At 51.7% G+C, this 282,957-nt stretch overlaps 2 protein-coding genes and 2 long non-coding RNA genes across 4 annotated transcripts; 2 read left to right on the top strand and 2 right to left on the bottom strand.

Moving 5' to 3' along the window:
* The first annotated feature begins 60,791 nt into the window (after nucleotides 1-60,791).
* On the top strand, nucleotides 60,792-164,063 carry LOC306656739 (collagen alpha-3(VI) chain-like). The gene is given in 57 exon segments (XM_079132299.1): nucleotides 60,792-61,065; nucleotides 78,050-78,170; nucleotides 79,635-80,252; nucleotides 86,050-86,652; nucleotides 90,659-91,243; nucleotides 93,095-93,646; nucleotides 93,649-93,693; nucleotides 94,896-95,038; nucleotides 95,040-95,213; nucleotides 95,215-95,470; nucleotides 96,865-96,887; nucleotides 96,889-96,961; nucleotides 96,964-97,124; nucleotides 97,126-97,422; nucleotides 97,424-97,475; nucleotides 99,242-99,288; nucleotides 99,290-99,434; nucleotides 99,437-99,531; nucleotides 99,537-99,617; nucleotides 99,619-99,765; nucleotides 99,767-99,848; nucleotides 101,516-102,130; nucleotides 103,319-103,726; nucleotides 127,302-127,493; nucleotides 128,056-128,393; nucleotides 129,367-129,445; nucleotides 130,321-130,466; nucleotides 132,196-132,288; nucleotides 132,792-132,845; nucleotides 133,698-133,769; nucleotides 134,366-134,392; nucleotides 134,482-134,526; nucleotides 134,642-134,695; nucleotides 135,336-135,398; nucleotides 135,968-136,033; nucleotides 136,458-136,511; nucleotides 138,620-138,655; nucleotides 139,139-139,201; nucleotides 139,709-139,771; nucleotides 141,025-141,087; nucleotides 142,097-142,159; nucleotides 143,598-143,648; nucleotides 143,874-143,909; nucleotides 144,314-144,376; nucleotides 145,322-145,384; nucleotides 146,580-146,612; nucleotides 146,698-146,734; nucleotides 146,835-146,846; nucleotides 146,938-147,431; nucleotides 148,789-148,885; nucleotides 149,422-150,120; nucleotides 151,327-151,426; nucleotides 153,699-154,051; nucleotides 154,864-155,127; nucleotides 156,060-156,158; nucleotides 162,474-162,638; nucleotides 163,368-164,063. Coding segments are annotated over 56 exon segments (9,471 nt in total). The 5' UTR covers nucleotides 60,792-61,065; nucleotides 78,050-78,079; the 3' UTR covers nucleotides 163,409-164,063.
* LOC306656738 (collagen alpha-3(VI) chain-like) lies at nucleotides 109,212-118,828 on the top strand. Its single transcript, XM_079132298.1, has 4 exons — nucleotides 109,212-110,225; nucleotides 114,230-114,813; nucleotides 116,665-117,262; nucleotides 118,465-118,828. Exons 1-2 carry the CDS (start codon nucleotides 109,790-109,792, stop codon nucleotides 114,472-114,474), a joined length of 681 nt encoding a protein of 226 aa, XP_078988424.1. The 5' UTR covers nucleotides 109,212-109,789; the 3' UTR covers nucleotides 114,475-114,813; nucleotides 116,665-117,262; nucleotides 118,465-118,828.
* Nucleotides 164,064-171,348: 7,285 nt separating the features above from the next.
* Nucleotides 171,349-174,248, bottom strand: LOC306657537. The gene is made up of 3 exons (XR_013762824.1): nucleotides 172,719-174,248; nucleotides 172,312-172,444; nucleotides 171,349-172,021 (listed from the first exon to the last, which is right to left on the bottom strand). It is a non-coding gene; the product is annotated as an uncharacterized lncRNA (long non-coding RNA).
* Nucleotides 174,249-224,892: 50,644 nt separating this feature from the next.
* LOC306655967 lies at nucleotides 224,893-226,557 on the bottom strand. The gene is made up of 3 exons (XR_013762374.1): nucleotides 226,256-226,557; nucleotides 225,525-225,594; nucleotides 224,893-225,403 (listed from the first exon to the last, which is right to left on the bottom strand). It is a non-coding gene; the product is annotated as an uncharacterized lncRNA (long non-coding RNA).
* Between the last annotated feature and the right edge of the window lie 56,400 nt (nucleotides 226,558-282,957).

Below are 282,957 nucleotides of genomic sequence, written 5' to 3'. Positions count from 1 at the left end.
GGGATGCGAATATAAATAAATGAATAGTTACTGGGTGAATGGATATTACTCTCTCCACTTAGCCCAGGAGGAAACAACCTCAGGGAGCCTCCTGATAGCGCACTGGAAAATTCTGAAGAGCTTTCAAAAGCCACCAAGGCCTTCCAGTTAGAGCATCAGGTTGCCTGCTGAGCCCAGCGGCACTGGAGGTGACTCTGGGCATTTCAGGCCCTGGGAGGTTGGGACAGGATGCCTTCTACCACCTGCTGGTCTGTGTGGATGCTGGAACGGGGTGCCAAGGCCCATGGGGTCTGGTTTTCATTTCCTTACCCGATGCCTTACTATTGCCTGTAAAATTAACACTTAGAAGTTGGTGTTGAAAATGTAAGTTTCTTATTGGCAGAATATTTTAAATGCCGTAGTGCTCGTTTATTTGAACTCTTTATATCTGCCTACTCAGAGACCCACTTCACCTTCTAACTGTTGCAGAGTAGCCAGTGGGGGGGTTGCCAGAGTTACTTACCAGTCTTCTATGGATAGTTTTTATTTTTTGTTATTTTAAAATGATTCCGTCATAAATATCACTACAGGCAAGTCTTAGTAACATGGACGCATAGATTGGGTGGTGTAGAAATGTTGTACAGATATGCATGTCATTGTTCACGCATGCTTCTCTCATCATATTTGTAGAATAAAATCCTAAAGTGGGAATTGCTGGGTGGAAGGTCGTATGTGATTTTTACCAGGAAACTCTAAAATTGGAATCATTTTGAATTGTTGAAACAATCTGCCCCTGTCGGATCACCTGTTGGTCTCAGGTCCTGGCAGAACCTTGCTCTCGGTTATCTTCCATGTCTGTGTGGTTCTCTGGTTAGCACCTGCAGTTCTCTGCTCTGGGCTTGGGGGCCCAGAGGCCGTGATGTTGTCCTGGCTGTCCCATCGCCTTGCAGAGTGCTTGGGGCATAGTTCAAGTACCAGTAAATATTTGCTGAAAAAACATTGTTCAGTAATCATGATCACATTGTAATACACTTTGCTGTTGCTCTTGGTTCTAACTGCCTGATGAGCATTTTCCAAACAGAATTCTGCCCTTCCCCACCCAGGTGGACTGAGCTCACAGCACCTTCTGGTTTCCCCGGGGAAGAGACTGGATAGGAAGATGGTATTTGGGATTCGGGAAGGAAGGAAGGGTTGAGACCTGAACCGTCTGCACAGGGAGCTCTGCTGCTTCTGGGGCTGTCCTTTTGCTTTGCTCTTATGATTTGTTGGCCCTATGTTTTCAGACAGTGACCCCAACTCAGCTCAGCCTCTTGCTCTTCCTTGAGTTGGTTCAAGATGGTCTCCGCATGCTGTCCAGGGGGAGTGTGCTAGAGGCAAGACCCTGTCCCCTTCTTCTTGAAGCTTCGCTGAATTTTATTTCAAATGTTCGCACCCTGATGTTTCCATGAGAGAACACTTATTTCTGTTGACAATGGGCTGTCCCCTCATCTGAATACACAGGGAGCTACCTCTCAGCAAGGGCTTGGAGACCTGCAGTCACCCAGGGCCGCCAGAGAAGAGCGAAGCCCTGGAGCCTGAAACCATCAGGACACACAGACTTGTGGTTTACGTGAGACATGGGCCCGTGAGCACGGATGTCTCTGAAATAATTTAATTAACTAATTAGGAGTCTTAACCATCAAGGACTCAGGAACGAGGCAGACGCCGCTCAAGTGAGGGAGGCTGAGACACTAAGGATTTGTGCTCTACACTCCAGGAGGCCTGCCTCCAGCCATCTCAGTTGTGTGGCCACACAGGAGAAGAGCGTGGGGGATGAGTCCTCAGGGAAGACCTACTGTGTGTGGAGCAAGCACCATGTGAGTGCAAGGGCCTGATTTACATGGTCTCAGCAGGCTGGGTGCCCAAGCTGCACAGTCACACTCGGCTGGTGCTTGCCCTGTGTGGATCAACTGGGCTGGGCCTTCAAGGAGGTGGAAGCATGCAGATGAGACCCAGTGCAAGCCCAGGCCTGAGCCTCTGGGCCTGGACCTCCACTCTGCCAGGGGAGGCCTTGCAGTGGTGACCAGCCCTTGGTGCCAGGACAGCCAGGGGCACAGAGGCTGTGGCAAGCAGAACTGGAAACACGCAGGCAGAACCCACCAGTGGCTCTCTGCCAGTCAGCCTCAGTACGCGTGGTGCCCTTGGTCAGATGGTGGGCAGCTTCCTGCCCCAAGTCACGATGGTTAGCTCAGGCATTATAGGAAAAGTTCTTTCCACCGCTTCACTTCCATAACGCACAGAAATGGTCTAATTTCAGTTTAGAGGGTATAAATTGCACTTCCATTTCACATGAATTTCTTTTTTGAACATTCCAGAATGTTTGCAGTGCTGCTAATGACTCTCCCCACAGTGAAGTCTGTCACAAGACCTTTCAGCTCAGTCTGATGCCAACACAAGGCATGATGTTCAGGTCAACTGGCAGCTAACGCAGAAGCAGGAGTGAGATTCCAGCAGCACCTCACTCTGCATGACCTTTGCCAGGGCCAGATCCCCAGGCAGATTACCAACCAAGAGACACAGCCATGGTCCACACCCCGCTGTCCCCTCACTTGAGCTGGCCCTTCAGGGTCAGTTTCCCTCACCTTCACCACTTAAGCCCAAACCAGTCGATTTCCCGTGCATGTTCTGCAGCTGCCTGACCCCACAAATCCAAGCCAGTCTGATTGCTTCCTGGAACACATGCCTCCAGTCCTGAGTGGAAAGTTACTTTTTTTTTTTTTCCAAAGTTAACCTTTAAAATTGGCTAAAATCCTATCTGCAACTCAGTAGCTGAGCTTATTTTGAAGTTAGTTTGTAAATTGTATTTCAGGGCTCTGGAAATACTTGATTATAATTTTTAAAATTAAAATCACTCACTCACATAATAAGAAATTCACACGTGCATGGGAAGTGGGATGAGGGACTCAGGTCTGTCTCCTCGATGGGGGCCCACCAAGCCAGGAGGCCTCCAGAACAGTGAGTAGGAAATGCTCATGTGGGGTCCTCTCACGTGGAGGTCCTCTCATGTGGAGGTTCTCCCGTGTGGAGGAGAAAAGGGTTGCTGGAGGAGGATATTGGTGGTTTTTCTATCTATTACCCAGAAAACTTACCTACTCAATAAACACACGAGAGCCAATACTCTTTTTATGAGAGGGGGCGTGATGGGTCTGGCCATACCTATGCTGGTCTCTTTACAACAACTGAGTCGCCCAACACTCCTTTATTTATAATATGCAGGTAAAAGGGGCAAGGACTGGGAGGAGCTACTTCTGTGATGGACAAGATAGGGTGGAGTTAGGGGAGCCACCCTCTTAGGGGGAAAATTCCAGAAGCAGACAGGGAACCACTCCCACACAGCACCACATGTTTCCCAGCAGTTCCTAGAAGCCAGGCCTCTGCGTCCCATGGCTCAACCCAGTCAGATTCTGCTAAATAAGGATGGCCTCCCACATCCTAATCTCCTACCAGGTATATTGGCACACACCTGTAATTCAGGAGGCTGAGGCAGGAGGATTTCAAGTTCAAAGCCAGCCTCAGCTTAGCAGGGCCCTGTCTCAAAATAAAATATAAAAGGGATAGGGATGTGTCCCAGTGGGTAAGTGCCCCTGGGTTCAATCCCCAGTAGAGGAAAAAAAAAAAAAAATCCTCATATCCTTATCTCCTGACCCCTGGGGAACAGATTATGTTGAAAACCAGACCTCAAATAAAATTCCAAAAAGTAGTATTTCCAGATGATATACAGGCCACCCAAATTTGAATTTCAGATAAATAATGAATATTGCAATAAATATTATTGTTGTTTATCTAAATTCACATTTAACTGGGCCTCTTGTATGGACATCTTGCAAATCTATGCCACTATTACAAAAGGACACCCTGAACAGGATTCTCTGCTAACTTGGCCTCCACAGGGAAGTGGTATGGCTTCTGACCTGGGGTGGGGTAGTCGGGCAGCTGGTTTAAGCCTGAATGTCCAGGACCTCAAGGGCATGGAGCAGCCCTTTCCCTTCGCCAGAGATGCTGGGCCTAGACACTGTGCAGTGTCCACCTCTGGTGGATTCTTACCACATGATGCCTGTCCTGTTTAAGGTCTGTCCCCACATCCTCTCCTTTCTGTTAGGCCAATTTCTAGGGCCAGTCCTAGCCTAGACCAAGAGGGAAAATAAAGTTCCTCTCATGGGAATAAATGGCCTCTCATGGATATACATGCAGTCCTAGCTAATACTTGTCACCAAGCACCAGGGGAAATGTGTGGGACTGGGCCTTCAACTTATTGAATTGAGTTTATGGATTTACAGATTTGGGACAATTCTCCCATGTCTCAAGATTTGACTTCCTGACGAGGACGCTAGGAAGCAAGATGGCGCACTGTGGAGCTGGCTCTGCAAAGCCTGTGTGTGGTGTGAGCCTGGTGTGCATGCTGGGCCTGCCTTGGCAGAGGATCCAGCAAGCTCAGAGGCCCATTGACGCACACGGGGCAGCATGAGAGTGGGCGTGTACGTAAGATGGAAGCCTCTCCCACTTACAGGGCTCTGGGGAGGCCCAGAGAACACTGTCTTCCCCAAGCAACAAGGAATGCACCAGTGGGCAGGCGGTGTGCTGCACCTTTGGCCAGCACAGTACTGGCTGTCCCCTGTAGTGAGCGTTGACGGTAGGAGACTGTGCCATGGCCCTGCTCTCCCTAGGGCCCAAGGAGATGCCAGGAATCTGAAATAGCAGAATTCAAGTAGTGATGCTTAGCTGTCAGAGGTAGGATGGACAACATTCTTGTACTGGGAGAGTATCCAGAAAGGCAACCAGGGATCCATTTGGCCATAAGTGTATCTGTGAGGATGGCTAAGAGAACTTGGTGTTCCTTGGGACCCAAAAGTTTCAGCAGTGAACAAGGGGATTTCTTAATTGGTGTGTGCAAAGAATTTAAAAACTGGTTAACGGATGACTGGCATCAGTTGACGCAATGAAAACTCAATTCCTCATCCAGTTTTTAGATCTAAACCAGCTTTCAGGCCCACCCAGAGCTCAGAAGAAGCCAACTCCCTCTGAGGAAGGACCTTATAAACTTACCACAATTTATACTATAAATACTCTACATTCTTTTCTCCTATGACTACTGTTATGGTTTGGATATGAGGTGTCCCCAAAAAGTTCACATGTGAGACAACGCAAGAAGGTTTGGAGGAGAAATGACTGGGTTATATCCTTAACCTGATCAGTAAATTAATCCCTGATGGGAGTAACTGAGGCAGGGGTGGCTGGAGGAAGTAGCTCATTGGGGGCGTGGCTATGGGGTGTACATTTTGTATCTGGCAAATGGAGTCTCTCTCTCTGCTTCCTGACCATGATGTGAGCTGCTTCCCTCTGCCACACTCTTCTGCCGTCGCCTCGAGCTCTAAGGAATGAAGCCAGCCTCCTATGGACTAAGACCTCTGAAACCACAAGCCCCTAAATAAACCTTTCTTCCTCTACGATTGTTCTGGTCAGATTTTTAGTCACAATGGTGGAAAAGCTGACTGGAACAACTCCTTATTATCCATGGGGAGATAATAAGGAGAATTCCTGGGTGTAGATTCTGGGCTGACACCAATCTGGGGAGACATCACACCATGGTTGGGAGAGAGGGTCTGAAAAGGCTTCTACATGGGAAGGAGAGTGTACACCTTCTCCCTGTGAGCCCAGGGTGATGCCAACTCTGGCTGTGTCACAGAGTCCTCAGACATTCTGAGCATACTGGTCCAATGTCTGGTGTTATTTTCCCACTTTGACCTTGTGGACATTTCCTAATTCGCGAGCATACTGGATGCCCTGGTAAGACACATTTGCATCAGCGTTTGGGTGGCAAATTCTGCAGAGTCAGAGGGATGGAACTTTGGCGATGTTTTCAGAGAACTAAAGAGGTAGGTCCCTGAAAGCGAAGCACAAGTCACACTTTGCATTCTCTACCAGGAAGCCAGCGCCACAGCACTGGCTGACACTCTTTGGATCTTGGAGGCAGCATAAGCCTCACTTGGAAATACTGTGCTGATTCATTTGGCAGGTGATTTGGAAAGCTGACAGGTCGGAGTGGAGCTCGGAGCATGAGAAAGCTCTTCGGCAAGCCCGGCATCAATGTCAACTTCTCTGGTCCAGCAGGGATCTGGAAAGACTCAGACAGGAAGATGGGAGACAGACAGTTGTGGGAGTAGGTGCCGTGTGTGCATCTTGGATTATGTCATTGCTCACCAGAGGTCACCTACTACCAGAGGAACACTGAGCGAAGAGGAATGCTGGGAGATTCATACTGCAGAGTCCACTCCTGTCCTTGATCACCTTGGTGTCCCACCTGGAGTCCATAAGGGAGGCCATACAAGCCCAAGGGCGTTGGCTGTGCCTCACCAAGGCTGCACATCCTTTGTGCAGCACCCTCCCGCCTGTAGACCAACCAGCCCTTGGCACTGGTGCGTATGTTTGGCATTTGGTGGTTGGGATGTGCAGTTAAAAGGACTTTGGATTTCAGAGCAGCCCACACAGACTCACTTTCCCTGCCCTCCTTCTAAAACCAGTGGAGTAGCCTATCAACAGGCAGTGGTAGAAGGACTCTGGGTAGATGAGGTTGGACCCGCAGAGCCTCGGGATGGAGGCCTGGGTTTCTTTTCATCTTCCACACAGCCCTGTGCTGGATGCAGACAGACCTGCAGCCAGAACTGCCAATGGGCACAGGTTAAAACTAACAAATCCAGGACAAGACTCTCTCTGTCTAGTGCAGTGTCTGGGAAAGGGGACCCATCAGAGACCCAGAAGGGCTCAACCCCACTCCACAACTCAGTGGGCCTCAGAGGGCAGTGCACCTGCCGACAGCAAGGACTGCAGTAAGCACTTGACCATCCCAACCCTGCTCTGTAACTGGACCCTGGGGGGCAGTTGCGCCTGCTCACAGCAGCAGCAGGGAAGCCAGGTGTCCCCTGCCCTCCACCTGGTGATGCAGGGAGACCCAGGCTAGAGCTTCGGACCCTACCCCAAGTTGCCTAGTGTTTTGTGGCCCAGGGAGGCTCCTTGTCCTCTACAGATGAAGCCAGAATTGGGGACAGGAAGGCAGTATAGAAATAGGGGATCGGCAGGGCTGGGGAGGTAGCTCAGTTGGTAGAGTGCTTGCCTTGCAAGCGCAAGGCCCTGGGTTCAATTCCCCAGCACCACCAAAAAAAAAAAAAAAAAAAAAAAGAAATAGGAGATCGGGTCAGATGGAGGCAATGGAGGTCATGAGAGCATCTGCCTCCGAAGCTGGAGGCTGCCCGGGAGGATGGAAGGTGAGGATCTCGGCGCCCACTGATCACCAAATCCATCTGCCCTTGTCAGGGACTGCAGGCAGGGAGCTGCTAAGCAACGCCCCCTGGGCACTACCTGCCTGAATTCTCTCTGTGGCCCTCCCCCTGCCCTCTGCTGCTCACCTTTTTGCTATGTCACTAGCAACTCCTGGGCCTAGTCATGTAGGAGGAAGGAGAGAGATAAGTGGGGAGAGAGCAGAACAAAGAAGACCCTAATCTATAAAAGATGTAGGGTGCGCTCACTTCTGGGGATTCTAGAACATCAGCCATGGGCCCTTCTTCCTCCCGGGAGAAGTCTGTATTATTACCTTTAAATAAACCTGCTTAATATGGTTGCCTTGGCTGCTTCTGTAGTGTTCAAACTTCAACACGCAGAACTCGTCACCAGTAAACGGTGGTATCACAGACATCCCCAGAAGGGGTAGTGGGGAGCACCAGGGGGACGGAACCGACCCCAATAACATGACAAAGTTCAGAAAAGGAGCTGTCACTGGAAGGGAAGCCCACAAAGGCATGTCAAAACCTGACACCTAAACGCTAAACCTTAACCCTAAACGGTGACTGTGTCCTAAAACACAACACTTAGCTAGGATCAGTCTCCTAATATAATGACCCAAATGATCAGGACTCAGTACAAAATCAGCAGTCATATCCACAACCAGAAAAACCACTCAGATGAGAACAGACAAGCAGAAGGTGAGCACCTCAGATAAGTCCAGTGCTGGAACGGGTGACAAGCGTCCTCCGGCAGTCTCATGAACGAGCCTCAAACCAAGGCTGCAACATGCATCGACAGTCAACTTCAAATTGCTGATGAATGCAGCATTAACCCTTAGAACTAGGAGACCAGAATGTCACCCACCAGCCATCTTCAGAAGGATTTCAGCCTTGTGGGGCTTCTCTGTCTTCAAGGCGGAAATCGCGTGTTTGTCTAGAAGGTGAGGCAGGCACGCCCAGGGGCTTGCCCTCTGACCAGCGGGTCCTTGACCCATGCGGAGGAGTGGGGCATCAGCACGGAGCACACAGTTGCCCAGGATCCCTCGCAGGGAGGGGGTCCTGGGGAGAGGGTGCCTGGGGAGGGAGCGTCCCTTCCAGAACAAATAGGAAGCACTCACTAGAAGAAAGCCCTTTGCCCATGTTTTCCCCTTCTTCCTGCCCAGAACTCAGATGTAAGGTCTGAACCATAGCAACTACTTGGCAACCAGGAGGAGATGAGAGAGAGATTTGGGGTACTTATTCCCAAGAGGAGAGAGTGCCCAGGAGAAAGTCAACACGGTAAGGACCCTGGGAAAGCCAAGTCTGATGCTCTGATAATACCGCTGAGCTGAGTTACCCCTGACCTACTTGTTATGGGAGCAAGATAGATACCCACCTGTGGTGTTTTCTTGGCTGGTTTTCTGAGCCTACAGCTAGATGCAGGTGGCTTAGTGAAGGAGGGTGCTAGCTGGTGTATGTGAGGCCAGGTTCTGTTTGAGGGATTTGCACCTTGCGTCTCATGTGATCTTCACAACTCCCAAAGGAGATGGGCGCCAGAGCGGCCCCATTTCAGAGAGCCCCACGGGGGGCACTGGCTAAGGTGTGCGTGGCTGGCGGCATAGGGATGTCAGGCAGCCCCTCCCAGCCTGTCAGTGCTTTCTGTGGCTACTGTTGCCCTGCAGGACCTTGTGTGTGTTTGTGTGAGAGCCTCCAGGACAGTGCACGGTCACACTGCACTCTCCTCCTCCCTTCCTCCTGCCCTGTCGGCACCTTCCCCAGCGTCTCCCTCTGCCAGGTGCTAGGAGCATGGGAAGGGATGGTTGGGGGCGTCTCCAGCACTGCTCCACGTCCTGCAGGCCAACGCCAGGTTCCCCCAACGCCTTCCCTGACAGGGTGCTCCAGGGAATGGGGAGAGTGGACCCCGCCAGGGAAAGCCTGGGAGGCAGCGCGAAGAGCCCCAGGGTGGTTTCCGCCATGAGTCCCGCCTGCAGGAGGGGCCTGTGGGTACCAAGTGGTCACCTGCAGCAGTCCGTGATTGGAGCGGGGCTTCCTGCCCCAGTTCCAGGTGTCTGCCCCTGGATGTGCTTGCTCCCTTGGTCCCCACTGCCCGCTTCTAGGCCTGGGTCCTGCTGCACCCTTGGCACCTCTGAGCTTGGCTAGGAGCGCCTGGCGGGAGGACCCTGCCGTGAACCACTAAGCCATCTGCTCTGGGAGAGTGCGTGGCCTCACGCCCTTTGCCAGGATACATTCATTGGGAAACACAGCATGTCCCCAGCCCTGGGGCATCCTGTCCCCTCTTTCCCTGTGACTCAGTCAGACCATACTACAGAAGCCAGAAGAAGCAGTCATGGGACTCCAGCGCTGGGCCCCCGCCCAACAGTTTTTACCCACAATAGCTATCGTTAGGTAGTAGTCAGTCCTGGTCAGTGACATGTGGACCCTTAACGGGCAGGCTCACGGGGCTGCCTTGAAGTCCTTTAATAAACAATCAAGTTACTGGTAGTGTCACTGTCCAGGGTCGCTGGGTTCATTGTCCCCACTCAGCAGAGAACTGAAGAACAGGACACAGAGGCAGCAAGCCAGCAGCAGGTTTACTGCAAAAGCCACAGAGATACAGAGACAGGCCTCTCCAAAGAGAAGGGCCCGGAGCTGGGAGTCCAGTGGGGAGTCCCACCTGTTCTTTTTACGGTCTCTGGACTGTCCTCCTCTCCTTATCTCCTCCCGTCCACATGCTCCTCACTGTTATTAACTGGTGTCCCTCTGTCCATGCGTCTGTTTTAGTTTTTCTTTGGGTCTCCTGCTTAGGAGCATGGGTACAGAAGTGTCTATCCCATTGGGTCCCTGCTTGTGTCCACGAGCACTTTTGCCCAGCAGGAAGCTGGCCTGGTCAGCAGACCTCCCCATGCTCCTGTTCTGGCCCTGCTGGCCCCTTGCTGCCATCTTGCCCTGGCTGCCTGGCCCTTGCATGCCTCCCTCAGTAGCACAGCAGTAGGTGCGCTAACCCGGGGAACCGACAGGGGCAATGGGGCGCCAACCAGGAAATCCAAGAGGGAGCAGCCAAGGGAGCCCGCTCCTGGCAGGGTCCACTGAGGTCACTGTAAGGTTGGACTGATAGCCAGCTTTCTCTGTGAACCTCAGAAGGGACCAGGGTCTGATTGGGAGACAGAGGGCGGACCCCTGACGAAGGTGTGACAGAGCTTAGCCAGCAACGGGTGATACGTCACCCTCCCTGCCTGCTGGTCACAGCAGAAGCCACCTGAGGACTGGAAAAGCAAACGAGGGTGCGGCCTCCAGAACTGGCCATGCCGGCAGCTCCCTCCCAGCCCTTACTCCAGGCGTGGCCCTCGGTAGGCACCACGTCCACAACTGTCCCAGGGCAGCACTGGTCCCCAAACCCTCACCCTACGGACAAGGGCTGAGCTAAGGGAGGTGGGGTGTCATGAAGCGAGGCTCCGAAGGCCACTGAACAGTGCTGGGGGAGCTGGCGTCCTGCGCAGGCCTCTCTGAGAGCACGGGTGACTTCTGTGCCCTCTGCAGCACGGCTTCTAGGTCACCCTGGCCACGGGGGCCCCTGCCGTAGCCCTGGGGATGACTCTGGCGGCCATCAACTTGGTGGTGGCCCAGTGGGGTCTACTGGAGGCGTCCCCTGGGCCCCTTCAGTCACCAGGACCTGTCCTTTGGGCCTCCACAGCTCCCTTCCCTTCACCACACTCAGGCCCCAGCACCTCTATCTGGGCTGTGCCCTGATGCCCCTTGGCCGCTGTTCTCCCTGCAGCCAGATGCCCCCCACTCGGCCAGAGCCTGCTCGGCCCCACTCTGCCGCGCTGAGCCCGGTGCAGGCTCTTTGCTGCGCCTCCAGGGCCTCAGTTGGCCTTACGCTGTCATCCGCACACCTCTGAGTGTGCCTCGGGACAGCGCCACAGCTGGAGCAGCAAGCCCGCCTTCTGTGTACGTGGCTGGCTCAACCGGGCAGGGAGGAAAAACAATTGTCCCAAAAGGCCAGCGTTTCCAGAGCCGATGACCCTGCTGGCCTTCTGTCCTGCTGCGCCTCTCAGCTCCTGGGAGCAGCTGAGCCTGGGTGCAGGCCTAGCTGACAGGCCCTTCCCAGCCAGCTGGAGTGGGGACTTGGTGCGGTTTGCAGGCCCCTTGGCCCTCTGCTGCCCTCTGCTGGCCAGCACAGGTTACTGGGACTGACCCTGCCTGCCCAGGGGCCCCAGGATCACACACACTTGGGAAGAGCAGCCCCTCAGGCCAGACCTCTATCTGCTCCCTGCACCCATCTGCCCAGCTCTGATCTGGAGCCCGCCCCATCCTCCCTGTGGGGCGCTCAGGTGGACACAAGGCCGTCTTGCCTGACGTCCATCAGTGTCCGAGGCCACGTAATCACAGACAGACCCCTGTGGTGTCTTACTGCTTTGATGTTCACCATCTTTGGCTAAGTGGCCTGCCACCTCTTTGGGTGCCTGGTTTCAGGTTGAGGGCCGGAGCGATTCTCAGGCAGGTGATTTCAGACGTCTGCACTCTGGGGTCAGCCGTGGTCCCGACACAACAGACGTCTGCTGGCCCTCCCTGCTTGAGCCTCCCTAGTCAGGTGTCAGTGGCCCACCAGGGACTCCCTGCTCTGTGCAGAGCCGGATCCTGCCCCTCGGCAGCCTGGTGTGCAGCCCTGCGGGGCCAGCTCTGCCTCCAGGGCTGCTGGACTTCAGCACCCGCCTCCCCGGAGTCATGGCCAGGAATGAAGGTGGTGGTGTGCAAACCAAGGGCGGCTTCCTGCCCCGAAGAACTCAGTCTCGAAGGCCCGAGACGGGGTCACCGTCCGTGGCTGCACTTCTCGCGGCGCAGCCTCAGGGGAGCGCTTACAGTACCCGAGTGCATTGTGGAATTCGATTCCTTTTCTCCGGTCTCTGAGTGTCGATCAGAAGCTGAAGAGTCCCTCCTCTGTCTTCCCGGGGACCTGCGTCTCTGCCTGGGTCGTACTGGGGTTAAGGAGACTCACCACTACTGTGGCCTTTCCTCCTCTCCTCCCTCCGTCCTCCCCTCGGAACTTCCCAGATGGATAACTTGCCAGAGCTTTGGTTGCTCTCTGCCGAGGAGGATCCTTTCACTGGTGAGTCTGGGTCCTCAGGAGCTGCTGGGGCTGAGCCCAGCCTTGTGCAGCTGAGGCACCACGGTGTCAGGGCACGACAGAACCCAGAGACAGACCCCCATGAGCACGCCCCAGCAGCGTGACAAGGTCAAGAGCAAGTCGAGGAAGGGCTGTCTTTCTGCAAATGGGGTGGAGCAGTTAGACATTCACCAGCAAGAGGAATGTGAACCTTGATCAAGACCCCAGCTTACACAAAAATCAGCTCTAAATGGGTCACAGACCCAAATTGAAAATGTAAGACCACTAAACTTCTACAGAAAAAAAAAGAGAGAGAGAGAGAGAAAACGAGAGGACGCATTCTGGATCAAGGCTCAATGAGCAGCTATTGTTTGATTGGATATGAAAGGGGGGGCCCGCCCTGGCATACTCCGAAAATGGATAAATCATACCACATCAAAATCAAATCTCCTGCATGAGAAATACTGTTCAGAGGAAGGAAAAATCCACGCCCCAGGGAACATATCCAAGAAGGCATGTGTACCTAGAACACATGAAGAGACTGCGACTCGTCACCAAAAGAACCCAAACAATCCAAGTAGAAAATGCACCAAGGACATGAACAGACGCTGTACCCAAGAAGGTAATTAAGCTCATAAAGGATGCTCAACACTACTGGCAAATGTAAACTGACCACGATAAACCATCACCACACTCCTCATGACCCGAGATTGCACCACTGGGCATTTATTCCAGAAATTCAAAACTCCCATGTTCACATGAAAACCTGCTCATCAGAGCTTTTCTAGCACCAAACTGGAAATGATCATTCTTCCTGCAGTGGGGTGAAAGGTGAAGCAAACTATTCAGGGATAGCTTGAAATACTACTCAGCATTACAAAGGAACAAACTATCAGCATCTGCGACAACTTAGATGGATTCCCAGGGAGTTACACCGAATGCAAAAAGTCAATCTTGAAAGCTCATGCACCACACAGTTTCATTCTTAAAGAGAAAAACATGGAGGTGGACACCACAGGCTGGGGGTAAGGAGGGAGGGAGGGGCTGAAACTCAGAGATGTTTGTGATCGACTCTTGCAGATCCCAGCTGTGGAGATGGGCATGTGGATCTACACCAGTGACCCAGAGCATCCTATAGAACTAGATGCACGCAAGTGAGGGGTAGGATCTGAAGAAGGTCGAGGGTTGTGTCAGGTAACGGCTGGGCTGAGACACTGCACTGTAGTTAACATGTTGCCATCGAGGGCAAGCAGGTAAAGGCGTGGGTGGCTCTGTATGGTTTTTTACAACTGCATATGCAAATCTACCATTATCTCAAAGTCAAAAGTCAAAAGAATAAATGGAGAAATGAAACCTCAAACACAAAAGATCACTGTGTGGTTTCCCATAACTGGAAACCACACAAATGTCTGCCCACAGGGACTAGGTAACCTGATTGTGGTATGTTCGTGCTGTGGACTCACTCTGCAATGAAACAGAGCAGGCTGGTGACTCACAGCGGCTGGAGTGGACTCAGACGTTTCCTGTGTGAGGAAAGCTGGACAGACCAGTGTGCAGGGTATGAGGAGATCCCAGGGACCCACATCTAATGCCCAGCTCAGAAAAGTGGCTGTCTGGGGCTGAGGGTGGAGAGTCAGCTGGGGCAGGGTACCAGGGCCTTCTTGGGTGGTGGAAATACTCTGTATGCACGTGGAGGTGGTGGGAATACGTTTGTATGCATCTGTTGAAACTCTTCAAAGTACATACTTACTGTGCATAGGTGTGCATATTTGTCAAAATTCACATTTAAGGGCTGGGGATATAGCTGTTGGTAGAGTACTTGCCTTGCAAGCACAAGGCCCTGGGTTCAATCCACAGTACTGCATTAAAAAAAAAAAAAAAAAAAAAAAAAATTCACATTTAAGATGAGTGCATTTTTTTGTGTATAAATTGTTCTTTCAATAAGAACAGGTCATCCAAAATCCACACGGAAGGCTTTCAGCCCTGTTGCTGGAGTAGGTGTCTCAGTTTTAGAGCATATTCCATGACTACTGCGTGAGAGTTATCTCTGCACTTGGTAGGTATTTTAACTTATCTGAGCTGGGCCCCAATGAGCTGGTTCACTGTGACTCACATGGTTAATCGGCTACTTGAAGTGTGGGGAGGAGAAAGTTTGGTCCTGGGATTATAAACACCAGCCTTTTGTGGTCAAGCCCACTCTTCTTTTTCGAATACTTTTTTAGTTGTAGATGGACACGAAATCTTTGTTTTATTTTTTTATTTTTGTGTGGTGCTGAGGATGGAACCCAGGGCTTCACACGTGCTGGGCTCTGCCACCGAGCCACGGCACAGCCCCAAGCCCACACTCCCGTTCACTTCTCACTGACAGGACTTCCTCCAGGATGGGATCAAGATGTAGCTTAGACATTTTTTCCAAAGATTAGCTCGCTATGGCGGATATGGCGTGACCATATCTTTCCCTTTTAGAAAGAACATGCTGGACAGCTGGAGGAGCTAGTCAGCTGGCAGCTGCCCACCTCTGTCCTGCCAGCATCGGCCCCTCTCCTTGGGCGGCTCTCCCTAGGGGCAGCCCTACCTTCTCACACAGCACCGCCACCTGAGCCTCTGAGTCCCTGCAGGTCCTCCCCTCTCTCCTCCCCTCAGTGGTGCCAGACCCTGTCATGGTCTGAAGCGTCCCCTCCCATGCAGGCTCCCTCTCCTCCTTTCAGAGGTGCGGGGTGCACAGGAGGGGTTTCCCAGGGCGTGGGAAGAGGTAGGAAGCTAAAAGCAAAGAGGCGAGGCCTGAAGACACATGGCAGGGCCTGCAGACACACGGCAGGGCCAGTGGCCAGGCTCTTCTGACCCAGAGCGACTCGGAGAAGGAGCTGCCTTTCTCCTGGAGCCTGGGTGTGTGCCCTGGTAGGAGCTGGGCAGGGGAGAGGTCGCCATGCCTCGGATGCCACCTACAGGGGCAGAGGGACTTCCCTGCTGCCTCCCTGCTCCAGCCCTCCAGCTCCCCACCAGGGCCTGCCCTTGTCAGCCTGTCCAGGCCAGGGGCCCGGATAAGGTCCCTCCAGGACAGAGCAGAGCAGAGGAAAGAACGTGCAGATGTTCATTGAAGGAACACAGGCCAGTGACCAGGACACCTTCCGAAGCCTGGTCCCTGCTCATTTCCTGAATCTCCTTAGGCTCCCACACCATGGGGTGGACAGCAGGCGGGAGGCAGGGATCTGTGACCAGCAGGAATGCACAGCATGAGTGCTGACTCTTGGGGGGACCTGCAGCTGCTCCTCCAGGCCCTAGCAGCCTGGCTGCGCAGTGTTTGGATGTTTTCACAATAAATGTGGTTTAAAACCCCCTCTAAGTAGAAGCTGGCCTTTCGGTGGGCAGAGGCAGACAGGGTTCCTGCACGTCCATTGCTCCCGGCAGTGTGGGATGGTTTTCTCTTTCCCCTTGCTGAGAGAGGTCAGGGTGCTGGTCCCCAGGAGGAAGCTTTCTCAGTTCCACTGGCTCTTCTGGGACTGGACACTCGTGCCCACAGCAGGCTGCAGTCCGAGACGTGCTCTGCGAGGCTTGCTCGTCCATCGGCAAACGGCGAGTTAGCTGCTCACCTTTTAAACCTGAAGCTGGGCGTGGTGGCTCATGCCCATTATCCCAGGAGGGCTGATTGAGATCAGTTGAGCCCAGGAGTTTGAGGCCAGCCTGGGCAACATAGCAGGACCTGTCTCAGGAAAAAAAAAAAAAAGTCTGAAAAATTCTTGTAAATATAGAAGTCCAGCTTTTCTTAGAAAACAGGATCTGACAATCCTGGGCTTATGCTGCTTGGTAGCAGCTGCGTGAACCCGAGCTGCTGACCTTGCAGTTTGCTGCGGCCTCTGCGGCTGCCTCTGCATCTCACTTGTCACTCACTCCTTTAGCGTTCCCGTCTGGTCCCTCAGGGTCCTGGATTCACCAGAACTTCTCTATTTGTAACAACACTTCAACCTTAAAGGCATTAACCCATGACCCAGCTCCTGACCTGCCTTATCTGTGTGTCAAATCTATTTGCTTAAAACTTTAAAAGGAGTCCCGTGAAAATCTGTTTTGACTGTTTCCTAAATAGTAATGCCTGCAAAGCCCAGAGTGGTGCGCTCAGCAGGCCATTGTGTACTATAAAACAGGACACGCTGTGGCGCAAGCCGCCGGTCATCTCCTAGGCTCTAACAGATGTGTCTTCTCTGAGGCAGCGCCCACCTGATCAGGCTAAGGCAGATTGCCAGAAACACCCATCCTGTCTCATCACCTTGTCCCCTCCCCTAAGTGCCTGTGTGAGTCACACAACAATTCCAGGTGTTCATTCTCCTGCAGAGCTAGGCTGCTTTCCACCTGAGTCGGCGAGGCACGGAGCTTGTGCAGTGGCCTCAGGTGCCTGTCTCTCCAAGAGCTGTTGGCTCTTGCCCATCCTGAGTCCTGGTCTCAGTGTCTCCTGGATTCAGCACGCCCCTAGGTTGCTCAAGTTTGCCCAAGTTCACTGGCACACCAAGGCTTTGATGGTCAGTGTCGCTGGCTGTTGATTTCTCCTCTCAGTTGACCCAGTAACTTGTAGGAACCATGCTTTTCCAAGGTAGATGGGGACAGGAGTAACGATAATGGCAGCATCATGTTGACCGAGCACACAGGAGCCTGGCACACACGGGACCTACCTTAACAGCCCTAAGAGCACTGTGAGGGAGCTGCTCTGATTGGCTCTTTTACACAAGAGAAGAGTGACATTCAGAGAGGTCAATGTGACTAAGGCCCCATGGCTGGTAAGGATGGAGCCACTGCCCATTTCAGTCCCGTTGGATCCTGTGTCCCACTCCTGATGGCTCACCGTTTGCAGGCATTGGATACTGAGTCACTTCCTGTTCTTCGGTGCGTTAATCCCAGTCCCTTCCGCCTTCACTTATAGGTCAAGTGTTCTGTTATTCTTGGATTTCCCTCTGGCCTCCCCGCCTTTGCTCTAATATAGCGCCCTGAATTGGGCACAGTGTTGGGAGAAGGACACATCAGTCGACCTGCCCAGTGTGGCTAGTTTTGCCTCCCACAATGTGCTGTGTGTTCTCCTTAACTAGGTGGGAGCCAGCCTTCACATGAGCAGCCTCCGCCCCTGGGAGGAATGAATTCCTTCCATTTCAGCCAATACCACAGAATACTTTGGAAAGAAGATGGGAGGTTGGTGTTCTGGTGTTACTAAGCCCTCATTTTCTAGGGCTTAGTAATGCCCACTGAATCTTAGAACCAGAACGGCCCTGGGCATGACATGGTCTCCACACCCAGTCTCCAGCAAACATGAAGTTGGGGAGGTCATGTTGTCCTCCAGGAGAGCTGTCCCAGTATCCACTCCTACCAGCAGTGGATGGAGTCTTGCCTCCATTCCCCCATGCTGGGTGTCCTCCTGTACAGGAAATAGGAGATGGGGCAGAGGTAGGTATGCAATAGCCATTCACCTGCCTCACTTCCAAGTCTTCCTGCAGTCAAGTTGGGGTCAAACGATTAGTTGGCCAATGGCATGTGAGGGGAAGTGACGGTTCCTTTCTTGAAGAGGCATTTAAAGGCCATGGTGCTTTCTCTAGCCCTCTCTTATTTCCTGTGCCATGATGACTTTGGAGATCACAAGTTGCTAATGATGTTGGCTGTAGATGGAAGAGGCCAATGGCTACGTGCCAGTGTGGGTAGCAGTCTGAAAAGATGGCCCTGATGAACCTCATCTCAGGATACTCACACCCTTGTGGAATGGCCTCCCATCCTGGACCAGAGCCCACCCTTGGACTCCCCTGAATCAATAGGGTATTGCAGATGTGAGGCTGTGTCAATTATGGATCCAAGCTCTAAGAGGCCTGGTAACTCATGCCTTTCCACTTTTGGAAGCACCAAGCTGCTATACAAGAAGTCCAGTTACTCTGCTGGACTTAACGGATGAAGAAGGAGAATACCTGAGACTACATGAAGAGAGAAAGACCCTCCAGCTATCTTAGTGTTGCAGCTGAGCCCAGTGGTCTGGCCATCTCTGCCAAGGTGCCCAATGTGTGAGAGAGCCATCTTGGGTGTTCCGGCCCAGCTGAGGCCTGGTCCCCTGATAACAGCCTGTGGAGCAGAGCTACCCAGCGGAATCCAGTCAACCACAGAATCATGAGAGGTGACAGGATGGTGGTTGCTCTGAGCCACTGGATTTTGAAATGGTTTGCACGCAATGATAGCCAACAGAGTGAGAGGGCGGCTGGTGACATGTTGGCCACGGTGACTTGGGGGTGTGTCTGTTGGCACTGTCAGTGTTTGTTCTCCTGATGTGACAAGTGATCCGTGCAATGGACCTGTCAGGAGATGGCCCTGGACTCCGGCAAAGGCAGCAGGTCTAGGTGTGTGGACAGCTGTGCCACCTTCGCTTCCTGCCTGATCAGATGGGGAGGACGAGAGGACAGGAGAGAGCGATCGTGACCTTAAGCTGCACACCTGTGACTGTGAGGAATTAAAGTTCTTAGTGGGGATGGAGACCCAGGAGGAGAAGCAGATCTACTTAAGGAAGAAAACAAGAAAAAGAGCATGTCTAGAGCTGGTGAGCTTGACCCGACTGCTGAGGTAAGAGGCCAGCAGAGACCCAGAGAGGTTGAGATCTTGCCAGAGCGGGAAGTGGCCTTGAGATTCACCTCGGTTTCTCTCCTCGCCCATCAGTGGTCCTGTGGATGCTCTAAACCATCACTGGGTCTTCTCCCCGTCCCTCTTCTACAAGGAGAGAGGGACACGCTTGACCTGACCAGTACATCAGAGTCGAGTTTCCCACAGGAGCAGCACGGCAGACCCTGCAGGAGAGACTGGGAAGTGACATGGCAGCAATTTGAATATTAGATGTTGGAGGCGGAGACTTCAATCGGTTGACTTTATGACCAATGAGCATAGTTTCTATGGGAAAATATATTTTAAACTCCAAACAACTGACTTGGAAACAGACCTGGAACTCAGCCTGCGTATAAATCAGGGGCTGAACTGTAAAAGTTGTTTATTTTGAACATGGACCCAATTGGACTTTCTTCTCCTTACTCTTGTCTTTCTCTCACTCACTCTTTTCTTTTCACTGTGCTGTGGAGAGACCCCAGACGTCCTTCTAATTCATCAGCAACAGTCATACTGTCCCCTAGCTGGGCATACATCTTACTAACTGTCCCCTGGAGATCTGTTTCATCACTATGGAAAATGTAATTCTGTTTTCCTAGGTGACGGGATGTGTTTACCCAGGGACTCCAAGTGGGCTCCAGAGCCTTGGCCAGCTGGTTCCGGATGTGTAACGTGAGGAGCTGGGCCTGAGGGCCCTCCCCAGCCAAGTGACTCACAGGGGGCCGTGTGGAGGGACGTGCACTGTGTGTTCTGTACCCACAGGGCTACACACCCGGTACGCCTGCTTCTGCTCCTTGGCAGCTTAGGTGGCGCTCGAGGCGGGGGAGGACTTGCGGGGCTGGCACTGCGCGGGGCCCTCCCAGCCCTGTGAGTCACCACTAATTTTAGTCCAGCTCTCATCCAGGTGGGCCAGGCTCCATGCAGACTGTGCTCAGCGTCCTGTGTTTCCTGCTTCTACACCGGGTGGCTGGGCCAGATAGAGCCTGGTTGGCGCTTTCCAGCCTATATGTCTACACACGTGACACTCGGCAAGCTGGCAAAGGCGGGAACTGATGACATTCTGACAGTGACGGGTGCTGAGGGGCTTTAGGGGCTCCGTGAGCCCACAGGCTAGGGCGGGATGGCAGACAGCAATGCACTGTGACCATGCTAGCTTATTCTGCCAGGGACAGATGTGACTGACGGGTCATGAGGCTGTGCCCCTGTGTGTGGACGCAGCTTCAGAGAGAGGGCCCAGCCAGGTAGCCGAGTCTGTGTCTGAGATGGAGGGGTGGGCAGTGCCACTGGGTGTCCTGGGATGATGGCCTTGATATCTGCCTGGCTATAGAAAAGAATTTACTAGATCTCCTTCACTGACCACAGTTTATCAGTGTGTTTGGAATAATCTGATTGGGGTTCTTCAGAGGGAGACCTGAGACAAAAGTCTGAGTTTAAATCACTGATTTGGGGGGTAATTCTGGGAGGGGCTGATGGTGGGGTGTTGAGACAGGATGTGTGAGGAAGCAGGTGACCACTGCGGTCTCTGGGGACTGTGTGGATGTATCCCTCCCAGGGGGTGACACCTGGGGCACTTTCCATCTTAGCCTTCATTACCTGAAGGCAGTGCCCAGCAGTCCTGCCCATGTGGGGGCCATGCAAGCTGTGTCCAGAGAGAACCCCCAGGCTAGGAGCTGCCTGGCTTGTAGAGGGCCATGAGGGAGAAGGGAGCGGGGTGGCCACAGTGTCTCCAAGTGGACAGGGCCTGGAGCTGGGTCCCAGGTCCTGCTTTGCTGGCCACACAAGGCAGCGCCGTCTTTCCTGACCAGCCGTGGTTCTTGCCCTGCTCCCTCGGGGGCTGCTGTGAGGATGCTGAGGGCGGGTGAGCGGCTGGGTCCCTGGAGGTCTGCCCAGCGCGGGTTCTGGCTGCCTGCCTCCGTCCCAGTGTCTCCTCCTCCACGTGCCTGGAGAAAGGCTGTGACCCCTCGCCTCCCACCCAGCTGCACCGCGGCACGTGTCCAGGCCGGGCCAAGTGAGAGTGCCCTTCTCCTGGCGACAGGGACACATGACCCCAGCAGGGCCAGTTGGTCTTCCTTGGGAGTGATCTGTGAGCCCCAGGGGACAGAAGACCAAGAAGTGGTGAGCTTGGGGCCGGCAGCCACCATGCTGCTGGGACAGGCCTGCCTGGAGAAGGCATCAGGGAGCCAGGCAGAGCTGAAGGCAGGCAGAGAGGACTCCACAGCCTTGGAAGCATCCCTGGCCCCGCTGTCCCTGAAACCTTGCAGACCTTGAGCTCTCCTTAGGTGAATGGCTTGGCTTTAGATGGTTGGAACCGTGCTCTGGGGCTCTGTGCTGGGAACGCCAGGAGCTTAGGATAGGCCCTTGGAGGAAGAAGAGCAGATGGACAGGTGCTGGGTTCTGCTGGCTGTCCCTGAGGGATCTCAAAGCCCCCACTGCCTGGCCAGCGCACGGGGAGGGGAGGGGCTCCTCCCTGGCTGAAGCCGCTGGGCCAGGATGGCCTCCTGCCACCCCACCTGGCCCCGCCCCTGGCTCAGCTCCTCCAGGGCCTCGGTCTCCTCTCCACCCTCACAGGCTCTCAGGGCCTCTCAGACTGGCTGTGTCCCCTCGTCCAGGCGGCCCCCAGGGGACAAGGCAGCTCCTATAAAATCTGACATTGTCACATCTTCCTCCCCAAGGTGAGATCATCCACCTTGTCCTTTTCCCTTGGGGGTAGGAACAAGGATCCTAATGCCACATCAGGCCAGTGTCATCAAAGGGTGAGAAGCTGTGAGCGACTGGCCCCTCCGCAGCCTGGGCCTCCCTCTCTCCTCCTCCCCTCTCCTGGCGAGCACTCACTCCAGGGGCTTCCCCGGCGCCAGCTTCTCTCCCTGCACCTTCCAGGATTTCCCAACAAGCTCTTAACCACGTTGCCCTCAGACCACTGTCACAGGCATTGTCCAGTGGCTTGTCCTCCTTTGGGGCTGAAGGGGAAGATGCACGGTGTTGAACACACTCGTCCCTCCTGCGTGACTCAGGCTCCGCGTGCAGGGAGTTGGGGTAGGGCAGCACACCGGAAGGGGGAGCTGCCCCTAGCTCTGGGGCCGAGGGGGCGCGGGCCAAGTCTGTAAGTGCGCTCACTGCTGCAGATGTTTCCCAGATGCTTTTCATTTTCGCAGGGGACCGAAGAGGAAATGGGCCTCGGCTGCGGAAGGAGTGGTCTTACGCTCCAGAGACTGCTGTTCCAGAGACGGTCGCAGGACGGCCCTTAGAGACATGAGGTTTCCACTTTGGAGACAGGGGTGGGTGACATCAGAGCCCACGGGCGTGGGGGTCGGGGGAGTCTAGAGTCTGGTCCTCCAGTGCCAGGTGGTGAGGTCATGCCTGGGCAGCCACCAGATCAGCTGTGGGGTCCTGCAGGGTGCAGGGGTGACAAGCTGGGATGTTTTTTGGGTGACTTTGGCTGATCCCTTTGGGGTTATCAAGGGCTTGTGTGTGTCCCCAAGGGGACACAGTGGGGCTGGGTGGCAGGAGAAGAAAGGGCGCTGGGGCTGCTAAGGGTCAGCCCTGGCCTAAGAGGGACTTGGCTTTCTTCTGCGCGGTGCTTGCCCGTCTCCCAGCTCCAGAGCTAACTAGGAGCGTGACTTGAGGCAAGCCGGAGGGCCGTTAGCAGGGGAAGGGCTGCCTTTGCAGCAAACAGCACTGGAGCCAGGGACAACCAGGGCAAGGAACAAAAACGGAAAGATGTCAACTGACACCCCACACCTTGTACTAATGCTCCTTGGAATGCTTGAATGGGGGACACAGACCAGGACGTTCTCAAATAACAAGAGGGCAAAGTCTTCCAGACCTGGGGCCCTCATCACAAAGGGTCCCAGGTGGTCTCTCCAGGGGGAGACTTCTCTTGACACACCACAGGAAAGAGTTTAAGGAAACACCAGGTTTTTGCAAAGAGGAAGAAATCTAGACATACAGAGAGAAAACAGTCTTTTTTCTGCACCTTAGAGACTGATTAGAAAATGGAGGTGAAGATCTGCTCTGTTGGAGAGGAACAGGGGTGGGGGGTTCTTGAGAGGTGGAGGCGCCGCCAGGCCCCAGGTGGAGTATGTGTGCTGGGGGGTGGGCTCTCCTCCACGTGGGAAGTAGCACGCTCCCCCCGGGGGCTCCTCTGGCTCCCAGGCGTGAGCTCACAGCAACACCTGCAGTGGTGGGTGGCAGGGAGACCGGCCGGGTGGTGGTCCCACCGGTGCGGGACCCTGGTTTCGCGAGTTCACATACTCTTTCTGTCGAGGTCTTGCTTCTGCTTTGCTGCGTTCCAGAGGACTCAGGGCGCTGGGAAGCCACAGACACTGTGGGCCGTTCAGCGCGTACCCGGGGTGCTTTTCATCCTGCTCAGGGGTTAGTCACAAGAGGCCGCTCCACATTCCAGCAGGGACATTGCCCCTTAGAGACTGTTTTCTCTCTGTATGTCTAGATTTCTATTTCAGGACTGGGTGAAATGTCCTTGGGCTTGGTGTCGACACAGTCCATGAGGCAAGTTCTGGGTCTGGCGGACTCCCTTGTCCTGGGTCGGGACAGGTTTTCCCCGTGTGAGTGGAACGTCCAGAGGGTCGGAGTCTCCCAGAGCAGCCGAGCAGCCTCCATCTCAACACGCCACGCCGCCACCTTGGCATGAGGAGAATGGACTTGACCAGCACCAGAGAGGAGCCAGGATGTGTCCCGGGCCAGGTGCCAGAGCTTTGAGGACCATCAAACCCTCTGAGGGTGTGAGACCTGGATTGCAGTGTTGGCATCAGTCATGGGGACAGAGACGGCCGCAGAGCACCAGTGAGACCAAGGGCCCTGGATGGCACCTCCCCTGCTGACTTCAGCCCATTCCCGTCCCTGGTCCCTGTGCAATGTTTCAGCGTCTCCTGCCAAGAAGGAAACACTTGGGTTTCTGGAAACTGAAAATGTGTTTCTTACTCTTTGAAAAAAGGGCCAGCTTAGGGGATCTTGCTGTGGACACTGGGAGCCTGGGGTAAAGGGTCCCAAGGGAGCCACCTGCACAGGTCTGCAGGAGGAGCGGGCAGGGGAAGGGGAGGAGGAGGCCGGAGGTGGGAGGAGGGAGGGGAGAGGAAGAAGAAAGAGGGAGGGGATGGGGAGGGGGAAGGGCAGGGGAAGAGGGCGAGGGACCAGGGGAGGGAGCACGGCTGGGAGCTGGGAGGTGCTCTGAGGAGGTCCAGGCAGGCAGAGCTCTGGGCCCACCCTCTCTCAGGTCCACTCCCTCTGAGGGTCCCGAGACTGGACTTACTCTGGAGCTCTTGTGAGATAACGAGGGAGGGAGATAACGAGGAGCAGATGAGTAAATAAAACTTCCTGCTCAAAGCTGGGCCACAGACGTGTCAAGCTTCTCCTTTTCTTTTCTTTACATCACAGAGGTGAATGTCCCCACGAGGGTGTTCTGAAGGGGAGTCTTCTTTTCTGTGTGTCTCTTCCAGTTTGCTGAAAAATCTGCTGAGGTCAGGAAATGTCAAGGGACCAGAAGGACCACCATGTCCAGATCTGTCCAGGCGTGGGGAGGACCCCAACCCTTCTTCCTCTGTCTCCTCCTCTCTGGACCTGGTCAGCTTCACTGTCACTGTCCTGGGGGTCCTGTGGTGACTGTGGCCTGCTGCACGCATGTCACAGAGGTCCACCTGCGGTTCAGGTCCTCTGTAAGCCGCCTGACTGTCTGGTTTGGTGAGGGATGGGGCCTAATCAACTTGACTGTTAGGCAGCTTTCCACCACTTAAATGAAAGACCTGAGACCATCAGCTTACGATGAGAAAAGGTTGGCTCAGTGTCGGACGGAGGTGGCAGTCCATGATCAGTTGCCCTGTTGCTCTTGGGGCTTCTGCCAGATGAGAAGGGAGGGAACTCATAGCAGAACAAACTGCTCATTTCATGGCCAGGCGGCAGGAAGAGGAAGAGACTGGGGTCTCATAATCCCTTTGAGAGCATGCCCTCAGTGACCTGCGGACCTTCTTACAAGTCCCACTCCTAAAGGTTCTGCTACCACCCAGCGGCACCATGGGCTGCAGGCTAAGCCCTCAACACATGGGCCTTTAGGGACATTTATCCAAACCACAGTATCAAAGCAGCCCTGGGCCTCCTGAACCCTCATGGACTTCCGATGCTGGGGGGGAGGGGCTGGGGCTCACTGGCAATGATGTCGCAATCGGGGTCCCAAGCCCTTCTCCAGACAGGCTCCGCTCCTCATTTTCTCAAGAAGCCCCTCGTTACAGTTTGGATCTAAAATGTCTCAATGAAGGCTTTGACCCCAAGGCACCAGGGTCTGGGGTTCAGAGGGGGCCCCTGGGAGGTGCTTGGCTCTGGGGGCTCTGGCCTCGTCAGTGGATCAGGCCATCCAGGGCGTGTAGACAGTGGACTGCGCAGGTGGTCCAGACTGTGGGCCCTGGTTGGAAAAGGCCCTTCCTCTGTCCCTCTGGGCAGCTTGGCCCTGCCACACCACCGTCCACCGTGATGTCCTGTCTCGCTCAGGTCCAGGAACGATGGAGAACAGTGACTGTGAGTGTCACCTGTGAAACCCTGAGCCAGAATGGACTGTCCTCTTTTATAGGTTGATTTTTCTCAGGTATTCTGTCAGTGGTGGAAAGCTGTCCTCCACACCCTGCCAAACACTGGGATGAAGTGGCCCCTCCGCCAGGCCGGAGGATCTGGAGGGTGGTGTGGGTCCTGTGTCCCTTGTCCCCAGCCCAGTCCCTGAAGGTCTCAGCTGCTCCTGAGGTCCTGGGGAGGAGCCATGGGGACCCTCCCCGCTTAGTGAGGGTGCTCTGCAGGCCTTGAAGTGGGTCCTGCTCCAGCTCGAGGCTGCTCACTCAGCTGTCACCTGCCCAGGCAATGGCCTGGGGACACAGGGACAACTGTTCAGGAAAGGGACTGTCCTCAAGGGAGGGTGGACCCCTTGAGGGCTGAGGGCTTCCCTTGAAGACTGAATGCAGAGGTCGCCCCTCTGCACACCAGCTGGGGAGAGTGTGGATGGGGTCAGGGGCTCCCTGGGGTGGGGATCTTGGCCGGTTCTGTTCACTGCTGTGTCCAAAGGGCTGGGAGCAACTCAAGACCCACAGATGGGATGTAAGTGAAAGAAGCCGATCCCCAGAACCAAAGGCGCATGTTTTCTCTGATAAGTGGGTTCTGATACATAACACAGGAGGGGGTGAGGGAACATGAGGAACGCTGGAATGGGGAGACGGAAATGAGGGGAGGGGCAGGGAAGGAAAGATGGCGGGATGAGGCAGACCTCATCACAAGTGGGAGCGCACGAACGGTGTGACTCCACATCATGTACCACCAGAGGTAGACAGTGGTGCGCCATCTGCGTACAGAGAATCCAGACGCATTCTGCTGTCACGTCTAACTGAATAGAACAGGCAAATGGTTAATGGCCCAGCCTCTCTGCCTTCGATAAAAGAAAGACAAGTGTATTACAGAAAAATCCTTGGGAACTTCCAGATATGGCTCGGACTTGGGCTCTGCTTCGGCCAGGGCTGGAGTTAGGCCTCCCTCTTGACCTAAGGCCTCTGTGGTCTTATGGGAACGGCGTGGTGCGCCCGGCCAGGGGAGCGGCTGGGGTGGTGGGGGCGAGCCCGGAGGTCCTGGCCAATGCGTTTTACCAGGGAGCCCTCCAGGGGTGTGTGTGAGAAGGGCAGGTTCCTGTGCTTCGTTGCCAAAGGACCCAGGGCTGCTGTGTTCCTCTTCTGCAGAGGAAGCTCATGTCTTGGTGGACAAGAGGACCTGCCCGGGATGCCTGGGGAGCTCAGAACACAGTGTGTCCGGGACACACTGGGGAGTCAGCAGGGCTGACCTGAAGCAAGAGGGGCAAGAGCAGAGAGCCAGGGAGGCCTTGGAGGAGAGCAGGTAGAGGTCCAGGTGACCTGCCACTACTGCTGTGCTGCCCACCAGTCACCTGGCGCTCACTGGATGGTAGTCTGGTCCTCCCTGTGCCCTTTGCATTAGAAGGCTCTGTGTTTCTTCTGGAAAAATTCATACACTGAAGTATCATGAGAATGACTTTGAACTTCGTTGGTAGTTATTAACAAATACATTTGTTAATTTTTTTCACTGATCAGTCTGCTTCAAATCTTTGTCCTTGTATTTTGCCCTAGTGTGAAGAGGGGTGCTATGGCCTTGTGATTGTGTCCCCAAACCTGTATGTTGAAACCTTAACCCCAGGTGATGTCACTGGAGGCAGGGCTTTTGGTCACATGGGTAGAGGCCTCACGAGTGGGTTTAGTGCCCTTGTAAAACAGTCCCCAGGGGCTCAGTCACCTTTCCTCCAGGTAGGACTGAGGGAGAGGGTGCACGGTGGAGAGGAGGAGGGTGCTGACCAGACGCCGGATCTGCTGGTGACGGCTGTGCTGACAGTGAGTGCATACAGCGAGGTGATTTTTTTGATACAAATGAATGATTTGTGATATCAGTCACGATGTGAATATTTCCTATTCTAATGTTCAGTTTTGAAAGTGCCGCTTTGTCGAGTAAGTGGACAAGGCCAGACCTCTCTCCATCTCCCTCCGTTCACTCATTTTTTTGGCAGTGGTGCTGGTCGGAACCCAGGGCCTTGCACGTGCTCGGTGAGACCCTGCCACTGAGCCCATTCGTCTTTCATCCCTTGAGTACCTTCTTTGTGTCTGGCCATGCGCTAGGAGCTGGAGCTGGAGACTGACATGGCAGCCATGGTCTGGGCCTGCAGGGAGTTCGTATTGGTGGAAGAGTCAGCTGGCCAGCCAGGGAGGGCGTCAAGAAGGCTGTTTCTGACAGAAGGCCGTGGAGTGGTGCAGAGGCAACTGGGGTGGGGCGCCTGCCTTTGTGTTTTGCGAGGAGGGTGTTGGAGCAGCAGTGTGGGGGGTGTAGAGCCGGGAAAGGGGCTGCAGAGGGGAGCAAGGAGGAAGCAGGCCGGCCTGGGGCTGTGGGCAGGCTCCCTGCCCTGGGCAGGGCCCTTGGGATGCACGGCCAGCCAGTTCCTGTGAGCCGCAGGAACCCCAGGGGGAGACCTGGCCCTGGCCTTTTTTCCTAGGGCCTGTGCTGGTGTCCTAGGCTCCTCCCACCCAGCCCGGCTCCTGCTCCTTCCTTCTCCTCTCTCTCCGTGTCCTGAGAGGGGGGTCTCACTGTGCTGCCCGGGCTAGTCTTCCCCTTGTGGTCTCAAGCCTCCTCTCACCTCAGCCTTCCGCAGAGTTGGACGAAAGGCGTGTGTCACCGTGCCAGCATCCTTCCCTGGCCAGGTGGACAGGTGTCACACCTTCAGGACCCCGTCCTCTCCCCTGTGTTCTCCCTGTTTCCCCAGTGACTCTCTTGCACGTCTTGTCTCTTCTTGGCCTCAGCTTCTTGAAGTAAGGAGCCTGCTATAATCTGGGCGTTTACTGTGTGTCGTGTGCGGGACCCAGGATGACCCCAGGTGGGGAGTATTTCACCTTTGTCCGCTTCCAGAGTCTCCTGGAGGTGGCTGCGTCCTGCTTGGAGTCCACAGGCAGCGCCCTCACTGAGTGCCCTCCTCCCTCTCTCCCTTTGCTTCTCCTCTCTTCCTCTTTCTCTCCCTCCCGCCCCTCTTCCCCTCCTTCCACGCCCTCCCTCCTGTCTTCCAGGGAGACCTCTTCTAAAGCTCTGCTCAGGTGTGTCCCTCTAGGAGCCTTGCTCCAGGGCAGTGGGCTGGATGCCTTGGCCCCTCTCAGCTGCCCTTGCAACATTGTAACAACCAAGCCCAAAAGAACATCTGTGGAAATTTCAGCCCAGGAATCAGGACTGGGTGTTGCTCAATATGTGGAAAAAATGCAGTGTTTTCTTCTCCAAAGAACGCAGTCCACATGGCCGTCGGGGTCGGTCCCTGGCGCTCACTGAGGCTGGTGAGGGGGGGCTCTGGGGTGGGCTCTGGGCCCGGCCGGCATCTGCCTGTATTGTCCTCTGACTCTTCCCACGAGGTTCCCCTACAAAGGCCTCACACTGACCCCACTTCAAAACCTTTGCCTATGTGAGGATTCTCGCCACCCTCATCTATCATGCCAGGGTAGGATGGCCCGGTCCAGGGCTTTGCAGGAGGGGTCAGGTGGGGTCATGTTCGGCAAGAGTCTGATGTCCAGGGGTGCTGCCTGGCATGGGGGCTGCGGGGTTCTGACCAGCGGAGGCTGCAGCAGCTGTGGGACCCCAGATCCAAGTGCAGGACGAGCCACACCCAGTTCCCTGACCTGCTGCACCTGCCTGCCCTGGGGCGCCCAGGCCCCGCCCTGCTCAAAGGCTTTGATTCCACCTCCGGGTTCTTACCAGCTCTTTCCATCAGCCACGAGTCTGCTGCCCACCAGGCCCTGGTGGGAGTGCCAGGATGTGGCATCTGTGGCTTTTATTGCTGGCCAGAGGCTCCAAGGGTCTCTTTGTAGCTACTTGTGATTTTGCCAATGAGCCAGGCTGTCACGCCTACCCCGCGAGGCTGCCTGGCAGGGGTGCACTGCTGGGACCTGAGCTTCTGCCCAGCACTCTCCCGGGAGTCTGTGCCTCTGCAGGGCCGAGATCCTCCCCCTCCCAGGCTCCCACGGCCACAGGTGACAATACGGAGGTCACTTCCCCGGGAGGAAAGCCCAGCCCCCCCCGCTGGTGCCCGAGTGTGGGAATGACGGTGAGCAGAGAGCAGCTGCTTCCAGGGCCACCTCAGCTGCTCACGTCTCTGAGGGCACCCTCGATGTCCGCTTGTGCTGCGCGGACCAGGGAGGCAGAGGCTGCCTCATTATATGCAAATTAGGGGATGCAGTCTGTGTCAGGTTGCAGCCCTTGGAGGCAGAGGGCCTCCTGCGTGCAGCTTTTTATGGTGGCCATGGCCTCCTGAGGGGAGGGGATCCTTCTGCATCTTTGTACTGTTCACTCTGTCTGTCCTTAGGTGAATATTCAGTCGGTGCTTGAGAAATGCTTACTGAGTTGTTTGCTGGGCAGCTGTAGCCTTGGATTTGGCTCCACCTTTTGTGGTCTAATGGAGTGTTGGTGGAGACAGATGCACCCCAGGGAACACACTGGGGACATATTGGAAGCAGCTGCATTTGGTGAAATAACACTCCATCTCTCCGAGCAACAGTGGACCCCAGTAAGAGCGCTTCGCCTCCCTCTCCACCGGCACTAGTGCCTCCCAAACCTTCTGTCCTGAACCAGCCCGGCCCCTGCATTCCTCCATGGCCGTTGCACAATTTGGGATGTATGAGTGGAGACTGAATGGTGTCCCCGCGTCCCTCGGGTCTCGTGTTCTGTTCTCCAGGTGGGCTCAGAGGCCTCCATTGGACGCTGACGCCTCATTTAGGGGCACAGTCAGTTTTGAACACGTGGGTCACCTCTGGCTGGAGACATACGGAGCAGCCAGACAGCCAGGACATCTCTGGAGTCCCCAGATGCCCTGACCAAACTGTCTTTCTAGAAGCACAGGGACCACGTTTCCTCTTTGGTTTTGGTAATGAATGACCAGCTGGTGAGTGCGGGTGTGGGAGACCCAGCTGGAGGCAGGAGGAGTCCAGCCCAGGTGGTGAGGGAGGTGCAGAGGGAGGAGGAAGAGCTGGGTGCACAGGAGCATGGGGCTGCTTGGGGACTGAGGGGGCAGGAGATGTGGGAGAGCTGCGGGGAGGGGCAGGCCGAGTGCTGGGCGTCGTGACCTCTCCCCAGGACGATTCTGAGGGACACAGTGAAGGGCCTCGCCCCTGCTTCTCAGTGTCTCCTGTGTGTGGTGCAGAGCCGCAGGGTTCCTAGTCCTGTTTCAGAGTCAGGGGCGCCTCTGACTGTGAGGAGGGGGTGTTCAGGGGCTGGATTCCAGGATGAAGCCAAGGGGAGGGTGGAGACTGGAGAGGCAGGACACGGTGGGAAGAGAGTCCTTGTGGGTGTCGCCATTGCACAAGGGACACACAAACCTTGTGGCTCATTCACTTCCACGCCTGGCTTAGGGTGGCGGATGATGGCCGTGCTTAACATGTGCTGAGGACTTCCGTGTCAACGAGGTGGGGCCACTGGTCCTCCCTCCTCTGTCTCCAGCCCCACTGAGCAGTAGTAAAAGTCACAACTCACAAAGATAGAGAGGAGGGAGGGATCCCAGACAGGCTGAGCGGGTTCAGCAGATTTTGGGAACAGGTACGCGGAAGGGGACCATGTGGTGCAGGAGCCTCCTATGGATGTTTGTAAAGGTGTAGAGCCCAGGAGAGGGGTGGCCTCAGGGGCCTGGGGTACCGAGAACTAAGTAAGCAACAGGTGTGGAGAAGGCTGGGGCCTGACATGGGGTGCTCAGGAGAAGTGCTGACCCAGGGCTTTATCTTCTCTAGAGCCTCAGCATTTATCCCTTCCTCTCTCTCAGACTATCCTACCTCCCCTGCAGAGTCAACAAGCCAACCCACCCACCCACCCAACCAACCAACCAACCACTCACCCAATGAACCACCCACCCATGCAACCAACCAACCAACCAACCAACCAACCAACAACCAACCAACCAACCAACCAGCCTCTCACCCAATAAACCACCCACCCATGCAACCAACCAAGCAACCAACCAATCACTCACCCAATGAACCACCCACCCATGCAACCAACCAACCAACCAATCAACCAAGGACTTGGCTCTAGGGAACGTGGGGAGTTATTTGTAATGCCTAGAAATCAGCGTGGCCTCTACTGGGTACCCCAGAGCAAGCCTGTGCAGGATGACATTTACTGACCACCCCCGCTTCCTGGGTCTGGGTACTGAGGTCCTGAGTTACAGTTTATCCCAACTCCATCACACCAGTCGCCAGACCCTCTCCTGAGCAGCTTCTGTTGTCTGGCTCTCGGGAATGAGCGGGCATGCAGGGGTGGCCAGGAACGGACAGAAAGCTTGTAAGATAAAGGAGAAGAACAGAGAAAAACACTAAAAAAAAAAAAAAAAAAAAAAAAAAAAAAGGCAGGGGCGGGGCAAACCCTGGACAGCCGGGAGGCAGGCCACTGGGTCTCCCCCACAGGGCGAAGCAGCTCCATGACAGCCTGGGCTGCGGTGACTTCAGGCCCTGCCTTGCTTCCAAACTGAGTCCACTAGTTCTATCCACAGGCCCCAACCAGTGAATGGACTGTGTTGGTACCAGGGGCCGCACTTCCTGTGCAGGAGGAAGGGGGTCACTTCCCCATCCTGAGTGGCCGGCAGAACCAGGCTCCTCCCTCCCGGCTCCCTGCCTCCCTCCCACCGGCCGGTGGCCTGATACTTCTCCGCCCTCTCTGCTCCCCTTTGCTGCCCCAGGAGTCACGCCCACCACATCTCTGCAGGTCTGCCTTCGCTTCCACTTCACGGAGGACTGGGTTCAGGGGCTGGATTGCCACCGCCTGGCCAGCAGGGGAGATCCTACCCCAGGGGTGTGTGGGCTACGTCTCTGGCCCCAGACGCTAACAACTGGAGTGGTGGTGACTTAGGAGAATGTCCCTCTTGAAGGGACAGGCATGACTAGTGTGACGATCCCATCTACTGAGACATGCAGAGGGCCGGGTACACGGGGACGGTGGAGATGACTGGCTGTCACACGCTGTGTCGATACAGAGAGTACTCAATACAGGACTGGGGTCGGTGCGTTTGGCTGGGTTCTTGGAGTGTGCAGCAGGGGCTGTCGTAACAACCGAGAGGAGACCTCTGAAATCGCCCTCCCCACCTGCCGAGACAGATGGCACGCTCCCAAGGGTGGGGTGCCACCCGTAGTGCTGTGCTCGAAGGGTTTAAGAGCAGGGACTGGTGACCCTTCTCACATCTCTTTGTGACCCATGAAGTCACGAGCTTGGGCAAGCCCAGTGTGGCCATTCTAACATGGGAGTGGCACCCCGGGATGTGGCTGAGCAGGACCCGAGGACATGAACACGCTGCCCAGACGTGGCATCACCCCGAGTGGGCCGGTGCCCCCACCCTGCCGCTCGCCTCGGTGTCCTTGCAGGTGGGCCTGACCCGAGCCTCTGAAGGAGGAGGGAAGAGCCAAAGCTCGGTCCAGAGAGGGCAACTCAGAATCTGGAGGCCAGCTGGGGAGGCTCCTCTGCTTTGATCCGAGCGATCACAGGCTTCACGGCCGGCGTGGCTCGGTCACTGCTATCTGCCTGGGCATCTGCTTCACAGATGGCCCCCTCCTCTTTCTTCCTCTTTCTCACACACGGAACCAGCAGGAAGAACCTCAGCAAGAGTAAGAAGAAATAAAAATTCAAAACAAAAACTCAAACCCAAACCCAGATGAGTATCTTAGGTTGATTTTATAAAAGATACGAAACAGGAACGAAGGGCCGTGAGAAGAGCAGAGGCAGAAGAAGAAGGTGCTGTGGAATCAAGTGCATGAAAAGATTCAGCTCAGGAGTTGGAAGACGTGAGGACGAAATCTTCCAGAAACATCACAGGAAGACGGGAGGAGATGAAGGGAAGCCGAAGGGCGAAAGCAAGGGCTTGGCACTTCTGAGGCAGTGGCGGGGCAGCCGAGGTGGGCCCGCCCCCAGGCGCTCCTACAGCTCTTGGAAGGGAACCGTCTGCTGGGAGCATTTTCTGCTCTCTTCCCACATCAGGTCTGTCTTGGCCCCAGTGCCACTGACCCTTCAGGTCTTCCTGGTTATGGAGTGTGGCCTCTGGGGCTGTCCATCCATGGCGTCTGGAGCGGCCTCATTTCTAGCGGTGCCTCATTTCGTTTTCACTGTGAGCTGCGTCCTCCCGCTCAGCCCCCTGAGTAATGGAAATGAGGACGTTGTTCTCCTAACTCGTCCTCCATGCCTCAAGAAGGCAACAATCAAGGACAGAGAGAATGGACAGGAAGACATTCTCTGTGACAGAGAAATAATGAGAAAAACGACAATCTGCCAAGAAATCGATACTAGGCGGGTGCCTGACTTCGTATGAGCAGCACCGGATGCTGAAGCCAGTGTGGTGCGTTCTGAAGGAAAATGACCTTCATCCTGCACCTGGCCCTGACTAAGCTATTGCTCAGGCGTCGGGGAGTTACAAAGACATTTCACACAGGGAAGAGCTCTGCAAGTCGACACCCCGTGCATGGAGAAGTTGTTGGAGGACATTTCCTCAAGGGAAAAAACTCAAGAAAGAGTCAGACCTGGGTTCGAGAGGGTGGTGTGTTCCATGGCGGGAGCGTGGGGCTCTCTCAGGGGGTTGGCGGTGGGGCAGGCCTGGGCAAGCAGGCTGGGGGAGCAGGTCGGGGTGAAGCAGAGGAGCCTCTGGGAACCTGGAGTGTGTCAGATGTAAGGTGCTTGGGGCAGCGTGTAAAGGACCCGTGTCCAGGGGCAGGTTCTTTCCAGTTGGATTCTTGGCTCTCCAGAGCAGGACAAGGCGATCCTAGTACCTCCCTGGGCCGTGTAGACGCAAGCTTGCACTGAGTGTATGTGGGGGTGTCTCTGGGCAGTGACTAGGGGTTTCTGATTCTTAGATTCAACTTTGGGATATTTCGCTCAGTGCGGAAACAGCATCAAATGTTAATATTACCAAGTCTTTTAAAACCCTAAGACAAGAACGACAACTTCACCAACAGAGGAGAGAGGTGGCTGGGAAGACGAGGGAGGGCTTTCGGGAGGCCTGGCAAGGAGACACGGGCTACAGGTTGGTTGTTTTCAGTCCTGTTCAGTCGACGAACTCAAGTTTCCACGTGTCGTTTCTTTCAGAATGTCTCCTCTGCTTCAGGGCTTCGGGGTTGGTTGATGCTTTGATGATGCCATCTTATCTTCCATCGTCAATTCCTTTAGTTCTGTGCTTTTTGGGGATTTCGTTGGCTTTGTTGTCTAGCACTTTCGCTACCTTTTTGTTGTTGTTCTGACTTTCGCATTTTTCACAGCCAAGTTACAATTCAAAATTTTGTCTTAAAAAACTTGGAAATAGCTTCCTGCTCTTGCTTCAAGCATGCTGTATTTTGTCTTGCTTCTCTGAAGGTTGCTTCTGCTCTCTTCACTGTTGGCTTAACTCAGAGTCCTTCCCACCCCCACTTGCTCTGAATTTCACAGCAGGCACATATTTACACTGGGGCCTCAGGGTGGTGTGGGAGGGTCCCTAAATGTGGCTGACTGGGCTCTACTGTGGGGCGACCGGGAAGCCAGCTGGTGTGTTCCTCGGGGTCCCCGGCTGTTGGTTTTCGAGGCTGCTTTCTCCAGGGCTGGTTGGTTTCCCTAGAGAAGGGACATCCCATTGTCTTGGTGGCTGGCGTGGGGGCTGTTTCCACGCCCGGTGTGCACAGATGCCTTACTGGCAGGGCTCTCCAGTCGGCCTCTCTTCTGTCCTCTCCTCCGCTTCAAGACATTGCAGCTTTGCTTTCTCTGGTTCACTTTATCCAGGGAATAAATGACCCATTTCCCAGAAATGGGTGGGTGTGCAGCCTGGCAGGAGGCTCCGTGTGCAGTTTTGCACAGGCCCTAGTTGCAGGCACCCCAACCCTGGCCTGGGTGCAGGACCCACAGTCTATGGCTCCTGCACCTCCCGTTCCACAGCTCCCTGAGTCCCATGGCAGCCGGTTCCAGCTCGTCCTCCCTCCCGCAGGACCACCAGTTCCAGCTTCTCTTGCCCTATGGTTGCCCGCTCTCCCTGCTGCCTGCCTTCACCTTGTGATCTGGGTTATAAATCTCTCCTGCTTTCCTTGAAGGTGACGTTTTGGATCCCTATATCCCTGCTCACCTTGCTAAAAGGTAACTTTCAGGAGAAGATGGGAATAGAAAGTTTCTGCTTCAGAAGCTTAAAACTGGAACTCTTCTTTGTATTATTATTATTTTTTAATTTAAAAATAAGTTGTAACAGGGTGTTGGTTCCCCTGGACTCCTCCCTGCTAGGAGGGGGTTTACCATGTTCTAGTCTGGCCCTGAAGTTCAAGTGCAGCAGCTCCTTCTTTCCAAATCTGGGCAGGGAATGCACTGCCATGTTGGGGCCCATCTCCCCAGGGCTGATGGATGTTCCACGAGGACTCAGCGCGCACGAGGCCCTGGTCAGCTCTGGCCGACTGTACAGGAGGTCTGCGGCTGGCAGCCTGTGCATCCACTCCCACAGTGACCAAGAGCCAGCACGGCAGCCTGGACCACGGGCAGTGTCTTCCAGTGTCCTGGTCCTCAAACATTGCTCTGTGGGGGGCCCTGGTCTGGTTCGCCAAGTGGGACGATTTTGGGCTGCTTCCAGGAGTGGGCTCAGGGAGCCATAAATTTATCCTCCCCGAGTCAAGAGCCCCTCCTTTGACCCTCTTTACCCACCATCACTGTCTTGTGGCCCCATAACAAACCACGGCAAACTTGGTGGGATCTATTCTTTCAGAGTTCAGGAGTCCAGAAATCTGGAGTTAAGGTAAGGGCAGGGCTGTGCTCGAGAGGCTCAGGAGAGAATTCTTCCTGCCTGTTTCCACTTCTGATGGATCCAGGTATTCCTCGACCTCTGGCCACACCACTCGATTCTCTGCCTCCATTTCCACGTGGTTCTCTCCTTCCTGTGTCACCGTCCTCACTCTTCGATCTCCCTCTCTCTCTCTCCCTCTCTCCCTCTCTCTCTCTCCCTCTCTCCCTCTCTCTCTCTCTCTCTCTCCCTCTCTCTCTCTTTCCCTCTCTCCCTCTCTCTCTCTCTCTCTCTCTCTCTCTCTCTCCTTCTCTCCCTCTCTCTCTCTCTCTCTCTCTCCCCCCCTCCCTCTCTCTTGTCCTCTCTCTCAGGTACTGGGGATTGAACCCAGGGGCACTTTACCACTGAGCCACATGCCCAGCACTTTTTGGTTTTTATTGTGAGGCAGGGTCTTGCTAAGTTGCTGAGGTTCTCACTAGATTGCTGAGTCTGGCCTTGAACTCTCAGTCCTCCTACCTCAGCCTCCTGAGTGGCTGGAATTACAGGTGCCCACCACCACACCCGGCATGCTGTTTGATCCCTTATCAGGACAATATTATTGGATTTAGGGTCTTCTAGTAATCCAGGATAATCTTGCCTCAAGAACCTTAATTATATTTGCAAAACCCCTTTTCCAAGTAAGGTTACATTCTGAAGTGAGGGGATTAGAACATGGGCATGTCTTGTGGGGGGTGGTACTGTTTGACTCACCACTCTCCCAAGCTCCTGGCATGTCTCCTTTTGCCACCTGAATTCCCATGGAGTGAGGGCTCTGCAGAGCTTGTGGATGGAGATGAGGGGAGGGAGCTGCCATGTTGGGTCTCCAGGGACCACAATGCTCCAAGACACTAAAAGAAGGGGTAATTAACTGTAGGAGGAGGGAACATCGCCTACTCTGTATTCATTAGAGGTACAGATGGTCCCCGACCTAATGATGGGGTGACTTATGTTTTTTAATTTCATGATGGGGAAAGTGATACACACTCAGACGTGTGCTCAAAGTGGCACACACTGTATTATTATTATTTTTTGATTTATTGTACACAAATGAGGTACTTTTCATTTCTCTGGTTATACATGAAGTAGAGTTACACTGTGTAATCACACATGTACATAGGTAATGATGCTTGTTTCATTCTATTATCTTTCCTTCCCCTGTCCGCTCCCTACCCCTCCTTTCCCTCTACACAATCCATCCTTCCTCCATTCTTCCTTTACCCCTCCCCCTGGTTATGTATCATCATCCACTTATCAAAGAAAAGCCTTTGCTATTTTGGGATTGGCTTATCTCATTTAGCATGATATCTTCCAACTCCATCCATTTACCTGCAAATACCATAATTTTATTCTTCTTTATGGATGAATAATATTCCATTGTGTATTTATATCACAGTTTCTTTATCCATTCATCTATTGAAAGGCATCTAATGGGCTAAGGAACTGAGCAGACACTTCACAGAAGATTTAGGAGCAATCAACAGATATATGGAAAGATGTTCAACAACTCCACGATGAGAAATGCAAATCAAAAGTACCCTAAGATTTCTCATCCCAATTAGAATGGCTATTACCAAGAATACAAGCAACTACAGGTGTTGGTGAGGATGTGGGGAAAATGGTACACTTATATGTTGCTGGTGGGATTGCAAATTGGTACAGCCACTCTAGAAAGCAGTATGGAGATTCCTTAGAAAACTTGGAACCACCATTTGACCCAGCTATCCCCCTCCTTAGTTTATACCCAAGGACTTAAAATCAGCACACTACAGTGACACAGCCACATCGATGTTTATAGCAGCTCAATTCACAATAGCCAGATTGTGATATAAGCTTTGAACTTTGATGCTGCTTTTTTCCAGGCTAGTGATATGTGGTCTGATCTTCCCTCGTGATGATAGGAAGTGGCAGCAAGCACAGTTCCCAGGCAGCCCTGCTGCCACAAGGGGTTCAACCACAGAGGGCTGTGTGGCTAGGTGAGGAACTTCTGTCAAGTGGATGTATTAAATGCACTTTCTACATGCTGTGTTTTCAACTTAAGGTGGATGCATGTGACCCTGTTGTAAGTAGGGGAGCTCATTCTCACCATGTAGAGTGGGCACTGTAACAGGAAAGCTTCTTTTGGATACACATCTCCACCTCCCTTTAGGTGAGGTTGGTATTCGAATCAGTCTCCAGGTTCATGGACCTTGGATGGACCCTGACATTGACCTTGCTCCCTCCTGGGTTAGTCTTATAGGGTTGGCCAGTTGTCCGGCCACCATTGCTATTGTTCCCAGCCTCCTGCTAAAGTCAGCCCAGGAGCTGTCCCTTGACCGCCCAGACCCTGGTGATCAAGCAGGATGCTTGCTCCTTCAAGGTGGGTATTTCTACAAAGCACAGCCCTAAGCCAAAGAAGGGCCCATCGTGCTAACATTAAGCAAAGGGGCTGGGTGCTGCTAAAACCGTAGTAATCAAATACACAGGGATATTTGAAAGCAATAGTAAAACTGAAACAGCAAAGACAGTGGCTAAGGAAAGGGATGCAGAGAGAGGGCACCAGCAACTCTGCCTTCCTCCTCGGGAGGGCTAACAGCTTCTGTTTGGGGCCCGTTGCCTAGGGAAATTCCACAACTGGAGCGTCATTCCTACTGGATTCAGACTTTTCCAAAAACCTCATGAGACCAAAGTCTTTTACTATTTTAATATATGGGTCAATGGAAAACAGTTGGAAATCTGGTAGTTGGTTAAAATTTCACTGGCCAGGCCCTTGTTTGAATAGACACATTTATAATTTAGTTAATACTCTAATAAATTTACACTATAAGGAGGTTACAAATTTAAGTCAGGATTTTTTTGGGGTGGGGGTGGGGCTAGGGGAGGAGAAGCAGAGAGATCAGAAATATAGAGCCAGGAGGAGACTCTAAGACCCTCAGGCCTTCCTTGCTGGCAGGTAGGTGACAGGACTGAGACTTCCGCTTCCCCAAGGGTGGTCACAAGGGCCATAAGACATGTTTTGTTTCAAAGAAAATTTTCTCCAACATCTTAAAATTCAGAATTCACACAAAAAGCGAGGTTTCTGGCTCCTTCTGAAATGCTGGAAATTCTGCCTGTCCTGAACTGGCACCTCTGGAGGGTACCAGGGTCCTCAGAATTTCTCCCTTACCATAGCCAGTGGGAAGGGAGAGGGTTCTGGAGAGGGGATGCCAGCTGGGGAGCCCATGTCCACTGTGGGCAGCATGGATATAAACAACACCCATACACACCAGGCATGACTGTGTATGGCTGGGAGGTGACCAGTCAGCCTAGCTGCCTGGGCTTGGATGCTGCATGGACCCTGCAGGGTCAAGGAGAGCAGGAGCTGACCTCTTTGGCTCCCCAGGTGTGTCAGATATCCAAGCTGTGGGGAAGGGAGTTAGGACATGGCCAGCTCTGAACGTCAGACCCTAGATGTGTCCCTGAACCCCCCGGGTTCCAGAAAGCTATGAGGTACCTATCGCAGCCCCTCAGAGAGGAAGCACTCAGAAAAGGCAGTTGAGAGCTGGATTCTGAGTGTCCACATGCTGTGCTTAATTAAATTGCTAATTGATTAAGGCATATGTCATAGTTGGACTTTCTTTTCTAAAGTGACTTGAGAGACCTCTGGGCGTGGGTGAGGACTATTCCCAAAAGCAGTTGCTGCTAATCCTGTAACCCAAAGGAGGAAATAGCTGGCTAAGCTCAGCCTCAGTACTGCATATCGACGCCTTTTTTGAGAGCAGATTGCTCACTGTCAGGCGTCTATCATCCGCCATTTGCCTGCCTCTCGCCTGTCCATCGCCTGCCTTACACCTATCCATCACCCAATGCTTGAGGTTCACCTCCTGATCATCCGACAGCTGCCAGCAGATTGACCGCAGACCGCCAGTGGAGAACCAGCTGCCTGCTACTGCCTGGAAGTTCACTGTTACAGTACCTGCAGGTTTGATTACACATGGCTGCCGCCATTTTGAGACAACAGCCAGGCCCCGTAGGACCCCTGGCTGGACTGACTGAGCCCCGTCTCCAGGATCCCTCAGCCCAACCGATCACTTCCTGCCTCTGGGGCCCTCACATCAACTGACTGCTCCCTGCTGCCAGGACCCCCAGACCAACTGATTGCACCCAGCCTCCTGGATCCCACAACCACACCAAACACACCCGACCTCCACGACCACTGCCGGACCAACTGCATCTGTCTCCAGGACCTCCAGCTGACCATGTCCACCCCTGAGCTGCAGCTCCCCGTTTGCCAACACATTTGGAAGCCAGAGCAGCCATCTTGGATAATCCTGGAAGCCATAGCTCCGATCTTCGGGTGGGCAAATCCCATCCTGAGACGCCTGCTAGAGGCTTGAAGCTCATTGTCAGGTACTTCTCATGCATCAGGCTACTGAACACTGGGAGGTTTCATTAGTATATGACTATTATACAGTAGATTTTCTTTTTTCTCCTTTTTTAAAAAAAATTTTAAGTTTTTATTTCTTTACGTTTCTTGCTTTCTTTTCTTTCTGTTTACCTGTTCCCTCAGAGTCGCTTTCTCCCTTATTTACATGATGTTATTGTCCCCATAGAGGCTATTTGGTCTAGGATTGCATAGTGTCTGATTTGGGCACTGCTAATATTGATCTCCCCTTAAAGAAAGGGTTTTGGAAACCTATAGGGCCACTATAAGCCTATAGGGGGAAATCTGTAATACCCCAGATCTGCAGCTAGAGGGGAAGATACATGAACAACATGAAAAAACAAGGGAAGAAAATGATCCAATCAAATCTAGATTCTATAGTAATAGAATCCAATGACAGTATGTTAGAAGAAATATCAGAAAAGGACTTCAGATTATACATGATTAAGATGATTCGTGAAGCAAAGGATGAGATTAGAGAACAAATGCAGGCAATGAATGATAATACCAATAAGCTGAAAGAGCAAGTGCAGGAAGCAAAAGTTCATTTCAACAAAGAGATAGAGATTCTCAAAAAAAACCAAAAACAAAACAAAACAACAACAAAAAAAAACCAAACCGAAATCCTTGAAATGAAGGAGACAATAAACCAAATAAAAAACTCAATGGAAAGCATCACCAGAAGACTAGACCACTTGGAAGACAGAACTTCAGACCATGAAGACAAAATATTTAATCTTGAAAATAAAGTCACCCAAACAGAGAAGATGGTAAGAAATCATGAGCAGAATCTCCAAGAACTATGGGACATCATGAAAAGACCAAATTTAAGAAGTATTGGGATTGAGGATACAAACCAAAGGAATGAACAACCTATTCAATGAAATAATATCAGAAAATTTCCCAAACCTGAAGAATGAAATGGAAAATCAAATACAAGAGGCTTACAGAACACCAAGTGCACAGAATCACAACAGATCCACACCAAGGCACATTATAATGAAAATGCCTAACATCCAAAATAAAGATAGGATTTTGAAGGCCGCGAGAGAAAAGCATCAGATTACATATGGGGGGAGACCAATACGGATAGCAGCCGACTTCTCAACCCAGACTCTAAAGTGACTTGAGATTCCTTTAAACACATACACACTTCTTTCAAACAGTCATTAAAATAAGAGAAGAAGAGACGTTAGCTGGACAAAATGTCACATGATGGGCTCTGAATGGGAGAGCTGATGTTCTGAAAGCTAGTTACAGAAAGATTCTCACATGGCGCCTGAGAGAAAACGCTTGTCTGGAAGTGTCTGTGGACAGTGGCCTTCTGTACACCTTTTTGCAGGTTGGCCCTGAGCTGGGGCTGAGAACATGGCAAGGAACGCATCTCCACAGGGAAGCCGCGGAGTCCTTCTATCTGAGGAGCCTGGGGGGCCGCAGGAGTGCACCTGTCCTGAGGTGCCCCTGAAACCTCCCATCCTGAAGAACTGGAAGACAGGAGCTTACCATGACATTTTATATTTCTCTTATCGGTTTGGGATATTGAAAGTAAGTTTTTAAAAAGTGCATTTGTCTGACCACTCACGCCTGCCCAGGGCAGACTGAGTGGACTGACCACGCTACCCACCCGTTCTGTTTTGGTTCCATGCTCTTCTGGATACTTTTTAGTGAACTACCCATTAAAAAAGCTTCTCCTGATAGGATTGCCAGGTGGGCAGCTGGACTGTCTAGGGCAGTGTGTTCTCCAGGTGGGAGCCTGGCCTGTGTCTGTCCCAGCACGAGAGGAGAGGGAGTCTCAAGTTGCCAGATGTGCCGGGCTGAAAGTGACTGGAAGCCTGCAGGCTTTGTCCCCTCCTCTTTCAACACTAAGCCACCCTGGGCAGGGCGGCCTTGGCTGAAGGCACAGAGGAGTAGTCCCTGAATGAGGCCGCCCCCCGCCCCCGCCTGTCTCCTCCCTTTCTAAGGCCGTCCTCGTGTTTTATCTGGACATGGGCATTACGTTTCCATAGCAGACTGCTGTGCAGGTCACTTCCAATCATTCTAGGTGTTGCCGACCTAAAACGGGCGTAGGAGAAAAGAACCCACGCGCTACACCTGCACCTTCTTTGTCCATCCCTGCATTTGGTTCTAACTTCCACCAGGGCCAGGGCCACGTGTGTGGCTCCCTTGTGCCGTCAGCGCCTGGCCTGCCCTGGCTAATATTAAATGCCAGAAGATGTTTAAGAACTCATGACTCCATGGCAGCTGTGGAGCGCACTCTGGGGCATCTGAGGGACTGCCCCAGCTCTCCTCACTGCCTGGGTGGCACCCTCCAGAGGCGGAGGCACCCCACTCCCTCTGGGGGACCAGGGAAGGATGGTCTGCAGCACTGTTCCTCAGGGTGGGCCCCACTGGCCTTAGCATGCGGCCGCAGGGCACTTGCCCTAGGGATGGGAGTCTCTCGCTCATGCAGGAAAGCAGCCCGCCCTGTGTCAATCTCCATTTCACCCCTGGGTACATTAGGGTGGACGGAGGGGAGTGAGGGAAGTTTCTAGAAGGCACTCAGGCTTATGAAGACCCGTGAAGTCCCAGTGGCCCCATGCTACGTGCAGGGCTTCATTCATTACCTCCCAGGGTGGTGCAGGGGGATCCCGGGCAGAGGAGAGACGGCTGGAGGCATGGGCCCGCCCACAGGGGCCTCTAGCCCTACAAGTGTGGCTACGCAGCCGCGTGTCCGTCACGGGCGTCACCAGCCCCTGCCGCCAGTTCTGTCTCAGTGAGGACCTGCAACCAGCCTGCTGTCCCAGCTGCACCGAGTTTCCCCGCAGCCACCACATGGCTCCGGGCTCTCCTTACTCCAGGGCCACACCTCCGCTCACAGGGGCCCCTCTGCCGGGGCGCCCCTGACTGCCTCCCCTCTCGGAGGACTCGGCGTCCCTCAGACAGCACAGGTGTCTCCTTCCCAGGAAGCCTCTCGTGGCCCATCAGACTGCCTGGCTGAAGCAGGGTGGGGAGGTGGAGTGGGATGGTGGGGAGCCTGCGCTTCTAGGGAGGCCTCAGGTGGTGCCCGGGGCAGTCCCTAGCCTTGGGACAGTCCCTGCTCTGCTCAGATCCTTTGGCAAAGGCCTGCTCAGTTGTTCATTTAATTTTGTGGGCTCCTTCAGCTCTTCAACCCGTCTTCCTGAGAGGGACCTTTCAATCCCGGATCCTGGATAAGACAACCCACGATGATCATGCTGAACAGGAAAGGTAAGAACTTGACCGGGTCTGACAGGGTCTCCTGAAGGCTCAGCCAGTGGGGATGGCATGTCTGGTAGGTAGCTTAGGGCTGGGCACCTGCAATTACTGGCATCTTCAGGCACCCTGGGTGTTCAGCCCGCTGACCTGGGAGAGCTCGGTAGGGGAGTGGGCTGCAGGTGAGGATGGGCAGAAGTGCTGTGGCCTCCCTGGTGCGCAGCTCAGGAGCCTTGGAGCCCTCGGCCACCTTGCCTTTGGCCCCCTCTGGAGGGGACAGAGCTTCCTGGCTCTTCTGGGAAGGTGGCTCTTGTTGCTCCAGACCATCTTCCACAGGGAGGCTGCAGGTGTGAGCCTTTGCCAGAAGCACCTGCAGCAGCTTGGAGACGGGCTCTCCTGACCTGAAAGGGACCCCAGGTCTGGTGGCAGCCAGCGGTGTGTCTGAAGAGCTTTGGTCGTGACCACGGGCAGAGCTGTGGCCTGTCACAGCAGCTCTGAGCCTAGCCTGGACAGTCCTCCCAGGGGACGCTTCTGGGGTTTGTTCTGTGTTCCAGAGCTGAACGTGTGGGCTGGACGGGCATGATTACCAGGCACCTTTCTACAGGGGTTTGAAGGTGACAGGGACAAAGGATCCTGAGAATCCCAAAGCCCTTTTTGCACACTGGGGACCGCGTGTGATTGTGTGTGCCTTGTATCATTGTCCCTGTGGTACCTCTCAGGGAGGACTTCGGCGTGTGAGCGGCCAAGTGGTGAATGAAGGAGGCCATGCTGCTGCTGCCATATGGCCGCCAGGTCCCCAGCCACGTTGCTGCCTAGATGTCCTGCGGGCAGGACCCAGGCCTCCCTACCTGCTCCTCCTGGGTCTATCCAGGAAACAGGCTGCAAACAGCCCTCTCCCCTCCTAGGAGCGGGCAGGCAGACTCACTGTGCGGCTCCTGTGTCCTTCCAGTGTTGCCTGGGCACTTCCAGGGAGCGCTGCTGCCGTGGAGGTGAGGCGTGAGGGTGGCGGCCTGCCCAGGGCGCGAGAGGAGTGGAGGCCTCGAGGTGGGCTCACTCACTCGTGGTTACCGTCACTGTTTACAGCGTCTTGGCCACTCTGACTGCAGCCAGTGGAAAAAGGACTTCACCGTTGCTTATAAATCATGACTCAGTGGCCGCCCTTGCTGGCATCTCTCCCCGAGGCTGTCGTTCACCTCACCGCTGGAGGGAGGGCTGCGGTGGCCGCTGGAACAAGGCGCATCTGTGCCAGTTCCAGCGAGTGGCCGCTGGCGGTCCCGGGCTCACTTCTGCATGCTTCACTGGCCCAGCCCTGTGCTCCTGCCCCTCCTGTCTGTGGCTGTGGCGGCCGGGTGGGACGGAAGCTGCCCCTCCTCTGCTTGCCTCTGCGGGCAGTTACTCAGTGCCCTGTCATCTCCCCAGGCTTGTCCCCACCCACCTGTGGATGGCCTCCCGGTCCCAGGCGGGCGCTGAAGGGAGCCCACATTTCTGTCTTAGACTCCCGAGGCTTCTTGATCCCAAACTGGCATAACGCTCAGGGTCACCCCTCCAGGGTTCTGTTTATCAGCAGGGGATGGGCACAGAGATGCAGGAGCTCAGGTCCTGTCCATGAGGGTGCAGGGTCTCCCCACAATGCAGAAGGGGCCACGCATGAGAATACAGCACAGACCTGCTGGCAGCCCTGGTTGGGGAATTTGCTCTGTCCAGGATGCCAAGGAGGTGACTGTGCAAAATATTCTGGGCAAAGAAGGGGGAGGGTGTTCCAGGCAAAGGAAGCAGGACCAGTAAGAAATTCCAAGGCTCTTCCTGTGTTGCACCTGCTTGAAGGTTCTGTGGCCTGCGGAGCTCTTCTGCTTCCTGCTTTGTACCAATTTCTGTGACATCCTGAGTCCAGAAAGGTGGGCCGTTATTTCATTGCAGAGAAAATTGGGGCTCAGATGGAGTGACCAACCGAAAGCCCCACGGCTAGTCTCTAGGAGAGCCATGTGCACACTTCAAGTCCCTCCTGGGCCAGTCATAGCCCCTACCCTGCGCCTGCCCTGTGCCTCTGCATCCTTTGGTTGATAGGCTGCATCCTGTTGTGATCCCACCCATCCCACCTTGTCCCCCTGTCTCCCGGCCCCAGCTCTGAGCAATCGCTAATCTTCCCGCCTGCTGAGTGGCCTCGGCCATTGCATGTAGATGGCCTCTTACCATACGGGATCTTGTGTCTCTGGCTTCTTTCTGAGTGTGCGGTTTCAGGGTTCATCTGCAGGTGGTGAGTTGGCACCTGTTCTGCTGCAGGGCTGTTACACATTTTGTGTGCCTCCTCGTCACTGGTGGCATGCCACCGAGTTGTTCCCACTCGGCAATTTGTCACTAATGCCTCTAGGAACATTTGTGTACAAGCTTTCGTGTGAACATATCTCTTCCATTTTCTTGGGTAGATGTGTACTTAGAAATGGCTGAGACATTTAGGAAGTCTCTGTTTAGCCTTTTGAGGAAACTGCCTTTTGAATGGCTGCACCATTTCCTATTCCTGCCGGCAGTATGTGAGAAGTTCGGCTCTCCTGTTCCCACTGGTACTTGCCACATGGGTCATCCAGTGAAGGGGCAATGGTGTCTCACTGTGGCTTTTATTTGCCTTTTCCCGATTGCTGGTGACGTTGGGCTTCTTTTTAAGCACTTATTGGCCATTTGCATATCTTCCTCTGGCACTTTTCCCAGTTCTTAAATCAGGTTGTCTTTTTACTGAATGATAAAAGCTCATGATATATTCTAGCTACAAATCCTTTATCAGATCTATGATGTGCAAATATTTTCTCCCATTTTACGTGTCTCTCCTCACTTTTTTGAAATTGATGAAATTCAACTTATCTCTTTTTTCTCTAGTTGCTAATCTAAGATTGTGAAGATCTACCCTTCATTTTTTCCTTCAGAGTCTTAGAGTTTTAGCCTTTACTCTTAGGTCTTTGATTCATTTTGGGTTAGTTTCTATATTTGACATTCTTTGCATTTGGATGTCCAGTCATCTCAGCAATATTGATTGGAAAGACTTCTTTCATCATGGAATAGTTTGGGTACCCTTGCTGAACACAAGTGTCAGGGTTTTTTCTAGACCCTGTTGGATTCCATTATCCAATGTGTTTCTTAGAAGGCAAGTCCCACATTGCCTTGGCTGCTGTTGTTCTATTGTAAGTTTTGAAACCAGGAAGTGTGAATCCTCTAGCTTTGCTCTACTTTTTCAAGCTATTTGGGATCCCTTGTAAATTCTTATGAATTTTGGAATCAACTTACCAATTTCTGCAATGAAGTCAGTGTTTCCTTTCTTGATATAGACCCAGGTTTCAGACAGCCTGGTCTTCTTAAGCCTGAGGGATAAGAGAAGGCTGGCAATGGAGAAGCACTGAGACAGTCAGATGCTGAGGAGACAGGAGTGGGGAGCCAGGGCTGGGGCGAGGGATCACCAGGGGTAGGCTTGCTTGGCTTGGGCACCTCCCTTCTGTGACATGGGTGGATTAAGGGCATCAGCATCCCCGGAGTCCAGCAGGGATGGATGCTCAACATCCTGTGCTGGAAGTTTCCACTAAGCTGGGGACAAACATGCTTATTTTGGGACTAGTGGGGAAGAAAATTTTGCCGCTGACCCTGTGCTTATTCTGCCTTTAACTTTCATACAGCAGACTTGAATTACACACACACTCATCGTCCTGAGACTTGTGATCCCAGGCGACTTTCTGAGAGCCTGCAGAGAAACTTGAGATGCTCTAATCATGGATGTGGCTGCAGGCAGCAAGGAAACCTGCTGCTTCCCCATGAGCATGCAGGGACGGGACTCTGAGTCCCTTAGAGGATGAAATGGCACGAGGAACAACCAAGGTTGACTGGCTCTGTGAAAGACAGGTCTCACTGTCTCGGGCCTTCTGGCAAAGGTCTAGAGAGGAAGGACTGTCCACAATCTGAGGCTGAACATAGTGATCAGGGCAGGAGAATGGAGCAGCCTGCAGGGAGAACCACAGAAAATGAGGTCACGGACGCCTGAACTTGCAGGGCTGGGGTTTGGGCTCCATTTGGGCTCTGTGGCTCCATGTCCCTGTGGCCTGGAGAGTCCTGGTCTTTTCTTGTCTCAGTGACCCACGTCGGTGGATGCACACGGGCTGGTGTGGCAGGAGGCTGTCCTCCCAATGCACCAGTGGTTCCAGGAGACACTGGGAAGCCGAGGCCCGCAACAGTCCTTCAAACAGGCAGGCTAAGTGTACACCACCTCCTCCGCCACCCGGCAATGTCCAGCTGCTTTAAGACGAGCGGTTTTGGTTGGCAGCACCTTTGCTCATGGTAGGAATGAGGACCCTTGCTCTTTTTCCAGTTCTCATGCAGGAGTGATATTAGCCAACGTGAGTGTGTGGTGGGGGGAGGGGGTTGAGAAGGTTAGGCATGGGGGCAGGGTGGGGAAGGTGCCTGGAGCTGTGGCCCTCCCGTGCCACCCGACTGCCCAGCACCTCAGGGCTGGCCTCTGTCTGTGCCAAGTCTCTCTTCCTCTTCCCTCCCTGGGAGGAAGCGCAGGCCTCTGCCACCTGCAGAGCTCAGCTCCCCTGCCATGAGAAGGTGAAGACGGGCTCCTCACTGGCAGAGGGCAGATCTCCTGGCGTTGTGGTGAGGCTGGGTGATGCCAAGCACGAGGTGGTGTAGCACTGGGCTAGCTCACAGTGCTGGCGGTTGTTGCTCTATGGGGGAGATGGGTTACCCCTGACCCAGGGTGCTCAGAGCCTGGAGCCAATGAGGCTTCCTGACCTTGGGGCCCACTTCCCAGAGACCAGGCCTCCACAGTGATGCAGAGACGGAGCCCATGAGGATGAGGTGGGAGACACCTGGGGCAGAGGGTTGGCATTGCTGGGGAGGAACACCAGAACCAAGCCCAACCCAGAAGCAACTGGACGCTAGGCAGGCCTGATGTCTTGCCACTTGCCGAGCCGCTTGGAGCAGGCAGGAGACTCCCAGTCACACAGAAACTTTAGAGCCTGGGATGGTGGCACCTTGGAGGGGTAAGGGGAGGAACTCACATCCAGGGGGTGAACAGAAAGCAGCGTAACCTGTCTGGGAAGGACCACGTGCTATGGCTAGCGGCCCCGAAACAGCCAAGGTAGCAATGCCTCCACAGCCAGGTAGGGGTGGAGGGAGGGTCGCTCGGTACTGTCTACCAATCTCGAAGGTCAAGCGGGGGGTGGCCTCCACACTACGGGCCACCCCACGGTTTTCAGCAGCTGCGTCCTGACTCCCCGGAGCTGTGGCACGGATGTCTGAGAAGCAGTGGTGACGGTGATCCCTTGACCCCTGACCCTGGGAACTCTCAGGGCTCAGCTCGACGCCCATCCCTGCAGCAGTGCAGCTGGTTAGCTTGGCCTGGCCTGCCCGCCGGGGGTCCTCGGCCTGCTCCCCTCCCCTCCCACAGGGGTGGCTGCGACTTTGGAGTTCTCTGATCTCCTTCTATTTTTAACTCCTTTAATTTTATCCACAGCTTCAGAAGATTTCTCCATTATCTCTTTTCTTGGCCACATATATGTTTTTTTAAATGACAAATTAAGTAAATGAGCAGTGCTCCTATGACGTGAGGTTTCTTCAGGGAACTGTCACGCAGTGGAGGCAGGGGTGCCTCGGGTGCCGGTGCAGACTCGTTTTATCAGTACGTGGTGCTCTTGCTGGAAGTTTCAAAAATTTGAGACTCTGGGGTGCAGACATAAGAGTGAGATTTGACCCAGAGAAGCAGGAAACTGGACACATTTGTGGAAAAGAAAGACGTGGATGGAGAAGCCCCCTGGGTTGGAGAATTATCTTGCACAACTGTTTGGTGACCCCACCAGCCTGACCAGGAGTCGGCTCTGCATGACAACAAGCTGTCCATAAGTCCCAATGGCTTTGACGTGGAGCATCCACTTCTTCCTCCTGCGGCAGGGAAGTGTGGTGGGTCGTCTGGCAGCTCCATCCTACACAGCTGCAGCCTGGGGAGAGCCCCTGTCCTGGAGGTGCTGGTTTAGAGGTGGGGGGAGGTGGGCGGTGCCTTCCGTCCAGGTCCTGTCTTCCCTGGCTCCCCGTCACGCTCAGCGCTGTCAGGCTTGACGGGCGGGAATTAGAATCTGCATCAGGGCTTGCACATCTCCTGCTGGAAGACGGGGAGCCACAGGGACCACAGCGCAGCCTCCAGCACCCGGGGGCTCTCTCCTGTTGGCAGGTGGGGCCCGGAGTGCTGGACGTTGCAGAGTGCCGTGTGCTGGCACCACTGCCCTGGACATGGCCTGCCTCTGGTCACTGTGGTTTGTCCAGAGTTAAAGAATGGCAGGATGTAGATGTTCCTGAGGTCACCACACGCCACGTTCTTTGGGGCTGTTTGAAGGGTCAGTGCCAATATTTGAAGACAGCAAAGCGGCGGTGGCTTTCACTGAAAAAGTGTGGTACGTTTTGGAGCCATCATTGAAACCGTCTTTTGGACTTTTCTAAGCAGAAAAAATTTCTGAGAACATAAAATGGCAGTTCATTTAGAACTGATTAGAAGTAGGTATTGTGACATTAGAAGTTTCGAGGGCGTCGTGGCGTGTGCAGGCCAATGCGAGGACTGACTTGCAGCGTCACGGGTCTCCTTGGTGAGCACCCACACCACCCCGGCATGCACACGGCGCTGACCAGCTCCACTGCTGTCTGTGACGAGATTGGAATCTTTTGTCAAAACACCGTCCTCATCGTGGCGGAGACTCGGCTGTGGCATAAGAGCTGAGGAGAAGAAAGCGTTCTCCGTGTAGCAGCTCCCCAGGCAAGCCCTGGGGCCCACATCCAGACAGTGACCCTGCCCGGCCACCCACAGTCGCCCTCTGTGGCGGCCCTGAAGTGTGCTGTGGACTTGGAGAACATGCTGGGCTTTTCTTTTCCCTTCAAAGATGAAAATGGAGCAGCCATGCATATATAAATTTATGCCTGAAAGATTTTAAGCCAAAAAAATCTATTTCTCCAAATCAAAAAGTGGGGCTTTGGGACAAATAAACTGAATGCTGTTACTGGGGACCCCCGCTTTCAATTCTCCACCCTTAATCATCTCCGGAAAATTGAACACTTACAGTGAAACCAGGAGCTCCATTATTTGATCTTCATACATTTGGTTTTCCTTTTCAAAAGGGGATCCTTTTTTTCATATTTATGTACCTAAATCCGCCCATCCCACCTTCCCAAGTCACTTCCAGTCTTCTAGCTTGTTCTTCAGTTGCTGGCCTCCAGCTCTTGTGGGAATGCGTCTCTTCTTCCGCCCTGCCTCACTTACGAACGTGTTCTGACGTCCTTCTGTGGACCCGAGCTCTTCTGTCTTAGGTCGGCCCTCCCTCCCCTCAGCTGAGCCACGAGTTTTGGTTCAGTGACACCTCTGTGTCCACCATTGTGAGTGAACAAGGACCTCTCCAGGGCTTTGCTGCTCGTCTGTACTCTGCATGATTCCCCAGACGCCTTGCAGTCATCGTCAAGCACAACTCTAACCTGTTTCCCGAGCTCCTGGGCCTCCCGTGGAAGCCCTGCCCTCTTGTTCTGGTCCTGGCCTGCTGACCTGGACCTTGACCTTCCTGACGGTGCTGTTGTCTTTCACCATCTGCCGGGAAGCACTGTTTCTACACCTTCCCGTGGCGCCCAGATCCCGGGGTCCTGTTCTCCTCTTGCCTGTTTTCTCCCTCAGTTTGGTGGATTCCCGGCAAACGTACTGGCTGGTAATTTTCTAAGGTCCTGACTGACTCTTCATTCTGCCTTTGCATTTTGCTGGAGATTTGCTTGAGTGCGGAGCTGGGGATATTCCAGGCACTCAAAGGCATTGTTTGGTCATCTCCTTGCCCCTGGTGCTGCTGTTGGAGAATGTCCGATGGGCTTTCTGATTTCTTCTGTATATGCCCCTGTCTTGAGCAAGGTGTGCCAGTGATATAGAGCAAACACTTTGTGCCTTTCTGCAATGTCAGAGTTTATTGAATAACAATAAATTGACAGGCTACACCCCGTTCAGCAGCTCCAATTCGCTGAGTACGCATGGGTCATCTGATAGTCATAAGCTGGGCAGACACAAGACTTTTCATTCCAGCCTTAATTTCTAAAGTCTGTAACACTCAAGTCACACATACTTCACACAATGGCGTTACTAGGTCACAGAAAGACTGAGAAAGTGTTAAGGTGGCCGCAAGGTTACAGGATGCCGAGCCAGGAGCACAGGCAGGGCGAGAGATGAGTGCAGAGGCAGCGCCCCGGTCAGGTAAGGGTTTTAACCAGCCCGTGCTACAGAGTTGTCACGCCAGAGGATGCAGATGGGCACTCGTTTCAGACTTTCAGCTTGTAATGAGCCAAGTATGGTCTTCATGAGCAGGAGAAACTGCACTCCACTGGAGCCCAGAGGGATAGGAAATTGGAGATTTTTCCTTTGGTGATATTCCTGGGCAAGGCTGGTGATAACTGACCCGTGATGAGGTCAGGGTTTGACTGTGTCCATTCTTGGGGCCCTTTTTTTTTGAATCTTGAGTAAGGAGATTGGAAGTGGTGAGGCTGACAAGCTCTTTTGTCTGGTGTTCCTGATGTGATTTGGGATGCCCACATGTCCAGGTGCTCCTTGATATAATTTGGTAAATTGGCATGTATAAGGTATTCATGAGCCACCTCCTTATGGTGGTATGGGACAGATGGTGGCTGTACAAGTGTACAAAGAAGGTGTGGTATACAAACTGCCTTAGTGCCTATATTCAACATGAAGTGGCTCATGGCAAACTACTGCTTTATAGGATGGAGTACCCCACGGTTAGACACAGCTTGAAATGGCTCTGCACACCATGGAGTCACCAGGACAGACACAGCCTGAGAGCTGCTGTTCTGCATACCACGGAGTCACCAGGACAGACACAGCCTGAAAGCTGCTGTTCTGCATACCACGGAGTCACCAGGACAGACACAGCCTGGGAGCTGCTATTCTGCACACCTTGGAGTCACTCGGGGCAGGTGCAGACAGACAAGCAGGAAGAGATCCCGCTGGGAGGAAGGCAGAGACTGGCAGGAGGGAGCCCCAAGCTTGGAATGTCTGGAGCCACCAGGGAAGAAGGGGGCAGGAAGAAACCTTCTCTGGGTGTTAGAGGTGCAGGGCCTGCTGACACCCTGATTTCAGACCTCCAGCCTCCAGAACAGTGAGAGAACAGGTTCCTCTTGTTTAGACCTCCTTGTGTGTGGTGCTTTGTTATGGCGACCCCAGCACAGCACACAGAGTTATGTGATTGCTGTTTGTGGTGGTTCCTGTGAGTCGAGGGGGCTGCAGCGATGTGACCTAGCCCTTCCTCCACTGCCCTGGTCCGTTTAGAATCTCACCCTTGTCCTTCTGTGCCTGCAATGTCTCTGGGTTCATTTGTTTTGAAATTATGGGGTGCTAATCTAGGGTTTCCTGCCTACTCAAATCCCCCATTAATCCTTGTGATTGTGGCCTCAGGTCACTCTTGAAAAATAATCAGAATCTCCAGTGCCTGGACACTGCCTCTTATTTCTGCATCTTAAATTTCTGTTTTCCCCTTAATTCAGGGAACCCCTCAGTTTTCCCAGTGGAAGTGGGGGCGCTCTCTCTGGCTCCCTGAGCACATGCACTGACTTTCCCCTAGGCCTCCTCAGCCCTGCCTGCCCAGGAGCGCACGGAGGCCTGGAGGAGAGTCTCGTGCCATCTTGCTGGCGTCACCTCTGCTTCCCAGACGGCTCTTCTCCACACAATGGCCCTCAGTGCACACTGGGTGAATCGGTGGAGGGATGAAGGAACCGAGAGAACTTTGAGGCTAAAATGAGTCGATGTCTGACTTCGGGCTAAAGAAAATCAATCCCAAAGCTAAGATTGCGAACGAAAGAACTGGTCCACCCATCCTTTACAAATGGAAATTTATATTTCAAGCTAAATAAAAGAGTCAAGCTGGAACTTCAGTACAGTCCTATAATTATATATCCAAACATCTCCTTGCTAAAATTTTTGAATTCCAATCAACTGCAAAAAGTTTCTTGGCTCTTCTCACATTTGGGTTCCACATCCTTAAAATTAATCAGCTGAGCACCATTTATAGCTCACAGAATTCTAGGAAGAATGCTATATTTTTAACAGGGCAGTTTTACACCAATTTTCCTAGGGCCAGCTTAGTGCTGACGTATTTCTTCTAACTTAGTGCAGTCATCTCATCCTCCCCAAATGGAGGGAGGGGTTAATATGTCCCCCAAAGTCACTGACTCAAGACAAATATAGAATTCCTTGTTAGGCTTTTCTTTCCAAGAATGCACATTGTTCAGAGAAGACTCTGAACAGTACTTGAAGTCAAAGATTCACCTTGCCACTCCCAAGACCTCACTCTGTATTGCTGGTTTGATGCTTTGGTTAAAGTTTACATTTCAGGCTTTCACGTCACTCAGTGACAAAGACTTCACTTCCTGTCTGTTTTGATTAGAAAAATAGTTTTAAGAAAAACGAAGGGAAATGGCTATGAGGATCCTATTTGCTGTAGCAGGAGAATCATAGAACGACGGCGGGCATTTTCATGATGGCTGGATTGACCTGCCAGCTCAGGACGTATTTGAAGTGTGGCCTTTAAGCAGCGTTAGTCAGGTGTCAGTCAGCACTCTGCTCACGGTGTCGGGAACCTAACTTGAATCAGTGAAGAAAATGAATGGGTTTTGGCTCACATGACTGAAGGCAGAGTTGGATGGGACCAGTAGGACCAGACTCCGGGGCAGACTTGGTCACCAGGGTGTTTGGACCGGGAAGGCAAGAGTACCTTCTCTCTGTCTCTCTCCCGGCTTCATTTCTCTGGCTGGCCTCCTCCTTGAGGGGCAGATATGGCAGCTCCTGCTCCTACATCGGAGAGCGTCCAAGGTTGGCTCAGGGGGCAGGATGGAAGCTGGGGGGAGGGCTCTGACCGATAGCTCCTGACATGTGTCCATTCCTGGATCGCCTGGTGGAGGGGTGCTGGAAGGATCTGCAGGAAGACGGCAGCTCTCCTTTGAGACCTTGATGAAAGTAGGCAAAGGACGTTTCTCAAAATAAGGGAAGCTGGTCCAAGTGTGTGACCTAGCAGACATCCCTTCATGCTGGCACCTGGTTTTTGCTCACGGCCTGCTGGGCTCTAGTAGTTTGAGGTGGGATGCTGTTCGATGGTTCTCTCAGAAGTTGAAAAGTCCAGCATTATTTGTGCAGGAGAATAGACTGGAGAAAGATTTGCACCTACAAGTATGTGCAAAGTGCTTAGGGAGCAGGAGAGGGGCAGCTGGCCCACTGTATCCTCTGCCCTTGTCCCTCAGTCCAGAGGTGCAGAGTCAGAAGTGCACAGAGTGGAGCAGAGACAGGAGGAGTGAGGCGTGAGGTCGAGGCAGCCAGATCCTCGGCAGTGGGGGTGATGCTGGGCTGTCCTGGTGTCATGGAGCCCAGCTTCATCTCACTCTGTGCATGCGGATATTGAGTCACAAGCCTTGCTGGCATGCCCGAGACCTGAGTTGGTTAGTAGTAAGAAAGGCACCGGGGCCTCATTCCCAGCCAGCCAGCCAACTTTCCACCCTGCTGCTTGGGGAGGCCTACAACTCCAAGCAGATTCGCTTGGATCACTGTGCACGCAGACCTGCTAGGACACTGTGTGGTGGCCTCAGTGCTGGGGATCGAGCCCGGGGTTTTGCACATGCTGGGCAGGTGCTCTACCACTGGGCTGCATCCTCCTTCGTCCTGCTGTGCTGTGGACTCCACTTCTGCTTGTTGTCTGCCAAACCCGTTGGAGCTGTCAGGGAGGTGCCTCAGGTGGCAAGCAACGTCCCTGGGACTGAGTTAGGAGTGACTGTGCCTGGAGAAGGCCTTTCAATGCCAGCAGTAGAGACGTCACCCTGTATTTAGGAAGGGATCATGAACTCAGAGCCTCAGGTCCCCAAATCACATATCCCTGAACTGTGACAAAGGTCACGATGGTGGATATTTGTCTCTCATCAACTCCGTTAACGTTACCAGTGCTTCTCATGGGATTTGGGTTAATATGGCAATGGGGCTGGTGGTGGTGGTAACGAAGGACCTGGGGCAGCATTATTAAAGATGTAAAGTGGAAAAGGGCCTAACTCATGTGGACTTCCAGAAGCTTCTTCTCATGAGCTGGTTGTGATTCTTTCAATTCCTTATTCCCAAGGTGGTCTGCCAATAACATTTCCCAAGGCTCCCACGAGGTCATGGTCTCCATTCAACCAAGATGCCATTTACAACTTGGTGGTCACAACGAGGACTGAGTGGCACTGTCTGCGTTCCCCTCTCCATCAGCGTGGACTCACTGTGCTGAGTTAGCATTAACGGACAGTATTTGAGAAGCAATCAGTTCACCCTTCTTTGCAGAATGAATTCGAATTCTGTTTGGGTGTGGTCCTTCACGTTCTCTAAGGCCCAGAGGAGATGCTGCAGCTCATCTTAGTAGTCTGGGTCTGGGTGGACTGACTGTGTGTATGCTAGTTTGATTCAGACTGAAAATAAGGTCACAACAATAGAGGAACAGCAACAGAGACTGGCTTTAGGAGAGGCTCCAAGGCAAGAGGCATCCAGGCATAGAGAGCCCTGCACACGGTGGAACAAGATCTCATTTAGCACCATATCTACAAGCCATCTGGGCCCCTGATATTTCTTTTTGCTAGCTGAGATTTGTGAGCATAGACAAATCTCATAGATTTGTGAGATTTGTGAGCAAATCTCATAGATTTGTGAGAACTGAAGGAAACTTTGGAGCAGAGGGTTGCACCTGAGTAGTCAGGGTTTCCAGGAAAGAGACACCCCTAGCTATTGCGAGCACCCCGGCTTCGTCACTGGGAGCTGGCTGGGAGGCTGGAGCTGTGGGCTTGAGCTGGGCCTCCAGGGGTAATTCCCAGGACATCACAGCTCCGCCCCATTTTGGAAGGCGGGTCAAGGATTTGGGCCTGGCTTAGCTGGGTCCTTCACTTGGGCTCCAGAGTCTGAAACCTGCGTGTGGGCTGGAGCTACTTTCCTTTCTGGAAGCTGGGGTCTTCTCAGGGTCCTGTAGCTATTGGCAGAGTTCAGTTGCTTGTGGTTGTAGCATTGATGTCTCTGTGTCCCTGCTTGTTGTTCAGGGACTGCTCTCAGCTCCTGGAGGCACCCATATTTCCTTGCTGTGTGGTCTTCTCACAGGATGTCCACTTTCCTCCTCAAAGCCAGTGTCTTAGTCCATTTGTGCTGCTGTGACAAACCACCACAACCTGGTGGCTGAGAAACAGCAGGAACTTTCTCACCCTCTGAAGTTCCAGAGACTGCAAGTCTGTGGTCACGGCACAGGTGGATTGGGCATCTGGTGAGGCCAGCTTCCTGGTTCACAGTGCCACCTCACTGTGTCCTCGCATGGTGGAAGGGGCCTTTCTCTTTTATGATCCAATCACTTCCCACAGGCCCCTCATGCTAATACCATCATTTCGGGGTTAGAATTTTAGTACATGAATTTTGGAAGGGTGCAAACACTCGGACCAGAGCAACCAGCAAAAACCCTTCCCTCCAGTCATGTCTTAGGTGACATTAAAGATCCCTGGAGTGCCTCTCCCCTACTCTTGTTGTGTGGGGTGTGAGGGAGCCTAATCAAGGAAGGAGACTCCCCTGCCCTTGTCACATTCTGTAAGTTGGAGCCGAGGCTCAGGCCCCACCTGCACTAAGGGAGGACTAGGCCAGGGCTCCACTCAGGCCACCATGCTGGATTCTGCCTGCCACGCCAGTGTCTCCCAGCATCCACGGCAACCTCCCAGAAAGGGCACAGGTGTGAGCCATTGTGCCTGGCTCCCATGTGACAGGGATTGGGAAAGGTACCTGTTGTGCTTGCACACTCCACCTGCCCACAGGACAAAGGCCAGTCAAAGTAGAGAAAATGTACCAGGGTCTCAGGTCCACCTTTCAGACTCTGCAGCAGAGCATCTGAGTGGGGACACCGGATTCCCATCAGTTCCCTGACTGCAGGCTTTTCCCAAGCCTGGGAAAAGAACTTCTTAACTTTCTAACTTGTGCAGTTGAGGACAGGTCATAGGAGGCCAGGAGAAGAGGTGCCAAGGGCCAGTTCAACCCAGCACACAGGGGAAGCTGCACTGAGAGGTTCTGTGCCCCACAAAGTCCTTCAGACAGCCTGTGAGAGCCTCAGAGGGCCTTTGTGCTCCCTCAGTGGGCCTGTGAGGTCCCTCAGGTGGCCTGTGAGGCTCCTCAGGTGGCCTGTGAGGCTCCTCAGGTGACCTGTGAGCTCACCCAGTTGGCCTATGAGGTCCCTCAGATGATCTGTGAGCTCCCTCGGGGCTTATGAGAGCCTCAGAGGGCCTTTGAGCTCCCTCAGTGGGCCTATGAGGTCCCTCAGGTGGACTGTGAGGTTCCTCAGGTGACCTGTGAGCTCCCTCAGGGGGCCTGTGAGAGCCCCAGGGGGCCTGTGAGCTCACTCAGTTGGCCTATGAAGTCCCTCAGATGATCTGTGAGCTCCCTCAGGGGGTCTGTGAGGTCCCTCAGGTGACCTGTGAGGTTCCTCAGGTGACATGTGAGGTCCCTCAGGGGGCCTGTGAGAGCCCCAGGGGGCCTATGAGCTCACTCAGTTGGCCTATGAAGTCCCTCAGATGATCTGTGAGCTCCCTCAGGGGGTCTGTGAGGTCCCTCAGGTGACCTGTGAGGTTCCTCAGGTGACATGTGAGGTCCCTCAGGGGGCCTGTGAGAGCCCCAGGGGGCCTATGAGCTCACTCAGTTGGCCTATGAAGTCCCTCAGATGATCTGTGAGCTCCCTCAGGGGGTCTGTGAGATCCCTCAGGTGACCTGTGAGGTTCCTCAGATGACCTTTGAGCTCCCTCAGTTGGACTGTGAGCTCACTCAGTTGGCCTATGAGGTCCCTCAGATGATCTGTGAGGTCCCTCAGGTGACCTGTGAGCTCCCTCAGGGGGCCTATGAGAGCCTCAGAGGGCCTTTGAGCTCCCTCAGTGGGTCTATGAGGTCCCTCAGGTGGCCTGTGAGGCTCCTCAGGTGACCTGTGAGTTCACTCAGTTGGCCTGTGAGGTCCCTCAGGTGACCTGTGAGGTGATTCAGGTGACCTGTGAGCTCCCTCAGGTGGCCAGGCCCAGACCCAGGGGCTCTTGATGTCTAGACCAGAGCTGACTTCGAGGTATTTTCCTCCTGGGACTAGGTAGCCGAAAGAAACTGGAAATATCAGTGAGAATCTCAAATACTGGTGATTAAGTGAGAAAACCAGAGGAACCAACATTCTTCTAGTTGGCACAAGGAAGATCTGCCACTAGTTTCCAGAAGTGTTGGAGAGGGTATAGAATGTGGTTGCAAATGTTAAAGAGCTCAACTCCTTAGTGAGCAGGGGTGCTTATGTCTTTAACCTTGTTCTAAATGACTTATTGCCCTCGCCACCTAAATGACAATGATTTCCAGCACCAAGGACTTGGCAATTTTGAAAAGAGAAAGTTGTATTTGCACTTGAGCAAAGGAAGATGGATGGGAGCAGGTACGACATGCTGGCTCATTTAAGCTCAGTGAGCTGAGCGGCGCGGGACACAAGTTGTGCTTAGGAGTTGTCTTCCTTGCATCGTGCGCTGTGCCGGACAGAAACTGCTCCCTCTGGAGCTGAGCACGCAGACCCCAGCCATGGAAGGGGAGCGGTGTCCAGGCACTCCGGAGGGGCCGTCCCCGGTCTGCATGGTGGAGGGAGCACTCTGTGGGAGCACCAATGAACCCCTTCCTGGGGCCCCTCCACATGTCACATGGGAGTGTGTTTCCATTCCTGAAGCCTAAAGGTGGGGGGCGGGGGAACCCCACAGTCCAGGTCTCCATTCCGGCTACCCACCCTGACATTCTGCAAATGGACTCTGGGGAGTAGAGTGGGGCGGGTCCCTTTGTGTGTGAGTGGGAAGCCCTGGGGCTGCGGGAGGAGTGGCCACTCTTGGGTGCTGTCTCTCCCTCTTCCCTAAACTGGGCAAAGATAGCCTATGGGAAGGAGGAATGACTTCTTTACTCTTCAAACTTGACTTTGGAAGGACCTCAAAGTCAAAAACGTCTTTCAGCTCTTTCAACTGAATTTTCATGTGGCAAAGTGAGACGTTTGGGGCTGTTCAAGGCCAGGGCTCTGGTCTGAGCTCTGCTGCTCACCCCAGGGACCTTGATGATGTCACTTACCCAGTCTGCATATTGCTTTTCTCATCTGTAAAATGGGGCCATAATTCCACCTCTGGAAGAAGGCACGTGTCTATTAAGAAGGATAGGATTGCTGATATTCATGATCAAGGAACTTCCTAGGGATATTAAAGTGGTTTGAATGGTGCAGAGCTTTGCGGGAACTCCAGTTCTCGCTCAAGAGTTTCACTTCCCTGGTGTGTGTGCCCAAGTGCGGCCAGCCTTACAATCAGGATCATTATATATAGAGCTTATTAAAAAATGTAGTTTCCTATTTTGTCTTTTCACTGGCAAACAGAGCTTTGGTCAGCAGAAAACGGAGACGGTTTTAGTTGCCAGTTTTTATATTTGAAAGGGGAGATTATTAGGAGAAGTCTCAATTCAGAAACTTCAAGAAGAGACAGGAGGGTGTGGTGAGGGTGGGGGGTTGCATTTCCTGTTTTCCGTCCAGATGGTGTTGGAAAACATTGCAGGAAAACCATGGAGACCCACGAAGAAATTCCAAAATTCATTCTTTTTGCCACCAGGGGTTGGGCCCAAAAGGTGGTGGGTAGAAGTGGTCATTTTTTTTTTTTTTAAGAGCTGGGGTTTGCAGGAGTCCAACTAAACGCTTTTAGGGCGAGCACAGCGTTCAGAGGGTGACATCAGCTTGCAAGAGAGGCCAGAAGCAACAGAGCCTGGAGTCTGGTTTTCATTTACAGTTGGGTCAGTTCTGCAGTGAGGAGGGGGAGAGGAGGGGTCGGGAGGAAGGAGGAGGAGGAGGAGGAGGAGCTGGAGGGAGCCTGACTGTACCCCTGGACCCCGTCCAGTTTGGAGCTCAGTCTTCCACCAAAGGCCAGTCAGCTCTCTGGGCTCCAGCCTCCTGCAGGCTCTGCGGGGAGAATCGGCCTCCTCTGCTCCCGGAGTCCCCTTCAGTGGAGAAAGGCCGAGAAAAGCAGGGAGAGGCAGCGGGTGTGAAGCTATGCCTTCTGGCCAGACGTAAACTGACTCTAGAAGCAGGACGCGTCACCGGGCCTCCTCAGGGTGAGTGCCATTTCCCCGCGTCTGTGGGTAGAGGGAAAAGGCTTTTTAAACGGGAGGTGGCTGCTTCGAGGTGCTTCTGTGGCTCACACTCACTCTGTTCATTGGCTTTCCATCCCTGTGTAAGATCTCTGGAAGGTTCTGCTGATCTTTCTTTTTCACTTAGTGGCAACTGGGTTTTCCTAACGTGGGGAAAGCCGTGGGTTGCCTGGGAGAACCACAGCTTCCCTTCCAGCGTGCAACTGGGGGCTGTCCACGCACCCTGAGGGTCCCTCGCTGCAGGCTTCTCGGCTCACGATTTATTTGGAGGTCTCTCCACCTTCCCGAGCCCAGCTGGATCTGCTTTGTTTGCAGAACTATCTTGCTGGGGATCGCAGAGCTACCTGTTGAGCAGATCCTTCGGGGGATTTCCTCTGGGCTCTCTGAGGGTGACACCAGGTCAGGGTGTGCCCAGCAGGCCTTTTGCTCTGGGCCATCCATGGGAAGGATCTTTACAAGATTGGGGTGACCCTGGTGCCCAGGCGCAGGGCCAGTCCACAGTACTCTGTCACGACCATCAGGGATTCATCTTTTCAGGAATCTGAAGTCAGTGTAAGATTTCGTCCTTTGGGGTTGCTTAAGGGAGCTGCTGGGGTAGAGGAGGAGAAGGAATTTAGTGCTTGTGCACCAGGCTGAGTGGATAAGGTGGGCTCCTGGGGCCAAGGGCTGGCCTGTGATGTCCAGATGTGAGGCCCACGCCAAGCTGGGAGGCCCGAGTGCTGTCCCCTGGTGGGAAAGATGCCAGGTGGGGTGCCGACCCTCTCTCACTGAGTATGCAACTGTTCACTGATGGGGGCCAGCCTGTGTGGGGACCCAGTTCTATGTTAGAAAATCCACTTTTACTGGGGCAGGGGTGGGGTCACAGAGAGGACCCTGTGAAGTGTGGGGGAGGCATTAAAGAAAAATTGGAATTTCACTGTGAAAAATCAGCAAGCTCGGGGTAAATTCACGGACTGGCCTGGACCCCAAGAACAACCCGCTGTGAGTCTGGGGAGTCTGCACCCAGGGTAATGAAGGATGGTCCAGGCCAACTAACTTCTCTCCCAGTCCACAGCTGAGCCTGCTGAGAACCACAGGGTCTCAGAGTCTCAGGGGTGCTCAGGGCGCATGTGAATGGACAACCCCAACTTCCCAGAGGACCTGTTCTTCATATGCAAAAAGCTGAACAGAAGTGACTTTGAAATCAACATGATACTGCTCTTAACCACAGTGATACTGAAAACGGGTGGCTCGGCCATTGTTGGTATTATTGGAACTTCCAAGTTCTTTGCTGGGCAAAAGGCAGTGGAAGAGCTTCTAGGTTGGTAGCAGCTGAGGCATCATTTGCTGGCTGCAGAGATGCTGAATGACTCCTGGGTCCAGACCACACTGCTGGGCCAGGCGCAGCTTCCACTACGATGGCAGGAGCAGAGGGGTCAGTGGGCCCAGCGGCAGGATCCCAACCTGGCGCGGGTCCAGATTTGGAAGGTGCTGCCTTATGGGTTCCCAAGAGAATTCCTCCTGTCCTGCATTCTCTCAGGCTCCCTAAGGGTCTGCCGGCTAATGGAGAGAGAAGCATGGTGGGCTGCGGGGGTGGAGGCCCGGCCCGGAATACCCCGTGGGGTCTCTCATTCAGGCCACCTCTAGGTGGGGCCGGAAGTTCGCTCCATTCTGGGATGGGCTTGCTGCTGGGCGCGAAGGCCTGGGAGTGCGAGGTGGGGGATTTCTCTTAGACATTCAAGGTAAGGGGGAGACTTGTCTAGGCACGGGCTTTGGTGACCGCAAGTGTTTCTCTCTTCCTCACTCATGGCAGTGAACGGCCACGAAGTGGCCTTTGGGTGGGGAGGAGGAGCTGGGTAGGACACCACGCCTGGCGGGGTGCTGTAGGTGGCCCTCGGGGACTTTTCCTATCTGGGAATTGGAGGGTGTGGCCACACCACCTTCCTGGGAGGCGCGGGGGATGCCCCAGAATGCCTTCCTGCATGCCCTGCCCCACCCCCGGAGGCCCTCAGGTGAGGGGCTCCGGGTCAGCACCCAAGCCCGGAGTCTTAATGATACTTTTGAGAAGGGGCAAGCACCTGAGGAAGCATTGTTCTTACTTCTACATTTTGCTCTATTTCCATGCATCTCCCTGACTTATCCATGTGCCTTTTTTGAGTTCTTATGCTAGAACTTAGTAATCACTTATGGTAAAGCAGGAAGAAGCTCCTCTGCTCAGTTGCCTGTTGATTATTGATCTGTGGTTCAGACAAATCATCTTGATCTGGTTCTGGTCGTGGAGCTTAAAGCTAGCTTGATATGAGACTTTCTTCCTCTTTGGAAGTTGGTGGAGAGCTTTTGCCACTGGGGCTTGGCTTGTTTCCTCGCTGCCTCTAAGTGTATAGGTAGCTCGGGTGAAGTGCAGCTGTTGTGGGTTGTGTCCCTGCATGGCTTTTGTTGTGAAATTCCACATTTATGATTAAAAATGCTTCAGCAATTCACTGATTCTGTTGCTTGAGACTTTCTTGCAAGCATACAACTTCAGCAAAAATTTTATTTGAAAATTAGTTGGCACTTCTTTGTAGAAGAAGCTGGGAATGTGGTATCTCCTGGGGAAGACTGGCAGGTAGTGTCCCCGTCTGAATGGGACATTGTGTCCCGGCGGCTTTCCCACACTGTCCTACGGGAGTAAACTTTACATGGTGTCCTGTCTGCGGCAAGCAGGCAGTAAAAACACACCGCTGTGGAATAAATAGTTGATGATTTGAGGAGTGACCTGACATTTAAAAATTCTATTAGTAGCGAAGGAAATGAAAGCCCAAAAGGATTTAAATTTTAAAGCAAGGGAGCTTCGCGAGGTTTCTGTCAACTTGGACAGCTGTAAACTCAACAAGGAGGGTTCTTTGCATTCCCTGGTTTGCAGATAAAGTTTTCCTCTTTCCACTGTAAAAAATCCTAAGAGACAAAGCTACACTTTAAATAAAAGACATGCTTGCCGCTTCGAAATAGTGGTGATGAGTAGCTTATCCTGAGTGGGCGCCAAAAGGTCCTAATTTTGTAAAGAGGATCTCTCGTCAGGAATTCATTACGTTAATTTTTAAAAATGTAATTTGCAAAACATTCTGGTCTCCCAGGTCTGTTCTGGGGAGGAGATGAAGTTTTGAGTAGGCACAGAACGGCCCGGTCTGAAGATGTAGTTTGATTTCCTTCCTCTAGAGGGCGGTGTATTCCTCTACATGCCAGAAAAATCTGCTGGTGCACGGAGTTTCTCAGGGTGGGGCTGTGCAGGGAGTCAGTTGATTCACACCCCTGCAGAGCTTGTGGGTAGGTTTAAGAATGACGTAGAACCCGTTTCAATATGTCATAAATGTGACTGTTCATGATCTCTTTCAGAATTTTGCTTTTGTTTTTCACCTATCTATGCACGAGTGGATAGGTGAGTGGTCTTGGAAGGAGGTCCTCTGTGCTACTGGGGCACAAGGAGAATGTTTAAGGGAAGCATTCCACTCATATCTCGTTACAAAAGTTTAAGTGAGCAGCTGGGGCTTGGGAACCAAAGTGTATTTGCATATTCATGCTGTTTCCAGGTAGAACTATTACAAAGTTTAACACTGAAAGAGATATTAAAATTAGCCGGTCCCGAAATTCCTAAGTATTCCTTACCTGCCTTTTGCCATTTCCCAAATGGACAAGTGATTTTAACATATTTTTAAGAAAATCACACAAGCTATTATTATGAACGTCCCCATTCAAAGTCTTTGCTAATTAAAAGATACATTACCGAATCTCAGACTTATGACTTTAGCTTGAGATGACTGCTTTAGGAACCTGAGGCACAGAATTCCAGCTTAGAGCAAGGCAACGTGCCTCACGTTGGTCTGTGTGTTCTCATAGTTATTTGGCTTAATAAGATGCGTTGGCTTCCAGGGCACTAGCTTTGAGATCAGAGGAGGGAGCAAAGATGCCCGAGATGTAGCCCTTGCCTCTCAGATTGGTTGATCTCTGCTTGGTTATTTGAAATACTGAAAAGCAATGGTCTTGTTGGGTGTTTCCTCCCTCCATTGGCACTCTAGGCAAGGTACATGACTGGTCTCAGACCCAGTGTGAGTAGCAGAAGCAAAACCCGCATCTCCTGAGTGCTCTGCACCTGTCTGATGTCGGCCCCCAAGCAGACATCCAGAACTGGTTCACTGAAGCTGGTAGGTCTTTAAAAGTATGTTTTTCAGTATCCACGGAGAAAGGTATCCTTGCATTGACCAGTTTTTCTTTGGACCAACATCTTTTAAGTTGATTGAGCAGAGGAGTAACTGTTGTTTAAAAAAAAAAATCTGGAAAGAAAAAAGAGAAAAAATGAAACAAATACGAAGAGTCCTGCCAAACCCCCTCCCACAGGCAAGCAGTCTCGTAGGGATCTGCTGCGTTCAGCAGAGCACAATCCCGCCGTTCTCCTGAAGTTCCAGGCTCATGGAGTGCAGAGAAACACTGGAGAGTTGGGAGTGTGGAAAAACTTCAATGGGAGCTACTTCTGTGAGATCCCTGGTGTGTGCCACACAGCCCACTGCTGCAGACTGGTGCATCGGGAATTGGCCTCTGGATGGAAGACCTCATGGGTCAGTTTAACTTGAAAATTAAAACTTGAACAGCAGCTGGAGATGACTCAGTTCTCAAGGGAAACCATTCCAGGAAACTGGTTTTTTACTTCTGGAATCTTCATTAGTTGATTCAGCAGTCCAGCAGCCCCCAGAGCTGCAGCCAGCTTAGCTGAACCCACAGATGGCCCTGAGGGTGCACCAGGTGGGGCAGAGGAGCAGAACACCCAAGTTAGGAGCCTCAGGACTCCTGGCTGCTCAGGTGATTAGGCTTATTTTACACATTGAAAAAGTCAGGCTGGCAGAGATTAACCAGCCATACCCACAGAGATGATAAGTCAGTAGAATTTTGCAAGGTCTCTATTTTGGCGACTAATTTTCTCTTCTACTTGATTATGAATCAGAAAAGAAAACCTTAACTTTTGCACGTGATGTGAGAACATTTTTAGGCACTTTACTTTAGTAATTCCACAAAAACACTGTGGTTTCAGAGAGGCCAGTGCCCCCGAAGTCCTTGGCCAAGAAAGGCAGAGATGGGGATAGATAGGGAGGGGCGCCAATCTGAATCCACAATCTGGTGGGTCCAGGTGGGAATGCAACAGGCCTTGCTTTTGGATTGCTGGTGCTCTCCTCCATAATGTCACAGCTGATCGAGTCTGCCTCGTGGTTGTAATCAGCAGGATAAATGGAGACCGAGTCTTGTGTGGCTGCCACATATTTAAGAACGCAGAATGCTTTGTACATTAGCTTGCTGGTGTCTAGCTTTTCAGGACAGAGCGGCTATGGCGCTGTCTGTTTCATGGTCATTGTCTTGGGTGCCAGGAATGTGTTTTTAAGCAAATTATCAAATATCTGGGCAATTAATCTGAAGTCTCTTCAAGTTGCCTCTTGGAGGGAAGGACGCTCACCTGGGCGGAGCCTGGCCGGTGTCAGCGGGCAGTTATTTCCTCCAGGGAAGAGGCCCGTTGCCAGGGGCATTGCCGCCTTTCCTTTCTGCGTGGCTCTGTGGTAAGCCATGAGCTGCGGCCTGGTTTCACCGTATTGGATGTTACCAGAAAGAGCAGAAGATCTGGAGTCGGCTACTCAGAGTCTAACAAGATGCCAAAGGGTCACAAGGGTGGTACAAGGTGATACCATGCTGCAGGATCAGAAGAGCTTTCAAATTTTCTGCCACAGGAAATGCAATCCAATCCTTGTTTGTTCTAGAGTGCTTCCACAGGGTAGAAGTGCAAGATCCAAGCTGTAAAATAGAGGGTAGAAAACCAGCTTCTGATGTGTTGCTTTGGAGAGGTTTTCCTCAAGTCCTTCCAAAGCACTTGCTTTTGAGGATTCCCTGAGAGTCTGTCAAGGGGCAAGCCATATTAAATTCTGTCCCTCTTCTCCCTACTCTGGGAGAACTCACAGATCCTCTCCCAGTGTCCTTGCTGGGACCCAGGCAAGAGAGAATGAGAAAGAGAGAGAACCAGGGGATTTCTGTTCTACTGTAGAGAATGGTGTGTGGCAAAGATGAGATTCCTGAGCGCCCCGAATTAATGAAACTCGAGTTCTCATTTGCCCTGGGCAGGCTCGTCTCTGGAATGGTCTTTGTTTCTGCGGCCTCCACGTACTCAGGGCAGTTAGGAGTTAACAGAAGCCCTACGTCTAGAGAGTTGGACTGCCTGCTTGGAGGAAACCAAATGAGACTTCAGAATGGGAGCTCTGGATGTGTTTAAGCCTTTGTTTTAAAATTATTTCCTTGTGTGCATGTGTGGGTCTCTCTCTTTTAAAAAGATTTCCAGACGTGGAAAATGAAAAACTTTTGAGTAGGCTTGATGAAAACTAATTTCACAGAATTGCAGAATGGCCTGGGAAAGTCTTTGGAATAGGACTGAATGATTTCAGGGCGAAGGGTGACCTTCAGGGTAGGAGATGCCTTTTACGTTCCAGGGGACAGCAACCAAGTGGGAAAAGTTGCCTTGACTCTTTCTGAGAAGGAGGCAGGGCTAAATGGAGGAATTAGAAGTGCTAAGTGGGAAGATGAGAACGGGAATGTGCTGAGCTTCTCTTCCTGATCTCTGGGGATAGAGTCTCTGAGGGGACAGAGTCTCTGACACAGGTCCGCCCACCCCTCCCAGTTGGTCGGGAGCTCAAGCAGCCAAGTCTGATCCTTCTCCCTCATTCCCCAGCTGCTTCTCAGCTGGAGGCGCTGTACCCTCCCCTCCTCTCCTCCCACCACCCGGGTGGGTTCTGGCAAAAGGGTTCCTGTGCGTGCGCTGGGTATTCAATCCATTGCTTTGGGTCCAGTGGGAAGCCCTCTGCGTGGGGAGCTAGCAGCTCTCCTCGAGATTGACCTGGGGAGAAACACTTCACATGTGAAGTCCCAGCCAGGTAAAATTCACTTTCCTTAGAGAACGGTTGGAGCAGGTCGTGGCGTGGCAGGTAGATCTCATCCTGTTACCGTCCAGACTTTACTGAGCACTGCTGAAGACTAGGAAAGGACTTGAATGGCTGCATGCGGAGCCACGCATGTCTAACATGACGGAATTAGTGGATTCAGCACATGCGGCGCTGGGCGGTTAGGATCCCAGGAGTGAGCCTGCGACACGCATGCTTCACCCGCGGGCTCTGTCCTGGCTCCTGCAGAGGCGGCCCAGCACTTCCCGCCCCACACCTAGACCCACGTGGTCACCCAGACCCCATGTTCTGATTTTTCCCTCCTGAATTATTGTACAGTACAGTGCTTTGTGACAAGACCCTATCATATCCTTGTGTCCTAATTCTTGAACAGAAATGCTACTTAAAATCATGCATCTCCTGCATGGATGCAATATTTAAAGTAATTGAACAGGATCTCCCAAAAGATTGGCATCAACATCTTCATAGGATTCCAAATTTTGTTCTTCTTCTATTTTTCTTTTCTTTCTTTTTGGTGCTGGGATTGAATCCAGGGCCTTAAGTATGCTAAGCACATATTCTACCACTGAGTTACACCCCTACATTCTTGCCTTGAGAATTTTGAGTGAGGGGCTGAGGTTGTGGCTCAGTGGTGGAGCACTTGCCTCACATGTGTGAGGCACTGGGTTTGATTCTCAGCACCACATATAAATAAATGAATAAAATAAAGGCTCATCAAAACAACAACAAAATTTTAAAAAAGAATTTTGACTGAAGTTATGATGCTTAAACTTTGGGGGTAGGTGGGGGGAGTGGCATAGTTGCCTATTAGAGTCACAAAGAACGTGGACCCTGTGCCCAAGAAACCCCACATTCACAGATACAGTTTTGTACACAATTATGGGAGAGTCACAGATGCTCTGAATCTGTGGGTCCCATATTAAAACATTGGTCTACACCAATTACAACATCACAAGTATAATTTTGGAAAGAACAGGCTATATTCCTGGGAAGACCCCACTGAGATGTTTATTCTCAATCAAAAGTCTGATGATCAAAGCCAGCCTCAGCAACTTAGCAAGATCCTGTCTCAAAATAAAACATAAAAAGGGCTGGGGATGTGGCTTAGTAGTAAAGTGCCCTGGGTTCAATCCCTAGTACCAAAAAAAGAAAAAAAAAAGAAAAGGTTTGATGATCATATTTTTTATACCCAGGGACACTATATCACTGAGCCACGTCCCCAGTTTTTTTTTTTTTTTGCTTTATTTTGAGACAGAGTCTCTCTAAGTTGTTGAGGCTGGCTTTGAATTCATGATCCTCTTGTCTCAGCCTCCTGAATTGCTGGGATTACAGGTGTGAGTCATTGTACCCAGCTTGATGGTCAATTTTAACAGAAAGAGTCAAGAATAGCACATAGTGCAGTGTGCTTTATGTAATTTAAAGTGTATATCATTAATTCATTGAGGGCACACAAAAAGCGCAGACGTCACACTTTCTTTGTGTTTTTGAAAAAAGGCTTCAGGAACGGTGTCTGTAACAGAGTGTGGGGAAGGCGGGCAATGCTTGAAGGAAAGGTCCGGAGATTGCCAGGCAAGAGCCTGGACGTGAAGATGTGTGGAGAGAAGGGCGTGGGGTCATTGGCGGTGGAGGGAGAAGTCCCCCAGCCTGCAGCGGGCTCTGCACTGTGTGTAGGGACAGCCCCGAGCCCGCTGTGACAGGGACGCCACCAGCACTCAGGACGACTGCCCAGCCAGCGTACTGACCACCAGAGACAGGGCCTCCTGCTCCTCTAGCTGTGCCCAGCAGGCCTTGGCGGTCCCAAGCCAAGAGGGTCAGAAAGAGCCTGTCCCATCATCACCGCTCACCGCTGTCCCTGACTGCGGAGGGAAGCATGCTCGTGGTGACGGGCTTCCTGAGCTCTTAGGCGCGTCGCTTCTCGTCACCCACACAGTTCCAGGAGAAGGTGGCCTCAAAGGGGCTCTGTTTTGGCCCCTGAGGTCACGCCTTCAAGTCCCCCGGTCAGACCACAGGGAAGGGGGCTCCACCACAGGGGTCGACTCTCCTTGGAAGCCTAGAGTCGCAGTGGTCTTGGTATTCTCTGCGCTTATTCTTTCCAATTCTGGCGGGTGCAGCCCAGGAGCCCGGGTCTGCACCTTCTGCAGGCTCTTCCTTGGGGGGCCTGACCTGCACTCAGGAGGGGTCAATGGCAAGTCCATGGCTGACCTTCGCCTTTCCTCTGTGCCTGCTTCCCCCATGTCCTTGGGTGGCAGCCTCAGGAAGGCGCTTTGCTCTACCTAAACCTTCCTGCCGTCTTGCTAAGTGACCCCTCTGGACCTCAGACCCCTGCCTTGCTCATGGAAAGCCATATCATAATTAGTCAGTCAGACTTTGTCTGCCAGCCATCTCTAGACAGCCAGCCTGGGAGCTCAAGGCCTCCTTACCTTTGGCTTCAGTAACTGTGTGGGGAAAATGGAACTTTTGCATCATAGAGAGGATGGCCCCTGGGACCACAGGCCCCTGGAGACCCATGGCGGGAGGAGCAAGATGCTTGGGCTCGGCTGGAGCCGTTTCCCAACTCGGGTGCTGGTCAGGGCAGGCGTGACTTGGCAGTGGATCTGAGCGTGCACATCAGACTCTCTTCCACGCTCTGAAGGCTCCAGCCTCCTCCCCAGGCCTGACCACCGTGCTTCTCTTCCTTTCCCCGTGTTACAGCAAGGACAAATAGAGTGTAACTAGAATCCCGTTTTCCCTTTTCAGCTCTTAATTAAAAACAAACAAACAAACAACAAAGCAAGCTACATGTACCTCACTCCTGCAAACCGATGGCTTCATGTTAGGGGTCCGTACTCACCATGCTTTTGAAAACTGGCAGGTGATCATTCCTGGCCTCGTTTCCACTTACTCCTTTCATCATGGTAAAAACGCAAAGCATAAAATTTGCCATTTACAAAATGCAGTCTGTAAAAAATTTTTAAAAAAGTAATTAAAACAACAACAACAACAACAACAAAACCCAGTTGACCAAGATCATCCAGTCTTGTTTAAGTGCACACTGTGATGTTGGCACTGCCATGATGATATTGCCTCAGGGTGCATGTCTTCGGACACATCCCCATCATTAAGCCGTGGACGACTGGTACTTTATAATGGCTCTAGTCTTTCCCTGGGGCATTCACTCATCCCTTTCTGCCATTTAGCTGATCCTGGAGAAGAGTCGCTGCGTGCCCAGTGAAGCAATGAGGAGCTATGGACATCTGGTCCAGGTCCTAGTGTGGGGTGTGGCCAGAAGGCCAAACCTGCTCCGTAGTGACATCTAGGCTCACAATGCCACAGCAAGTCTGTGAACATGTGACAACACCTAAGCCCCAGGGGTCAGTGGGAGGCACCTTCAGCAATGGTAACTGTGTCCCAGCCCGGGAGCACTCTGTACAGCAGGGAGCATGTTTCCAAGCCTGAAGCATCAAACAGGTTCCCCATGGGGACCTGGGGAGGGCCTGGGCCGAGGGGAGCCCCTCATCCTCAGGGCTGGGTCTGGGTGCATGGTGGAGGCTAGAGGATGAGCTGGAGTCAGAGGCTGGAGGAGAAGGAGCAGAATGGAGGCAGAGGGAGACGACTGTAGGGAGAAAACTGAGCAGGTGATGGGGTCTGCCCCACGGGTCACAGCTACATCCTCATAGCTGTCACAGTGCTGGGACAGGACACTCCTCTGTTCCCAAAGGGGTTAATGGAGGCTCTCGGCAGCCCTTCCTGCCATCGTTTGCTCCAGGCATTTGTGTGGTAGTATTGAGGTGATGGCGCCTTTAAGAGGTGGAGCCTAATGGGGCCCTTAGGACTCTAAGGGCGTGCTCTCAGAAGAGAGCCAGGTGGTTCTCTCAAGATAGCTGTTATTAAAAAAAAAGCAAGACTGGCTTCTTCTGATCTCTCTCTGCCTTCCTATCTACTTCCTTTTCTCAAGCTCTCGTGTCACTGCGATGCCATCGACCATGCGGTCTTCAGTGGAGGTGGGCTGATGCTGATACCATGTCTTTGAACCACCAGAACTGTGAACTAAATTAACTTCTTTTGTTTAAGAGGGGAAAAAAAATTGCCATTTAACTGCCTTTAAGTGCACAGTACAGTAGCATTAGCGGCATGACTTTGTGCCACAGATCTCTGGCGCGCTCTGATTTTGCAGCTGTATGTCCATCAAGGGGCAACTCCTTTCCCAGGCCTTGGAGGCCACCGTTCCTCGTATTCCTAGAGTTTGACTACTTCTTGATACTTCTTAGGGGATCATGCAGTGTTTGTATTTTTGCAACTGATGGATTAGCATAGTGTCCTCAAGTCTCTCCCGTATTCTAGCTAGGACAGGGTATCCTCAAAGGCAGGATTTATTCCATCGTGTGTGCTCACCACATACCTTATTCATCTGCTGATGGGCAGCTAGGTCATTTCCACCTCTTAGATGTTACGAATAATGCTACAGTGGATGTGGTGTGCAAGTTTCTCTTTGAGATTCTGCTTACAGTTCCCTTGGATATAGACTCGTAAGTGGAAATTGCTGGACTATATGGTAATTCTCTTTTTAGTTTTTTAAGGACCTTGCCTACATTTCACATAGCAGCCTCACTCTGTACCTTTCCCGCTAACTGCGCTAGACTTCCAGCTTCTCCAAGTCTTCATGGAAATTAATGTTTTCTTCATTTGATGGTGGCCCTCCTGATGGGAGTGATTCCTCTGAGTGGTTTGGGTCTGCCTTTCCGGATGACTGAGGATGCGAACATCTTTTCATGCACTTGTGGTCCATTTGCATATCTTTGACCACTTAAAAACCCGGTTATTATTCCTGTCTTGACTTCTTCATGTATTCTGGATATTAAGCCTTAGTAGATATATGGCTTGCAGATATTTTCTCTCATGCACTCACTTGTGTCTGCAGTCTGTTGGCTCCTTTCCTTCACCGGCAGAGGTTTGAAGTAGTCCCATTTGTCCGTCCATTCTCGGTTTTGTTAAATTGCTTTTGGTATTATGTCCAAGAACTGGTTGCCAATCCAGTGTCATGAAGACTCCCCGTGTGTCCTTCTGCAAGTTTTATAGTCTCATTTGGGTCTTTCCTTCATTTTGAGTCTATTTTTGTGTATGGAGTGAGGCAAGAGTCCAGCTTCATTCTTGTGCATGTGGACACTCACTTTTCACAGCCCTGTTGACTGAAGAGACTGTCCCTTCCTCCTTCACCACCTTGGTGCTCCCATTGAAGATCCTTTGATCCTTTGGGGGAGTTTCTGTTTCTGGGCTTCTCTTCTGTTCCATTGTTCTTTATGCCAGTTCATATTATTTAGACCCCTTGAGCTTTGTGGTATGTTTTGAAATCAGGCAGCGTGATGTCTCTGTCTGTGCTTCTTTCTCATTATTGAATTGGCCACTTGGGATCCTTTGCAATTCCCATTTTATTATTATTGTTTTTATTTCTTAAAGTTGCCACTGACATTTTGATAGGGATACATTGAGTGTGATTATATTTGAGTTTGCCGAGGGCTGTATGGACATTTCAACCATGCGTCGTCATGACTACGAACATGGGATGCCATTTATTTGTATCTTCTTTGATTTCTGTCAGCATCGTTTTGTGGGTTTCAGTATACAATCTTCTTCCTCCTTGGTTAAATTGATTTCTACGTATTTTATTCCTTTTGATGTCATCATAAATGGGATTGCTTATTTTCTTTTTGTATGTTTCATTGTTAGTGTGTACAAATGCAAATGATTTTAGTGCCTTGGCTTTATATTCAGCAACTTTGTTGAATTCCATCACTAGTTCTACAATCTCTCTCTCTCTGTCTCTCTCTCAATGTGTGTGTGTGTGTGTGTGTGTGTGTGTGTGTGTGTGTATGTTTGCAATCTTTAGGGTTTTCTACATATAGGTCATGTCCTCTGTGAGCAGAGATAATTTTACTTCTTCCTTTTCAGGTTGGATGCATTTAATTTTCTTTTCTTGCCCAATTGCTCCAACTAGGACTTCCCATAATATGTTAAATAGAAGTTGTGAGAAAGGGTATAATTGCCCTTTACTGATCTTAGAGAGATTCCAGCTTTTTACCATTGGGGAAGATGCTAGCTGTGGGTTTTCCCTGCATGGTCTTCATTATGCTGATGTATTTTCTTTTATTTTGTTGAGTGTTTTGTTTCGTTATTAAAGGTCGCTCAATTTTGTCAAATGCATACTCTGTGTTCATTGAGACGATCGTGCGGTTTCCATCCTTCATTCTGTCATGTGATGTGTCAACTTTATTGACTTTTATGTGTTGAACCATCCTTGCATTCCTGGAATATAGCCCACTTGAATATGATATATAATCCTTTTAACACATCCTTGAATTTGGTTTGCTAGTATTTGTTCAGGAATTTTTCATCAATATTCTTTTAGAGATATGGGCCTGCATTTTTCTTTTCTTGTAGAATCTTTGTTTTATTTTGCTTTCAGGGTAATGCTGGCTTCATAAAATGAGTTTGGAAGTGTTCCCTCTTCTTTAATTTTTTTGGAGGAGTTTGAGAAGAGTTGGTGTTAATTCTTCTTTAAATGTTTGATTGAATTCTTCAATGAAGCATTCTGATCCTGGGCTTTTCTTTGTATGAGGCTTTCGATTACTGATTCAATCTCCACAGTAGTTATGTCTGTTCAGATTTTTTAAAAACATTTCTTATGATTCAGTATTGACAGATGATATATTTCTGGAAATAATCTGATTTTTCTAGGCAACCCAACTTGTGGGTGTATTTCTGTCCTTCCTTCTTCCAGGTCTCATTGAGTCTTGCCGGTCATTCCCATCTTCTCAACAGCAGGAATATTGTGCCAACCGTTTCCCAGGCCTGGTTTTCTCTCACCACACTGCCTGCTCAGGGAGAATCACAGTGTCCTCCAGATGGGGATGTGAAGCCAGGATACAGGCATTTGGACTTTTGTGAAACTAAATTTTTTTAAACATTGCACTTGAAAATCTGACATATACTTGCAAACCAGAGAGAAAGAATTCAGCATCAGCATTCACACTGATGCTGTGTGCCTCTATATATTATCATAAGGACTTCTTTTAAACCTTCAAATTGTAACAATGAAATATACATTGTGAAGGCAACCCAATCTCCTTAGATTACATACATTTCAGTTTCTTAAACCCAATGGAACTTCTCACCTAACTGTGATCTGCCTCACATAATTTCCAGTATCAGTGTGCCCTGAAGCTCAGTATGAGAAAAAAAGAAATGAGAATTTTAATTCTCATGCATGAGAGCTCATGCTGATGGTGACATTGGCTCTGGCCTCACCCCTGGGACTCTTTGGAGAAACTTTGGTCATCTGCACAGTCCAGTCCTCTTGCTGGGTCCCTGGGAGGTAGTGAGCTCCACTTCAAGGGACATGGGTCCGTACTTGCAGTTAATGGAGTTCAGGAGAACCAGCATGGCCCAGGTTCAGTGGATGCCTGGGCAGGTGGGGAGGACTTCAGCTGGTGCTTCAGAGAAGCAAGGATTCGGAAAGACCACACACAGCCACAAAGAGTCCACTGCTCTCTGGAGGGTGCCCCTCGTTGCCCGGGGTGTGAATGACTACTGTTGAAAAGATGTTATAAAGTGTTTTGGTTGATTCCGAGTTCAGTGAGGTGCAGCAGCCTTCTTTATGTTGTTGCTCTGCTTCTCAGAACTGCTGTGTGTTCTGCATATTGTGATTATTCCAGAGGCAGGCTTGCTTGCCAGGGCTTTCTGAACTCTGTTTCTTACGGAACCCCTGCCTTCCCCCCCACCCAGAACATTTCATGGAATGAAATGAGGGTTCCATGGCCTCTCCTTTGGGAAATGCTGACAAAATCTGCCTTGGAAGAGAATGGGAGTAAGAACCACTGACAACTGCATCAGGCATTTAACACGCCGCTGGTCGTATAGTCCTCCCGGGAGCTGGCGAGAGGGGTGTTAGTCTCATTCCTGAGTTATAGACGAGACAGAGGCTTCGAACAATTAAGTGACCTTCCCAAGGGAGGGTGTGGTGGATCCAGGGTCCAGGTTTATCTGATTCCAGGCACCTGTCTTCCCCCACACCACTGGCTCCTTATCTGATTCCTAAAAAATTGAGGCTACTGAACGAGAGGGACTAGCTATCACGTCATCATGGAGTTGCCAGGGAGGAGAAAAACCGCTTTTCTTCTTATCCCTGTCTCATTAATCTCCAGATGCCATTTGAATACCAAAATGACTCTTATTAGCTGTGTCACTTGGGTCGTTTCGGCTCTGAACCCGTTCTTCACTGTAAGCACAGGGATAGGCACCTACCCAGAAGGATCACGCACAGACAATGAGATGAACCATGAAAAACTGGCACATGGTAACTGGACGGCTTGGGTAATGTTACAGACAGTGCCTGAGAACATTCGAGACTGAAGGTGTTGCCAGTGCCCTTTTCCCTCAACCACTGACCGGGGAAGCCCTGACCAGCCTGGGGAAAGAGTCACTGCCGTGTAAGCCGCAGGCAGGATGGGGTACACACTTCTGCACAACGAGAAGGACGGCTCCCCCAAAAGTTCTTAAGAATTCCCAGACAGAGACAGGGAAGCGACAGGCCAGGCGCGGGGACCTTCTGAGTACAGGGTCTGTTGCAGCTGAGCCTCCACAGGGGAAGCCAGAGCCTTGAGCCCAGAGGCAGAAAAGAAGTGCCAACCTGGCCAGGGCACTTCAGCCTGGACAGAAAGCCTGGGCACTCTCTGGAGGGGTCTTGAGGAAGTGCCCAGCCACCCAGCTGATCTCACTGGACTGGAGAGGAGGCTGAGGAGGCCGATGCGAAGCCTCGAGGTAGGAAGGGAAGATGTTGGCAGGGAGGTCAGTGGCACGCATCCTGAGTTCAAGCGACCCTGAACTTGGCTACCTGGAAGCCCCAAGTGCAGCCGCCAGCTGGTGCTCAGTGCTGGAGACTGTGGCAGCGGCTAGCCCTCAGGTCCGGCTGGGCAGTCTGGTCAATTGAACCTCCTGGCTTGTTCCACTGTGAGGTTGCAGTTGGCACACAGCAGGGCACGTGCTGAGTAGCAGCGGGGAAGGCCAGGTTTGAAATTGTCCCACGGCCATTTCTGCTTCACTTTGGGAGGAAGAGAAGGTTTAATTGCATAGTTCTTATCTGCCGTTAAAGTAATATAGTCATTAGGGTGAAGGATGCACTTTCATATGTTTACTTCAGCTGCTTTCACAACGGGAACACACGCTCGGTTCATCTGCTATTAATGTGAATAAAGAGAATGCTTTCAGACTGTGGCGACGCCACCGTCAGAGGCCATTAGGAAATGTCACTGTGCTCTTCATTCTGTGTGTAAAGCTGTCCAGCCGGGATGCCAGCGGCCTCATCACAGGGGCCCATGAGCTGTCCACAAAGGGCATGAGGTCTCCTGGGACAGAGCTCCCTCTGGCCACTCACACATACTGCCCTCCCTCCCTTCCTCCTCTCTGAAGGATTCCCAGACAGAGACGGCAAAGCATCCAGCCAGGCTGTGGGTCTCTCCCTCCCTCCCTCCCTCCCTCCCTCCCTCCCTCCCTCCCTCCCTCCTTCTTGCACACACGTGTGTCAAAGCTTATGTCCTTGACATATATCTGTTTTTGTCCATTCACCCACCCACCCACCTATCGTCTGTCCATTCATTGCTAGTTCAAAGAACGGATCAGATACCTGGGAGGTCTAAAAAGGACATGAAAGACATGAAAAGCACGAGATTCTGAGGAATTTTTCAGCATGGGCATTAAAAAACCCTAATCATTCTCTTTAAAAAATTTTTAAAAATTTGTTCTAATTAGTTGCCTTGACAGTAGAAGCTTTGAGGCCTTTTGATGAGCCATCGGTAAATGGAGCGCATCTCTCCTCTTTCTGATGTGCATGTCGTGGGATCGCCTTGGGCATGCGGTTGTGTGTACCTGAGGTGATGACGTCTGCTTCCCTCCCCTGCCGGTCCTGCCCCATGCCGCCTCCCCTTCACCACCCTCTGCCTAACCAGAGTACCCTCCTCTGCCCTGTTTTCTTTCAGGTTCATACTTGGTGCTTAGACAAATTCAGAATGAGGAAGCATCGACACTTGTCCTCAGTGGCCATCTCTTGCCTCTTTCTCTCAGGCTTTTGCATGACTTATGCCCAACAGCAACAAGCAGGTAAGGTCCAGAAACATCCTTCATTTTATAAAGAGGAGTAGCCTTCTTTGATTTTAGATCTTAGCCGCACAAGCTCGATATAGAGCTTAGGCCTCTTTTTAGACAACCATTTGTCACAGGAGATGGATTCTGCTTACAGACCCCTCGAATGCCCTTCACCCAGGAAGAGATGACTTAGTTTACTAAAACCTGAGTTAGATAGCTTGGAGTTGGCTTGAAAGAGGATGGCTCTTCCCCTGGGTGTGAGTGGGAGGTTTGCATCTCGAAGTCCCACCTCCTGGGGAGCTTTCCAGCGTGCTTGCCACTGGCGGGTCTCTGAGCACATACGATAGGGAGCGGACAGCTCCAGAGGGTACAACGCTTTTCCCTGGAGGACAGGCAGAGCACCCTCTCTGTGTCTCTAGGCGCAGAAGGGCCTTTTCATTTAGCATCATTGGATCTTTAAAACAACTATTTCCTAAAACTACTTTTTTTAAAAGATCAATCCTAGTGATCCTATTAAGACTTTGCCTTTAGAGTTTCAGAAAAGTGAGAAAAGTTTCTTGCATTGCCAGTGTGAGGAATTGACTTGGGTTCGTCTCCTTTGCCTGGAGAGCAGGCCCTCTGGCGGGAACTCTCCTGCTGGGTCGGGCTGCTCTAGAGGGGCAGGCAGTGCCCTTCAATGTCAAGGGATATGGGCTGGGGCCTCTGGCCATACCCAGGAAAGCAGAGTCTAGGAGTCAACCTGGCACGTGGCCCTCTCCCTGGGCCGCTGACGGCCTGCTACTCCAAGTCCCTATGCTCCAAGAAGAACCGGGTCCCACTGTGAACAAGATCAATACAACCTGATGTGTGTGATGCTTTTCTGGCTCTGAAAGATACACAGTAACTGGTTAGATAACCTTTCTCCCTGCTCAAAAATCTGAGAAAAATGAGCCTTCCTCCTTTTCTACATTTACAGTCTTCCCCACTTTAAAAGATATAGTCATTGATTTTTTGCAAATTACCCAAAGCATTAGGGGTTAGTTCATGTAAAACAGCATAGTAGTTACTTTGCCTCCTTGTCAAGGCCCAGTTTTATGCCCCAGACCAAGGAATGAGCTTATAAGGTGACAGCAGCTGGTTATCCATGGTAAGAGGCCCCTCTGGTCTGGTCAATGGGGTCTTGGGGGTCAAATTGCAGTGAAGACTCATGTTTGAGTTCGAAAACACCTAGGAGGTTTCTCCCACTTGGAGCATGCTGCTGGCCCTGAGCAGTGGCCGTTCAGTGTGGAACTTGGGCTGTGACCGGGCACTGCAGCTGTTGAGTCCATGTGGCTGGGGCCCTGCTTCTCAGGTAAGGCTGCCTATCTGAATTGCATCAGGTGTGAATCTGTTAGTAACAGCATAGCATAAGCTGAATTTGTTTAGGAAGTTTTGCACTGATAGGAAGTGATTTAATTGTTTGTTCAGTAGAAAAATCTAAAACAATGTCTTTTTTTAAAGATGTCAAAAATGGTGCCGCTGCTGATATAATATTTCTAGTGGATTCCTCTTGGCGCACTGGAAAGGAACATTTCCAACTTGTTCGAGAGTTTCTATATGATGTTATAGAATCTTTAGCTGTGGGAGAGAATGATTTCCATTTTGCTCTGGTCCAGTTCAACGGAAACCCTCATACCGAGTTCCTGTTAAACACATACCGTACTAAACAAGAAGTCCTATCCCATATTTCCAACCTGTCTTATTCTGGGGGAAGCAATCAGACTGGAAAAGGATTAGAATACGTAATTCAGAACCACCTCTCTGAGGCTGCTGGAAGCCGGGCTGGTGATGGAGTCCCCCAGGTTATTGTAGTGGTGACCAATGGACACTCGGAGGACGGCCTTGTTCTACCCTCAGCGGAACTTAAGTCTGCTGATGTTAACGTGTTTGCAATTGGAGTTGAGGATGCAGATGAAGGAGCATTAAAAGAAATAGCAAGTGAACCAGTTGATATGCATGTTTTCAACCTAGAGAACTTTACCTCACTTCATGACGTAGTAGGAAACTTAGTGTCCTGTGTGCATTCATCCGTGCGTCCAGAAAGGGCTGGGGACACGGAAACCTTTAAAGACATCACAGGTAATGGCAACCTCGGCAGGCTGCCCCTGCCCTGCTGTTCTTTGCAGATGAGCTTGGCAATCGCTGGCCTTAAAGCAATGCCCTGGCTAAGAGATCTCGGGGTGTAGGGAAGAGATGACTGTTCATGGGCTTAAAAACAAAGGTTTGAAGACCTTCTGGAGCCTTCTTCTCAAACATAGCACTCGACTACATCCAGAGGAGGTCTTTGTTTTGGAAACAGCTAGGATTTTAGCTAAAAGCCACATTCTGATATGATCACAGAAGGGGCCTCAACCTTCCTTAGGAAAGAAAGTGTCCAGAAGACTAGGCAGCCTCTGATAAAAAGCATCCCCAATCTGCTCTGGACAAAGAGACCTGCTTCCTCAGCGCAGCTCCATGCCAAGAGGGGCGTGACCTGACAGGGAAAGAGCGTCCACCTTCGGGTCTGCTGGAGAGCGGAGAGCTCCTCCGCTCTGCTCTTTTTCTGAATTCGTTTCAGAGAATTGATAGAATCAAAGTGGTAGGAACTGTAGATGTGACTGAGTACAAATCTGTTTGGAAGAGGTTGAGTCTTAGAGGGCAGGGGACATGCTGGCCAGGTGCAGCAGTGGAGGCCTTGGACCTTGGCCCTGGAGCAGGTAGCTTATGTGTCCACCATGCCATAGCTGTGGCTGGGCCCACTGAGCCTTTTTGGATTCTCATGGTCCTCACCAGGGCCACAGTGAGTGGATATTACATGGCCGTGCTGTTTCACAGTGACCTGGTGGAGCTAAGTGCTGTCAAGTTATTTAACCAGTCGAGCCCATTAACTCCTTCCAGTGCCTAGTGCCTGAAGGGTTGGAGAAGGAATTTGATGAGCAGAATTTCAGAATGTACTGGACCACAGCAGCCCTGAGGAGTGCACGGGGTGAGGCTTCCTTAGTGGCATGGCAGGGTAGAGGGATGCCCTGTGTTAGAATGGAGTCCAGAGTCCAAGCGACCCTTTGGCAGCAGAGAGCTGAGGGCTCTGGGTAGAGCAGGCAGGGAGTTAGGGAGGAAAAGATGGAGAGTTGCGTCCTCCACATGGAGGGTAGGGAGGAGAAAGGGGGCTGTGTCTTACAATTTTGAGATGGACAGGGACTTCAAGAGGAGCTGGCGTTGGTCACCCCCGTAGAGGGGATGATGGAGCGGTGGCATCTGAGCTTGGGTTCTGGGAGGGCTTGCGGTGGTGCAGGAATGGCTCAGGGTGAGACGAGCCACAGGAGGCTCAGGAAACAGCTGCTGACTTGCAAAGGGCCCAGTTGTCATTAGAATTGCTGACTGAGGTACCCTCAGTGTGGACGCCCGTGTGGACCCTGACAGCATGGACCCCATCAGCATGGGAGTCTGGCCTTCTGCAGACACCCCGGGCACTCTCAGAATCGAAGGAGCTTGCAAGGAGGGAAAGGCAGAGAGGAGAGAACACTCTCTGCGGGAGGAAGCGGAGCGATAGCCCGTGAACCCCTGCAGCAGCCCGACATGGGGTCCCGCCTGGGCAGGAGCAAGACAAGAGCTGGATGAGGTGCAGAGACGTCTGAAAGCCAGAGGACCAGTGGCCAGGAGGGGTGGGGAGGGCCGAGTGCGAACAGGGAGAGGCTTCTTGTAGAGAGGGGACTTCTGGGGCGGACAGTGGGACTGGTGGTGTTTCAGGAGCTGTGCACAGTGTGGCCACACATGCAGAGATGCATGGACAGGCCCACTGGGGATGAGGAGGCTGAGGAGCTCAGCAGGGTCATTGCATGGACTTCAAAGTCTCTGGAGATGACCCAGGGCAGTGTGGATGCAGGCGGAGCCTGGTTGATCTGAGGTCACTTAGAAGGTTGGGGAACTCCTGAGCCTGCCTTGCTACAGTGAGAGGTGAGGAATTCTTGAATGAAGAGGGAGTAATGGACACTGGGGTCAAGTAGGCAGGCACAGCATGGAGGAAGTGGCTGGAGGGAAGGAGACCAATGGGCAGGGATGGGGCTGCCGGGACAGGGCTGGAGGAGAGGTGACTGGGCAACGTCAGAATCCTGTCCACCAGGACAGTGGAAGCAGCAGGAGGAAGAGAGCTGAGGCTGAGGTATACATCACACCCCGAGGGGAAGGGCAGCCAGAGCAGAGGAAGCCTGGAGAAGGGCAGAGCTTTCTTTGCTGTGGCCAGAGTCATGGGGCAGCTGTAGGGAAAGTACCAGACAGGGCTTTTCACAGCAGAGATTCAGAAGGCAGAGCAGGGAGAAAGACGGCAGGTGTCAGCAAAAGGAGCCGGCTGTGGTGGGCTGCAGAACCAGCCACCCCAGGTGTTTCGGATGGTTGTTCTCAAAGGCCTTTCCGATGGTCCCCATGATTTCGACTTGGTAGGGGCGGAAGAGCAGCTGCATTGGGGAGGGTCTGCTTCCCAGGAGAAGGGACAAGAGACGGTCTGGAAGGTCTGCTCTGCCTCTGCCCTCCCTGGCATTGATACTGGTCCTGCCAGGCTGCAGGAACGGAAGGTGTTGTCCTCAAGGCGACCCCAGGCTGGACACTCCAGGTTCCAAGGAGACGGCAAGGGGCACCTGGACCACCTTGCTGCTGCAGCAGTCAAGGATTCACTCCTCACCGCCTTAGGCACACAGGGACGACAGCAGACATGTCCAAGGCAGGGAGGGGATCAGTAGGGAAAGGGCATGTTTTAAACTGATGCCTTGGCAAACTCACAAGAAGGCGTAGCCAAGTTGCCATCACGTGCAACTGTTCCGTAAATGGACAAAACCGAGGTCACCACAGCAGAGCCGGGCCAGCCCCTCAACACTGTGCATCTCCACACGGAAGAGAAAACCTTTGTTTTTATGCCAGGCAAGCATCTCTGTCTTCTAGTCTTAGCCGCTAGCAGCCCAAGGTGACCCTGTCTGTGTTGCCTTTCTAATTAACTGCATATTCTGCCTCGCCTCTGGTGTCACATCCACTGCATGTCCCTCAGCAAAAGGTAAAGCAAGACTTACTGAGTGGGACGTCTCCGCTTACAGCTCCTGGGAAAGGCCAAGGGGGACCTTCTAGGGCCTGCTAGCGAGCAAGGGCTTTTCTCTGGTTCTGGGTCCACTCGGTCACTTTTCCTACTACTGTATTCTTGGTATAAAATAAGGACTTTTTATACATAAATGTTAAAGGTTGTCACTTTCTAACTGAACTCGAGTCAATCTCTAATGATTGTGTTTTAAAAAAGCCCCTTTGGTGGCCCTTTTAAACCCCTATTCTAAAGCAAAAGCTGAAGGAAGCAGTGAGGATTTCAGCATAGACTTTCTTTTCAAAAATGAAACTATGAAGATTTCAAAACTTCATGAAGCTTATCTACAATTTTTTGTTTTGCATAGGAAATAAAAATGTGACTTTTTTTTGTAAAAAAAGGAAGCGTCACATAGACTAAGAACGGCACTGTGCCTACACCACAGGGCTCAGGAAAATGGTGTCTCCAGTTCCACAGAAGGAGCCCAAGATTTTTCCTTGGAGATTGTGAAACTTTTCCATAGAAAATGCCATCAAGGGTGGGATCCATGAGCCATAAAATCGAAAAACCAGACATGCTCATATTTTCAAATTCTAGAAAGGGCTGACATCTCCTGGAAGTTACTGTTGGTTGTTGGTACACCTTGCTCTCCACAAGCACCCGGGGATCCGGGGTCTGCCTGAGGCTTCGGCTCTCCAGATAACCAAGCATGCTCTGTGTGTCCCATTACTGTGTGTGTAAGAGGATGGGGTTTTATTCAGTGATGACAAATTATCCAACGTTTTTTATGACCTGCTGTTGTAGATGTTCAGTCTCTTAGGAGGGAAATGTTCACACTTTCCCTCAGGGATCATTTATCTTATTAAACTATTATAAATGGCTACCCAAAGTAAGTAATAAATGAAGAAGGAATAGCATCACACTGTGACTTAGGTGTCATTTTTTATCGGCCAAACTAATCACAGTGAAGTCTTTCAAATGCTGTGACGTGATGCGTAAGTGGCAAATCTTTCTGGGTCCCACAGGGTCATGGGTTTTAGCTGGAAATGTTGAGGAATTTTCTGATGTGTTGTGCAGAGCCTCTGCCCTTTGTGACAATCCAGTCATTTCTGAGGCCTGCTACAAAGTTCATACTCCCGGCTCTGCCCTTTCCCAAGAGCCTTCAGGAAGCGTATGCTTTGGCAGAAGAGTGACAAACACTTTGGATTGAGAAGAGGCCCAGTCCTATCTGATCATTTGTGCAACGATTATGGGAAGCATAAGATCTTTATTCAGAGCAAAACAGCACTCCTCTCATTAGGTCTTGGGAGCGGCAGTATTTCCAGGTTACCGCAGTCACCTGTGCAAAGAATGAACTTGCAGGGTGCTGTCAGGCCCTTGTGTATGTAGGGGAGGGGAGCAGTTCTAGGTGGGGCACCCCTGTGGGCAAGCTTGGGTAGAGCATCATCTCTTTAGAGCAGAACACTTTAATTTTATAAGACAGGGTTTGTATTCTTTTCCAGAATTACAGTGAGAATAAAAACAATTGTACTGCACAAGGAAAAATTAATTTTAAATCCAGTGTTCATTGGCATTAAAATGATCAGAACACATGGTCTTATATGTAATATTACAATTATGCCTCTACTATAGCTTTCTAGAACTCCAGAATGTAAACATTTGTGCACACAAAGAGTCTCTTCTGTCCCTAACACTTAAGTTATTGAGAACACTTGCTAGAATAATTTTGCTTTAAATCAGCCTGATTTAAATGTTTGAAATGAGACGTTGAAATATCCTGTTCTGGTTTGCAAGCTGATTGCTTGCCAGTCTTTGCTCGGTGCTTCTGTGTAACCTCCAGTCTCCGTAGCAGGATGGAAGGCTCATGATCACAGGAGTGGGAAGAGAAGGAGGTCGTGGTCAGTCACTTTTACATCCTTGAAATGATTCCAGAGCTAATTCTGATTAAGGTTTAGCAGTTGCTTATGGTCCTGGTGGAAATCAGTTTAGGATGTCATAAAAATAAGGTTGGATAATTATGTCATGACTGGTTTCATATCACTCTGCTTAACATTATTCTGCATTATATGACTGAATACAGAGGCAATGGCAAAAACAAATGAGTAAAACATCCAGCCCAAATCCAGGCCTGCATTTGAGTGTAGCACAACTAAACAGCGCATGGGCAAGAAAATCAAGCCTCAAATCCATCAGAGTATTTTAAAATTGAAACTCTGAATGTAGTTTGAATTTGGACCCACAAGGTTGTAGGCCCTCCACCATTTTGGTTTTTAAGGAAAGAAAGGAACTAGTAGTTATTCAAGGAATCACTTAACACTCTTGGAGGCTGAGTCACAAAGTTGTGAACCTGGGATTCTGTTTATAGCTATGGATTTGCATAAAAATTCTTATTACTTGAGGAGGCAGGAGAAATAAGCAAAAATGAGAAGTCAGCTTTGGATTTTGTGACTCACCTCGTTAATTTTCTCCTGCAGGCCTGGCAATCACAATCCCATGCTATTACGTTTCCCTCCAAATTTAGTAGAAACCTCCAGAATATGTAAAGATTTCTCCCTCCGAAAAGTGGACATGATGTTTTGAAATTTAACCACAGAGATGGCATAAATGAGAATTCGATTCAAATGCCCGTTTCCACACTGAGATTCCCAAGAAGTCGCCTCTTATCCATTCAGAATGCAGAACTACTCAAGAATTCCACGCCCTTAATCGACATGTGTTTTTGTTTGTCTGTATTTCGTGTTTCTTATTGGTTTCCAAAGAAACATGTGAGAACACCGAACGATGCATGTGTCACTTGTTCTAATGCTTTCACGTTTTTTGCATTTCTTTCTTTTAAAGCACAAGACTCTGCTGACATTATTTTCCTTATTGATGGATCAAACAACACCGGAAGTGTCCATTTCGCAGTCATTCGAGACTTCCTAATAAATCTCCTTGAGAGACTCTCAATTGGAGCCCAGCAGATCCGAGTGGGGGTGGTCCAGTATAGCAATGAGCCCAGAACCATGTTCTCCTTGGACACCTACTCCTCCAAGGCTCAGGTTCTGGAGGCAGTGAAGGCCCTCGGGTTCACTGGTGGGGAGCTGGCCAACATTGGCCTGGCCCTTGACTTTGTGGTGGGGAACCACTTCACCAAGGCAGGGGGCAGCCGAGTGGAGGAAGGGGTCCCTCAGGTGCTGGTCCTCATAAGTGCCGGGCCCTCTAGTGACGAGATCCGAGACGGGGTGGTAGCACTGAAGCAGGCTAGCGTGTTCTCGTTCGGCCTCGGAGCCCAGGCCGCCTCCAGGGCAGAGCTGCAACACATAGCTACCGATGACAACCTGGTGTTTACTGCCCCGGAATTCCGTAGCTTTGGGGACCTCCAGGAGCAATTACTGCCGTACATTGTTGGCGTGGCCCAAAGGCACATTGTGCTGCAACCGCCAACCATTGTCACCCAAGGTACGTATGCTCTTCCGGCCCTCCGAGCGGGAGTGGGGTGTGTTTGTGTGTCGGTTGGTAGAAGTAAGGTGGGCACCAGTGATTCCCCGCAGGAGAGCCTGTAAGTACCCGTGTCCATCCTGCCGTGAGGAGCTGGCTCCAGGACGTGACGTTTGGGAAAGCTAACCCTCCACGAGCGAGTGGGAAGAGCTTCCTAGAGTAGGAATCACCGCCAAGTGTGCTTTTCAGGCCAGCTCTGCTTGAGAGGTTCTGAAAGCTCATTGTCTCTCTGCTCACAATCTGGTCATCCTAACGTTGGATATCAGGGCTCATTGACTGAGAAAGCTACTCCAGGGTAGCGGCCTTGACCTCTGAGTCAGTGTTAGAAGTGTGTGCAAAGATAGTCTTTTTCCACAAAGCAGCAAAGGAGTCCCGTGTCCCTGGAAGGCCTTCTGTGCCAGGGCGTTGAGAAGCACACGTGCAAAGGTAAGGGACATCCCAGTGTCTGTGCCGTGGAGTATTTATGAACCATTTTCCCTTGTGCTTATCGAGATCGTGATATGCACGATCATGATATGCACTCAAATGGAAGGCCCTTGGTGAAACGGCCATCTGGAGTTGTTCTAAACACAAAATCCAAGTTAAGGAATGTGCGTCTAGCTACCACGGGAGACATGGGGCCTCAGGGACGCAGGTTTCAGCCCCTTCCAGACTGGATCAACCTCAGCAAACCGGGACCCGTGGGCCCCAGTGGCTTCTAGAAACACCCACTCCCTGTCCAGTGTCACCCCACGCCGGGAGGCTCTTGGAGGACGAGCCTTTGGGTAAAAGACCTTGCTGTCCCTTCCTGGCAGTGCCTCAGCAGAAGGCGGGCTGAAGGGAAGTGGCAGCGGTGAAGCCTCTCTGGGGGAGTCACGTCTCCACAGCTCCTGGTGGTCGACTTGGTGAGCGAAGGCCACAGGGCTGAGGCTGCAAAATGGCAGTTGTGGTAAAGCAGTGCTTAACCCCTGTGTCACTGGGGCACAGGTAGGTTTTCCTTGGTAAAGGAGTGATGGTCATTTTCAAATGAAGCTTGTGGGGAGCAGGAAGGAAAGGAGGGGAGGAGGGGAGAGTGTGCAGGCAGAAGCATCAGGCAGCGTGGCCCCTTCCCAGGACCCCGGGAGCAGTGGGGCTGGAGCTAGAAGCCACTGGTGAGGGGAGAACCCTAAGTGTGGGGTGAGCGTGAGGTGGTCAGGGCTGACCGGAATTGGGTTCAGAGGCGCAGCCTGAGAGGAGAAGGGCTTTGGAGCGGGCGTGGCTGCAGGAGAGGGGGCCCCGGGACCAGCCGCCAGCAATTAGGACTGTGCGGCTGGGCGAGGCAGGAGCCGTGGGGGCCTCGTCACCTCGGGGGGATGCAGGAGTGGGTGCAGGCCCAGGGAGGGTGCGTGCCCAGGGAGGAGAAGCTGACCTGATCCAGAAGCCAGGAAGCCAAGCAGGGTGAAGGCCAGGGTCATCCATCCAGCGAGTCCTCACGGAGAGAGTGTCCTCCTGTGTCCTGGAGGGTGCAGGTCAGTGTCCTGGGAGTGATGGCAGTGTGGGCAAGAAGGGCTGGCAGGAGAGCTGGTGAGGGCGGGCAAGGAGGTCGTAGACCCGAGAGCTCGCACGATGTGTGCAGCGTCAGTGGGCTGCAAGGGAGGAGGCTGGCAGAGGTGGGTGTGTGCGAGGTCAGAGGTGGTGTGATCTGTGGTCACCACAGGCCAGTGGCCCTAGAAGCAGGTGCTGGGTGGACAAGAGGGCACACTGTGTTGGAAGTATTGGGGTGTTCAGGTGACCGGTGTCCCTGAGTCACTGAGGTGGTAAGGGTAGTGCAGATGGGAAGGAAGGGTGTGTGGCAGGAAGCGTCAAGAGGGTTGTCTGGAGACAGTAGCCTGGGAGAGCAAGCACGCTCACCCCCTCTCCTGGGCTCAGTTTCGGGGGTGGGGGCCGAACAGTATCCAGCAGCATAGCAGACTGATTAACAGGACCTTCAAGTGCACCTTCCAGAGAGGCAAGAGACCCGCAGAATCGTGCAGAAGGGAAAAGACTCCCTGTTGGAGGTGGCATTTCAGGTCAGGCAGAAGGAGATACTGAGGCATCCATGATGTGGCCTCCAATGGGGCAGCTTCGAGAATCACACGGTTTCTAGGGCGGGGCCGAGGAAGTCACAGGAGACCATCCAACTGACAACCAAGCTGGAGGAGCTCCCTGATCCTGGGGAGGCCGGGGGCTGGTGTCAGAGCTGGGAGGCCGAGGCACGAGTCCAGTCGTCTGGTATTTCCGGTGCTTCTGGTCTGGCTAAGCACGGTCTCTGTGTTTGGTTATGAGTTCCCAGAACTTCAGACGCAAGTCAAACCTGAATGGCCTCTTGCTAATGGAAGGGGACTTGGGTACAGAATCGAGAGGCCCTGGGTGCATCTGAGTTCATGGAGCCAATTCCCTGTCCCTCTAGGTTCCATGTCTGCCACATCTGGACATCTGTCCCTCCCACCGTGGAAGAAGATGTTCACGTTTGTACCACACTTAAAATGAGGGCGAAACTTAGCTCCACCCCATGTGTTTGCCACTGCTGTTACCCATGAAGAAGGCATAGTGGCCTGGGGCCACTTGTGCAGGCCAGACGCTTCCCAGGCAATGGCTGTGTGAATATTTGTCTGTTTATCTGCTGTATGTGACCTACACGGTAACTGCATGTGGTAACAGATGTGGGGCCTCATATGTCCACGGCACCCCATGGTACAGGGCGTGAGAACTCCACCAGACATCTACCCATCCAGGTTTCTCTGCAAAGATATTTTAAACCAAAATCAGAGGTGCAGCTCAGACAGCTAGCAAGTTCCGAGCTGCAGGGAAAAACGCGGGCCCTGAATGACTGCTCATGACCATACCAGGACAGTGGGGAAAGGTGAAAGGTTGTTCTGCACTTGCTGTTCTTCCAGTGGGTAGCTGAGTAACTGCATAGAGACATGGTGCCCAAAGTGTCCCCCTTCTTGGTGCGCATGAGGCGTGGCTGTCCTAAATCCATTCCTTGAGGCCAGCCCTTCTGACTCAGGCAACCATGGCCCCAGCCACAGGTCCATACAGCCAGGAATGAGCTGTTTAACAAATTCACTACCTTCATCTCAAACCATCTTTCCTCTGTTGGGTGTTACCAATCCACCTGCCATACAAGCCATCTGATGGAATAGAGTAACAGGGCCCCTTTTTCGAACACCCCTGTCGAGTCCACCGATGGCACCCTTACAAGTCTTGGATAGCCAGCGGGCTCCTGGCTTGGTCCCTGAGGTCTGATATGGTTTTGGCTTCTTCCAGTGGGGCGGGTTGCATTCATTTTGAGACAGCAGCTGGATGGAAGGTCGCAGGCAAGGATCATGTATTTTGCTTTGTGGTTGGTCTTTAAGTTACCACAGTCTTAAGATGTCACTCCAGACCTTTACACCCAGGTCTTTCAAGTGAAAACTTCTGTGGCACTTGCTGGCTTTGATGTTGATTTCCCTGTTTAGGTTTTATGATGACAAGTCAAAAAAGGAGACTTGAAATGCAGAGCTGGAGAAATTGGGGAGATTTATTCTCACAGAGCTGTCACGCCTGGCAGTGTGTGATTTTGATTGAGATCGTGATGCAAAGGGCTCTCTGAGCAGACCAAGTTGTTTCCTCAAGCTCTGGCTTCATTCTGGCCAAGTTATATGTTATGGCAGAAAATAACTGACTACCCTTTTTGTGAGAGCATGCTAAGCAGGGGGTTACTAACCCTAAATTTGTTTTTGTGTAATTATTATGTAAAATGTATTAGGAGTAGGCAGGGTGGGAAGGGAGCCAGCCTGCCACCCCATAGGGAAGGAAGCTAACGTGTCTGACACGTGTGTGGTGACAAATTCCTCCTGAGGCGACCCCTGACATCACAGTGGCCAGAGCAAATGAGTGTCCCATGAGAGTGGAGTTGCTGTGTAGAGTCATTGTTAGTGTGCGTGGTGAGGCTGTTGTACTCATCTCTCCATGTTGCTACCTACAGTCATCGAGGTCAACAAGAGGGACATAGTCTTCCTGCTGGACGGCTCTTCCAAGCTGGGCCCGGCCAACTTCAATGCTATCCGAGACTTCGTTGCCAAGGTCCTCCAGAGGCTGGAAATAGGACAGGATCTCATCCAGGTGACGGTGGCTCAGTATGCAGACACGGTGAGGCCCGAGTTCTACTTCAACAGCTACCCCAGCAAGAGGGACGCCATCGCGGCCGTGCGGAGGATGAAGCCTCTGGAGGGCTCAGGCCTGTACACGGGCTCCGCGCTGGACTTCGTTCGCAACAACCTCTTCATCAGCTCCACAGGCTACCGGGCCGCCGAGGGGGTTCCTAAGCTCCTGGTGCTGATCACAGGTGGTAAGTCCCTAGATGAGATCAGCCAGCCCGCCCAGGAGCTGAAGAGAAGCGGCATCATGGCCTTCGCCATTGGGAACAAGGCTGCCGATCAGGCGGAGCTGGAAGAGATCGCCTTCGATTCCTCCCTGGTGTTCAACCCCGCCGAGTTCCGGGCAGCCTCTCTGCAAAGCGTGCTGCCTGGCCTGCTGGCGCCTCTGCGAACCCTCTCTGGGACCACTGAAGGTACGGAGGCCGTGGCTCAGACACGTAGAGGGTGGCCGGGCAGAACCTCTGAGAGAAGTACAATGGCGTCGTGTTGATGCTTAGCCAAGAGAAGCCTGTTCAATGGTGAAGACACCTGTAGCAAACGAGGTTCATTGCACTTCAGGCTTCCTTCTCCTCTGGTTGAGGACTGTGGCATTAAAAATGGCAGACAGTGAACTATAGGACCAGGGCCACCTGGCTGTGTGGCTTCTGCCCAAGGAGGTCATGTCCCAGGTCTCTTCCCTGGTCAGGGCCCCGTGTCCTTCTCTTTCGACTGGTGACCCCTGTCCAACCTCCTGCCCCGTCCACTGAGAGGGAGCCCGGGTCCTTCCCTTCCTGACTGACAGTGCTTCTGACCCTCATGGGAGGCAGAGGCCTGGGCTTTTACCCTTCTCTCCTCTCACTCCTAAGGACTCCCTTCAATGGGAAAGCATGCTGAGTGGGTGGGTCCTCAGACCCCTTATTGAGTGCGATCATCAGTGGGATCATTTCTAAAGACAACATAAAGGCCTCTGAGCGCATGAACTGGACATAGCAGTTCTCTGACCTTAATCAAGAGAAGAGGAACATCTCGAAACCCAGCTTTCCACTCCCTCTTTCCACTGCAGGGGTGCTCAGAGCATGGCCCCTGCTGCATGGGACCTGCTTCTCCTTCAGACTCTGCAGCTCCAGAAGTCTTACACACCTTTCTCTTCCATCTTCCTAACACTCTGATCTGCTCCTTGATAGCCAAAGTTTGGCTTAATGAACTTGGGCTAAATTATTTTAAATTAGAGAGAGGCAGGGGGGAAATGGGAAGCACATTTTTAAAAGGTACATGCTAAGCAATCTTCTCTCAGCATCCATGAGGGCTGGTTCCAGAAAGCCCTGCAGATACCAAAATCCTCAGATGTAAAATGTGCAGTGTTGGCATCCACCTACCCAGTACTCCTGTGTACTTGTCTCTGGGGCACTTACAGCACCACGTGCAATGTCAATGCTGTGTAAACAGCTGTTCTACTTTATCATTCAAAAAATAATGACAAGAAAAAATCCATACATGTTAGTACAGACTTAATTTTTTCAAATATTTTTTATCTGAGGTTGGTTGAATCCACAGATGTGGGACTCACAAATATGGTGGGTCTACGGTGCTCTTGTTTAAGAATCAGGTTTCTAATTCATCATGTGTATAACCTCAACCTTTTCCTGCTTGCCCATAATCCTGTCATTTTCTGTGGAGGAACTGCCTGGGGCAGCAGGCTGGATTGCTGTCCAATGCCACTGTGACTCCCTGGCAGGAGAGGAGCTCAGGAGGGGAGCTCAGGGGAGAGTGATGAGAGGGAGTTCCCAGGAAGAAGCCGGAAGAGAAAGGCCTTGCTTTGATAGTTTGCCAGTCCTGGGAACCATGTCCTCAGGTTAATGTGAGCTCACTGCTCCTGAGCTGTCCATGGGCGCTCCCGGTCAGAGCACAGAGCTGCCTGAGGACCCAGGCCTGCACACTTACGACGAACCCCTCAGAGGCCAGCCTCCTTGTAGAACTCATTCCAGGGAAGGGACCTTCTGTTTCTGGGATTCTGATGACCTTGTTGGTTGCAAGCCTTCTAACTCTGGCACTGTGTCTCTGTGAGTCCACTTGGTTTTGTACACTTGGCTATCAGTATGCCTCACCAGCCCGGGTCTCCGCTAGAGGGAAGTACGCAGCTGCCTGCGGTCTTCTCTGAGAGGGGCATGCTTGCCACGCTGATGTCCTCTGTGTGCTGAACGTTGGCATGTGTGCCGCACCGCGGGCACACATGGGGAACCTTCATGTTGTGTGTGTCTCACTTTGTTTTCTGTGCTTCACCGCAGTTCACGTAAACAAAAGGGATCTCATCTTCCTTTTGGATGGATCAGTCAACGTTGGAAAATCCAATTTCCCTTATGTGCGCGACTTTGTCATGAACCTAGTTAACAGCCTTGATGTTGGAAGTGACAATATTCGCGTTGGTGTAGTGCAATTTAGTGACACTCCCGTAACGGAGTTCTCGCTAGACACATACCAGACCAAGTCAGATTTGCTCGCTCGCCTGGGGCAGCTGCAGCTCAAGGGGGGCTCGGGCCTGAACACGGGCTCGGCCCTGAGCTATGTCCATGCCAACCACTTCACCGAGGCTGGCGGCAGCCGGATCCGTGAACACGTGCCTCAGCTCCTGCTCCTGCTCACGGCCGGGCAGTCTGATGACTCTTACTTGCAAGCTGCTAATGCCCTGGCGCGCGCAGGCGTCTTGACCTTTTGTGTGGGGGTCAGCCAGGCGAATAAGGCCCAGCTTGAGCACATTGCTTTTAACCCCAGCCTGGTGTACCTCATGGACGATTTCAGCTCCCTGCCAGCTTTGCCTCAGCAGCTGATTCAGCCCCTAACCAATATGTTAGCGGAGGTGTGGAGGAAGTCCCCCTCGCGCAGCCAGGTAAACCCCTCCCGCCCGCGCGGGCCCTTCCTCCTCACACGACTCCCTGGCCAAAGGTCATGGCCAATCTGAACTCAGAGACTCATGAGCTCCAGAAAGACACTGGCTCCCTTTGGTTGAAATGTTTCAAGGGGGTTTAGGACACGTACCAGCAAGTTTAAGGAGGTTCGTTAATGAAGGAAGGTCTGGAGCATTCAGGCCTCCGCTCCAATCCGTGTTGTCTCAGCCTTAATTCAGAAGCACCCCCTCTAAATGCCTAGGAAGATTCTGGAGTGAAAATCCAAGTGGAAGACTGGGAGAGAGGGTGGCAGGGAAGGAGGGGAGAGAGAGACCTTATATGAGCATAGGGTATGCCTTGACATTTAAAAATGGAAATTGTCTTCTTTATATGGTATCTTTGTGTTAAGACTGTTAGATCCAAAACGTCACCCATGCATCCTGACGCACTAGAATGCTTCCCAAAGGAAATCCGCATCACTGTTATTATCGCAAATGATCACAGCAGTGAGACTGCACACACCTGATCCACCAGCCTGCCGACTTCGCAGAGCTGAGTGCAAGACCAAACCACTGGAGACCCATTCTAAGCAGGGCCAAGGACTGTTTGAACTGGAAACAGTACCTACGTGATGTGGCCTGGCCTCCTATGGGCTGTCATCCATGTTTCTTCCAGGATGGCTTGGAAAGCAATGGCAGAGACCTGACCCGCAGGTCAGGAATGACCAGCACTATTTGGCTACTAACTATCCCATAACCTCAAAGGCACTGAAGAGACAATCCAGTTAGACCAGGTTGTGGCCACCCAGTTATCTGTGCCGGTGACACAGTCGTAGCCTGTCACAGGTCAAGTTTAAACAAAAGTACCATGAGGACCACCTTTGCCATAGTTTTATCTGTAACAATGTGCAATGGCTCTGTTCTCCGTGGTGGTTCCACTGATGCAGAAGAGGGGCTTCTCAGTGGCTTTGCAGAGGACGCCGTGTGGGTTAAGCAGACCAACCTAGTTTTTTTCTTTTGGGAATGTGCACCTCTTTGAAATAGCGCATATCCTGCCAAGTGGTGCAGGTGCTCTTCTCCTGCTGGTACAGTGACCCTTGGGGGAGGCTCCTGGGCCCACTCACAAGCCGGTGGTGCGGGACTGAGGCTGCTGGGTGCCACCAGAATCGCTTTCCTCACTGCATCCTGATCTGCTTCCCTTGCAGAAAGCAAGCGGGACATTCTGTTCCTCTTCGACGGCTCAGCCAACCTTGTGGGCCAGTTCCCTGCTGTCCGTGACTTTCTGTACAAGATCATTGACGAGCTTGATGTGAAGCCCGAGGGGACCCGGGTGGCGGTGGCCCAGTACAAGCGATGACGTCAGGGTGGAGTCCCGCTTCGATGAGCATCTGAATAAGCCCGACATCCTGAACCTCGTGAAGAGGATGAAGATCAAGACGGGCAAAGCCCTCAACCTGGGCTACGCCCTGGACTATGCGCAGAGGCACATCTTCGTCAAGTCTGCGGGCAGCCGCATCGAGGACGGGGGTGCTGCAGTTCCTCGTGCTGCTGGTTGCTGGGCGGTCCTCGGATGCTGTGGATGGACCAGCAAGTAACCTGAAGCAGAGCGGGGTGGTGCCGTTCATCTTCCAGGCCAAGAACGCAGACCCTGCTGAGCTGGAGCGCATTGTGCCGTCCCCTGCCTTCATCCTGGTCGCCGAGTCCCTGCCCAAGATAGGAGATCTCCAGCCGCAGATTGTCAATCTCTTGAAATCTGTGCACAATGGAGCACCAGCACCAGGTAGGGCGGAGCAGTGGGGGTTGCTTCTGCAGCTGGATGCTTCAGGACCCGGCTCAGGGTCTGCAGATAGCCTGAAGCCCTCCTGCGGGCCACCGGAAAATGGGAAACCACAGGTGGTCTCTGCAGGGCCAAAGAACATGAGTCTTCTTTCCACACTTTACTCTTTTTGCTGTTCTGCAGGGCAAAACAAGAGATGCAGGTGATTATTTCAAGGGCATTAGAATATCTCATAGTAAGATGCATTATAAAGATATAGTTATACGCTCCCTTCTTAAAAAGTTTTTACAGATGCATAATACAAGCCACAGAACATGATTATATCAGAGTTAACTCAGTCTTCGCCTTCATGTTCCTCCACGCCTGTGTCTAATTCCTTCACCATTCTAATTCCTTTGCTACTTCATTCAAAATTAAAGGCATTGGAAAAGGCAGATAAATTCCCCCAGTGAAGCCTGCATTCAAATTTCAATTGCTGATTTACACTACCATGACTTTACTTTCAACCACTTTTCATTTGGTGATCAAAATGCAGCTAGAAAGAGTAATTAATTGCAAACATATCCTTTTGGTTAAAAACTGAGCTTCTAAAGCATATGCACTGGTAGCCAGGTCCTGCCCATGGCTGGTTTGGATGTTCACTGACTCCTGGGCTGCATTTCATTCTCTGATCCACCTGTGACTGGGGCCGACCACCTGCCTTCCCATCTGCACGTGCTCTGATGATATGGCCCTGAGATCCTGATCCTGTGTTCCTCCTCTGCATGCACCCGATCTTTTCCTTGAGTGCACCTTTGAAAGTTAGCAGCTCTGTTCCCACTGAGAAGTTCTCAGGCGGAAGGGCTCTCCATGGTGGTGCGTCTGTCTCTCATTATTGACACAACAAAACAGCTTGTGTTTAGTGGCTCCTGATAAAATGAATTCATCATCTGACAATTTGGGTGGGTCAGGAATTGGAAACCAGCATCCCTGGGCTGAGCCAAGGAATGCAGGTGTTCGTTCCCTCTGGGGTTCTTGGAGGCCACCTTACCTTCTCCCACTGCCCGAGGCCACTGCATTCCCTGGCCTGTGGCCGTGACTGCATCCTGGATGCTGGTGGGGTGGCGTTTTCCCTTCTCTCTGACCTCTGCTCCCAACCTTACCTCCCTAGCTCTGACCCTCTTCATTGGCTCTGTGATGAAGGATTCATCTGGGGATGAATGGCGCGGGGTCCCACCTGGATAATCCAGGAGATGGGCCCCCAGTCCTCCACTTAGTCCCCCACTTAGTTGGCCGAGGCCTTATCCCCAGCTCAGGGCTCTGGAATCGGCTCTCTCTGGGGCCACAGTGCAGTGCCACATGGGTATGAGGCTGTCGCTCTCATGGCCCTGGTGAGCCACCAGATGTCTCCCTCCCAGTTTCAGGTGAAAAGGACGTGGTGTTTTCTGCTCGACAGCTCTGAGGGCGTCCGGAGTGGCTTCACCCTGCTGAAGGACTTCGTGCAGAGAGTGGTGGAGACCTGGACGTGGGCCCCGACCGCGTCCGAGTGGCCCTGGTGCAGTACAGTGACCGCACCAGGCCCGAGTTCTACCTGAATTCCTACATGGACCAGCAGAGCGTCATCAGTGCCATCCGCAGGCTGACCCTCTTGGGTGGGCCTGTCCCCAACACTGGGGCCAGCCCTGGACTTTGTCCTGAGGAACATCCTGATCAGCTCTGCGGGGAGCAGGATGGAAGAAGGCGTGCCCCAGCTGCTGATTGTGCTCACGGCCGAGAGGTCTGGCGATGACGTGAGGGGCCCCTCAGTGGTCCTGAGAGGGGGTGGCGCGGTGCCCATTGGCATCGGCATTGGCAACGCTGACATCTCGGAGATGCAGACCATCTCCTTCATCCCAGACTTCGCCGTGGCCATCCCCACTTTCCGGGAGCTGGGTACCGTCCATCAGGTCATCTCCGAGAGGGTGACCCAGCTGAGGCCGCGAGGAGCTGAGCAGATTGCAGCCAATTTTCCCACCCCCAATAAGCACAGGTAAGAGGGCCTTGTTCCTTGAAATCACTGGATCCGTGCTTAGACCGTAGGCCTCGGGGTACTTTCAATCTTTTTTCTGCCATCGCATATAGTGACAGCTAGAGTTACCCAAAGAATTAGAAGCCACGTGCCTTTTCTGGCCTCATTGGAGAAGCCAAGACTCATGTTTTTGACCAAAATAAAGGTGCAGGAGCACGCACACCTGGCTGAGGTTCAGACTCCCTAAGCTGCAGGAAGCCCCTGTGCAGCGGGCCTGAAGGGGTTGTCTGGTAACGCCAGCTCAGCCTCCGTTCTGCACGGTCCCCCAGGGCTGAGCAGCAGGCCTGCTGCCATTAGGAGCCAGTCTGGTCACCCGCATTCTGCAGTCAAGTGTGGGCAGAGCCTCTGATATATTGGCCTCTCCATGACAAGGTGCGAAGATTAGCTTTGAATTTGCTTGAAACTGAGACGTGTCCGGAGTGGCGGGGAGGCCTGCTGGCTCCCGTGACCACGGGTGTTCTCTCTCTCCCTCCCCAGACCTGCTACCCACAGGCCTGAGAATGGCGGGAGCCTGGTGGCTGAGAGGAAGGAGACTAAGACGAAGCCACCCTTCACACAGGCTCTCCTGGCCCTCGGGCAGGGGTGGTCACAGGGCTGAGGGAGGCGGAGTGTCCCTATGGCAGAGTGTCCCGAAGGGAAGGTGGGTGAGAAAGGGGAAAGGGAAGCCGGAGGCAGGCTGCCTGGCCCTGTGGTAAGGAGGGAGGGAAGCGGGGCGGTGGAGCCCCGGGCTCGGCTTCCTCTAGGACAGAGCAGGGGAACGCGGGCTTCCACGTGATCTGCAGTGGTTGTGGTAGGACGAATTTGGGCAACAGTGGGTCAGAGTGAGCGTTTCTCTCCAAGGGGCGAGCCTTTGTGCATCTCCCGCACAGTAGGGGATGCACATTTCCAGACCTTGCCTGCAGGAGCTTCTGTCACGATGTCCTCCAGGCCCCGGCGCTGGTGAGGATGTGCTTTGGAAGCGTGTGTTCAGCTTCTTACTCCAAACACAGGTGGAGCTTCTGCAGCCATTGGTTCCTGGCCTGTTCACCCTCCCGTGCCTCAGAATGACTCCCTCCCTCTCCTTTCTTCCTGTCCTGTTTCTTCCGCACCTCTCCTTCCTCAGCTTGCTCTCAGCTGGTGGTCCTGAATCCCATTGCACAGAAAATACAAGTAAATCCAAGAGAATTTCCAGGAGCTCCCCTGACTCTCTGCTGGTGATGGTGCAGTGGGGTCCTGCATCTGGGAAGCCCGTTCTGTCTCTGAGGCCCTTTCTCCTCCCCTGCTCAGAGCATCATCTGCAGTTCTCCTTCTCTCTCCCCGCCACCCCTGTGCCACCACAGGGGACGAGTCCCCTCATGGTAACTCTGCATTGCTCTTCCTTCTCTCTGAAACACTCTCTCAACGCCCCTTTTTCCCCTCCAGCTGCGCCGGACATCTCCCCTCACCCCCTGACCTCCCCCTTCTGTTGCTCACCCTCACCTTCCACAGGAAGTGCCCCCATCTGGTGAAGCCGGGTGCCCACTCTGGCGCCATCTTACCCAGTCTGTGAGAAGCACCTGCCACTGTTGAGACTCCCTCCTTCCTGAAGCGCCACCCTCACTTGGTGTGGACAGCTCCTTGGGCCTCACTCTTCTCATCCTTGCCGGCTCCTCCTCTTCCTCTCCTGTGTAGACACTGAAGTGCATGGGACTTGCTCTTAGGCTGATATTTCAATCTGCTTCATGCTAAAGATGGCGTTCGGTTCACAGGAGCTGGGAGCAAGAAGGACGTGGTCTTTCTCATTGATGGGTCCCAAAAGCGCTGGCCCCGAGTTCCAGCACATCCGCGCCCTCATCGAGAGGCTGGTGGACTACCTGGACGTGGGCTTCGACACCACGCGGGTGGCCGTCATCCAGTTCAGCGATGACCCCAAGGTGGAGTTCCTGCTGAACGCGCACGCCAGCAGGACGAAGTGCAGAACGCGGTGAGGCGGCTGCGGCCCAAGGGCGGGAGGCAGGTCAACATCGGAGCGCGCTGGAGTAACGTGTCCAGGAACATCTTCAGAGGCCACTGGGGAGCCGCATTGAGGAGGGCGTGCCGCAGTTCCTGGTCCTCGTCTCCTCGGGCAAGTCCGACGATGAGGTGGGACGACGCGGCCGTGGAGCTCAAGCAGTTTGGAGTGGCCCCCTTCGCCATCGCCAGGAGTGCAGACCAGGAGGAGCTGGTGAAGATCTCCCTGAGCCCCGAGTACGTCTTCTCGGTGAGCACCTTCCGGGAACTGCCCAGCCTGGAGGCAGAAGCTGCTGACGCCCCTCACCACCCTGACCTCCGAGCAGATCCAGCAGATCCTGGCCAGTACCCGCTATCCTCCCCCAGGTAGGACTGAAGGGGAACAACTTTCCCTCCGGGGGTTTCTGACGTGAGAAGGAGCAGGCTCCAAGGCCCTGCTACGGTGACAGGTTTATTTATGATAAAGGGTGCTCCCCGGCCTTTACACCACCACCAGAGGCCCCCCAGGACGGCCAGCCACTGAACAGGTTGACCGTCGCTTCATGCCCCACGGGAGGATAGGCGCCTCAGTAAGAGGGTGTCGCAGGGTGTTTGGGGTTTGAGTCGTGCCAGGCCATTTAGTGGAAGGCTTAGGAAACAGAACTTTGTTGTGGATGGGGTGTGGCCCAGCAGCGGAGGGAATTCTGCAGGCGGCTGTCTTGGTCTTAGGAAGACAGGGTGAAGCTGGAAAAGCAGCAGGTCACCTTCGTGGGTTGGATAGTGCCCGTAGTTTTATCTGCGTTCACGAATGATCACTGCGTTCACTAATTTCTGTCTTGCCCATGGTGATCAGAGGGGCCTTGTCTGAGGCTGAGGTTCTGTGGACTCATTTGTGCCTGGCACGGGGGCCCCAGGTTGAGTGTGCTGGGCCTGCTTCCCCGCCTGAGGGCTGCTCTCCTCTTTCCCAGTAAGTGGTTCAGGGGCACAATCAGCTCAGGTTTCACTGTGCAGCTCTTCCATGATGGATAAGACAAAGCCAGGGGACATTTGTCAAGTGGCAACATATTAGTTTACTTAAATGGCATCTGAGAAACATCTAGATTCTAATAGGAAAGTGTGCCTCATCTTTCCCAAGACATTTGGTTAATTTTATGCCAGTCAAGGGTTCCTAATGCAAAATGCTTGGGACTAGTAGTATTTCCAATTTTGAATTCATTTGGGTTTTGGGATGATTGCATATACATCACAGGACACCTTGAGAATGGGACCCAAATCTAAACAAAATTCATTTATGTCTCGAATATACCTTATGCACATAGTCCAAAACTAATTTTATACCATTAAAAAATAACTTTGTGCATGAAACAAGATTTCAGTGTGGAATTTTCTACTGTGTCAAAAAACTCTTTTTCAAAAAGTTTTAGATTGGAGCATTTTGGATCTCTAATTTTCGGAGGTGTTCAATTAGGGGTGTTCAATCTGTAGTTAAAAACCAACATCGCATAAAAAGTGGAGCAATAATAGTGAAAGTGAAGACTTTGTATAAATTGTAGAGATACATGGTCAAAAGAGATATGAGGACGTACCTGGGGGTGGGGGGTGATAATGTGACTGGCCTCACAGGGACCCGTCCCCAGGGCTGGGCCATGGCAGTGCAGGCTGGGGTCCAGGAGGAGCTGCCCACCAGGGCTGAGGCTGGGACGCTGCGTTCTCAGGGCCCTGGAGCCTTAGCTGTCTCTCTCCTCCACAAGGATGTCGCCCTGAGATCAGCTGGGAGCTTGGCTCTAGATTCTGTAGATCATGCTAGTCCAGTTCCTTTCCAAACGCTGCTGACATTCTTAACCCAGACCACGCAGCCGAATGAGGAGGTTTGGGGGAGCTTCAAGTATTTTAAGAGGTGGAATTTTTCTGGGAGGACACCCACCTCTCTGGTTAACGTGAGAGGCAGCGGGGTGCTGGGTGGGGCCCGGGTCCCTCGTCCCGCGTCCCTGTAAGGCGCAGGCAGCCGCAGAGCCGCGGCCGCCCCGCTGAGCCCCTCTCTCCCGCGCCCGCAGCCGTGGAGAGCGACGCGGCCGACATCGTCTTCCTGATCGACAGCTCCGACGGCGTCAGGACCGACGGCCTGGCGCACATCCGGGATTTCGTTAGCAGGCTGGTTCAGAGGCTCAACGTGGGCCCCAGCAAAGTGCGGGTCGGGGTGGTGCAGTTCAGCAACGAGGTCTTCCCCGAGTTCTACCTCAAGACCTACAAGTCGCAGGCGCCCGTGCTCGACGCCGTCCGGCGCCTGCGGCTCAGGGGCGGCTCCCCGCTGAACACCGGCAAGGCCCTGGAGTTTGTGGCCAGGAACCTCTTCGTCAAGTCTGCCGGCAGCCGGATAGAGGACGGCGTGCCCCAGCACCTGGTCCTGTTTCTGGGTGGAAATTCTCAGGACGACGTTTCCAGGTTCGCCAAGGTCATCAGTTCCTCAGGGATCGTGAGCTTGGGAATCGGAGACCGGAACGTCGACAGGACAGAGCTGCAGGCGGTCGCCAGCAACCCCCGGCTGGTCTTCCCGGTGCGGGAGTTCCGAGATCTTCCCAACATCGAAGTGAGGGTCATGAACTCCTTCGGGCCCTCTGGGGCCACGCCTGCACCCCCAGGAGTGGACATCGTTCCTCCTTCAAGGCCAGGTATGAATGAGCTGTATGGCCCTCCACTACAGAGTGGGCGTCCATGCTTTTTAATTAAAATAATAAGCATTATTTGTAGTAATTTTCTTTCAGGGTCATTTCTGCAGGTAATATTAAACCTAGAAAAAATGTCAGAGTAGTAGAGGGAAACATATTCCCCAAAGCACATGGTCACTGACCTTCTGTCACTCCCGAGGTCAAAGGCAGCCCACCGACAGCCTCTGTAAAGGTACACTGAGGGTGATCCCACTCACGGGCCCTCAGGAGAGACAGTGCCTCTGGACAGACACTCCATGCCCCACTGGCCGTGGCTTTGAAATTTGCTCCTTCCCAGGGATGGGACGCTCACCACAGTCCAGGTGGGGCTCCTTCCTTGGCCTTCAGAAATGTCCACCAGCGTCTTCTTCCTCACGCTCCTGGCCCTGACCTGTGGGGCTGCCAAGAGCAAATTGGAGCAAATGCCTCCACAACCCGCCCCTCTCCTTGCCCCTCCTCTGGTGAGCGGACATTGGGATCCCTGGAGTAGGAGCAGGACTGGGCTCTTAGAGGATCTGCGTTCCATTTGCCTCCCTCACTGCCTGCCTCGGGCTGCCTGTGCCACATCCACATCTCTCACACCCATCTTCAGCTTCCGTCCTCTTCAGTCCAGTCTCTACTGCTTGACAGACCAGGCAATCTCCCCCAGGAGCCACTCATCCCAGCAGGCTCCCACGGAGCCCTCCAAAATGGACGGAGAGGCCCCAGCATCCTCCGGAGGTGTATGGGGTCTGCTTTCCATGTTCCAGTCTGTCTCTCTCAGCCCTCCCTTGCCCTGCCCCTCACGCCTCTCCCCCAATTCCTGACAGTCACTACCTTTGACCATAGATGGTTCAATGGCATTTCCTAAACATCTGAGAACAGGCCACCGAGTGCAGGCCCTGTGGAATTCCTGGCACAGTGCCATCGTGCATGGAGTAACGAGGACATGGTTTTGCCAAGTGTTCATGGCTCCTCTCCCCTCTGCTCAGATGATCTGTCATTTATCTTCTTGGTTTTAGCAAATGTTTGGGGCTGGAACCAGGGAACCATGAATAGAGGGAAGGCTGTCACATGGATGAATTCAACGTCTTGTTTTGATTGACGTTTCACGCATTTGTGTTCCGGGTACTGAGACCCAATCTCTGCTCATGTTCGTTGTGACCCCTGTAGAGAAGAAGAAAGCAGACATTGTGTTCCTGCTGGACGGGTCCATCAATTTCAGGAGGGACAGCTTCCAGGAAGTGCTCCGGTTTGTGTCTGAAATCGTGGACACCGTGTATGAAGAAGGGGACTCCATCCAAGTGGGGCTGGTCCAGTACAACTCCGACCCCACAGACGAATTCTTCCTGAAGGACTTTTCCACCAAGAGGCAGATCATCGACGCCATCAACAAGGTGGTCTACAAAGGGGGCAGGCACGCCAACACCAGGGTGGGCATCGAGCACCTGAGGCTGAATCACTTTGTGCCTGAGGCAGGCAGCCGCCTGGATCAGAGGGTCCCTCAGATTGCCTTTGTGATCACCGGCGGGAAGTCGGTGGAGGATGCTCAGGACGTGAGCCTGGCACTCACTCAGAAATGTTTTCAACCTAGAGAACTTTACTCACTTCATGACGTAGTAGGAAACTTAGTGTCCTGTGTGCATTCATCCGTGCGTCCAGAAAGGGCTGGGGCACGGAAACACTTTAAAGACATCACAGGTAATGGCAACCTCGGCAGGCTGCCCCTGCCCTGCTGTTCTTTGCAGATGAGCTTGGCAATCGCTGGCCTTAAAGCAATGCCCTGGCTAAGAGATCTCGGGGTAGGGAAGAGATGACTGTTCATGGGCTTAAAAACAAAGGTTTGAAGACCTTCTGGAGCCTTCTTCTCAAACATAGCACTCGACTACATCCAGAGGGGTCTTTGTTTTGAAACGCTAGGTTTTAGCTAAAAGCCACTTCTGATATGATCACAGAAGGGGCCTCAACCTTCCTTAGGAAAGAAAGTGTCCAGAAGACTAGGCAGCCTCTGATAAAAAGCATCCCCAATCTGCTCTGGACAAAGAGACCTGCTTCTCAGCGCAGCTCCATGCCAAGAGGGGCGTGACCTGACAGGGAAAGAGCGTCCACCTTCGGGTCTGCTGGAGAGCGGAGAGCTCCTCCGCTCTGCTCTTTTTCTGAATTCGTTTCAGAGAATTGATAGAATCAAAGTGGTAGGAACTGTAGATGTGACTGAGTACAAATGTTTGGAAGAGGTTGAGTCTTAGAGGGCAGGGGACATGCTGGCCAGGTGCAGCAGTGGAGGCCTTGGACCTTGGCCCTGGAGCAGGTAGCTTATGTGTCCACCATGCCATAGCTGTGGCTGGGCCCACTGAGCCTTTTTGGATTCTCATGGTCCTCACCAGGGCCACAGTGAGTGGATATTACATGGCCGTGCTGTTTCACAGTGACCTGGTGGAGCTAAGTGCTGTCAAGTTATTTAACCAGTCGAGCCCATTAACTCCTTCCAGTGCCAAGTGCCTGAAGGGTTGGAGAAGGAATTTGATGAGCAGAATTTCAGAATGTACTGGACCACAGCAGCCCTGAGGAGTGCACGGGGTGAGGCTTCCTTAGTGGCATGGCAGGGTAGAGGGATGCCCTGTGTTAGAATGGAGTCCAGAGTCCAAGCGACCCTTTGGCAGCAGAGAGCTGAGGGCTCTGGGTAGAGCAGGCAGGGAGTTAGGGAGGAAAAGATGGAGAGTTGCGTCCTCCACATGGAGGGTAGGGAGGAGAAAGGGGGCTGTGTCTTACAATTTTGAGATGGACAGGGACTTCAAGAGGAGCTGGCGTTGGTCACCCCCGTAGAGGGGATGATGGAGCGGTGGCATCTGAGCTTGGGTTCTGGGAGGGCTTGCGGTGGTGCAGGAATGGCTCAGGGTGAGACGAGCCACAGGAGGCTCAGGAAACAGCTGCTGACTTGCAAAGGGCCCAGTTGTCATTAGAATTGCTGACTGAGGTACCCTCAGTGTGGACGCCCGTGTGGACCCTGACAGCATGGACCCCATCAGCATGGGAGTCTGGCCTTCTGCAGACACCCCGGGCACTCTCAGAATCGAAGGAGCTTGCAAGGAGGGAAAGGCAGAGAGGAGACACTCTCTGCGGGAGGAAGCGGAGCGATAGCCCGTGAACCCCTGCAGCAGCCCGACATGGGGTCCCGCCTGGGCAGGAGCAAGACAAGAGCTGGATGAGGTGCAGAGACGTCTGAAAGCCAGAGGACCAGTGGCCAGGAGGGGTGGGGAGGGCCGAGTGCGAACAGGGAGAGGCTTCTTGTAGAGAGGGGACTTCTGGGGCGGACAGTGGGACTGGTGGTGTTTCAGGAGCTGTGCACAGTGTGGCCACACATGCAGAGATGCATGGACAGGCCCACTGGGGATGAGGAGGCTGAGGAGCTCAGCAGGGTCATTGCATGGACTTCAAAGTCTCTGGAGATGACCCAGGGCAGTGTGGATGCAGGCGGAGCCTGGTTGATCTGAGGTCACTTAGAAGGTTGGGGAACTCCTGAGCCTGCCTTGCTACAGTGAGAGGTGAGGAATTCTTGAATGAAGAGGGAGTAATGGACACTGGGGTCAAGTAGGCAGGCACAGCATGGAGGAAGTGGCTGGAGGGAAGGAGACCAATGGGCAGGGATGGGGCTGCCGGGACAGGGCTGGAGGAGAGGTGACTGGGCAACGTCAGAATCCTGTCCACCAGGACAGTGGAAGCAGCAGGAGGAAGAGAGCTGAGGCTGAGGTATACATCACACCCCGAGGGGAAGGGCAGCCAGAGCAGAGGAAGCCTGGAGAAGGGCAGAGCTTTCTTTGCTGTGGCCAGAGTCATGGGGCAGCTGTAGGGAAAGTACCAGACAGGGCTTTTCACAGCAGAGATTCAGAAGGCAGAGCAGGGAGAAAGACGGCAGGTGTCAGCAAAAGGAGCCGGCTGTGGTGGGCTGCAGAACCAAGCCACCCCAGGTGTTTCGGATGGTTGTTCTCAAAGGCCTTTCCGATGGTCCCCATGATTTCGACTTGGTAGGGGCGGAAGAGCAGCTGCATTGGGGAGGGTCTGCTTCCCAGGAGAAGGGACAAGAGACGGTCTGGAAGGTCTGCTCTGCCTCTGCCCTCCCTGGCATTGATACTGGTCCTGCCAGGCTGCAGGAACGGAAGGTGTTGTCCTCAAGGCGACCCCAGGCTGGACACTCCAGGTTCCAAGGAGACGGCAAGGGGCACCTGGACCACCTTGCTGCTGCAGCAGTCAAGGATTCACTCCTCACCGCCTTAGGCACACAGGGACGACAGCAGACATGTCCAAGGCAGGGAGGGGATCAGTAGGGAAAGGGCATGTTTTAAACTGATGCCTTGGCAAACTCACAAGAAGGCGTAGCCAAGTTGCCATCACGTGCAACTGTTCCGTAAATGGACAAAACCGAGGTCACCACAGCAGAGCCGGGCCAGCCCTCAACACTGTGCATCTCCACACGGAAGAGAAAACCTTTGTTTTTATGCCAGGCAAGCATCTCTGTCTTCTAGTCTTAGCCGCTAGCAGCCCAAGGTGACCCTGTCTGTGTTGCCTTTCTAATTAACTGCATATTCTGCCTCGCCTCTGGTGTCACATCCACTGCATGTCCCTCAGCAAAAGGTAAAGCAAGACTTACTGAGTGGGACGTCTCCGCTTACAGCTCCTGGGAAAGGCCAAGGGGGACCTTCTAGGGCCTGCTAGCGAGCAAGGGCTTTTCTCTGGTTCTGGGTCCACTCGGTCACTTTTCCTACTACTGTATTCTTGGTATAAAATAAGGACTTTTTATACATAAATGTTAAAGGTTGTCACTTTCTAACTGAACTCGAGTCAATCTCTAATGATTGTGTTTTAAAAAAGCCCCTTTGGTGGCCCTTTTAAACCCCTATTCTAAAGCAAAAGCTGAAGGAAGCAGTGAGGATTTCAGCATAGACTTTCTTTTCAAAAATGAAACTATGAAGATTTCAAAACTTCATGAAGCTTATCTACAATTTTTTGTTTTGCATAGGAAATAAAAATGTGACTTTTTTTTGTAAAAAAAGGAAGCGTCACATAGACTAAGAACGGCACTGTGCCTACACCACAGGGCTCAGGAAAATGGTGTCTCCAGTTCCACAGAAGGAGCCCAAGATTTTTCCTTGGAGATTGTGAAACTTTTCCATAGAAAATGCCATCAAGGGTGGGATCCATGAGCCATAAAATCGAAAAACCAGACATGCTCATATTTTCAAATTCTAGAAAGGGCTGACATCTCCTGGAAGTTACTGTTGGTTGTTGGTACACCTTGCTCTCCACAAGCACCCGGGGATCCGGGGTCTGCCTGAGGCTTCGGCTCTCCAGATAACCAAGCATGCTCTGTGTGTCCCATTACTGTGTGTGTAAGAGGATGGGGTTTATTCAGTGATGACAAATTATCCAACGTTTTTTATGACCTGCTGTTGTAGATGTTCAGTCTCTTAGGAGGGAAATGTTCACACTTTCCCTCAGGGATCATTTATCTATTAAACTATTATAAATGGCTACCCAAAGTAAGTAATAAATGAAGAAGGAATAGCATCACACTGTGACTTAGGTGTCATTTTTATCGGCCAAACTAATCACAGTGAAGTCTTTCAAATGCTGTGACGTGATGCGTAAGTGGCAAATCTTTCTGGGTCCCACAGGGTCATGGGTTTTAGCTGGAAATGTTGAGGAATTTTCTGATGTGTTGTGCAGAGCCTCTGCCCTTTGTGACAATCCAGTCATTTCTGAGGCCTGCTACAAAGTTCATACTCCCGGCTCTGCCCTTTCCCAAGAGCCTTCAGGAAGCGTATGCTTTGGCAGAAGAGTGACAAACACTTTGGATTGAGAAGAGGCCCAGTCCTATCTGATCATTTGTGCAACGATTATGGGAAGCATAAGATCTTTATTCAGAGCAAAACAGCACTCCTCTCATTAGGTCTTGGGAGCGGCAGTATTTCCAGGTTACCGCAGTCACCTGTGCAAAGAATGAACTTGCAGGGTGCTGTCAGGCCCTTGTGTATGTAGGGGAGGGGAGCAGTTCTAGGTGGGGCACCCCTGTGGGCAAGCTTGGGTAGAGCATCATCTCTTTAGAGCAGAACACTTTAATTTTATAAGACAGGGTTTGTATTCTTTTCCAGAATTACAGTGAGAATAAAAACAATTGTACTGCACAAGGAAAAATTAATTTTAAATCCAGTGTTCATTGGCATTAAAATGATCAGAACACATGGTCTTATAGTAATATTACAATTATGCCTCTACTATAGCTTTCTAGAACTCCAGAATGTAAACATTTGTGCACACAAAGAGTCTCTTCTGTCCCTAACACTTAAGTTATTGAGAACACTTGCTAGAATAATTTTGCTTTAAATCAGCCTGATTTAAATGTTTGAAATGAGACGTTGAAATATCCTGTTCTGGTTTGCAAGCTGATTGCTTGCCAGTCTTTGCTCGGTGCTTCTGTGTAACCTCCAGTCTCCGTAGCAGGATGGAAGGCTCATGATCACAGGAGTGGGAAGAGAAGGAGGTCGTGGTCAGTCACTTTTACATCCTTGAAATGATTCCAGAGCTAATTCTGATTAAGGTTTAGCAGTTGCTTATGGTCCTGGTGGAAATCAGTTTAGGATGTCATAAAAATAAGGTTGGATAATTATGTCATGACTGGTTTCATATCACTCTGCTTAACATTATTCTGCATTATATGACTGAATACAGAGGCAATGGCAAAAACAAATGAGTAAAACATCCAGCCCAAATCCAGGCCTGCATTTGAGTGTAGCACAACTAAACAGCGCATGGGCAAGAAAATCAAGCCTCAAATCCATCAGAGTATTTTAAAATTGAAACTCTGAATGTAGTTTGAATTTGGACCCACAAGGTTGTAGGCCCTCCACCATTTTGGTTTTTAAGGAAAGAAAGGAACTAGTAGTTATTCAAGGAATCACTTAACACTCTTGGAGGCTGAGTCACAAAGTTGTGAACCTGGGATTCTGTTTATAGCTATGGATTTGCATAAAAATTCTTATTACTTGAGGAGGCAGGAGAAATAAGCAAAATGAGAAGTCAGCTTTGGATTTTGTGACTCACCTCGTTAATTTTCTCCTGCAGGCCTGGCAATCACAATCCCATGCTATTACGTTTCCCTCCAAATTTAGTAGAAACCTCCAGAATATGTAAAGATTTCTCCCTCCGAAAAGTGGACATGATGTTTTGAAATTTAACCACAGAGATGGCATAAATGAGAATTCGATTCAAATGCCCGTTTCCACACTGAGATTCCCAAGAAGTCGCCTCTTATCCATTCAGAATGCAGAACTACTCAAGAATTCCACGCCCTTAATCGACATGTGTTTTTGTGTTGTCTGTATTTCGTGTTTCTTATTGGTTTCCAAAGAAACATGTGAGAACACCGAACGATGCATGTGTCACTTGTTCTAATGCTTTCACGTTTTTTGCATTTCTTTCTTTTAAAGCACAAGACTCTGCTGACATTATTTTCCTTATTGATGGATCAAACAACACCGGAAGTGTCCATTTCGCAGTCATTCGAGACTTCCTAATACTCCTTGAGAGACTCTCAATTGGAGCCCAGCAGATCCGAGTGGGGGTGGTCCAGTATAGCGTGAGCCCAGAACCATGTTCTCCTTGGACACCTACTCCTCTAAGGCTCAGGTTCTGGAGGCAGTGAAGGCCCTCGGGTTCACTGGTGGGGAGCTGGCCAACATTGGCCTGGCCCTTGACTTTGTGGTGGGGAACCACTTCACCAAGGCAGGGGGCAGCCGAGTGGAGGAAGGGGTCCCTCAGGTGCTGGTCCTCATAAGTGCCGGGCCCTCTAGTGACGAGATCCGAGACGGGGTGGTAGCACTGAAGCAGGCTAGCGTGTTCTCGTTCGGCCTCGGAGCCCAGGCCGCCTCCAGGGCAGAGCTGCAACACATAGCTACCGATGACAACCTGGTGTTTACTGCCCCGGAATTCCGTAGCTTTGGGGACCTCCAGGAGCAATTACTGCCGTACATTGTTGGCGTGGCCCAAAGGCACATTGTGCTGCAACCGCCAACCATTGTCACCCAAGGTACGTATGCTCTTCCGGCCCTCCGAGCGGGAGTGGGGTGTGTTGTGTGTCGGTTGGTAGAAGTAAGGTGGGCACCAGTGATTCCCCGCAGGAGAGCCTGTAAGTACCCGTGTCCATCCTGCTGTGAGGAGCTGGCTCCAGGACGTGACGTTTGGGAAAGCTAACCCTCCACGAGCGAGTGGGAAGAGCTTCCTAGAGTAGGAGTCACCGCCAAGTGTGCTTTTCAGGCCAGCTCTGCTTGAGAGGTTCTGAAAGCTCATTGTCTCTCTGCTCACAATCTGGTCATCCTAACGTTGGATATCAGGGCTCATTGACTGAGAAAGCTACTCCAGGGTAGCGGCCTTGACCTCTGAGTCAGTGTTAGAAGTGTGTGCAAAGATAGTCTTTTTCCACAAAGCAGCAAAGGAGTCCCGTGTCCCTGGAAGGCCTTCTGTGCCAGGGCGTTGAGAAGCACACGTGCAAAGGTAAGGGACATCCCAGTGTCTGTGCCGTGGAGTATTTATGAACCATTTTCCCTTGTGCTTATCGAGATCGTGATATGCACGATCATGATATGCACTCAAATGGAAGGCCCTTGGTGAAACGGCCATCTGGAGTTGTTCTAAACACAAAATCCAAGTTAAGGAATGTGCGTCTAGCTACCACGGGAGACATGGGGCCTCAGGGACGCAGGTTTCAGCCCCTTCCAGACTGGATCAACCTCAGCAAACCGGGACCCGTGGGCCCCAGTGGCTTCTAGAAACACCCACTCCCTGTCCAGTGTCACCCCACGCCGGGAGGCTCTTGGAGGACGAGCCTTTGGGTAAAAGACCTTGCTGTCCCTTCCTGGCAGTGCCTCAGCAGAAGGCGGGCTGAAGGGAAGTGGCAGCGGTGAAGCCTCTCTGGGGGAGTCACGTCTCCACAGCTCCTGGTGGTCGACTTGGTGAGCGAAGGCCACAGGGCTGAGGCTGCAAAATGGCAGTTGTGGTAAAGCAGTGCTTAACCCCTGTGTCACTGGGGCACAGGTAGGTTTTCCTTGGTAAAGGAGTGATGGTCATTTTCAAATGAAGCTTGTGGGGAGCAGGAAGGAAAGGAGGGGAGGAGGGGAGAGTGTGCAGGCAGAAGCATCAGGCAGCGTGGCCCCTTCCCAGGACCCCGGGAGCAGTGGGGCTGGAGCTAGAAGCCACTGGTGAGGGAGAACCCTAAGTGTGGGGTGAGCGTGAGGTGGTCAGGGCTGACCGGAATTGGGTTCAGAGGCGCAGCCTGAGAGGAGAAGGGCTTTGGAGCGGGCGTGGCTGCAGGAGAGGGGCCCCGGGACCAGCCGCCAGCAATTAGGACTGTGCGGCTGGGCGAGGCAGGAGCCGTGGGGGCCTCGTCACCTCGGGGGGATGCAGGAGTGGGTGCAGGCCCAGGGAGGGTGCGTGCCCAGGGAGGAGAAGCTGACCTGATCCAGAAGCCAGGAAGCCAAGCAGGGTGAAGGCCAGGGTCATCCATCCAGCGAGTCCTCACGGAGAGAGTGTCCTCCTGTGTCCTGGAGGGTGCAGGTCAGTGTCCTGGGAGTGATGGCAGTGTGGGCAAGAAGGGCTGGCAGGAGAGCTGGTGAGGGCGGGCAAGGAGGTCGTAGACCCGAGAGCTCGCACGATGTGTGCAGCGTCAGTGGGCTGCAAGGGAGGAGGCTGGCAGAGGTGGGTGTGTGCAGGTCAGAGGTGGTGTGATCTGTGGTCACCACAGGCCAGTGGCCCTAGAAGCAGGTGCTGGGTGGACAAGAGGGCACACTGTGTTGGAAGTATTGGGGTGTTCAGGTGACCGGTGTCCCTGAGTCACTGAGGGTGGTAAGGGTAGTGCAGATGGGGAAGGAAGGGTTGTGTGGCAGGAGCGTCAAGAGGGTTGTCTGGAGACAGTAGCCTGGGAGAGCAAGCACGCTCACCCCTCTCCTGGGCTCAGTTTCGGGGGTGGGGGCCGAACAGTATCCAGCAGCATAGCAGACTGATTAACAGGACCTTCAAGTGCACCTTCCAGAGAGGCAAGAGACCCGCAGAATCGTGCAGAAGGGAAAAGGACTCCCTGTTGGAGGTGGCATTTCAGGTCAGGCAGAAGGAGATACTGAGGCATCCATGATGTGGCCTCCAATGGGGCAGCTTCGAGAATCACACGGTTTCTAGGGCGGGGCCGAGGAAGTCACAGGAGACCATCCAACTGACAACCAAGGTTGAGGAGCTCCCTGATCCTGGGGAGGCCGGGGGCTGGTGTCAGAGCTGGGAGGCCCGAGGCACGAGTCCAGTCGTCTGGTATTTCCGGTTGCTTCTGGTCTGGCTAAGCACGGTCTCTGTGTTTGGTTATGAGTTCCCAGAACTTCAGACGCAAGTCAAACCTGAATGGCCTCTTGCTAATGGAAGGGGACTTGGGTACAGAATCGAGAGGCCCTGGGTGCATCTGAGTTCATGGAGCCAATTCCCTGTCCCTCTAGGTTCCATGTCTGCCACATCTGGACATCTGTCCCTCCCACCGTGGAAGAAGATGTTCACGTTTGTACACACTTAAAATGAGGGCGAAACTTAGCTCCACCCCATGTGTTTGCCACTGCTGTTACCCATGAAGAGGCATAGTGGCCTGGGGCCACTTGTGCAGGCCAGACGCTTTCCCAGGCAATGGCTGTGTGAATATTTGGTCTGTTTATCTGCTGTATGTGACCTACACGGTAACTGCATGTGGTAACAGATGTGGGGCCTCATATGTCCACGGCACCCCATGGTACAGGGCGTGAGAACTCCACCAGACATCTACCCATCCAGGTTTCTCTGCAAAGATATTTTAAACCAAAATCAGAGGTGCAGCTCAGACAGCTAGCAAGTTCGAGCTGCAGGGAAAACGCGGGCCCTGAATGACTGCCTCATGACCATACCAGGACAGTGGGAAAGGTGAAAGGTTGTTCTGCACTTGCTGTTCTTCCAGTGGGTAGCTGAGTAACTGCATAGAGACATGGTGCCCAAAGTGTCCCCCTTCTTGGTGCGCATGAGGCGTGGCTGTCCTAAATCCATTCCTTGAGGCCAGCCCTTCTGACTCAGGCAACCATGGCCCCAGCCACAGGTCCATACAGCCAGGAATGAGCTGTTTAACAAATTCACTACCTTCATCTCAAACCATCTTTCCTCTGTTGGGTGTTACCAAATCCACCTGCCATACAAGCCATCTGATGGAATAGAGTAACAGGGCCCCTTTTTCGAACACCCCTGTCGAGTCCACCGATGGCACCCTTACAAGTCTTGGATAGCCAGCGGGCTCCTGGCTTGGTCCTGAGGTCTGATATGGTTTTGGCTTCTTCCAGTGGGGCGGCGTTGCATTCATTTTGAGACAGCAGCTGGATGGAAGGTCGCAGGCAAGGATCATGTATTTTGCTTTGTGGTTGGTCTTTAAGTTACCACAGTCTTAAGATGTCACTCCAGACCTTTACACCCAGGTCTTTCAAGTGAAAACTTCTGTGGCACTTGCTGGCTTTGATGTTGATTTCCCTGTTTAGGTTTATGATGACAAGTCAAAAAAGGAGACTTGAAATGCCAGAGCTGGAGAAATTGGGGAGATTTATTCTCACAGAGCTGTCACGCCTGGCAGTGTGTGATTTTGATTGAGATCGTGATGCAAAGGGCTCTCTGAGCAGACCAAGTTGTTTCCTCAAGCTCTGGCTTCATTCTGGCCAAGTTATATGTTATGGCAGAAAATAACTGACTACCCTTTTGTGAGAGCATGCTAAGCAGGGGGTTACTAACCCTAAATTTGTTTTTGTGTAATTATTATGTAAAATGTATTAGGAGTAGGCAGGGTGGGAAGGGAGCCAGCCTGCCACCCCATAGGGAAGGAAGCTAACGTGTCTGACACGTGTGTGGTGACAAATTCCTCCTGAGGCGACCCCTGACATCACAGTGGCCAGAGCAAATGAGTGTCCCATGAGAGTGGAGTTGCTGTGTAGAGTCATTGTTAGTGTGCGTGGTGAGGCTGTTGTACTCATCTCTCCATGTTGCTACCTACAGTCATCGAGGTCAACAAGAGGGACATAGTCTTCCTGCTGGACGGCTCTTCCAAGCTGGGCCGGCCAACTTCAATGCTATCCGAGACTTCGTTGCCAAGGTCCTCCAGAGGGCTGGAAATAGGACAGGATCTCATCCAGGTGACGGTGGCTCAGTATGCAGACACGGTGAGGCCCGAGTTCTACTTCAACAGCTACCCCAGCAAGAGGGACGCCATCGCGGCCGTGCGGAGGATGAAGCCTCTGTAGGGCTCAGGCCTGTACACGGGCTCCGCGCTGGACTTCGTTCGCAACAACCTCTTCATCAGCTCCACAGGCTACCGGGCCGCCGAGGGGGTTCCTAAGCTCCTGGTGCTGATCACAGGTGGTAAGTCCCTAGATGAGATCAGCCAGCCCGCCCAGGAGCTGAAGAGAAGCGGCATCATGGCCTTCGCCATTGGAACAAGGCTGCCGATCAGGCGGAGCTGGAAGAGATCGCCTTCGATTCCTCCCTGGTGTTCAACCCCGCCGAGTTCCGGGCAGCCTCTCTGCAAAGCGTTCTGCCTGGCCTGCTGGCGCCTCTGCGAACCCTCTCTGGGACCACTGAAGGTACGGAGGCCGTGGCTCAGACACGTAGAGGGTGGCCGGGCAGAACCTCTGAGAGAAGTACAATGGCGTCGTGTTGATGCTTAGCCAAGAGAAGCTGTTCAATGGGAAGACACCTGTAGCAAACGAGGTTCATTGCACTTCAGGCTTCCTTCTCCTCTGGTTGAGGACTGTGGCATTAAAAATGGCAGACAGTGAACTATAGGACCAGGGCCACCATGGCTGTGGGCTTCTGCCCAAGGAGGTCATGTCCCAGGTCTCTTCCCTGGTCAGGGCCCGTGTCCTTCTCTTTCGACTGGTGACCCCTGTCCAACCTCTGCCCGTCCACTGAGAGGGAGCCCGGGTCCTTCCCTTCCTGACTGACAGTGCTTCTGACCCTCATGGGAGGCAGAGGCCTGGGCTTTTACCCTTCTCTCCTCTCACTCCTAAGGACCTCCCTTCATGGGAAAGCATGACTGAGTGGGTGGGTCCTCAGACCCCTTATTGAGTGCGATCATCAGTGGGATCATTTCTAAAGACAAATAAAGGCCTCTGAGCGCATGAACTGGACATAGCAGTTCTCTGACCTTAATCAAGAGAAGAGGAAACATCTCGAAACCCAGCTTTCCACTCCCTCTTTCCACTGCAGGGGTGCTCAGAGCATGGCCCCTGCTGCATGGGACCTGCTCTCCTTCAGACTCTGCAGCTCCAGAAGTCTTACACACCTTTCTCTTCCATCTTCCTAACACTCTGATCTGCTCCTTGATAGCCAAGTTTGGCTTAATGAACTTGGGCTAAATTATTTTAAATTAGAGAGAGGCAGGGGGGAAATGGGAAGCACATTTTTAAAAGGTACATGCTAAGCAATCTTCTCTCAGCATCCATGAGGGCTGGTTCCAGAAAGCCCTGCAGATACCAAAATCCTCAGATGTAAAAATGTGCAGTGTTGGCATCCACCTACCCAGTACTTCCTGTGTACTTGTCTCTGGGGCACTTACAGCACCACGTGCAATGTCAATGCTGTGTAAACAGCTGTTCTACTTTATCATTCAAAAAATAATGACAAGAAAAAATCCATACATGTTAGTACAGACTTAATTTTTCAAATATTTTTTATCTGAGGTTGGTTGAATCCACAGATGTGGGACTCACAATATGGTGGGTCTACGGTGCTCTTGTTTAAGAATCAGGTTTCTAATTCATCATGTGTATAACCTCAACCTTTTCCTGCTTGCCCATAATCCTGTCATTTTCTGTGGAGGAACTGCCTGGGGCAGCAGGCTGGATTGCTGTCCAATGCCCCTGTGACTCCCTGGCAGGAGAGGAGCTCAGGAGGGGAGCTCAGGGGAGAGTGATGAGAGGGAGTTCCCAGGAAGAATCCGGAAGAGAAAGGCCTTGCTTTGATAGTTTGCCAGTCCTGGGAACCATGTCCTCAGGTTAATGTGAGCTCACTGCTCCTGAGCTGTCCATGGGCGCTCCCGGTCAGAGCACAGAGCTGCCTGAGGGACCCAGGCCTGCACACTTACAGACGAACCCCCTCAGAGGCCAGCCTCCTTTGTAGAACTCATTCCAGGGGAAGGGACCTTCTGTTTCTGGGATTCTGATGACCTTGTTGGTTGCAAGCCTTCTAACTCTGGCACTGTGTCTCTGTGAGGTCCACTTGGTTTTGTACACTTGGCTATCAGTATGCCTCACCAGCCCGGGTCTCCGCTAGAGGGAAGTACGCAGCTGCCTGCGGTCTTCTCTGAGAGGGGCATGCTTGCCACGCTGATGTCCTCTGTGTGCTGAACGTTGGCATGTGTGCCGCACCGCGGGCACACATGGGGAACCTTCATGTTGTGTGTGTCTCACTTTGTTTTCTGTGCTTCACCGCAGTTCACGTAAACAAAAGGGATCTCATCTTCCTTTGGATGGATCAGTCAACGTTGGAAAATCCAATTTCCCTTATGTGCGCGACTTTGTCATGAACCTAGTTAACAGCCTTGATGTTGGAAGTGACATATTCGCGTTGGTGTAGTGCAATTTAGTGACACTCCCGTAACGGAGTTCTCGCTAGACACATACCAGACCAAGTCAGATTTGCTCGCTCGCCTGGGGCAGCTGCAGCTCAAGGGGGGCTCGGGCCTGAACACGGGCTCGGCCCTGAGCTATGTCCATGCCAACCACTTCACCGAGGCTGGCGGCAGCCGGATCCGTGAACACGTGCCTCAGCTCCTGCTCCTGCTCACGGCCGGGCAGTCTGATGACTCTTACTTGCAAGCTGCTAATGCCCTGGCGCGCGCAGGCGTCTTGACCTTTTGTGTGGGGGTCAGCCAGGCGAATAAGGCCCAGCTTGAGCACATTGCTTTTAACCCCAGCCTGGTGTACCTCATGGACGATTTCAGCTCCCTGCCAGCTTTGCCTCAGCAGCTGATTCAGCCCCTAACCACATATGTTAGCGGAGGTGTGGAGGAAGTCCCCCTCGCGCAGCCAGGTAAACCCCTCCCGCCCGCGCGGCCCCTTCCTCCTCACACGACTCCCTGGCCAAAGGTCATGGCCAATCTGAACTCAGAGACTCATGAGCTCCAGAAAGACACTGGCTCCCTTTGGTTGAAATGTTTCAAGGGGGTTTAGGACACTGTACCAGCAAGTTTAAGGAGGTTCGTTAATGAAGGAAGGTCTGGAGCATTCAGCCTCCGCTCCATCCGTGTTGTCTCAGCCTTAATTCAGAAGCACCCCCTCTAAATGCCTAGGAAGATTCTGGAGTGAAAATCCAAGTGGAAGACTGGGAGAGAGGGTGGCAGGGAAGGAGGGGAGAGAGAGACCTTATATGAGCATAGGGTATGCCTTGACATTTAAAAATGGAAATTGTCTTCTTTATATGGTATCTTTGTGTTAAGACTGTTAGATCCAAAACGTCACCCATGCATCCTGACGCACTAGAATGCTTCCCAAAGGAAATCCGCATCACTGTTATTATCGCAAATGATCACAGCAGTGAGACTGCACACACCTGATCCACCAGCCTGCCGACTTCGCAGAGCTGAGTGCAAGACCAAACCACTGGAGACCCATTCTAAGCAGGGCCAAGGACTGTTTGAACTGGAAACAGTACCTACGTGATGTGGCCTGGCCTCCTATGGGCTGTCATCCATGTTTCTTCCAGGATGGCTTGGAAAGCAATGGCAGAGACCTGACCCGCAGGTCAGGAATGACCAGCACTATTTGGCTACTAACTATCCCATAACCTCAAAGGCACTGAAGAGACAATCCAGTTAGACCAGGTTGTGGCCACCCAGTTATCTGTGCCGGTGACACAGTCGTAGCCTGTCACAGGTCAAGTTTAAACAAAAGTACCATGAGGACCACCTTTGCCATAGTTTTATCTGTAACAATGTGCAATGGCTCTGTTCTCCGTGGTGGTTCCACTGATGCAGAAGAGGGGCTTCTCAGTGGCTTTGCAGAGGACGCCGTGTGGGTTAAGCAGACCAACCTAGTTTTTTTTCTTTTGGGAATGTGCACCTCTTTGAAATAGCGCATATCCTGCCAAGTGGTGCAGGTGCTCTTCTCCTGCTGGTACAGTGACCCTTGGGGGAGGCTCCTGGGCCCACTCACAAGCCGGTGGTGCGGGACTGAGGCTGCTGGGTGCCACCAGAATCGCTTTCCTCACTGCATCCTGATCTGCTTCCCTTGCAGAAAGCAAGCGGGACATTCTGTTCCTCTTCGACGGCTCAGCCAACCTTGTGGGCCAGTTCCCTGCTGTCCGTGACTTTCTGTACAAGATCATTGACGAGCTTGATGTGAAGCCCGAGGGGACCCGGGTGGCGGTGGCCCAGTACAGCGATGACGTCAGGGTGGAGTCCCGCTTCGATGAGCATCTGAATAAGCCCGACATCCTGAACCTCGTGAAGAGGATGAAGATCAAGACGGGCAAAGCCCTCAACCTGGGCTACGCCCTGGACTATGCGCAGAGGCACATCTTCGTCAAGTCTGCGGGCAGCCGCATCGAGGACGGGGTGCTGCAGTTCCTCGTGCTGCTGGTTGCTGGGCGGTCCTCGGATGCTGTGGATGGACCAGCAAGTAACCTGAAGCAGAGCGGGGTGGTGCCGTTCATCTTCCAGGCCAAGAACGCAGACCCTGCTGAGCTGGAGCGCATTGTGCCGTCCCCTGCCTTCATCCTGGTCGCCGAGTCCCTGCCCAAGATAGGAGATCTCCAGCCGCAGATTGTCAATCTCTTGAAATCTGTGCACAATGGAGCACCAGCACCAGGTAGGGCGGAGCAGTGGGGGTTGCTTCTGCAGCTGGATGCTTCAGGACCCGGCTCAGGGTCTGCAGATAGCCTGAAGCCCTCCTGCGGCCACCGGAAAATGGGAAACCACAGGTGGTCTCTGCAGGGGCCAAAGAACATGAGTCTTCTTTCCACACTTTACTCTTTTTGCTGTTCTGCAGGGCAAAACAAGAGAATGCAGGTGATTATTTTCAAGGGCATTAGAATATCTCATAGTAAGATGCATTATAAAGATTATAGTTAATACGCTCCCTTCTTAAAAAGTTTTTTACAGATGCATAATACAAGCCACAGAACATGATTATATCAGAGTTAACTCAGTCTTCGCCTTCATGTTCCTCCAACGCCTGTGTCTAATTCCTTCACCATTCTAATTCCTTTGCTACTTCATTCAAAATTAAAGGCATTGGAAAAGGCAGATAAATTCCCCCAGTGAAGCCTGCATTCAAATTTTCAATTGCTGATTTACACTACCATGACTTTACTTTCAACCACTTTTCATTTGGTGATCAAAATGCAGCTAGAAAGAGTAATTAATTGCAAACATATCCTTTTGGTTAAAAACTGAGCTTCTAAAGCATATGCACTGGTAGCCAGGTCCTGCCCATGGCTGGTTTGGATGTTCACTGACTCCTGGGCTGCATTTCATTCTCTGATCCACCTGTGACTGGGGCCGACCACCTGCCTTCCCATCTGCACGTGCTCTGATGATATGGCCCTGAGATCCTGATCCTGTGTTCCTCCTCTGCATGCACCCGATCTTTTCCTTGAGTGCACCTTTGAAAGTTAGCAGCTCTGTTCCCACTGAGAAGTTCTCAGGCGGAAGGGCTCTCCATGGTGGTGCGTCTGTCTCTCATTATTGACACAACAAAACAGCTTGTGTTTAGTGGCTCCTGATAAAATGAATTCATCATCTGACAATTTGGGGGTCAGGAATTGGAAACCAGCATCCCTGGGCTGAGCCAAGGAATGCAGGTGTTCGTTCCCTCTGGGGTTCTTGGAGGCCACCTTACCTTCTCCCACTGCCCGAGGCCACTGCATTCCCTGGCCTGTGGCCGTGACTGCATCCTGGATGCTGGTGGGGTGGCGTTTTCCCTTCTCTCTGACCTCTGCTCCCAACCTTACCTCCCTAGCTCTGACCCTCTTCATTGGCTCTGTGAATGAAGGATTCATCTGGGGATGAATGGCGCGGGGTCCACCTGGATAATCCAGGAGATGGCCCCCAGTCCTCCACTTAGTCCCCCACTTAGTTGGCCGAGGCCTTATCCCCAGCTCAGGGCTCTGGAATCGGCTCTCTCTGGGGCCACAGTGCAGTGCCACATGGGTATGAGGCTGTCGCTCTCATGGCCCTGGTGAGCCACCAGATGTCTCCCTCCCAGTTTCAGGTGAAAAGGACGTGGTGTTTCTGCTCGACAGCTCTGAGGGCGTCCGGAGTGGCTTCACCCTGCTGAAGGACTTCGTGCAGAGAGTGGTGGAGAGCCTGGACGTGGGCCCCGACCGCGTCCGAGTGGCCCTGGTGCAGTACAGTGACCGCACCAGGCCCGAGTTCTACCTGAATTCCTACATGGACCAGCAGAGCGTCATCAGTGCCATCCGCAGGCTGACCCTCTTGGGTGGGCCTGTCCCCAACACTGGGGCCGCCCTGGACTTTGTCCTGAGGAACATCCTGATCAGCTCTGCGGGGAGCAGGATGGAAGAAGGCGTGCCCCAGCTGCTGATTGTGCTCACGGCCGAGAGGTCTGGCGATGACGTGAGGGGCCCCTCAGTGGTCCTGAAGAGGGGTGGCGCGGTGCCCATTGGCATCGGCATTGGCAACGCTGACATCTCGGAGATGCAGACCATCTCCTTCATCCCAGACTTCGCCGTGGCCATCCCCACTTTCCGGGAGCTGGGTACCGTCCAGCAGGTCATCTCCGAGAGGGTGACCCAGCTGAGCCGCGAGGAGCTGAGCAGATTGCAGCCAATTTTCCCACCCCCAATAAGCACAGGTAAGAGGGCCTTGTTCCTTGAAATCACTGGATCCGTGCTTAGACCGTAGGCCTCGGGGTACTTTCAATCTTTTTTCTGCCATCGCATATAGTGACAGCTAGAGTTACCCAAAGAATTAGAAGCCACGTGCCTTTTCTGGCCTCATTGGAGAAGCCAAGACTCATGTTTTTGACCAAAATAAAGGTGCAGGAGCACGCACACCTGGCTGAGGTTCAGACTCCCTAATCTGCAGGAAGCCCCTGTGCAGCGGCCTGAAGGGGTTGTCTGGTAACGCCAGCTCAGCCTCCGTTCTGCACGGTCCCCAGGGGCTGAGCAGCAGCCTGCTGCCATTAGGAGCCAGTCTGGTCACCCGCATTCTGCAGTCAAGTGTGGGCAGAGCCTCTGATATATTGGCCTCTCCATGACAAGGTGCGAAGATTAGCTTTGAATTTGCTTGAAACTGAGACGTGTCCGGAGTGGCGGGGAGGCCTGCTGGCTCCCGTGACCACGGGTGTTCTCTCTCTCCCTCCCCAGACCTGCTACCACAGGCCTGAGAATGGCGGGAGCCTGGTGGCTGAGAGGAAGGAGACTAAGACGAAGCCACCCTTCACACAGGCTCTCCTGGCCCTCGGGCAGGGGTGGTCACAGGGCTGAGGGAGGCGGAGTGTCCCTATGGGCAGAGTGTCCTGAAGGGAAGGTGGGGTGAGAAAGGGAAAGGGAAGCCGGAGGCAGGCTGCCTGGCCCTGTGGTAAGGAGGGAGGGAAGCGGGCGGTGGAGCCCCGGGCTCGGCTTCTCTAGGACAGAGCAGGGGAACGCGGGCTTCCACGTGATCTGCAGTGGTTGTGGTAGGACGAATTTGGGCAACAGTGGGTCAGAGTGAGCGTTTTCTCTCCAAGGGGCGAGCCTTTGTGCATCTCCCGCACAGTAGGGGATGCACATTTCCAGACCTTGCCTGCAGGAGCTTCTGTCACGATGTCCTCCAGGCCCCGGCGCTGGTGAGGATGTGCTTTGGAAGCGTGTGTTCAGCTTCTTACTCCAAACACAGGTGGAGCTTCTGCAGCCATTGGTTCCTGGCCTGTTCACCCTCCCGTGCCTCAGAATGACTCCCTCCCTCTCCTTTCTTCCTGTCCTGTTTCTTCCGCACCTCTCCTTCCTCAGCTTGCTCTCAGCTGGTGGTCCTGAATCCCATTGCACAAGAAAATACAAGTAAATCCAAGAGAATTTCCAGGAGCTCCCCTGACTCTCTGCTGGTGATGGTGCAGTGGGGTCCTGCATCTGGGAAGCCCGTTCTGTCTCTGAGGCCCTTTCTCCTCCCCTGCTCAGAGCATCATCTGCAGTTCTCCTTCTCTCTCCCGCGCCACCCCTGTGCCACCACAGGGGACGAGTCCCCTCATGGTAACTCTGCATTGCTCTTCCTTCTCTCTGAAACACTCTCTCAACGCCCCTTTTTCCCCTCCAGCTGCGCCGGACATCTCCCCTCACCCCCTGACCTCCCCCTTCTGTTGCTCACCCTCACCTTCCACAGGAAGTGCCCCCATCTGGTGAAGCCGGGTGCCCACTCTGGCGCCATCTTACCCAGTCTGTGAGAAGCACCTGCCACTGTTGAGACTCCCTCCTTCCTGAAGCGCCACCCTCACTTGGTGTGGACAGCTCCTTGGGCCTCACTCTTCCTCATCCTTGCCGGCTCCTCCTCTTCCCTCTCCTGTGTAGACACTGAAGTGCATGGGACTTGCTCTTAGGCTGATATTTCAATCTGCTTCATGCTAAAGATGGCGTTCGGTTCACAGGAGCTGGGAGCAAGAAGGACGTGGTCTTTCTCATTGATGGGTCCCAAAGCGCTGGCCCCGAGTTCCAGCACATCCGCGCCCTCATCGAGAGGCTGGTGGACTACCTGGACGTGGGCTTCGACACCACGCGGGTGGCCGTCATCCAGTTCAGCGATGACCCCAAGGTGGAGTTCCTGCTGAACGCGCACGCCAGCAAGGACGAAGTGCAGAACGCGGTGAGGCGGCTGCGGCCCAAGGGCGGGAGGCAGGTCAACATCGGGAGCGCGCTGGAGTACGTGTCCAGGAACATCTTCAAGAGGCCACTGGGGAGCCGCATTGAGGAGGGCGTGCCGCAGTTCCTGGTCCTCGTCTCCTCGGGCAAGTCCGACGATGAGGTGGACGACGCGGCCGTGGAGCTCAAGCAGTTTGGAGTGGCCCCCTTCGCCATCGCCAGGAGTGCAGACCAGGAGGAGCTGGTGAAGATCTCCCTGAGCCCCGAGTACGTCTTCTCGGTGAGCACCTTCCGGGAACTGCCCAGCCTGGAGCAGAAGCTGCTGACGCCCCTCACCACCCTGACCTCCGAGCAGATCCAGCAGATCCTGGCCAGTACCCGCTATCCTCCCCCAGGTAGGACTGAAGGGGAACAACTTTCCCTCCGGGGGTTTCTGACGTGAGAAGGAGCAGGCTCCAAGGCCCTGCTACGGTGACAGGTTTATTTATGATAAAGGGTGCTCCCCGGCCTTTACACCACCAGCCAGAGGCCCCCCAGGACGGCCAGCCACTGAACAGGTTGACCGTCGCTTCATGCCCCACGGGAGGATAGGCGCCTCAGTAAGAGGGTGTCGCAGGGTGTTTGGGGTTTGAGTCGTGCCAGGCCATTTAGTGGAAGGCTTAGGAAACAGAACTTTGTTGTGGATGGGGTGTGGCCCAGCAGCGGAGGGAATTCTGCAGGCGGCTGTCTTGGTCTTAGGAAGACAGGGTGAAGCTGGAAAAGCAGCAGGTCACCTTCGTGGTTTGGATAGTGCCCGTAGTTTTATCTGCGTTCACGAATGATCACTGCGTTCACTAATTTCTGTCTTGCCCATGGTGATCAGAGGGGCCTTGTCTGAGGCTGAGGTTCTGTGGACTCATTTGTGCCTGGCACGGGGGCCCCAGGTTGAGTGTGCTGGGCCTGCTTCCCCGCCTGAGGGCTGCTCTCCTCTTTCCCAGTAAGTGGTTCAGGGGCACAATCAGCTCAGGTTTCACTGTGCAGCTCTTCCATGATGGATAAGACAAAGCCAGGGGACATTTGTCAAGTGGCAACATATTAGTTTACTTAAATGGCATCTGAGAAACATCTAGATTCTAATAGGAAAGTGTGCCTCATCTTTCCCAAGACATTTGGTTAATTTTATGCCAGTCAAGGGTTCCTAATGCAAAATGCTTGGGACTAGTAGTATTTCCAATTTTGAATTCATTTGGGTTTTGGGATGATTGCATATACATCACAGGACACCTTGAGAATGGGACCCAAATCTAAACAAAATTCATTTATGTCTCGAATATACCTTATGCACATAGTCCAAAACTAATTTTATACCATTAAAAAATAACTTTGTGCATGAAACAAGATTTCAGTGTGGAATTTTCTACTGTGTCAAAAAAACTCTTTTTCAAAAAGTTTTAGATTGGAGCATTTTGGATCTCTAATTTTCGGAGGTGTTCAATTAGGGGTGTTCAATCTGTAGTTAAAAACCAACTCGCATAAAAAGTGGAGCAATAATAGTGAAAGTGAAGACTTTGTATAAATTGTAGAGATACATGGTCAAAAGAGATATGAGGACGTACCTGGGGGTGGGGGGTGATAATGTGACTGGCCTCACAGGGACCCGTCCCCAGGGCTGGGCCATGGCAGTGCAGGCTGGGGTCCAGGAGGAGCTGCCCACCAGGGCTGAGGCTGGGACGCTGCGTTCTCAGGGCCCTGGAGCCTTAGCTGTCTCTCTCCTCCACAAGGATGTCGCCCTGGAGATCAGCTGGGGAGCTTGGCTCTAGATTCTGTAGATCATGCTAGTCCAGGTTCCTTTCCAAACGCTGCTGACATTCTTAACCCAGACCACGCAGCCGAATGAGGAGGTTTGGGGGAGCTTCAAGTATTTTAAGAGGTGGAATTTTTCTGGGAGGACACCCACCTCTCTGGTTAACGTGAGAGGCAGCGGGGTGCTGGGTGGGGCCCGGGTCCCTCGTCCCGCGTCCCTGTAAGGCGCAGGCAGCCGCAGAGCCGCGGCCGCCCCGCTGAGCCCCTCTCTCCCGCGCCCGCAGCCGTGGAGAGCGACGCGGCCGACATCGTCTTCCTGATCGACAGCTCCGACGGCGTCAGGACCGACGGCCTGGCGCACATCCGGGATTTCGTTAGCAGGCTGGTTCAGAGGCTCAACGTGGGCCCCAGCAAAGTGCGGATCGGGGTGGTGCAGTTCAGCAACGAGGTCTTCCCCGAGTTCTACCTCAAGACCTACAAGTCGCAGGCGCCCGTGCTCGACGCCGTCCGGCGCCTGCGGCTCAGGGGCGGCTCCCCGCTGAACACCGGCAAGGCCCTGGAGTTTGTGGCCAGGAACCTCTTCGTCAAGTCTGCCGGCAGCCGGATAGAGGACGGCGTGCCCCAGCACCTGGTCCTGTTTCTGGGTGGAAATTCTCAGGACGACGTTTCCAGGTTCGCCAAGGTCATCAGTTCCTCAGGGATCGTGAGCTTGGGAATCGGAGACCGGAACGTCGACAGGACAGAGCTGCAGGCGGTCGCCAGCAACCCCCGGCTGGTCTTCCCGGTGCGGGAGTTCCGAGATCTTCCCAACATCGAAGTGAGGGTCATGAACTCCTTCGGGCCCTCTGGGGCCACGCCTGCACCCCCAGGAGTGGACATCGTTCCTCCTTCAAGGCCAGGTATGAATGAGCTGTATGGCCCTCCACTACAGAGTGGGCGTCCATGCTTTTTAATTAAAAATAATAAGCATTATTTGTAGTAATTTTCTTTCAGGGTCATTTCTGCAGGTAATATTAAACCTAGAAAAAATGTCAGAGTAGTAGAGGGAAACATATTCCCCAAAGCACATGGTCACTGACCTTCTGTCACTCCCGAGGTCAAAGGCAGCCCACCGACAGCCTCTGTAAAGGTACACTGAGGGTGATCCCACTCACGGGCCCTCAGGAGAGACAGTGCCTCTGGACAGACACTCCATGCCCCACTGGCCGTGGCTTTGAAATTTGCTCCTTCCCAGGGATGGGACGCTCACCACAGTCCAGGTGGGGCTCCTTCCTTGGCCTTCAGAAATGTCCACCAGCGTCTTCTTCCTCACGCTCCTGGCCCTGACCTGTGGGGCTGCCAAGAGCAAATTGGAGCAAATGCCTCCACAACCCGCCCCTCTCCTTGCCCCTCCTCTGGTGAGCGGACATTGGGATCCCTGGAGTAGGAGCAGGACTGGGCTCTTAGAGGATCTGCGTTCCATTTGCCTCCCTCACTGCCTGCCTCGGGCTGCCTGTGCCACATCCACATCTCTCACACCATCTTCAGCTTTCCGTCCTCTTCAGTCCAGTCTCTACTGCTTGACAGACCAGGCAATCTCCCCCAGGAGCCACTCATCCCAGCAGGCTCCCACGGAGCCCTCCAAAATGGACGGAGAGGCCCCAGCATCCTCCGGAGGTGTATGGGGTCTGCTTTCCATGTTCCAGTCTGTCTCTCTCAGCCCTCCCTTGCCCTGCCCCTCACGCCTCTCCCCCAATTCCTGACAGTCACTACCTTTGAACCATAGATGGTTCAATGGCATTTCCTAAACATCTGAGAACAGGCCACCGAGTGCAGGCCCTGTGGAATTCCTGGCACAGTGCCATCGTGCATGGAGTAACGAGGACATGGTTTTGCCAAGTGTTCATGGCTCCTCTCCCCTCTGCTCAGATGATCTGTCATTTATCTTCTTGGTTTTAGCAAATGTTTGGGGCTGGAACCAGGGAACCATGAATAGAGGGAAGGCTGTCACATGGATGAATTCAACGTCTTGTTTTGATTGACGTTTCACGCATTTGTGTTCCGGGTACTGAGACCCAATCTCTGCTCATGTTCGTTGTGACCCCTGTAGAGAAGAAGAAAGCAGACATTGTGTTCCTGCTGGACGGGTCCATCAATTTCAGGAGGGACAGCTTCCAGGAAGTGCTCCGGTTTGTGTCTGAAATCGTGGACACCGTGTATGAAGAAGGGGACTCCATCCAAGTGGGGCTGGTCCAGTACAACTCCGACCCCACAGACGAATTCTTCCTGAAGGACTTTTCCACCAAGAGGCAGATCATCGACGCCATCAACAAGGTGGTCTACAAAGGGGGCAGGCACGCCAACACCAGGGTGGGCATCGAGCACCTGAGGCTGAATCACTTTGTGCCTGAGGCAGGCAGCCGCCTGGATCAGAGGGTCCCTCAGATTGCCTTTGTGATCACCGGCGGGAAGTCGGTGGAGGATGCTCAGGACGTGAGCCTGGCACTCACTCAGAAAGGCGTCAAAGTGTTTGCGGTTGGCGTGAGAAACATCGACTCGGAGGAGGTGGGGAAAATCGCGTCCAACAGTGCCACAGCCTTCCGCGTGGGCAATGTCCAGGAGCTATCGGAACTGAGCGAGCAGGTGCTAGAAACTCTGCACGATGCAATGCACGAAACCTTATGTCCTGGTGTGACCGACGTCTCCAAAGGTAACCCCCCGTCCTTATTTGTCCCCCTGTGTGTCTGTATCCAACCCTTTCCCGCTGACGTTTGCAGGGTTTAGCTATCTGGATTACCTGGATCCCAGCGCTGGCTATGGATGGATTCCTTAGGCATTTGGTAGCTCTGGGTTTGGTAGCTCTTACCTTTTCTCCTATTACTTAAATTCCACAAATATTTCAGATGTATTCATCCTTGTTTTTGATTATAGGATTATTGGATCAATTGTTTTAAGATCAGTGGATTTACTTTCTGAAGTACTTATAGTTAAGTGCACAAACTTGGTGTGCAAACACCGGCTGTATATTGTCACACCACGATCAACACCCTCGGAAGAGTGAACCTCTGTGAAGTGGCCCACAGCTTGGCTTCCTCACGGCCACTCTTTTCCCAAGCGAGGCAGCTCTCATTGCTTCTCAGAGCTCTTAGATAGAAGAGCTCACTTTGTACCTGAGCCAGCGCCTGGCTCCCCGGGTGTGCCTGTTGTAGGTGTGAGTACAGTTCTTCTCAGCAGGCTCAACTTAGAACTAACTCTACATCTCTCTTCTTCAGCCTGTAATCTGGACGTGATTCTGGGGTTTGATGGATCAAGAGATCAGAATGTATTTGTGGCTCAGAAGGGCCTCGAGTCCAAGGTGGACATCATCTTGAACAGAATCAGCCAGATGCAAAGGATCAGCTGCAGTGGCGGACAGCTGCCCACTGTGCGGGTATCGGTGGTGGCCAACACCCCCTCGGGGCCCGTGGAGGCCTTTGAATTCAGTGAGTACCAGCCGGATCTGTTGGAGAAATTTCGCAACATGCGCAGCCAGCACCCCTACGTCCTCACCGCGGACACGCTGAAGGTCTACCAGAACAAGTTCCGGCAGTCCTTGCCCAACAGCGTGAAGGTGAGTGGCCCAGTCAGTCACTTTCCGTGCAGCCCCTGGAGGCTTTCCCTGGCACCTGAAGCCACCCCTGGTTATTCCCACCTCACAGTCTATGGGACTGGGTTCCTCGTGCCCAGGGGAAGTGGTTCTTCACTGATTGGCCGTCATAATTTCATGTCGTATTTTTCTAGCTTTACTTAACCTCTAAAAACAGCATCCTTGCTCTCAGTAATGATGCTCGAGTAAGTTGGGTTTGTGACTCATTCATGTTTAATGATGGTCCTACCTATTAAGTAAGGCACGCTCTTGGCTTGTGTTTCTGTGCGTGTGCGTACGTGTACTTACGTACATGGGTACGTGATGTGCACACACTATTCATCTGTCAGGGCTCTCACAACAAAGCACTGCAGGCTGGGTGGCTTAAGTAGCAGAAATGTATTTTCTCTCAGTGCCGGAGGCCGAAGTCTGACCTGAGGTGTTGGCAGAGCAGGTTTTCTCTGAGGCCAGCTGCTGTATGGTGCACTTGGCCTCCCTCTGTGCACATGCGTGCTCAGCGCCGAAGGACATGAGTCGTTCTGGATTAGAGGCCATCTGCGACCTCACTTAGCTTCATTGCCCCTTACCTCTTCCCAAGCATAGCCACATTCTGGGTGCTGGGGTTTTGAGGGTAGCACAGTTCAACCGAGGACAGATAGACAGACTGACAGACAGACAGACACACACCATTTCTAGAAACCACATCTCAGAAATATGAGATAAGAATGAGATGAGCTGATCTATTTTTGTTATTAATTGTGTCTTAAAAAACATACCAAACGCTGAACTCTACCCATTTATTTCCATCCTCTTATTGTACAACATCCTAGATCAGAGCTCCCGATTTCCTCAACTGTAAGATGAGGGGTTTGATCCAGGCAAGTCCATCTCAGGCCCCTTCTCTGGTCTGTGAGTTTCTTTCCTGCTTGGGTGGGCCTGACTCCCCTCTGGTTTGCAGGTGGTCATTCACTTTACCGACGGCGTGGACGGAGACCTGGCCGACCTGCACAGAGCTTCCGAGGCACTCCGGCAAGAAGGTAGATTCAGGGGCTTCCTAACTGTGAGAGGACAGCCCAGGTGAGGCAGGGCTGGCTACTCTGCAGGGAGAAAGCTCTCGGCTGGTGGTCCTCGGGGGCTGGCCGCTTTGGTTGGAGGACCCTTCCCCGGCATCTTCGCCTTTCATTGCCGGCCAGGGCCTGTGGGAGGAGGCCGGCAAAGATTCCTTCCGAGCCAGGACAGCTCTGTTACCAAGCCCTGACACAGGCGCTCGGGCGCTGAGGCCCACGCAGGTGGCGGGACACCTGGAATGCTGGTGCCTTTGCGAAAGGACCAAGTATTGAGTTGTCTGCCTCCGTTCCGGGAGCTGGAACGGCATGTGCGCTCCAAAGAACTCTCAGCTCAAAGCACTGCAAGATTTAAGTTAAAACACACCCAAATAATGAAAGATAAGTTCCTGGCGGAGGTAAGGGGTGGCTGAGCAGGCACACCTGTCATCAGAGGCTCACTGCTTTGGAATCGGCCGCGTGGACTTGGGGAGCGCTGGCGGAGCCTGGGTCTGTGAGCTTGCTTCCTGAGCTCTGAGATGAGGCTGCTGCTGCCTGATCCGGGAGGATGTCTGGGTCCCCGCATGCGCATGCCCGTTCAGCAGGGCCGGGATGAAGAACATGTGTGACCATCCTTCCCGGATGCCACTTCCTGTCTTGAAAGTAAAAAGTGTAGCTAATAACGAATTGGAAACAGTAACTCAGAGGAGGCCAGAGCTTCAGTATTCCAACTCCTCAGGGCAGCCAATCAGCTTGATGAAGCATGTTAAAGCCAAATTCACACTGAATTTGATTTTGGAAGAAAGCCAGGCGAAAGGCGTGGCCAGCTTGACAGGCCCGGGTGACCGCGTTCCGTGTCTTCCCTCCAGGTGTCCACGCCCTGATCCTGGTGGGCCTTGAGCGAGTAGCCAACCTGGAGCAGCTGACGCAGCTGGAGTTCGGGCGGGGGTTCATGTACGACAGGCCCCTGCGGCTTAACCTCCTGGATTTAGATTATGAACTGGCTGAGCAGCTCGTGAGTTTTATTCTAAGGTCTTTACAAGCAAACTCATTTAGGTCCTGTGATCTTTGGCATCTCAAGACAACGAAGCCAGTTCCGGCCTGGGGAGTGGGGACAGGGTCTGGGTGGATGAGTGAACTCATTCAGTTCGCTTGGGACCTTGTTGCCCTAATGTGTGAATCCTCAAAGGACCTAGCATGGAGCCGGAACAGCCGGCAGGTGGGTCTGAGGGCATGCTGATGTTGCGGGCTCAGAGTTCTCTGTGCTCCTGAGCAGTGGCTTTTTTCCTCCCTTCCTTCCTTCCTTCCTTCCTTCCTTTCTTCCTTCCTTCCTTCCTTCCTTCCTTCCTTCCTTCCTTCCTTCCTTCCTTCCTTCCTTCCTTCCTTCCTTCCTTCCTTCCTTCCTTCCTTCCTTCCTTCCCTCCCCAGGGATTGAGCCCAAGGGCACTTAACCACTGAGCTACATCCTCGGCCCTTTTTTGCTTTTTACTTTGAGACAGGGTCTCACTAGGTTGTTTATAGCCCTACGAGGTTGGCGAGGCCGACTTTGAACCCGAGATTCTCCTGCTTCAGCCTCCCAAGCCGTGGGATTCCAGGCGTGCACCACTGTGCCTGGCGAGCAGTAGCCTCTTACAATGACTTTTCATTCATAAGATTTCTGGGAAGGCCACACCTTGCAGCTGACCCGCCCAGGACAGGCAGCAGTGGCCACAGTGTCTGAGAGTTTACATGATGAAAACAAGATGTTGCTTGAAAAGAAAGACCGAGGCCACTCAGGGTGGAGAAGAGCTTTACTGCCTTCTCCTCTGGTTTCCTTGGTGAAAATGAAGGAACCCCATGAGGCTTCCTCTTCACGGAGCCCGGCCTCTACCCAGCAGGCAGAGTTGCCTCCTGGGCTTGGGAGACGTGGGAGAGTTGGGCCTGAGTGGTGAATCGTGGTTCTTTGGTGGTGGCAGTAGAGAACTAAGTGGCTGGGACCAACCCACTCGCCCCTCCTTCCCTCCTACCTTCTTCTGGGCCTGGAATTAGGATTTTTTACTGGGTGGAAGGAAGTTGAGTCAGTTGACGAATCTGGGACAGGGGAGAAAGTGAAAGCACTAGCTCTTTGCAAGGAATCGCGTGCGGTCACCACTGGCTCAGCAGATGGAAATGTATCTGGGTCGCGCCCTTTGCCTCCCAAGGTCAGCAGTGAGTGGAAAGGAGTGTCAGGGTGCGAGGGGGTGTTTGAGGCCCTGATGACTGGTGTTCAGTTATGGCCTTTGTGGCCCAGTAGCTGGAACCCCTTGTGTCTGCCCCACCCCACAGCTGCTCCAGGGTCCCCTCTGGGCTGGTACCGTTTCCCTGACTGGCGATGGTTCTGCAGAAGCCATACCATGTCTCTGCTTTGGCTCCGTCTTCCATCCTGGCCAACTGCAGTTGTTGGTTAGGTTTTGCATTGGACTTTAAACAGGAGGTAGTTACACTTGAAATTTGAAACTCGGATGTCTGTGTTGTAAACTTTTAGAAATGTGGCCACTCGGGGGACATAGTGGATGAGTGCTACCTTCCTGTGTGGCTCTTGTTTCTCCCTTTGGTGACTCCCTCCCCCTGTCCTCAGCCAGGCCTGTCTTTGAGGGGCTGCCCCCTCGGTGACAGTGTCTCACACTGGGAAGCCCACGTGCGTCAGAGTTGATCTTTATCAGCATACTTACGATTCTTCAGCTAGACATTTGGCATGTGAACTCCCGTGTTCTTTGCTTTGGCAGGACAACATTGCTGAGAAAGCTTGCTGTGGAGTTCCCTGCAAATGCTCCGGAGAAAGGGGAGACCGAGGGCCCATTGGCAGCATCGGGCCAAAGGTGCGGTAGCTTTTTTGAGCCTCCCCTTAGACTTGAGCCTACCTCTGCCTCAAAGCCTGCCATGACTCTAGCTGGGTGACCTCGCTGATACTGCGGCCTGGAGGTGGGCATTGCCTGGGGTCCCGCTGGAGGAGGTGGAGTGAGGTCCACACATCTGCCTCTTCCATGGGATGAGGTCCACACAGTCTCCTCTTCCATGGGATGAGGGAATCTGTTTTGAAGACTGGTTCTTCATTTCCTAAACTAATATTGACACCATGGCATTGCTGCCTGGTGGCCTCCCTGTGCCGGACAGCTGGGCTCTTAGCGTGGCTTCTAGGAGGGATGCCAGCAGACTTCCTTGGTAAAGGAAGAGCCCGGCCTGACAGGAAGTCTTAACGTATAGGCGACACCTAAAGCCCCGCTAGATTTAGCTCTGCTGGGCCAAGTGAAGGGGCTCCCAGGGAGGAAGGCAGAACCAAGAACCTTGGACTGAGCCAGGGAACCCCTGTGCTCTGTTTCAGGGTATTGCTGGAGAAGATGGCTACCGGGGTTATCCTGGCGATGAGGGTGGACCGGTAAGTGAAAGCTACCTGTTCCTTGAGCTCTCTTCTCCTGTCCCTCTGTGATGTACTGAATTGTTCACATCATCTGTGTGGCTGCTGATGACTTTGTGAGAAAAATCATCTTCCGACATCCTTACCAGCTTTCCTCAGATTCGTGCACTGTGGAAAACAGGGCCACAATCTGAGTGTGACAAAAGTGGGTGAGGGGTGTGGGGCCATGCTTCATCTAAGGAGACTGAAGGCCACCAGGGTCTACTAAGCTAAGACGAGCGAGCAGGGCACCAGGCAGGGCTGTGGTCACCCCCTGTGGGGCTGTGGTCACTCCCTGTGGGAACGTCTCCTTGACGTGTTCTGATTCCCTTCTCAGTATCTGGGGACCTGTGGAGGGTGGAAGAGCTGCAGGGCCTTTGGGGACAGGGCCTGGAACAGACATGGGCCTAGGAGGTTGTGGGACCCTATACAAGGTGCAGCCCTGGGACAGGAGACAAGGGTCCTGGGGAGTAGGTGGGTTCTTCAGGGCCCCACCCAGGATGCTGGGTGTCAGGGCTGGCCTGGCCCCACCGGACAGCTGGGAACAAGACCTTGCAGATGATAGGCCAGACAGCAGATCCTCTGTGAGGGTCTAACACCCTCACCTGGGTCACCCAGGGGTCAACAGTGCCCTTGGCACTGTGACCCTCCCATAGCCTGCTCCCTCCAGGGCAGCTACAGGTCCTGTTAGGCCTGGTGCTGGGTGCTGAGCTCCTCCTGTCTCCCACACTGGGTCAGCGTCCTCACAGGGGAGTCTCCCCCTGCCTCTCCCTTTGCAGGGCTGGGCAGACAGGAGGGGGGCTCAGCTTGCCTGACTCTCCTTTTTCACAACAGGGCGAGCGAGGTCCACCCGGTGTGAACGGCACCCAAGGCTTCCAGGGCTGCCCGGGCCAGAGAGGAGTAAAGGTACAGTGTGGGGTCAGGTCAGCGCTCACAGGTGACGCACGTGCACACCAGGCTTCTGCATTCTCAGTGTCTTAGCAGCTGGGGCCTCATCAGGAGGCAGCCGGACGGGTGGGTCAGGAGCTTGGAGCTGGCCCCGGCTGGAAGGGAGCCTGGGAATTGGAGGAGTCGTTTCCTCTGGAAACGCGAGCAGTCAGGAGACAGTCACGAGGGTGGCGGGAGGCTGGGGCCAGGTGGCCTCATGCCCTGGGCCTGGGAGGGACCAGGGAGGCAGGGATCAGCTGCTGGCTCTGCTGGAGTTTCTCCTCTGTGCTGAAGTTGGAGGCAGGTGCTGAGGGGAAGCCCACCGCCCCATAGTCTCAGAGCTGGGCTTTGCCTTGCGAGCTCCTTCGCCTGCCAGGGAGCCAAACCCACCCGGGTCAGCCTCAGCAAATCAGTTCATGGCTCCTCTCGTGATGGAGAGAGGCAGCCAAAGCAGCAAAGCTCTATGAACTTTCAGAGGCTGGGGATTCAAGTGGGTGGGGTGGCCCCTGCCTCTTCTGCCCAAGTGACCCAGCTGTGTAGCAGGAACTCACCTTTCCCTGTCCCTTGCCTTCCAGGGCTCTCGCGGATTCCCAGGAGAGAAGGTACTTGAGCTCCTTTTTGTTTTGGAAACCTCCCCGGTCTCTCTCCTGATCTCCCCCGACACTCACCTGTCTGTCTTGCTCCCTCCCAGGGTGAATTAGGAGAGATCGGCCTGGACGGTCTCGATGGGGAAGATGTGAGTGACTTTACTTTTTAAGTCCAAACCGCTTCTGGTTCTGAAGATTCCAGAACCTAACACGCTGGTCGACAGCAGAAGCCGTGCAAGTGATCTTTCTCATTGTCTTCGGCAGGGAGACAAGGGGCTGCCGGGTTCTTCTGGAGAGAAGGGGAACCCAGGGAGACGGGTAGGTGGATTTCCATGGTGCTGCGCTTGTGGAAAGGACGTTGGCATCCCATCTAGGGACTGGTTATTTCCTGTCCATGTACAGTAAGCCTGCTTCCTCCAGGCAGCCTTCCCTGACCTCCCCTGCAGGCGCGCCCCTGACGCTCCCCTCGTTTGGAGTGCGTGTCCCCTAGGGCAGGCACTGAGTTTCTTTCATTATAAGTAAATCCCCGGTGCCTGGACCCCCAGTAGATATTTGTGGGTTAACTAAACAGTTCAGAGATGTTTAGAAGTGATTTTGCCTTAATGTCAAATGAGTAAGTGGTGATGCCATTTTAGTTAAGATCCAGGAAGTGGAGAGTGATTTTCAGGGCAAGACAAGAATCTGATGAATGAGTCTGGGAACCTGATGTACTATATGGCTGTAGCTAGTGAAAGAGTACAGTACTAGGGATTTGGGTTAAATTAGTGGATTTCAGCTGCTCTTGTCACAAAAATAAAGTAACCGTGTGACGATAGAGCTAATTTGATTCTCTGTAGAAACCATTGTACTGTCTACAAATGCCCCACAACGTGTGTCGTGGACCTCAAATACACTCAATGAAATTATTTAAAATCCCCCAAAGCACCAAGTTTTACCTTCCACTTTATGCCTCTTTTAGGGTGACAAAGGACCCAAGGGGGACAAAGGAGAAAGAGGAGATATGGGAATCCGTGGTGACCCGGTAAGGATTTCCTTATCAGACCTGAGCGGGGGGCGCGTGGTGGGAGCACGGAAGGAGGGCGGAAGGGGGGCCTCATCTGGAAACCGCTCTGGAATACGTGGGTGGATGCCTGCTGTGCTGTTCTTACAACTGGGGTTGCTGGACGTGGTTTGTCCCCAGCTAAAGAGGGAAGCATCTCCAGGTGGCATCACAGGAAGACTCAGAGGCTCTTCCATAGTGCTGTTCCAGGACACTTTATTTTCTTGTTTCATGATTCTGTAAAAGAGACCATTTCCGGCCTGCCTCTCCTCTGAGCCTCCAGCCTCTGGGATGGAGGACAGGCGCCAGTGACCTGGGCATTCTCCTCCCTCGGGAGGAGGTCTGGCTCCTGCTGGGGCCTGAGTGGTGTGCTCATGCCATGCTCGGGCTCCGTCAGAGCTGGACGGATGTTGTCCGGGTAGGAAGTGGCCGCAGGGACCATCCTTCAGAGCCTTGCGGCCACATCAGCACTGATACTTTCTGGACCATCCAATCTAGTGGCCGTGGCTTTCCTGATATAGAGACTCATTCCTGGCCCATGTTGTTCTCAGGGTGAATCAGGACGGGACAGCCAGCAGAGAGGACCCAAAGGAGAGACCGGTGACATCGGCCCCATGGTACAGTGCTCCATGTTCATGTTCTCCCATGTTCAGGACCAAAGAAATGGCTCTCACATTGCTGGCCAGCGGCTGCAGAGGCCATGCTGTGGCCTTTAACATGAGAGTAGCATGAGAGTCTCCGTGAGACTGGCGAATGTGTGCCGACCCTGAGGGACTCTCCAGGGGAACCAGAGCAGCCTGCACTGAGTGGGCTGCGTGGTGGCAGGACCTGGGCTCCTTAGGTATTCATGGAAGTGCTGGTCCAGCCAAGGGCTCCGGGAGGTGGGAACGCACCTGAGGCCGACGCACCCCAGGACTCCCTCCTGCAGACGGGCCCTTCCCCGAGAACTGACCCCTTCCTGCAGGGTCTCGGGCCTTGTGCCAGAGTTAGAAGTTCATGTCTGCAGGTCAGAATCTCAAGGCCGTTTTTTCCCCACAATAGGGTCTCCCAGGAAGAGATGGTGTATCAGGAAGTCCGGGAGAACCTGGGAAAGATGTGAGTACCTCAGGTCTCTGGGGGTTCTGCAGGGGTTCTCAGCAAGCGCCACACCATCTGCCAAATGTGCCTGTCACAGTTACTCAGCACTCTTCGTGAGGAAACTACGGGGACTTCTGAGACCATTTCTCTGTCCATTCTGTGCTGTGCTAATAGAATACTGCAGACTGGGTGACTTATAATGAACACATCCCCCACCCCTGCTGCTGGGGATCAAACCCAGGGCCTTGAGTAGGCCAGGCAATAGCTACTACTGAGCCACACCCCACATCCTGTTTATGTGGCCCCAACTCTGGGGCCAGGGAAGTCCTCCGGCATGGTGCTGGCACCCAGGAAGGCCTTCAACCTCCATTTTCCCATGTTAGAAGGCAGAGGGCAAGTTCGCGATTGTGACGTAAATCTTGCTGCTTACAGAAATTTTTCATCCTTTTAATTTGCTGTTTTCCATCTCTTCTCTCCCTGCAGTCCTGCATCCTCCCCTCCCCAAAGAATACCAAACAGACATGTTCAAAAATAATATCTTTGCTGCTTTCCAATGTTTGCCCTGGTTTTAACCACTAAATATTTAAAAAATCCAAACAAATGCTAATGCTGGGGTTGGGGGAGTCAGGGGTAAGAAGGCTGAAGAGATTGCTTATTTCTTGTCGTTGTTTAATTGACGCTTATTTTCTTTTGTGCTGCTGTTGCTCGGACAACCAAACTAGGTGCAGCTTGTCCTAGTGCACTGTGTCTTGGCCTTGCTTTTTTAAGGCATTTCAGAAACGTCTTGCAGAGTAGCTCATTGCATGTCGAGCCTTGCAGTCTGGCTGAAGGATGCTGAACCCAGAGTGATATAAATCGTCTTTATGAAGTCCCGTGAAAGCTTCCAGGTCCCAAGGGTGCAGAGAGCAGGGCCCTTGCTGCTGGGAGGAGAGGGTGCCTGTGGGAGGGAGCACTGGCCTGGAATTGTGTCATCCTCGAGGAAGCTCAGGAAGCTGATGGTGTCCAGAGTGGATCTCTGCTCTGACAGAGGACCAAGCTGCATGTGGGTCTGGGAAGCTGGGAAGGGATCCCCAGTCTCTTTCTGAGTAGCGGCAGCACATTCAGGTCCCAGCAGCTGATGACCAGAGGCAGTGTGTGAGGCGAGGGCTTTCCAAGGGAGAGTCTCCCTTGTAACTCAGGGCTGGTCATGCTTCCGGAATCCACACGCAAGCAAATATTGAAAATGACGCCTGAAAAGATTTGAGCACCATCACTGCACAGTGCTGTAGAGTACACAATGGCAAACGAATGAGGAAATGTTCATTTTCTGTTGCAATTAGCTCTGGCAACTCAGTGTGTAAGTAGTTTCCTGAATGACTTAAAGTGTAGGGTGCATACAGTTGGTTTCAGTTCCTTGCACCAGGTAGAAGATGAATCGTGTCCCCCCAGCCACTGGGCTGTATAACTCTGCACGCAGCCTGCCTCTGGCCTGGATAATGGGCCACCGCGCACTGCTGGCCTCAGATCAAACTCTAGGGTGTCCTCTTCGGGAGGGGGCCTTGCACAGATAACCCAGGGCATCCTGGGTTCCCACCTTGAACCTCCGAGTCACTTGTCAGCCAGTGCACACGTTTGGACCAGAGTCACCTCTGGAGTGTCCAGGAATGTCGCCGAGGGAGGAGCCTGACCTCAGGGCGGGACTTTAGGTTCACGGTGGTTTAGGTGGTTTTGGACCCTGGGCGTGGCTGAGTGTGCTGCGCTTGGCTGTGCGCCGTGGTGCGGGGGACTCCCTGCCGGTGCCGAGCACGTCTCATTACTGCCGCTCTGGTTAGGGAAACGGAGGGAAAGCAGGCCGGTCCGCCTTCCGCCTCACATTCCTCCCTGGCAGCTGGCGGGGTTGCCGGCCAGAGTCCCTGTTTTGCTTGGCGGGTGGGGTCCGAGGTAACTCAGAGCTTTCCTTGGAGCTGTGAGCCAAGTGGCCAGGAAGCAAGGCTTCCCTGCGCTGGGGCCGAGGGAGGGGTCCTGGGGCGTGTCTCCCTGGGGCGCCTCGGCCTGGCTTCTGGCGCCTGTGGGTGCCGGCAGTGGCTCAGGGGTGCCGGCTCCCTGCCAGAGCCCCTGTCTCCCCTCACGTGTGTGACTCTCCACAGGGCGGCTTTGGCCGAAGGGGACCGGCGGGCGCTAAGGTGAGTCCAGGCTGGCGTCTCCTCTGTAGCCACGCTGTCCCGCACTGGGCCTCAGGAGACCGCCGGGTGCCAGACACCCTCCCCGGCTGTCGTGGCTCTTGGGTGCAGAGAGCCACTGCCAGGCCTCCTGCCAGCACCTCAGTCTCGGCCCTTCTCCAGGGCCGTGTGGAAGGCTTCCCAGAGGAGAGTGGGGGTGAAATAAAGGGAAAGTGACTCATCAGGTGGCACCCCTAATGCGCCCCTCAGCTGGTCCTCTGGCCTGTGCAGGGCAGGCCTGGGTCTACAGCATCCTCGTTTCACAAAGCCCTCCCAGGGAACAGGTGGCTGCCGTGTGTGTGGCTTCTCTTCCCCGTGACTGGGTCTGTCTCCTGGCCCCGGAGAGCTGGGTTCTGCCTGTGTCCCTAGCCCAGAACCGGTGGTAGGACCCAGAGCCCATGCCGCTCTGAACCAGGCTGACTCCTCGCTTCTTCTCTTGTCTCAAAGGGCAACAGGGGCGGTCCAGGCCAGCCGGGCTTCGAGGGAGAGCAGGGCACCAGAGGCGCACAGGTGGGTGACCCTTCCCAGGTTCCCTGGCGTTTCGTGTTTTTAAAATTGAGATGATGTGCACGTAACACAGAATCAGCCATTTTAAAACGTGCAGTTGGGGGCGTGTAGTGCATTCAGTCGTGTGCAATAGTCCCAAGCATTTTTATTAGCCCCCAAAGTGACTTTGCACAGAGTTGCTCCCCCAGAGTCCCCGGTCACCACCAGTCCTTGTTTTTATGTATTTGCCTACTCTGGACATTTCTTATAAATGGAACCATTTTGTAGGAGGCTTTTGAATTTGTCTCCTTTCACTTAGTATAAGATTTTTGAGTTCCACTCGTGTGTGACATATTTCAGAATCTCATTCCTTTTAACGGCTGAATAATGTTCCATCGTGTGGACCTGGCACAGTGGATCCATTTGTCAGTCATCCAGTGACTGGGTTGTCTCCACCTTTGGGTTACTGTGCATAAAGGTCCCATGGGGCTCCTCATGGGCAGCCCCCTCACTAGCACTTTTACTTCTCAGGGCCCACCTGGTCCCATTGGTCCTCCAGGCCTGATTGGGGAGCAAGGTATTTCTGGACCTCGGGTAAGTGACCTCCCCTCTTAGCTAACAGGTAGCACAGCACCCCGGCAGAGTGAGACCTGACCTCCCCTCTTAGCTAATAGACAGCACAGCACCCCGGCAGAGCGAGACCTTCACGTATGATGGATCTGCAGGCAGGCCTGTCCCTCGACCCTACTCTGCAGCACAAACCCTGGGTCCATCTTTGGTCCCCGTTTCTTAGTGCTCCAGAGGCTCTGAGTCCAGAGGCCCCTGGTTGGCAAGCAAGGCAGGAGTTGCCTCATCTCAGAAGTCTCAGGATAGAACTGGATAAAATCTAGTGAAATCTACTGAAATTGGTAGATGTGCCAATGTGCCAAGGTCAGTGGCTAGCACACTTTGGGCCCCTTGAGATAGCCTTCTGGTTCAGCATTTCATGTAAGGAGTTCCTCAGCCTCCAGGGCAGAGCAGCAGGTGTTCCTTGGGCTGCCGTGCCCACAGGTGTTGGGCATCTCAGCCAGCAGATGAGCAGAAGCAGGTTGCTGTTGGTGGGCCCAGGTGCCAGGGAATCCCCACTTCCGGTTTCTCTCGTGTCTGAGGTGATAGGCAGGGAGCCATCCAGTCAGTGGTCATAGAACGAAACAGAGGCTATGAAGCTGGTGGCTGAGCTGGTATAGCTGGTGCTGGAAGCTGCTTTGTGAAAACTGGCAGTCGTTGTTGAGAAAGTTCTTCTCTAACTCGAGAGTGGATAAAGAATTAGATTTAAAGTTTCTGTGTTGTAGTTTTTTAAACATTTGTTGAACTTCTGGTTAACCGAGAGTTTCTGTTACCCAAATAGCTCACCAACAGCCCAGAAACATGGATTGGTCTGTGCTTTCCCAAGGTCTATTTCAGGGCCATTTCTGGGTTGTGTAGGCTGCACCCCACTCTTAGGTTTACTTCTATTCAGTGGTTTATTCATTCACCCAACAGACACTTAAGTACCTCTGGACAGCGGCTGCTCACTGTGGGGTGTAGGACCCAGTCACATAAAGTCAGGGGCTTGTTGGGAAGCTCGCATGGCAGGTTAGTTAGCTGCGGGGGCAGCGGCTCCTGGAGGCGGGCTCCGGAGGTGATGCTGCCATTTGAACTTGCTCGAGCATCTCCAGCTCGTGGCATTCGAACACGGAGTGCTTGTGCATCACAGGCAGCGCAGGTCACCGGCCCTGCGCTCCACTCCACCAAGGGAGAGCTGGGATTCCCAGGCGCGTGGGCTGGGCGGTTGGCCCTGGTGACACACACCTTTCCTTGTGCTACAGGGGAGCGGAGGTGCCGCTGGGCCTCCTGGAGAACGTGGCAGAACCGGTCCCCTGGGAAGAAAGGTTTGTCTGGAGAAAGGCGGAGCTTGGACATGTCCCCTCGCCTCGCTTGACATTCTGTCTGCTTAGTCCCAACTCCCTTCCCCTCCCTGCTGGTGGGTCCCACGACAGCTGCCCTGTGGGTGCGCCCCACCAGCCAGACCACCGTGCACCTCACCCCAGCTCAGCGGCTGCTTTCTCCTGATCAGACCCGCCGCTTGCTGGTGGAGGATCTGGTCTGTTCTTGCTTGACTTTCACGGAGCAGCTGGGCACAGCTTTGTGCGGTTGCAAAGCTACAAGGGACCCAGGGATACAGGCAGAGCACATGCAGCGACTCTTTGCCCCACGAGGTCATACAAAACCTGGGCTCCAGTGGCTTGGGATGACCTCAGGCTTGTGACACGAAGGCTGAGCACCTGCTCCTATCAGCTTTGGGGAAAACGACTCTTTCTTCCCCAGAGGCCTGTTCCGGTGCCCCGGGAGAACAAGCACCATCCCTCCTGAGTTCTTTCTCAGTACTTCACATACCAATGTTGCAGTTTAAAGAATACTGTATTTGTTATTTTTAGATTGACACATAATAACTGTAGGTATTTATGGGGCCAGTGAGATATTTTGATGCAGGCACACCATGCAGTCATCACCTCAGGGTGACTGACATTTCCTCATGCTGGGAACCTTTGAACTCACCTCTTCCAGTTTTTTTGGAGATGTACACTGCATGGTTGAAAGCTACTCAGCCCCACGCTGTGCTGCACCAGGACTTCCTCCCCTTTCTGACTGCTCTGGCTGCTGTTCCTCAGCCTCTCTCTCCCCTGCACCCTCTGAGCCTCTGCTTCACTCTCTCCCTCTGTGGGATCAGTCGTCCTCACGGCTTCCACACATCCCTGAGGACACTTGGGGTCTGTCTTCTGCGCCGGGCTCCTTGCAATGCAAAGTGATCTCACAGTGGCCTGAGCTTGCAGCGGCCCTCCAGGGACATCCCCAGAGCGCCCCAGCCTCACTGTGGTGTCCCCTTTTGCCTCTGTCTAGGGCGAGCCTGGAGAGCCAGGGCCAAAGGGAGGAGTGGGGAACCGTGGCCCTCGCGGGGAGACGGTAAGGCCCCGGGCGCTTAGCTGCCCGCTGACTCTGCTGGCAGGTACGGGAAGCTGGGCCCTGGGTTCCCACAGAGGCCAGTGGGCATCGCTTTTTGTATCACTGGGGATACGATTGAAAATATTGGAATCTGCTGCTTATAAACAGCCAATACGTCTCCAAATGTCTTATTTAATTGGCGCGGGAGGGAGTGTGGGCAGCTTCCCTGTTTGTTGAAGGTGGTGGTTACTGAAGCCCGAAGCGGTTTTCGATCCCACACACTTGGCCTGACGGAGCTTTTCTTCAGAGAAGTTAAGGTCCTTGGGTTCTCATGGAATTGGATTTGAAAAGGTCTCCTTCCAGATGAAGACCCTTTCTTTTGAATGAGACATTCTAGGAATGGAAATTATTTCTATAACTCATTTTTGAAAAGGTTATCTAAAAGTTTTCCAATTACTAATAATGATTTTGCAGTGTCTATTTCTATGTAGGAAAAAGAAACCTACAATTCAGCAGGAATTTTTCCTAAAATGAGTCACTACACCTGAAAACTCTGTATGGGCCATGTTCATTAGGCTGTTATAATCCCTAAGTTTTATTAAAATGTTTTTCTTGTGTTTCTTGCCTTCAGATAACTGAAGGTTTTTTTTTTTTTTTTTTAAACCCATTTCTATTACTTTTAGTCTCAAAAGGAGAGGGAAAAATCAGACTTTAAAATCTGTTCAAATTGCTGAAAATAGCCTCCCCCTAAGTCTGCTTCCAGACATTGGGGTGCCTGCTCTTCAGCTGTTGGTGTCTACTTAAAATTGTAAATTATCAAAGTGTTGGTTTTCCAATATGTTTTAGATATCGATGCAGATTTCATAAGCTCTTCTGATGTTTTTGAAGTAATCGACAGTGCCCATTCTGAATGTCCCAGCAGAGGGCTGGGGACAGACCTGAGGGCACGGGGAAGAGGCCCATCTGGAGAGGATGCTTGGGAGGAAGGGGAGGGGCTCAGGGAGAGGAGTGAGCTCTGGGCCCAGAAACCAAGAGGGCCCAAGAGTTGGGCTCAGTGTCCCTGTTTTGAAGTAGCCTCGAAGACTCCTGGTCGATAGTGGTGAGGTGGCCTCGAGATTCCTCGCGAATGTGGGGTTCCCGGGTTGAGGTGCAACCATAGGGGTCGCGTTTGCAGGTTGCAGTTGTCCAGGGCGTGCTGCCCACTCGGAACACTCTCAGTTCTCCATGTTGGCAGTCCCCCTGCCCCGCATGGCTAAGGGGTCCTTTGCGCCCTCCGCCTCTGGACATGGCCTTGTTTACGCACAGCAGAGCGGGGGAGGCGGGAAGCATTCCTGCTCCTGCTCCTGGCCTGGAGACATTTTGGGTCCCCAAGGACCGCCTACTCAGGACAGCAGCGGGACACCCAGGGTGGCTGTGTCCTGCCCACCGGGACCTGCAGTGGTGTTCTTTTCCCTTCCAGGGAGATGACGGGCGAGACGGAGTTGGCAGTGAAGGACGCAGAGGCAAAAAAGTACGTCCTACGAGCTTCTGGAAGAGTCCCTGTTGCCAGGAGTTTCCAAGGACAGCTTCCGATGTCTCGTGATTTTGGAGAATCCTTTCTTTAAATCTTATTGTATTTTAGAGATAGATTATGTTTTGATGATTTGACAAACTTTTTTTTTTCTTTCAAGATCAATTTATTTCAGTTGATTTTAAATTGGCACCCAATATTGAGTCACTTATTTGTCTTTTACAGGGAGAAAGAGGATTCCCTGGGTACCCAGGACCAAAGGTAAATCCTCCCTGGGAGTGGAACCTCACCTCTGGGTTTGCGGGAGTCTGGTGTGCCCATGAACGGAAAAGCAGGGCACCTTGGCTTTAGGGTGGGGAAGAGCCACCCTGTCTGAGGAACTCCCTCTTCTAGCAAATGGAGGTGACAGTACAGCTCATGAGGTTCCATGGGGTGAGAGTGCAGAGAACATCAGAAGTTGTAAAATGTGGTGGCTTATGTGATGTGATCATTGTTGATTCAGTAAACCTGGGCTGTCTGCAAATGCCACAGGTACACTGGAAGCCTGGAGAAGTGGGTCCCTTAACCACTTGGCTGCCCCAGAGAGTGTGGTCCAGTGCCTCCAGGCCCCCCAGCTGGACCTTCTGCTCCAGAGCTTGATGTGCCACTTCTTGGTTCTCTTCCAGGGAGTCCCTGGTGAGCCCGGGATAGACGGAACACCAGGACCCAAAGGCATCAGAGGCCGAAGGGTAAGCTGGCCTGTGCCGCAGCCGCAGATGGGAGTGAGCGTGCGCAGCAGCATTAGCTGCCGAGACTGAGAAAACACCCTGCACTTGAGCTGGCCAGTGCCACCAGGCCAGTGCCACCATGGGGCAAAAAGTGGAACCCTAGCCCTGGACCAGCGTCTCCTAGCCCCGCTCTGGCTGTGGTCTTCGGCCTTCCTCCTCGCCCGTCCTGCCCAGCGGGACATGTCCTCAGAGCCCTTCCCCCAGTTTGCCTCAAGGTGCCCAGTTCCCAGTCCCCCCAGTGTGGTGTGAGGGGGGCTCACATTGGGTGACTTTGGCATTCACGTTTGGCCAGGTCCCCAGACAGCAGGGCAGCAGGGCTCACTGAGGTGTCCAGGCTGCTTACCAGGGCTCCAGGGAGGACCGCAGGCTCTGTGGCCCTGGTTGATGAGCCTCCTCTCCCGTTAGCTGCTCTCAGCTCTGGATTTCTCTCTTCAGCGGGTGTTGGCTTGCCCTCCTAAAACTGCACGAAGTCTGAGTCAGTAAACTATGGTCTAGATGCAGGTGAACATGGCTGCCCACAATACAGTCAAGCAGTAATCATGATTACCCTGTGAATGTGGTCAGTGAAGACAGTTGATCAAGTCATTTTCTACTCAAGGTGGAGTTTGAAACATTGGATCAGTTATCCACACTGAGTAATCCTCTAATTCATCTGCAGTTACCAATTCTCTTGGGCATTCTAGCTTATGCTTTGGCTGGTGGGTGAGCAAGCCACTGTCTTACTCGAACCTGCCAGTGGACACGATGATATCAGTGGGTCCAGTCACTTGTGTTGCACTTGACTTGTGGCCATTTGCACTCCCTTGAGTGGGGGACTTGGTGGTGCGGGATGTTGGGTAGATCACCTTCACCATCCATCCAACCACAGGAGCTGGGAATGAGCAGGGTCTGTTCTGCCCCCTCTAGGGAAATTCAGGACCTCCAGGGGCAGTCGGACAGAAGGGAGACCCTGGCTACCCGGGACCATCTGTAAGTACCCATCCAGCTCCCCTGGGGGTGGGCAGGGCTGGGGGCTTTGCACAGGTCCCTGGAGACTCCCTTATCTGCTTTCTTCACAAGAATGGGCTGGGCTTCATTAGTTCTTAAAAACTCCTGCCCTTCTGATATCACAATACAGGAGAGAACGTTTGATTTTGGGGGTAACAGGAAACTTAAAACATCCGTTTCCTGGGAACTGGGTGTGGCTCCATGGCATGGCCTGTGCCTGGTGTGCACACTCTGGCTTGATCCCCAGCACTGTGGAACAACAGCAAGCGTCTCCTGGGCTGCTCCGCAGCCTAGGGGATGTTGTCATTTGCCTCCGTGATTTCCTGACATAGGCTTGTGAGGGGAGAACAGGGGCAAATTCAGTGCATCCTGCTTGCACCTGTGGAAGTGGTCTGACCGTGTCTGGTCCTGGTCGAGATCACTTCCTCGTCCATCAAATCCCCACAGGAGCTACAGATGTGTGGCTGAAAACCCACTGGTCACGTTTCTACCGGAGCCAGGAGCACACTTTATAATAACATCTTTGTGTCCTCATTTCACTTTGTTCCTGCATTGAAATTGATTAGGTTCAAAGCTGAATGGAAAAGGTGACTTGTGGGTTGCAAAAGTGACTCCCGGAGGGGCAAAGGAAGGACCTCGTTTGGGTGGAGTAGGGGAAGCGGGCAGGTCGGTGTTTTGATGGCTGCCTCTAAGTGGAGGTCCTGTGGGGAAAGACGGAAACTGAAGGGACTGGTGGTCTTGGGGTGGCGAGGCGTTGGGATGAGCTGCTGAGGCCCCCTGAGCAGGTCCCGAGAGTTGGGGTTTGGGGAGAGTCCAGCTGAGATGAGATGCTGTGGACTTGGAGGGCCTGGCGCGCTGGGCGACTCCTCAGCCCGGCTTCTGTGTGGAAGCTCTCCTCTCGGGAGAGGTGGGATCAGATGTGGTACTGTTGATGGGCGACAGGCCCAGGATGAGGTGCGCAGCTGCTCCGCAAGCCAGGCTGCCTCCCCAGGACGCACTCCCGTCCTGTCTGCTCTCTTCTGCCGTCATCACTTTAGAGAGAGTGGCTGGAGTGGCCAGGGCTCTCCAGGGTCCCCCCTTGCTCCCCGTGGTGTTGACATGAGCCAGAGGCTGTTCTTTTGAATGCCACAACTGCAGCCAGCTGTGCCTCTCAGCCTGTCCTCTCTTGGTGTTACAGGGTCACAAAGGCAACCGAGGCGACTCCATTGACGTAAGTTGCATGCGTCCAGAGCAAACCCTTGTCCAGCCGGCCTTGCCCCCGCTCTCCTCACATGCTCTTCCGTTTTCTTTTAAAGCAATGTGCCCTTGTCCAAAGCATCAAAGACAAATGCCGTAAGTGTGCTTCCTGTGGCCCGAGGCCTTGTACCCTTGGGTTGGGAGTCCTCTTGGGTAGGCCTGTCCTTCACCATTTTTCCTTCTGTTTCCTTTGTAGCTTGCTGCTATGGTAAGTTGACTGCGGCAGTTCCACTTTCTTCTGAGGAAAGGAAGACCCTTCCCAGTGAGTACTGTGTTCCCAAACCCGCCGCTCTCCACAGGGCCCCTGGAATGCCCCGTCTTCCCGACGGAGCTTGCCTTTGCCTTGGACACCTCTGAGGGAGTCACCCAGGACACCTTCAGCCGGATGCGAGATGTTCTTCTGAAGGTGGTGGACGGCTTGACCATTGCTGAGAGCAACTGCCCGAGGGGGGCCCGCGTGGCTGTGGTCACCTACAACAGCGAGGTGACCACAGAGATCAGGTTTGCCGACTCCAAGAAGAAGTCTGTCCTCCTGGAGAGCATCAGGAACCTCCAGGTGCCGCTGACCTCCAAGCAGCAGAGCCTGGAGACGGCCATGTCCTTTGTGGCCAGAAACACGTTTAAGCGTGTGCGGAGCGGGTTCCTGATGAGGAAGGTCGCCATTTTCTTCAGCAACAAGCCCACCAGAGCCTCCCCGCAGCTCCGGGAGGCCGTGCTCAAGCTCTCGGACGCGGGCATCACACCCCTGTTCCTCACGAGCCAGGAGGACCGGCAGCTCGTCAACGCCTTGCAGGTTGGCTCCCCCTCCTGCCGTCCCTGGGGAGCTTCTCAGCACGACCCGCTCTCCGGGGGACTCGTGTCCCGGTGGGGCCACGCTGAGGCCCTCTCTCTTGGAGTTGTCCTGTGGCCTGTGGCTCTGGCGCTGGAGAAGTGCCTGTCAACGTCCCTTCCGGTCCCTCCCTACAGTCTGCGGCCCTGACCTGTGAGTGAGGCTGTTAGTCTCGCTGCTGAGGCCAGGTGTCAGTGTTGGTGGATTCCCTCTGCCTCCAAGGGGGTGGTGTGGCCGTCCCCTTCCTGACGGGGACCTGGAAGCACCGGGGTGCCCCGCCACGCCTCCCTCGGCCTCTGGCGCCTGTACCCTTCTCAGTTGACACGTGACGCTCAGTTGCTATCACTGATGAATCAGTGCGTGTCCAGGGCCACCTCTGCTGCCACTGTTCAAGACGTGTGGACGAGGGGTACGAAGGGCAGGAGCCTGCCTGGAGTCAGGAGGCCTTGGTCTTGGCTTCCATCCCCTGCCTGCTTAAAGCCACGAGGACGTGCTGCTCGCCCTCACGGGGCCTTAGGTCTCTGCTGTAAGGGAGGCTGGCTGCTGCTCTCCAGCGTTTCCTTCAGCGTGGTATTCGGTTTACTTCTGCAAATATCAGCAAGAGACAGACAGCGCAGCCATTGCCACCGTCCCTCAGTGTTTGATCCTGCTAGACCGTGCGGGCCAGTTTGAGCACAGGCCATTGGGCTCGGGAGTCCAGTTTTGACCTGTGCTCTTGTGAGGGACCCGTTTGATTCCTCCTCCATTATGTGGGCTGAGTGACCCGAAGCACACGCGATTCTTAGCAGCATGGTTTCTGAGAGAGGAAGGCAGGATTCCTTCATTCATTCGTCACTGTCTCACTGAAGTCGACGAGTAGTGACAGCTTGCATGCCAGCCACCCTTCTGGGAGTGATTTCCTACTGGCTTGGTCATTATCTAAGCATCAAAGGGTGGGGACCGAATGATGCTCACATTTGCCAACTGCTGCTACTGCTAAAAGTAACCCATTATTTAAATCCCTGGTATTTGCTAGAGGACATAACCAGGCACTTGACTTACATTATCTAATTTAATCCGCCAAATAACCCCATTGGGCAGGCACTATTAACCCTATTTTACAACTGGAGAAGCAGAACCCCAAAGAGGCTAAGAATTTTCATGAGGTCCAGCGGAGAGTGCGGAGCAGGAGGTGAACGAGCCCAGGCCTTCCTCCTGGACAGCGCTGCTCCGCCGCCCCGCCGGGTGGGGAGGGTCTGAGCGACTTGGGTTTGTTCCTATGTGTCCATCGTTCCTTGTCACTGACGCTCCCTTACCAGGCGTTTCCTTTTGTTTACACCAGATCAACAACACGGCGGTGGGCCATGCCCTTGTCCTGCCTGCCAGGAGGGACCTCACGGACTTCCTGAAGAATGTCCTCACTTGCCATGTTTGCTTGGGTAAGGCGCTTCTCCAGGGGGGAAATCTACACAACTGCGGTTCAAGACAGCGACTAGAGGGGGACATTCGAGTGAGACACTGAGTTGTCCGAAGAGCTGGAGTTAAGTGAGGACCCCCACGGGGCTCGTGGAGAGCAGTGTAGATGCTGCCGAGCCGTCTCTGTACTTCAGGACCTCCCCGCCCAGCTTCTCTTCCAGAGGGAGACAGTTAGTTTTATAGGTAACAAAGGAGGTGGCCCCATTTCAGTTCTAGCCTTAAAATCTAGCTTTAAAATGTTTGGCTCAAGTGACCTTTTAGGACATATTTCCTCAGAGAGTGGCAGAGAATGGAGGCCACGTTTCCTTTTCTTTTCAAATGCGGGTACAGTGACTACAGAGGGGCACTTATTAATCTGTTCTCACGTGAGCTTTAGAGGGTGAGAGCTGATATCTGGCCACGATCAAGCGGCGAGATGTAGATAGGCTTCTGGCTCAGGTGGCAGTTCTTGCTACCCAGCAGAGGGGCCAGAGTCGAGGGCTGCCATGCCTCTTTCTAGACGTCTGCAACATCGACCCGTCCTGTGGACTCGGCAGCTGGAGACCAGCCTTCAGGGACAGGAGAGCGGCAGGCAGCGATGTGGACATCGACCTGGCTTTCGTCCTGGACAGCTCGGAGGCCACCACTCTGTTCCAGTTCAACGAGATGAAGAAGTACATCGGGTACCTGGTCAGGCAGCTGGACCTGAGCCCAGACCCCAAGGCCTCGCAGCACTTTGCCAGGGTGGCCGTGGTGCAGCAAGCCCCCTTCGAGTCCCTGAGCAATGCCAGCGTGCCGCCTGTGCGGGTGGAATTCTCCCTGATGGACTACGGCTCCAAGGAGAAGCTGCTGGACTTCCTGAGCAGGGGCATGGCCCAGCTGCAGGGAACCCAGGCCTTGGGCAGTGCCATCGAGTACACCATAAAGAATGTCTTTGAAAGTGCCCCCAACCCCCGGGACCTGAAAATCATGGTGCTGATGCTGACGGGCGGGATGCAGCAGCAGCAGCTGGAGGAGGCCCAGAGAGCCATCCTGCAGGGCAAGTGCAAGGGCTACTTCTTTGTGGTCCTGGGCATCGGCAGGAAGGTGAATGTCAAGGAGGTGTCCAGCTTCGCCAGCGAGCCCAATGACGTCTTCTTCAAACTAGTGGACAAGTCGACTGAGCTCAATGAGGAGCCTCTGATGCGCTTCGGGAGACTGTTGCCATCCTTTGTCAGCAGTGAGTCCTGTGTGCCCAGTGCGGGTCCGGTGTGCTCTGTGCTGGCCCACAGTCCAGGCCACAGGGGAGGGGACGGTGAGGGAGGGAGTCACAGGAGAGATGCCAGTGAGCTGACACACACTTACCCATTTGCTCACCAGGTATAAGTGATACCCGTCATATGCTAGGAAAGCTCCTGGGAGCAGGGTCAGCAGGGGACACACTGACAACAGCCCTGGTCCTCCACTCATTTCTTACCCTAAATTTGACTGGGGACCTTCTTGCCATAGGTGCTGTTGGTGTTCCAAAGTTTTGCTGGGTGGGCACGTGGGCCAAGTAGACATGCATTTTGCATGCTCCAATACGCTGGTGCCTTGAAGAAGTGCCTCCTGTGGGGGCATTGATCTGGGATCAGCCACCAAACCCATGCTTGCTTCCTCTGGGTCTTTGCCAGTGGGGATCTCCCTCCCTAGAATGTTCCCCCAGCTTCTTAGCAAATGCATCAAAACTCATCCCCATCTGCCTCAGGTCACTGTGGGTGCTCCTTCTCCCAAGGCCTGCTCCTGGTGAACCTGGATGCAATACGTAGACTGTCTATTATCTGGACCACTGGTCACTTTTTTGTGGGTCTGGTACAGTGCACAGTCAAATAAGCAGAGGCTGCGTATCAAACCAGGGGGTAGATGTATGAAGTTTGAGCCCACATGGCCACACTGAATATTTACAGTCCAAGGGAAATGTTTGTGAAGGCATATTCCCTAAAACACACAGGGGGAATGTGAAGCGAAGGTAAGCCACAGCTTCGCCCAGGGATCACTGTTCCTGTCTTCAGGAAAGTGCTGCCTAACAAGGCCTGGAGAACATATGAACTGTAACTGGAGTATGATTTGATGTTCAGAGTTCAGGACTTATTAAGCCCTCCCCTCGCCTTTTCTTCTGTTCCTGTCTTCCTTACACTGAGTGAACACCATCTTTACCCTAATCACTCAAATATCAAATAGAACATACTGGCCTAAGATGTGGTGTGACTCAAGTAGCATTGTCCTTAATGATTTCATAAGAATTGGATACGAAAAAAAAATCACTGGACTTAGCTTGTTTGGAAGAACTAATTAATTCAATAAGTACTTATGACTGACTAAACATTATGTTTAGTCATGTCAGATTGATTTTAATTTCCATGTGATTCATGTGTAGTTCAAATATTTTTTCTTTGTTTTTCTCTAGGTGAAAATGCCTTTTACTTGTCCCCTGATATCAGGAAACAGTGTGATTGGTTCCAAGGGGACCAACCAGCAAATGCTGTGAAGTTTGGTCATAAACAAGTGTAAGTGATTATAATTATTTTCACAAAACTTGTGGTACTATAGACAAAATGCAGACATCCTCCAACCAACCCCTAACTTTATGGAGGAGGACATTGAAATTCAGATAGTGTGACTTCCCAAAGGTAATGTAGTATGTTCTCAAAGAATCTGTTGTATTGGTTAGCTTTTGCTGCATAACAAACTACCCCAAACTCAGTGGAATGGCTTATAGCAACAGTTATTTATTTCATTTACAATTCTGACTGGGCTCAGCTGGGTGGTTCTTCTGGGCTCTACTGGGCTCCCTTGTTGCTGTGGTTGGCCATTTGTACCCATGGACTGGCAGGTCTAGAATGGTCTCCACTGGGATGGTTAATCTCTGTTCCATGTGATCCCTCATACTCCAGCAAGCTAGCCTGCTTGTTCACAAGGTGACTAGGCAGGTTCCAATGAAAGAAGGTGGCAGTGTGCAAGTTCTCTTGAGACCTAAGAGACTTGGTGCACTGCTGACTTCTACTACATTCTATTAGCCAAAAGCCATTTCCAAAAGCCAGTCTAGATTTAAGGCTGGAAAACTGGACTGAGCATGTCACATGTTCAGGGCACGGACACAGAGCAGGTCGATGTTTGAGGCCTCATGTCCCAACAGTCTACCACATCTGGTGTGACAGGATTTCATCAGAATTGGAAACAAAAGAAATTGAGCCCCAAGTCTCATAATGATTAGTGCTGCCACAGCATGTGGTGGTGGTCACACTGGGAGGTGTGCTCTTCCAGGGAGACGAAGGAGAGCTGCGACACAGGAGGACCATGTGGTGCTGCTGCCCATGGACCTACGCTGTGGCCCATGCCCTGCTCCATTCTGGTGCCCACTCTAGGAACAGAGAGGAGGAGGGTGTGGCCCCATGAGAGGACCAGGCGGGGCAGAGGGGGACATGGCTGCAGAAGCCGAGATCATGGAGGGAGTCAGCTAGTTGTGCTTCTTAAGAGAATGCCACAGTGTGTCACAGGTAGAGGGGGCATGGAGCTTCGTTGCACCAGATGACATGTGAATTCAAGCCATCCTTGGAAAATGTCTAGTTTTTCCAGCTGACCTGGGGGTGCGGGAGAGCCGCCTCTTTCTGTTGCAGACCTTTCTCTATCACCTTGTAAGTCCTTCAACTCCTGCCCCCGTCCTCAGAGGGGGTGGTTCCCAGCATAGTAAGCTGAAGGTCACGATCAAGTCAGCTACCACCCTCCCTGGTGCTGCGAGGCTGGCCCAGTGTGATCCAGGTTCACAGGCTCTACTCTTCCAGCCTTGAGTGGGCCCCATTATTTCTCTGGAATGTTCTCTAAAGTTGACTCAGCTGTCTAATCTCTAGGAAAACTGAATGAACAAAGTAAGTTAGTATTTGAAGCTTAATGATCTCAGCTTGAAAATACCCTGCATATGACTTGTAGCATTATATATCTACAAAATCACTGAACTTTCATCTAAAAGCAAGAAGGAAGCATGGATCTGTGCTACTGCATTGTTTGATGCTGTAACAGTTATTTTTTTGCACGCATACACAAAAATTGACACAAACAAAAGATACACACATTTTCAGCTGACAATAAGCCATAAGAGCAAAAGAGTATACGCTGACTTTATGACTTTCCAGTTTAACGTGGTGTTTTGATGAATGGACACTTTCTTCCGGTGAAAACACCTAATTACTGATTTCATTTAATTTTTAATGACTATTTCAGTTTGTTAAGTGTTGTAGTTAGAACATTGTTAATATCATTTATTCTCTCCTATCTTGTTTCTGCCTTTTAAAAATAAATTGAAAATAAGATGTCAGATGTTCTTATAGTACAATGTAAGTTTTGTTTTTAATGATTCTATTTTCATATATCATTTGATATCTTCTTTTAGTGGCACAAATTCTAAAAATAAGAAACATTTTTTTTGGGGGGGATAGGGCTTGAACACAGGGGCACTTGGCCACAGAGCCACACCCCTAGCCATATTTTGTATTTTATTTAGAGACAGGGTCTCACTGTTTTGCTTAGCACCTCACTTTTGCTGAGACTGGTTTTGAACTCATGATCCTTCTGCTTCAGCCTCCCAAGCTGCTGGGATTACAGCATGTAAAAATAAGCATGTAAAAATAAGAAACTTTTAACATGTGCAGTACTATACCGAATCTATACCAAATGCATTTTGCTAAAACAGCAAATTTCACATAGCTCCTTGGGTTAATGTCTTCGTCTATGTAGATAACATGCAAAGTATAAGCAAAGGTAATATTTAACTTGTTTTAACAGAAACATTCCAAATAATGTTACTTCAAGTCCAACATCCAAACCAGTGACCACAATGAAGCCAGTGACCACAACAACTCCGGTGACCACCACAACGAAAGCAGCAACTATTGTAAACTTGCCACCCGCTAAGCCAGCCGCTGCAAGACCGGCCCCCGCCAAGCCAGCTGCTGCCAAGCCTGTGGCCCCGAAGCCAGCCACGGCCAGACCTGCAGTAGTGGCGAAGCCAGTGGCGGCAAAGCCTGCAGCTGTGAGACCCCCTGCCGCTGCTGCAAAGCCAGCAGCCACCAAGCCTGAGGCTCCCAGACCCCAGGCCAAGCCAGCAGCCACCAGGCCAGCTGCTGCCAAACCCGTGGGTAAGAAGCCCCAGTTAGGGCGCCGTCTTCTACACCCTCACAGACCCTGCCAAGAGCACGCCCTTCCAAGCCTGTTCATGACGCAGTCAGAATGTGGCTCTTGGTGATCATGAACTTTGTCCCTGCTGTAAGGCATATGGTCACAGAATAGGACCTCAGGCTATGTACTGGGGCACTATTAGGTATTGATGATGATTTGGGTGATCAGCCTTGCCCACAGACTGACCCACAAGCCCCTACTGACTGTAGGAAAGACGCGTGTCTGACTGACAGATACGAGAGGGAGCTGGGTTCATGGCACCGCGTGTGTGTTGCTATCTTCCTCTAAGACCTTGCACAAGATGCCACAGAAAGTCACAGCTGTAGAGGAGCGTGAGGCAGAATGTACGCCCTCATGAAAAGATGGGAATTGCTTCCAGTTCATGGGCAGAGAGGAAGCAGACGTCCCCATAACAGAATGTCCCTAGAATTCTCGACTTTGTCTATTTGAAATGGTGAGGCTCACTTTGTGTGGAGATCTTCCTATGAGCTCCCAAGACCTTGCATTTTCAAAGTATCTCCTTAACTACAGAGAGTTTCAAAAGGAGGTTATACACCTCGCTGGTGAGGCGCAAGATTTTAATTGCTCTTGATTAGTGAATTTCACGTTTCATGCATGCCGAGCGTGACACGTGACAGTGTCTTCAGGAGCTTGAAGAAGAAAGTAGTTCGACTTTCACATCAGCCGTGTTGACTGGTGGCTGCAGGCGTCCTCCCGCACCCCGGTGTACAGGCTCGATGCTTTACCTCCATGCTCTGCTCTGGTCTTTCAGCTAAGGCGACCCGAGAAGTCCAGGTGTCTGAGATCACCGAGAACAGTGCCAAACTCCGCTGGGAGAAGCCCGAGCCCCCTAGTTCTTATTTTTATGACCTCACTGTCACCTCGGCCCACGACCGGTCCCTGGTTCTGAGGCAGAACCTCACAGGCACCGACCGCGTCATTGGGGGCCTGCTGGCCGGGCAGACCTACCACGTGGTGGTGGTCTGCTACCTGCGTTCTCAGGTCAGAGCCATCTACCAAGGAAGCTTCAGTACAAGTGAGTACAGGTAGCTTTAAGAGCAGCCAGAACCTGCTTTCTTAACGGGATACCAGCCGGGACATGAAGGGAGCAATTAGGATTGAGTCTATCCTGAAGTACCAGCAAAATCTAAAAACTCAGATGATAACCCAGGGAGCTCTGCTTGCACCCTAACTTTATGGAGCAACCTGACGTAAGGTGGGTTCCGTGTGGAATGTGCTCTGGCTCCTGGGTCCTGGGCTGCTCTGCGGAGGAAACCAGGTCCTTTGTGCCTGAGTGCAGCTGCCGAGGTAGCACAGGGGCCAGGGCCTGGTGGGGGGTCTCTGCTGACCCACCTGGCGTGGATGGAAAGCAGCAGTGATCACCAGCTCTTGGGGGAGCAGTGCAGAGACTGTGAAGGTGGGCTCGCAGGGCTGCAGGCTGTCCTGGCTGGTGCGACCCGGCCAGCAGCCTCTGCCTCCCTGGCTCCAAGCTCGCGCTCGGTCAGCTCCTGCCCATCACTGGAGACTGCCTTTCCAGCTGTCACTCAGGGGCCCTTCTCTCTCTTCTTCTCTGAGCTCCTCTGGATCCCCTCCCCTTCCCCTTGACCTCCACTGCTCCAGGGAGGTGGGTGGGCACCTCCAGCCAGTGTGATCCAGATGGGGGAATCGTACTGCGGGGAGGGATTCCCCTCGGAAGCTGACGGTCAGGCCCATTGCCCCGGGAGTCAGAGACCTGCCCACCCTGGCGTTGCTCTCTTGATGCAGGGGAAGGGTTAGTGGGAGGTGAGAGGGATTCCTCCACTTGCTTGTTCACCTGTGTCACCTACAGACCCCAGCATCCGAATCCCAGTCTCAGTGGCCCACCCTGAACTAAGACGTTAACCAGAACGCCCGTTGTGGTGGGTTGCTGGATTTCTTGGTGCTTGGTTTCTGGTTTGCCTATTGTTTGTGCACATTCTTCTTTCACAGAGAAAGCTCAGGTTCCACCTCCACAACCAGCAAGGTCAGCTTCTAGTTCAACCATCAATCTAATGGTGAACACAGAACCCTTGGCTCTTACTGAGGCAGGTAAGTTACAAAAACAAGGTCCTCTGGTGGCATGCAGAGCATATTCTTCCAAGGATTTTACAGTTTTTAAGGTCTTGACTCTAGCTCCTCTCCCTGGTCTCGTTCCCATGAGTTCTCTGGGGGCAGTTCCAAGTTGGCTCTGAGAGGCCCAGATGGTGTCAGTCTGCACGTTCTCAGCTGCCAATGGCATTGTACCTTGCCTGTCACCAGACTTGCAGAGGAAATTGGATGGGAGTTGCTTTGGAGGCTCCAGGCAGAATCCACACATGCATGAGTCACTTCCTCTGTGCCTCATTTTGAGACTAGAGTTGATTATGGTCTACGGTGGTGTGAAGAGTGGGCTTTATCCCCTCAGTGATTCACCCCAGTAAGAAACTGCTCAGGAGAGAACAGAACAGTCCAGATCGGAGCAGTGAAATGCACAGGCTTGGATGTGACCCGGGGGATGCTCTGGTCCCGGGTCCCTGAGCACACAGCCTGGCTTGGTCTGCTGTCCCACTCTCTAAGTGCCTGTGCCCAGTGTGCCCAGCTTACATTCATTAGTGACTGGGCAGCCATGACCCGGGGACACACAGCTGTTGCTGGCTTTTGCTTGTAGGCAGTGGACTCAAGAGACATACTCCCTTATATGGTGCTTTGGTCCTGCCTTGTCCTTGAGAAATGATCACTGAGGAGGTTGATAGGTTTTGCTTAAGCGTATGCAGCAAAAGATCTGGTACTAACAGAAAAAAATCAAAATTCCATGGGAATTTAGGTCCAATATTTTTTACCATCCCAGAAGTGTAAGTTTCTGTTAAATATGGGAACAAGTCAATCGTTTTTGCTGAAGCGACCCCAGTCAGGAGGAGGAGCGTCTCTGGTCGCGGTGGGCATTTCTGTGATGAATTCTGATGGAGGGTGTTTGTGGCTGGCTTTGTGCTGTGCTAGATTTAGGAGCAGCCAAGGCTGTGTGAAAGTCAGCAGGTGGCATAGGTTTGATATGCCCTGGCGGAAGCAGTGGCATTTTATTATTCTGAACCATCTTGTACATATTCCTCATTTGACTCTTTCCACTGTAAGTTTCTTACTTCTCTACCTCATGCTCTGTAAGGGACGCATCCCATTTCATCTGTTTAAATTGAACGAGATGGTTCTGAGCACTTTGTAACTCTGTGCCCCTCTCTTTGCGGCTGCTGGGGAGGGCAGGCATCCTGCCAGGGGACTTTCTTCCACGGTGGACCTTCTTGTGTCTATACACATGGGCACGTTCACAGTCCCATACAGGGCACAGCCCAGAGATGCCAAGCATCCAGGGTTACTAGGAGGAAGGTCACCAGGTCGGCACAGGAATTGCAGCTGTTACACACGTGTTTAATAAGGGCCGGTAACTCACCTACTTATAGAACTGAATACTGTTGAATTATAATTGCTCTTAAAGACGAGTTTAGCGGTTGGTCTGTCAGACTGGTCACGTGCCTTTAAACTTCTTTCACCTTTCCAGTGGAAAGGCTGATAGAGAACTGGACATTCTCTCCTCAATATAAACTTATGGAAATAAGCCAAGTGTTCTAGGAGATTGGGTAATAAAATCTTAACTTCTTAGAGATCCTATAAAAAGACTGGACAAATGGTTTTAATGCCATGATTTTCAACTCAAGCTAAGAAACTAGAAGTAGGCGCATTTGACGTAGGCAGAGTGAGAACAAAACTCAAGTGTCGATTTCTGTTCATAAGCAGTTTTCTGAGTCTGATGTCAAAGGACTACCACAGAGCCTCTGGCCCCTGTCCTGCAGCTCCAGTCTCTGAGCCACAGAGACCACCCTGACAAGAGGGTTGGCCTCAAAGGGAAGCTGCAAAGAATACGTCAGATTTTCCTCAAAGACACCAGTCGACAGACCCCGTGCGCCCTCTGAGGCTCCGCCGGTCAAGCACCCTCCCTGCCCCACCCGTGGGCTGACTCTGTCCCTGGTAGTGGAGGTTGTAAAATTTCTAGCAAATTCTTGCTTCATTGAGAGAAAATGACTTGGAGTAACCACAAGACAGCAAGATTGGGATGTTTCTGGTCCAGAAGGATAAGGCTAGATAAACAAAGCTGAGTGACGTGCACAACATGACCCTGAAACACGCATCTGCGGGGCTGCTTGTTTTTCACGTGGAGCTGCAAGGTCTGAACTAGGGGAGTGTTTTCCATCCAGTCTCCTAACAGAATTCCTCCCCTCGCGTGTGAGAGAGGAAGGTTTTGAGCCGGCAGCCTGTGTTTCCTCCCAGCTAGGGGCGTCTGCCGCAGCTGGATCCTGGACACTGGTGGGGGTCCTCGCTCAAGCCCAGGAGGGCCCGGGTTCTCTGACTGCGTCACATGCGTTGTGCATGGGCCTGGTGTGATGTTCCCGCTCAGCGATTCAGGCAGCCTGGTGGTGCAGGCTCCTTGCCTTTCTTAAGAGCGAGGCCCTGCGTGGTTGATCCCCTCAGCCCACTCAGCGGTGGAACAATGCTCTGCGGGGAGAAGGCACTCGAGGCCATGAACGTGGGGTGTGTCTCCGCGTGTGAGCCATTCCTGGGAGCTCTGTTTGAAATAAAGTAATTGTATATTTACTTCAGAATGTTAAAATTCAAAATGGGTGGCAATAGCCACGAAGGGCTAGCTAGAATCACAGAGGTGAGTGCTCATGTCCCCTCTTCCCGCCTCTTCCCCTTCCCTCTTAGACCCTTTCTTCAACCAGAGTAAAACACTTGAATGACACTTACATTTTTTAGAGTTGGAGGGGAGAGTGCCAACTAATGACTTCTTATTAAATGACTTTAAAAATGCAGTAATCACATTCTACAGTCGCAGGCACACTTGGCCTCTGATTATCAATCATCACGATGTGCGTTATTTCTCCGAGATGTATTTCCTAGACAACTCAGGCAAAATTGAGTTTAAAAAACCAGATTTCCCTAGCAGACATGCATGCATTTTGATTTCTTTTATGTAGCATTAATTCATTATAAACTCGGTTTAGATTGACAAAGATATGTCTCTTTCTCAGTGTGAAAATTTAGCAACTGATCCCTGCTTCTTTACTTCCAAGAATAAAAAGATTCCACCTCGAGGACCTGCGTTTTTGTTGCAGTTTACCATTTTGGACCTGTGCTTGAGTCTGTTTAGGAACTTGTGGGCCAGAACACAGTGAGATGAAAGGCCCTGGCCTTGGGCACCTACTTCAGGGGAAGGAGGTGGCCAGCAGTGATGCCTGAGCTTTCCGTTGCATATATTAACGTTTTCCTGTTTTGAATTCCACATTTTAAGAGAATCTTATTTTTCCTTTGATGCCGGTACTGAGTCCAGGCTCAGCACACACTCCACACTGAGCTGCAGTTTATCAAGAATTGACATTGGCTCGTAATGTTGGAGAGAGTGGCTAGGGGACTCTTTGTCCCCCTCATAACAGGGCCTGGCCCTGTTTGACATACAGGGCAACAGGAGCTTGCAAGACCCCATCCGTAAGACCCTGGCTGGAGACGAGGGTTGGTTCCACTGGCAGGACTACAGCACTGTCGCCTGCCATTCGGGATCCTAGGTTTTGCAGTACAACGTGATTCTGTTTGAAATGGTTAGAATTTTCTTTGCAGTACTGGGGATTGGATCTGGTGTGTTCCACGGCTGAGCCACATCCCCAGCTCTTTTTATTTTTTATTTTGAGACAGGTTCTTACTAAGTTGTTCATACTGGCTTTGAATTTTCAATCCTCTTGCCTCAGTCTCCCAAGGTGCTGGAATTCCAGGCGTGTACACATATGCCCAGCAAAGCTTGCATTTTTTTTTTTTTTTTTCAAAAAAAGCAAAATTATCCCCTTCCTCCCCCAACACAAAAAATCCCACTCCAGCTTTTGCTTTCTTCAGCACCTAAAGAATCACACCCCTGCCACTTTCCTGGGCACATAATGCCTGTAAGTATGGCCTTTGCTAGTGGTGATGGGATGATCTGTCACAGGCTGTCATGGTCTAAGTGAGCCTTGAGCGTTCACACCAGGCACGGAGCCACAGGCTTTGTCACTGCGATGGCTGACAGTATCATGTGCTTGTCACTTGGTTTAAGGTTTGTAACCATCTTTCCCCTCCCAGTCTCATTTTGGGGAAAGAGGCCTTGGATAGAAATTCAGATATTACCAAAGCCAAGACTCTCTGAGGCGTCTAAACAAAATCGAAGTCAGAAAGTTTACATTATGCAATGTTACAAAAGGAATCCTACATTGTTGGCTTACCCATATGAGTTGAAGAAAAGTTTTCAACACAGAAACTCCCCCAAATAATTAACCAAAGGCTCTATGACTTGTTCTTTATTACTTGTCCTAGAAACTGGCAATCTGTGAACTGATCACATTTTGTCCAAGCAGATGTCACTGGGCCCCCCGTTCAGCTCTGGAGGGGCAATCATCTTACGGCCACCGGTCTTTTACTTATTTTATTGATTCTAAGGTGCACATTTTCCCCCCATTGCGACACTCTGGAACTGAAATGTGACTCACCGTTGACCACAGGTTGTGCCTGGGAACATAAAACAGCCCTGCATGATAAAATCAAGCTTTCTTAGACCTGATGAAACACAGGATTTGGTTAGCCAAGTTCCACCATGGATATATATCATTGATTAGCACAAAACACGTAACAGGGAAAATCTGACTTTACACTAATAATAATTTAAAGGACTAACCCTCACAAGTTCAGATGAACACGTGTGAATATTTGCTCTCTTTGGTTAAAGAGCAGCTACAGTCTTCAAGGTGCTCTGTCGATCTCTGCTTCAGAATGTGACTTTCTCAGTTGCCGGGCTAGGCTACATGAACCCTGAGGGTATTGGGCTGTCTTCCCTTCTTCCTTTGCTTAAAATTGTGAATTGATGTGGGCCACTGGGGCATGCCAGAGACCCAGGGCAGCCCCCAGAGTGAGGAGTCACGTTGCTGCAGTCTTGCTGGGCTCAGCTCCCTGCACAGCAGCCCTGAAGGCCAGGCCTTGCTCCTCCGTCACTGGCACATTTGAGAGGAAGAATATTGTTTCTGTAAATCCTCGTCATTTTATTCTGGCTTCCTTGGGCCTTCAGGGGCGCTTGGTGTGGCCCCTGATCTCCCGACCTCTGAAAAGGTCTGCACCAGGGAGGTGTGGCAGCAGAGCTGGCAGCCTTCCTGGGTGGGTGACGGCCACCCCTCAGCAGCCAGGGTCGTTTGAGACAATTCTGAGTCCTGTGTAGCTTGGAGTCGGCCATGTTGTGGCTGACCCAAGATTTGATTGTGAACCTAAAGACTTGGGTTTTCCTTTTCTCTTTTGGGCTGGTCGCCACTGAAGATGCCCACCCCGTCCCCAAGCCGGCAGCTATGCCTAGCTGGGGATCAAGGACAATGGAATGGCAGCCCTTCCTGGGCAGAGCTGGAAGATTCAGGCCTGTGAGCTACTCACACAAACACGCAGCTCATCGCCCCAGGGAGTTCTGCAGAAAAGAGGTTTACATTTTTCAAACTTTCAGATAACCGTTGACATCCGTGAATCTCCTTCTGGAGTTTGCCAGGAAACTCTGTAAACAGAAGTCTTGCTGTGCCTGAGCTCCAGGCATGGAGGGACCTCAGCTTAACTCTGCAGCTGGGCTGCATCAGCGTGCATTTAAAACACAGACTTCCTTAACAGGAAAAAGAATGCTTCTCGGTCTTCCAGAGAGCTTTGCTGTAGGGCATGGTTATGTGGTGGATTTTGCCTCAGTGGTTGTTCTTTGAGCTTGTTTAATTTGTGGGTCTTGCAGGAGCTCAGCTGCACACATGTGAGCACACACACAAACACACTCATGCAGGTTTTTTATTTCCACCTTACCTTTAATTTGCAGTCTACTTGGCTTGCAGCCAAGTGAGCAGTTTTATTTGTGGACTGTATTCTGACAGAATTTAAATGCTATTTTTTTTCCCCAAGAAATGGAAAGCTCCACATGATTTTAAAATTTGGTTTCTTCTCTGAGGAATTAGCATCAGAGGAATTGGGGAGTCAATGGCCTCGTGCTTGGGAAGAGGAAAAGAATTCATTTTGTTTCCATTGCCAGTGAGGAGAGCTAAGGTTTGGGATTTGAGTGTTGGTCACGAAATCGTGGGAAGATTTTATTTATTCCTTGCAAAGCTGAGGGATTACCATGTCCCCATGACAGCGAGGACACAGGCTCAGTCAGGTTAAGGGCTTTTCCTTGTGGAAACTTCCCCATCTCCCCTGCCCAGGGTCCTGGTCAGACCGCAGCCCCCGCCTCAGAGTCATGGCCCCTAATGAAGGCCTCTTCTCTAACGAGGGCTCTTCTCTAACGAGGGCTCTTCTCTGTCACTGCAGATATCTGTAAGCTGCCCATGGAGATAGGAACATGCAGAGACTTCAAGCTCAAGTGGTACTTCGACACCAGCACCAAGCACTGCGCCAGGTTCTGGTTCGGAGGCTGTGGTGGAAACGAGAACAACTTCGAATCACAGGAACAATGTGAAAAGGTTTGCGCTCCGGGTAAGTGACGAGTCTTTGTGTCTGGCTGTTGCCAATGAGAGATCCAGGTCAGTAGCTTCCCCTTGAGGAGTGTTTGGATTTCAGTGATGATTGATTATACATACAGGAAAAGATAAGCCGGATCCTCAGGTAAGGATAAAAAATAAGTACAATTTAAAATTTTACAAACAAACCTCCATGAATTCAATTTTTCAAATTAGGATTTTTTTCTAGAAACATACTTGTTTTTTTTACCAGCAAAGAGACACATGGCCAACTACTTACCACTCTTCAGAAATGTTACCAAGTCCCCATTACTCAAAATATTGCACCAAACATGATTATGAAGAAAAATAACATCATGATGAATTAGAAGTAACACCAATGATAAACACCCCCAGATGCTTTCCTTTAAGCTATTTTGCTTCCCATAATAATAATGCTGACTCTGGGGCCGTCCAACATGTCTGTCACCAGGGGCAACCGCGTAGTATAGGAATAAGCAGCGGCAGGGGCCAGGGTGGGTGCCCAGTGGGCAGAGGTCAGTTTTTGAAAAGTCCAGGTGGGGAGCATGGACTCTGAGGCACCAGGAGCCCCAGCTCCAGCCCAGCTGGTCACAGGGAACCAGGGATGTCCCTGAACAGGCAGTGCGAAGGGCTGAACACCAGAGGCCCTGGGGTCACGTCCCGGTAAGTGCAGTGTCCTTGGCCAGTGACGTGGCTTCCTGTCCTCTTCTCTCCCCATGCTCAGTGCTCACCAAACCCGGAGTCATCGGCGTGGTCGGCACCTAAGCGCGGGCGCGACTCTTACCTCTGAGATGGAGCGGCGTTTCCAGCCGTCTCTGCAGAAGCTCCGGGGACGCCCGGCACTGTGCTGTTTCATGCTTTGAGTGACACTCGAATCTGGGAGGAAACCTGCCTTGCGACCTGTCAATATGGTGCTAAACGAGTCTGTGGACCCCTTGCTCCTTGTCTCGGCAGTGACTCTGCACTTGGAACCTGGCGGGGCCGCGCGTCCCCGCGGGCGACGTGTGGACCTTCCCTGGAGCTCCGAGCTGCCCCGCCAGGCAGCCCAGGCCTGAACATCAGCCCACGCCACAGCTGCCTCCCGCTTCGCCTCCTTCCTTCCCTTAGTTAAGCTCCACTGTAGACGCAGAGGCAGATCCAGCCTGTTCCCGCCAGTGCCCTGGCTCTGAGCTGATTTTCCTCTGCGCGACCCTCTAGCACGTGCTCTAGTTAGAAGAAAGCGAATCCCCTACCTGTGTGCACTGTTGGGACCAAAGCCTTAATTCAAGAATTAAAAGCAAGTCATGATAGGGAATATTTTTGGCATTCCTCTAATGTTGTTGTTTTTATTTTGAGTGAGGGGTGGGATTTAATTTTAATTTTAAAATGTTTAGGAAATTTATACAAAGAAACTTTTTAATAAAGTATATTGAAAGTGTCAGGCTTTGGTTTTGGCTCTTTTATGTCCAGAGCAAGGATTGTCAGAGTCACCCTGGGGTCATGAAGTGCAGCCCCTGCCTGGCCTCTGGTCCCGGGCACCACCCTTTGGTGCCAGGGTGTTCCTGGTGGAGTGCGGAGAGGCCAGCTGGCAGAGCCTCTGCTCAGGTGCAGCCAGTCACAGGTGCGCAGCAGGTGGCCGAGCTCCTTGCTGCAGGAGCCCTGGAGCCTTCCTGTCTCAGGAGCACCGGTGGCCCTTCTCTCTGTCCTCCAACTTGGGGTTGACCCCAGAGCCTCAGCCTCCTGCCCGTCCACGTCCACTCTGATTCTCCCCCAGAGCTGGGCTTGCTCCTGCCCCAGTGGCTGAGCAATGGTGTTCAGTATTTCCCCCGCTTGGAGATCTTTTCCTCCTATCTTCAGAAATAGCAGCACAAAACACACATACTCAGCTGACACCTGAACTCCACTTAGGAGGTGAGTATCCGACAAAATGTGCACAGTGGGTGGTGCTGTGGGCAAGCCCCGGGACCGGTGTGGAGCCTGTGAGGTCCTCCAGGCTGGCTCTGCCACACGGCCTGCGGGGAGGGCCAAGCAGGCGGGGGTGGCCTGCGGCGCTGTGCAGGTGCGCAATTGCCAAGGCCCAGGGTGCTGCCCAGATCCTTGAAGGACAGTTCTCGACTCTCAGTGGGAGGCGCCTTTATAGAAGCTGAGGAAGGACTGAGCTTTGTGGCCACGCCAGTGAGTGAGAGACGCCGAGGACTCTGTGGGCTGATTCCTACTGGAATCCGTGGGAATCCTGGGGAGGACTCAAGGCTCTGTGGTCCATGATGCTGAAGATTTGAGTTTATCTCATTTTGTTGGTGCTGGAGGGCCTCGTTGAACATTGGGGTAGCTTGAGTGGAATTAAAGCTTCGGGGACCCTTCAAAGCCCTCAAGGGCAGGGGGTCTCACCTGGTCATTGGGAGCATCCTGGGACGCCCCTCCCCAGCAGCCCTGAAGGGCAGCACTGCAAGCCACCCCTTTCCTCAGTAGGCCCTTCCAGTTCTGGGTCAGGCCTGACCCCGTCTCTGAAGACCTTTATTGTAGCGTCCAGTGGACCCACACCCAGCCCAGTGATGTCCTGTGTTCCCCTCAAGAGGAGTTTAGGACGAGGCGGGAAATGGGCAACAGGGGACTTTCTCAGGGCCACGGCCGAGCCCTAGCCCTGCAGAAACAGCCCTTCCTGGGTGGATATGCCGGAGCCTACGTGGGCAGAGCGTACTGACACCAAGTTCTCCGCACCCGAGCAAAGGCAGGCTCCCAGAGGAGGGGCGCCGACCTGGGGGGTGGGCGGGCGCAGGACACGAAGCCGACGTTGGCCTGGGTCGCAAGGGCCGCCATAACAGGGCCACAAACAGGTGGCTTAAAAGAACAGGAATTTGTTCTCATCGTTGTCAAGGCTGGAGGGTCAGAACCGAGGTGTCAGCAGAGCCTGACATGCAGAGGGGAGGCGCGTCCCTGTCCTTCCTACCCTCCCGTCCCTTCCTCCCGTCTCCTCCTTTGGGGTGGCTGCCTCCTGGCCTCCTGGCTCACAGTGCAGCACACGGTCTCTGGGTTCGAGGTCACGGGGCTGCTCTTCATGTGTCTCTGGCTTCCCGGGGCCACTCCTTATGAGACACCAGTTGTCTTGGATTGGCCTCCCTGGGGGACCTGGCCGTGGATAAACTCCTCCCCTTCTGCAGGTCCCCGCCAGGGAAGCCCACCCACTCCTGACACCGAGTTCCTTCACTCCACAGACCAGCCTCTGGGAGCAGGGGTGGTGGGATGGTCAGTTGGCGTCCAACCCCCTTCTCAAGTCCCTTGTCCCCTGGACATGCACACGACCTTACTGCAGCAGCCCCACCTCTTCTGCTTAATCACTGCTTTCTTCTTTTTTTTAAATTTATTTTTATTGTAAACAAACGGGATACCTGTTGTTTCTGTTTGTACATGGAGTAACAGCATACCGTTTGCACATTCATACATTTACATAGCATAATGATGTTTGATTCATTCTGTTATGTTTTCCTTCCCCTCACCCCTCCCACCTCTCCTTTCCCTGTACACAGTCCCTCCTTCCTCCATTCTTGCCCCCCTCCCACCCCCCCATTATGTGTCATCATCCGCTTATCAGTGAGATCATTCATCTTTTGGATTTTTGAGATTGGCTTATCTCACTTAACATGATATTCTCCAATTTCATCCATTTGCCTGCAAATGCCATAATTTTATTATTCTTTATAGCTGAGTAATATTCCATTGTATATATATATACCACAGTTTCTTTATCCATTCATCAATTGAAGGGCATCTAGGATGGTTCCACAGTCTGGCTATTGTGAATTGAGCAGCTATGAACATTGATGTGGCTGTATCTCTGTAGTGTGCTGATTTTAAGTCCTTTGGGTATAGGCCGAGGAGTGGGATAGCTGGGTCAAATGGTGGTTCCATTCCAAGTTTTCTAAGGAATCTCCATACTGCTTTCCAGAGTGGCTGCACTAATTTGCAGCCCCACCAGCAATGGATGAGTGTACCTTTTCCCCCACATCCTCTCCAACACCTATTGTTGCTTGTATTCTTGATAATCGCCATTCTGATTGGGGTGAGATGGAATCTTAGTGTAGTTTTGATTTACATTTCTCTTATTACTAAAGATGGTGAACGTGTTTTCATATGTTTGTTGATTGCTTGTAGATCTTCTTCTGTGAAGTGTCTGTTCATATCCTTAGCCCATTTGTTGATTGGGTTATTTATATTCTTCGTGTAGAGTTTTTTGAGTTCTTTATGTATTCTGGAAATTAGTGCTCTATCTGAAGTATGAGTGGCAAAGATAGTCTCCCACTCTGTAGGCTCTCTCTTGGCATTGCTGATAGTTTCCTTTGCTGAGAGAAAGCTATTTAGTTTGAATCTATCCCAGTTGTTGATTCTTGCTTTTATTTCTTGTGCTATGGGAGTCCTGTTAAGGGAGTCAGATCCTAAGCCAACAAGGTGAAGATTTGGACCTACTTTTTCCTCTATAAGATGCAGGGTCTCTGGTATGATTTCAAGGTCCTTGATCCATTGTGAGTTGAGTTTTGTGCAGGGTGAGAGATAGGGGTTTAGTTTCATTCTGTTGCATATGGATTTCCAGTTTTCCCAGCACCATTTTTGAAGAGGCTATCTTTTCTCCATTGCATATTTTTGGCCTCTTTGTCTAGTATTAGAAAATTGTATTTATTTGGGTTTGTGTCCGTGTCCTCTATTCTGTACCATTGATCTACCTGTCTATTTTGGTGCCAATATCATGCCATTTTTGTTACTATTGCTTTGTAGTATAGTTGAAGTTCTGGTATTGCAATACCCCCTGTTTCATTCTTTCTGCTAAGGATTGCTTTAGCTATTCTGGGTTTCTTATTCTTCCAGAAGAATTCCATGATTGCTTGCTCTATTTCTGTAAGGTATGTCATTGAGAATTTAATTGGAATTGCATTGAATCTGTATAGCACTTTTGGTAGTATGGCCATTTTGACAATATTAATTCTGCCTATCAAAGAACATGGGAGATCTTTCCATCTTCTAAGGTCTTCCTTAATTTCTTTCTTCAATGTTTTGCAGTTTTCATTGTAGAGATCTTTTATCTCTTTGGTTAGATTGAGTCCCAAGTATTTTATTTTTTTTTTGAGGCTATTGCAAATGGGGTTGTTTTCCTCATTTCCCTTTCAGCTGTTTTGTTGCTTGCATATAAAAATGCTTTAGATTTATGCATGTTGATTTTATAGCCTGCTATTTTGCTGAATTCATTGATGAGGTCTAGAAGTTTTCTGGAGGAGTTTTTTGGATCCTCTAAATATAGAATCATGTCATCAGCAAATAGTGACAGCTTAAGTTCTTCTTTTCCTATTTGTATCCCTTTAATTTCTTTAGTCTGCCTAATTGCTCTGGCTAGAGTTTTGAGGACAATGTTGAAAAGAAGTGGTGAAAGAGGACATCCTTGTCTTGTTCCTGTTTTTAAAGGGAATGGTTTCAGTTTTTCTCCATTACAAATGATGTTGGCCACGGGCTTAGCATAAATAGCCTTTACAATGTTCAGGTATGTTCCTACTATCCCTATTTTTTCTAGTGTTTTGAGCATGAAGGGGTGTTGTATTTTGTCAAACGCTTTTTCTGCTTCAATTGAAATAACCATATGATTTTTATCCTTAAGTGTATTGACATGATGGATTATGTTTATTGATTTATGAACGTTGAACCATCCTTGCATTCCAGGGATGAACCCCACTTGATCGTGGTGCACAATTTTCTTAATATGTTTTTGGATACGGTTTGCCAATATTTTGTTAAGGATCTTTGCATCTATATTCATCAAGGATATTGGTCTAAAATTTTCTTTCCTTGATGTGTCTTTTCCTGGTTTGGGTATGAGTGTGATATTAGCTTCATAGAATGAGTTTGGTAGGTACCCTCCTTTTCTATTTCCTGGAATACATTGAGAAGTATTGGAATGAGTTCTTCTTTGAAGGTCTTGTAGAACTTGGCTGAGAATCTGTCTGGTCCTGGGCTTTTCTTGGATGGTAGATTTTTAATGACTTCTTCTATTTCATTGCTTGATATTGATCTGTTTAAATTCTGTATGTCCTGCTGGTTCAGTTTGGGAGGAGCATATGTCTCTAGAAATTTGTCAATGTCTTCGGTAGATTCTATATTGTTGGAATACAGATTTTCAGAGTAGCTTCTCATTATGTTCTGTATCTCAGTGGTGTCTGTTGTGATATTTCCTTTTGCATCATGTATTTTAGTAATTTGAGTCTTCTCTCTCCTTCTCTTTGTTAGTGTGGCTAAGGGTTTGTCTATTTTGTTTACTTTCTCAAAGAACCAACTTTTTGTTTTGTTAATTTTTTGAATAGTTTCTTTTGTTTCAATTTCATTGATTTCAGCTCTGATTTTAATGATTTCCTGTCTTCTACTACTTTTGCTGTTATTCTGTTCTTCTTTTTCTAGGGCTTTGAGCTGTAATGTTAGGTCATTTAGTTGTTGACTTTTCATTCTTTTCTGGAATGCGCTCCATGCAATGAATTTTCCTCTTAGTACCACTTTCATAGTGTCCCAGAGATTTTGATATGTTGTATCGTCATTCTCATTGACCTCTAAGAATTTTTTAATCTCCTCCCTGATGTTTTTTGTTATCTATGTTTCCTTCAATAGCATATTATTTAGTCTCCAGGTGTTGGAGTAATTTCTCTTTTTTATTTTGTCATTGATTTCTACTCTCAGTCCATTATGATCTGATAGAACACAAGGCAGTATCTCTATTTTTTTGCATTTCCTAAGGGCTGCTTTGTGGCATAACACATGGTCTATTTTCGAGAAGGTTCCATGTGCTGCTGAGAATAAAGTGAATCCGCTCCTTGATGGATGGAATATTCTATATATGTCTATTAAGTCTAGGTAATTGATTGTGTTATTGAGTTCTATCGTTTCTTTGGTTGGATTTTGTTTGGAAGATCTATTTAGTGGTGACAGTGGTGCGTTAAAGTCATCCAGAATTATTTGTTGTGGTCTATGTGATTCCTAAAATTAAGGAAGGATTTGTTTGATGTAAGCAGATGCACCATTGTTTGGGGTATAAATATTTACTATCGTTATGTCTTCCTGATTTATGGTTCCCTTAAGCAGTATGAAATGTCCTTCTTTATCCCTTCTGACAAACTTTGGCTTGAAGTCCACTATATCTGATATAAGGATGGAAACCTCCGCTTTTTTACTGAGTCCTTGTGCGTGGTAGGTTTTTTCCCATCCTTTCACCTTTAGTCTGTGGATGTCTTTTTCTATGAGATGAGTCTCCTGCAGGTAGCATATTGTTGGGTCTTTCTTTTTAATCCATTTTGCCAGTCTATGTCTTTTGATTGATGAGTTTAGGCCATTAACATTCAGGGTTATTATTGAGAAATGATTTGTATTCCCAGTCATTTGGCTTATTTTTGGTTTTTAAGTTGGCTCGGTTTCTCCTTTGAGTGGTTTTTCTCTAATGTAGTTCCTCCCTTTGCTGACCTCCATTGTTGTTTTTCATTTCCTCCTCATGGAATATTTTGTTGAGAACATTCTGTAGTGCAGGCTTTCTATTTGTAAATTCTTTTAACTTTTGTGTATCATGGAAGGATTTTATTTCATCTTCAAATCTGAAGGTTAGTTTTGCTGGGTATAGGATTCTTGGTTGGCAACCATGTTCTTTCAGAGCTTGAAATATGTTGTTCCAGGCCCTTCTAGCTTTTAGAGTCTGGGTTGAGAAGTTGGCTGCTATCCGTATCAGTCTCCCCCTATATGTAATCTGATACTTTTCTCTCGCAGCCTTCAAAATCCTATCTTTATTTTGAATGTTAGGCATTTTCATTATAATGTGCCTTGGTGTGGATCTGTTGTGATTCTGTGCAGGATTCAGATCCTGCCCCGCCATGTGCCCTCACTTAAGTGTGGTCTCAATGCCTCCTCGGGCTTGGCTTTAGGGAAAGAATCAGATGGGTGCCCGTCCTCTTTCCACTGGAGGTGAAGGGTGTGTGCAGCCTCATGCAGAACTTTGTGCTGCTCTTTTGAGGCCACTGGGGTTTCTTCCCTAGTCTTCTTCTGTCTAGCAGCTACCACTTGGTTCGGGTCTCTGAGTTGCTGCCCTTGGCAACCAGCAGGGAAAGAGTTCCACCAGGCATGAGATGTCAACCCTTCAGAACTGGAGGAGCAGAGAGCTGTGCTGTGTCCCACCTGGTGGTCTTCCCTGCTGACTGATCTGCCAGGACACAAAGGAGCCTTTGTTATCAAGGCCTGGTTCCCCCCAAGCAGCCTTTAGGACTAAGATGTGAGTTGTTTACCTGGGAGGTGAAGAAGGCGTTGTGCAGCTGGGGCAGGAAAGGGTGGCCATGGTTGAAGTGGGTGTAAGTCTTCTCATTCGCCTGGCAGTTCAGTGGAGGTGTGAGGGACCTGGGGTCTTTACACCAGTTGCCCTTGGTGGCTGGCAGTCCTGGTTCCCTCTGCTTGTGTGGGCACTGGCCACAGGGCCTCATGGGCAGGAGAATGTTCTTGGCCCAGTGCTCACATAAGGAGCCTCCAGAGCACAGAGAAGTGGCCAAGCCGCGGGCCCCGTACCTGCGGCATTCTGGAGCTCTGCTCCAGGCGTGCTCCTCCCATGGCTGGAGGGTCAGGCCCTTTGCTCTCTTTCTGCCTCCTGCCTCCTGCTCACCCAGCTCCCGACCTCCGTTCACTCCTCCTGTGCTCTGCTCTGCAGCTGTGCCTGGGCTGCTTGGGCCGCTGGAGTCTCACTTGAGTCAGGAGAGTAGGAGGTGACACGCTCCCGATGGGCGGCTGGGTGGACTGGCTGTGAGCCGGCGAGTGTGGGGGGAGACAAGGCACTTGGCGGTGGATGGCAGGGGGCTGTGCGCACCCAAGAGCGTCCGTGGGGGCCGAGGTGCAGAAGGCCTCTGCCGTGCCACACGCATGCGGCCACGGCCGGTGCAGGGCTGGGAGGCTGGGAATGCCCCGGGAGAGAGGGAGAGACGTCCAGTGCCAGGACAGAGTGGCCCCCCGGGCAGCCATGGCTGGTGAACCTCAGGGGGACGAGATGGGGAGCCAGAAGCAAAGGCTCCACCTTCAGAAGCGGAGTGGGAGAGAACGTGGGCAGACTGAAGGTGGTCTGTGGGACTGGGAGTGAGACCATGAGGCAGCTCTTCTCACGGCTTGAGGTTCAGGGGAAAGAGGGACGGCCAGAGAAGGAAGGGCGAGGCAGGGTGGGGAGAAGGGCGGTGGGAGGGGCTTCCTGGGAGGCCCCGGGGAGGGAGGCGACTCCCGTGCCTGCCTGGGGCGGGTGGTCGTGGCCTCCCGGGACACTGGCCTCCCTGGTGGCGTGCTGTTCTCTGGTGGCTCTGATGTGGACACAGGAGGCAGGCAGTTGGCTTCCTCCGGCTGGGTCTTCTCCAGGTGGATCTGATTAAGAGGACAGGGCAGGTGTGGGGTCTTCCAGGGACAGTCCCAGTGGTGGCTCTTGGAAACCCACGCAGGGAACATGCTGCAGTGGAGGGCTAGTGGGAGACTGGTGAGCCATGGGGACATGCGGGGTGATTGAAGCAGGGTGGAGGCTAAGAGGCCCTAGAACTGAGGGGTGAGGGTGCATGGACTGTCCTTGTGTCCAAGATCACCTGAGAGGGTGACTGGAGAGGACCAAGGTAGAGAAGGACACGGGCTGGGGTGGCCCACAAGAAGTGGATGGGGTTCACCGAATGGCGAGGTTCGAAGATCCTGGAGTTTGAGGAAGGGCAGGTGCTGGCTTGGCAGCAGGGATGGGATGCAGAGGCCACCGGTCCCCGTTCCTGCTCTTGCATGGGACATTGTGGCAGAGCCTGGGATCACCTGGAGAGGGTCGCAGAGCACTGCCTGGCGTGGGTGGGGCAGGCCCGGGTGAGCGGGTGCAGGTCCAGACCCGTCGCCTTCCTCATGGCCGGCAGGCCTGTAGACTGGCGCCCCTCAGCCCCCTCTGACCCCGCAGCTGCCCTGCCCCTGGCACCACAGCTCTCCTGAGGCTGCCTGCACGTCCCCACCCTTCCCTGCAAGGAGGAGCTTTTATCTTCCCATCATGTGTGCCTCTGTCAACCAGCTAGAACACGCTTTGATGTGAAAATCTCACCCGTGTAGGTTGGTTCACCATCTGTGCCGTAAGCTGCACTGGGCCATTGGGTCACTCGTCCCTGGGTTCCGCAGCGTCAGTCGCAAGGTTAGAAAGCGTACACGTGTGGAGTTCTCATGGGACTGGGCAGCATGGGGAGCCAGGCAGGATGCAGAGGCCCCTGTGGGGCTGGGCAGGCAGCCAAGAAGGACGGTCACCCAGCCTTCCCTGGCCCTCGGTCTCCTCTTCTGCTTATACACTCGGCACTGGTGGGCCCAAGGTGGGGATGCTCTCCCAACCAGGACCAGATGCTCCGGACCAGCCAGGGATGCTCAGACGGCAGAGCCTCAGGCTGCAGAGGGAGAGCTGAGGCCCCAAGAAGCCCTCTGGCCCCAGAGCATGCGCCTGGCCGCAGCCAACTGCCATGTCTCCCCTTCCAGGGGTGCATCTAGCCCGCCACCCAACCTGCCTTGTACCCTAGGGCGAGTTCTAACGGAATGGAAGGCAGGTGTGGGTTCAGTTGCTCCAGACTCCAAACTCTGTGTGAAGACTCCATAGCCACGTGATTCCATTTTGTCCAAAAGTCCAACAGTGCACAGATGGCTGAGCGCCGGCTGTGTGCTGCTCTGGGCTTTGGGATGAGTCGGTCAGGACACAGACCTGGACCCCACCCCAGCAGCAGGAAGACGAGACCCAGTGAACAGGACCCACGAGCAAAGGGCAGGCTCTATGGAAGGTGACGAGGGTTGTGGGGACAGGAAGTGACAGGGAACGGGTTGGCAGCACTGAGTGGGGACAGTCACCACTGTGCCACCAGACCTCAGCAGGGAATCACACAGGCCTCGTTGAGAAGGTGGCTTTGACCAAACAGAGCAAGGAGGCCTGGCAGCTCTGGGCAGAGGAGACCCCAGCAGCGAGGTGCTCAGCGGGGGAGACAGGCTGGGGCCAGGGGTGGCGGGGTGGCTGCAGGGTGGCCTGCTCAGCCGACAGGGAGCTGCTCCGGGCTCCGTCCCATGGGGGCTGTGAGTGCTAAGGATGCCCCGGCTGCTGGGTGTGGACAAGGTGCCAAGGTCCCGGGCAGAAGCAGGGATACCACAAGCTGTTGCGGAAGTTCCGGGGAGACCAGAATGAGTGACCGCAGAGGAAGGGTGGTGAGCGGGGGCCCTGGCTGTGCTTCAGTCCCACACACGCACCAGTTGACATGCTTTTCCCATGCAGTTTTTCACATTATTCCCACAAAGCAAATAGGGCCCAACCCTTTGTCAGATCAGCCGTCCAGCCTAGGGCTCAGTGGGGTGCGATCTGAGCCCTGCAGTCCGCACTCCTGACAGCTTGCTGCTCTCTCTCCAAGTCCCGTCCTCTGCCAGACCATGTGGAGGAGTCCATGTCCTTCCTTGACCTCTGGCATGTCCCTGACCCTAACATCCACCCAGCACTCTCTGGGGCAGCCTTCTTGCCATGGAGAAGGCGGCTGGCCGATAAGGAACACCTACTGTGGGTTTTACATTTCTGTTAGTCTGTGGCGTTGAGGTGCTGGGCGTTCCGGCAGCCGGCGGCTGGCTGGCAGTCATTAGCCCAGTTTTACAGATGATGAAACAGGGTCAGGTGGTCCAGTTCCTGACCTGGTGGGTGTGCCGTGAGCCAGCAGCTCTCTCCGAGCTTCCAGGGCATGCTGGTTCCTGAGGGACCCTCGGCATGGGTCTCTCGAGGTTTCAGACGTCCCTCTGGAGGCTGGATCTGAACCAGCCTCCTGGGAGAAAGCACACCCTCCTCAGCCCCTTCCCAAGAGCTTCTGTTCCTGTCTTGGGGACGGCGAGTGTCTGTCTGGCCCTGTCCCTTCATTGTAAGCTTTCCTGTCCCTTTCTTATTATCTGAGGAGCTCTGGCTTGGGCCTTGGAGCAGCTGAGAGTCCTGGCCCCGACCAGGCCATCACAAGGCCTCTGCCACCGGCCCTCCTAGTCTTCCCGTACATCCTGCCGCCCAGCTGCTTTCTGCTTTTCATTCTTCTTTACAATTTTCTATATGATTGAAAAGAAACCACGGCCCTTGTGAGCAGGGCCAGGCTTTGTAGGAACTCTTGAGATCCATCTTAAATTTCCTTCCCAGGGGTGATTCGTATTTAGGGGATGGTTCGTATTTTCCTGCCAACTTTCCCGTGTTGGAGTTCCAGCTGGACCCTGCTGCTCCCCGGGAGCCAGGCTCTCAGGGTCCCGCCTCGCTGGGTGCGGCTTCTGGGGAAGTGGGGAGCTGGCGGTGGTGCTGGGCTGCTGGGCCCAGGCCAGGCGCGGCCCTCTGGTCTGCTCTTCTCAGTTTATTTGCGGTACGAGGCTTGAAGCTGCTGGCCTCCCACCCTCCCTTGAGCTGAGTGTGGGTGGCGAGTTGCTCTGAGGCCCACTGGACTCCCAGGGCTTCCCTGTGTGCTTGGAGTCACAGGCCAGTGTGGACCCGCCTTCAGAGGCCCATGTGGAGCCTGTGGCTTCAGGGACCCCTCCCCGTGGCGTCCTGGTTCTGCAACTCACATGGTGGACACAATGTTGTTGAAGAGCAAAACACCAGAGAAGGAGGGTTTCAAGTTCTGTGGTCTGAAGGACACATATGTGGTGGGTGGTAGGGAATAGCGAAGGCAAGGGCCCGTGTACTCAGAGGACGCTCTCCAGGTAACTCGCAGCCTGGAGACCGGGACATGTTTTCCTGCCCAGTCAGGCGTGTCTGGAAACCTCCATGTGGCTCTTGCAAAGTCACTAGTATAATGTACTCGGGCACCTGCAGGGGTACCCGCAGTGCACGTCTGCTTTCAAGAGAATGATCGGTTCCCACGTCTGCGCGATTTTCCAGGAGATAATGGAAACAGAAACAGTGCAAAGAAAGAAGCCAGCGAAGCTATGTCCCCGGCAAGGAGACCTGCTCCTGAGGACGCAAACGAGGGCGGCTGCCTCTGGTTCAGGAGGCCGAATGGTCATTTGTAACCCACTCTGAGTGTGGGTCTCCCACGAGCAGCCCCTGGTCCTGTTTGGGCTGCAGGTAGTTCTTTGGGAAGGTGTGAGGGGCACACAAGGAGACTGTGGAGAAGCAAGAGAGAAGTGAGAAGGTCAACACAGGGTGTTGATTTAGAGCGAGTGACCACTGTGAGCACCCAGAGCTCAGTCACTCTCCATAGGGGAGCCGGGGACAGTGCCAGAGGAGCTAGAAGCTGATGTTTATCTAGTGACTCTTGTCTCTCCTTGGTTGGGGGTTTACATGTGTTAGGGTCCTCATTTCTGGGGTCCCCTGTACACACTGCGGGAGGGATGGACCCTGGAACAGAGTGACGTGGGTCACTGGGGTAGAGACCTGGAGCCATCCACCAGAAGTCCAGGTGACCCAGGTGGGCTGAGGAGAAGCCATACACAGCACTGGCGACCAGGCAGTTTGGACCTGAGCCCACAGAGCTGGAAGTGGAGAGAAAATCAAGTGATGTGAGAGGTTGTCCCGAGGAGGGTGGCCGGGAAGGCTTCAATGCCCACTTCTGATTTCTCTACTGAGCAGATGACTGAGCAGGTGTTCTGAGCTCTTCCCAGAGGACACTAGCCCAGGACTCCACGGACGGAGTTGGGGAATTCCTTTGGTAAAGGATCCGCCCGGAGTCCAGTAGTCCGGGGACTCCTGCAGGAGTGACGGAGGCTGGGATGTGTGTACCTGGATCTCGGTGCTGGCTCTGGGATGTGTGTACCTGGATCTCGGTGCTGGCTCTGGGATGTGTGTACCTGGATCTCGGTGCTGGCTCTGGGATGTGTGTACCTGGATCTCGGTGCTGGCTCTGGGTGGCCAGCTCTCTGCTGCTCTTCAGTTTTAGAGCTGAAACCAGTTTCGAGGCTCCAGTTGCTGCTGCCGTCATTCAACGTCCCCGTGAGGAAAATTCTCCCGTCTGTTAACTCGGGACCGTTACAGCCACTCACAAGCTGGAGCTCGGGCTGGTGCACACTAGCCCATTCAGTCCCTCACCCAGCAGACGCCGAACACAAGCCAGGTAGCAGACGAGACCCTGGGCGCAGCGGCAACAGCCACTTCCCCTGCTCCCCTGAGCCCCCGTGGCAAGGCATGGATGGCGAGCTACAGAGCCCTCAGTAAACAAGGACACGCCCTGCAGCAGAGTCTGATGAGCTTTGGGGGTGAAGGCAAGAATTTTTGAGTTGATTTATAAACTAAAATTCAAAAGGCAAGAGGGAGCTGGCCGTGAGGAACGGCCCAGCCAGATTCCGTAAGTCTTCCAGCCATGGAAGGAGCTGGATCCTACTCCACCATGATAGGAAGCCACTGGAAGCTTGAAGCAGCGACGTGACATTCCGGCGGTTGGAATTAGATCAGATGGTCTTTCCCAAACCAATCACCAGCAGGATGGACAGCCTACCCCCCCAGGTCAGCGGGGCTCTGGAGAGGAGGGCAGGGCTCACAGCAGCCCCTGCTGCACCCGCGGGGTTCTGATTATGCATCCAGGGCGCGCGTACTTTTGTCACTTAACACCCTGCACATCGCTCCTCCAGGGCACGTGCTTCATTCTTCCCAAGACACTCTCAATAATTTACAAAGAAAGAGCAAAACCACAGAAACAAAGCTGTATAGTTTGTCAAAAGCAAGCACTTGAACAAATGGGACTTAATGACATTGAGAATTGACTGCGGCTCCCTGTCTGTGAGCCAAGAAAGCCGGGTCTCGGGGAGGCTGTCGACCGACCTCGCTGAACGCCCCGTCAGGTACCCCACACCCCAGGCCACACCCAGTCCCTTCTTCACTTCCAGGTGGTCTTGGTTAATCCCTGGGCCAGAGCACAAATGCTTGTGACCCATGACAGTGTTTGGAGAGCGTAATGGCTGCGCATGAGCTTAGGGCTGTGCAGGAAGACCTCAAAAATGTCTCTATCTTTGTTTTTTTCTGGAATGAAAAGAGGACCTTGGCGACAGCGTGCCTGGTCTTCGTCCACAGGCTCACCAGTCTGCCGGCTTCCCCTTCATCGAGGGAGCTGATGCTGCTCATGGCAAGACACAACTGCAGGGTAAAGAACTAAATATCTGGCCTTTCCAGAAGCAGCAACTAATGCATGCTTTATATTATTCAGAATCGAGGTCCCAAATTAAAATGTATTCTAATTACATTCTAATCTGTTCAGTTTTAGACAATATTCAGGGAACTGCTTCTCTCTGGAAGGCTGCCCTGGGTGAGCCTGCATTCAGGACTGGGTCTGTTTAGCATCGGGCTGTAACCAACGGGCCAAAAGCTTTGATTTGTGAAGGAAGTGTCTGCAGGGAGTTTATGTGAAAGGCTCAGGGTCCCTGCCACAAATGAACCACACAAGACAGTCTTTCCCCAGTGACCAGAGTGCATTATAATTATCAGCTTGGATTCTTGTCTTTCCTGGAATTTCAGAATAATCTCTCTTTCCTGTGAGCATGTTCACAGGCAGGTTCTCGCACATTTGCTTGTCCCTGGAGATCTCAAGGACAGACATGTGTCCCCTGCCCTTATCCCCTAGCCATTCCATCCCTGTTCTCATGCCTTCTAAGGAATCTCGCTGGCTCTGGAAGCCCTTCAGTTGCTGCATTCCACCCTGAGCACATGCAGCCTGTCGCCTGCCATTTCGCAGGGGAGCTTCTGCCAGCGTGGCAGAGAACAGGGCTAAAGATAGCCAAGGGCAGGGCCGGGGGGGACACAGCAGGCTTTGCTGCAGCAGCTGGTTTTCATTGGCTGTGAAAATACAAGAACCGTCTGCTGGGCTCACGGCACTCTCAGAACTCCCTCGTTTGGCAGGGGCTTTTGCTCGAACCCCACCCAAACCCACTGTTTGTTTTCAGAGAAGTGGCCCAGCATGGGCCTTCTCGGGTGCCCCTCCTGGAACCTCCCTGACCATGAGCCTCCTGCATCCTTGGGATCCCGGGGCCAGGAATCCTCACCAAGAATTCCAAAGTGGGCAAAGTGAGACGGAAATGTGTTCGCAAGGAAATGTCTCCACAGCCAGACAGCCACTCTGCTAGTCTCAGGGACCACCCAGGCTCCATCCCTGGGGTCTAGGTGGAGCCACAGGCTCAAAAGGCTTCAAGAACTGAGCACTCGTGGGTGAGCAGGGCCAGGGAGGGATGAGCAAACTGGGCAGCTGGGGCCTGAGGCAAAGAAGGAGGAAGCGTCCATCTTAAAGGCATCGAGTTCGACGATTGTAGTACGCTATTGCAAAATAAATGTCTCCTAGGCAAACCTGGCATTCGGGTCCCTGGTTTGCAATCTGCAGTTTAGAGATAAAAGGTTAAAATTCATTTCCAAGTACACATTTCTGTTCGATCTGCTGTATGTGATTGTGTAAAGGTTTGCAGACTTGGTCTTGGAATGGATTCCCCTTGACCTTAGGATTGAATGTGGGCTGAACAGAAAGACCAAACAAATGACAAGGTCTGGGGTTTATTGTACACTCTGCCTGAGTATGAGATTGCCAGAGTTGTTTGAAGGTCTAGTTGGGTTGAACAAGCCTGTTTTTATACAAAATAGAGTGTCTCACCCAGTGCAGGTGAGTGTCCTGTGCATGCCAATGACTTTAGAGCCAACAAGGAAGGAAAGGAGAGACCAAGCTGTGATATGACCCAAGTGCCAGAGACGTTTTCATAAATGACCAGTTTGAGAAAGAAGCTTCCAGAAGTAACAGTGCCGGCTGGTGCCTCTTCTCACAGGGTTTGTGGGGATTTGGCTCTGGTCGTCATCATATCTGGTAACTATAAGCTCCAAGCAGACTAAGAATCTTCATGCTTAAACAGGTGGGCACACGAGTCTTAATGTCGTGGACTTGCAAGGGGCTCTTGGGGCATGAACTGGCAGTAACTATCTGTGGTTAGCAAGCAGCACCGTGTGCAGTGTGGGGTTGCTGTGCTCAACTCTGCAAGAAGAGCACGTCGGTCTCTCTCAGGTCTAGTGGGGGAACAGGTGTAGACAGTGACTTTGGTGCAGGGCGACAGGGGCTTCAATAATGCTTGCAGACCCCAGAGGCACTCCTTGAGCCGGCATGCGAAGGCCCCGGGGAAGGAAGGTCAGAAGCTTGGCCCTTGCTCTTAGGCAACGTTTGGAGCCTGTGGTGCAGGTGAGTGAGATTTCGCTCTGGTGGAACGAGTCTGCGCTGTGGGAGCCCACCAGCAGCTCTACGGTGCCGCTCCCAGGACCAGCCACCTCCACTCGGTGAGCCCCTGAGCCCCTGCAAAGGCCTTCCGTGTCCAGAGAGGGGTGTGCAGAGGTGGGAACTTGGCTATTGCTGGCCCTTCCTGGAAGGGTGGAGAGGAGGCTGGTCTGAGCCCAGGAACGTGGGCCCTGCTTGTCATCCTGAGCTTAGGACACAGAGGGGGCGGGACCTTGACTGCACACTGAGGCGGGCAGGGTCCTGATCAAGTCAGAGCAGCAGGGCCAGCCACTGTGCTCCCTGCTGATGGACGACTAGGCTCTGTCCAGGGGAGCAGGGAAGCTGCAAGCAGTTGAGAGGAGGGACGAGGAGAGATGATGAACTCTACTCAGGGCTCTGGAGACAGCGCAGGGGGCTGAGGAGGTGAAAAGACAGGCGGAGAGGACTCGGTGGTCGATGCCATGAGGCTGGTGAAGGGGGATGAGCCTTCTTGGCTACAGGAGTCTGGTTTAAATAAGTAGGTGCAAGGTAGAACCGTTCCTGAGACACAGACCTGTGACAAGCTGTAGAACGATCAGGAAAATAATGAGGGCTGGGATCGTGGCTCAGTGGTGAGCACTTGCCTCGCACGTGAGGCACTGCGTTTAAGCCTCAGCACCACATAAAACGAATAAATAAAATAAAGGCATTGTGTCCATCTACAACTAAAAATATTTGAAAAGATAGTCAGGAGTTCTGGTTTTGAGGTCCTTATAGGGCATAAGCTCATTAGCAAGCAGTCACATGGTGCACCTGAGGCAGGGAGGAAGCCAGCCAGGGGACAGATTCAGGACGGATCCTGCAGAGTTGAAGCCTGGATGCAAGTTATTGCCCAGAGAGAACATGTCCAGAACAAAGAGAAGGGAGGACAGCCACCGGGGACAGAGCACTCAGGGACGGACCCAGGAGCAGAGCCTTCAGCAGGACTCACAGGCAACGGGAGAGAGGAAGCAGGAGACGGGAGGTGGGTTCTGCAAACCAAGGGTGGGGGAGAGGGAATTGCAAGGTGACCGGCGTTCGATAGCCCCTTAGTAATTAGGTGGTGATGGCGACTCTCATTACTGATGGTGACTGTGCAGTGCGATTTTAATAAGCTCGTGATCTTTCCTAGGTTTGAGAGCCAGGTCTCGTTGCCATGGAAACCTCAAGTGAGTGAACCAAGGCCCTGCAGCTCTTGGCGCCTCCGGTCATCCTTGGGCCCAAGAACCAAAGGGCCAGCCCCAGGTCCAGTGGCCTGCTAGTGGAGAGGCCACAGCAAAGGCAGTTCCGAGGCGTGACATCACACCTTGCCCCTCTCCTGACAGGAAGCCCAGAGCATGGCCTTTCCTCCTCTAACCTCGGTGTGGGGCACGAGAGAAGTGGCTGCCAGTGGCACCTCCACCTTGTGCTCTTGGAGGTTCTGGCACCAGGGTGTGGGTCCTCTTTCCTGAGGGTGTGGAAGAGGCTCACTGGTGGAAGCATGCAGGCTTAGGGGTGGAGAAAGGCCTCCAAGTGCCAGCAGCAGCCCAGAGCCACGCCGCAAGCCTAGGTCAGCACAAGGCTAATGCCCAGGTTCACCCTTGGCAGGGTCCATGCTCAGGATGCCCAGCCTCTCTTCCCGCAGCTCCTTCCACCCCTGAAGGCCTCGGCCAGCCCTCCCCCTCCCTCCTTCCCACGCCTTCCCAGTGCCCCTGACTCACCTGCAGCCAACAGATTCCCTCGGGGCTCTGGTACATTTTTGAAATGATTCTCCCGCTCATTGGAAGCGGGATTTCTGCTCTGGGCAATGCTATCTGTCTCAGCCCCGTGAGGACCCCTGCTAGGCCTGCACTGTCTTAGCTCCCTGGCGCCACCCCAGGCTGCCCCCTCCTGCCGTGGACACTGCTGCCTCCTCTTTGCTCGCACACATCTTCCCACCTCTTCCTCTCTCCTCCATTAGGAAATCGCAGCCTCTGTCCCACCCCAGTAGCTGTGACCCTCCTCAGACACGGCAGCACAGGCTTGGATGGCATCCCCCAGTAACCTGGAATCTCAGACACTTGTCTTTATCCTGTGCAACTCCCCTCGATTTCACTCAGTCAGCGACATGCACCATTGCACCTGCAGGAAGCTGCCCTTTGAACCACCCTCGGGGTGGCAGACCCGCACAGCTTTGGTCTTGTTTTCTTGCTCAAGGACGCAGCACCGTGTCTCTCACACCTGGTGCTGCCCTCCTGGACCATCTGGCTTGCCCAGCTCAGCTCCCTTCGTCCATTTCTCTATCATTCCCGCTCTGTATCCGTGAGGTTAGTGTGGGCATGCACAGTATCCAGTCCCATAAACCCCCTAATGCTGTCCTGGTGCCCACGCTAGCTGCCTGTCCTGGGGGCTGCGTGACTTGCTGTCCAGGACCCAGGCTGAGGGTGCTGCTGCCTCCCTCTGAACCTTTTCTCTCAGGGAAGGGACATGTGTCACTTCTGCTCTCATCCCTGGGGCAGGTGGACCTGGTGGCAAGGGGACAGGGAAGCACAACCCTCCCCTGGTGGGCTGGAACCCTTAGAGACAGTAGGACGGCCTGCCATGGCCAGCTCCTGAATCATACTTTGCCAGCTCTCCAGTTCTGCGTCCCCCACCTCTCGAGATTGTGTCCCTCCCGCCTGGAGCTCCCATTTACCCTGAGACTCGCTCTGGCAGAATCCCAGCCCCTGATACCTGCCCGACTCCTGCCGCCCACAGGAAGGCTGGCTCTTGGTTCCTTTGCTCACCACCCTGTCTGCGGATCACCTGAGCCACGGGGTGAAGCCATCAGCTCCTCTCATCCCTGGTGTGGCTGAGCCACTTTCCTGCTGTCCCGCTGGGTCTTCTTTGGGTGTCCTCACCTGACTGCACGTCTGGATGTGCCCCCAGGGGGACACCAGGCATGGGTTTTCCCGGCTCCTCCAGCCTCATCTGCCTCCTCCCGACCCCACAGCCTTTGTGGCAAAGCTCCCAGCTTCTTGCACGCCTTGGGTCCAAGTCCTCTTGTTAGTGACTGGAGAGGGGAAAGGCAGTTGCTTGGCCCAGAGAGGCATTTTCAGTACAGGGAAGAAGGTGGCAGAGGGGAGTCTGGGAGTTGGCAGCTCCCAGTTAGAGGGAAAAGGTCTGGGCTTCCCGAGGAGCATCTCCACCCAGTCCTGTGCTGCAGCCTGGCAGCCAGTCGACTGCACCCCGAGGCGGCCTGTGACTGAGGAAGGCATGGATGTGGGACAGTGTAGAGACGAGTGTCCTGAGGGCCCGGCCCCTCATATTCTGCCCACTGTGTTCTAATTTTAAAGATGTTTTATGCTGGGAATTTGGTTCCTGCAAGTCCAGTCAAGTCCAGCTCACTGCACTGAAGTGCTTACACATTATACAAGGTTTTATTTTAACTGCAGGTAGATCTGCCTGTCTGACCCCACGGCAAGTGGTAGGCAGAGAATGAAGGCAACCTGCAGCCATCCGTGGGGGCTGGGCTTGTGTGGATTAGCCGGGTTTGTTTCATGGAAGACGTCGTGTCGGCCATGCCGTTGTGCCGAGCCTGGCTGGTGCTGAATTCCACATCCCTGTCCCGATGGCCCCACGGCAACAGTGCAGTGCTGGAGAGGGAACCCGTGAGGGACAGGGGTTCCCACCTCCAGTGGAGAAAGCGAGCTCAGAGCCTGGGACGGGCAGTCTCTCCGTGAGTGGGAGGCAGGCCCCTGCATGCCACATCCACACACCTCCAGCTGCCTCTGTGTGTGTCAGAGGGAGGTCGGGGGGACACAGTCTCTGGTTACTGACTGGCATCACCTAGTAGGTGTGACTGGTCAGGCACAAGATCTGAGACAGATCTTCTGTGAGGGTTCCTGGGGTGAGGGCTCAGCCTACCCCACCTCCTGAGTGCAGGCCCGCGCCTGAGGGGAGTAGCCCAACGCCCCCTGGGTGCCACGAACACCCCAAAGATGTGAGGGCATGGCTGAAGAACTTGCATAAAATGAATTGTATTGTGAAGTGTGAAACTCACATGTTCTTCGAAACAAAGCAGGATTGACATTTGCAGAGGATTAGTGCTGCTCTTGCTGTCAATCATATACGTGTTCTTAACCTCAAAACTGTCCACGTGTAGTAGGCACTTTCTTTTCCAGTGTGGGGAATTAAACCCAGGGCCTCGCACAGGCTCGGGAGTGCTCTACCACAGACCCACCGCCCCGCCCGCCGAGGCACATTTTTTAAGGGAGCTATTGGAACTAGAACTTTCCTGAAGTTTGCACCAGATGCATGCTGCTGAATTGGCTGAGGAGGTAAAAGAGGTCTGGACGGCATGCCTGGGGACGCCATGCCTGCCTTGCACACAGCATTGGAGGGCTTGCCCGTGGTCAGCACAGCCGAGTTCTTCAGTTCAGCTGTAATTCAGGCAGGTAAAGCAGATACTGCGCTCATCGCATCAGTGGAACCCGACCAAGCTCCAGACACGTCCAGGGGTGTGTGAGGCAGACCTGGTAACGTGACCCTGCTCTTCCAGTTCTACATTTTTCTGTGGCACTAAGAAAGCGAAGTATGACTTTGTGCAAGGCGACTAGTTTGAAGCCCTATCACTGTTTCACTCAGTGGAAGATCTGGGGAGAGGCGCCTCTTGAAGACCCACAGAGCTCCTTTCCTTCCCCAGCGGGAAGGCTGGTCAGCCCAGTGCATCCTCTGCTGTCCATCGGGGCTGTTGACAGGCTCGCCCTGGTCTGCTGAGGACACTGGGGAAGCGTGGGTGGAGTTAGGTGCAGTTAGGTGCACGCTAACTGGCTAGAGGTGTCCAGAGGATGGTACGCTCAGCCACCCGCGGGGTTCGGTCCTGAGCTGCAGAGCCCTGGGCTGCTCGGCACTGTCTTCAGGGCTATGGACTGAAATGTGGACGTCGTATTTTCACATTTACATATGGTGTGAGACTGGGAAGGAGAGTGCAGTGTCCTTGACTGAAGAGGCCCGGACGTGTAGAACACAACTTCAGACGTGAGAGCAGGTCCGGCACGGTGATGCACGCCTGCCATCCCAGTGACCAAGCCGCCGCAGGAGGGTGGCAGTTGGAGGCCTGCCTTAGCAACTTAGCAAAGCCCTAAGCAACTAGTGAGACCCCGTCTCAAAACAAGAAAATAACAAGGCCTGGGGCTGTAGCTCAGAGGAAAGGCATCCCCGAGTTTGATCCCCAATACCAAGAACATGATGAAAGTGTAAGTACTTTTATTCGGGCCTGCTGGCCCCCGGCCACGGTCAAGCCACCCCCAGCTCAGGAGAGAGAGCAGAATAGTAGTTGAGCAGCAGCGTGTTGCGACTGTCTTGATGATGCTCTTCCGTGTGAAATCAGTCTCATCTGAATAAACAGATTCCCCACACTGCGGTGCAGCGCCGAGAGAGCGCACGGTCCCACGAGCTGAGAGCGGTGCCCGGGAGGAGGACGGCCTGGGTGACTCTGAGGAGCCGCCGCTCTTTCAGCAGAGCGAGGTAAACTGGAGTCCATGCAGGGCTGTGTGCTTGAGTCCGGAACTGCCCGACTGGCCAGAGAGTCTGGCTGAAGGGCCCCGGTTCCTCTGCGTGACCGCCAGAGGCTATGGTGAAAGAGGCCATTGGCCATTCCCTTCACGCACGGGCAGCTTTCCTGCCGGAGAGTCATTCCCTCTCTCTTTACCCCTAAGGTTCAAAACCAGATGGTGGACGGTGGTCGGTGGGAAATGAGGTGGACTCCACGGAGCGGGGTGGTGCTTCGTTCCAGCTGCCGTCCAGTCCGGGCTGCGTAAGCTCTCAGAAGAGAGGACTGCGGGCGGGGGTTTGGACCACATGACCGTGAGGCTCACGAGGAGAGCTTGCTCAGGAAGTGCTCCGTGGCAGAGATAAAGTCATGCTGAGCTTTGAAGAGCCGGAGGCTCTGCAGGGCTACTTGTGGTGCCTCTGTCTCCAGAAGCCATTCACAGGGCAGAGACCGCATGGTCACCAGGCAGGCTGGAGTACGCAGGCCGAGAGGAGGTTTGCAGTCAGCTCGTGCTGAGTACAAACTGCCGCTCACTGGCTTCGCCACCTTGGTGCACTGCGTGGAATGGATGCCCAGGCCCTGCTCTTGGAGCCTGCTGCATTACACAGTAGACGGCACTGAGGGCGGCGGGCGGAATTCAGTTTGCTTCCGGCAGATAAAGAGGTTATCTTGGATGATCTGGTGAGCCCAATGTAATCACAAGGGTCCTTAAAAGCAGAGACAGAGACAGATCAGAGTGGGTGAGATGGGAAGCAGGAAGCAGGCCAGAGGGAGGTCACACTGCTGGCTGTGGGGTTGGAGCAGGCCATGAGCCAGGGCATACAGTAGCTCCCATGGGAAGCACAGGAGGGAAGCAGATTGTCCCCAGAACTGTCAGGCAGGGTTGAAGCCCTGCCCACACCCTGGTTCGTACCCACTGACACCCATTTTGGATTTTTGACTTGAAAAACTGCAAAATAATGGATTTTGTGTTATATGAAAGTCATTAAATTTGTAGTATTCATTAAGCAACAATAAAACTCTAACATCTTTGGGTTAGAGCCAGTTTTTTTTTATGTGAAAAATAGAAATATTAATATCTACTTCCTAGAATTCTTGCAAGTAAAGTATCCAGCACCCTATTTGATGTGTTGCATATGTCCAATAATAAAGATTGTCATCTTTCTTATTATTAAAGACAGTTTGACAAGTGAGCGTTCCCCACCATCATTTAGCTGTCACAAAATCTGTATCAGGAATCAGTATAGTCCCTTTCTTCCTTGTGGGACCTCCTCATGCATCTCTGACTTGCTCTGCACAGGACATGTCATCATGAGAGTACACGGTCACTGGATCCCCTCAGTAGGCCCTCTGGCCCCAGGTCTAGTGTGGGTCTAGTGTGGGTCAAGTACCTACCTATCCCAGTCAGGTGGATGTGGAAAGGAGATTTCCATCTAGACAGTCCTCAGCAAGTTGTTCGTCCAGTCTAGAGCCCACTGCTTGGCTGCCTGGTGTACACATCCATGCACACAGACACACACACACCACACACTCAGACACCCACAAACACACACCCTGTCACTGCACCCAGGGGGTGGATCACAGAGCTGGTGCTGTTCATGTTCAGAATCTCTGATCAAAACCATTTCTCCCCAGGCACAGTCTTGATACGGTCCAGACGTAGCTCCTTAAAATCTGCAGCGTGGGCACTGAGGGGCCTTCCCCTGTGCACATGGTGGAGACGAAGCAAGACAGAAACGGGACGATGCACGTCAGTCAAAGGTCCAGAGCACATTCTGCTTCCCCTGGGAAAGGAAGTGCAGTGCCCGTCTCTTTGTTGGCACGTTGCCTGGATGTGGACTGAACTTAGTAAGCGTAACTGGAGGCCACAGGCCGTGCCCGACGGGACCATCCCCAGTCCTGCTGTCCTTATGGGCCAGGCTTACGAGAGGAAAAGAGGGTTTCCCTGTGGTGGGGTGTGCGGTATCACAGTCCACTTCACTCTGGGGTGCAGGAGAAGTGCATCCTGAAAGATAGGAGTGCATCCTGGACACGCTGGAAAATTCCAGGAGTTTTCTGGTGACTGGATTACCTGAAATATTGCTAAAATTCTACCCTCTTTATTTATAAGGAATACATTTATGAATTTTGAACGCCAGAAATGCTGGATACTTGTGGTTTTTATTTGCTAGGCTCGCTAAAGGAAACTGTCCATGTGTGGGCAGCTTTTGGGCTAAAGTGCCTGCCATGTCCATTTAAGGACCATCTTCATCTAAGGACTCACAGGAGGTATGTGCCAGGAAAAACAAAAACAGTGAGTCTTGGTGAATTTGCTCTGGAGTAAGGCCTGGACTGCACCCTAGTCTTCTTAGGGTACATTCAAACAAAATTTGCTTATAGTCATTTTCCTTCCTTTGGCTCAAAGTTTTTGAATGCCTACTATGTCCCAGGCATTGTTTTGGCATCATGAATATAACTGCAAACAAGACAGACAAAGCTGCTATTTTCAAACAGAACAGAGATGGCAGGTTTTTCAGCAAAAACCAGTCTCCTCTACTACGGACATACACCAAAAATTCTATTTCTCAAAATCCCTTGAAATTACGTCAAATCTTTTCCAATCAAATGAGCAAAGCAAGCTGTCCCAGTGTAACACGGGGTGTGGATGGGTGAGTTCTTCGTTTCATGAATTTGAAGAACGAAGTCTACAGACACAGGGTGGAAGGGAGGAGGCAGGATTTATTAGAGTGAGAGAAAGAAACCAGAGCTCCTGAAGGCAGGGAGGGCAGCCAGCGGCTGTTGTCTAGGGGGTTTTGCGGGCTTGATCTCTCTCTATGGGTGACTGGTGGGGTGACTTGTCAACAGAGGATTCAGAAAGGGGGCAATTAACTCTCTATTTTGTCCTCTTCAGCAAATCTGGAGGAAAGTGATCTCTATGTATTAGCACAGAGGTCACGGTGAGGGTCTGTTGCCAAGAGAGGACGTGTCTTTGGGGTCGGTTGTGTCTAGGGGCTGCTGAGGAACTGTCCTTGTGGGTAGGCATAGCTGGGGAAGAAGATTGTTTTCCCGATCCTCTCTCCTCCCTTTTTCCCTCCAAGACCCTTTCCCTGGCTGTCTATGGACGGTCTGTCTTTCTGTCTCACCCATTCCAGTCCTGGACCTGGACAATGGAAACCTCAGTGTACATCTCTCCCTGGTGTGTCATCTTCTGCTTGGATTCAGTCTCAGAATGGAAGAGGAGTATGGACCCCTGAATGACCACGTGGAGGGCTGAACTGCCAACCTCAGTACCTACCTTGGTCTGGTATGTGAGCATGAATCACAATTTTTATTGCACTGAAACGTGACCTCTTTGAGTCTGTGTGTTACTACGTCAGCTAGCCTAGCTCAAATAATAGCTAGAGGTAGGTGAATAAATATGCAATATCTTAAAAAGAGGTGATCAGCAATATCAATAAATATGCAACATCTTAAGAGGTGATCAGTGTTAAGCAGGAAAATAGCAGAGCAGAACTGAGAGTGGCGTGCGCACGCGCGCGTGTGTGTGTGTGGTGGAGGGAAGGCCTTTCTTGAAAGCCATCCTTTGAACAGATGGCTGAGGAAGTGGGCGTGTGAGCCCGTCTTGGGAGTGAAGCAGGGCTCAGAGGCAGTGTATGTTCGCCTGGGACCTGAGGAGCTCAGTTTTCTGATTCCTCCCAGATACCTCTTCCCACCTGGAGGATCTCTGGCTTTCCTTGCTGGTGCTTCAGTTTTAACTATGGACACGGAGTTGTTTCCCACGTGGGCTGTTCATCTGAAACTTAGCAGCATCACAGTGCTGGAAACAGGGAGAAAACTTCCCTTAATTTGTAATGAACTTGCTGTTACCGTCATGGCTGTCATTAGGAATCATTAGCTTGCTGTTATTTTCCCTCTCCTAGGCAATGACCTTGAAGCGCAGCCTGCATTCTTGCTCAGCTCCTCACTGGGGGCAGCAAGAGGGTGTCAGAACATCCTGACACGCTGCGCCTGCTGGGAAATACTCTAGCACACCAACCTCAGCAGGACGTGGCGTGAGACGGCTATCAACTGTCCCTCCCGGAATGGAGGGATCTGGGGACAACACCCCACCCGTTCCATATGTTACGGTCAGTTACTTGCAATTAATTTCTGATTTTTCTTCATCATACATCTTTTGTTAACAAATAATAGAGGCTACTAAATAGTAGGGGAATTCAGGGAGGATATTTATTGAATTGGTTTATGGAATTCGAAGACTGGTTTCATAGACTAAACACCACCTGGATATTTCTAAATAGACAAACAAACAAATAAATAAATCCCCACACTTCCGTTTTGCCCTGCATGTCCTTGATTCACAGGCTACCTGGTTCCACCTGGACACAGTGAATGTAGCACAAATTGTATTAAAGAAACCAGACCAACAAAAGGATATTTGTGGAATAAGGGAGACTAGAGGAAGAAAGAACAGGAAGAAGAAACAACCAGTTTTGGGATGTATGTCAGAGACGGGGTTCAGGAGCACGGACGTCAATGATGTGAAGGTCATGCGGAGCCGTGCGTGTTGCTCTCTGCACGGCAGGACGTCGTTGTCAGCAGATTTGCACGTGGGCCCAGGGCACAGGCTTCGGGGCCTGATCGACTTGTGGATGAATGTCAGGTTCACCATTTAGGATCTGCACATCCTGGTCAATTAGTCACAACTTCACAGGGTCATTGTGAGGATTCAAAAATATAATGTCTTTAAACTCATTTCCGAGTGCTTGGAATTTATTAAACTCCTACACACAGTCACAGCACATTTTGGAATCTTTATCTCTATCCAGTTGTCCTCACTGGCTCTCTCTTAACTGGCCCTGCTTCTGAGGGCTCTGTGACCTCCTTCCTCAACTCGGGAGGGCAGCGGTGGTAAGGCTGGAAGTAGACTTGACACATTCCTTCCTCCAAGTCACACAGTGAAAGTCACCAGCTCCCACAAGTATCCCATTCATCCTGCAGGCTGGGTCCAGACAATGGGTCGCGGCCAAGGACAGGGTGAGTGTCTTCCTGTGGAGATGGGAAGCCACGTTCTACCTTCATTCTCTCTGTGGGGGACAATAGGGCCCCAAGTTCCTGATGGTGTGGCCACAGAACAGCCTGGGTCCTCGTGTGACTGCCTGGAGCAGAGGCCCTGCGTCCTGGAGAGGACAGAGAGGTGAGTGAAAATCGCATTTTGTTGTACAAAGCTCCTGGGAGTTTGGAGCTGTTGGTTACTGCAGATTCCTCAGCCTCCCTGCCCAACCTGTTCCAAGAATCAAGGATTTCTGCAAGTGACAATTGACAAGAACCTCATTCTCATTTTTATGTCTGCCAATGCAGAGTCACTTTTTGCAGAAAGAGAAATTATCTAATGTCTCTCTTTACCGCAACTGGCAGAGAGTCTAGTACTTAATCAACACCGAAAACGGTCATTGTGTATTCCTTGCTTAATTATTCCCCAAAATATGACTTGAGAATGAGAACAAGACTGTACCCTTTACTTAATTCAAGCTTTCATTTTAAAATTTGAATTTCTCGGAAGTCTTTGACTTTATGACCACAGGAAAGATATCCATTTGGATCAGCTTCCATGTAAAAATACTTGGACATTCATTTATTTCTCCTGTGCTGTAAGTCAGTTAAGGGGAATCTGCTCATCACATGCTTCTATAAAAAACAAAAAAAGGAAGTAGTTTTGTGATACTCTGATATGTCTACTTTGGATTTCATCCAGTGGTCCTGGCTCATAAGTTAGAACTTTATGGCAGACCATTTATTAGAATTTCTCTTCTGTCTCGGAAATGGCCACAAAGAAACTCTCTGAGCACAGATTTGCCTGCTGGGCGGTGATAAGACCTCCATTTGGAAGGCCTTGCCCCCTGCATTTGAGAAGAAATGCCCAGGAACCTGGACAGACTGCCCCAGTCCAATCGCAGCGGGTCCTCTCTTTTTGTCAGGCTCATGCAATGAAATCTCCGAAACAGCCCGGGGGGGCAGGGTGTGGGGACCTCAGGTCGCTGAGCGGGTGGCCCATCCTGGACAGTGGTGCACCAGAGGGCGTGGAAGCGCCTGCCCCCTGCTCCACCCCCCACACCTGTGTCCTTTTAATGTCCTTGACAGTAGACTGGTCCAGCTGCTTCCCTGAGTTGTTCTGGCAAATCACTGGACCCGAGAGGGGCCACAGAATTCCTGATCTATAGCTGGTCAACCAGGAGCACAGGGCGCAGGCTGGGATCGTGATTGGCCTTCTGAAGGGGTAGGACCCAGGCCTCAGCCGTGGGATCCAGCGCCATCATAACTTTGTTTACTTAACCACCTTGTGCCTCAGTTTCTCCATCTGTGAAATGGGATAACTTTAGAGTTGAAGACGCTAAGAAGCGGTTAAGTCTGGTGCTTAAGAGCAGCCTCCAGCTCCAGACAGAACTCCTCCCAGGGACTGCCCATTCCAGCCGCTGGTAAGTTCCTCGTCTCTTCGGTGCCTCAGTTTCCTCATTCATAAAGCCGTAGGTGTGTGGTGGAAGTGGATGAACCCGTGTTTCTGCTGTTCGCTGGCGCACTGCTGTGTCACCGCTAACCACCTCTGCCTTTATTTAAAGTCTCAAGCGTCCTCTCTTCTCCCAGGACTGTGCTTGCTCCCAGGCCCCTCCTGCTGCTTGCTGCTTTTGCTGGAATGGATTTGTTTGCTTTACCCAACTGTTAATTTGATGCAGTTAACTTAAGTGCCTGACCAAAGTGAACCCCAGTCCCCCTCTTGTCCAGTTTTCAAAAAATAAAAATCAAGAAAACCATCAGCCTAGAAGATGGCAGCCCGCTGAAGCGACGTGGAAGGGAAACCATTCTTCTAAAAAAGGAGATACGCCGAGTAAACAGCCGCCAGGAGGCCCGGTGCGTTCCAGTTCCAGATGAGTAATGGTTTGTGAACGGGAAATCTGGGTCGCCAGCTGCAGTGGGCCGCGTGGGGGGATGGAAAGCAGATGTGGGACCTTCATCCGAGGCCTCTGGGCAGCCTGCGGAGGGGAGCAGGAGGGGGGAGGGGAGCGGGAGGGGGGAGGGGAGCGGGAGGGGGGAGGGGAGCGGGAGGGGCGGGAGAGCGGGGCGCAAGGGGGGAGGGCACTCAACGCCTCCCCCACCCGCAGAGCTTCCCCAGCCAGGAACCCAGCCTGCCTGGGACTCGCTCTGTGTTTTCACTCATGTTCCCAAGGAAACTGGCTTGGATCCCAACTACTTGGATTGAAGAATGGTGTGTGTGTCTGTGAGTGTGTGTGTGTGTGTGTGTGTGTGTGTGTGTGGTGTGTGGTGTGTGATGTGTGGTGTGTGTGTGTGTGGTGTGTGTGTGTGTGGTGTGTGGTGTGTGATGTGTGGTGTGTGTGTGTGTGTGGTGTGTGTGTGTGTGTGTGTGGCGTGTGGTGTGTGGTGTGTGATGTGTGGTGTGTGTGTGTGTGTGTGGTGTGTGGTGTGTGATGTGTGGTGTGTGTGTGTGTGTGATGTGTGTGTGTGTGTGTGTGTGGTGTGTGTGGTGTGTGGTGTGTGATGTGTGGTGTGTGTGTGTGTGGTGTGTGTGTGTGTGGCGTGTGGTGTGTGGTGTGTGATGTGTGGTGTGTGTGTGTGTGGTGTGTGTGATGTGTGTGTGTGTGTGTGTGGTGTGTGGTGTGTGTGTGTGATGTGTGTGGGGGTGTGTGTGTGAGTGTGTGTATACAGTAAGTTTCAAAGTGTATTCCGATGAAATGCCTCTCCTCTTCCAGTTAGACAGATCTCAGTGAGAGTCCAGTTTCCTACAAGCTGAGGACGGGTTGACTTTTAGTGTGGCTCTAACTGAGGAAAGGGGACGAGAGAGCGCCTCCTCCTTACTGAGCAACGAGTGGAAAGGAAATCAGCTCTGCAGGACAGAGGTGGACGGACTGTGGCCGGGCCCATGCTCGCCCACCCCTTTTGTGAGTCTCCAGATGCCTGCCACTCCTAAGCCCCGCGCGTTTACTGCTGGCGATGCCTGGTCTTTGGCAGGACCTTCGCCCTTGATCTGGAACATGGAGCCATCATGGGTAAGGGAGCACGGACGTCGGGGACAGTGTGCTGATGGCTTCTGTAGGGGAACAATTAGAAGACATATTTTATGCTCCCACACAGAGCACAGTTGGGCCACAGAGTGTGTCCTGTCTCTTCTGGCCAGGCACAGTGCACGCCGTGAGGAGCAGGGACAGCCAGGGAGCCGCACGCACTGGTGGAGGCCTCTGCCCGGCGGCACCGAGGAGGGCCCACCGAGTCCTGGTCTGGGCGAGGCGAGAGCGGCGCCTACACGCAGAGCTGGTGCGGATCTTTCAGACCTGGTCAAGGAGCCTGGCCAGCGGACAATCACAGAAGACTGTCCCTTGGGCTTGCAAAGGGCCACAGAATGAGGCACACGGGGGGCCATCGGCTAAGTACGCCTCGGCCGGAAAGCCCGAGCCCCACTGGGAATCATAGGATGATAAGCAGAAGCGGCGGTTAAGCCAAGGCCACCCGGGTGTGTCGGGAGTTCCTAGTGCCCTGGCGTGGCACTGAGGCCTCCCGTGAGTCATCCCGTTTGACCCTCACGATGGTGTCCGGAGCTCAGGGGAAGAGAGTCAGAGGGAGAGCGGCGGAACAGAGCCAGACGACCGGGAGAGGCCGTCAAGATCTGAGACCTGATTCTTTTTATTGAAAACATTAGCTTTTGCATGGGGATGGAAGCCGGGCGCTTTACCACGGAGCCCATCCCCAGCTCTTTTTACTTTTTATTTTGAGACAGGGTCTCGCTGAGTTATTTAGGGCCTCGCTAAGTCGCTGAGGGTGCCCTTGGACTTGTTTCTTTGGTCTCAGCCTCTAGAACGGCTCGGAGTGCAGCATGTGCACTTACCCAGCTGGGGATCGATTCTTAACCATGGTCGTTATTGTGCCCTAAATGCAGGCAATCTCCACGTGAAGTGTCTGGGCTTGAGTTTGCAGGACACCAGGGCAGTTGAGCTGACCTTGACGACTTACGTTTTATCGCCTTTTCTTATAAAATGAGGCATTGAGGTATCACAATGCATAATTCTAGATTTCTTTCCTGTAGAGCTGAAGGGGGCCGGAGAGGGCGAGCTCAGCTTTCTGGAGAGGGCGCCTTCCTGGACACTGATTCTCGTGTTTTCTTGCGCGCTCCTCGGTGCTCAGGTCTGCTGACACACAATATACCCTGACTTGACTTGGCTTGGAAATAAACTCTGTTTACCAACATATGTGTTCTCTTCCGTAACTGCCTCAGAATTGTGAGCGCTCCCTTATCAAAAAGCCTACAAAGGTCGAATGTGCTGTAAAGCAGAGGCCCTGCAAGGGCCATGCACAGTGGGTGTGAGGAAGAGCCAAGTGTCCCCAGAGCCAGCTTCATCTGGAGCTTTGCTCTAACAGGGAGGTTGGTGACCAGTTGGGGCAGTCAGGAGTCTACCTCTGTCTCTGGAATTCAGTTTGCACAGTTTTTAATATGTCTTCTATAAATTCTTATATTTGTTCTCATATTGGTAATATGTCTGGGTCCCTTCCAGATTATTTTCTTTAACTGTGTTTTTAAGCAGTTCAAACACGATTGTTTGAAGGCTATTTTTTCCCTTTCAATATTTATTCTGTTAGGGGACATCAATGAGTTCCTTGGATCTGTGATCTTATGTCTTTCATTGTTTTGATAAATTCTCATTCATTATCTCAAATATTTCAAGTATTTAATTTGATTCTCTTGTTCCTGGGATGCAATTGAATTTATGTGAGACTTTTTTGCATTTACAAGGATCATATTTATTTTCCATAAATGACAGAGCATTGTACATAATTTTGGATTTGTTTTTTGCTTAAAACAATATATGGTAATCCCTCCAAGTACATTTGTTTTGTTATTTTTTTTCCAAATGGTTTCAAAATTTTTCCAGTGTGTAGTTCCATACTGATTTATTTAACTTCTTGTTTTCTTTTCTTTCTTTCTTTCTTTTTTTTTTAAAAACAGAGTCAGCATCTGTGTCTTAATAAGTTCAAGAAGAGCAATTATAGAAGTACACACGCCTAAGTCAGTATGGTGGGCAGTCACAAATGGAAAGAGATTTCTTTTGCATCGTAAGAAAGTTTGGAAGCTCCACAGAAGCAAAACTTCAATATAATAATTCACGTTTAGAGCGGTGTCCTATGTGTCATTATTTGAATTTTATGTAGCCTAACCAGACCCCTTTTAGCAGACGTTCATTCTAAGCCCATGTTTGACTTTTGAGAAAAGCAGGACTAAATATCTTTGAATATACAGTAATTCCCAGATGCTTTTATTTTTATGGAATAGACTCCTGAAATAGGACGGTTGGGTCAGAGGATATGTACGTTCTTAAAAAATTGGAATAACCGTTGAAATCCTGCTTTTGAAAAGAAGACAAGAATCAAATTCCGGAGAGCAGCGACCTCCTCAGCTCCTGAGGTGGCCTGGCCCACGCATCAGCTGCTCTGCACGGGCCCCCTGCGGACCTTCCTCGTACCTGCCCGGGCTCCCTGCTGATTCAGAAGCAGGACTGTGCAGGGCCATTGTGCCAGCCGGGGTCCGGATGTCTGCCATTGCCGTTGCTGTCTTGAGTAGTGTCTTTTTCCCTCTCATTTTTGTGATCCTTGTTTTATTTCTGCAGCAGTGACCTGCACGGGCTTTCGATCCCGTGGCACAGCTCTTGGTGTCTCCAGCTCTTGGTGTCTCTGCTCCGTTTCATCCACTTTCTTTTCTGGGTGGGCTTCAGCCGGCGATTTCTAGCAAGCTGCCTTTCAGTCCAGCGCGAGGGCCCAGCTGGAGACTTCCTTCACGTCTGCTTTCATCCCGGGGTTCCCACCGGTTGCTCTTTAGAGCTTCTCTCTTCGTTTGCTCATGCTGATAGTCCACCTTCTGACCTGGAGTTCCTGATGTGTAGATCAGAGTCCTTCACATTTTTTTTCTGAGTTTTGATAGATAACAGGCAGATGCAAGAGGGAACGGGAAAGAGGATGATGGTATAAACGGGGCCCACGTGTGACCCCACGTGCTTTCTTTCTTTCTTTTTTTTTTTTGGGTGCTGGGTGTGCTTTCTTTTTAAGAGCGCTTTACCTGCAGTCTCACCCGGCTTGAGTCAGTAGGATACGTCATGTTCTTCAGCAAGTAAAGAAGTCTACGTACCGTGTGATTTCAGCTGCATAACATCCTAGAAATGTTAAACGACAGAGCCAGAGACAGGACCCACGGTTGCCAGGGGCTGGCGGGGGGAAAGACGGACAGGCAGAGCACAGAGGACGTTTAGGACAGTAGCAACACCCCGAGTGACTCTCCGTCAGTGCAGACATGTCGTTACACGTGTGCACAATGTAAACCCACAGGAAGCTCCTGCAAACCCAGGACCCCGGCTGGTGACGAGTCGCTGCAGGCTTGCCGGTTACGGCCAACAGCACCCTGCTGGGGTGGCCATGGGGGGTCTACTTGTAAGAAAGTGGGAGCTGGCGGGAAACCACTGTATCTGAAGCTCCATTTTAATAAAAACTTACAACTACTCCAACCACAAAGTCTATATTTAAAGAAGACCCGAAAGCTATCTAGAATGTGCGCAGTGGGGAGAGTCCAGGGGCCAGCGGCTGGGAGGAGACGGGGCAGGGTCTCGGCACCGACTGAGGACTGCGGGCTCTCCCCTGGGAGATGGGCCCTGCTGCAGGATCCACACGGAGCAGTGACGGGGACCGCGCTCACTTCAGAGGATGATGGACATGATGGCAGAGTGAACTGAGAGGGGCCAGGGTGGCTGGGGTGCCAGTGAGGGGCAGCGATTCCAGTTTCCCAGCAGGAATGGAGACTTCTGGCTACTCCGCCCATCGACGGCTTCTGAGGGTGTGAGAGCAGAGAGCTTGGCATGCAGAGAGGGCTGTGGCCGTCCTCAAGGACTGCGGCGCTCGAGGTGAGAAGAGCAGACCTAGAAATGGAGACAAGATGTTGCCAAGCGGCTGAGAAGGTAACAGGGAGCGTGCGTCCTGCAAGCTGCGGTGCCTGAGGGTCAGATGGGGCCCCTAACAATCTGGCTCGAGGGTGCCGGCGGGGGGAAGTTATTCCACCAAGAGGCAGGACTTAGGCAGGGCAATGGCATGAACGGAGCAAGAGATGGAACCACACACATGGGGGGACTGTGACCTCAAGAACAGGGGAAGGGGAGGGGCAGGAGCTGGAGCTAGCAAGAGGGACAGGCAGGTCCCAGAGGGCTCTCTGCTCCAGTTCACAGCGTGGACTCTTCTGGAATCTGTTGCACTCCACATGTACTTAAAGTCAGAGGCAGCGTGAGCCAACATGCATTCAGAGCTCACCATTGTACTCCTGCGGGCATTGGATGGGAACACAGGCCAGCAGGCAGAAGGAGAGCTGGGCTAGAGTCCAGGCTAGAGCGACGTGGGCTCTGTAGGGTGGAGAGGAAGGAGCGGTGGCAGAGGTGAGTTCCAGAGATGTTTAAGAAACTGCATGACAGCAATTGAAGCTACGTGTCTATCACCTCAAGAAGTTCCAATTTTAAAATTTCCATCAGGAACTGCTATTCTCCCCGACCTCGTAATTGCGGATTAGCTTCCACCTATCAGAGAAAACATTCCACCTTTGGTTTTTTTGGGATTGGCTAGTTTCCCTTAGCATGATAGTCTCCAGATCCATTCATTTACCAGCAAATGATCATTCTTCTTTATGGTTGAGTAATATTCCATTGTGTTTCTTTATCCATTCATCTGTTGAAGGGCTACATAGCTTAGCTATTGTGAATTGAGTTGCTACGAACATTGATGTGGCTACATCACTATAGTATGCTGACTTTAAGTCCTTTGGGTACACACCAAGGAGTGGAATAGCTGGGTCAAATGTGGTTCCTTTCCAAGTTTTCTGAGGAATCTCCGTACTGCTTTCCAGAGTGGTTGCACCAATTTGCAGTCCCACCAGCCATGTGTGAGTGTGCCTTTTCCCCACATCCTCGCCAACATTTATTGTTACTTGTATTCTTGATAATCGCCATTCTAACTGGAATGTGATGAAATCTCAGTGTAATTTAATTTGCATTTCTCTAATTGCTGGAGATGTTGAACACTTTTTCATGTATTTGTTGACTGTATTTCTTCTTTTGAGAAGTATCCTGTAAATTAACACCCTATCTGAGGTGCAGGCGGCAAAGAACTTCTCCCCTTCTGTAGGCTCTCTGTTCACACTGTTGATTACTTTCTTTGCTGTGAAGAAGCTTTTTAGCTTGCTGCCACTCACTTGTTGATTTTTAATTTTTTTTTAATTTATTTTTATTGTAAACAAATGAGATACCTGTTGTTTCTGTTTGTACATGGAGTAACAGCATACCATTTGCATAATCATACATTTACATAGGGTAATGGTGTTTGATTCATTCCGTTATTTTTTTCTTCCCCCCCACCCCTCCCACCTCTCTTTTCCCTGTACACAGTCCCTCCTTCCTCCATTCTTGCCCCCCTCCCACCCCCCATTATGTGTCATCATCCGCTTATCAGTGAGATCATTCGTCTTTTGGATTTTTGAGATTGGCTTATCTCACTTAACATGATATTCTCCAATTTCATCCATTTGCTGCAAATGCCATAATTTTATTATTCTTTATAGCTGAGTAATATTCCATTGTATATATATACCACAGTTTCTTTATCCATTCATCAATTGAAGGGCATCTAGGATGGTTCCACAGTCTGGCTACGGTGAATTGAGCAGCTATAAACATTGATGTGGCTGTATCTCTGTAGAATGCTGATTTTTAAGTCCTTTGGGTATAGGCCGAGGAGTGGGATAGCTGGGTCAAATGGTGGGTCCATTCCAAGTTTTCTAAGGAATCTCCACACTGCTTTCCAGAGTGGCTGCACTAATTTGCAGCCCCACCAGCAATGGATGAGTGTACCTTTTTCCCCACATCCTCTCCAACACCTATTGTTGCTTGTGTTCTTGATAATCGCCATTCTAATTGGGGTGAGATGGAATCTTAGTGTAGTTTTGATTTGCATTTCTCTTATTACTGAAGATGGTGAACATTTTTTCATATGTTTGTTGATTGCTTGTAGATCTTCTTCTGTGAAGTGTCTGTTCATATCCTTAGCCCATTTGTTGATTGGGTTATTTGTATTCTTGGCATAGAGCTTTTTGAGTTCTTTATATATTCTGGAAATTAGTGCTCTATCTGAAGTATGAGAGGCAAAGATAGTCTCCCACTCTGTAGGCTCTCTCTTCGCATTGCTGATAGTTTCCTTTGCTGAGAGAAAGCTATTTAGTTGGAATCTATCCCAGTTATTGATTCTTGCTTTTATTTCTTGTGCTATGGGAGTCCTGTTAAGGGAGTCTGATCCTAAACCAACAAGGTGAAGATTTGGATCTACTTTTTCCTCTATAAGATGCAGGGTCTCGATCTGATTTCAAGTCCTTGAACCATTGTGAGTTGAGTTTTGTGCAGGGTGAGAGATAGGGGTTTAGTTTCATTCTGTTGCATATGGATTTCCAGTTTTCCCAGCACCATTTGTTGAAGAGGCTATCTTTTCTCCATTGCATATTTTTGGCCTCTTTGTCTGGTATTAGAAAATTGTATTTATTTGGATTTGTGTGCGTGTCCTCTATTCTGTTCCATTGATCTACCTGTCTATTTTGGTGCCAATACCATGCTGTTTTTGTTACTATTACTTTGTAGTATAGTTGAAGTTCTGCTATTGTGATAGCCCCTGTTTCATTCTTTCTGCTAAGGATTGCTTTAGCTATTCTGGGTTTCTTATTCTAATTCCAGAAGAATTTCATGATTGCTTGCTCTATTTCTGTAAGGTACATCATTGGGATTTTAATTGGAATTGCATTGAATCTGTATAGACTTTTGGTAGTATGGCCATTTTGACAATATTAATTCTGCCTATCAAAGAACATGGGAGATCTTTCCATCTTCTAAGGTCTTCCTCAATTTCTTTCTTCAGTGTTTTCTAGTTTTCATTGTAGAGATCTTTTACCTCTTTGGTTAGATTGATTCCCAAGTATTTTATTTTTTTTTTGAGGCTATTGCAAATGGGGTTGTTTACCTCATTTCCATTTCAGTTGTTTTGTCGCTTGCATATAAAAATGCTTTAGATTTATGCATGTTGATTTTATAGCCTGCTATTTTGCTGAATTCATTGATGAGGTCTAGAAGTTTTCTGGAGGAGGTTTTCAGATCCTCTAAATATAGAATCATGTCATCAGCAAATAGTGACAGCTTAAGTTCTTCTTTTCCTATTTGTATCTCTTTAATTTCTTTAGTCTGCCCAATTGCTCTGGCTAGCGTTTCGAGGACAATGTTGAATAGAAGTGGTGAAAGAGGACATCCTTGTCTTGTTCCTGTTTTTAAAGGGAATGGTTTCAGTTTTTCTCCATTAAGAATAATGTTGGCCATGGGCTTAGCACAAATAGCCTTTACAATGTTCAGGTATGTTCCTACTATCCCTATTTTTTCTAGTGTTTTGAGCATGAGGGGGTGTTGTATTTTGTCGAACGCTTTTTCTGCTTCAATTGAAATAACCATATGATTCTTATCCTTAAGTCTATTGACATGATGGATTACGTTTATTGATTTACGAATGTTGAACCATCCTTGCATCCCAGGGATGAACCCCACTTGATCGTGGTGCACAATTTTCTTAATATGTTTTTGGATATGGTTTGCCAATATTTTGTTTAGGATCCTTGCATCTATATTCATCAAGGATATTGGTCTAAAATTTTCTTTCCTTGATGTGTCTTTGCCTGGTTTGGGTATGAGGGTGAAATTAGCTTCATAGAATGAGTTCGGTAGGGTTCCCTCCTTTTCTAATTCCTGGAATACTTTGAGAAGTATTGGAATGAGTTCTTCTTTGAAGGTCTTGTAGAACTCTGCTGAGAGTCCGTCTGGTCCTGGGCTTTTCTTGGATGGTAGATTTTTAATGACTTCTTCTATTTCATTGCTTGATATTGATCTGTTTAAATTGTGTATGTCCTCCTGGTTCAGCTTGGGAGGAGCACATGTCTCTAGAAATTTCTCAATATCTTCGGTACTTTCTATTTTGTTGGAATACAGATTATCAAAGTAGCTTCTCATTATGTTCTGTATCTCAGTGGTGTCTGTTGTGATATTTCCTTTTGCATCATTATTTTAGTAATTTGAGTCTTCTCTCTCCTTCTCTTTGTTAGTGTGGCTAAGGGTTTGTCTGTTTTGTTTACTTTCTCAAAGAACCAACTTTTTGTTTTGTTAATTTTTTGAATAGTTTCTTTTGTTTCAATTTCATTGATTTCAGCTCTGATTTTAATGATTTCCTGTCTTCTACTACTTTTGCTGTTATTCTGTTCTTCTTTTTCTAGGGCTTTGAGCTGTAATGTTAGGTCATTTAGTTGTTGACTTTTCATTCTTTTCTGGAATGCGGTCCATGCAATGAATTTTCCTCTTAGTACCACTTTCATAGTGTCCCAGAGATTTTGATATGTTGTATCGTCATTCTCATTGACCTCTAAGAATTTTTTTATCTACTCCCTGATGTTTACTGTTATCCATGTTTCATTCATAGCATATTATTTAGTCTCCACGTGTTGGAGTAATTTCCCTTTTATTTTGTCATTGATTTCTACTCTCAGTCCATTATGATCTGATAGAACACAAGGCAGTATCTCTATTTTTTTGCATTTCCTAAGGGCTGCTTTGTGACATAACATATCATCTATTTTCTAGAAGGTTCCATGTGCTGCTGAGAAGAAAGTGTATCTGCTCGTTGATGGATGGAATATTCTATATATGTCTATTAAGTCTAGGTTATTGATTGTGTTATTGAGTTCTATGGTTTCTTTGGTTGGTTTTTGTTTGGAAGATCTATCTAGTGGTGACAGCAGTGTATTAAAGTCACCCAGAATTATTGTGTTGTGGTCTATGTGATTCCTGAAATTGAGAAGGATTTGTTTGATGTACAGGGATGCACCATTGGGGCATAAATATTTACTATCGTTATGTCTTCCTGATATATGGTTCCCTTAAGCAGTATGAAATGTCCTTCTTTATCCCTTCTGACTAACTTTGGCTTGAAGTCCACTTTATCTGATATAAGGATGGAAACCCCCACTTTTTTACTGAGTCCATGTGTGTGGTAGGTTTTTTCCCATCCTTTCACCTTTAGTCTGTGGATGTCTTTTTCTATGAGATGAGTCTCCTGCAGGTAGCATATTGTTGGGTCTTTCTTTTTAATCCATTCTGCCAGTCTGTGTCTTTTGATTGATGAGTTTAGGCCATTAACGTTCAGGGTTATTGTTGAGATATGATTTGTATTCCCAGTCATTTGGCTTATTTTTGGTTTTTAAGTTGGCTTGATTTCTCCTTTGAGTGGCTTTTCTCTAAGGTAGTTCCTCCCTTTGCTGACCTCCATTGTTGTTTTTCATTTCCTCCTCATGGAATATTTTGTTGAGAACATTCTGTAGTGCAGGCTTTCTATTTGTAAATTCTTTTAACTTTTGTTTATCATGGAAGGATTTTATTTCATCTTCAAATCTGAAGGTTAGTTTTGCTGGGTATAGGATTCTTGGTTGGCAACCATGTTCTTTCAGAGCTTGACATATGTTGTTCCAGGCCCTTCTAGCTTTTAGAGTCTGGGTTGAGAAGTTGGTTGCTATCCATATTGGTCTCCCCCTATATGTAATCTGATGCTTTTCTCTCGCGGCCTTCAAAATCCTATCTTTATTTTAAATGTTAGGCATTTTCATTATAATGTGCCTTGGTGTGAATCTGTTGCGATTCTGTGCATTTGGTGTTCTGTAAGCCTCTTGTATTTGATTTTCCATTTCATTCTTCAGGTTTGGGAAATTTTCTGATATTATTTCATTGAATAGGTTGTTCATTCCTGTGGTTTGTATCTCTGTGCCTTCCTCAATCCCAATAACTCTTAAATTTGGTCTTTTCATGATGTCCCATAGTTCTTGGAGATTCTGTTCATGATTTCTTACCATCTTCTCTGTTTGGGCAACTTTATTTTCAAGATTAAATATTTTGTCTTCATTGTCTGAGGTTCTGTCTTCCAAGTGGTCTAGTCTGTTGGTGATGCTTTCCATTGAGTTTTTTATTTGGTTTATTGTTTCCTTCATTTCAAGGATTTCCGTTTGGTTTTTTTTTTTTTTTTTTTTTTTTTTGAGAATCTCTATCTCTTCGTTGAAATGAACTTTTGCTTCCTGCACTTGCTCTTTCAGCTTATTGGTATTATCATTCATTGCCTGCATTTGTTCTCTAATCTCATCCTTTGCTTCACGAATCATCTTAATCATGTATAATTTGAAATCCTTTTCTGACATTTCTTCTACCATACTGTCATTGGATTCTATTAATATAGAATCTAGATTTGTTTGGATCATTTTCTTCCCTTGTTTTTTCGTGTTGTTCATGTATCTTCCCCTCTAGCTGCAGATCTGGGGTACTGCAGATTTCCCCCTATAGGCTTATAGTGGCCCTATAGGTTTCCAAAACCCTTTCTTTATGGGGAGATCAATATTAGCAGTGCCCAAATTAGACACTATGCAATCCTAGACCAAATAGCCCCTATGAGGACAATAACAAATTTGTCATAGTAAACAGAATGAGTTCAAATATTATCTTCAGCATAACAAACAGGTTTGCAATAACGTCTGCCGTTTCTACTGGAGGAGAAAGAGGATGCAGAGGGATGTAGAATGTGGCTATTAATGGGATAAGAAAAGAATATACAGAAGTTCTAAATAATAGAGAGGGTGAGAGTGTAATCAAAAGAATTTGGATGTTAGCATGCAAAAAAGGGAGAAAGAGACTCTGAGGGAACAGGTAAACAAAAGGAAAAGAGAGTAAGCAAAGTAAGGAAATAAAAACTTAAATTTTTTCAATAAGGAGAAAAAAGAAAATCTACAGTATAACAGTCGTACAGTAATGAAACCTCCCAGTGCTCAGTAGCCTGATGCATGAGAGGTACCTGACATTGAGCTTCAAGCCTCCAGCAGGTGTCTCGGGATGGGATTTGCCCCACCCAAAGATCGGAGCTAAGGCTTCTAAGATTATCCAAGATGGCCACTCTGGCTTCCAAATGTGTTGGCAAATGGGGAGCTGCAGCTCAGGGTGAGGATTTGGTCAGCTGGAGGTCCTGGAGACGGGATATGGTTGGTCAGGCAGGGGTCCTGGAGGTCCGGTGTGTTTGGTGTGGTTGTGGGATCCTGGAGGCTGGTTGCAATCAGTTGGTCTGGGGTCCCAGTGATGGGGTACAGTCAGTTGGTCTGGGGTTCCTGGTGGCAGGGAGCAGTCAGTCGATGTGAGGGCCCCAGAGGCAGGGAGTGATCAGTTGGGCTGGGGTATCCTGGAGACGGGGCTCAGTCAGTCCATCCAGGGGTCCTACGGGGCCTGGCTGTTGTCTCAAAATGGCGGCAGCCACATGTAATCAAACCTGCAGGTACTGTGACAGAGAACTTCTAGGCATCAGCAGGCAGGTGGTGCTCCACTGGCGGCCAGCGATCAGTTTGCTGACTGTTGTCGGACAATCGGGAGGTGAACCTTGTGCGTTGGGTGATGGATAGGTGGAAGGCAGGCGATGGACTGGCCAGAGGCCGGCAAATGGCGGATGATAGACGCCTGACAGTGAGCAATCTGCTCTCAACAAAGGCGTCGATATGCTGGCAGACTGCAGGTGATCACAGCAGACAAATCGGGTAAACAGCAGGGGATTGATAAGCAGCAAAAACTGCCTCACCGAGAAACAGATATCCTCTGCTTGAAACCGGAGTTAGGGAGCGACAAGGAACGCAGTGTCCCTCTAGTCCACCATCTTGGATCTCCCCACTTGTTGATTTTTAAAACGGGAATCAAGGGAAGTGGGGGCATAAGGAAAGGAAGGACAGAGAAATGGATGGGACATGACCTTCCTATGTTCATACATGAAGACATCCCAGCAAGTCTCACCGCTGTGCACATCCACAAGACGGGGTCCTAATTAGAATAAGACATATTCCAGCATGTGTCGTTATAACAGAATGAACTCCACAGTCATGTGTAGCTAAAAAGAACCAATAAAAAAAAATTAAAAAATGTGCAATTTCATCATAAAAACATCATTTTTAGAGAAATAGATTACCAACTAAAAATCCTTGATGGCAGTCTGGATAAAATTCATCCAGGTGGAAAAGTCGATCCTTTAAGGATTTTGAGTCCCCATCACTGTCACGAGTAGCTTCCGTAGCCCTTCTGGGGACCCACCTCTTGTCCACGTCCATTGCGTGCTTTTTACCTCCGTGGTACACCCACCTCACCAAACAGCTCCTCGGCTGCGGGGCAGACCCGTCGTTATCCACCTGAACACTTTTGTAAGGAGCTTGTCATCAGCTACAAGTGCACTGGTGAGTCGCAAAATCATTAGGAAGTTCTGCCCCCTCCTCGATTGAAAGCACCAATTGAAATTTCTAAAAAGCACAGGCCATTAGTGCATCTGGAAATGTCATCGTAAAACAGCCCAGTTCCACTTTGAAAATGTAAAAATCCAACCTGGTTACACCAAGCGCATAGCTTGGCCCTCGGGAGCTGTTAGGACCACAGGAGGGCGTGTGCTGAGGCCGCGTGGGGAGCTGCGATCGCCAGCCAGCCCTCGCTGCGCAGACTGCAGGGTTCCCCGAGGGACTCCCAAACCCTCCCGATTGCTTCAAAGGCTACACGCGGTCGGTTTTAGGCTGAGTGGCAAACGCGAAGGTGCTCTGCGCGGTGGGAGGGGGGTTGTTATGCTCATCCAGCAGGGTCGGCGGCCAGCGGTGCACAGAAGACCCTCCTTCTGGGGCCTCCAGACCACAGGGGAGAGTTGGGCTGAAGCTGGAAACCTGGAATCACCCCAGCATCCCAGGGGCTCCAGCACTTGTCCCACATCTGCTCCAGGGCTGACGACACTCTCCCCTGCACGGCCCCACCACAGCCGCAGAGGCCACCTGCCTGACCGTGCCGTGGGCTCCCACCGGCAGGCCGTCCTTCTCTGGGCTCGCTCTTGGCCTTTCTGCTCCTCCGTTTAGATGTGAGGATGAGGCAGCCCCTTCCTGTCCTCTCTTCCCTCTCCTTCCCTCCCTCCCTTCCTCCCGTTCTGTCTCAGACGTGGGCATCTTATTGTGTCCCGGGTACCAGTAATACACCAGTAAACAAACAGGTAAACATCTCTCCTTAGTGGAATCTGTATCCTACTACAGAGGCGATCCACTAGGATCATCGGGTACATTAAATTTAAGTGTCTTTTGCCTTGAAGTGAAGCCTGGAGACCTGAGTTGGAACCTTCTGGACTCTCTGTGTGGTTTATTTCAAGTCTCTGAGCTTTGGTTTACAAAATGCCTGGAAGGCTGAAGCGTATTTTCACAGAGAGCACCATGCTACTGTCCATGGGGACGGAACTGAAACTGCAGATCAGCAAGTTTTATGGCATCTCAACGGTGGCTGGACTTCTAAGTCCTATAATCCTACACCCTGTGTGTGGGCTCTTTTGTCTTGAGATGTAGTGAGTGATTTCCAAATTGAGGCAAAAAAAAACCTGGGAATGCGCTTCTTGGGCTTGCCCCCAACCAGCCTGGCTTTGAGAAACCCGGCCATCCTGAAGCGGCCGCCTTTCCCACTGGGATGTGGTCACGCGGCTCGGTTCAGTTGCATTTGCTCTGCTGGGGACGGTGCCAGGACGCCCCCAGGGCCCGTCTCCTTCATCACCGCTCCAGTCCCTGTGAGTCAGATCCTCTTGGAAGCCGAGTGCTCCACATTTCACACGAACCTTTATTACAGAAGGAGCAAGCGGGTGGGAGGCTGAGGCAGGTCTCCCCGACCCGCATATCAGGGCAGGGCTCTCTCGGGTCTGGATGACTCAGAGTGACAGGGATTTCATTATGATCTTGGCTGTGTGATGCCAGCAGATGTAGGTGATTTTCTTCAGGACTCTAGAACTGCTCCCTGGGAGACGCCCCGGTTCTGACTCTATGACCAGCCCTGAGAATGGCACGTCGGGCCAGCCTCCATGTCCACCTTCTGCCCCGTCTTTCCAACAGCACCGAGCCTCTGGGTTTTGCCACCGTGCTGCTGCTTTAAAACTGTTCCTGATTAATTTTATGCTTTGGTTTTATGTAGGTGGAACACTGGGCATTCTCTGAGTGTTGTGGTTTTCCATTTGAAAATGACTATTCTTGTGTGGAAATTATAAAATTCTGAATTATTTCAATCAATTAAAATATCCATTTTATTAACTGTCCTCTATTTTGGAAGAAAAATAAAACAAGATTAATGTCAGCATCATATTCGTGTAGCATACATTCATTATGTGCCTACCGAAGATGGATTGGGGTGCTAAGGATCCTGCCCAGGACAGGACAGAGGTGGCTCCTGCTTTCATGGAGCTTGGCCTGCAGGAGGGACCTTGATTAGAAAAGAGGCAAAGGTAGCAATGGGCCTGTTTCCTTCCAGGGTCAGCTGCCGCCATTCGTGCCTGACCCTGAGCCCCTGAGCTCCTCAGATCCCCTCCCAAGGCTGAAACAGCCTCCCGGAGGGTTTCCTCGGGAACAGGAGTGGACAAAAGTGTTAGAAAGTCCTTGAACGTGGGTCCAGACATATTCAGTTAAGTGGAAACCCAGCCCCAATTTATTTCTGTTAATTGAGGTGTGACTCAGACATCAGAGGGGCCAGATACCCTTCTGAGAACTTCTGTGCCTGCAAAGACGCCAGCAGTGTGCTCCGGGAGGTGGTGAGCCTCCCGGGGCGAAGCTGGGGTTATTGGTCCTATTTGATGGTGAAGTGGAGACATGGCTTTTGAGTATTTGCTGTATGCAGAGCTCTGTTCTAGCTGCCAGAGTGGTGGGTGGGGGTGGTTAAAAATGAAAATTTGAAAATGATGGAAAGTGATGGATGTTAAGTTGCTAAGCTGAAGAAATCTCAGTGGATTCAGTGCACAGGATGTGGCTGTCCAGAGGGAGTTCCCCCAAGCGGGGGCATGTCAGAGCAACCTTCTCCAACCACTGTTGGTCAGCTGGTCTGCTGGGGCCAATTTTCCATCCCAAGCCCCTGCTGTGGGTGACCACAGAAATTCCTGCAGATACAGGGGATGGCTGATTCTCATGGCTTGTGTGAGAGCTGCTGAAGACGTTTCCTCTCCGGGTGATTCACTGGGGGAGTTTGACATGGGTAGGGGAATCTCTAAGGTTTGCCCTTATTGGACCTGGCCCAGGGAAGAGCCGTCAAGCCTTCCTTATTCCAGATGCACACTGAGTCTTTGTTGTTAAACTCCAGTGCAGGCAGAAATTCATATCCATCCCTTTTAAGTTCCATCTAGTTACTTTTGGGTCACTCTCCTAGTTTTCTACTCCCTAAAACAAGTAGACCAGAGTGAGCATGAAAGCCTTCTTCAGTTCTAAGCTCTGCGCCTTGTGTTGCTGGGATCCTGCCTCGTCCTGGAAGTGCTCAGGAGCCCCCGTGGAAGCTTTCTGTGGACCCGCCATAGTGTGGGAACAACAGAAACCCCAGGGACCGGAATCGCGTCTTGTTTTTTCATTGAAGTGTGGTGAGGTGTCTGCCTCGGAGCCAATGTGTGGCAGCACCCAGCTCAGTGCAGACCCAAAGCTGGCCCTGGCAGTGGGAGGCTGTCCTGGAGTGCCCTCCTGACTCAGGACCCCGGTGTCCCCCCAGACATCCTTCAGCACCCTCCTTCACACCAGCAGCCTTCAGCCTCATGTCTCCTGTCCTCACAAAACACACCGAGCAACCGACACGGGCAAGTCCTTTCACGCCAGGTTCTCCACTGCCCACTTCCCAGGTCATGACCGCCAGCTGCTCCCGCTTGCCTCGCTTTAAGCTGAAAGATCAGGCTCTGTCCCCCCTGAAATGGTCACTTCTCTGATTATCGATGTCCTCCAGTTGCCAGACCCCAAGAACGGGCTCTCTTGCCCACACTGCCACTGGCTTCTTGTACCTCAACCTCTTTAGAGACCCTCTTCTCAGCCCTTGTGACCCCTCTCTGGTTTCCCTGGGGGTTGGAAGCCCCCGCAGGTTCATGGAAAGGCCCCCTGTGCCTCTGGTCTTGTCTCGCGCTCCCCCCTTGGCCCTCACTCAGATGGAGCACGTCTGCTCCTGCTGGGCTGGAGAAGCTCTAGAGGAGCCCTCCAGGACCCACTGCAGAGGCAGCAAGCGGTCATAGGGACCCAGCGGGGAGCAGGCCCAGGGGAGCAAGCCCAGATGACGGTGTCTGCCGTGAAGTACAGGCCCGCTCAATCCCACGCCGCACACCGATCCTGAAACAGCACCGCTGGCCATGTTCACAGTCGGCCCACTTGGCGTTCCTCTCTTTAAATTTGTTCGCTTGACGTGGGTCATTAAATGAGTCCTTGGTCAGCATGGGGGACTCACACTGGGCTGCTGGACAGCGAGGCACCAGCCCTGTTTTGTGACTTCCTTAGAGCTGAGCCAGGTAGCCTGTGACCCTGCAGTGTGGTGCCCGGCCTAGTGCCGTGTCCCTGTCCTGTTAGCCACCATGGGAGTTGTCCCAGTCCTGTTGTGTTGGTGTCTGTCCCCAGGGCCTCTGAGCCACAGCCTGATCAGGCCTCTTGTGCTGGTCAGCTTCGACCACGCTCAGCTCTACCCCAGGCAGGGGTCGGGCCCTCCAGAGGCTGTTCAGTGGGTGCTCCTGGACCCGGGTCCACTTTTTCCTTTCCCTCTTATCCTCAGCCTTGAATCTTACTTGGTCTGGTCTTTATCTTTGTAATCTGTATTTTTGAAAAAAGGAGTGAGGTTGGAAAGAGAGGGCAGAGCAGAAGTGCTGGCGGACGATGAGAGAACGGGATCCCAACTGCCGGCCAGAGGCAGGCTCGCCGAGGTCTGTGTTTCGAGACTCCGGCTTTCTTTTGCAAGGGCTCCATTATGCTTTCATTTCTATTTCTGTTTTTGCAGCAAAGGAAAGAGAGGCTCATGGGAACTCAAGCTGCTTGAGGTCACACAGCCCAGCAAGCTGCTAAGCTGGGGCCTGGATCCTGCCGGGTCTGGATCCTGCCAGGCCTGGCTGTCATCGGGTCTCGTGGTTGCTGGGCCCTGCTTGCTCCCCAGACTTGACTGTCTGGGGACCTTGCCCTGGCAGCTGGTTGGCCTGTCCTGGGTCCCTGACCTTTGCTCCAACGATTCCTGTTCTTCCCTGGCAAAGGTCACTGTCACCCACACCTTGGCTCAGGAGAACTGCCCGGCAGGTTTCCCACCCATTCACGAATGGAGGTTAGGATTTCAAACATGATAATCACACAGCCGTGTGCGGCCTGTCCCCTCCTCACTGGCTCCACTCTCCTTAGGCGCTCTCTCAGCTGTCCCGAAGGTGACCTGCTGGCTTCTGAGGGCACGCAGGGTCCTTCAGGGCATCTGGAAAACTGTGCTTGAACATCAGAGGACCTCCTGCTGTCACCAGTCGGGCCATCCCAGGTGTTGGCGTTTGTGAGGAGACAGGGAGGGCCCAGGACACTCGAGTTCCCTGAGGATCAGTGTCACCTGCTATTGGGTGACCACCTGGCCGGTACAGCAGGGATCCCAGGCCTGGGATGGCTCATGGGGTGGATCTAGAATGTGCCTCCCCTACTACGTGCTTCCGCTCTAAGCCAAAGGTGCCTTGGTTTTAGCAGCATACAAGTCCCATCTCCCCAGATCTGCACCCCTGGACTGGGATAGACCACCAAGGAGCCCTGGACGGACAGTGGCTCCCTCCTTCTGCCACTTGCATCTGCGGAGGTGGGGCTCCCCAACATGCTACCGAGGGACAGATGGAGGCCCCACCCTCCTGGGCAGTAAAGCCCAGGTTGCAGCTGCTGGGGGTGGTGCAGCACCTGGAGGCTTCTCCCCCGTGACCTGCACAGCGCCCTGCACAGACGTGCCGAGGGCTGGAGCCCAATGCACGTCCCTCAGATCAGCACTGGAGGCAAAGAGATGGAGTCTGGCAGGCCAGGGAGAAGGGTGGAGCCGCACAGCTGGACAGGCCTTTAGAAACCCTGTAGCCCACAGCCACTGAAAAGCTCTTAAGTAAACAAAGAATTGTGTCAGGAGGTGACAAATGAAGATACAGAGAGGGGTGGTCCTGGAGCTGAGGAGAGCTGAGTGGGGCTGGGATCCACAAAGCAGGGTGACTGCGTCCTGGGTACGAAAGGCCCCGGGGAGGCTCAGCTGCCTCCCTCCAGAGAAGCAGAGAGCAACACCTCCCCTCCGCAGACAGGAGGCCGCGGCCCCAGGGACACTGCCAGCAGGCAGGGGAACAGAGGCTGGAGCCCACTCCCTCCTCCGCTTGGCAGTGAGTCTGCAGTGTGGAAAAAGAACTCGAACTTCAACTCGGAGTTTTGCAACCAGCCTCTTGCTAACGAAAGGCAGTGGAAAAGTCCCAGGAAACTTGAGGCCGCTCGTCTGTATTCGAATGGAGAGACACCAATACTTACCCAACCCCCAACAACGCCGGGCTGTGTCTCCCTGTGGCTCATTACATATGCATGATTTGGGATTTTCACCTAGCTGTCCCTACGCTACTCAGCAGCCAGCTAGGTACTGCAGACTGTCACCCTAATCACACAGGGACTGCGTCAGCCAGATGGTTGTTTCATGTACTCATGGCCAGCGGTGCTCGGGGCAGGACATATGCCGTCTTTAGTGCTGACTCGAAGGCCTAGAAAAGCAGAGGAGAGAGCCGTCAGGAAGCAGCAGGAGCTGGGGCTGCCACTGGGTCTTGTCAGTGGGAATGCGGACGGTGGCAGAACCTCTCTGAGCCTCAGATCACACAGGAGCCATCTCGAGGGCTCCCTGAGAGCCGTGGACGCAGACTGCTAGGCCCAGGTGCTCGGCAGGAGGCACCGTGTCACTCTTTCCAGCCAGCCCGTCCAGGGGCCAGCACGTCCAGGGGTCAGCCCGTCCAGGGGTCAGCCCGTCCAGGGGTCAGCATGTCCAGGCTTCCCTCGTTTGCTCTGCAAGGCAATCTGTGGAGCTGGATCCTCCCCTGGCCCCTTCACAGAGAAGGAAGTGACTCCCCCTCGGTCAGTGGCCAGGGAGGGGCTGAGCTGGGATTCAGCCTGGCAGCTGAACTGGAGAGAGGCTCTCTGCTTCCTCAGGAGCACAAGCAAGCGGGGTCCTGGTAAGTCAGACCGGCCGTCCCCTACAGCCTCCGGAAGGCAGGGATGCAGAGGGGAGGTCAGTGTCTAGGGTTGGAGAGGGAGCCTGCATGAGGATAGTGTCCCTGGGGAGAGGCAGCCAAGACCCTGGGTGCCTGGGAAGAGGGAGCCCAGAGGGTGTGGGGACAGCACAGAGGCCTGCGCACTCCAGGGAGAGGAAGACAAAGTCATCGTGTCCCCCAGACCTGCCTCCGTGTACTGTGAAGAGGCCTCACAGGCTCCTGCACACCCCAGCGGCCTGCTCGGCAGAGCGGGATCCAAGGGGCAGAACCGGAGCTATCTCAAGAGCCGCCCTTGAAGCTGCGAGGAGAGGCCAGGACTCACCCCGCGTGGCAGCCTCTCCGTTATTTTCCTTGGCAGATGGTGCTTTGCAGTTGATCCAAACTCACCGTCACTCATTCCTAACAACTGAGAACGGGGCACCAAGGACAGAAGCGGCAGGGCACCTGGGCTGCCAGGGCACGCTGTGGAGGCCGTTCCCAAGAACAGACTGGCAGAAACTGGGTGAGGTCACTTGGGACGGACAGAACTCACTGCAGAATAAAGTGACCGTCGGTTAGAAGAGCGGGACTTCTGCTTCTGTGTGTGGGGATGAAGCACATGAAGCCTGACCACGCCACGTCCCCGGCCATCTGGCCAGAGAGGCGTTGACGCGCTGCTGCACATGAGCCGTGGCCGTGGAATGCCAAGGGAGGGGCTTGTGATTCACAGCCCGGAAACCTGTCCCGTTGGGGGAAGAGAAGACCTGCAGATCAGGAGCAGCAGAAGCCATCACACGGCCATGGAAAAGCCTGTGTCCTCTCGATTTTTCTCCATAAAGAATCATAGACAAAAACTGTTTTTAATGATATTTTTGTTATCAGAATAATGAATATTCCTCAAGGAACAACAGAAGAGCCCAGGACAGTGCAAAGGAGAAAATGAGACCAGCCCAAGTCCCCCAGCCAGCGGCTGACCAGTCACCATCTTGGCACCACTCTTTCCTCTATCTTTTTTAAACAAAAGTACAATCATTCACATAATTTCTTGTTTTTTCTTCTCTTAAGACCATAATTTTCTTTCTTTCTTTCTTTCTTTTTTTTTTTTTTTGCCTCAACCTCCTTATTGTGGATTAGCTTCCATGGATCAGAGAAAACATTTGATGCTTGGTTTTTTGGGACTGGCTTATCTCACTTAGCATAATAGTCTCTGATCCACCCATTTACTGGTCAACGTCATATGGTCATTTTAGGTGGGGGGTACTGGGGGTTGAACTCAGGGGCACTTGACTACTGAGCTACAGTGCCAGCCCTATTTTGTATTTTATTTAGAGACAGGGTCTCAGTGAGTGGCTTAGCTTCTTGCTTTTGCTGAGGCTGGTTTTGAACTTGAGATTCTCCTGCCTCAGCCTCCCGAGCCTCTGGGACTACAGGTGTGTACCACCGCACCAGGCAAAGTCATTCATCTTTATGGCTGAATAATATTCCATTGTGTAGATAGACCACATTTTCTTTATCCATTCATCTGTTGAAGGGCACCTAGGTTGGCTCCATAGCTTGGCTATTGTGAATTGTGCTGCTATAAACATCATGTGCATCCACGAGAAATCAATTTAAACAATAACTATGGGTCAATGGCACAAAGATCAACAGAGTAGAGGGAAGAGAACAGAGGAGGGGAAGAGGAGGGGAGGGGGATTGAATCAGAACGAGGCATATATCATGCTTTTATAATTATGCCAAATGGATTCTACCATCATGTATCACCAAAGGGAGCGAATATAGAAAAAGAGACACAATGAAAAACAAAGATCATACTCTGCATGCAGATATGTCTTTTGCTCTTGTGTTTAAATACTATCGGCTGCAATGGTTTGGGGTGCTGTGCCCCCAAGGGCTCTTGGCCTGGGAGCTTGGCCCCGAGGTGGCCATGTTAGGAGGGGTGAGCCTTTAAGAGGTGGATCCTCAGCACTGTGGAGCTGCCCTCCAAAGGCAGTAAGGCAGTTCTCGCAGGAGGGAGGGGAGTAGAGTAGTTATAAGGGACCTGCCTGCTCTCTGGCCCCCCATCCCACCAGTGCTGGTTCTCTCCGGTCACTCCTGCACTGTGGTGGCATCCACCAGGAGACCTTCACCAGAGCTGAGTGGAGGCAGGTGCCAAGCCCTGCAACTCCAGAACTGTGAGCTAAATAAACCTCTATTCTTTATAAAGTTACCCAGCCTCAAGAATTCCTTGTAGTCACAGAAAATAGCCTAAGTTACCCCCTTGCTTTATAAACCTCGTGCTCTTCACATGACGTTAATGTAGACATATCTTTCCATTTCACTAAATAAGCTGTAGGCCATCGCCCAACCACAACCATATTAAATTTGGTGTAAAATGTTCAAGTGTCTGTGTGTCCATGGTGGCTGTGACAGTGCACAGCTTTATATCTTGAAGTCAGAGGGAAACACGTTCTCAAGCCACAGGTGTGCTCTTGCCGCACGGTTCAGGAACGGTGGCCTGAGTGGACGGTGGCCCGGGACAGCAATGCTGGTTCTGCAGGGCTTGCTCATTTGTTTATGATGGAGTAGGTTTCTTCCGAGTTTCCCTTCAGCAGTGGGATGACGGGCAGCTGTTTCGTGATGGGGTCCCGTTTACGATGACTTTTAGAAGCCACCAGCTGCGCCAGAGAAGACGGGACCAGAGAGCTCCTGGAAGCTGGGAAGGCCCGCCTCGGCCTGCCGGAGACCAGGGAGGCCTGCGTCTCTCCACCTTCGCCGTAACGAGCTGCACTGGTGGTGTCATTTGCTCACTTCTTATCTTGAAAATGATAATGATTTTAAATACCCATCTTCTTGTTAAGTACAATATTATGTATTTACTGGTTCTTTGTGTTTTTATTTTGTAACCTTTCAAATAATTTACCTTTTTTCAATTTGTGTTGCTCTTTTACTTAGTGATTTTTTTGTTTTTTAAAATACTTTTTTTAGTTGTCGATGGATCTTTTTTATTTTATTTATTTATATGCGGTGCTGAGAATTGAACCCAGTGCCTCACACATGCTAGGCGAGTGCTCTAACCACTGAGCAACAACCCCAGCCCTAGGGATTTGTTTTTTGATACACTAAGGATAGTTAAACCTTTCCCACTTATTTTTGACGATCTTTTCGACTTAATTATTTGCCTTTGAGTTTGATCATCCTGTTTCTTCATATGCAAAACTTTTTTATTTAATGCAGCAAATTATTTTCTTGATGGATTTTGCATGATGTTTTGCTTAGAAATAGTTTTGCCACCCTCAGAAAATAGCAACTCCACTAGACCTTCTGCAGTAATTAATCTTTTTGTCTTAATACACTGAAGTCTTCGATGCATTTTATTCACTTACGCTACGGAAGACGCGTTTGGGGTCCCAGGTGTCCCTGCACGTACTCCTCTGGGAGGAGGGGCGGCGGTGGAGGAGTGGGGGACCAGGTTGGCTCTGGAATGGATTCGAGTTCTGCCTAGCCTCCTGAGAAGCCACTGGCTTTGGGCAAGTGGTCAGCTGTTCTCAGGTGCATCTCTTCACCCGTTGCAGGCCACACGAAGGTAGCTCAGTTCCAACGGAACTGCGAGACCCAGAGCACTGGGCCTGAGAGGCCACCTGGGACTGCGAGGGCGCGCTCGGCGGCACGTGCGGAGGCCAGGGGCGTTGGTCGCTCATCGGCGCTGTGGGTCAGTGCCATGGCGATGCCAAAACCAATAGCTGCAAGGGCTGGTGTGAATCATGCTCGGAGGAGGCACCAGTGGAGGGGACAAGGTGACACGGGGCCGCCGGGTCCAGCTGAGCATCACTTGCCTCCAGCACGGCTCTTCCAGGAAAGGGTCCCACACGGAGCTTGCCAGCCTGTGCTGCTTTACTGATCTGCAGATAAAGCGTCAGCCACACAGAGGGGATGGGCCTTTGATTGAGCACTAAATCAGTTAGAAGGTTTAAAAGCCACTCGCACCTTGATTTTGCATCTCCCTTTTAACTGGCAGAGTTCTGCGGCCCCGGACCACATTCTGGCACAGCCACGGCTATTGGTGACAGGGTTGAGGCTCGCTGGCCGCTGTCCCCACCACCCTCTAGTGTCCCCCAGCCCTGGGTGTTCCCCACCACCGTCATCTCTGTGCTGTTTCCCTGGTGACAGGGGGATAAAATGCCTCTCAGATCCTTTTCGTGCCCTATATGCAGACATAAAAGAATGGGAAAGCTACAGTTTCAATAAGACACTATACGCACCAACTGGTGTGTAAAGTGAAAAGAATCCTACATCTTTTCTTTGCCAAGAAAGTGTAAGTGTGCAGAAAGAATTCGAATTAGGACTCTGTCATGGGATGATGGTGATGAGATCTGTGACCACCAGAAGGAGGAGGTGCTTGGGGGAAACTTAACAAACCACGGAAAGAACAGCTTCAACGGGCACCTAGAATTTAAGTGAAAAACAACTGCCGAGCTGTGCGGCGAGTTTGTGCCTGTCTCTGGAGCACCCAGAAGTTGCGGGTTCTGAAAACAGGAAGCTATTTGGAAGTGCAAGTCAGACTGGGAATACTGGGGTTAGTCTGTTGTGGACACGCTGAAGAACGTCCAGGACAAGTTGCGAGGAAAAGCGACACTAGCGGCCTTGTTTTATTGTAACTGACGCGAGTCTGGATATCAACCATGCTATTTTCTCCAGGCGTCAGTAAGAACCTTCATGGATACAGACCCTGGGGCCTGTTGAGCAAGAAAGCACCGGTGTTCAAGAAGTGACGTAGTTCACAATATCGAGAAAAGCCCTCAAGTGGAACATAGAATTGAAGGGAACTCAGAGGCTGCAGGTTAGGCTGTCCAATGGTCGCCGTGAAGGCTGGATTTTTCTAATCCAAGATGTTCCAACCAAAACGGCAAAGCTTCCTCCCACCAAGGACTGGAGTTTTCCAATGCAGATTTCCAGGAAATGCTTGTACTAGAAAGAGAAGTAGGTCATACTGAGGACGTGCAGCTAACTCAGCACATCCAGGCGGGTCTGTGCCGAGCCCCCGGGCGCTCTGCCCGGGGCCATGAGACTGGATGCAGTGTCACTGTGGGTCGTGTTGTGGGACGGCCAGGTGCTTCGCCCTTGGCATGGTGCCAAAAAGATGCTGTAGACTTTCAAGATAACATCTTACACGAGATGATGCTATCCTCAGGAGCGAACTTGGAATCTAGACTCAGATTTCTTATAAACTCAGCCATTGTATTTCACACTTAGAGCTGTTTTGTTGGCGGGAGCATAGCCACTTGCCGTGGACTTTGTGGTCCTAGTCACGGGGTATGAAGCTGTCTCTGGAAATCCCACTGTACTGCCACCACCCAATTTCCTTTGCTCCACTTGAACTTCAGCTCCCCAGTTGCAGTGTTGGGAGCCGAAGCCCCAGAAGGGTCTCTGACTTGAGGCTTTGTGAAAATGGCCTGGCTTGGTTCAGTTTGTCCCCTGAACACGGACATTGTGAACTGCCACCGCACTTGCCTGGAAGCCAAGACGCATCAGGCCACTGAAGGATGACCCTGGAAGAACAGATTCTGTCATCGTCTCCATAGAATCACCGTTCTGCAAACGTCACTTGTGTTTGGAAACACTCACATCTGCGAATGGCAATAGTAAACCCAAGGTCTGTTGCTGACACTTCATTGTGGAAAAAGTCTTGATTTTGATTCCATATCAAAAGCACATTACATTTCAAATAAATAATTGATAAAAAGCACATTTCCCTTTCACCATTAGGGTTTCTTTAATTCTGAATTTAAAAACGAAATCTTTACCATCAATTTGCATCAGGGTTCAGTAAAATCGAAGTCTTGTCTGTTCTTTGGCAATGGTTTTCCTAACCCATGGGGCCTGTTAAGGTTTACATATGAGGTTTCCCCCAAAAGCTCATGTGTGAGACAAGGCAAGAAAGTTCAGAGGTGAAATGATTGAGCTAGGAGAGCTGTAACCAATCAGTGGACGAATCCCTTGATGTGGGTTAACTGGGTGGCGACGGTGGGCAGGTCGGGTGTGGCTGGAGGAGGGTCCCTGGGGCTGCCTTAGGTTTATGTTCGTCCCTGGCGAGTGGAGCTCTCTGCTCCGTGTTGTCACGTCCTGAGCTGTTTTCCCTCCATGCTCCTCCTCCATGCCTCACCTTGGGCCCCAAGGAATGGAGCCTGCCATCTACAGACTGAGGCCTCTGAACCTGAGTGTGAAACACATTTTTCCTCCTCTGAAATCGCTCTTGTCAGGTCTTTTGGTCACAGTGGAGGAAAGGCTGACTAAGAAAGACGCCCTCTCACGTACTTATGCCTGGCCCAGGGGCGTCGCATCGTGGCCCCCTGGTGAGGGCCCTGGAGCAGGCTGCTTCCTGTCAGAGGGGGCTGCAGCCGGAAGCCCTGGGGACCACCAGTCTGTTGGAAACAATGGCAGAGGGACAAGCGTGGACTAAGAGTGGGATCTGGGACCCAAGCAAGGGTCCCAGTGGCTGGCCACGGCAGACGGGCAAGAATGCCCCTGGCAGGCACCTCCCCCAGGTGATTCCACCTGCTGGGGATCTCAGGGTGACATGTGTCCTGCGTCCCGTGGACTTCCCAGGGCTCTCTGCCTGAGGGTGGGAAGCAGGTAAAGGCGCATCAAGGAGCTGACCTCAGAGTCTTGATCTGCCTTGAGGTGGGGTTCATAAGGGAAATAGCTGATTTCCTGACCACACAGGTAAAGGGGCGGCAAACAGGTAACTGGAGAAACAAGAACCTCCCCTGCCCTCCAGCCCTGGCTGATGAACGGCTCGCCCGGGTCAGGTTTCTCAGAGACATGCTTCACTTTTTAGAATAGTTTCAGATTCACAGAAAAGTTGTGAAGGTGGCCTAGGGAGTTCCTGGACCCCCGCTCCCCGCTTGCCTGCATTAGTAGGGAACATTTGTCACCGTTAACGAAGGAACAAGAACTAACAACACTACATGGTCATGAGCCAGAGTCCACACCCCGCTGACATTTCCTCTGTCTTTCCCCAGAGTCCTCCTTCTGCCCCGGGACCCCTTCCAGGTTCTCACATGACACTGAGTCAGCCTGTCTCCGTAGCTCCTCTCAGCTACCACAGAGCCTCGGCTTCTCCTTGTCTTTTCTTTGATTTCTGTTGACGACCTTGTCAGTTTTGAGTCAGGCATCTTGTGGCAGGCCCCTCAGTGGGGGTTTGCCTGATGGTTTTCTCTTGGTTAGACTGGGGTCACGTGCTCTGGAGCCTACTGTCCTCTGGTCATCATTGTTGAGGTCGCCCCTGACTGCCTGACCAGGTGGTGTCTGCTGGCTCTCTCTCCTGGAAGCTGCTCTTCGCCCCTTTGGAAGGAGCTCATGCTTGCCCACATCCAGGGGTGGGAAGCAGGCTTCACCTCCTTGAGGGTGAAGTGCCCCTTTAAACTATGAGTAACCTTCTGGGGGAGACCCCTCCTCTTCTGCCTTGCTCCGTTGGCATCCAGTCACACTGACACCACAAGGACACATGTGCTTTGCTGTGTTCAAGTGGGAGCCATAACAGTTGGTGCCCGAGTCCCTCTGGCCTAACCCCATTGTTTGTCTCATTGTTCTTTTCGGATGTTCGAACACCTCCTTACTTTCTGGCACCGCGGATTCTAGGCCCTTTCTGCACATTTCTGTCTCAGTCCTGGGGTCGGCCATTTCTCCGAGAAGCCCGCTTCCGTTTGTTGGAGAATGGTGTAAGGAACCACGCTACTGTATCAGCCACTCTTCTGAACTTTGATTTTGAATTTCTGTCTGATATTCGTGACTGGGGTAGCATTTAAGATTGGTGAGTCATTTCCATTCTTTTCACTCTTAGGAGCCTACAATCCACGAATCACGTGAGAATTTAGAAGAATGGACTCCAATCCTTCATTTCACAACAGCGTCTTCTAAAAGAAGTTGGTCAGTCACTTTCCTTCTGGAAACAAGTGTGCAGAGGGCGCTGAATTCCAGCCTGGGAAGAGTCGGTGGTCAGGACAGGGCGAGGAGACGGCGCACCGGCGGCTGGCCACGCTCCTGGGGGCACCCCTCTTCCTTCGTTCCCTCTCCCTTCAACACAGGAATGCTCACATTTTCCCAAGGGACAGTAAGGGAAGGTGACCGCAGTTTTCAGGGACTCTCCCATGGAGCCGGGGAAGACGGCTCACACTGGTTAATTTGTGAGCGTGAGGGGTGTAGTGTGTGGCTGCAGGATGGCTGAGCGAGGCTGCTGGGGACTCACTCGTCCTCGTGAGGTTTGGCTAGCATGTCCGCTTTCCATCTCCCACCACGACTTCTGACCCTCCACCCTGTTTACTGCTGAGTCTCCCTGACCGTGGTTTTGGCTTATTCCTCTTTTCTCTTGCTCCCAAATCAACAGAGCATAAAACCATAAATTTTTGGCCTGTGAATTGTCTGTTTTCCTGCCTCCCAACTTCATCTTATGTTCTTTTTAAAACATTTTATTTGAAGTTACCCTGAAAGATCCAGTGGTGCAGACTTCTCACATCCAGCTCTGGGTAAGTGGCAGCCCAGTGGCAGGCTGACAGGATGTCGGCCAACCGACGGTCTGGTTAGGTATGTCAGCGTCTCTGGAAGGCCTGATTTAGAGTTCCACCTTTCCCGGGAAGTGAGCCACTCTCGCAGAGACAAGAACCTTCAGCAGCGTGTGTTCCAGTCGGCTTCTCCCCACTGTGACGGAAAGACCTCACAAGAACAGCTTTCAAGAGGTAAAAGTTGGTGTGGGGCTCAGGGTTCCAGAAGGCTCTGTACACACAGGGCCGAGCTCGTTGGAGGTGAGGCAGACACCATGGCAGAAGAGTGGTAGAGGGACCAGCCTAGGACATGGTACCAGGAAGCAGAGAGAGAGTGCGCCAGTCAACCAGTATAAAACGTGAACCCCAAAGGCACCCCAGGGGCCTGCCTCCTCCAGCCACACCCCACCTGCCCACAGTCACCACCCAGCCAAGCTCTGTCAGGGGGTCGATGCCCTGATGCGGTCCAGGCTCTCTCAAGCCGACCTTTCCACCTCTAAGCCTCCTGCCTTGTCTCACACGTGAGCTTTTAGGAAGCACCTCCTATCTAAACCACGTAGGAATGTTTTACAGGATTTCTTTTCCTTCTTTCTGTTACTTCCTCATCCTTTCCTGACACCCCCTCCTCCACCTTTCAGAGGAGGTCCGATGGGACTCTCAGACTTCAGAGGTAAGAGGCCTCCAGGTTCTTCTAAAATGTGGAGGCCTGGCCTAATTCTCTTTTACCGAAATCCCTGTAATAAACGCACTGCAGCCTGAGCTCCCAGTGACAGCTCTGGACATGGTCATTATGAACACCCACTTGAATTATTTATTTATTTTTAAATCCATAAGTCTGGAGTTCCCCTTATTTTATTCTTCCAAGTTGTGACATATTTATCTTGGTAAGTCAATCTTAGACCCTTTTGATTTTCTGCAACATGGGGAGGTCAGCGGTTATCTGCCAGGTGGGCTCATGACGAGGAGTCAAGGCAGGGCCAAACTCATGGACCCTGCTCTGTCCAACTTTCCTCTTTGTAGGAAATACGATTTTAATGGATAAAACATGAGTTTGAAAATTTGAAACCAGCCTTGAATAACAACATTCTGGCTCACATTTTTATAATTTGAAACATTCTTCATCAATTTACATATGTGTTTCCTGGGTGTCTTGTTTTACTTGCGTTCCTACAATAGCTTCATAATACACTTCTCAAATCAGGCTCTGTCGTACAGGATGCATTATACGTGTGACTCAGAAACTGCACAGCCAGGGTCCTTGGGCACAAGGATGGAGTTGCCGTCCCAGCCACCTGGAGATCTTGGGTGCTGGGCGGGAATGCCGCCCTCGGGGCAAGACCTGACTGCTATGCTGGCAGAGGGGACTCGAGACCTGGACGTGGCCTTGCGGAGTCCTGAAGCTCTGGATCCACAGCCAAGAGTCAGCCTTCTGGTGGGAGTGGCTGATCCTGATCGCCAAGGGAGGATTGAGCAGCTCCGTCCCTGGGGCGAGGAGGAGCACGGGAGGGACATGGGGACAGCTGAGTCCTCCTTAGAGCTTCCGTGGAAAAACTAGCCCGTAATGAGGCTCAGGGGAAGACTGGAGAAAACACAGACAGGGCAGGGCGACGAGGACTCACAGGCCGAGGGGACGAAGACTGGGTTTCCCCACCCACGCAGGAGCAGAGCGCGCGTTTCTGGCTGGCAGGGGATGTGGCTGAAGGAAGCACGCCTGTCAGGACGGCTTTCTGCCATGCCTCAGTCACGAGGGTGTAGAAGCTTTGAACAGCCTCTCCTTGTTGAGCACATAGAAGCATTTTTTTCTGTATGTCAACCATTTTATTCACTCTTTCCCATTTGTATTTTATCCTCAGGTTGTTAGAAACTAATTGTATGGTTTATGCCAAAACAACAGCAACAACAGCAACAGCAAAGCGCTTGGTGAGACTGCCACAGATTTTGAGGATGGGTTAGTACCGCTGGGTCAAGACGGGCTAACAGAGCCGACTGTGTCTCTACGTCTGGGGACACGGGGACAACTTCTTCACCTACAGGAGAGAGCTCTGTCTCCTCAGGTAGAGGCGTGGAGTTGCTTTGTTGTTTCGCCAATGTTCAAACCTGTGTAAAAGGCCGCGTGGAGGCTGAGAGGCCAGAGGGGTATGGATGGCAAGCGACTCCCTGCCTCTCAGCTCCAAATCCACCTCATCGCCAGATCTGCAGAAGGGACGGTGGCTCCTCTGTAGGCTTTCCGCAGCCCGATGGCAGGGTATGTGTGGGCAGAGGCCTGCAGAAGGTCCCTGCTGGGAAGGTGCTGCCGCCCTTGTTCCTGGGCCTTTTTTGGGGGTGCCGGGATTGAACTCAGGGGCAGTCAACCACTGAGCCACACCCCCAGCCCTATTTTGTATTTTTTTTAGTTGCTTAGCACCTCACTTTTGCTGGCTTTGAACTTGGGATCCTCCTGCCTCAGCCTCCCAAGCCGCTGGGATTATAGGCGTGCACCACCGCAACCAGACTACTTATGATTCTTTATATGCAATTTTTCTGTGGTCTCTGCATCTTGATCGAACTGTAACTGACAGAAGGCCATAATCTTCTGAGGGGGGAAATATAAGCTTAGAAATTTTAAAACTCAACATTGCCTTGAATAAACAACACACTGCTCACATTTATTTTGCAATAAATGTGATTTATACATTTGGTCCATTCTGCTCCTGGTCCTAAAATAGTTTCATAAAATATTATTTAAAGGTAGACAGGGTGTTGATCAGCTTCATGCACAAAATACCTCTTTCAGGAAAAGCGTTGTTAGCCGCACCCCTCCAGGGCTGGCCAGCCTGGGCTCCATCAAGCTGTAAACCATCTGGACCGAGGATGGTTGAAATGGGGAGGGGCAGGAATCCTTCCAAATCAAATGTGTGCGTGCTTGTAGATTCCTTGTGTCTCATTTTCCGACCTCAAACTGTAATCTGAAATGAAAAAAAGCAGAAAGCCCAGAACTTCAAAGGAAAACTGCTTTTTAATTTCTTCATGGAACGGCAGCAGGAGCAAGGCCCCTGCAGCTGTCCTGGATGTCACAGGAAACCCCTCCTGCTCCCTCTGTCACCATCAGCCCTGCCCCCCAGCGTGGCAACCAGCATGGAGCATCTCCCGCCCCTGGGAGACAGTCTGGGCCAGCTGTCCGACTATGGGCTCTGCAGTGGTTCGTCTCCCGGCAAGATGGGCTTCCTGTCCCTCTGTCTGTCGAGCAAATATCATCTGGATAGCCTTTTGTTCCCCAAAAGTTTAAAGAGAGCTGTGCTTCTTGTGAAGAAGTGGAGTTTACCAGGGCCAGGTGCCCTCGCCTGCCCGCACGGCCTCCTGATTGGCTCCAAGGCCCCTGTGCAACTGCGCACTGAAGCAGGGCCAGGACTCGCCTAGGCTGGGGTCCTGTGTCTGCTTAGGAGCCTCGCAGAAGAGCTGTGCCCGGCACTCAGGTAACTCAGAGAGACGTACCTTCACACGTCAGGGCCACAGAGCTGCAAGTCCTTGTGCTTTTCCGCAGCTTGTCATTCTCCCCCATGAGTCTGGAATTTGCCTGGAAAAACGAGATGCTGTGCAGGGAGTAAAATCTGATTTCCACTCAAGACTCACTCACCACGCTCCTGGGAAGCTACTTCTCAGCCTGGGCCAGCGCCCACACTCGTGGAGGGCCAGGGTGCCTCCAGCTAAGGAATGTCAGCACCTGAACTCTCCTCCTAAATGCCCCTGAAGAACCCTCTGTGGAGAGATGGAGGCTCTGCCCGCTTGCCAGGAGTCTGTCGCTGCTGGATGTCCAGAACACGGTGTCCTCCCCTGTGGCCTTTCAATGGCTTCCCAGGGTGTTTTACAGAACACAAGCCCCTCAGAGGGCGGGAGAAGGGGGAGTCGAGACCAAGGCTTGGGAGGGTGTCTTCCGTTTCTGCTGCTACAACAGAATACCTGAGACTGGGCAATTTATTTTTAAGCAGACATTTATTCCTTATTGTTCTGGAGGCTGGGAAGTCCAAGGTCAAGGCACATCTAGTGAGGTCTTCCTACCTGGTCCTCACATGGTGAGGCCTTGCTGGTCGAGGGAGCGGGGCTGTGTGCCAGCTCAATCTAATTACCTCCCGAAGCCCTCAGCACATGTATTTGGAGATTAACGCTCCAGCACAGGTGTGGGAGCACGTTCAAGCCATAGCAGAGGTTAAGTTGGCAGAGGTACCCAGCAGGTCAGGGAAAGGCGGGAGGGGTCAAGGTGGGGTCTTTGCCATTCCCCTGTGTTTGCCAGGTACTTGGAGCCTTTGCCAGGAGACCCCCCCCCCCCCCCCCGTGTCTTATTCTGCAATGCTGGGCGGACACCTTGGAAGGGCACCAACCTCAGAAGGCAGCAAGACCCAGCCCCTGGGGACCTGCTCAGTCCGGAGCCATCCTGCCATTTTCAAAAAAGAAGGAAGAAAATAGAGAGGGTGGCTGAGGAACTGCCCTTGGTCTCAATCCTGCTTTGGGAGAGACTCCCAGCCTGCCTCAGGTCCCCACGCCCTCTCGCTCACCCGTCACGGCTTCCTGCAAGCTCTAGAGTGAAAGGAACTGAAAGGACCAGTGTCGTTGGTGGCGTGGGGCCTGCGGGACAGCCACCTCATTTCAGCGAGGCTACCCCTCCGTGCCTGGGCCTCCAGCGTACTGCCCGCACCCTCCAGGGCAAAAGCGCCTCTGTTGAGCTTTGTCTTTGTAAAGTGGAGGTGACGCTCAGCGTCCAGAGTGCATTCCGTGTCAAGTGTCCATGTCACAGGTGTCCGTGTGACGGGTGGGTGGCTCTGAACCTGTGCATCGACTTAACCACCACATGTTGACATCCACCTTGGACCTAATGCTGCTCAGAGCTGGGGCATAGCTGTGAGCAGAGGGGACACCGTACCTGTCTTCGCAGTCCTTGCGATGTAGGCACAAAGCAAAGATGCCCAAACCCTGTGAGTGACGGACATGACTCATAAAGGTTTTGCAGAGGCCACGTGTTTAGAACTGGCTCTCAGACTGAGCCTCTGCTGACCAGGTCCTGGGAGCTTCTCCGTCTCTCTGTGCAGGTGAAGAGCTCCTTCCTGGCTGCTCTGAAGGAAGGCTAGGGGGCTCTCGAAGACGGAGGAGCTTTCCAGACTCCTTGGCACACCCACCCCTGCTACGCCCCACCCTGCACAGCCTGCTGTGCATTTGAACGCTGGGAGCACCACCCACCGTCCCAGGTGCACGACAATGCAAACGACACCCCAGGTCTTCCTTCTCGTACCTGCTGGTGCTCCAGGTGCGATAGGCAGGCTTGGACGTGGAAGAGCAAGGCAGCCCTGCTGCCGACCAGGAAACACAGCCAAAGAGCAGGGTGACTCATCGCTGTCCCGAAAAGACTGGTGGCAGCTGGGCCCCATCCTGTCTGAGGCCATCAGCGGCTCTGACAACGCTCAGGATTCCGGGATGACTTAGTACGCCTGTTAGTCTTTCCATAAAAAGAGAAGTGGACTGGCGTGTGCAGCTAGTTTGAAATTTCTTTGGAAGAAGAACACTGATGTGCTCCATGTGGCACTAGGGCCTCTGAACTGAGCCATTTCCTGGCCTCACTTTTCTTGGGGATCTTTTCGTGAAAATGATATAGCAACTGCTGCTTAAAAACACAATATTTATATATTGTTAATCACTGAACACACCATGGTTTGGTTGGTTTTAAAAAAAAAATGAATGTGCTGGTGGATACCTTGGAAACAAACAAACAAACAGGACATTCAGTAAAAAACAGACTCAGCATAACAGAATGAATCGTTTCTGGTACATTTAGTACCTGGGAGGCAGAGTCCTTGACCTTGATTCGTAACAACGGCTATTCAAACCTATTCCAACGACTGTTTCAGACGCTGTCCAGGGATCGCCTTTCGCTGGCTGAAGTCCACTTTGGGTGTGGATTTCCCGTGCAGCAGGCTCCAGGGTGGGTTGATTTCCTTCGGTGGTTGGTGCCCGGTGAACACTTTGGAGCGGTCTGTGGGCCACGTGTCCTTGGAGGAACGCCCCCGGGAATTCCAGTCTGCCTCTTCCCATGGCATCTTCTTGTCATCACAATCAATTTGTAATTTGGGGAAATAAAGCAATTTTCTCTATTACCATAATTTTGCTGCTTAGGTTTTCATCTGCTCTTTACTTAAGTGGAGAGCTACATGAATAGTGGAATTCCATGAAGGTCCCCAGGCTGGGGGCAAGAGAGACTGCAGCAGACATCCGCGGGCCCCTGAGCAAGGAGCTGGTGAAGGCAGACCCTCAGGGAACTCTCCCAGCGCTGTGACGCGCCTCCGCTGCGCCTCCTCTGCTTCACAATGCGACAGACAGCACGCAACCCTCCTCTGACCTGCACCAGCAAGCAAGCAAGGCAGCCCCAGCTGGCGTCTTCCACTTCCGTCAGTCCTGGCGCTGCCTGCAGATGGCGCTGGATCCCAGTGGAGGGTCAGTCCTGCAGAACCACCTGTGCCTTGGACGCCCATCGCAAACCCACACAGGTGTACTGGTGCCTCTCGGGAACCAACTGTCACCCAGCAGTTGCATTCTGGCCCCAGCACACAACGGGAACAGTGGCCTCAGGAGACTGGGCCTATCGTACAAACGGGAAGACTGAGTTTGCAGGGTGGGGTGGGGCACATGCACCTGGTGAGCATTTGGGGAGCCAGGGCCCCGGTGGGAGATGCCAGAGTGCACCCTGAGCCTCTGTACTGCTCTCCTGCAGGCTCCATACCACGGGCAGAATTGCAGAGCAGAAGGTACCACGTTGAAAGCAGGAATTGGGATGCGCGTCAAGTGCATTGGAGGCAGAAGGTCGATCTAAAACTCGTTCGCTGATTTTCCTTTTACCTTTTTTCCATTCACCTGTTTGTTTCATTCATTCATTCTAAAAGCTTGTGTTGCTGGGCATCGGACAGTGCCCCTTGGAGCTCAGGGTCCAGTGGGGGACGAGAGCTGGGGTGGACGGTTCTTGGGGCATGGGGAGCACAAAGCAGGCTATGTGCTGGGCTGGGGGCGGAGGCGGGTGGGCCTTCTGCAGCAGGGACGGAGCAGATCTGCTGCTGGGAATGGCCTGCTTAATTTCCCTGCCCAGCCAGCCTGCCGTGCTGGCACCCTGGCACTGTCTCGCCTTCCTCAGCTCTTACAATCACACATGCTGGGTTTGGACTCAGGCCCACGCTCCCAGGTGGGCATTTCCTTTTGTTAATGATACTGCAATTCACACTTGGCACCGTGTGAAGTTCAGAAATGGAGATCCGGTCCTTAGCACCTTCAGTTTGCATGTGTGTGTGTCCTTCTTGATGCCGGGCAGTCGTCCCGCCTGTCCGCTCCGCAGGCCTTTCCGTACTACCAGGACCACTCTTCCCTTGGAGGAGGGTGAGCTTCACAAACGCAGCAACTCAGCCACCAGTTACTGAGCACCTTCTTGGAAGGTGACTCAGAAATCGTGGCTCCAGCCCTAAGCGTCTGGGGGTGGTGGGCGGGGGCGGTGTTGAGGGAGAGCTTGGAGGTTAGACTGAGGCAGGCAGGGGTGTGACCACTGGGAGCCCGTCTCCCTGCTGAGGCCTGGTGCTCTCTGGACACCACTGAAGGACGTTGAGCAGATGAGGTGAAGGTCATGGAGCCCAGCGCCTCGCAGGAGCTGCGATGTGCAGTCAGACCCGGGTGTCGACGGACTCATTCTAGCTTCATGGCGCAGCCCTGGCTGTGTTCAGCCTCGTTGAAAAAGTACTGACTAAGCTTCAGGGGTGTGCTGGGTGCCACGTGGGGACGGCCTTCCTTCCTGCCAGGGGCCCTGCCAGCCCCACGCCGGTCAGAAGAGCCCTCGTCCTCCTGGGCCAGCCTCCCTCCGCCCTTGCCTCACTGCCCAGGGGAGAGGGAGACTGAGGCCCTCAGAATGCTGTTGGCAGGGAGCAGCTCTGCCTGTGTTTGTCCCTGAAGAGAGCTCTGTTCACCTCTGCTGGCGGGGTGACGCCTGAGTCACCCTGATACAGGCTCCCCGTCCCCGTCCTCTGGCTTAAAAAAAAAGAAAGAAGACAGTCCGACAGCAGTGTGTACTTTAAAACATTTCAGAGGCCATACGAAGATGTTTCTTTTCCTTAGAAGGGAGCAAGAGGGTTCTTCATCTGCCGTGACTCAAGCAGAGACCTGCCCCTGACTGACCCGAGCTTCTCTGCACTTTCTCCTCAACTTTTTCACACTGAGAAGTCTGGGTGAGCTTGACAGCTCTGTGCGCGCGCACGCGAGAGAGAGAGAGAGAGAGAGAGAGAGAGAGAGAGAGAGAGAGAGAGAGAGAGAGGGCTCCAGAACATTCCAGAAGCTCAAGAATCTCTTGCTTGCTGTGTGCCGAGGTGTGCACAGGTCCCCTCCCATCCTCCACCCAGACTCTGACCCAGGAGTTGACCTTTGACAGGCCCCCTGGCCTCTGCCTTCTAGAGGAGTTTGGCCACCCTGGGCCAGATGCGGGAAGTTGCGAGGTGAGAGGAGGGGAGGTCTGGTCTCCTTGGTTTATGTCCTTGACCAAAGTTCACAGTGCCCGTCAGAAGGATTGCTTCCAAACCCTCGCGGGTCATTCAGGCCTGTACTGGTGAAAGATCCTGGGGTCCTCTCCCAACCTTCCTCCACTGCCCTGTTTCGTGTGCCACCGTCCCCTGGTGTTTTCTGGGCCCTCCCTGATGCAAACAGGGCTGACCTGCATGGCCTATAAAAGGGTCACAAACCATACTGCAGGTGGCAACTCTGTGTAGATGGATCTTTCCGGGGAGTGAAGGAAGGCTGGGGATTGCGCCCTGGCAGGCAGGGAGCTGGATCAGCGTGTGTGGTCACACTGGAGATAGCCAGACACATCCTTTCGCTTCTTAAAACTGATGTGTATCTCACATATGGTAAAATGCACCCGTTGTAGCGTACACTGGGCCCTGGAGCCTCTGCCCTCCAGATGTGGACCTGTCCGTCGTGCCTCAGAGCCCGTGGAGGCTGAGGTCAACGGCTTGTCTTCTCCCAGTCCCCGACAACCTTGGTCCTTTGTCTAACCATGTAGTTTTTATTTTTTTCCAAGACGTCTTGTAAACGGAATCATAATGTATGTCGACTTTAGTCTGGTTTCCGTGAATGGTTTCTCTCATTCAATAGAAAGCATTTGAGATAGACCCAAGTTACAGTGTGTAGCGACAACTCATTGCTTTCTATAACAGACTTTGTTTTTTAGAGCAGTTTTAGATTTACAGAAAAAATCATGCAACAGCATGGAGAAGCCCCGTATCTCCCCATTTCCCTACTATTAACACCTTACAACACTGTGGTTCATTTGTCATAGTTAATAAACCAATATTAACACATTGAAGCCCATACATCCTTCAGATTCCCTTGACTTTTGACGATGTCCATCGCTCTATCCCAGGATCCACCCAGGACACCAAATGGCGTTTGGATGTCATCCTCCTTGGGCTGCCGTGGCCTGTGGCAGCTCCTTACAGGTTCCTTGTCCTTCTGACTTCGAGGTCTCGAGGAGCTCTGGTCAGGCATCTGTGGGGTGCCTTGCTGTTGGCATTGGTGTTTTCCTTATAATGAGGCTGGGTTTGAGTCACCTGCGAGGAAGGCCCACGCCCACCCAGGGAGCAGGCCTACAAGCACGGCGTGGCTTGTGACCGCTGCGGCGGGCCCTTACCAGCGCTGCCCCTGCCAGGCTTCTGTCATTTCCTCCTGCAAGTTCGTCCTTGGGAAGGAGGACGCGTTTAAGGAGGGGAGAGCTATGCCCCTCTTCCTCAGGGGTAGAATGTCTACAAAAGTCATCCGGAGTTTTTTGCGTGGGAAATGTGTCTCTCTCGTCTGCCCACCTGTTCGTGTGCGCGATTTATTTCGGTATGAATCGTGGATGTTTTGTGCTTTGCGTTCCAACACTCCACTTCGTCTTGAGGCTCTGGTTGTTCCATTCCGGCCACTGGGAGCTCTGGAGGCTGGCTCTGTGCTCTTTTCACTTGCCCCACTGATGTGTTCTCATCCCGACGCCAGTTGGGAGCATTTTCTCATGGCTGGAACCATAAGACGCTCCACACTCGTCTTGAACACTGATTTCCCGCCCTGCAATCAGTCATCTCTCAATGCTGTGGCTCCTTTCATCGCGGAATAGCATCGTACACTGAGACCTGGGCACTGGCCATGCCCACTGCTCCCTGGGATGACGACCTTTAAGGCCCTTTCAGCTGACACAGGGGATACGGTGCAGCTAACCTGTGTGGGGAGAGGATGCCTGTCCGTGAGTGAGCAGTTCCGTGTGTAAACACTTGTGGCATTAAGCTGAATGTGTTCACACTGCCGTCTCCAACTCTAGTTACCACCGAGACCACAGGGGCCTCTTCCCTGGCTTATCTGTGAATTTCCACTCCAACAGCAGAAACCTGTTCCTACCAGTTGCCGTCAGTTTTCCTGATTGTGCAGTTCCAGTGTGCGTGGACAGCAGCCCTGGAGTGTGGGTGTGGGTCCTGGGACATAGCCCTATCACCTAGAGCACAGTCCCACCTGCAGTTCCTCCTGCCTGTGTCCACACCGCCTTCCTCAGTCAGCCCTGTGGCCCCGCCCCCGCCTGTGTCCACACTGCCTTCCTCAGTCAGTCCTGTGACCCCGCCCCCGCCTGTGTCCACACTGCCTTCCTCAGTCAGCCCTGTGACCCCACCCCTGCCTGTGTCCACACTGCCTTCCTCAGTCAGCCGTGTGGGTCTGCCCCTGCCTGTGTCCACACCGCCTTCCTTAGTCAGCCCTGTGGCCCCGCCCCCGCCTGTGTCCACACTGCCTTCCTCAGTCAGTCCTGTGACCCCGCCCCCGCCTGTGTCCACACTGCCTTCCTCAGTCAGCCCTGTGACCCCGCCCCTGCCTGTGTCCACACCGCCTTCCTCAGTCAGCCCTGTGACCCCGCCCCTGCCTGTGTCCACACCGCCTTCCTCAGTCAGCCCTGTGACCCCGCCCCTGCCTGTGTCCACACCGCCTTCCTCAGTCAGTCCTGTGACCCCGCCCCTGCCTGTGTCCACACCGCCTTCCTCAGTCAGTCCTGTGACCCCGCCCCTGCCTGTGTCCACACCGCCTTCCTCAGTCAGTCCTGTGACCCCGCCCCTGCCTGTGTCCACACCGCCTTCCTCAGTCAGTCCTGTGACCCCGCCCCTGCCTGTGTCCACACGGCCTTCCTCAGTCAGCCCTGTGGCCCCGCCCCTGCCTGTGTCCACACCGCCTTCCTCAGTCAGCCCTGTGACCCCGCCCCTGCCTGTGTCCACACCGCCTTCCTCAGTCAGCCCTGTGACCCCGCCCCTGCCTGTGTCCACACCGCCTTCCTCAGTCAGCCCTGTGGCCCCGTCCCTGCCTGTGTCCACACTGCCTTCCTCAGTCAGTCCTGTGACCCCGCCCCCGCCTGTGTCCACACTGCCTTCCTCAGTCAGCCCTGTGGCCCCGCCCCTGCCTGTGTCCACACCGCCTTCCTTAGTCAGCCCTGTGGCCCCGCCCCCGCCTGTGTCCACACTGCCTTCCTCAGTCAGTCCTGTGACCCCGCCCCTGCCTGTGTCCACACTGCCTTCCTCAGTCAGCCCTGTGACCCCGCCCCTGCCTGTGTCCACACTGCCTTCCTCAGTCAGCCGTGTGGGCCTGCCCCTGCCTGTGTCCACACTGCCTTCCTCAGTCAGTCCTGTGACCCCGCCCCTGCCTGTGTCCACACCGCCTTCCTCAGTCAGTCCTGTGACCCCGCCCCCGCCTGTGTTCACACCGCCTTCCTCAGTCAGCCCTGTGACCCCGCCCCTGCCTGTGTCCACACTGCCTTCCTCAGTCAGTCCTGTGACCCCGCCCCTGCCTGTGTCCACACTGCCTTCCTCAGTCAGTCCTGTGACCCCGCCCCTGCCTGTGTCCACACTGCCTTCCTCAGTCAGTCCTGTGACCCCGCCCCCGCCTGTGTTCACACCGCCTTCCTCAGTCAGCCCTATGACCCCGCCCCTGCCTGTGTCCACACTGCCTTCCTCAGTCAGTCCTGTGACCCCGCCCCCGCCTGTGTCCACACTGCCTTCCTCAGTCAGTCCTGTGACCCCGCCCCTGCCTGTGTCCACACTGCCTTCCTCAGTCAGTCCTGTGACCCCGCCCCTGCCTGTGTCCACACTGCCTTCCTCAGTCAGTCCTGTGGGCCCTCTCCAGGCACAGAGGCGGTTTCACACATTCATGGTGTGTTTGGATTGTTTGTCTCTCAGCCTTCCTTCCTGGGATTCCCCACCCCCCTAAATGAGTCTTAAAACCTTTCACACTTTAAGACCCACTCTTGTGCTGTAAAGTTCGTTGATTTCACAAGTACACAATGCCGAAAGCCCCCCATATTGTACCATTCAGATAGTTTTCTGCCCTAACATCCCCTGCTCTTCACCTGTTCATCCCCTCCTCTTCCTCCTCCTCTGGGAACACTGGTCGTTTTCCATAGTTTTGCCTTTCTCAGAATTTCCACCGTGATGGTTGATCAAGATGACTAGTTCTGTACATCTGCTTGACGGTGCCCAGACATTTGGTCAAGTGTTTGTGGAGGAGAGTAGCATTCGAATTCCCAGACTAGGTAAAGCAGAATGCCCTCCTCAGTGTGGGTGGGCCTCTTCCAGTCAGTTGAGCTTGACTAGAACTGAATGGCTGAGTAAGAAGCCCTCTTCCTGCAGAGACGCTGGTCTTCTCAGGCCTTTGCAGTGAGCCTGGAACCCACCATTGGCCCTCCAGCTTGCTGATGGCAGATTGTCAGCCTCTCACCTTCCACAATCACATAGGTCATGTGATTCCACAGGAGAAAGCTAATCTAACCTAAGTGAGATGGATAGCATGTGCACACTGACTAGTATAGATTTTGGCACTGAGTGTGGTCTAGAGAAACAGACCTTTAAGGATAAATATTACGAGTGGTTTTGGATTTGGGGAATTGACACTACAATGGGATTTAAAGTGGCTAATAACTCTATCTGCTGTAGTAAAAAGAGCATTGATAGTCTGTAGTATGATCTGGCAACTGAGATACACCAAAGGGCTCCGTTGGCTACTCCCCATTAGCCACTTATAAGAAGTGGGGACATAGGTGACTGCATATGATACTTCACACCATCTTGGGCAGACTAATCAGCATGATGAGGTCGCCAGTTGTTCCTGATACTAGTGGGCCAGGTGAGGAAAGAAGAGGATGAACTCAGGCCTTCAAATTCCAAGCTCAAGGGTCACATAAACTGTGTGGAACTTCCCCGGGTGTCCTGAGGGACTCTGCAGCCTACGGTAGCTAAAGAATCAAACCCAGATCACGGTCAGGGATTCGCTGAAGTACCCCACTTCTCCAGTGAGGGCCTCGACAGGAAGGACTGAGGCCTGGAAGGTGGAAGGTGGCCGAGGGGGAGGACCCCAAGGAGGCGGGTCCCCTCTCAGTGCTGATGAGTCTTCTGTGGCCGACGGGGAGGACCCCAGGGAGGCAGGACCCCTCTCAGTGCTGATGAATCTTTTTTCTGGTGGAAGAGGACTCTCCTTCCGTAGCGGGAATGGCCTACTGCCCTCTGAGGACATTAACCTTCAATTGCCCGAGGAATCGTGCTTACCTTCCCCCAAACATCAGTCATAAAAGACCATGCTGCATTCCTCAGGCCCAGTGCTTTGCTCCTGGACTGACACTTGCACTCCAGTCCCAGCAGGCCACTGAAGGCAAGGCACAGAGTCTGACCCCCAAGGAGGTGAGCTGCACTCCAGAGAGCGACTTGGTCTTCTGAGGGAAGTCTGGGGCGCGTGTGTGGGGACGGACATAGGGGTGGAATAAGGGTGGGATGAGTATGCACTTGGCCCAGGCTCACTAAGCAGAGATTCCGCACTTAGCCTCGGAGTTCCGGGGATCAGAAGGGGCTCCTACTGTTTGTCTTCAACAGGCAAAGCCACCAACCTGGCTTCACTGGCACCTCAGGGGGCTGCACTCGAGCCCAGAGCCAGGTGTGGTTTTCAGGCATGCAGCCTTCCCTTCCCCGAAGTGACCACACTGGCCCATCGCACGGAGGACAGAACGCTCAGTGAACCTAGTGAGGGAGAAACAGCAACTATACTCTCCACTTACTGGTAAGAGGTCTGTGCGTCCTGGGCTGGTAAATAAGTCTGATGAGTGTTCAGGGGCCTTCTACCTCCGCCAAGCTCCTAAGAGTCCGGTGGTGTGGGGCCCGTCTTCTAAGGTGAAAGATCACCCCTCCTACAACCAAAATGAGGAACATCACCTAGCGGCCTCTTTGGAAGGTCCTCTTTGGAACAACACCTGGTGGCCTCTTTGGAAGGTCCTCTTTGGAATGACGCATCTCTCCTGGGGCGTTAGTTGCTGCCATTTACTGTGTGGCCCCAATGGTTGTGGGTTTTGAAAGGGGCCCTGGCAGGAGAAGGCTCTGCAGGGGTCCAGGCTGCGCCGTGGCCTGTTCTCCATGTACTCAGGCCATGCGATCCAGCAGATCTAATGGTGCCTGAAGAGTCGGGGCAAGTGGATGTCATTTGGAGCCTGTGGCAGACTGCTGGGGTGAGTCTGGTCCAGGCCCTCAGGAGGAGCAAAGGGCTGGCCCCTCCATGGGTTACTACTCCCCTTTGTAGAACAGCACTCGACCGGCTGCTGGACCTTCAGGGGGCTGAACACAAAACAACGGGCCCCCAAGTTACCGTGTGTCCTGAGCTTCCCGTGATGAGCCAGGTGTCATATGTCCCACCAAGCCATAAAAATGAGCAAGTAGAGCAGTGATCTTCATGTGGGAAACGGACTGGTCGGGAGGCAGCAAGCAGCACTTGGAGAGGACGAGACTCCTCTTCATTTTACGCCAGCAGGTGGAGAGGAGAACCAAACTCCAAATTCTGGGCTTTGATCCACAGTTCCTCATAATATTTATAGGTTATTTGACGTCATCTTAGACCCATCCTTTTGTCGGGGTTTTTCTCTTTCTTTAAAAAGTCCTAATCTGCCAGGCACGGTGGTGCAAGCCTATCTGTGCGGCTGAAGGCCCCGTGGGGTCTCCAACGTGAAGCTGCTCACGGAAACAGGGAGGAAGAAAGGGCTCTTCACAGGCAGCTGGGGCATCTCAGGAGGGAGTGGGCAGACTCCTGGGGCAGTTGCTGACAAGCACAAGGTGGTGCCCTTGGTTAACGAGGCTTCCTGGAGAAAGGCTGAGAGAGGGAGGTGGAACTGCCCCTTCCCCCACGTCGGCGTCTTACGTGACATTTTTGTCATTTCATTTCACGGCAGGTCTGGTGTTGCCATCGCGATCACGGGGAAGTGGTGTGCACTGCTCAGAGTTCTGCCCCTGGAGAGAGTCCCCTCCACCACTATCCTTCAAGAGTGTCCCAGAGAGAGGCCACGTTCTGAGGCCTTGAAGGACAAGCTGAGCAGGCCCGAAGGCACAAGTAAGTGCCAAGTGGCTGGAACGTCCACGATTCCCTCCTGCGACTCACCTGCTCTCTCCTGGCTTCCACGCCTGGCCGCGTGGGAAGCTCCCTGCAGTCATGACAGAGGAAGAGATGGCTCTGGCTGGGTTTATGGAAGATCATGCGCAGTGTGGAGGACCTCCTGACAGTGGCCAGCTGCAGGATGTAGTCCCTTTCTGGGACATTCTTGAAGGACAGTGGTGGAGGGTTAGCTCTGCAGGGCTCAGAACTTTGAGCAGTGCGTTGGCTGTTCACTTCGTTGGGAAGGAGAAATGGCCAGACATGTGATTACACACCAACTCAGGAGCTGTATCCATGGTTTGGCCAGATAATTAGTGACTTAGTAGGAACATGAATGGAAAATTTATGGCACAGAAACTTGGGAAAGTGGAGTGTAGATAGAACCCTGGATGCACACAGAACCTGAGGATTTTGTGTCCCATGTGAATGCTCACCAGTGTGTGACCTCAGCAGAGGAGGACTTCCAATAATCAAGCGACCCATTCTGTGACACCCATCAGCCTTTCCCCCCAAACACTCCTATTGTTGTCCAGTGGACTCATGGGCAAAGTGGCCGTGGTGGAAAGGAGAGAGGTTTTACATGGACTCAGCAACAGGAACTCTCATTCACCAGTGCTGACCTGGCCAGAGCCACTGTTGACCTGGCTACCCCCAATCTGCCAGCAGCAGAGACCAGCACTGAGTCTTCTGTGGCACCATTCCTGGGATGATCAGCCAGTGACCTGGCAGCTGACTGACTGTGTTCCATCCTGAAGGGGCAGTGTCTTGTCTACCCTGGAATAGGCACTTACTCTGGATGTGGATTTGCTCTCCTTGCAAGCAATGCTGTTAAAACTACCACCTGTGCACTTACACAATCTTTTCAGCCATCCTGGAATTGCACCCGGCATTGCTTCTGATCAGGGAATTGACTTCAGCAGATGAAGTGCCCCAATGGGCCAGTGGTCACGGAATTCACTGGTCTGACCATGCTGCTACCATTCTGAAGAAACTGGCTTGACAGAATGGTGTAATGACAGTCTAAAGACCCAATTACAGCACCGGCTAATGCTGCAGGGCTGGAGTAGGGTTCTCCAGAAGGTTGTAGACATTCTGAATTCATGTCCAGTGCTTCTTCCATAGTTAGAAACCATGTGTCCAGTTACCTAGGGATAGAAGTAGGGGTAGAACAACTCACTATTACTCCTAGTGACCTGCTGGTAAAACTGTTACTTCCTTTCCTCATGACCTTTCTCTCTGCTGGCCCAGAGGTCTTAGCTCCAGAGCCCCCACCAGGAGGCACACTGACCTGGAAGCTAAGGCTGCTACTGGCCATTCTGGGCTCCATGTGCTTCTGATAAACAGGCAGAAAAGGGAGTCATGGTGTTGGTGGGTGAATGACCCTGGCTACCAAGGGGAAACCAACCTACTGCTCCACAGTGGAGGTAAGAGAATATATCTAGAACCCAGAAGACCCCGTGTAACATCTCTTCGTATCACTATGCTCCTTGGTTGAGGTCAATGGGAAACCACTATTAATTTTTTAAGAAACCAATCCAGGCTCAAACCTTCAGGAGTGAAGATTTATGTCACCTCGGCAGGTAAAGAACCATGCCCAGCTGAGGTGTGACTGAAGGCAAGAGGAATAATGACCTGGGCAGTGGGAAGAGGTGATTATAGATACCAGCTATGACCAGGCGACCAGGTACAGCAATGAGGACTATGATTTTCATAAGTACTTCCTCCTTATTTTCCATATGGATATGTTTATTGTGTGTGTGTGTGTGTGTGTGTGTGTCTATAAAAATCTTGGTTTTCTTCTCTCAGTTGTTCTCTTATCTGTAACATAAGCTGTGTTGGCCTTGTATCACAGTATTTGAACATTGTTAATTTTGCATCATATGGGATATCAGGAGCAGTGAACATCAGTCAAGGACTTAACCCCTCCTGAGGACGTGTCAGTCCATTTCCAGTTGTGAACAGGATAGTTGTATCAAGGTAGGTGAAATTATGGCTTTGTTAGTATCTTTGTTTGGAAATTATGTATGGTTTAAGGAGAAAGGTATAGTACTAGGTTGATAAGGGGTGGACTCATGGTTACTTTTATGTCAACTTGACCGGGCCACGGGGTGCCTAGATATTTGTGGCAACATTACTCTGGTGTACTCATGAAGGGTTTTGGATGTGATAAAATTTTGACCTGGTAGACTGGATTACACATGGTCCCTTCCTGGTGTGAGTGAGCCTCAGCTTATCAATTGAAGACCTGAGTAGAATAGAAAAAGTGGAGGGAGAGGTAGTTTCTCCTGTCTGACAGCTAGAGCAGGGATTTGAATCAGATCTACATCTATCTATTTATCTATCTTCTATCTATCTATCTATCTATCTATCTATCTATCTATCTATCTATCATCTATCATCTACCTACCTACCTGTCAACTATCTATCTATCTCTCTATCATCATCTACCTCCTACCTACCTATCTACCTATCATCTCTCATCTGTGTGTTTACCTACTCATCCTCCTATTTGTCGGTTTCTCTGGAGAACCCAGACTAATGGAGTCATACACTGGGATCATACAGCATGTAGTCTTTTCAGACTGGCTTCTTTTACTGGCCAACATGCATCTTAGTTATAGAACCATCTACTTCATCCACAGGAAACAATGAATAAGCCAGCCATCACCACGATCCCCTATGGCACAAAACAACCACCATGCTGACCGTGTGGCCCGTACAGTAACTGTGCTGCCCTCGCTCTTGGCAGTGCAGTGCTGCTGTGGCCTCAGCTGCTCTGGGGTTCCCTCAGTCCTACTGAAATAAGTCATGGAGTCTGTGTCGATGGCAGATCTCTCCTTTCATCACCCATGGAAGAGCTGTGGCAGAGGTTCCCAGGATCCTGATTCTCAGTTCCTTATGGAGGACCAAGCAGGCCCACCTGAGATGTTAGGGTGGAAACGAGGGGGCTCATTTGAATAGTGAAGCCCACCTCCTTGCCACCCGCTTCCACTCTTTGGTTTCTAACGAGGCTGCAGAAGTGCGGACATTCTGACCTCACTGAATGTAGGTCACCATGAAATCCAAATTTCAGTCAATGGTCAAAGCCAACTGGTGAAGTCATGGCAGCTGTGAAGGCCAGAACATTAATCACGAATCTCGTGAAAGTTCCTCTGGCAAGCTGGCCTGATCTAGCCATAATCCAGGCTCCCTGGGTCCCTGTCCTTAAACTCATGTGTTCCTTGGGGTCCTGCCAACACCAGTAATTGCAGTGATTTTAGCTTGTCAGTCATTTCCTTCTGCTGAAGACCTTCCAGTTGCCCCGGGGTTGTGCTGGGTCATTGGGAGTTCTCTCAGGGTGGCTCCTGTTCCCTTTGAACACGTCCCATCCTTTCTTCCAGCACATCCTTATTTTCCGTCGTCACAAGATGCTCCAGGCTCATCTTGTATTTCCCCCAACCCAGTGCTGAAATCAGCCAGTTCCCCAGGATCTCTGGCCCTTTGCTTTTGAGAATGGTACTTGGAGTTCAAGACCCAAGTGCTGAATGTGCTTATCGCCCCTGAGTGTCATTGCTTGTTTCCTCTCAGCGGACAAAGGAAACATGAATGTGCAGATGTTAAGTTAGGTGAGCATGTGTATTTCCATCTATCCGTCTGTCTGTCAGTCTGCCTTCTTCTTCATCATCATCGTTTCTCTTAATTCATCTATAGAATTCCACGTTGCTTCCTGGGATGTTCGAGCCTGTCACTTTGCCTGTTTGTAACTTCCTTCCTAGTGAGGCGCCCAGATCTCTTTTTCTTCACTGTGTCTCTTCATTGTCTCCTCCTGCGGGCACAGGATGATCTCAGAACTACTCGCCTGCCCTCCTCTGAGAAGGTCACTTCCTAACTAGATGCGGATGTGTGCGTGATTCTTGTCTGGGCTCCAACACAGTTTTATAAGGTTGGGGTAGTTCTTTTCTTCCCCTCCCACTCAGTGTGATTATGCTTCTATTTATTACAAAGTTGGCCATATTTGTTACTGTTTTTACTCCAATTTGTTGGGTCCCCAAACACTGTGACTTACTTCTAAAAAATTATACACAGCGAAAGTAATTCTTTGTGGTACTCATTTCTGTGGGTTTTGACAAACAGAGTTATAGATTCACCATGACCTCTGTGTCTTACCCAGGGCTCCATTAACTCCCCAGTTCTCTGACAAGAAAGCAAGTGGGGTATTTGATCCTCTTGGGAACTCTTGCTGTGGCACACTGGTCTCCTACATCAGTGTCATGGTGATAATTCCACTTGAGGAGAAGATCAGATTCTGGACGTCTTCAGAAGGCATTTGTCCCAGAGAGTGGAAAAGAAATCCTACAATTCTACAAAGAGTAAAGCACACTGCCACCCTGGCAGCTCTTCCTGGTTTCAGTCCTCTAGAGCACTCTCTGAACTCACCCGTTGACCAGCTGTCGTGCATCACACCTCCTACCAGCCGGAGGGAGGTGACAGCCCGTTGATCTCTTTGGAATTTGAAAGCCTCTCATCTTGAACGTGGGAACTGCTTCGGCCCATGCATTGAGTTAATTGCAAGCTGCTTGTGGTGAAATCAGACCTGGAGTGGCTCTGGGCCACCACAGCAGGCTGTTCCACCCCTGGAGTCTGGCCCCGTAAAGCCAGAGGTTTGCTGGACAAGGATATGGGGGTTCTTGCAAGCCCAGCGGGCAAGCTGCAGTGTAGACCCTGGGAGTCTCGGAGCACAGCTGTGCCTTCTCACGACCCTCAGAGCATTGGAGGAGCAGCTCCCAGCCTGTGACTGACTGGCCTTCACAGAGCCAGAGCACCTGGCTTTGTGCCACCAAGTGACTTAGTGGGTCAACTGTCCGCTGTGAAGTGCGCAGTGTTGGACCCACCAAGCCGTCGGGTGCAGCAGGTGGGGTCGCCTCCACAGGGTGGCACCGGTGCGTGAGGGGCAGGCCTGCGCAGGCCCCGAGACACTGAAGCTCACGTCACTGCTCCTGCCACCCAGCGCTCCCCAGGCCCCTCACGTCCCTAGACGCACGGCAGCAATGGCCGGGGTGCTTCCAGTCGGCCGAGGGGCGAAGACCAACTGCAAACTTGGTTCAGAGATGGGACGACTAGAACCGGCGGCCACACTCAGGTGGGCCCTGACGAGCGGCAGGGCGGGAGGCACTGCAGTAGACCTGCCGCCCTGCGGACGGAGAACTGGCCTGCCGCAAGCCCCGAGGACTCCTGGGCAGCGGCGGAGAGAGCGGCCAGGCTGTGGTTTGGTCAGAATCCGCAAGGCGGGAGGACTGGAGGCAACAGGGGAAAGGCCTACAGACCCACGGGGGCATGGCCACAAACCAGGCAACCGCAGGTCCCGTCAGTGTCCACCAGAGGGTCCGCTGCGAAGGGGCGCTCAACAGCCAGAGGCCTGGGCGACCTCTCCTTTGTCCTTCCTGGCCCTGCGCAGTGGGTCCTCTGAGGAGCGACAGTCCGAGCCCCGGCATGGCTGGGGGTGCGGGTTCTCCCCACAGGCTCACCTCCTGCTGCTCCCTGGACGTTCCAGCCTTCGGGCCTGTGCTCAGCCCTCAGGAGGGTGCCCTATCCCACAGAGGAGAGTGGCCGCCCAGCAGCTGATGACACACAGCCCTGCCAGCCCGGAGGGCGGGACTCGCCCTCCAGAGCACCGAGTTCTTCTTCCCCACGTGGAGCTCCTCCCGCGACCGCTTCCAGAAGTTTCCGCCTGAAGCTGTTTGACTGAATCGCAACTCCAGAAACGGCTGCTCCAGGCCGAAGCCCTCTTTTGTGATCACTTGGTCTTCCTTCCTCACTTCTCCAGGAAGCAGCAGACCCGACCAGACGGTGGGTGTTGGGAGTCAGACGCCTCAAGAAGTGGCAAATGGCACTTGGAGCCTGGGAGACCTCCAGCTCTCTATTTACGCCCAGAGATCTAACTCTAAATTCCGAGCCCCCATCCCCGTTTCTCACAACATTCACAAGTATCTGGTGCCATGATATTTCTAGTGGGGACGTGAGTTTACAGAAGCAGAGTGATAACAGGAAGAACTGACTCTTTTCACAGGCCTCTGGCCTTGGAGATAAATCTCTAGCCTTGGGCACCCCCAGCCTCAACAGGGGCATTTACGCTTCAAAGGGCAGTCAATAGATCCCGAGAGGTATTATTTACCATCCAGAAGGTAGAGGCTGGGTTAACCAGGTTTCCTGCAGAAGGGCTGACTAAAGGGGGAGGGCACTGGCCCTTTCCCAGGCACTGGTTTTCCACGACAGGGTCTTATGATTTCATTTTACATCCAGGCCTGGCTTTGGCATCCATCCCATGGAAGAGCTGTTGAGGGCTCAACGCTGGTTGGCTGGGGTGCTGCCCCCAGGATGCAGCATGTGGGCCACGCTCAGTACCCAGGGAAGCCTAAAGTTTTTAGGTTGGAATTTGGGTGACTATATGACAGAGAGCAGAGCAACTGAGGCAAAGGGCAGCACGCCACACGGTGACCAATCAAACAGGCAGGAAAATCCACCCTTGGACCCTTACCTCCACCTGTCACTCAGCAGAACCCCCGCCCATTCCAGCTAATAAAGACCCTGATCAGCTGGGGCCACGCCCGAGGGCCAAATTCCAATAAAGCGTGCTTCCCCACCTTCTGTCTGATTTTATTTGGCCACTAGCCCTGCCCTAGAGCTTACTTTTGGTGGCGAGACCTGGGAGGGGTTTCGAGCTCTTCCCTCGGGGTTGAGGTCCACCCCTGCCTCAGAACCAAGAGATTCTGTTCCTTCCGCTCAGCGCTGCTCGGTTCTGCTCCATCCTGTTTCCTTTATCCGGCATCAGCCGGGGTAAGTTCCCAGGGTTTCTCCCGGTTGGCCTTTCCAGTCTTCACCCTCCGATGTGCACAGGTCGGTCTGTCCGTTGAGCGCACCACAAACCCCCCACCACCACCCGGTCCTTTTGGGCTCTGGTCGCCTTGGAGACATCCCAGCCCCCAATTAGCCCCCCGTTTATTCTGTTCCGGACCCCCAAAAGTCGAAAGACATTTTGGCTTTTGGCCCATCCGCTATTTTTCCAGTGTGCATGAGTCGAAATCCGGACGCCTTTTTCTGCTTCTGTACATCCATCTGGATAGAGTTGGACGGCTAATGGGAAATACTGGTGGCTCATTGGACCCCAAAACTCCTTTGGGCTGTTTCTATGGTAATTTTACTAAACTGGGACTCCCCCAAGACTTATGGGTAAAGGGCTAGTTTTTATTGACCATGGCGGGGCCTCAGTATGTTTTAGATAATGGCTCAAGATGGCCCCCAAAGGGCGCTCACGGCCATTTGCAAGCTTTTCTTTTTGGAATTTGGCGCTCGCCCCGCCCCTTCTTCTATCTGTTCCTCCACCCAAGGTCTCCTCCACCGGCTGGTCCCAAACCCCACCCCCTCCATGCTCTGGCCAGAATTCCCCTCCTCTTCCTGTCCTCCTCCTCCTCCTGCAGATGCAGCTCCTCCTCCTCTGTCTCCTCAGAGCCCTCCCACCTCCCCTCCTTCTCCTCCAGAACGTCCCTCCACCCCGTCTGTTCCCTCCTCCTGTTAGCACAGGATCTCATCAGACCCTCCCACCTCCTAACCCAGAGCTCCTTCTCCTCTGGAGATGGCTGGTGCAGAGGGCCTTGTGCGAATCTAAGTTCATTCTCACTCCAGGACCTTTCCCAGATTGAGAAACGTTTAGGGTCTTTCTCTGCTGACTCCTCTACTTATATTAAGGAATTTAGGTATCTTTCCCAGACTTATGATCTTACTTAGCAGGGCTTTCTTCCGCTCTCACCCCAGACTAACAACCTGCATCCAACAGGCACCACAGGGTCTTGCCGACCAAACCCACCTAACGGACATGACTCCCCCCACAGGTGCAAAAAAACGCCTTTTACCAGAACTTCAACAAAGTAATAATTAACGGCCGTGTCATTTTTCCAGGACTCTTGCTTTTTTAAAATTCTGTATTTTTTGAGCTCATAACATTGATGTTTTGATCAGTCCTATTTTTATTGAACTCAAGTTTTTGAGTATCTGTTACATTGCAATGAAAATCTCACCTGTAAAAACTACAAGGCCTTTGTTTTGTGTTGTGTGTAACGTTTTGTCTATAGTGTGTCCAAAAATTGTGTACATGATTAATGACTTACCTCACACGTCTCCACGTGGTCAAGTTTAAAAATGTTAATTGATATTAATCATTTGTTTCTAGAACTTGTCTCCAACAGAAAAGAGACCACGAATACTGTTCAATATACCTATCTGATATCTTGGTTTTTATAGTAAAATAAGGATTTGACATGTGTGGGATTACTCAAATGTGTTTCTTGGAAACATCTAATTAATTTACAGTTTGTTGCCAATGGCCTCCTTGAGCAACCAACCGGAACTTCCTATAGACCAGTGGCATATCTCCCCAGGCAACTTGATTCTGCTTGTTCGTGGGTGGCTACCATGTCTCTGAGCACTGGCAGCAGCAGCTGAGCTAACTAAGGAATCTCTAAAGCTCACCCTACTCCAACCAATAACTGTGTTTTCCACCCATCGACTGCAGGACCTCTTCAGCCATAGATCCCTTCCACTCCCATGGGAGCTGAAGGCCTATGCTCACCTCGTGGAGACCCCTTCAGTTACCCACTCCCCTCACCTGACCCAGCCATTTTTGTAGATGGCAGTTCCATGCTTGGTCCTGATGGACGCCGTAGAACCACTTATGCAGTAGCCACCACCGCCTCAGTTCTGGAAGCCAACTGCCTTCCACTTCCCAAAAGGCCAAACTCTTTGCTTGATTAGGGCTCTAATTCCATCCAAAGGTAAACAGTTTAACATCTACGCAGATTCCAAACATGCCTTCTGGATTGCTCACTCACACTCACCTATTTGGAAGGAGTGTGGCGTTTTCACCACAAAGTGGTCACCAGATAGGAAAGAAAAACAGAAGTTTCTAAGTACGGAATATAGTCAATAGAAGGGAAAAGAAAATGTTTCTGGGTAAGAAAGTCTGTGTGTAAATAAAGGGCAAATTTCAACAAGTTTGCATGTAACTAAGTTGGTTATATGTATGTGAGACAATCTGTTAAGCTATTGAAATTTTTTCCTAAGGTCAAATACTAATATGCTGATATAAACCAAAGTTTAATCCATATGTTAAAATGACAAGGATTCCTTTAAAAACACTAATTTACCCTTGACATTGTGTCTGTTAAGTTTTATTTTTTATAACTTCTTACAATGACATTTAAGAAAGAATGTGATGCACAATAGCAAAAAATGAGACAACAGTGACTGAGATTGGGTCTCTGACCTCATGGCTGTGGCACACCTGGTGCCTGGGAGTGTTCCTGTGCAAGGGCACAAGATGCCTAACTGCCGTGGCAGTACCCTCCCTGGGGAGGCTCTGTGCAGGAGCCCTATCAGCTCTGACATTGAGCTCAGGCACACAGCTCTTGGGCAGGAAGGAATTCCTTTGCTAGATAACCAGTGTTTCCTCAGCTCCCTTCTCTGGTTCCTGCCTGCCTTACAGTAACTTTGGACAGTGGACATTCTTGAGAGCTACACAGAGCTCCTAAGGTTGCACTTTGCAGCTGTGAAAAGTTACGTAAATGTCCTAGTCTCTAACTTTCCTGAAAACAAAGAATAATGCTTACATAGTCTTTAACCTAATAATGAGACATATATGTATAAAGATTGCTGACGTAACTCTTTAGATCTGCATTTCCATCAGAGAACAGAGCTCCATCTGATCTCAGTTTAATCTTCAAAATCTGTGTTTATAAACCTTTATTTTATAGTCCTCCTTTGCCCCTCACTGAACTTAAGAATTTGGTCATGCTGGACATAGCAAAAGAGGCAAAAATCAGTTTCAGAATTAGAACATTTTTACCTAAGATTTGTGAAGAGCCCCACCTTACCTGAGATAAGGCTCTGCCTCACACCCTGCTGCATGTTAGAATGGCTCCAAAGTAAGCCAGACTTTAACTCATTTAAAGTTGTATTCAAAAGTTTGATGTTTGTTGTAAAGATTACTGTGACCTCAAACAGGGGATATAATGAATAACTCAGCCAAAATTCAAGATAGCTATTGCGCAAACTGAATGTTTTACTGTTGGTGACTCCATTTTGTATTTTCCTTGTAAACTCTCACTGTTGCCTGATTAATTTTTTGCAGAAGTACTGCTTCAAGAACAAACACCATAAATTAACTTGGAATAGTAAGGCATCACCAATAGGACAGATAATGTAAACCCCAATTAGATAAAAGAGAGTAAATATCCATAAAGTCATAGACATTGAAATTAAAGCCCATACTCTTACTTTATGACTGATGAGACTGACTTGCTGGATGTTTAAGATCAAACTTAGAAATTAAGATTAAATACAGAGGCCAAGAAAAGCCAGTATTTGGCTCTTGCCCTGAGAGCCTGCATCCAGGGAACAAGAGAACTTCTCTAAGGAGCTTTACAACTCTAGGTCACACAACCTCCTGATCAGGGAGATTGATGAGATCGCTGGAGGATGAAAAACCAATCAGTGCACCTGCTGCAGAGGAGGGTCATGGAAAAAGGGAGACATCCCTGATGCTTCCAAGGGAAGCCATCTCATTGAGGAGACCCTGCCTAATGAGAGCTAAGAAGCTGCTCTTAAGTTCCCTACAAGTGACCCCTGTGGGAACTCAACCAACTCTTAAGAGACAGGTCAATTTGACCAGCTTGATCTTAAACACCTAGCAAAACAGTTAAAACTGAAATATAGCCATTCTTGGGCATTTAAAAGAAACAATGGTTAAATGCAACCTAAGATGTACACCTGTGTTAACCCCCTAGAATAAATAAAGAGTGGAAGCTACAAGAGAGAGATTCTTAGGCAGATGTACCTGCTAACTATCAAGAGAAACTGCCAGAATCAGGAGTTTTAGTCAGTGTAAGGCCTACAGATGCTCCTAAACTACACAGGTAGGCTTGATCTATGCTTGCTAGTATGACTATCTAGCCCTAAGTCACAGGAATATAGAGATCGCTTATTAAACACAGGTTATACCAACAAGAGGACTCGGTTATGCAGTCACTGCCAACCAAAAGCTAGACCAGCAACCCCAGACCTGCTGCCCCCTGACATCCCTGCGAAGATGAATAACATTTATTGCTCAAGTTTCCTTGCAGAACCGTCGAGCACTGGATCTGACAAAGGGGGACCATTGCTCTTCCTAAGAGAAGAATGTTGTTGCTGCATCAGTGAAATTGGTCTAATGGAAAACAACGTCGAAACTCTCAGACGTCTAAATGAAAGGCTGAAGAAGCAAGAAGAATCAAATGACCCCTGGCCAGGATGGCTGACCCCTACCCTTACTCCCCTATTTGTGACAGGACTTCTGCTCATGATTCTCCCTGTTCTCAGGTTTGCCTGGAACTGCATGAGAGAGGCTGCCAGGGTGACATGCAACCAGATGCTCCTGCACTCTTATAGCCGCCCCCCACCAACCTAGAACCCAAACCTTTCCCCACCACGCCCCCTAACATGCAGGAAGTAGCCAGATGAACTTCGACACCCTATATCACCGAAAAGGTCGGGATGTTAGGTCGGAATTTGGGCGACTGTAGGAGAGAGGGCGGAGCAACTGAGACGAAGGGCAGCGGGCCAAACGGTGATCAATCAAATGGGCAGGAAAATTCCACTGACCCTTACTTCCACCTGTCACTCAGCAGGACCCCCGCCCATTGCAGCCTATAAAGACTCTGGGCAGCTGGGGCCACGTACAATTTTCTCCAGCTCCCTACCTGACCTGTATCCCAGGGGGCTGGGAATTTCTCCCGAGAGTCAAATTCTAATAAAGCTTGCTCCGCTGCCTTCTGTCCCAATTTATTTGGCCGCTAGCCCTGCCCCTAAGCTTACAAAAGTCTCCTAGTCCCACCTGCGTTTAGTGGATTTTAAAGAGCACTGATTTTGGAGGTCACTCGGCTGAGCAGTGTATTTCTACCGTCCCACAGCTTTGCTGGAGATGCACCTCTGGCTGAAACCACTTAGTAGGTTCAAACTGATCTGTGAAAAGCTACATTTCACTACCTTGTCCAGCAAAAGGCATTTCCATCCCCTGCCACCTGCCATACCCCTGAGCACTCTCAGGGGGAGAATTGTCTTGCTCTCTTTCCCTGTCACCTGATGCAAGATGCTTTGAGTATCCTAAAGTTTGGCTGCAGGGTCAGCTCTTTCTGGGAAAAGGAACTAGAATAACAAAGTCCTAGGACTTTCTAGTCAGTAACTTTCTTAAGGTTACGGAACCCAGCGCCCCCAGGGAGCTGCAGCAGAGCAGCCCACGCGGCAGAAAGCAGGAGCCCTGAAGTTCACAGCCCACGCCCGCCTATCCGATAGGCCACCCCGGAGCCCCTACGAAAGCCGTGTGCCTGCAGCCCCGAGCAAGGTGGCCTTTGTAGGACGAGTGTCTTCATCTTCCAACTGGCTGCCTTTCTCCCCACCATCCTGCCTCTTGAACATCTGGCCTCACCTGGTGGCTGTGGAACTGACCTTCTGTGGCTGTAAATTCACAGCGAACGCCTGCTGTTGACCCCGCTGGAACCCGTGGCTGGACTTGCCCCTCACATTGTGGCTCCAGCCTCCACCCTGGAGCCTGGACGTCTGTCCCCAGAGCCACGGCTCTGCTGGAGCCCAGCCCCGATTCCCGGGAGGGAACCTCCCCCAGGGACACAGTGTTCACTGGATCAGAGGCTCCGAGGGCGGCTGGAGCATTTTTGGATTTGCTGAGCTGGTGGATCGAGGGGCAGGCAGGGAGGGGTGACTGCGCCTTGTCATCAGGGTCTCAGGTCGCTCCTGCAGGAAGAGTCCCCAAAGCCCGAGGGATTCACCTGGACATCCCTGACGCCTCTAAGCCAGTGATGGCAGTAACAGGCTGTCACAGCAATCATGGCCTGAAGAGGGCAAGGGAGCCCAGTGCTCAGAGCCTCAGGGGGGACCAGGAAAGCAGGCGGGACCGGCCCAACTGTTAGCTAAAGGTGGATCTAGAAGGCGCATGAAGGAGGGCGGGGGAGAGGCCAGGGGCTCTCTGGGTCGCCACAGCAGCCAGAGCGGGACTCTCCCTTCTTCCCTAGCCCTGAATGGTGGGTCTTTTGAAAGAATGCATTCTGGTTGGATCGGATGCGATGTGGGCAGTGGGCCTGCGGTTGCCAGGGGTCCCCATGATGCGGGGCTCCGAGGCTTTCTCTGCATCACCGTGGCTTCACCTAGGTTGGCTGTGGCCGGTGGAAAGCTCTGGAGACTTTGTTCATCATTTTCTGGCACGCTGGCCTCCAGCCTGCCAGCAGGGCCTTCACTCTACCTTGGAGCTGATCCAGGGCTGTGGACGCTGCAGGTCCCTATGTGATGAGCACGGAGACTCCTGGGAGTGAGGCGCGTCACAGTGCTGGCGGCACCCAGCGTGGAATGCAGGCTGAGGAATTGGTGCTGTGCTCCTTGCTCTTCAGAGGGACGATTCTGGAAGGCCCCGTTTGCTCCTCTGGCCCAACAGCGTGTGCCGAGGAGGAGTAGTGGGACCTGGAGAAGGAGCATCCGGGAGGAAGACAGCGGCAACTGAGCCACAACAGAAAGGGCTCAGGCTGGAGCCGGCCATGTGGCCAAGGCCAGAGCTGGAGGCTGTGTGTGTCTGGCCAGGACAGTTAGTGACACCTGACTGCCGAGTGATTCAGCATTGCCCATGAGGCTGCAGCATTGTGGGGACAGTCAGAGCCAGGGGTGGGAGCAGCAGCCTGCGCTTGGTTGGGACCTCATAAGCAATTAGCCTGGTAGCTGCCCTTCCCAGACACAAGAGGGCCAACACTCAATAGCTACTGTTTGGGCACCTAAGAATCTTTGCAGTTTCCTTAGCGGTCGTTGCTTCTTCCATGTAGAACTTGATTCATTCCAAAGAGGCCAACCAGATTGTGTTGCTGCTTATCTTCCACTCCCTGGGTCTTTGCAACTTCCCTATCCCCCAGGTAAGGCGAACTTCTTAGCTGTCTTCTATTCATCCAGTAAATTTCTTACTTTTCTTTTTCTTTTCTTTTCTTTTTTTTTTTTTTTTGAGACTGTCAGAGTCAGTTTCTGTTGCTTGCAGTCAAAGAATCCAGAACAATGTGACCCCTTCTTCCTCTAGTCCTCTGGCAATTCCTGAGTATGGGGGAGACTGGTAGGAAAGCTCTTTGGAGAGAGACCCCCTGAGGCTGCACCAGATCTTCCCTGTGTCCCACCTCAAGCCACCTAGTGGCTCTCAGGGAGACTGCATAGTTCCTAGAGTAGTGGTTTCAGGTGTTCTGGGCCATTTGGTTCCATAGTGGGACCTCTGGTGTTGTTTGGGGAGAGAGGCTGGGGAATTGACCACATCTTCACATCTCTCTGCCACTTAATCAGAATTGCTTTTCTATTAAGCAAATATTTTCTTTATAAAATCCCATCTCATACTGAATGCAAAGTTTAAAAGTTATTGCTTTGAAGGCTTCAATTCTTGAGAGAATTCCTAGATGGAAATTCACAGAAAGTCTGGTTCTACTTTGTCCTAAACACTGGACAGGGCTGATGACTCTCTGTTGGCATATTTTGTGGGCCTGGAAGCTACTTTTTGAAAAATCTGAACTGAAAGATTGATTATCCTCACTATGCACCCAAGTGTTTAAGCATGACTCAACTAATGGATATGGTTAATGGAGCTAAAATGTTTTCAAGACTATTGGCAGGGCAGCTGGGAAAAGGAGCCACTTTTGGAAGGATTCTCAGACAGCCACTGGGGCATGTGACCTAAGACCACTCACATGGGCCCAGGGCGTCCTGCCTTCACCATGACAGCCGCTCAGGGGGCTTCCCAAGTCACTGTCACTGCAGCAGCAAGGGTACACATATGTCAGACAGTAATTCTGGAATGGCCAAGGTGAGGGGTGGAACAGAAGGAGGATGAGCAGGTGTGTCTGTGTTTTAGGTGTGTGGAAGCTGCCATGACAGAGTACCTCAATCAGTAATCAGAAAGAGGGAGGGGAGTGGACAGCCTGACTTGGAGTCCTCAGTGCAAGTTGGTGGAGGAAGAGAGAACAGGCGAGCCAATGAGGACCAACAGACAAGTGAGAAAGTATATTAAACCACAGCTTTCAAGAGTTTGTTGTTCTGGGTGCCAATTCAGGCAAGGTTCCTGATTAGTGAACTGTGTCTCCTAGAAACAATAGACACTTTTTCCAAGCGTCTGTTCATGCCAAGCACTGTGTTGGGTCTTACATCATCTGATTTCATTTTTGGAAAAAAAAAAAAAAAACAACTCATATGCACAATATATTGGTGGTGATAGCATCAGCAACAGACTGATTTTAAAAAGAGAGAACTGTGACAACATTCAACAGTATGCCCAGGGTCACTGTGATAATATGTTGAAATGGAGTTTGAACTCTGAGTTTGCTAATCCAAAAGATCCTGTATTTTTACCTAAATAATGCAGATGACAGTAGAAATTTTAGTATTATATAGTGTATTAAGGGACCATGTAAAAATGCCCTTAAAATTTGTTAAAATTCCTCATTTAATGAAAATCACAGGAGGAGGTTTCAGATGGTGGTGATACCACTGTTTACTGGTGATGAGTCCTTCTTCCTCAGGTGTTGAAGTATAATGCCAGAGAAGCACACCAAGGCAAGCATAGAGTAGAAAGTAAGCAGCTGTATTAAAGAAAAGTAAAAGCAGATTTCTTCCCGGTGGAAGAAGGGGACCCAAAGGCGGAATCCATCAGATTGAGCAAATCTTGTGCTTTTTATAGGTTGTATTCTCCTGTTCTTTCCCCCTTATCTCTTTCCTTCCTACCTACCTGATTAGTCCTGGTTTTGCATAAAGTGAGAAGCAGATGGGCAGGTGGAAGGCCAAGGTGATTCAGGCAGGTAAGGGCCCAGGGGGCATCAATTAGCATCTCCTCTTCTGTAGTCTCTGACAAGGGCAGGTAAATTTGGTTATCAATGGGCTCTGCAGGTCCTTGACATTCCATTCTCCCAGGACAGTCTCCAACTTTCGGAGGCAGATGGCTTTCATGGCCCCCATTTCCTCTATCTGACCTGATCCCCTATTTCTACACTAATTGCCAGTCTCTAATTCTGGCTTCAGTAGAATAGAGCAGCTTGCTTTCCTGGCTGCTCTGTGGCATGAAATCAACAAAACAGATGGGCAATTTCTCAGCAAGGTGGGTGAACAAAAAAGGGGGGACTTACTGGAATTTACTACTAGACACTCAAAGTAGATTGGGGACTCAGGAGGTTGGATGTAATAAAATAAGGAGAAAATCTAGCACCACTGTTGTTGCTGTGGCCAGAGGCACAAAGCAGAGGAGTTCCTCCATTAACACAGTGGAGGGTAAGGGAATTAAAAGAACCCACATTTTTAGGAGGACTGAGGCATGCCTGGGTAGAGTTTAGAGATCAAAGATGCTGCCCAACTAAACTGAGAGGTTTGCTGCACAGTAGCCTTTTATGGGAAAGAAACCACACGTCTCCCAGTTGTGTGTGAAGGACATAGGAAGGAACCATTTTGCAGCCGTGGTGCAGGAATCTGCAGCTGAGGAAGCCAATTCCTGGGAAACTGTCTGATCCAAAATACAGGCCTGGAAAACCCCCACTGAAGAACGTAGAGTATGCCTAAGTGACCAGGAGAAAATCAAATAGGGAGAGAGGTTTACACAGGGACAACTGCTCTACCCCTCCCCCTCCAACCCAACTGCTTGCAGAACAGCCTGGCAGTGACTCACCTGGCCAAGAATTCAAAAGGGTAGAAGTGGAAGAGATTGAGTTTGAAGACTGAACACAAGACCTGGAAACATGAGATCTGCAGGTGATGCAGTGGGCTAAGAATTGGCTCCTCCATCACAAGAGTGGAACCAAGGGGAGCTCCCTGGGGTCTGGCCTTCCAGCGTGGGCCAGCAACTGCTGGGTCCTGGAGGTGCACTGATTTAAAATCTCCAGGCCGATTGGCATCCAATGAAGAGCCTGGAACCCATCTAAGTCTAAACCCTGCCTCCAGGAATTCCACTATGGAATTACCTCTCTCACTCCAGCAACCCCACCCTGAGAGTGGAGCAAGCATCATGCTCCAGACAACCCCACCTAACACTACCGAGAAGGGAAGCTGAGAATCTTCTGAATGCCAATGGAAACAATTCTTTAACTTTTCTTTGAGATTTTTTTCTTTTTTCTTTTTGTTGCTTAATGTGAACTTAATGGTTTATGAACATTTATATATATTCATTTTTTTTTCTTTTCTAATTTCTAGCATTTTTGAAGCCAGTTATTTTTCATGGATCAGTTTTTTTGAGGACTAGGAAATTTGATTAGTATATTTCAGCTTTGTTTTTATTCTTTTATTTTTAATATTTAAACATTTTAGTTTATGTATTTTTTCTCTGTTATCTGTTTCCCTTGAATCTCTTTCTCTCTTTTCTTCTGCTAACAACCAAACTCTATTGTTTTCTCTTTCATTCTTCCTTTAATTTGCTACTTCTATCCTTTCTCCTCTTCCCTCATAGTCATCACATCCTATATCACTTCTGTTCTCTCCCTGTCCACCATTCAAAATTGTAAATCCTTTTGCAAACTTACTGTTTTTATTGTAGGAAATAGCAGATCATATCCTTTAGGTTTATTGTGACAACATTGTAGATGTCATAGCAGGAACTATTTGGTTTAATGCTGTATATTGTTTTCAATGCTGTATATTGTTTTCATTGCTTGTTGTTTGTATTTGTCTTCCCCAATGGTGAGGAACTGGAAACCTTCAAGGACAATATAAGTTTACAGGGCAGAAACTATACTGTCTCACATTCATACTGCCAGATGGATAGACACACAAAGAACATGAAAAAGAGAGGAAAAAATAGCCCCAAACAAACCAAAATTCTTCAATAACAGAACCCATCAACACTACAGTGAAAGAAATGTCAGAGAAGGAGTTTAGAATGTTCATGGTTAAACTGATCCACAAAGTAAAGGACAGTAAGGAGTGATATCAGAAAGAAAACACAGAATTGAAGGATCACTCCAATAAAGAGATAAAGTTCTGAAAAAAAATTCAAAGTAGAAATCCTAAAAATGAAAGAATCTATAAACCACATTAAAAAGTCAATAGAAAGCATCATCAACAGACTAGAACACTTGGAAGACAGATTCAGGGAATGAAGACAAAATATATAACCTTGAAAACAAAATTGACCATGGAGAAAAGATGTTAAGAGATGATGAGTAGAATTTCCAAGAAATATGGGATAGCCTGAAAAGATCAAATTTAAGATTTATTGGGATAGATGAAGGCTCTGAGATACAAACCAAAGGAATGCACAATCTTTTCAATGAAATAATATTAGAAAATTTCTCAAACCTAAAGAATTAAATGGAAAGATACAGGAAGCTTACAGGACCCCCAATATACAAAATCACATCAGACCCACACCAAGGCACATTATTATGAAAATGCCTAACATACAGAATAAGGATAAAATTTTAAAGACTGCTGGCAAAAAATGACAGGCCACATTTAGAGTGAAACCAATCTGAATCTCAGATGGCTTCTCAACTCAGACCCTGGAAGCTAGGTCTTGGAATAATATATATTAAGCTCTGAAAGGAAATGGATGCCAGCCAAGAATACTGTACCCAGAAAGGTTAAGCTACAGAATTGATTATGAAATAAAAACTTTCCATGATGAACAAAAGTTAAAAGAATTTATAACTAGAAAGCCTTCTCTATAAAACACAATAAAATATTTCATGAAGAAGATAAGAAAAATAAAAGTAAAAACCAGCAAAGGGAGAAACTACACTAGAAGAACAGTCAATCAAAGGAGAAACTAGTACAAATTAAAAAGCAGAAATAAATCAAAATGACAGGGAATAAAAATCATATCTCAATAATAACAGTGAATGTAAATGGCCTAGATTCATCAATTAAAAAACATAGACCCAACAATATGCTGCCTCCAAGAGACTCACCTCATAGGCAAACACATCCACACACTGAAAGTTAAAGGATGGGAAAAAATATATCATTCACATGGATCTCATAAACAAGCAGGAGTTTCTATCTTCATAGCAGATAAGGGAACTTCAAGCCAAAATTAATCAGAAGGGACAAAGAAGGACATTTCATATTGCTTAAGGGAATTATTCATCAACAAGACATAAAAACCATAAATATTTATGCCTCAAACAATGTAGCATCTGTGTACACCAAACAAACCTTCTCAACTTCAAGAATCAGACCACAACACAATAATACTGGGTGACTTTAACACACCTTTCTCACCACTGGATAGATTCTCCAAAAACCAAATAAAGAAGCTATAGAACTAAAAAATACAATTAACAATTTGGACTTAACAGACATATATAAAATATTTCATCCTTCAATTACCAAATATACTTTCTTCTCAGCAGCACATGGATCCTTCTCTAAAATAGATCATATTTTAGGCACAAATCTACGCTTAGCAAATACAATAAAAGAGCTGATACCTTGCATTCTATCAAATCATAATTGAATTAAGTTAGAAATCAATGATAAGTTAAGTTAGAAATCAATGATAAAATAAAAAATAGAAGCTACTCTAACACCTGGAAACTAAAAAATATGCTATTGAATGACCAATGGACAGCAGAAGAAATCAGGTACAAAATAAAAAAAATACATAGAGGTAAATGAGAATAGTGATAGAACATATCAAAATCTCTGGGACACTATGAAGGTAGTGCTAAGAAGAAAGTTCATTGCATTGAGCTCATTCCTTAAAAGAATACAAAGTCAACAAATAAATAACCTAATATCACATCTCAAATCCCTAGAAAAGAACAAATCAACACCAAAAGTGGTAGAAGACAGGAATTAATTAAAATAAGAGCTAAAATCAATGAAATTGAAACAAAAGAAACAATCCAAAAAATTGCCAAAACAAAAAGTTGGTTTTTGAAAAAAGATCAATAAAATTGGTAAACCCTTAGTCAAACTAATGAAGAGGAGAGAGAAAACTCAAATTACTAAATTTGAGATGAAAAAGGATCCTCTAAATATAGAACCGTATTGTCAGCAAATAGTGATAGCTTGAGTTCATTTATATCCCTTTAATTCCTTTGGTCTAATTGCTCTGGCTAGTGTTTTAAGGACAATGTTGAAAAGAAGTGGTAAAAGAGTACATCCCTGCCTTGTTCCAGTATTTAGAGGGAATGCTTTCAGTTTTTCTCTATGATGATGTTGAAGGGGGCTTAGCATAGATAGCCCTTACAATGTTGAGGTATGTTCTTTGTATCCCTATTTATTCTACTGTTTTAAGCATGAGGGGTGCTATATTTTATCAAATGCTTTCTCAGCATCTATTGAAATAATCATATGATTCTTAGCTTTAAGTCTATTGATGTGATGAATTATGTTTATTGATTTCTAGATGTTAAACCAGCCTTGCATCCCTGGGATAACCCCCACTTTATCATGGTGCATTATGTCTTGAATATGTTCTTGTATGTGATTTGCCTGAATTTTGTTAAGGATTTTTGTGTTTATGTTCATCAGAGATATTGGTCTAAATTTTCTTTCCTTCTGATTTTGTTATGAGAGTGATACTAGCTTCATATGATGAGTTTGAAAGGGTTCCCTCCTTTTCTATTTCATGAAATAATTTGAGGAGTATTGGTACTTTGAAGAGGGGAAAGTGGGGGAGGGAGGGTAGATGGGAATGGGAAAGATAGTAGAATGAAGGAGATGTCATTTTCCTAGGCTCATATGCGAATACCCAACCAGAGTAACTCCACATCATGTACAACCAGGAGAATGGGAAGTGGTACTCCATGTATGTCTGATAGGCCAAAGTACATTCTACTGTCATATGTAACTAAAAAGCACAAAAATTAAAAAAAAGAAAAATAATAAAAAAATACTAGGTAAGAAAGTAGAATTTTTGTTATAGTTATGATATGCAGAAAATTTTGAAAATTTATTAACATAAATTAAATAAAATAAATTTATTTAAAACCTCTTTATAATATGATATTTATAAATTAATGAAACTTACTTAAATTTTATTTGTAAGTTGAGGAATCCCATTGGGCTGGAGGGAAGCTCAGTGGTAGAGCCCTGACTAGCATTGGCAAGGCCCCGACAAAACACATAAATTGAAGGACATCCATCACAGCCCCTGCACTCTCTAGATTTCTCTCCATCCCCACTGCCACCACCAGAGGCACCATCCTAGTTCCTACCCAGGTCACTTAGGTCACCTACTAATTGGATTTCCTGTATCCTCTATTGACATCCACATGATCCTCCAAGAGGCCAGTGTGGTCATCGGATGATGCCAAGTGCCTTCAGAATCCTGCCTGTTCACGAGCATTCGTGATCACCAGCTGGGTTACAATGCAGATGTCCCTTCCTAAGACACTAATAGTCCCTTCGGTCTCGGTGGAGAGGTACCTTTCTTAGGACACATGACCTCAGTCCCTTGGTGTCTCGATGGAGAGGTGCCTTTCGTAGGACATTCTTAGTCATTTAGGGTCTCAGTGGAGAGGTCCCGTTCTTAAGACACATGTACTCAGTCCCTTGGTGTCTCAGTGGAGAGGGCCCTTTCTTAGGACACATGTACTCAGTCCCTTGGTGTCTCAGTGGAGAGGTCCCTTTCTTAGGACACAGGTCCTCAGTACCCTGGTGTCATGGTGGAGACGTCCCTTTCTTAGGACACATGTCTTCAGTCCCTTGGTGTCTCGGTGGAGAGATGCTTTTATTAGGACATTCATAGTCCTTTAGGGTCTCAGTGGATAGGTCCCTTTCTTAGGATGCATGTACTCAGTCCCTTGGTGTCCAGTGGAGAGGTGCATTTCTAGGACACATGTCCGCAGTCCCTTGGTGTCTTGGTGGAGAGGTCCCTTTCTAGGACATGTTCTCAGTCCCATGGTGTCTCAGTGGAGAAGGTCCTTTCTAGGACACATGTCTTCAGTCTCTTAGTGTCTCAGTGGAGAGGGCCCTTTCCTAGGACACATGTCTTCAGTCCCTTGGTGTCTCAGTGGAGACGACATTTTCTAGGACACATGTCCTCAGTACCTTATGTCTCAGTGAAGAGGGCCCTTTCTTAGGACTCATGTCCTCAGGACCTTGGTGTCTCAATGGAGAGGGCACTTTCCAGGACACATGTCCTCAGTCCCTTGGTGTCTCAGTGGGGAGGGCCCTTTCTTAGGACACATGTCCTCAGTCCCTTGGTGTCTCAGTGGAGTGGTCCCTGTCTTAGGACACATGTCCTCAGTCCCTTGGTGTCTCAGTGGAGAGGGCCCATTTTAAAGACACATGTCTTCACTCCTTTGGTGTCTTGGTGGAGAGGTTCCTTTCGTAGGACACATGTCCTCAGTACCTTGGTGTCTCAGAGGAGAGGGCCCTTTCTAGGACACATGTCCTCAGTCCCTTGGAGTCTCAGTGGAGTGGGCCCATTCTAGGACACATGTCCTCAGTCCCTTGGTGTTAGAGTGGAGAGGGATTTTCTAGGACACATGTACTCAGTCCCTTGGTGTCCCAGTGGAGAGGCCCATTTCTTAGGACACATATCCTCAGTCCATTGTTGTTGAGTGGAGAGGTGCATTTCTCAGGATACATGTCCTCAGTTCCTTGGTCTCTCAGTGGAGAGGTCCCTTTCTAAGGACACATGTCCACAGTCCTTTGGAGTCTTGGTGGAGAGGGCCCTTTCTGCGACACATGTCCTCAGTTCCTTGGTGTCTCAGTGGAGAGGGCCCTTTCTTAGGACACATGTCCCCAGTCCCTTGGTGTCTCAGTGGAGAGGGACCTTTCTTAGGACACATGTCCTCAGTCCCTTGGTGTCTCAGATGAGAGGTACCTTTCTTAGGACACACGTCCTTGTCCCTTGGTGTCTCATTGGAGAGGGCACTTTCTAAGGACACATGTCCACAGTCCTTTGGAGTCTTGGTGGAGAGGGCCCTTTCTGAGACACATGTCCTCCGTTCCTTGGTGTCTCAGTGGAGAGGGCCCTTTCTTAGGACACATGTCCCCAGTCCCTTGGTGTCTCGGTGGAGAGGGCCCTTTCTCAGGACACATGTCCTCAGTCCTTTGGATTCTTGGTGGAGAGGGCCCTTTCTACAACACATGTCCTCAGTCCCTTGGAGTCTCAGTGGAGAGGGCCATTTCTAGGACAATTGTCCTCAGTCACTTGGAGTCTCAGTGGAGAGGTCCGTTTTGAATGACACATGTCCTCAGTCCCTTGGTGTCTCAGTGGAGAGGGCCCTTTCTTAGGACACATGTCCTCAGTCCCTTGATGTCTCAGTGGAAAGGGCACTTTCCAGGACACATGTAATCAGTCCCTTGGAGTCTCAGTGGAGAGGTCCCTTTCTTAGGACACATGGCCTCAGTCTCTTGGTGTCTCAGTGGAGAGGTCACTTTCTTGGACATATATTCTCAGTCCCTTGGTGTCTCAGTGGAGAAGGCACATTCTAGGATACATGTACTTGGTCCCTGGGTGTCTCAGTGGAGCGGTCACTTTCTCAGGACACATGTCCTCAGTTTTTGTGTCTCGGTGGAGAGGTCACTTTCCAGAACACATGTCCTCAGTCCCATATGTCTCAGTGGAGAGGGCCCTTTCTTAGGACACATGTCCAGGGCCTTGGTGTCTCAGGGGAGAGGTCCCTTTCTTAGGATACATATCCTCAGTCCCTTTTGTTTCGGTGGACAGTTGCATTTCTTACGACACATTTCCTCTGTCCCTTGGTGTCTCAGCTAAGAGTGCCCTCTCTTAGGACACATGTTCTGAGTCCTTGGTGTCTTAGTGGAGGGGGCCATTTAGCACACGTGTACTGAGTTCCTTGTTGTCTCAGTGGAGAGGGACTTTTCTTGGACTCATGTCCTCAGTCCCTTGGTGTCTCAGAGGAGACGACCCTTACTAGGACATGTCTTCAGTCCCTTAGTGTCTCAGTGGAGAGGGCACTTTCTAGACACAAGTCCTCAGTCCCTTGGTGTCTCAGTGGAGAGGTCCCTTTCTAGGACACATGTCCTCAGTCCCTTGGTGTCTCAGTGGAGAGGTCCCTTTCTAGGACACATGTCCTCAGTCCCTTGGTGTCTCAGTGGAGAGGGCCCTTTCTAGGACACATGTCCTCAGTCCCTTGGTGTCTCAGTGGAGAGGGCCCTTTCTAGGACACATGTCCTCAGTCCCTTGGTGTCTCAGTGGAGAGGGCCCTTTCTAGGACACATGTCCTCAGTCCCTTGGTGTCTCAGTGGAGAGGGCCCATTCTAGGACACATGTCCTTAGTCCTTTGGTGTCTCAGTGGAGAGGGCCCATTCTAGGACACATGTCCTGAGTCCCTTGGTGTCTTGGTAGAGTGGGCGCTTTCTGAGGACACATGTCCTAAGTCCCTTTGTGTCTTGTTGGAGAGTTCCCTTTCTGGGGCACAAGTCCTCAGTCCCTTGGTGTCTCAGTGGAGAGGGCCCTTTCTAGGACACATGTCCTCAGTCCCTTGGTGTCTCAGAGGAGACGACCCTTACTAGGACATGTCTTCAGTCCCTTAGTGTCTCAGTGGAGAGGGCACTTTCTAGACACAAGTCCTCAGTCCCTTGGTGTCTCAGTGGAGAGGTCCCTTTCTAGGACACATGTCCTCAGTCCCTTGGTGTCTCAGTGGAGAGGTCCCTTTCTAGGACACATGTCCTCAGTCCCTTGGTGTCTCAGTGGAGAGGGCCCTTTCTAGGACACATGTCCTCAGTCCCTTGGTGTCTCAGTGGAGAGGGCCCTTTCTAGGACACATGTCCTCAGTCCCTTGGTGTCTCAGTGGAGAGGGCCCTTTCTAGGACACATGTCCTCAGTCCCTTGGTGTCTCAGTGGAGAGGGCCCATTCTAGGACACATGTCCTTAGTCCTTTGGTGTCTCAGTGGAGAGGGCCCATTCTAGGACACATGTCCTGAGTCCCTTGGTGTCTTGGTAGAGTGGGCGCTTTCTGAGGACACATGTCCTCAGTCCCTTTGTGTCTTGTTGGAGAGTTCCCTTTCTGGGGCACAAGTCCTCAGTCCCTTGGTGTCTCAGTGGAGAGGGCCCTTTCTAGGACACATGTCCTCAGTCCCTTGGTGTCTCAGTGGAGAGGGCCCTTTCTCAGGACACATGTCCTCAGTCTCTTGGTGTCTTGATGGAGAGGTTCCTTTCTTAGGACACATGTCCTCAGTTCCTTGGTGTCCAGTGGAGAGGACCCCTTCTTAGGACACATGTCTACAGTCCCTTGGTGTCTTAGTGGAGAGGGACCTTTCTAGGACCCATGTCCTCAGTCCCTTGGTGTCTCAGTGGAGAGGGCCCTTTCTCAGGACACATATTCTCAGTCCCTTTTGTTTTGGTGGACAGTTGCATTTCTTACGACACATTTCCTCTGTCCCTTGGTGTCTCAGCGAAGAGTGCCCTCTCTTAGGACACATGTTCTGAGTCCTTGGTGTCTTAGTGGAGAGGGCCATTTCTAGCACACGTGTACTGAGTTCCTTGTTGTCTCAGTGGAGAGGGACTTTTCTTGGACTCATGTCCTCAGTCCCTTGGTGTCTCAGAGGAGATGGCCCTTACTAGGACACATGTCCTCAGTCCCTTGTTGTCTCAGTGGAGAGGGCCCTTTCTAGGACACATGTCCTTAGTCCTTTGGTGTCTCAGTGGAGAGGGCCCTTTCTAAGACACATGTCCTGAGTCCCTTGGTGTCTTGGTAGAGTGGGCGCTTTCTGAGGACACATGTCATAATCCCTTTGTGTCTTGTTGGAGAGTTCCCTTTCTGGGTCACAAGTCCTCAGTCCCTTGGTATCTTGGTGGAGAGGTCCCTTTCTAGACACATGTCCTCAGTCCCTTGGTGTATCAGTGGAGAGGTTTCTTTCTCAGGACACGCTCAGTCCCTTGGTGTCTCGGGAGAGAGTTCCCATTCTTAGGACACTCTCAGTCCCTTGGTGTCTCAGTGGAGACGTCCATTTCTAGGACACATGTCTTCAGTCCATTAGTGTCTCAGTGGAGAGGTCCCTTTCTTAGGATACCTGTCCTCAGTCTCTTGGTGTCTTGGTGAAGAGCTTCCTTTTTAGGCCACATGTCCTCAGTCATTTTGTGTCTCAGTGGACAGGGCCCTTTCTTAAAACACATGTCCACAGTCCCTTGGTGTCTCAGTGGAGAGGGCCCTTTCTAGGACACATGTCCTCAGTCCCGTGGTGTCTCGGTGGAGATGGCCCTTTCTAGACACATGTCCTCAGTCCCTGGTGTCTCTGTGGAGAGGGCCATTTCTAGGACACATGTCATCAGTCCTTAGGTGTCTCAGTGGAGAGGTCCCTTTGGTAGGACCAATTTTCTCAGTCCCTTGGTTTCTTGGTGGATAGGTCCTTTTCGTAGGACACATGTCCTCAGTCCCTTGTTGTTTTTGTGGAGTGGTCCCTTTCTGAGGACACATGTTTTCAGTCCCTTGATGTCTATTGGTAGAGGTCCCTTTCTAGGACACATGTTCTCAGTCCCATGGTGTCTTGATGGATATGTCTCTTTCCAGGACACATGTCCTCAGTCCATTGGTGTCTCAGTGGATAGGGCCATCACCTGTCCTCATTCCCTCGGTGTCTTAGTGGGGTGGGCCATTTCTAGGACACATGTCTTCAGTCCCATGGTGTCTCAGTGGAGAGGTCCCATTCTTAGGACAAATGTCCTCAGTCCCTTGGTACCTCAGTGAAGATGGCCCTCTCTTAGGACACATGTCCTTATTCCCTTGCTGTCTTAGTGGAGATGGCCATTTCTAGGACACATGTCCTCAGTCCCTTGGTGTCTCAGTGTAGAGGTCCTTTTCTAGGACACATGTCCTCAGTCCCTTGGTGTCTCAGTGGAGAGGTCCCATTCTCAGGACACATGTCCTCAGTCTCTTGGTGTCTTGATGGAGAGGTTCCTTTCTTAGGACACATGTCCTCAGTTCCTTGGTGTCTCAGTGGAGAGGGCCCTTTCTAGGACACATGTCCTCATTCCTTTGGTGTCTCAGTGGAGAGGGCCCTTTCTAGGACACATGTCCTCAGTCCCTTGGTGTATCAGTGGAGAGGTTTTATTCTCAGGACACTCTTAGTCCCTTGGTGTCTCAGTGGAGATGTCCATTTCTAGGACACATGTCCTCAGTCCATTAGTGTCTCAGTGGAGAGGTCCCTTTCTTAGGACACTTGTCCTCAGTCCCTTGGTGTCTCAGTGGAGAGGGCCCTTTCTTAGAACACATGTCCTCAGTCATTGGTGTCTTGGTGGAGAGGGCTCTTTCTTAGGACACATGTCCTCAGTCCTTTTGTGTCTCAGTGGAGAGGGCCCTTTCTAGGACACATGTCCTCAGTCCCTTGGTGGCTCGGTGAAGATGGCTCTTTCTAGACACATGTCCTCAGTCCTTTGGTGTCTCTGTGGAGAGGGCCCTTTATTAGGACACATGTCCTCAGTCCCTTGGTGTCTCAGTGGAGAGGGCCATTTCTAGGACACATGTTGTCAGTCCTTAGGTGTCTCAGTGGAGAGGTCCCTTTCGTAGGACCAATGTCCACAGTCCCTTGGTGTTTTGGTGGACAGGTCCTTTCGTAGGACACATGTCCTCAGTCCCTTTTTGTCATTGTGGAGTGGTCCCATTCTTAGGAAACATGTCTTCAGTCCCTTGGTGTCTTTTGGTAGAGGTCCCTTTCTAGGACACATATCCTCAGTCCCATGGTGTCTTGGTGGATATGTCCCTTTCGTAGGACACATGTCCTCAGTCCCTTGGTGTTTCAGTGGAGAAGGCCATTTCTAGAACACAAGTCCTCAGTCCCTTGGTGTCTCAGTGCAGAGGTCCCTTTCGTAGGACAGATGTCCTCAGTCCCTTGGTGTCTCAGTGGAGAGAGCCCTTTCTAGGACACACTTCCTCAGTCCATTGGTGTCTCAGTGTAGAGGACCATTTCTTTGGACACATGTCCTCAGTACTTTGGTGTCTCAGTAGAGAGGGCCGATTCTTAGGACACATGTCCTCATTCCCTTTGTTTCTCAATGAAGAGGGCCATTTCCAGGACACATGTTGTTAGTTTGTAGGTGTCTCAGTGGAGAGGTCCCATTCTTAGGACACATGTCCTCAGTCGCTTGGTGTCTTGGTGGATATGGCCCTCTCTTAGGACACATGTCCTCAGTTTCTTTGTGTCTTGATGGAGGAGTCCCATTCTTAGGACACATGTCCTCAGTCCCTTGGTGTGTCGTTGCAGAGGTCCCTTTGTAGGACACATGTCCTCAGTCCCTTGGTTTTTAAGTGAAGAGGGCCCATTGTAGGACACGTCCTCAGTCCCTTGGTGTCTCGTTGGAGAGGTCCTTTTCTAGAACACATGCCCTAAATCCCTTGGTGTCTCAGGGAGAGGGCCATATCCAGGACACATGTCCTCAGTCACTTAATGTCTCAATGGAGAGGTCCCATTATTAGGACACTTGTCCGGTGTCCCTTGTTGTCTCAGTGGAGAGGGCCCTTTCTTAGAACACATGCCCTCCCCCGCTTGGTGTCTTAGTGGAGAGGGCTATTTCTAGTAAACATGTCCTCAGTTCCTTGGTGTCCAGTGGAGAGGACCCTTTCATAGGACACATGTCCACAGTTCCTTGGTGTGTCAGTGGAGGGGGACATTTCTAGGACCCATGTCCTCAGTCCTTTGGTGTCTCAGTGGACAGGTCCCTTTCTTAGTACACATATCTCAGTCCCTTTTGTTTCGGTGGAGAGTTGCATTTCTTACGACACAAGTCCTCAGTTCCTTGGTGTCTCAGTGGAGAGTGCCCTCTCTTAGGACACATGTTCTGAGTCCTTGGTGTCTTAGTGGAGAGGGCCATTTCTAGGACACGTGTACTGGGTCCCTTGTTGTCTCAGTGGAGAGGGACTTTTGTTGGACACATGCCTTAGTCCCTTGATGTCCCAGTGGAGAGGTCCCTTTCTTAGAACACATATGCTCAATCCTTTTGTGTCTCAGTGGAGAGGGCCCTTTCTAGGACACATGACCTCAGTCCCTTGGTGTCTCAGAGGAGAGGGCCCTTTATTAGGACACGTGACCTCAGTCCCTTGGTGTCTCAGAAGAGAGGGTCCTTTTAGGACATATGTCTCCAGTCCCATGGTGTCTTAGTGGAGAGGTCCCTTTCTAGGACACATGTCCTCAGTCCCTTGGTGTCTTGGTGGAGAGGTCGCTTTCTAGGACACATGGCCTCAGTCCCTTGGTGTCTCAGTGGAAAGGGCCCTTTCTAGGATACATATCTCTGTCCCTTGGGGTCTCAGTGGAGAGAGCCCTTTCTAGGACACATGTCCTCAGTCCTTGTTGTCTCAGTGGAGAGGTCCCTTTCTTAGGACACATGTCCTCAATCCCTTGGTGTCTCAGTGGAGAGGGCCCTTTCTGAAACACATGTCTTCAGTCCCTTGGTGTCTAGGTGGATAGTGCCACTTGTAGGACACATATCCTCAGTCCCTTGGTGTCTCATGGAGAGGGCCATTTCTAGGACACATGTCCTCAATCCCTTGGTGTCTCAGTGGAGAAGTCCCTTTCTTAAGACACATGTCCTCAGTCCCTAAATGTCTCGGTGGAGAGGTCCTTTTCTAGAATACATGCCCTCAGTCTCTTTGTGTCTCAGTGGAGAGGGCCCTATCTAGGACACATGTCCTCAGGCATTTAGTGTCTCAGTGGAGAGGTCCCTTTCTAGGACACATGTCCTCAGTCCCTTGGTGTCTCAGTGGAGAGGACCCATTCTAGGACACATGTCCTCAGTCCCTTGGTGTCTCAGTGGAGAGGGCCATTTCTAGGACACATGTCGTCAGTCCTTAGGTGTCTTGTGGAGAGGTCCCTTTCATAGGACCAATGTCCTCAGTCCCTTGGTTTCTTGGTGAATAGGTCCTTTTTGTAGGATACATGTCCTCAGTCCCTTGCTGTCATTGTGGAGTGGTCCCTTACTTAGGAAACATGTCTTCAGTCCCTTGGTGTCTTTTGGTAGAGGTCCTTTTCTAGGACACATATCCTCAGTCCCATGGTGTCTTGGTGGATATGTCCCTTTCTCGGATACATGTCTTCAGTCCCTTGGTGTCTCAGTGGATAGGGCCATTTCTAGGACAGCTGTCCTCAGTCCCTTGGTGTCCTAATGGAGTGGGCCATTTCTAGGACACATGTCTTCAGTCCCGTGGGGTCTCAGTGGAGAGAGCCCTTTCTAGGACACATTTCCTCAGTCCATTGGTGTCTAAGTGTAGAGGACCATTTCTTAGGACACATGTCCTCAGTCCCTTGGTGTCTCAGTAGAGAGGGCCGATTCTTAGGACACATGTCCTCAGTCCCTTTGTTTCTCAATGAAGAGGGCCATTTCCAGGACACATGTCGTTAGTCCTTAGGTGTCTCAGTGGAGAGGTCCCATTCTTAGGACACATGTCCTCAGTCGCTTGGTGTCTTGGTGGATATGGCCCTCTCTTAGGACATATGTCCTCAGTTTCTTGGTGTCTTAATGGAGGAGTCCCTTTCTTAGGACACATGTCCTTAGTCCCTTGGTGTGTCGTTGGAGAGGTCCCTTTGTAGGACACATGTCCTCAGTCCCTTGGTTTTTTAGTGGAGAGGGCCCCTTGTAGGACACGTTCTCAGTCCCTTGGTGTCTCGGTGGAGAAGTCCTTTTATAGAACACATGCCCTAAATCCCTTGGTGTCTCAGTGGAGAGGGCCATATCTAGGACACATGTCCTTAGTCACTTAGTGTCTCAATGGAGAGGTCCCATTCTTTTGACATTTGTCTCAGTCCCTTGGTGTCTCAGTGGAGAGGGCCCTTTCTTAGAACACATATCCTCCTTCCCTTGGTGTCTTAGTGGAGAGGGCCATTTCTTAGGACACATGTCCACAGTCCCTTGGTGTCTCAGTGGAGAGGGACATTTCTAGGACCCAGTCCTCAGTCCGTTGGTGTCTCAGTGGACAGGTCCCTTTCTTAGTACACATATTCTCAGTCCCTTTTGTTTCGGTGGAGAGTTGCATTTCTTACGACACATGTCCTCAGTCCCTTGGTGTCTCAGTGGAGAGTGCCCTCTCTTAGGACACATGTTCTGAGTCCTTGGTGTCTTAGTGGAGCGGGCCATTTCTAGGACACGTGTACTGAGTCCCTTGTTGTCTCAGTGGAGAGGGCCCTTTCTTGGACACATGTCCTCAGTCCCTTGATGTCCCAGTGGAGAGGTCCCTTTCTTAGAATACATATGCTCAGTCCCTTTGTGTCTCAGTGGAGAGGGCCCTTTCTAGGACACATGACCTCAGTCCCTTGGTGTCTCAGAGGAGAGGGCCCTTTATTACGACACGTGACCTCAGTCCCTTGGTGTCTCAGAGGAGAGGGCCCTTATAGGACACATGTCCCCAGTCCCTTGTTGTCTGAGTGGAGAGGTCCCTTTCTAGGACACATGTCCTCAGTCCCTTGGTGTCTTGGTGGAGAGGTCCCTTTCTAGGACACATGTCCTCAGTCCCTTGGTGTCTCAGTGGAGAGGGCCCTTTCTAGGACACATGTCCTCTGTCCCTTGGTTTCTCAGTGGAGAGAGCCCTTCCTAGGACACATGTCCTCAGTCCTTGGTGTCTCAGTGGAAAGGGCCCTTTCTGAAACACATGTCTTCAGTCCCTGGGTCTAGGTGGATAATGCCACTTCAAGGACACATGTCCTCAGTCCCTGGTGTCTCATTGGAGTGGGCCATTTCCAGGACACATGTCATCTGTCCTTAGGTGTCTCAGAGGAGAGGTCTCTTTCTTCGGACACAGGTCCTCAGTCCCTTGGTGTCTTGGTGGAAGGGTCCCTCACTTAGGACACATGTCCTCAGTCCCTTGGTTTCTATGTGGAGAGGTCACTTTCTAGGACACATGTCCTCAGTCACTTAGAGTCTCAGTGGAGAGGGCCCTTTCTAGGGCACATGTCCTCAGTCCCTTGGTGTCTCAGTGGAGAGGTGCCTTTCTTACACATGTCCTCAGTCCCTTGGTGTCTCAGTGGAAATGCCCCTTTCTTAGGACACATGTCTTCAGTCCCTTGGCGTCTCAGTGGAAAGGTCCCTTTCTTTGGACACATGTCCTCAGTCCCTTGGTGTCTCAGTGGAGAGGGCCCTTTCTAGGACACATGTCCTTAGTCCTTTGGTGTCTCGGTAGAGAGGTACCTTTCCTAGGACACATGTCCTCAGTCCCTTGGTGTTTCAGTGTAGAGGGTCCTTTCTAGGACACTTGTCTTCATTCCCTTGGTGTCTCAGTGTAGAGTTCCCTTATAGGACACATGTCGTCAGTTTCTTGGTGTCTCAGTGGGGAGGACCCTTTCTAGGAAACAAGACCTCAGTCCCTTGGTGTCTCTGTGGAGAGGGCCATTTCTAAAACACATGTCCTCAGTCCCTTGGTGTCTCAGTGGAGAGGGCCATTTCCAGGACACATGTCATCAGTCTTAGATGTCTCAGTGGAGAGGTCCCTTTCTTAGGACGCATGTCCTCAGTCCCTTGGTGTCTTGGTGGAGAGGGCCATTTTTAGGACACATGTCCTCAGTCTTTTGGTGTCTGAGTGGAGAGGTCCCTTTCTTAAAACACATGTCCTCAGTTCCTTGGTGTTTCAGTAGGGAGGGCCATTTCTAGGACACATGTCCTCAGTCCCTTGGTGTCTCAGTGGAGAGGTCCATTCCTTAGGACACATGTCCTCAGTTTGTTGGTGTCTCTGTATAGGGCCATTTCTAGGACACATGTCCTCAGTCCCTTGGTGTCTCAGTGGAGAGGGCTATTTCTAGGACACATATACTCAGTCCCTTTGTGTCTCACTGGAGAAGTCCCTTTCTTAGGACTCATGGCCTCAATCACTTGGTGTCTCGGTGGAGAGGACCTTTTCTAGAACACATGCCTTCAGTCCCTTGGTGTCTCAGTGGAGAAGGCCGTATGTAGGACACATGTCTCCAGTCCTTATTGTCTCAGTGGAGAGGTCCCTTTCCTAGGACACATGTCCTCAGTCCCTTGGTGTCTCATTGGAGAGGGACCCCTCTTAGAACACATATCCTCAGTCCCTTGGTGTCTTAGTGAGTGGGACATTTCTAGGACACATGTCCTCAGTCCCTTGGAGTCTTGGTGGATAGGTCCCTTTCTTAGTACACATGTCCTCAGTCCCTCGGTGTTTCAGTGGAGAGGGCCATTTCTAGGACACATGACCTCAGTCCCTTGTTGTCTCAGTGGAGAGGTCCCTTTCTTAGGATACATGTCCTAAGTCCATTGGTGTCTCAGTGGAGAGGTCCTTTTCTTAGGACACATGTCCTCAGTCCTTTGGTGTCTCAGTAGAGATGGCCCTTTCTTAGGACACATGTCATCAGTCCCTTGGTGTCTCATTGGAGTGGGCCCTTTCCAGGACACATGTCATCTGTCCTTAGGAGTCTCAGTGGAGAGGTCTCTTTCTTAGGACACATGTCCTCAGTACCTTGGTGTCTTGGTGGTGTCGTCACTTTCTAGGACACATGTCCTCAGTCACTTGGTGTCTCAGTGGAGAGGGCCCTTTCTAGGACACATGTCCTCAGTCCTTTGGTGTCTCAGTGGAGAGGTACCTTTCTTAGGACATGTCAACTGTCCCTTTGTGTCTCAGTGGAGATGTCCCTTTCTTAGGACACGTGTCCTCAGTTCCTTGGTGTCTCAGTGAAGATGTCTCTTTCTTAGGACACATGTCCTCAGTCCCTTGGTGTCTCAGTGGAGAGGTCCCTTTTTTTGGACACATGTCCTCAGTCCCTTGGTGTCTCTGTGGAGAGGGCCCTTTCTAGGGCACATGTCCTCAGTCCCTTGGTGTCTCACTGGAGAGGGCGATTTCTAGGACACATACTTCAGTCCCTTGGTGTCTCTGTGGAGAGGGCTATTTCTAGGACACATGTCCTCAGTCCCTTGGTGTCTCAGTGGAGAGGGGCCTTTCTAGAACACATGTCCTCAGTCCCTTGGTGTTTTGGTGGATAGTTCCCTTTCTTAGGACACATGTCCTCAGTCCATTGGTGTATTGGTGGAGGGGTACCTTTCTTAGGACACATGTGCTCAGTCCCTTGGTTTCTTTGTGGAGAGGGCCCTTTCTAGGACACATTTACTCAGTCGTTTGGTTTCTCAGTGGTGAATGCCCTTTCTAGGACACATGTCCTCTGTCCCTTCTGTCTCAGTGGAGAGGTCCCTTTCTAGGACACATGTCCCCTGTCCCTGGTGTCTCAGTGGTGAAAGCTCTTTCTAGGACACAAGTCCTCAGTACCTTGGTGTCTCAGTGGAAAGGTCCTTTTCTTAGGACACATGTCCTCAGTCCCTTGGTGTCTCTGTGGACAGGTTCCTTTCTTAGGACACATGTGCTCAATACCTTGGTGTCTCAGTGGAGTGGGTCCTTTCTAGGACACATGTCCTCAGTTCCTTGGTGTCTGGGTAAAGAGGGCCCTTTCTGAAGACACATGTCCTCAGACCCTTTGTGTCGTGGTGGAGAGGTCCCTTTCTAGGACACATGTCCTCAGTCCCTTGGCGTCTCAGTGGAGAGGGCCCTTTCTTAGGACTCATGTCCTCAGTTCCTTGGTGTCTTGGTGGAGAAGTCCCTTTCTAGGACACATGTCCTCAGTCCTTTGGGGTCTCGGTGGAGTGGTTCCCTTCTGAGGACACATGTCCTCAGTAACTTGGTGTCTTAGTGGAGAGAGTCCTTTCTGGGACACATGTCCTGAGTCCCTTGGTGTCTCAGTGGAGAAGTCCCGTTCTAGGACACACGTCCTCAGTCTCTTGGTGTCTCAGTGAAGAGGACCCTTTCTAGGACACATGTCCTCAGTCCCTTGGTATCTCAGTGGAGAGGCCCCATTCTAGGACACATGTCTTCAGTCCCTTGGTGTGTCAGTGGAGAGGGCCCTTTCTAGGACACATTTCCTCAGTCCCTTTGTGTCTCGGTGGAGAGGGCCCTTTTGAGGACACATGTCCTCTGTCCCTTGGTGTCTCAGTGGAGAGGGCACTTTCTTAGGACACATGTCCTCAGTCCCTTGGTGCCTCATTTGAGAGGTCCCTTTCTTAGGACTCATGTCCTCAGGCACTTGGTGTCTTTTGGTAGAGGTCCTTTTCTAGGACACATGTACTCAGTCCCTTGGTGTGTCAGTGGAGAGGGCCTTTCTAGGACACATATCCTCAGTCCTTTGGTGTCTCAGTGGAGAGGGCCCTTTCTTAGGACACATGTCCATAGTCCCTTGGTGTCTCGGTGGATAGGTTCTTTTCTAGAACACATGCACTCATTCTCTTGGTGTCTTAGTGGATAGGGCCATATGTAGGACATGTCGTCAGTCACTGTGTGTCTCAGTGCAGAGGGCACTTCCTAGGACACATGTCCTCAGTCCCTTGGTGTCTCAGTGGAATGCGCCCTTTGTAGGACACATGTCCTCATTCCCTTGGGGTTCATTGGAGAGGGCCCTTTCTAGGACACATGTCCTCAGTTCCTTGGTGTCTCAGTGGATTGGGCCCTTTCTAGGACACATGTCCTCAGTTCCTTGGTGTCTCAGTGGATTGGGCCCTTTCTAGGACACATGTCCTCAGTCGCTTGGTGTCTCAGTGCAGAGGGCCCTTTCTATGACACATGTCCTGGGTCCCATGTTGTCTTGGTGGAGATGGCCCTTTCTGAGCACACATGTCCTCAGACCCTTTGTGTCTTGGTTGAGAGTTTCCTTTCGAGGACACATGTCCTCAGTCCCTTGGAGTCTCAGTGGAGAGGGTCCTTTCTTAGGACACAGGTCCTCAGTCTCTTGGTGTCTGGGTGGAGAGGTCCCTTTCTAGGACACATGTCCTCAGTCCCTTGGTGTCTCAGTGGAGAGGGAACTATCTAGGACACATATCCTGAGTCCCTTGGTGTCTCGGTGGAGAGGTCCCGTTCTCGGACACATGTCCTCAGTCCCTTTGTGTCTCAATGGAGAGGGCCCATTCTAAAACACATGTCCTCTGTCCCTTGGTGTCTCAGTGGAGTGGACCCTTTCTTAGGACACATGTCCTCAGTCCCTTGGTGTCTCAGTGGAGATGTCTCTTTCTTAGGACACGTGTCTTCAGTTCCTTGGTGTTTCAGTGGAGAGGATCCTTTCTAGGACACTTGTCCTCTTTCCTTTGGTGTAGAGGTCCCTTTCTACGACACATGTCCTCAGTTTCTTTGTGTCTCAAGGACAGGGCCCTTTCCAGGACACATGTCCTAAGTCCCTTGCTGTCTCAGTGGAGAGGGCCCTTTTTAGGACACATGTCCTCAGTCCCTTGGTGTCTCTGTGGAGAGGGCCCATTCTAGGACACATGTCCTTAGTCCCTTGGTGTCTTAGTGGAGAGGGGCCTTTCTAGGACACATGTCCTCAGTCCCTTGGTGTTGGTGGAAGGGTCCCTTTCTTAGGACACATGTCCTCAGTCCCTTGGTGTCTTTGTGGAGTGGTCCCTTTCTAGAACACATGTCCTCAGTCCCTTGTTGTCTCAGTGGAGAAGGCCCTTTGTAGGACACATGTCCTTCGTCCCTTTGTGTCTCAGTGGAGAACGCCCTTTTCTGATTATATGTCCTCAGTCCCATGTTGTCTCAGTTGGGAGGAGACTTTCTAGGATACATGTCCACAGTCCCTTGGTGTCTCAGTTGAGTGGTCCCATTCTTAGGACACATGTTCTCAGTCCCCTGGTGTCTCAGTGTAGTGGGTCTTTCTAGGACAGATGTCATCATTCCCTTGGTGTCTCAGTAGAGAGGTTTCTTTCTTAGTGCGCTCTCAGTCCCTTGGTATCTCGGTGGAGAGGTCGCTTTCTTAGGACACTCTCAGTCCCTTGGTGTCTCAGTGGAGAGGTCCATTTCTAGGACACATGTCCTCAGTTCACTAGTGTCTTTGTGGAGAGGTCCCTTTCTTAGGACACATGTCCTCAGTCCCTTGGTGTGTCAGTGGAGAGTGCCCTTTCTCCTACACATGTCCTCAGTCCCTTGGTGTCTCGGTGGAGAAGGCCCTTTCTACGACACATGTCCTCACTCCCTTGGGTTCTCAGTGGAGAGGGCCCTTTCTAGGACATTTGTCATCAGTCCCTTGGTGTCTCAGTGGAGAGGGCCCTTTGTAGGACACATGTTTTCAGTCCCTTGGTGTCTCAGTGGAGAGGGCCCTTTCTAGGACACTTGTCCTCTGACACTTGGTGTCTCAGTGAGGAGGTCCCTTTCTAGGACACATGTCCTCAGTCCCTTTTTGTCTTGGTGGAGAGGTCTCTTTCTAGGACACATGTCCTCAGTCCCTTGGTGTCTCAGTGCAGAGGGCCCTTTGTAGGACACATGTCCTTCGTCCCTTGGTGTCTCAGTGGAGAACGCCCTTTCTAGATCATATGTCCTCAGTCCCATGTTGTCTCAGTTGGGAGGAGACTGTTTAGGATACATGTCCACAGTCCCTTGGTGTCTCAGTTGAGTGGTCCCATTCTTAGGACACATGTTCTCAGTCCCTTGGTGTCTCAGTGTAGTGGGTCTTTCTAGGACAGATGTCATCATTCCCTTGGTGTCTCAGTGGAGAGGTTTCTTTCTTAGTGCGCTCTCAGTCCTTTGGTGTCTCGGTGGAGAGGTCGCTTTCTTAGGACACTCTCAGTCCCTTGGTGTCTCAGTGGAGAGGTCCATTTCTAGGACACATGTCCTCAGTTCATTAGTGTCTTTGTGGAGAGGTCCCTTTCTTAGGACACATGTCCTCAGTCCCTTGGTGTGTCAGTGGAGAGGGCCCTTTCTAGGACACATTTCCTCAGTCCCTTGGTGTCTCAGTGGAGAAGGCCCTTTCTAGGACACATATCCTCAGTCCTTTGGTTTCTCAGTGGAGGGGGCCCTTTCTAGGACCTTTGTCATCAGTCCCTTGGTGTCTCAGTGGAGAGGGCCCTTCGTAGGACACATGTCCTCAGTCCCTTGGTGTCTCAGTGGAGAGGTCCCTTTCTCAGACACATGTCCTCAGTCCCTTTTTGTCTTGGTGGAGAGGTTCCTTTCTTGGGACACATGTCCTCAGTCCCTTGGTGTCTCAGTCGAGAGGGCCCTTTCTTAGGACTCTCTTTATCCCTTGGTGTCTCATGTAGAGGTGCCTTTCTAAGACTCACATCCTTAGTTTCTAAGTTAGAGTGTCATTGACCGGGAATGCACTGGGTTCCTCCCCTTGCAGCTTCGACCTGCGTGGATGTCTTTTTTGAGTCCCCATGTTTGCTGGCTTCATTGTGCTGGGCATGCAGGCCTAACAGACACCTTGGAGGGAACACATGCTCTTTGTTCTGCACATGTGTCTACCAGCATTTGTCCGAGTTCCACAGTAAAAAAAAGTGGGACCCTTCTTGAGGATAACAGCTAAGTGTCAGCAAGGCGCGTGGCTAAGCAGATGGGGCATGGAAAGCACAGACCTCTTGAGAAGCCACATAAACTGCATCCCACCGTGGGCGTTGTGGGGTGTCGGGGAAGCACCTATTCGCTGGGGAGGTCCCAATCCTGCCCGTCTGGCTGTGGGTCTGTGGGCACTGAGGGTGCCTATGGCTTCCCCTGCCAGGGCATTCACACAAACCACAGGACAGCAGCCCTGAGATGCAGCAGCAGATCTTAACAGGGCTCTGCCAGCCGCATCAGGATGGAGCCTGCGCTGTGGCAAGGATGTGCCTGGAGGAAGCTGACCAGAGCCCAGCCAGAGCTGGCTCACCTGGGCCTGCCGTGTAGGTGGTGTCTGAGCGTCTGCTGAGCGTTTCGTGCACATGGACTGACACCTGCGTTCTACCCAGCTCCTCTCCTAAAAACGCCTTCTCACTGATTTGTAGAACAAGATGCCCTCATCCTTTCCTGGAAGAGGGGCGAGCTAGTGCAACCCGGGGCAGATTTTGCCTAAATGTGGGGCTGGTCTCCACCATCTCTGCAGAATGAACCTCCGGGTGCGGAGGGGAACTGAGGTAGGCCAGCCATGATCACGCCACCTTCCCACCGTGTCTGCTTCTCGGCTCTTCAGAAGCGGGCCCTGGGCTGCTCGGCTGGGGAGGGATTAGACTTCAGCCCTGAGCCGCTGGCAGACCTGCACTGTCAAGTGACGGTGGCCAGAGCTGTCCTCTCGCCGCCCTGTCTGGGGAGTCCTGGAAGCACCGAGGGCTACCATGGACAGTCCCAGGCTCCAGGTGTCCACCTTCCTCCTGTGTGTGGGGCAGTGCTTGACGTGCAGACAGCGGCCCTCCGTGGGCTCCCCCGCACCCTTTCAGGGTTCCGCAAGGTCAAACTTATTTTCAGAGTGACATGATGAAAATCCCCACGCAAAAGGATTCCACATGATTCACAGACGCTGCACCTTCCAGGCGCGGAGCAGGACCCTTCGCCCGTGTGGGCTGCCCCCGTGACTTCCTTCCAAAGAGCAGTCTGGAAGGGAAGAGCCACCCCAACTCAGAAGCCTAGAAACACCCTCACCCAGGGTTTGGCATGATGGGGCACGAACGGCACTTCACCTTTAGGGTCTTCCTTCTTGAAAACCCGTAAACCAGGGGCTTCCACAAATCGTGTGACTGATACTCTTCACGACCATCAGGGTCATCGAGACCTAGGACAGTGGGGAGCAGGCACAGCCGAGAGCAGGCTGAGAAGAGGACCCAAGGCCATCCCAATGGGGCTCTGAAACAGAAAAAGACATTAGGCGAAGCCGAGAAATCTGCAGAAAGTGTGACTTTGTTTAATCACATTGTGCCGACATTGGATGCCTGGTTGTGGCAAGCGCACCATTCTGTGAAGGATGTTGGCGATCGGGGGGTCGGCCGTGGGCTTCCTAAGAAGGCTCTGTACCATCTTGGCAAGTTGCTGTGAATCTTGGCCATCCTGCATTGTGCAGCTGAAAGTTGCTGATGGAGCAGAGCTGAAGTGTTCTTAACTCTCTCTCTCTCTCTCTCTCACACACACACACACACACACACACACACACTCACAGTGGTAGTGCGGGGCGATGGGTGTATGGATCAACTCGATCGTCAGTTCACAAGATGTGTTATCAAATTTTCACGTTACGCACCTTACATGTGGGCGATTTGGGGTTCAGTCACACACGAGTAAGGCAGGAAGACTATTTTAGATGAAAGCTTATTAAAGACACATGACACATTCTCCTTTCAGCACTGCATGGACGTCACCCCGATGGTGCAAGAACAGTGCCAGCAGCTTGGCAGGAATCTGGGTAAGAATAGCACATGCCACCAGGGTTACTGTCTCCCCACGCCGTTGATACGGCTGGTGATGAAACCCATTGGGCCGAGTCCATCTCCCCAGATGTGAAGAGCGAACTCCAGAGAAGCACAGAGGAAGGCGTGGAAGGCAAGTTCCATTCACAGGATGGAACAGAGACAGACTTCACAGAGAAGAGCCCAGAGCTGGGTGTCCAAGAAGTGGGGACTTGAGTCTTGTCCCATCTGTACCTTCTGGATTTCCTTTGTTTCACGTCCTCCCTCCCCCTTGTCCTGCCTCTCTCCTCTCCCTTCCTGCACACCTGACCACACACGGCCAAGGGTGGAGGATCCAGGCAGGAAGGGGGCAGCCCAGGAGGCATCCTTAGCAACTCCCTCAACCCCTGCAGGGAGGAAGATTCCTGGGCGGCCACTTGGGCAACAGGTTGGAGGACGGAGGCCTTTGGAGAGGTCAGCACTTGGTTTTCTTTCCTTTCCCACCGGCCCCCAGCTTCCCAACTGGACCCAGTTGTGATTACTTATACTGACTCTCTTTCTTCCCCTTGTACCTTGGTCCCCTCATCTCCTGAATGTGACCCTGATTGCTCTGAGGCTTGTTTTCTGGAAGAACATGTTTTTTCCTCTCCCCTCTGGCCCTCCCTGACAAGATCAGGAAGGCAGTACTATCTCTTTCTTCCTAGTGAACCCCCTTCAACACACCACTGCAGGAAGGAGACGCCTGCCGGGATCTGGGAGATGCCTGCCTCCCAAATCAGTAAGTGAGTCTTAGCCAACCTGGAGTGCAGCCTGAAGAGCTCCTTTAAAACCCCCCTGTTCCTCCTGAGGGGCAGAATCCCAGCCTTTGGGACAGGAGTCCCTGTGCTTCTCCTTTGCTAGCAAAGCAATAAACCTAAGTTTTCTCAAAATCATGTCCTCATTATTGAATTGGCACTGGGGACAAGGACCAAGCGTTCAGCAACACCTGGCCTCATGGTGACAGTACAGATTGCTGATCTATTGAGTCTTGGTTCTCAGAGTACCTGTCCTGCAGCCTTCTGCAGTAGGGAGTGTACACAAACCCACCAGCTCAGCAAAACCCAAAGGTTCCTTTGAAGAGCACTCCTGCAATCCAGTGGTGAGCCGGGTTTGAGGAGGAGCTGACAGAGGATGGCCATCCTGGACGGAGCATTTGGCAAAAGTTGCTAAAAGGTGAAAGAAAAGAACCTGTCACCAGGAGAACAACTGAACACTCACGGCCAGTGATAAAACTTGAACTCTTGAGCAGGTGGTTTATGCTGTGGCCGTGAGCTCATGGCCCTTGGGAGCCCTGAGGGACCTTCCTTGGCTGCCTAGACCCTGTAGAACTCACTTCCAACCTCTCGTTTCCCGCGGGTGCCTAATGAACACATAGCATCTCCTATGTGCATCTGAATGAATTCTAAAAACTGTAATTCATGGAGTGTTTTCTTTTTCTATTCTTCACATCTAAAGGAATCTGTTTGCCTGGTTTGGCAAAAGCTGATAAGTTCATAGCGGGACTCAGGATGCAGGTGATACCGCCGTTACCTTGACGAGTCCTGCTTCCCCAGGTGTTGAAGTATAAAGCCAGAGAAGCACGCGGAGGCAAGCATAGAGTAGAAAGCAAGGACCTCTATTCAAGAAAAGTAAAAGCAGTCTCCTCCTGGGAGACCCAAAGGCGAATCCATGGGATGAGCAAATCTTGTCCTTTTTATAGGTTTTATTCTCCTGTTCCTTCTCCTTTGTCTCTTTCCTTCCAGCCGATGTGACTAGGCCTGGTTTTGCAGTGAGAAGCAAAAAGTGAGAGGCAAATGGGCAGGGGGCGGGCCAAAGTGATCCCGGCAGGTAGGGTCCGGGGGCATTGCTTAGCAGCTCCCTGCCTGCAGTCCCTGACAAGGGCAGTGGATTGGGTGATCAATGGGCTCCGAGATCCTTACCTTCCATCCTCCCAGGGCAGCCTCCAGCTTCGGAGGCAGATGCCTTCCTGCCTTCATTTCCCCAATTTGACTGGATCCCCTATTTCTATACTAATGACCTGTCCCCAATTCTGGATTCACAGGGATAGTGGCTGATCCAGGGGTTTCGAGGGTGAGATGACTGTCAATATCTTTCCCAGACTGAGGAGAGTTTGGTTGTCTAAGTGGCTCCGTGATTGGTGGCGGGGTGAGGGCTCTTCCAGCAGGGCCAGGACAAAGGTTCACTGTGGCCACTGGGAGCAGACGTCCAGGGAGAGGGCTGAGCAAGGAGGTGGACCAGCAGGCACCCGGCACGGGGAGCTGTGGAGCCGAACTGAACTGGAGCTGGGTCCAGCGGGACCTGGGACTGACCTTTGGTGCTCCTCAGGCGCTGCCCCGGCTGCCTTGTGTATGCACATGACCTGGGCTAGGAAGCTGTTGTCCCCATGTGCTTCTGTGAAAGAGGGCAGCCATGAGTCCTCGGCAGCCAGCACAGCAGCAGAGGGGTGGGGTAGCAGCCGGAGAGCCAGGCAGGCACACCGAGTGTCCGAGTGTCCATGAGCCTGTTTGCTCTGAATGCAACCCACACCCCAAGCCAGGATGAGCGAGACTCGTGGCAGCATACAGCAACGTGCACGTTCTTCCCAGGGGAATTCCTGCATGGATTAGTTGAGGCCTGGCAGTAACTCAAGAATGAGCAGGATCTTGGAGCTTCACCAAGAGACCAGAGCTTGGAACCGGGAGCTCCTTTTGATCCACACCACTTCAAAGCCGTCCTGGAAACTCCATGAGCATAGCTGTGTGCGTGTGTGTGGTGTGCAGATACACGTGTGAACATGCATGAACAAGGCAAGAGATGGCTCTAGTCAATTCAGTAAGTCCGCTGAATCGAGCTTCAGGGTGCATGCCTGTCACCCCAGTAACTCAGGAGGTTGGGCTAGAAGATCCTGAATTTGAGGCCAGACAGCAGTTTAATGAAACCCTAAGCAACTTAGTGAGTCCTTGTCTCAAAATAAAAAATAAGAAAAGGCTGGGGGTAGCTCAGTGGTAGTGCCTCTGGGTTCAGTCCCTAGCACCAAAACCAAGCAAACAAAGAAAACAAATACACCGCTGCCTGGTGCTCCTCCACTCCATGGAGGCCGCTGGCTGTCCTCCACGCCTTGGAGGCCACTGGCTGCCCTCCACACCATGGAGGCTGCAGGATGTCAGGCACCGTTGCTGATTTACACATTGTTGCATAGTTTGGATCTACTAGAAAAGACCATTACAGCCAAGAATAAAACTAGAGGAAGGGTAGACTGATGACAGAGGAATCCCCTAGCAGGATTCTCTGCACGTGGGGCAGTCTACAAGGGGAGGAATGGGACCTCCAGACCGGCAAGTGATGTGCCCGCTGGGCATCGCAGCCTAAGAACGAGTTTGGGGAGTGGCTGGTGACAGTGGCCAGGGATGACAGTCATCCACCTGGAGTTTTCTGCTTTCTGCTTGATGTTGAGGGCAGAGTCAGCACATTGGGACAGCACACATCCCGCAGAGAGCTGCAAAATCACGTGTGTGTTAACCCCAGACTGTCCTTCAGTCCTTGGGAAAGCGGGGAAGCGGTAGGAATGTAGCGGCAAGAGATCCCTCCAGGCAACTTGTTCTTTACTCAAAACCCGGCTGTCCAGCGAGGTGTCCAGGAATGTCAGTTTTTAGGACTATAATATTGGGATAGGATTGTTTTGGTGAAACCACCTGACCTTAAATGAACTTTGCCTACAAGGTTATTTTAGGCCAAGATTCTTATTGTCTGGAGAACAACTGCCCGTACAGTGTTTAATCAATACTGAGTTGGGCCACTTTTCATCAGACAAGAATGCAGGGACGGTAAGGTTCTTTTAGTCTAATATGTTTCTTTGCCCAATAAGATAAGAAAATTGTTTTCCGCCTGAGTAAAACGGCACCTCCCCAAACGTTGGGAACGGGAAGTTCTCCGTCCGCTGTCCTTCCTCCTCCTGTTCAGCAAGGCACCTGGGAGCCACGCAGCGCAGCTTCTGCTACACGTGCTGAGCGCAAGTCCGGCTTCCCGGAGGACCGTTTTGTTGAGAGATGACGGCATGCTTCTCAAGATGCCAATTTCAATACTAAAGAGAAAAAAATGTGTGTCTGCTGAAGGAAACAAAATACATCTGCCTAGATCCCGACGCGCCGGCTGAATAACTCAAGACCCGTCTTCAGAGCGCACATTCCCAACCTCTGCTGAGCACGTTAGTGGGCTGACGAGTCCATCTTCACCAGATCCCGTGTTAGTCCCGTTTCCAAGGAGGCAACTTGAGGCATAGAGGGTCAGTGGCCAGCAGGGACCGAGCTCTGTTCCCACAGAGCTTCCGCCTCAGGGCCTGAGTGCTGAGCGCTGACCTTGATGCAAGGAGGAAGGGGCAGCTGGCTCCCCCGCCCAGGGGACCTGCTCTCCAGCGGCCTCTGGCTGTTACTTCCACAGGACATTGCGCAGGGTGGGGGAGGGTTCCGGACCAGAGCCTGGGAAGTAGGCAAGGCCACAGCAGCTGGGTCTCAACGTCCCTTCTGAATGGAGAGCGGGGCAGTGGTGGGCAAGGGCAGAGCCACCTGTGGTGGAGAGGGTACTTCCTTAGGGAGAGCCCTGTGTTCCCCACCAGGGGTGGATGAGGCCACCCTAGACCCCGCCCTCTCTCAGCTGTGTGACCTGGGCAAAACGCAAACCTTTCTCTGGTCCGCATTTTCTTCCTCTGCAGAAGGAGAGGTCTGGTGGGCAGTCAGACGTCCTGGTAAGTCTAGGTGAAGGGAGGCCCAACAGCCGATGAGGAAGCCAGCTTCCCTACAGGACAGGAAAGGAACCCCAGCGGGGCAGTGCTGGACGGAGCCACTCTTAGGAAGCAGAAAAATCAGGTCCTTACCTTGTGTCAAACACTGCTGTCGGCTGTCACAGCATTGAAGTGCTACCTGTAAAAGGGAAATAAAATCTCTAAGGAAAGGAGAATTACAAGCAAATCTTCACTCTTCAGAATGCAAAAAAAAATTTTACTCATAAAAGCAAAAGAAAGATCATAAAACTAAAGATAAACTCTAAATGAAAAATTGAACCCAGTGGAAATTTGGGGTATGTGTCACAGAGGGGCTTGCGGCCTCCTGCCTGTCTTTTGCAGCCTGGCTTGGCCGTGGGTTCTCCTCCTGTGTCATCAACCTTACGTGTCGTCCCAGAGTGCAGCGTGAGGCTGGCTCTTCAGTGCCGTGTCTGCTCCTGCCCAGGGCCTGGGTGCTTTTCTGGCGTGATCATATTTTCTTACTGATCGAAAAGCTCTTTGTAAATTAAAGAATGAGCTACTTTCCTATTACATCTTGCAAGGCCTTTCCCTCAGCACATTGCTGGCGATGTAAACGTGTTCCAGTGGAGTGTCCATTGACTTGATCTGCTTTGTTGAATGTAAGTTTATATATTTGAATCCAGTTCTTTTCCTTTATAATTTTTTTGGCTTTGAAATCACTGTACCTCAACATGAGTAAAAGTTTCACTCAAGTTATTCTTCATAATTTTATGATTTTGTATTTTGTTTTTAAATATTTTATCCATCTGGAATTAATTTTGATGCTAAGTGAGCCAAAGATCCGGATTTATTTATTGATTTTTACAAATGTCTCAAAAATGTTTATTGAATGATCCTCTTTCTTTACTCATCTTCCTCAGAATGGACTCTCATTCTGTTCTACTTATCTGGCTATTAGTTCTGCAGTCTCTCACTGTGATTGAATAGTGCCCTTGAATATCCGATAGGCGCCGGTGGAGGTGGGAATCCTGGCTTCCACTTCTTCTCCCCCCATACCTCCTAGGTTGGGAGAAGGAAGAGCCATGGCCCTGCTCTCCATATGGCCTCCCCAACAAGGTGTGGGAGGATGGGCGCAGCCTCCAGGGGTGTTGATCTGGTCTCTGTGCAAGGTCCTTCCCAGGGTGCTTCAGCAGGAGGACAAGGAGGCCATGTGACCACCATGGGGCGTAAGCCTAGTAGAAGCCAGGGACGCCTTGTTCAGTCTCACAGGGTGAAGGCCTCACTGGCCCTTCACTGGTGTGAAGCCGCGGTCCCCACACCCTATATTTGGCTGTAGTAGAGTGATTACTTATTAATCTTCAGCCTTCTCAGGCTGCCTTTTCCTTTAGCTAGAAAGAACAGACTTCTTTAGGGGTTGGGGGACTCTTTTCTGTACCACTGGGACTTTCTGAATGTCCAGCTTCTTCAGCACCAAGCAAAAAGTCAAAAAGAAAATCCAGGGGGAATCTCTACATAGCTTCTTGGGGTCCGAGCAAATCTACAGTCTTCTCTCCTCCATTCAGTCTTCCTCTACCCATTTTATATAAAACATCCGGTTTTTTATTGGACTTAAAGGACCAAGGAAAAGTACATCTCCTTCATCACCCTGGAGGCCAAGTCTCCCCAGCGATGCTCTTGG

The sequence above is a fragment of the Sciurus vulgaris genome (assembly GCF_902686455.1).
Source record: "Sciurus vulgaris genome assembly, chromosome: 3".
Taxonomy (NCBI): domain Eukaryota; kingdom Metazoa; phylum Chordata; class Mammalia; order Rodentia; family Sciuridae; genus Sciurus; species Sciurus vulgaris.
This window is presented reverse-complemented; position numbering and strand designations above follow the sequence as displayed.

Bases quoted from the DNA above. Each gene is read 5' to 3' on its own strand.
- LOC306656738 (XM_079132298.1), top strand. From the start codon at position 109,790: ATGTTCTCCTTGGACACCTACTCCTCTAAGGCTCAGGTTCTGGAGGCA. The intron at 110,226-114,229 runs GTACGTATGCTC...TGCTACCTACAG, and splicing joins GCCAACCATTGTCACCCAAG to TCATCGAGGTCAACAAGAGG.